The 285506-nt window shown below is 52.6% G+C and overlaps 4 protein-coding genes across 21 annotated transcripts in view; all 4 read right to left on the bottom strand.

Annotated features, from left to right (window-relative positions):
- Positions 1-16855: 16855 nt before the first annotated feature.
- On the bottom strand, positions 16856-48440 carry RBBP6 (RB binding protein 6, ubiquitin ligase). Of its 16 annotated transcripts, none has more exons than XM_054210626.1 (18): positions 47705-48440; positions 40136-40235; positions 38132-38170; positions 37445-37481; positions 32533-32577; positions 30064-30152; positions 29848-29944; positions 29012-29151; positions 27953-28125; positions 27136-27239; positions 26339-26697; positions 25418-25532; positions 25258-25336; positions 25107-25164; positions 23600-23962; positions 23141-23242; positions 19975-21723; positions 16856-18853 (listed from the first exon to the last, which is right to left on the bottom strand). In XM_054210626.1, exons 1-18 carry the CDS (start codon positions 47868-47870, stop codon positions 17284-17286), a joined length of 5385 nt encoding a protein of 1794 aa, XP_054066601.1. In that variant the 5' UTR covers positions 47871-48440; the 3' UTR covers positions 16856-17283. The 16 variants fall into 16 exon arrangements, with proteins under 16 accessions (XP_054066601.1, XP_054066602.1, XP_054066612.1 ...); XM_054210627.1 differs by having other exon boundaries at positions 25418-25514; positions 47705-48439; XM_054210637.1 differs by lacking the exon at positions 23141-23242.
- A 32012-nt stretch (positions 48441-80452) lies between these two features.
- CACNG3 (calcium voltage-gated channel auxiliary subunit gamma 3) lies at positions 80453-112270 on the bottom strand. The gene is made up of 4 exons (XM_054212128.1): positions 112060-112270; positions 84567-84650; positions 82310-82450; positions 80453-80964 (listed from the first exon to the last, which is right to left on the bottom strand). Exons 1-4 carry the CDS (start codon positions 112268-112270, stop codon positions 80453-80455), a joined length of 948 nt encoding a protein of 315 aa, XP_054068103.1.
- A 9784-nt stretch (positions 112271-122054) lies between these two features.
- On the bottom strand, positions 122055-265259 carry PRKCB (protein kinase C beta). 3 transcript variants are annotated; one of them, XR_008468087.1, is made up of 18 exons: positions 264953-265259; positions 264554-264585; positions 211447-211529; positions 195771-195882; positions 194458-194586; positions 179269-179425; positions 178758-178892; positions 170007-170103; positions 163857-164003; positions 156759-156932; positions 152956-153047; positions 151926-151988; positions 149662-149800; positions 145817-145897; positions 145440-145547; positions 138871-139011; positions 126195-128752; positions 124838-125861 (listed from the first exon to the last, which is right to left on the bottom strand). XR_008468087.1 is itself a non-coding variant. In XM_054212127.1 (17 exons), exons 1-17 carry the CDS (start codon positions 265120-265122, stop codon positions 123156-123158), a joined length of 2013 nt encoding a protein of 670 aa, XP_054068102.1. In that variant the 5' UTR covers positions 265123-265259; the 3' UTR covers positions 122055-123155. The 3 variants fall into 3 exon arrangements, 2 of the variants coding, with proteins under 2 accessions (XP_054068102.1, XP_054068101.1); XM_054212127.1 differs by lacking the exons at positions 124838-125861; positions 126195-128752 and adding an exon at positions 122055-123308; XM_054212126.1 differs by lacking the exon at positions 124838-125861 and having other exon boundaries at positions 126191-128752.
- An 18759-nt stretch (positions 265260-284018) lies between these two features.
- The window catches only part of AQP8 (aquaporin 8), a 6049-nt gene continuing 4561 nt past the window's right edge, over positions 284019-285506 (bottom strand). The window contains exons 4-5 of the mRNA XM_054212637.1: positions 284469-284603; positions 284019-284091 (exon numbers count right to left, since the gene is read on the bottom strand). Coding sequence (XP_054068612.1) covers positions 284049-284091; positions 284469-284603 — 178 coding nt within the window. The 3' untranslated portion in view covers positions 284019-284048. The remainder of the gene's footprint in view (positions 284092-284468; positions 284604-285506) is intronic.

The raw sequence follows: 285506 nt of genomic DNA, 5'->3' as shown, positions 1-285506 counted from the left end.
CCGGGGAGTATCGCGCTGCATCCAAGAGCCTCACAGAGCGCCGAGCACGCCGCCGCGATCAACAAATATTAACTGCTTTGTGGCTGGGGCGAAGCGCGGGATCAGGGGGTGCGTGGGAGGACGGCTCAGCAGGGAGCTGGGGAGCTGGCACACTGTTAACCTGGTGCCAGGCAACCCTCTGCCAAGGGCAGCTTCCACACATGGGCCAGGGGGCAGGTCTCGGTGGGGCTGGCAGGACACGGAGCACTGGTGCACCTCAAGGCTATGGGACACGGATGCCCGGAGCGCTCCGTCTCCGCCTCCGTGCCAGCAGTGCTGGTGGTTGCTGTGCCCTGTGGGGTTTTGCAGCTCTCCTGCGAGGCCGCCTGGGCACACAGGGCTGCCTGAGCGTCCCCTCCCCATGGCTGCCCCCCAGGCAGTGGCCACAGGACCACCAGAGAGGGGAAGTCACCTAAGAGATGCATGCACTCATCGTGTTCTCATGGGGGAATCAAATGCCCCGACCTGCCCAGATGAGAGCAGGAGCGAAGGGGCACCCAGAGGGTTTGTCCCTGGCTGCGGGGGTGTCCCCGAGCCTCAGGCAGCAGCTGAAGGGCAGGTACCCATCCCCTGCTCCTCCTCACCTTCGTGTGGCAGATGTCCTGCTGCTGACACAGACCACCACGGCCGCAGGTGACCGGCAGGCACAGCCACAAACAAGCAGCTCCGGTGCACAGGTCCCCACCAGTGCCCCAGACACAGAAAGATTAAAAGAAAAGCAAACAAAGCACCGAACCCAAACGAGAAGCAAAGCCATTCAAGCGCAGAGGGATCACTGATGCTTTTCCCGGGGGAAAGGGCAGTGCCAGCAGCTCTGCCAGTGTCCCCAGTGCTGGCTGTGACCCGCACAGGGCAGGCGGCAGCCGGAGCAGGGAGCTGTGTGCTGCGCAAGGCAGGGCAGGTTTGCAGGGACATCCTGCTCCCATCCTCCCATGAGACATCCAGGTAAGAGCAGTCTTCCCTAATTTAGGGCAGTCTTCCCTAATTTAGGGAGCGCAAACCCCCCCGGGTTCTGGTGCCGGAGCAGCCACCGGTGAGGCGGGCAGCTGCGCAGCCGTGTGTTGGGAACTCTTCCTTACAGAGATCTCTACTTTTTTTTGGTTTGGCACCGAAACTTCAGTAGGAGATTTTTACAGTTGTGGCACCCTCCCCACTCTTCGGGGAGGAAAAGCACCAGAGGAAAGCCCGCTCCCACTGCCCGCAGTGAGGGTGCCGAGCACCAACTGATGAACAGACTCAAATCCCCATCAGCCGGCTGGAGGGTGCGGGGCAAAGCAGAGCGGCCAACGGTGGGAGCCGGGACCAAGACCAGCCATGGGGTCATCCCACGCCTTCTCCTGTGCAATGGGACGAACCACCCCAGATCAGCCGTCTGCTAACGAAGCTTCATGGCAAATCACACTTTCAACCTCTCCTGGGCCAACCCTCGGTCACCGTTTGCATCTACCGGGGAACTGCAGCCCACTAAGTGGGGAGCCCAGAGGAGAAAAGGCCTGACCCGCTCGGCGGCTGATGCAGGTGCTCAGCATCCCCGCGGTGCGAGGGGTGGCCACGGGTGTAGCGGGAACCCAGCAGCACCCGCTCGCTCTGCGGGGCCGCCCAGCACAGCACTGCGAGGGAGACTGGTGCGCCATGAGGCAAATTGCATCCATATTTGAAGAAGGAGAAAATTCAATATTTTGGGGGGCGGGGGGAAAAAGCAATGTAAGATAAGGAATAGTCCTGGCAACCCTACAGCTACTTCAGGCTCCAGAAGAGCCATTATTCAGAGCAGGTTGGTTGAATGTCTGCAGTGCTGAGTTATTGCTGAGACAGACCCAGCTTGTCCTTTTAACATATTCGTTCATTTTTATGGGTTGATTCATATCAGTTTCTCTTTTTGGTTACGAATTTGGGCCCTCCCTGGGAGCAGACGACATCCTCCACACAGAACCTCCCCGGAGCCGCGAGTCCAGCTGCCTTCATCCAGGGACCAAAGCAGCACGGGGGTCCGGCACGGGGGTGCCTGCAGGAGCGATCTCAGCCCCTGCGACACCCGAGCCAACTGCACCCAAACCCGAAATCGTTCTTCTTCACAGCTGACATCTGCCCCAACCGCCTTTGTGCGAGACTGACATCAACTTTAAAACCAGACTTCGAACAAATTGCAACCAAAGAAGCCCTGTGCCGTCCCTCACTGAAGAAGTCCTTTTCTCCCTCAGCATCCCACACACGAGACCTAGAAACTGGTCCAACACCAGGGCGAGCGGGCGGAGGAGCTGTCAGCCGGGAGGATGCTGCCCATTGCCTGGTGCCCCTTGTCCTGGCCCTGCACAAATCTGTGCGACGGGGACCTGGCTCTGTCGGGGGTGTGAGAAATCCCTGCCTGGACAAGCCTTTACGAAAAGGGCCCTCTTGCTTTTTGCAGTGGGAACGAGCTGGAAGGGGAAAACGTCAGATAAAGCCAAAGTTGAACGCGTGAAGGGAACCATGGTCTTTTTTTTCTCTAGTTCCTCCTGCTGCACTCGCCGTGGTCGGCGGGCTCAGCTCTCGGGGAGCTGCTCCCCAGGAGCCCTGCGCTCCCCCGGGACCATTCCTTCCCCCTCGGTTCCAAGGGTTTTGGTGGAGGCAGAGCTGCGGGACGGCACCTCTTACCTGTTCCTTTCCGCTCCTGAGATCCCCGGTTGCATTTTCCTGGGCATGCTTTGACAACTCCTCCGTTCCCTACACCGAAACGCAACACAAGCGCACTCGGCTGGAGCGTGGCGGGTCTCTCCTTGCCCCGGTGGCTCTGCCGCCAGCCGAGCAGCTGGAGGAGCTCGCAGGGGTGCGGAGCTGCCCCCGCCTCGGGCACACAGACCACCCCCTTGCCTCGGGGCGAGGGGGAAAGGCAGCAGCAACACCCCAAAGGCTCATCTCGGTCGCTCATCGGCCAGTAACAGCGCAGCTTTGACCTGGAAAAACATTTTTCTGACCAAAAAGAATTTAGGGGCGCTCTGTGCTGCGGGGAGTCACCTCTGCTCGCAGCAGCTCGGGCTGAGGACAGGCTCAGATCACACCTGGCTGTGGCCGAGCACAGGGCATCCAGCCGAGCCTCTGTATCCCCTGCCTACCCAGGCTCTACAAGACATAGCGATGCTGACAGGAGGGATTTCACCGTATCCCCCTCAATTAGAAGGGTTTAGAAGCCAAACAGTTCCACGGTTACTCTCAGGAATGGCACTTGAGGTGGGAGGTTTCCTCTCCCTTGCTTGGCACCTTAAATCCCGACGTTACGTGATAAGACAGAAGTGAGATGCGAAGAGCACGCTTGAGGGATGGGGACACGCGTCCTGCCTGGACCTGGGAGCTGCCGGGGGACCGGGCAGCACCAGCTCGGGGGTGCCAGGCGCAGGGACCCTCCCCTCCTGCCCCCGCCAGCCTGGCTGCACGCAGACGTCCGGCTGTCCGTCCGGAGAGCCCGCTTTCCCGCTCCACCGCCTTCCCAACGCAGGACCCGCTCCTCCCCGCCCTGCCTGCACCTCGCGCTCCGTTAGTCGCTGCGGCTGCGAATTGGGCACTTGGAGAATTTGCTGAAGCCCAGCAAAGAACCACTGCATGCAATTAAACTGTACATCCAGTTCATTACTGATAATAACGTATTTCCCTCTCCAGTAGAGCTTCTAGCAAAGCTTTTGCTGAGGAAAGCAAAGCAAAATGCTTTGTTTCTGTTAGTTTTCTAAAAATGAAAAAGCCTAATTTGTCTTAACGTGACACCAAAAGCCAGCAAAACGTTCTTCGGCTCCAGCCTGCGCTCACTAACAATATCTGTGCAGTCACATACCAAGGAGATTCAATTATCTGGCAGAACATGTCCCAGAGGCATTTAGATAATTGCAAACATAAGTACAAAATCTGCCACTAATTATTAAAGAAATACCAAATAAGGAGACCAAGTGATAGAGAAGTAGCGTTACTGGGTGCAAAAAAATCATTCACACATGCTGGAAGGGACGGTGTTTTCACCAGGGTGAGTCTCTGCCATGCTGGGAAAGCCTGAACCCTGCGGAGCCGGGGGACAGGCACCGTCGCCCCCGCAGCCCCGAGCCCGGGGGGGCTGCAAGGGGCAGCACTTTTTGCCAGAGAGCACCTCAGGCCACCCCCTTCCTACACAAAACCAGCTGAGCCGAGCAAATCGGGCTCCCCGGCACCAGCACCGCAGCCTGAGATGCATCTTGGGGGGAACACAAGACCCCCCCGCCCCGTCCCCAGGGCAGCCCCGGCTGCAGGGCAGGTCCCGGCGAGGCAGCCCCCAGGCGCTGGGGTCCTCCACGCAGCGAGCATCACGGCGGGGACGCACCTCCTCTTCGACTTAGATTCGCCTCGTGTTTTCTTTAGAGCCACACGCTCTTTAACGTCAAGATTTTGGGAAGCAAGAGTTCCCCGTGGGGAAATTCAGGAGCAGGGAGGCGCTGGCAAAGCGGCTGGAGGCTGCTGCGCCGCTGTCGCCCCCCTCTCCCCTTCCCAATTACCTCTCGCACAACATAATGCGGAGACAAGAACCACATTCCGTGGTACTCGCCCTGACATTTCCGCTGCCTACCCTGCAATAACAGCAATTACGCTGAATATAGGTCACAAATGATTTTTGTTGAATATTCAGCAGCTCAAATCGGAAAACAGTCACATACAAAAGGGCGGTTTTTCCTATCTCCTGTGTGTAATAGCTACAGATCTCCTTCCAATACGCCAGGCAGCGATAGCAGAAGCATACAAGACGCTCATTAGACAACATCAAAACATACATCAGAGCTTCAGCGTATCCCACACTGCAGAGCAATCCCGGCCAGGGAGGAAAGCACGGCTTCGCTGCAAACACACGCTTACACCAGGCTCTACTTTTCTTTATAGCTTTTAAAAGAAAGGCTGTTTCGCCAACCTAATGCAGGGCTGCTGGGCTCAGTCCTCTGAGATTCCCAGTACCTTCCTACCCGCTCCTTCCCTTCAGCCTTCCCGAGCTGCCTGGGACCTCACGGTCCTCGGGGGACAGGAGCTGACGTGCGAAAAGGGCCCCGTTGTCAAAGAAGGATCCCAAATGTAACCCTGGCCCCTCTCTAGTCAACAGGAGTTCGGATGCTGAATTGAGCGGGGGCAGGATTTCATGCTGTCTGTCCGGGACCGTCCTGCTGCCCTGCCCCTGGCACAGCGAGGAATTCCCGAAGCCTGGGAGACTCTGCTCGCCCAGCCCAGCTGGATGCTGGACCTGCATCCCTATGAGCATCACCTGCCGGGCTCTGTCCCGAACCGCGACGTGGCAAAACATTAGTGGTAGGTGGATTGTCGCAGTTGTCAAGGGATGGTATTTCCAGCTCCAAGGACAATTTGGGTGCTGTTTAACTGTGATTTTAAGAAACGAAAAAAAAAAAAAAAAAAAGAGACAAACAGGGGAAAAAAAAGGGAATGAAAACCAACCCCACACTATGATTTGAAATGAGAACATGTCTACTTATAATTCAGCACGAGTGCTGGTTATTGTTGCTTTCTATAATTACGGGCTGCTTTCCATCCCTTGAGGTTCATCTTTCTTCCCACCAGTCCTCTGAGTTCAGCCATTTACCCTTCCCGCGTTTGGAGATGCCCTTTGGATCTGTTCTCCCTTTGCCTCACAAACTCCACATGGCACACCGGGGTCTGACTGGCCGCAGGACCTCCACAGCCGAGACCTTCAGCCCTGCTGGGCTCCAAGAAGAAACACTAGATATCCATCTGGAAGAGTCACAGAGCTCCCAATTGCCCCCGTGGGGCCGGGAGAGCCGTCCCTTAGCACAGAGCCACGCTGCTGGCCGGGGAAGGAGCAGGAGCACAAGCCATGATGATGCTCCACGTGCCGCCGAGCCGAGGGGCTTGGAGAGAAGCCCATGTTTGAGGGCTCCTAAAGGGAAAGCAGCTTCTCCGTGACAGCGTTTTGGCAAAAACAGTGTTATTTAAATACAACAGTTCCTTCACTCAAAGTAAATAATAATTAAGTAAACCCAATTAAAATCAGGAGCGCTCAAAAATATTCTCAGAAGCATCTGAGCGTTTGACTCGGCTCCTGGCAGGAGGAGCACGGGCTCGTTTCGGAGCTGGAGTGCTGGGGATGTGGCCAGCGGCCACCAAACACCAGGGCTGGGCATGGGGTGCAGGAGGGCGAGTGGCCGGAGGGTCTGTCTGCAGATGGGACAGGATGGGATGGGATGGGATGGGATGGGATGGGGGTGCCTCTGCCTTCTCCCCACCACAGGACTGCTGCATCTCAGCCCCTCTCAGCTTCCAAGCACAGTTTGCTCCTGGCCCTCAGGGTGGAGGACACGAGCTCTCACCACCAGCAGCCTGAACATAGCCATCAGAGAAGCAGCTCTGGGGGCACAGCCCACCCCTGGCACCCAGCTTTCAGGCTACCCCACATCCATGGGGCAGAGCAGGAGCTGCCCTGGCCACCCCCTCCCCGGGGCCGGAGGGGTCCCTGGGTTAGAACCAGCTGGGAGAGATTTACATGAATCGGCCAAAACAGGCAGGGAGGAACCCAAAAGCATCTGAAGATGGACCTGTGTGTGTCCACCTCCGCCGGGCCAGGGGCTGCAGGGCAGGGGACGCTGCGAGAGCGTGCGCATCCACGAGGCGCGCACCAGCCAGCAGGATGTGTGTCAAACAGAACGTGATTGTACCGCTGCGGTGACTATTTTTCCACCACGTCCTCATTTCCGTGCTGTCCTTAAAACAACGCGGAGCGTTCTCGTCTGCGACACCGCGCATTTAATTCGCTTAGGTATTCTTTTGTCAAAAAGGCGCTCTCCTTTCGTCGGCATAATAACGGTAATAATAATTTAAAGAACTATACTAAATCAAGCTCTTGTTGAGAATATCCTTAAAAAGCCCGGGCTTTTTGGAGAGACGCCAAGGTGGCTCCCGAGCAGCGCTCGGAGCAGGATCGCGGGCAGAAAGCCTCATTTAGTCTCTGCTTTGGTTCCCAGCTTGCAGAGCATCGCTGAGGGCTGCTGGCGCGGCAGCTACAGACCTCAGCTACGTTTGCAGACACCTTTATTTATTCCCCTGTGAAAACACCGCCGTGTGTCTGTGCTGGTGGCAACGCTGAAAAGAAAAGAAAACAAAAAAAATCCCACCCTCCGGCAGACCCCGACCCGAATTGCTGCGGGGGCGATGCCAGAGCCGGCCACCTCGCGCAGCCGGGGACCACCGAGGGCACGGGCTGAGCCCTGAGTGGCAACCGGGACCCCGGGTGGGCAAACACCGCTGGCAGCCACGGCCATGGCCGGCAGCGCCGCCATACAAAGGCAGGCTATACAGTCCTCTCCTGGCCTCGCCTTTACCAATCAACAGTCAGCCAGCATGACAAATAATTGTTTGCAGCTGTCATTAGCTGAAAACAAGGCGAATCTGCATATGCTTAATCTTAATTAGGCAGACTTGGCAAGGGGCCCTTGCGCGTTGCTACCAAAACAACCGTTTCGCACACAAAAGGGTGACAAAAGCCTGGGCGTCTGCATGCGCGCACACACACACACACACACACACGGAACGTGGATGGAAAAACCTCCAGCAAAAGCCTCCTCCTGCCCCGTCCCGTGGAGGGTGAGAGGGTGGGACGGTGCCCAGCTGGAGCTGCCTCCCGCCGCCAGCCCGGCTGGATGGGACACACGACAGCGGAGCTGATCTAAATTAAAGCCGAGGAATTTCACCACCGAACGCATCGTTGCTAATTATTCAACTCTCGTTTACCTCTTGAAGGAGCGGGTGTTGATGGACCTCGCCGAGGCATTTCCACTGGAGGAGGAGGAGGAGGAGGAGAGGACGCGTGGCCGACCTGCCGGGGCGGGCTCTGCCGGCAGCCTGCCGCTGGATTAGGACTTTGAATTTGTGAGCGAAGCCCTCGCTGCCTGGGGAGGGAAACGGGGTCAGGGGCTCGGCAGCCAGCACATGCACCCCCCCCCCGTGCCGTCACTGCCGAGCCGGGGCAGCACCGATGCCAAGCGTCCCCCGGGGGCCAGCAAACGCAGGCAAAGCCCCGGAGTCCTGCCGGGCACCCAGTCCTCCACACAGCGTCTTCATCGCCATCATCCTCCTCCAAAACCCTCCCGAGATCTCCCCTGCCCAGACGAGCCTGGCACAACCCAACGGGCTGTTACTTTGCTGTTTCACAGACGACGAATAGAGCTGCGATGGGTCTGGGAAGACGCCGTGCCCCACACGCCGCAGAGCTGGGACCATCTTTGAGGGCACCGCGGGTCACCTGGCACCTGCACTGCTGGCACCGCACGTCCCACGGTGACGGCAGTACGGGCCAGGCACTGCCGGCTCACGCGGTGCACGCACCGAGCCCAGGAGGAAGAAAGCTGTGTGAGCCCACCTGCGAAATGCCGAGCCCGAGTCGGTGCCCTGAGCCCACAAGCTCTTACCTGGGAGCTGGTGGGTGGCAGAGTGAGCGGAGGCACTCGCATCCCGCACCCTCGTGACACACCAGGCAGGGAGATGCTCGCCAGCAGGAGCAGGGAGTCGTCGGGGCGGATGGAAGGTGTCGGCACACAGCATCTGGGTAAAAAGACGATGTAACTCAGACCAGGAATGGGAAAACATGTTTCCTGCAAAGAAACACTGCGCTGATGGGATACGAAGATGCTCCGGCACTGCAGGAAAGTCTCCCCGAGATGACCAGGCTGACCCTGGGAGCCGGTGTCGGGCTGGAGGGGACTGGGAGCTGCGGCTGGATGGGAACAACCGACCCACCTGGAGCGGCCAGCAGCCCTGGGGGAGGCTCGGCATCCCCCAGCATCCCAGTGTGCCTCTCCGGCCCCCGCCGCCACTGGGAAGGGGGTGCTGGTGCCCGACGGAGGCAATCGGCTGGGTCGGTGCCGTTGCCTCGTTCCCCGGTTTGTCCGGGTTTGGTTCTGCACTAGGGAAGAGCCAACAGGATTGAACACCGTGAGAAACGCGGTGTAACTTGTGTAATGGTAGATACATGGAGAGCCACCCAACACTTCGCAAAAAAAGCCGAACCAGGTAGACTTTTTGGACAAACCCAAGCCTGTTATTTTATAAACCGTTACATTTATAAACTGCTCCCCCCCCAGGCAAGGCAGTGAGAAGCGCCTGCGCTGGCTTCCCAGTGCCTAATTTTATGCTTTATCAACTTACAGCCGATTCTACGCAGAGGGGAATTAAAATAAGGCTGGGAATCATCAAAACATTTCACTTTTAATTGAAATTGACTCCAAGATTATACATTAGGGAGGCTAAATGAAAGACATTACACCCAAGCAAACTACCCTACCTGCTGTCTTTAAGAAAACAGCCGCGCGTCAGCTCGCCGTGCCGCCCCGATGCGCGCCGGCATCGCGCTCAACAGACGCCAAAACAACGTCACCGACAGCTTTAGCTCAGCAAAAAAAGCACAGAGGTTGGGATGCTTAAAGCAGACAACCTCCCAGTGCTTTAAATAACTGTAATTAATGTATTCAACGCGAGCGGTGTCACAAACTAAGGAGTGACGGATAAGGAGGAGCCCACGGCTTCCCCTCTTTGGCATCCGGAGAGAGAGAGAGAAATCCATCCGCAGACATTTAAAACATGAAATGTGTTTCAGAAGACATGACGACTGCTGTGTTATTTTATTCTGCCCTCACGTGCGATGTATGTTTCAGCTAGAGAGGAACAGAAGAAAATGAGCGCACATTTCAGGTGCAAGAGCCCATTGCAGAGACGGCAGCCCGTCTGCAAGGACCACAGCTGCGGCAGAAAATACACAGAGATGAGGAAGAGGCGTTATCTTCATAAAATATTTCCTATCGGATTAGTTTTACAAATAATTCGAGCACACCGATGGGGGGGTTGTGGGGGGAGGATGGTCTGGACAGTGGAAAGAGATACGGAAAACAGAAAATGAGATGGGAAATTCGTAATGGGAAGTGAAGACCATGTCCTGTCTGAAGTTACAGGCTAACGCGCGTTAGATCCCTGCCCCTCTCAGGGCAGCGTGGGAATGGGAACGGCTGAGCTGCTCCTCCTGGTTTTCATGTGTTTGATTCTCTGACATTATCACCAAAGATTTAATCGACTTTGTTGCTGAAAATTGCATTAAAAAAAAATAAAATTAAAACCTAGCTCAGCAATATTTTGTCCAGGTCGGTAAAAACAATTTAAAGTACTGGCTTAGATTCCAATAGAAACGGAAATTGCAACGAAAATCCTAACTTAATCACTTGCAAAGCAAGACTTACCAAAAAAAAATAAGGCTCTTACACACTCAGTCTAGCAGCAGAAGCATTTCAGGGGCTGACTCTGCCCAGGCAAATTCGGGCAGCCTTCACAGAGCCGCGGAGATTTCTGTTGTTACCTCCACAGAGGAATCCTACAAACCCATGGATCTCTCAGGCAATGCAATTACTCAGCTGAAAATAGGGCTAAGTTTTCCCAGGAATGGAAAAAAAAAAAAAGCCCTAAAATTACCCAAATGCACCCCAGCCTCATCCCCAGAAACAAGCTGGGGCTGGGGGGGGGGTCAGGGCTGCCACATCTGTGTCCAGTTCTGGGCTCCCCGGTTCAAGAAGGACAGGGAACTGCTGGAGGGGGTGCAGCAAAGGACTACGAAGTTGATGAGGGGCCTGGAGCACCTCTCTTAGGAAGAAAGGCTGAGGGATTTGGGTCTTTTTAGTCTGGAAAAAAGACGACTGAGGGGGGATCTCATCAACGCTTACAAATACTTAAAGGGTGGGTGTCGGGAGGATGGGGCCAGGCTCTTTTCAGTGGTGCCCGGGGACAGGACAAGAGGTAACGGGCACAAACTTGACCACAGGAAGTTCCACCTAAACGTGAGGAGGAACTTCTTTACCCTGAGGGTGGCAGAGCCCTGGCACAGGCTGCCCAGAGAGGTGGTGGAGTCTCCGTCTCTGGAGACATTCCAAACCCGCCTGGACGTGTTCCTGTGCCACCTGCTCTGGGTGACCCTGCTCTGGCAGGGGTTGGACTAGATGATCTCCAGAGGTCCCTTCCAACCCCTGCCATGCTGTGATTCTGTGATCCCCACCAGCCCTCCCTACGGGGCTGGGACAAGAGCTGTGTCCCAGAATCCCCCATCTCCATATGCCAGCTCCGTCCCTTGCTGCCAGCCCAGCCGGACCTCCCAGGGGCTGGCACGCTGGCACCCCACAGCCACCCCCCCGCAGCTGGAGCCCAGCTTCCCTGTGCAAGCCCTGGATTAATCATCTTGGAGCTGCAGAGCAGATGAATCTGTCCTCCAACCGGTCATGAGCTTTACCGCATGTTTCTTGAAGGAGTAAATTACTCATCAACCCCGGGCAGGAGCCCGGCTCCGCTCCCCTGCCCCAGCCGTGCCATGGTGGGACCCTGGCTGCCATCAGGCAGCAGAGCGGCTGCGGGAGGGTGACGGTCCCAAAGCCGGCAGAGCCCTAATAGCTTCCACCACCCCCACCGCTGAGCGCGGCTCTCCCTTTTTAATTAGGGAGCCTCCTTCCCCCGAAAGGCACGCTCCCCCACCAGCTCACCCGGCATCCCCCAGCCCAGCGGGACTCCTGAAAGCTCCAGGCCTTGATTAGCTCTTCCTTTTAATTAGTCTCATTCAGAGGTGTTGCCTCCTTCAACCTTGGGCTGCCTTTGCTTTCTCTTCCTGACCCGTTAACCGAACCCGGGGGCAGCAGCTGCCTCCCCCCTGCCACGGGCTGGCGCCCACCAGGAGGTGACCTTCCCTGCCAGGTCCCCTCCTCACCAGCCACCCGGGGTGCAATCGCTGGCCCTCATCACCAGCCGGCTGCGCTGGCCACCCTGCTCACGAGCCGCTGTGCCCCAGAGCTGCCCCACGGCCAGCCCCACGTCCCGCTCCGGATGGCTTTGCGGATAGAAGGGCTTGGTGGCGGCTGCCTTCATGCAGGAGTCATGCCGAGGGGCTGGCTAAGCTCTCAAGATCATTATTTTACATGAAAATTCTTCCTGTGGAAGCCAGTTCCAGGGTAACAATGGGAAAAGCAAATCTCAGTTGATCCCATTTCAATATAAATCCCAGCCTCTAAAAAGCGAGCCCCTCCGCCGGCTCGGCAAGAATACAAGAAACAATTTGGCAACCGTTTCTTTAAAATCTGTGCTTCTGCCTGGCACTTCGGCAGACGGAATTTGAAAAAAAAGTTGAGTAACAAACTTAAAAAGGAACTTAAAGTTCAGTAACAAAACACTACGGTCTCGGAAGCCAGCAGGCTGCATGCAGAAATTAATCTCTAGTTTCCCTCCTTCCACAAACCCCAGTATGATGGTGTAGATGATGAGCGGGGTTAGCCGCATGTCTGACCCCCGCAGGGTGAAGATCATCACGCAGACTGGACAGGTACGCGCTGCTTTTGCTGTTTCATAGAATCATAGGGTTGGAAGGGACCTCTGGAGATCATCTAGTCCAACCCCTGCCAGAGCAGGGTCACCCAGAGCAGGTGGCACAGGAACGCGTCCAGCTGGGTTTGGAATGTCTCCAGAGACGGAGACTCCACCACCTCCCTGGGCAGCCTGTGCCAGGGCTCTGCCACCCTCAGGGTAAAGAAGTTCCTCCTCATGCTTAGGTGGAACTTCCTATGGTCAAGTTTGTGCCTGTTACCCCTTGTCCTGTCCCCGGGCACCACTGAAAAGAGCCTGGCCCCATCCCCCTGACACCCACCCTTTAAGTATTTGTAAGTGTTGATAAGAAAGCCTAGAAGCCTTACCAAAGCCTAGAAGATACTGACGAATACACAACAGCACCTTCAGCTCTGGTGGCCAACCCGCGTAGTGACGTGCTACAGGGGACTGCGAGGTACATCAAACCCCCGGCAGCCAGATGCTGCTCACCCAGAGCAAACATCAAGCTTTTATGGAGTCAGACCCTCTTTGTAACCTACCTCTGTGTCCGGGTTTGCCTCCGCAGCTGACACGGAACCGAGGAGGGACAGCAAAGCGCAGTGTTCTTCTGCGCTGTCACACTGCACCGCGAGGACGGGGGAGCCCCTCCGTTAGACCTCCTTGCTAACCGTGGCGATTTGGGATTTTGCACATTACCATTTCTTTTTCAGTGATGCTACCAGAGACACAAATTACCCGTTTTGTTCTTTGCTCTGAGGCAGATCAGATGCCCAACGCGTTTGTCTCCACCACCTGTAAGGAAGGAACCCTCATGCTTCCTACAGCATCTCCCCTAACCCACTGTTCGGCTATTTCCCATCAGACAATACAACCCACGTGAACAGTGGAAAAACCCACCACCTTCTCCACAATCACCTACAAACTCCATTTTGTATCAGAAAAAGCAGTTGGCAGAAGCTGCCAAGAATTGAGCTCGCACGATGCCCCTCTCCCAGTGCTCCCAGTTGAGCTCCCAGCTCTCCTGGTGGGCGCCTGCCTTCTGCTCGGCGCAGGAGGGTCTGCAACTGCCAGTGGAATCCAGCCCAGCCCTTGGCCATCCCTACCGATGATCAGGAACGATGGCTACCCTCAGCTTCCCTTCCTGCGCCTCAGGCTCAACGCTTCTGTGTCAAAGCCCATGTTCGTCCCTGCCCCACACAGTGTCACGGCCTCTCGGGTGCTCCCACTCCTGCTCTCTGCTCCGGCTTGTTCCTCGAGGCATGGGGAGCCATCCAGGTCTGAAGCTTCAGGCTGAGGGCACAGACTCCAGACCCCCAACAGCCTGGCCAAGCCCAACCATTCCAAGGCACCATCACCACCTTCCCTGGTGTGCTGCACCACGGAGCAGCTTCACCTCCGTTTGGTGAGGAGCCCAGGGAACGTTCACAGAGGGGTCGCCACGCACCTGGCCCATGGCCCCGCAGCCAGATGTTCTCACCTGCAGCCCCGCAGCCAGATGTTCTCACCTGCAGCACAGCTGGCGTCCCGCCCCGCGCTCTCACACCCAGAGTTGGGGGAGACAGGGCTGGGTCCAACTCTTGTTCTTCAAGACATTCTTCACCCTATTACCTCCTGTGTGTTTATACACTACAAAATATTCAGCCAAATTTCGAGTGATATTGCAACAAATACGTAAATACATTCTTTTCTCCTTTGAAGGCAGGTACAAGGTTTGCTCTTCGGTTGTCCGAGATGTAATGTTATCTCTCACTTTAAAAGTGCTTCAGCTAGTAAGTACTCTTACTATTCAAGCAGAAGTCTTCTCTGAACGTTGTCTGATGTACTCCTTTCTTTAGCCCATGATCCTCATATATTAGCGAGGTGAACTGCCCTAAAGCCGGTTACAATCAACCTTTGCTGGTGAAGACTAAGCAAAAGGGTTATTTGCTGTTTCAATCACTATTTCTTCTCTCTCATTAAACAACAGGGAAAAGCTTTTCCTTCCCGGCCTTTACTTTTAAAACGCAAAATGACGATTAGGGATTCTAACTAAAATTCTCGTTGTGTCCTAGGTTCCTGAATTTCCTCTCTACCCATCACCCTGCGCCTCATGCCCTTGCCTTCTTTCCCACACCGCTCCTTTCTGTCAGAGCTGCGGACAATCACCCGCGACTCCGTCGCCCACCTTGGGGTAGTTTCTGTTTCGTCATTTACACTTGGATTTCCCAAGCGCCTTCTTTTCCTGCCTGAGCTTTCCCAGCTGAAGAGCTGCTGCCTCACAGTCTGTCCAGACCGCGCAGCCACAGCTGAAGATGGGAGCTGAGCTACGGTGCTCCGAGGGTTTTCTGAGGACAGACATTGGGATCCGTGAGCATTTCCGTGGAACGGACCACGCTTTTACCTTTAGCAGGTGACCAAGCGGTATCGTCCCAGAAGGAACATACTAAATTTAGTCACTGAGCCAACACCTCTTTCTTACTCGAAGCTTGTTTGGCCCTGCAGGCGAGCCTGCCTTCGCTGTGGGTAAAATGACCTGCACTCCATCTCGCCACCTGAAGCCAAAAGCCTTCCAGGAGCATTGTCCCTCCCCCAGAGCGCCCCGTTGGGATCCGTCCCTTCTCTCTACTGCGCATCAAAACCTCCGAAGTTCAGTCAGACTTCTAAACGTGACCGTAAGTAACAACCACCTACTCAGGCCTGCGCGTAACTGCATTCCAGGTGTCTTCAGCTCAAAACACTTGGCAAAAAGTAATTGTAAGAAACTCCACATTGCAGAGTAAACTAAATTCACAGAAGACTGAAAAATCATCAGTAACGCTGCTATAACGCTCTGAAAACAGGAGAATTTAACTGAGCATTAAGACAGGCACTGGCTGCAGCTTCTTCAGCACAAGGTTATATAAAAATACACAATTTTGCCTGTTTTTATAGAGCTATTCCACACAGAAACTTCCAAAATTTTACTTCTATGCAAGTTTTCTAATTATTCTGAACCTTGATAATAAAGCATGCTTAACACATTCCAGCCCAAGTAAGAATCCCATTCCACCGAGCCCCACGTTTTCTGTGTTTCATTAGGCCAAAGCGTGCTCACGAGAACGGTGCAAGATAAATTCAGTTTTTCCCGGGCCCCATCAGCAGGAGCACAGACTGCGCAAAGGCAGAGCCTGGGGCTGCTTCACGTTCCCGTACGCCTGGCGCTTACATTGGTGACGCGAGTTCCCTGCACCACACGCAGGAAATGCTGGACGCGCACATTTAACAACTACTACAGACAGGCATGTGCTTTTTGATTCTCGGAAGTAAAAGTGTGAGCGGTTTAATTGGAAATCCTCCTTTACCTTGTGCAGAAAACACCTGAAATCCACCAAGAATGCCTTGACATGAAAAGGTACAAACTACTGGCAGGGAAATCCAGTGCTAATTATAATTTGTTCTTGTTTTAACCATCACCAGTACAGGACGCTCCATCTCTAACCCAATATTTAAAATACGATATTCACCCGCACTGAAAAGCAAGAGGAATTATTATTTTACTAGTTCTGTACTGCTAAACTCCCCACTAACAGTACCTATAAACAACGGCACTTTTTGAACAAAATAGTCTCTGCAAGCAGGAAGCCCCAAAATGCCGCTTTAATTTATAGCATGTGCAAACAGAACTCTCCTGGGGCAAAGCCCACGGCCAAACACTGGAGGGCTTTCACTCCTGAGTGCAATTGTTACTGGGATCTTATGCCCTTGATGCACAACAAGAAGCGTTTCTTACCACGCTGCCTTTCGGACAGTTGAGCAACACCCGCCACTGCCACTTTTTCTTCTTTTTTAAATTGTGTCTGTCTTCCAATTATCAAGTTGATTACATTTACATTTTGTAGATTTCCTGGCGTTGCACACAGCAGACGCCTGCCTTTCTAGTGGGCTTTCTTCTTCTGCCAAACTCGCTTGCTGAACCCCACGCTGAACGGCAGGGTGAGTTCTGTATCACGCGACACACCAGCGTACGAAAACACTAATAATAAGGCTTCTATTTAAAAAACACAAACATCTTGGTGATCAGCATCGTTGAGAGAAAATACAGATTACAGGGCATCCTAAAATATGTGTAAATGTTTGCTGGTGAATGACAACAGCTCTCTAAACCAACTGGAACGATGCTGAAATACGACAGCTTCCCATCTAACATTATTTTAAAACAGTCAGTACCAGCTGTTACTAGCTGCTATATTTTCGGGGTCGTATATTACCTTTTACAATATAAAAACAAGTCCACTTGGCACATAATAAAGCGCACCTCTTGGCAGTACCTCCCCACATCGCATCCGTTCAAAAGATTTAAAGTCCTACCAGGCTTTTCAAAATCAAACCCGTTGCTACGTTATTTTTCATCCATTTTAGCTACCAGCAAGCTTTCCCGGGTAGCTTTTTTCTATGACTACTCTTTTCTCTGCTAACGTTCAGCTCTCACTGGAAATCTCACGACATTGGATAGTTTACTGAAAACTTTTTATTGTAATCAAAAAAGTGACATAACAGGGCTGTAATGTATTCTGCAAATCATTCTGCTGATATTTTATAACTGATACCAGCTTCTTCTGCCAGGCAATTAAAAAAAAAAAAATTCAAATGTGAAAATTTTCACAGTACAGTAAACTCCACCCAAACTAATTAACGGTGGTTAAAAATAAGATGCCCCAGCAAAACTTTTCATGTTACATGGTCACAACTCACAATTCTGTACAAAATGTTCACTTTTATAAAGCTCTGATGTAAAAATCAAATAATCAAGCAGCAATATTTTAAGTGCAGCACAGGGTCTTTCATGTCATTATTTACAACGCTTGAATTCGTTTACATTTTAACAAAATTTAATACAGATGACTTAGGAATTAAGTCATTTTTTTATTATCTGTCATTCTATGTAGTGACAGATTTCACTTTTTGGTCATCTTTCTCTTTATCTTTGCTCTTCTTCGATTTTTTCTTCTTGTGTTTGTGTTTTTGGCTCTTTTCCAATTCCGTTTCGTTTCCCACGTGTTTCTTATGCTTCTTGTGTTTCTTATGCTTCTTGTGCTTCTTCTTCTCTTTTTTCTTTTTCTTTTTCTTGCTGTCTTGACTCTCTCCTGAGCTGGCACTGCTGCTGTGGCTTCGAGTCTGACTCTCGGAAGGGCTTTGACTACGGCTGCGGCTCACGCTGGGGCTGCTCTGACTTTGACTTCTGCTGGCTTCAGGCTGCTCAACTGCAGCGGGTGCTGTCGTCTCCTCTTTCACCTTTTCAACAGCTTTTTCTTTCGGTTCTTTCGGATTTTTTCCTGCAGCTTCCTCATCTTTTGCAGATACATTACTCTCACTGTCACTTTCGTTGTAGTCTGGTACAAACGCAGCCTCATCAGTCTCTCGAGTTAGATCAGAAGAGAGCCGTGAGGAGGTGCTTACCTGAGGCTTGGGCTTGACGACGTTTTTATCGTTTTGTCCAGTCACGTTCTCTTTCTCATTTTTTACATCTGGCGATTCTTGTTTCACAGGTGGTTTAGTAACACCTGGCTCTTTCTCTTTATTGCTCTTTACTTCTGCTACATGCTTCTCTTTCTCTTTTCCTACATTTTTATCTGGAGGTTTGTGTTCCTCCAATGTACGCTTGGAATCGTGAGCAGCTTTGTGATCAGTCTGCTTCCGCTCCCGCGGAGGGCTGTAGCTGCTCCTTTTGGCATCTCCAACGGCCTTTTTGGACGGCTCTGCTCGTTCCTCTCTCGGCTTGCTTTTCTGTACAGATGCAGATTCTCTGTTCCGAGAAGGGGAGTCTTTTCTCCTGGCTAATTCACTCTTTTCATCCCTACGCTTGGAACTAGAATGATCTCTGTTGCCATCGTGGTCAGATTTTTTGTCTCGGTTAGGAGTAAAGTCTTTAGCAGTGGACCCACGGCCAGTATCGTGTTTCTCTGAAGATCTGCTGTCTTTGGAAGATTGAGAAATATTTTTTCCATTTCCTTGCTCAGATGCACGTTCCGAGTGGTCTTTTTCTGGCTGAACACTGCTCTTTCTCTTCTCAGAAGTGTCCTTGTCTGACAAAGAATGATCCCGGTCTTTGGTTTTTCCTTTTTCATTCAACATTGAACTTTTTGAACTTTTTGCATCATGCTGGGAGCTTTCATAACTGGCCTCTTTTGTAGTTTTCTGTGTTTTCTCCAAAGGCTCCGTCTCTTTTTCATTGTGTTTTACGGGGTTTGCTGGCTTCGCACTCACATTTTTTATAACACTAGCAGGTTTTCCTATGTTTGTGGGCACCTGGGTAGATTTAATGTCTTCCTCTTCAGATTCAAAGTCATCTTTATCCCACTTTGACTGAGGGACTTGGATCATAATAATGACGTCTTCAGCAGGCGCTGTTATATCATTATTATACTCCTCCATGGTCTTAATGACAGTTCGTTTTGTATCTGGCTTTTCTTCAGTCTTTCTAACGGGGCTTCCGCCAGTAGAACTAGTGCTAAGAGGGAAAAAAATGTACATTAATAAAGGGTGAGATACACGCGCTGCCATCTTTTGCAACATTTTATAAAACAGCTTTGTTTCAATTCTAAACCTTCAGCATTTTTTCAAAAGATGTTCAATTAAGGGAACAGACAAGAGAAAGGATGAGTCCACTAGCTAAGATTATGAGCAATCAATTTAGTAACTTGCTACTATATATTTAATTAACAAAGACACAAGATTATCAGATTGGGGACTGTCTGATCTGGTAATTCCTTCATGTCCTATTTCTATCAATGGCAGATAAATAAGGTACACATTCTTGTTTCAACATGTAAGCAAGCAACTATGGAGAGGTATACACAACCAAAGTTTTATCCTCATGTCCCAGTGTTGTTCTTTAGAAGAATGTACGTTTTAAAAACTTTTTAGAATATCAATACACTATCTTAAGTCTCCAGCAGTGTCTTAAATGTTTTGAGTTTGCTTTGTCCTGCTTCTTTAGGCACTGAAATGTACGTAATAACAGCTCCACGCTAACTAGATAACTTCCCCCCCCCCAATGTCACACAATGGAATATAGAAGAAAGATCTCCGAGCTAAGTGCCAAAAAAGTTGTCACTGAGCTAGAAGCAGTGTAGCTCTGTCAACATGGCACTGTGCTCAAAGCTAGAATCAGTACAATATACTGGCAACCAAATCGCTATTTCTGCAAGGTATAATTTCATGTCATAGTGACAAAAGTAATCATTACAATTTTTAAAATGCAAAATATTGCACAGTATAGACATGTCTGTTATCCTTGTCTTTAGCAATAAGCTGGATTTGAAGGAGGACATAGATGGGACTCCTCAAGGAGTCAGCATGTAATGAACAAGAAGAGGGGAAAAATGTCCCAGAAGTAAGGGTCAAATACGTCACCACTGAATTAACCTTAATAGCTGCCTGTGCAGTAGACTGCTTGTTTTCCTTAATAAAATTTGATTTTGACAGTTTAACGAGAAAGACGACAGATTATTCACTCATTTAGCACACATCTAGCTGTTCCTTTCATTAGTCACCATAAATAATTTTACAGCTGGGGGAGGAGGCAGGGGGAGGAGGAAAGAAAGAATAGGAAAAGAAATGATGAGGTACCTGGTGTAATCTACAAGAGTTGAACTAGATCCATCAGCTGCTGTTACTTTTCTTCTCACTTTTCCCTTTGCTTTTTCTTGTTTAACCTTGCTGCTGCTCGGCTCAGGTTTCTCAACAGGTTCTTTTGCAGGTGGCACATTTTCTCCACTCACAATCTTTTTGCCGGTTTCTCGGTTAAGTTTAATCTTTTTTGCAGGGTTGTTAAGAAAAGCGGATTTATCCTTTTCTGGCGTTCGCTCTCCTTTTTCACCATCCGGCTCAGTCTTCCCCTTCGGCGATGTTTTCGATTCAGCAGGTTCTGCTTTAGAGGCCTTTACAGAAGTGGCTTCATGTTCTTTATCAGCCTTTTCATCTGCTTTTCTTTTTCTTTTTTCAGGTTTTGCATCAGAAGGTTTGCTTTTTTCAGCAGGCTTTTTTGATTTGTCCTCTTTGTTGGAGGGCTTCTCTGACTTGGTTTCTTTCGGATGGTCTTTCTTTGCCTTTTCTTCCTTGGCTGGTCTTGTTTCTGGGTGATCTTTCGTCACTTTTGGGTGAACTTTCCGTGGGGTACCAGCAGTCTTTTCTTCCTTTTGAGAGGAAGATGTTTTAACACTGTCTGTCTTTGGCAACTCCTCCTTCACTTTTTTCACAGGAGGTTCTGTTCGAGGAGATTTTTCACGATCTGTGTCCACCTTCTCTTGGGAAGCTTTAGCTGGTTTTGTTACATTATCTTTCTTAGGAGGAACAGCCACTTCTACTTTCCGCTTTGTCTTGTCCACTTTTGCTTTTGGCTTATCCTTCTCTTTTTTCTCCTTTTCAGACACTGGTTTGAAAGCAATAGAATCTGCTTCCATAGGTTCATCTCTCACAGGGGTGGCATCATCTCTGCTTGGAAGCATGAACAGAGAGTCCGTTTTAACGTCTTCTGTTGTCACTGGCTCTCTTGGTTTTCTTGCACCTTCTAACAACTCGGCATTAGGAAATCCTTCATTCTCATCCCCTTTTCTTCTCTTCCGATGTTTTTTATGTTTATTTCCTTTGCCATCTCCCAGTGGATTTTCCACCTCCTTCTCTTTTGATTTTGTAGGATCTTTAATGCCATGGCTCTCTCTTCCAGAAGGTTTTTCAGGGTAATTTCCTGCTATATTACGATTTCTGTGGCTCTGCCCACCTGGATACTCCTCCCTACGTCCCCGAGCATACGGCGAATTCTCTCGTCTGGTCCCAGGTGGACCAAACCTATCTGGTGAAAAGTTCTCTCTATTTACTGGCGGACGAGGTTGAGCGCCGACAACATAGCCCTTGTAAAACTTTTCATACCATTCTCTATAATTCCTTTCCCATTCTCTGTATCTTTCTTTTTCAAATGGATCTCTAAAGTCAACTGATCTGCCATAGTATGCTTTCACATCATATGGTGGAACTTCTCTGTATCTGTTAAAATACTCCCTTTCTCCTTCCCCTTGAGGTATAGTCCGTTTAGTGGGAGACTGGCCTCTAAATACTGGAGACCTTGACCGTGAGTGGTACCTTCTGTACGGGGGTGACCTTGACCTTGAACGGTGATAACCATGTGACCTTGACCTAGAACGATAATTACGACTCTTCCCTTTGCCTCTTCTTGGATATGGTGGTGATCGTGAGTAGGAACGAGAATGGGAACGGCTAAATGATCGAGAGTAGGAGCGAGAACGGGAAGAACCTGATCTTGACTTCGAGTAGGTATACGAACTTCTAGAGTAAGATGAAGCACTATAGGGGGACTTGGACCTTAAAAAAAACACAACACAAAAAAAATAAATGAAGTTAATTCAAAACAGTCACTCTCCCCGGTTGTTTTTTTTTTCCTCTCCATATGTTTATGTCAAAGCTTCTTTCAGCTGCTGACATAATGCTACTGCAAATTGAAGAACTTGATAACACGTCAAAAGTTTCTGCTCACAAGACAAAACAGCTGCTGCTTTGTTAGTGTAAAAACACACAGGAAGGGCAAGTCTATTTCCACTCACTCCTATCACATGAACTACAATAGCTATTGATTGATTTAGGGTGGTGTATACTGTCCTCTACTGGTATGTGAACATGCACGTTTTTCACTACTTGGCAACTATGTGCAGTGCAAATCATTTTTGTTGCAGTAAGAAGCAGAGAGAGCAAGTCTTAATGGCTACAGTACAGTATCAAACCAAGAAAACACAATTTAGTCTGAAGACAGTAAAGCTCAACTTCAAAATGGCATCTTAGTCTATTTAACTTCACTACTTATTTGGCAATTCGTACAGGATGCAAAATACTTGTATTGCAACCTTACATACAGTAACTATTTAATCAACACTTCTAGCCAGATGCCCCAGCAAAATTCTGCAGAGACCTCTAGCTCTGATCAAGGACAGTGACCGCATTTCAAGAAAAATCTTATCTAAAATCTTCTAAACTCAGCCTCTAGTAATATGACTCAATGCCATTACTCTAGGAAAGATACTAACAGCATTACTAAGAGAGCGCTATTCAGACTCCTGCCAAGTGATTTTTTTGGGATAGAAAACATCAGCTAGCCTGGGTTTTTTTCTTCACAAGTTTTTCTTTTATTATTTTTTAAAGAAGCATTTCACATTGTTCTGCCTATGTTCATTGGCATCACTCTTCCTCTCAAAGTCCTTCCCCAATTTAAGATTTCCTTAAAAACAAGTCTGATCTTTTAACTCCTAAGAAAAATTCAACAATGTCAACAAAATACTAGCAAAAGCCATCAGTTTGCAGTCCAGGTTAAAATCTCTCCGGGCACTCATATGAGATAAACAAAAGAGGAAATGAAGGCAATTTCTCTCACGTATCTCCTCCAAAGTGCTTTGGAGGTAATGGTTCCAATCAGAATAGTGAGATGGCAGAAAATCCAGCAACTACACCTATTCAGTTTCTAGCCTCCTCACAGCTGTCAGGAGGTGAAGGATGTCATTACAGAGAAGCTTTAGTAAGACACACACGTTCCTTAACAACTGCTGCCAAATTATAACTATCAGTCAACTAATCTCCGCCATATTTTAACTAGTAACCTACATATAAAACTCCTATCCCTGCTAATGCCTTGAATCATCCAATCCATCTAACGATAAGAGAGGTGGAGTGGAACTCCTCCTGATTCTTCTAGACAATCTGCTTCTCCATTACGGACATGTAAAGCAGTTACCTGGAAAACGAACGCCTACGCTCCTTTTGAATCTTTTTATATTCCATCAATTCCTTAGCAAAATCATTTGTAAACTCATCAAGTTTGGACTTTTTCTTTTCCCTGTTAAAATAAGTTTGACCTTTATTACAATTATAGTTTGACCTTTATTACAAAAAGACATCAAGAAACAAAACATGGCCAATATGAGAAATGTATACTGCATGCAAATGCAAAAGGTGAACATCCTATTTAAGCAAAAACAGTTTAGAATTCCTAAAAGTTTTAGGGAAAGTTTTAGAATTACATTTGTCTTGTTTTAGTTTTGCATGTTTACCATCTGTAGCGAAAAAGTATATTGGAAAAAACACTATGTCATTTTTGCTTATGCCAGATGCACTTTAGTGTAACTGCAGTCCGATATGCTATCGAAATACAAAAAATGAAAAACAACGCAACTTCATTAAGCCAAATACTTACTCCTCTTTAAGTCTCCGTTGTTCTCTGTAAAACTCCTCCCTAGATAAGGGAGGTGCTTGTGTCGTTGGGATGGCATTTGAATGAGCCGTTGGTACTGCTGTTGGTACCCAAGCTGATGACATATTTGCAGGAGCTGGGGGATATCCTGGAGGGGGGACAGAGTACCCAGCAGATGGAGGCTGACCAGGTGGGAACTGAGGAGGAAACTGTGGTGGCGGTACCCCCGGCGGAAGAGGAAGTGCATGGGGTGGTGGAGGATACAAGGGCGGTGGAGGCACAGGCACAAAGACTGGTGTTGATGCTGGTAGTGATGGGGCCTGAGTCCTTTGGGCACGGTCACCATGAGGGCGTCCTCGATTTGCACTTCAAAAGAAACCCAAAAACACATGTCACTTTGTTACGCTCTGCCCTGATTTTAAAGAAGAAAGTGAACGAAGCTTGAGCATGGTGGCGAGCACTTTTTGTTCTCAACTTAAGCATTTTTCTCCCTGCTTTCTGTTCACATGAGACTACACTCATTTCTTGATTCTCATATTTGCCTTCCACATCCTCACCCGCAGCAGTTCCCTCAGCCTTCTCCCCTTACACTCAGCTTTGCAACTGTGGATGGAGACTGCCCGTGCTTAAAACAGACTCCCGTCTCCCACGTGCCCCCCGCTTCTCTGCCACTCCTTGATACTTGACACTTCTGATCTTCAAAGTACTGCACGGATATTAACTAATCTTCTCCCAAATGTCTTTTAACTTCTCCCCCACACAACTCCTATGTTGTTTAGCCTGTTCAGGTGCCCAAACTGTTATCTTCTTGCTTACTGAATTTAAGATTTTAGATAATCTGTGGGATTGATCCTGGGTTTTGTTTTGATTTATCTGTAAGATTTTATAAACACAATGCACCTTTACAATCTATCTGTTACAAATATATACCAAAATGAGGGCTAATGTGATGCTGCAATAACAGATAAAACAGACTTCTCTCTCTCCAACTGAGAGAAAGCAGCTTGGCTGTTTGAAATGACTACACTGAAGAAATTCAAAATTGTCATAAAATAACAGCCTTGACTTTTCCAGTAATTTATTCAATCAGTATCAACTAAGTTGGTTAAGGAAAGAATGTTGGAGGCTGATTTGTATTGTGAAACCAATTTCTTCAGTTTCTTCAGCCCTATTCTGCCAGTAATCAAAAGGGTGGCTTTCCATCTGATCTTTTCATTATATTTAATTTTTACATGTAATTATGGTTTCCTCATAAAGTGTTCATTTTTCAGAGTCCTCCTTTCAATCATGTACCAGAGTTTTATTTTAAATAATCTTACTGCAAGCACAGATCCCCTTTGTTAAAGCTAATTCAAATTAAGACATTTAAAAATTAATTACCACTTGTATTCTCCAAAACTATCTGTACATACTTACTTCATTATAAATCAGCTGTTGTATAAGTTATGTGTTACGGCCTAATTTAACAGGTTACAAGTAGTAATATATTGAATTTCTGTAGAATACTTACAGCTCCCAGCCTGGTCTGCCACCTGCTGAGCGAATTGTACTGGCTCTCATTGGATGACCTTTTGAAGTGGGGAGAGGAAAAAGAAAAAACACCCATTCAGTTTATCCGAAGATAATTTTTCAAAAGAAATTCTTAAGTTATAGTTACTTACCAGTTGTGGGTATTGATTGTCCTTGGGGGCCCAGAAGACTTGGTAACGCTGGTTGTCTTAGTACAGGAACCTGATAGCCCTTGTGAATAAATGCAAACAGTTAGAAAATAATCTCTACTAAAATACAAGAATCATTGCATTATTCTGAAATGAAACTTACCTTCTCTTCCAACAAACTGCTGATTGACAGAGGGGAAGATTTAGAAAGTTCAGCGGCAGTCACGAGAGCAGCGGGAGGTAAAACAGTATCAGCATCACTATAAAAAAACCCCAAACTTTTATTACTCAAACAACGTTTTGAAGTGTTACTTGAAATATAAAGCCCAAGGTGAGAAAACGTTGACTACTGTAAATGGAAAGAAAAATTGAAAAATAATCTTCACCAAATTTACAAATGTGAAGTTGGCCAATTCCAAATGAAGCACTGACGAGAAGTCTGCTTGGACTAGTGGCATTTAAAGAGAAAGCTCACTGGAAAAATATTTTATTAAGCTAGCTGCACATGAGAGGATTAGAGTATATATAGCCCCCACACTGAATCTCAGTTTTGGAAGACCCAAGAACTGAAATTCTATTAGGAAACGTTTATGTGCTAGTTCAGAGGCTGCCCTAGAGGTTCTTTTGAATTGTGATCCTTTGTATTCAACAGTACATCTAAGCCTGACAGGCTGCTGGACAGAGCGGCTACTCGCATTCAACGCATAAAGCTGAAAGGATATAAGCCCTAAACAATTTTGAAGGTTTGACATAACTAAGTGGTTACTTCAGGAATTACTAGCCACTTAAAATCAAAGGGCTCCTGGGGAAAAAAAAAACCCTTCCTCATTCAGGGTAAACCTGTACTGAATGACTGATAAGGGAACCAAACAAGAAACACTTCTGAGAAAATTCTTGCATGAGGCACACTTGCAACTTATCAAAGAGTCCTCATTCAAAGTAAACACAAAACTCAGGACCTCCACAATTATCTGGAACTGCCACTAACGATATATAAATTGTTAGCTGAGAAGCTTAAGAAGAAGAATCTAACTTAAGCATTTTGGTGTCTTTTATATTCATGTTGATCTACAGATTTACTTACCGAAAAGGTCCATCTGGCTTTTCACCACGGAGGGATAGGGACACTGCTGGAGGAAGATCAGAGACAACAACAGAAGACGGATTTACTGGCAGCCCAGCTGCCACAGATGACTGACCAGGGCCCAACGATGACAAAGCAGAACGAGAAGCCAGAGAAGCTAATGGTATCATTAGTGGATCCTGCTGTCTGGAAATGGGTGGCCGGAGCAGAGGCTGAAGGTTGCGTGTTATTGTTTGTCTCATTAGGGGTGGTGGAGGTGGTGGTGGCGGTGGCGGCTGCTGCTGCTGCTGTTGCTGCTGCTGAATCTGCTTACGGAGCCTTTTTGTGTAGCCAGTTTCATTTTTGAAGTTGTTCACAGCCTAGGTGTTTACAGAAAGGTAATATGAAACTTCAGTCGATATACAAACAAAAGCCTCCACAGAGTAAAATTACTTGTGCATTCTTGTAAATGCTATTAATCCTAAAATAAATCAACATACAAATGTATGAACACATCACATTAAACACTTATATTAATGATTGGTAACTCAAGAGTATCGGTATTTAAAGTACTTCGGTGTTAACACCGAATGCGAATGCGAGCAATCACGTTAAACAGAAGTGTGAACTGAATTTGCCAGATTGTCTCTGAAGAGTTGTAAGCTTCTGTATCTGTAACAATAGATAACGTATTTGAAAAGGAAATTTAGCCTTATTTAATTTAGCCTTGCTTAAGGAGATGTAAATATTTTCTTCCCTTTCCACTTTTTACAAATAGACTTTTCTTAAAACAGTTTACGTAAAAGTAACCAAGTTACCTGGCGTAGGAACTTATTGGCAATTAAAGCATCAGGAGAAACATCTGTTTGATGACATGTTGGGCACGTATGTTCCTCCGATTCCAGTAATGCTGTTCTAATACCTGTGAATAATTAGAATAATCGAAACAGCTTTTAGCCAAACTAAGGAAATTTTGGGGGTTCTAATCAATTATAAAAACATGTATATGATTAATGGGTGAATATGGTCTTGAATTGAGAGCATGAAGCTATAAACGTTCAATAGTGTAAAAAATTTCTAGTATGCAGCAAATAACCACACAGTTTTGATATTTCGCTATTGTAACATTTGAAGATGTGTAGTAGACTGTGTCTTGATATTTCAACTAGTCTTTTTTCCACTATCTAGTGCAGTGAGAAGTCACAGCCTCAAGGTTAATGAATAAAACACATTTCAAAAAAAAAAAAAAAACCATAAGCCAGTTTGAGTTCTGAATGTTTTAACCAACTCTCCTGTGGAGAGAAATGTGGATGAAATGCCTAACTATCCATTTGTCGCAGACCACAGTAGGTCACCACAGCTGGATATGTAATTTTGTATGAGAGAAAGGGCTGTGGACAAACTAAATGCGTTCAAATGTCTAATACTGTAATCACCTGCGCAATTATCATTTTTCTGTTCCTCATCCTTCTGCACGTAAAGAGGATTTAACTCAATTTGCAAGAAGGGAAAAAAGCTTTCTGCTTTTTTTTTCTTTATATAAGAAGAGTCCTTTCCTATTCAAGGTACAGTCAAGTATTAAATAGAACTGCTAATTTGGCGTTTTGAATTAACAAACATGGGACTAACACTTACATTCGTCACAATAACTGTTTCCACAGCAGGGAATAACAACCGCGTCAGTCATTATATCTTTACAAATGAGACATAACAACTCATCTGGAATAGGATCATCTTCTTCTGAGGAGGAGGACGGGTCCTCTGGTAAAAAGGGAGGCTTTTCCTTCTTTCCTATAGCATAAGCTTCCCTGGAGGCCGGGTGGGGAAGAAAAAAGAAAAAAAAGTTAAAGGTGGGCAAAGGAAAACTTCTCCAAGCTTTGGATTTTATCAAAGGAAGATAATAGATGGAATTCTTCTCACTTCACATTAGCCTTCTAAAACATCGGCATTTAAACTACTTTTCTATAGGCACAACAGTAGAAGAGGGAGGGGAGAACAACCTTCCTTCTGCAGAACTCTCACATTCATTGGATCAACTAAGAAATTAGCTCAGACCAGAAAAATATATTTTTGACAACTAGAAACCAGGTGAAATGAACACCATCTCTCCTTTGCCAGAGGGTTAATGTAAATTGCAGGCTCAGGATGAAGCTAGTAACTACATTTTATAAATTAAAGAAGCCTATGTTACAGCTTCTACAAAAGAAGATCCATGACAGAAAACCAGAAGTGCTACGAAGTGCATTTTAAAACAGCCACTGTTCTCAGCACACAGTAGTACTTTCTTAGTCTATTGCAACAGGAAAAATACAGTCTGTTTCGCATGAGATGTGATAAAAAATTTCAGTCCAACAGCTATTTGTTAAATTTTGCAAGAAGCCTTTGAAACATAAAACAGAAGCAAAATGAGCTTTCAAAGATAATGACTCCCACTACAAACACTACTGAAATGTCTTGCAGAAATACAGATTCGTAGCATACCACAAGTTTAACCAATTTTCAGGGGTATGAACAACAGGACCACCCTATTTTAACATCAGAAAGCATCACAGATTTTTAAGGTTGAGATACAATGATGATGCTTCCTCTCTTGTAATTACAGACACTGGTCAACTTTGTCGCATTGCTACTCAGGCATTTACACGTGGTTTCCCTTGTTCACTTTTTGGTCAGTCCAATTAATTCCATACTTACGCATCAATAGTTGGTATGGCATATTTTCCAGTGTTTGTCAGCATAGCACCCTTTGTATTGGGATCTTTCACCTCCATCATGAAACTCCTTGGAATTCCCGTGCTCTTTTTAATTCTGGGAACAGACTCAAAATTTTTGTCCTGTTAAAGAGAAGAAATGCAGACATATCTCATTTTAAAACCCACACTTAAAATGAGATTTCAATGATTATTTTAAGCAGCAAAAGCCTTTAATCCCCTCCTTCTACCTAGTGTAAGGGCTGCTTGGGTTGCTCGACTAAAATACTTATTTCCCCAAATAAATATAGCCAGGATGTTCCAAAGGCTTGAGCAGTGTTTCGAACCCAACAGACATTCTTTACCTTCACTTCAGATTCCCTAAGGGTGAAATATCCCTTAGCTCACCATCCATTCAGAGACAAGACACAAACTCGCTCCTTCTCCAAAGCTCAATTCAGAGCAAGAGCTTAATTCAATGCTCTGAATCACTCACTGGAGAAACTTACATTCACCATCTATATACGAAGGTTGAATTCATACCTCATGCATATACATTCAGTGACTAATGTTAAATAGTAAAAATACTCAACCTTGAGACTTGTGAAATTAAAACATGCAAATATTCAATAGATGGGGCCAACAGAAACATCATCTTTTTATACGAAATGCTAAAAATTGTGAACTGTCATCAAAGAGAGTTAAAAAGAGAAAAATTTCCAATATTGAAATATATCAAAAGATACATGAAAGTTCACAGAGAAAGATCTATAGGTAACTGACAAGGTAAAAAAAAAATATTAAAAACTAAGCAATACCAGAAGGCCCCCGTAATCTTACCCCATTTGTTGGGCAATTCTTTATATAGTGGCCAGGTTTTCCACAACGAAAGCACGTGTATGACGGTGGAGGTGGACCCAAGGGTTTCTTCATGTAACTAGAAGTTTTGGGGGAAAAAAAGAAAAAGGTATGCATGTGTGTCTCTTGTTAAAACAAACATCTCTACAAATTTCTTCATAATCTTCAAAGAACAGATTTAACACTATCAACACTTACTTGATTGGATCATATTCATGGCCAGACTGTGTCATCATAGCTTTTATTTTATCTTCTTCGGAAGCATTGGCTTCAGCCAGATTGGCAGTCTGTTTAACAGGTAATTATTTGACACACACATTAGAAACACATTTAAGCCCACACAGCCAAAGACAACACCACTCATCCAATCCTGTAAAGAGCAGCACAACGCTAGCTGAGGTTGCATGAAAACAGCTGATTATATAAAATATATTTGTCCTGAAGATGTTCTGGGGAGTCCTTACGCCATTACATGATGTTTATGTGCCTGTTAACCTACTTGAAAAGAGCATTCTTGGGCACTCAAAACCTTAGGCTCTGTTTGTACCTTACATAAAGACTTGTGTAACCAATCCAATTTTCTTCAAAGCGGACTGAAGCTACGTGTAGCAAAAAATATACTAGCCGGTATTTTTAAACTGATTTTTAAGCTCCAGACTATTTGAAGGAAAAGATATCCACTGTACAATTAATTGAGAAATATGTACGCAAGTATGGTTATTTACATTTTGCAGCATTAAAAGGACACACAACTTAATAGTTGGGGAAGCTGTTCTTGCTTGCTGAAATTCAGCTTCTGACACGGAAGCATTAAAAGGAATCGAGCTTTTTATAATCCCTCTGCAAGACAAAAGATTCTTTTCACTAAAAATTTTACCATCGTGCTGCAGGCAGTGCAAAGTGCATGCTGCACCCTACTACGTTCTTCATATTACAGTAACCAAAACATGCTTTTTTTTTTTTTTAAAGTTGACTTGTGTCCTTTTAATATACAAATTGTAATATAAACCTTATGCAAACTAGATCTTCAAATTATTAAAGCCAGCTGATTTTTTAAGCAGTATTTGTTAAAATGTTTTAATTACACACTAGTCCAGATACAAGCAGGGTCTAAGGGAGTGACTGTAAATGATCTGGACCTTCAAGCACCTATCATTCAGATCAACCACTCATGTTTTTGTTTTTATATGCATTCATTCACAAAAGCAACCAACTAGTTTCAACATTTTATTAAATGGTTGTTTCATATACACAGTTTTTTCTCAACAGTAACATAATCCAGATCAACAGCTATGAAATCATTTCCATTAACATTTACAGAAAACTTTACAGATACTTGACTAATTTGTTTGAACCCAAACGGTTTACAAAACACATCCAAAACCCACAAAACATTAGTAGGAATAGACCAAAATTCAAATATGGCATTTAATACATAGTAATAATAAACCAGAAAACTGTTAACACATTGCCTCCATGCTAAGCCAGTCTGCACTAAAGAGGTTAGAGAAGTAACAGTTTTGAGCTGCTTTATGTTATGTTCCTGTATTTTTCTGAAATAAATTTTCTTGAAAGCTCAAATGTGCACACCACCTTGGACAGCTTTTCACATTTTAGAGTAAAACTTCACATGAGTTTACAGAACCAAGGACACGTTTAGGGACAGCACTAATGGAGATCAATTTCTTTTGGTGGCTACCTTCCAAACTATTATTTTCCACACCCCCAAAATTAGACAATTTAATTTCGGCAGTGAGAGAGGGAAGAAGTTACCAGTAGGAAGAGATTTCTCTTTCTCGGAAAAGAACTCCAGCCTTTATTTCCAGAAGAAAGAACTAGCTACTCTGCATTAGGCCCTGCCTTCTCTAATCTTTGTAACTTTAAAGACTAGTAATTTAATTGGCTAGCACTACACCTTCTCACAAAGTGCAATCACTAGTGCTTTCCCAGACAAAGTTACACATTGTTGAGCAAAAAAATGCAAGCAGTTCCAGAGCAAAACATGGCATTACAACAGTTCCAGAAGGTCACATCTGCTAGTATGCCACACATACACATTGGTATATTCCTATAAACAATTAGGTACATTTACACAATTTACACAGTCTGCGTTCAAACAAATTAGATCATGTTGTCCACTGTATATATACTACAATTTATGAAGTAGTGCAGCATTCAAAGAATGGATCTGTAACTATAACGACTAGAAATTCAAAAATAGCCATGCAATTGTCCATGTTACAAAAACGCTTCTACTTTGGCTGTTGCAACCCCCCCTGGAATGTCCATAACTTACAGCCAATTAAATTCTTCTGTAAAATTGTGTTAAGTTTCCAACGCAAAATTAACGAAACGTATGAAAAACGGTAAACAGCTTCTGAAGTGCTTCTTCTTTGTGTCTTGAAGATGAGTAATACTGCAACATTATGCTGAGGCTGATAAGGTACTCCCCTTCTATCTTCCCAAACTGGGAACTACTCTTTACAGGATAGTATCAAAATATACACACATTTTAAAGTTAAAATAAATACTTTAAATTATTAAAAGTTATTTTAAGGTTTTGTTCATATTACAACAGTTATCCAGCTATAGATCACAGTATAAATTTAAAAATACGAAGCAAACACTTTTTTTTTTTTTAAGTATTTGACAAGAATATATATATACCTTAGTAAGCTGGGCCAGAGAAATAGATGCAGAAGAGTCATCAATCTGTTCACAAAAAATTAAACACATATTCAAGTTCTACAGTCAAAACATAGCAATAGTTAACCTCTACTCTAGTCTGAAAGTCTACACTACATCCCCTAACCGTCAATGAAAGAGTAATTTGCAACCTAGTGTAATTTTTATTTACCTAAAACAAAGTCCAAATCTACGATAGCTTAAGAGAGTGCCTAGGTGGTTAATGAGAAGAAACTGAAAATAACCAAACCCGCCCGAGATCAACTTATTGCTCCAGAATATCTGAGAGGGGGACTCTTGTCAAATGCTCACAACTGCTTAAAAGTCAAAGGGATATGGAAGCTCTCAAGTTTCAGCTAAAAAGGATTTAAAGAAAAATATATTTATCTGAAAAGGAAGCATCACTACAGGAAACTTATTTTCAGTGTAGTTTGCAAATTAATCAGTTAATGTCTCATCATTTGTAAATGCGCACGGTCACGCTTTTATGAACACAGTAGCTGCACGTCAGAAAAAGGCACAGGCATATCATCCCTGACACATGAACTCTGCCCGCCTTGTCAGTAAGTTTAAAAATGCCAAACACATCATACCCCGCAAAACCCAAATAAAAAAACCAGTCTAAAACATCAGCCATAAAAGTAACTCACTACTTTGCCTAGAAAAAAAACACAACCCTGCTTAAATTACTTAAAGGTGTTTATCATGACAGAATAGCCTATAAAAATTGAGAAAACTGATTTCTTGTTGATTTTCTTCTTAGACCACAGGCCATACTATCCAAATTAGTTTGGGAAGTGTGAGGATTTAATATTTTCCTTGCTATCAGACCAAAAGCAATTTTTAATAGCAACTCCATAGTAAACAAACAAAGGAAGGAAGTGTAAAGCATAGTCTTGATGACGAAAACATGGATTCAGAGCACAAACCTATAATTTTTTTCTCCATTGCAACCACACTCCTCTCTCCCAGCTACCTACTGGACCGGTTTGCAGGAATGAAGTCCCCAGGTCACTCGCTAGTGTCGGACTGCAGTGTTTATTGCAAACTAATACTGAAGTAGTTTTTCCACAAGTAAAAAGGGTAACTCTTATCTTGTTCCTTTTCTAGTATATTGAATTATATTAAGCCACAAGCAACAATTAAGCTTACACTAGTAAAACATTATCAGAAAGACACTTGAATCACGCTTATTATGTCTTAATTTGCTCAAAAATTTACAATAAAATTTCACAATGTAAACTTAACAGCTCTCCTAAAGAGGTCACTGAATTTATCAAAAGAGAGATTAAAATCCTTCCTTGGAAAAAGCTTTTGTCCTTTATTACCTAATGTAGCAGCAGAATTCAAGGGAGTAGTTTTAGCAGACTCTAGGGAAAAAATACCTACATGCAGGAGATGATTCCTCACTCCAGTTAATCATTCCTTCTCTATATGTTCAGGAAGGCACATACAACATTTACTGTATTGCTAACTAAAAAGTTCTTGAAAGTGTGCCTTTGGAGAGGGAACACCCAGATCTGGAAAAAGAGACCTTCTTTCCACTGCAAGTCTTACCAGAAAGATTCAACTTTCCTTCTTTTCAGAACATTTTGTACCTAGTAATGTTAAAACGGAAGTCTGATCAAGTATTTTGAAGTGTCATGCTCCATATGCCACTCTTTTTTACATGTGGAAAAACAGGCCTATGTTCTATCAAGGCAGGCACAACCACTATCGTTTTGTGGTTTTTCAGAAGCAAACACGAAATTAGGAAAGCTCTCTGCCGGAGTCTGCTGTTAAACTGTCTAGTATTGACCAGTAACTGAAACATAACAGTTAATAAACTATTAATTAGCTCTCGTATTTTTTTTAGGAAGCAGTTATTATATGGCCTGCAGGCAACAGTCTGATTTCTTAAATGAGGTGACAGCACTCCTTTCTACTAAACAGTTATCAAAAGCAGCAAATAGATAATTAATGTACTATTTAGTACGCTTGCCCAACGGCCATCTTCCAATGATCCTACATTCTTGTGTCTATTTTTTTTCCCCTTCAAATTTCTACTGAAGTATTTCCTGTCAGTCCCTCAAATCAGTTAAGTAGAAACATCTCCATGAAACTTGTATACAACCCTAAGACAATACCGCAGAAGAATTGGGGGAAGAAAAAATCCAAAACCCAAAAAAACCCCAAACTCCAGAATCGACAGTCAATGTATTAACTCCCATTTCAAACAGAAGACTAAACAGAAATTATCATAAAGGAAGATGACAGAAAACAGGAGGAAAAGGCTAATCTCACTGCTGGAGTGCTATTGAAGTGGTTTCCTAAAACCCAACAGCTTGGCTAAACTAAAAATTCATCCAGGAAGGACCACAGTTGTGCTTGACAGAGCTAAAACAATGGGCACAACACTCTACATTTCTGCAGCCTCTAAGGACAAATACCAACAAGAGATCCTTGCAGTTACTGAAATAGTAATACTAAACCAAAAAGTATCCACTTTCTTGATTTGGCCGTAGTAACAGTAAGACAGTAGCATAAATTTGGAAGTGTAACATAACAGCAAGGCAATGAAGAAATACTCGAAGTATAAGCTTTTGTGCATCATTTTAAAAAAATCTTAACTACTTTTAATTTTGCTGCTTTACTGTTCAACAGTTAATTGGGAAGCTTTCCAGTGATTTACTCCTTCCACACTAAGATACAGGTTCTGCTTTGAAATACATACAGAAATATGTATATGTAAAAAACCAAACCAAAACAAAAATAACAACCACAAACAACCCTCCCACACTTTAGGACAAGATCTGAGTTAGCTTTAAGAATAAAGCTAGTTGCATGTCCAACACTAGAAGTGCCTGAAACTGCAGTGCTTTTACAGTGAGAGATAAGAGAGAGGACTTGTAAAGAGAGACGCAAGGCTTCCACCCTTCCTATGGCTACCCACAACCCAAATCAGGTACAGTCAGAGCAAAAGGGGAATGATTTTGCTTTGCCTTTCAGTTACTTCAATTAGTTCTAACCAACACTAAGTCTCCCCCTCCCACTCCAGGATTTTTCCTTTTTTTCTCCCCCCTCTCTTTTTTGAGATATCTATGTTAGCTTATGGTAAGATGCTACTTAGGAATGTAATACAGACATGCCAGGGAACACACGAGGCTAAAAGAATGTTAACTTTATTTATGAAACATGTGATTTGTGTTTATACACATGCTAGTAAACAAAAAGAAAAATAACTGTTTTCAAGAAATAAAAACCCATCTGAATTAGATCAAGTACTATAAATGTGGTTTACATAAATGCATTACATTAACTACTAGGGTCACTGGGCCAGTTAAACTAACTCAAACTCACAATGGGAGGCATTCATGTTCAAAAAAGGAATTCAAATCAATCAGCAATATAATTATGGATGCAGATTTAGGCTTAGTGTTTTTAGACCTACACACAAAAAGTTTTCAATTTTAAGTTGATTGTGTACCATTCCACAAGAATCAGAGGCTGTATTCTTCACAGAACACAGACCCAGAGTTCATGAATTTCTAAATTAAGTTATCCTAACAGCTTATCAATGATCAGATCCAATGATCCAGGGTTAGTGTAATGCCTCACACCATTCTAGTGAAGAAAAAGCAGTTATACTTAAAATAAAGATGAAAAATAAAAAACACCAAATAGTAATTTTTATACTATAAGGACTACTTCGAAATGCATAGTTACACATATTATTTGACCCAAGCGGCAAATCAAGAGCTAGACTATCACCGGTCAAGAATTTCCTTGTGTTACTTATGTATATTCTAGCGGCAGAAAGACAGTGTTTTCAAACCTGAAGAAAAATGCTGCCCCTTTTCCAAATGTAAATTCAAAGTGGTGGTATACTAAAGAAAGGCTTAACCTTTGGGAAATCAAAGCAGCATCCAACTCTGAAGTCACCCAGATGCAAAAATCTACTGCAGGCAGAAGTTAAGAAAAATGACAGGAATTCTACCCACAAATGCACCAGGCTCTAACCTTGTGCCAAAATTCGTACACTGGGTTTTAGATATTTTCATTTGCAGACAAACTATTAAACTAAACTGCTTCATCAGATAAAGTGGAAGGATCAAATGCAGAACTTTAGAATACCACTTTGTGTAGCAACGATATTTGAATTCATGGCAATCTATTAAAGACATTTATGCACTCAGAGGGGCCCAAACAATATCACTTCAATTATACAGCTTTAGGAACAAATGCCCAAGTATTTAAGGACATGAAAAGGAATCATTTAGCGGCACAGAACTGTCCTCAAAACATATGGGATATGTTGGTTTTGGTAGTTGTTTGAACCCCCAAGTCGAAAGCAAGAAACAGTACCGAGTTTAACAATAATGGTTTCTCAGTGGTTTTTGATAACATTTTCAAAAACCATTAGGCAAAAAAGGTATTTAAAAACAAAAGCTAAGTGATACAATGTGAAAATGGCAAAAAATACACTCCAAACAATTTTTATTGCAAGAAACAAAAAGCACACAACAACCTATACAAACATACATATCACTAGCTATAGACAGACAGATGTAGAACATGGCACCATGTTCAATTGAGAAAACCTTGAACCTACATGATCTGAAAATGATCATACATTATCTGTACAACACAAAGTCATACAGGAAATATTCTAGCATATTCAATATGAAATACAATGCATTACTAGGCACAAATACCAATATTCACATTAGAACTGTGCAAATGATGGCATTACTCAGTTTTTACTATGCTGAATCAAATACATTGTATTTACAACATTTACTATGTTTTACTAGAAAATATATTAAATTAATGTTTGGAAAATTAATAAAAAGCTACATTGTTTAGAATTAAGTGCAGTGTGTAGAAAAAAGTGTGAGATTGTGTTTTTACATACTGCTTTTGATGTTCCACTCACTGGCTCAGTTCGACTTCTAGAAGAAGAAATAAAAGCGATCAGAATTTAAAATAAAGCACTTGTACTCAACATAAAGCAGCAAAAACACGTTATAAAACCTGAACACCAAAGCATTACGTTCTGATAGTCTAGTGAATGGGGAAATTTATTCGTATACATAAACTGTTCTCTCTTGGTATATTCAGTGCAACTAAAAAAAACCCCAAAATCACATTTCTACTTTGTCACAAATTATTTTAAGACTTACAGATATAGAACACAACAGTGCAAGAGGAAGTCCTCAGGTATTTTTTCTCTGCTATGTAAGTATCAAAAACATTAAGTCTGTATTACAGTTCTGTGTTCTTAAATAATCAACCACATAAATATGAAGGCAGCTTTAGCCAATCTGTATACCCCTAGTCTTACAAATAGGTACCAGATACAGTACTTTAATTTCTCAGAAAGAACAGTGATAGTCTAGACACTTCGAAGTGCAGGTTAACTTGAGTGAAAAAAAATCAGTTCTCTGACAAAGGAGTCAGCAGTGTAGTCTTCAGAACAGTGTTTCTTTGTGGAAGCCCAAGCACTGTGTTCAGATATCTACTGTATTTAGCCATGAAAGTGCCAAAATACTAAATGTGTTACATATGCTATATTGACTAAAAATAGTAGTAGAAATGTCACCTGAAAGCAGTTTCTAGGATTTTGTGCGATTTAGGAGTCCTGTGACAAAAAAAAAGGTCTTAATTGCCAGAATTTGATTTAAGATAATCTTGAAAATGCTACAGTATTTTAGGAAATATTTATCACATTTGAAAATTTGTTGAGATTCCACATACTCATTCACCTGTATGTGCATGCTACTCATTGTGAATCAGACATGCAACCATTGATATGCTTAACAAACAATTCATACATCATCCAAAGTGTCCCATGAGCAGAGGCAATTCAAAGGCTGCTGTGGAATTTATGTATAACAAGAAAGGCTCGTGCTTCCTGACACTACTAGAACACAACCAGGCTCGCAATTAACAGCCACGTACCTCCTCAAGATAAGGAAGTACAAGGAAGCACTTTAGACTACCACACAACGGTTTCTTCATACATCTGCCTTGAAGAACATACTACAAGGCCAGTAATGCATTTTTGAAGGCCTCTCCACCGTTACCGCCTACATTCATAATTCCCAAACATTAATCACTCTACCAGTTGTTTCTGCAATGTTTCCAACTGAAGGAACAGAAAACTAATCTGCCTGGTTAATTTTCAACGTCAGAACAGCAGTGCCAATCTTTCCTTATCCCTGCATACAGGTATTTATATCTTTGATGCTAGCAGCATCTACACTCTCTTTTTAGGGCAGCGATACCAGAAGAGGGTGCCATCCAAGCAGAAATAGAGGATGCACTGACAAAACAGCACTAGGCATACATATTGAAATTAACCCCCAAAACAAGGCCATGTTTATAAGCACAACACTGCTGTGTCCAGAATTACTATGGAGTGCCTGAAAACACTGCAACAACTACTGCAGTAATATGCCCAAAGTTTACACACAGAGATACATAAATTCAGGGTTTTTTTGCTTGCAAATGCTTCATGGGTACCAGGATGCTGCTGTACTGTTTGTTCAAGACACACTGTAACTCATCGGTATGCTTTATTTATTGAGAATCAACACAAGAAAGACATGGCAAAACCACATGCTAATAATATCTACTAATTGTGGTGGAGAGGCGTATCTTTAAGAAGGCTGGAAAACATGACCATTCAAACAATGCTACTGTAGCTGGTATAGAACTCGACTGTATGAATACGTAAGTGACAGCAATAATCCTGTAGTCAGGACTACTACATTTGAATATCTGTAATTTTAATCAATACATCCGATTCTCTGTCCTCCATAAATCTTAGGAATACAGAATTAAAACCTGGAGCACAGATACCAGCTTAGGGTAAAAACAGACTTAGAAAGGTAACTAGTAACATTTGGTAATTTGCTAAACTGCTTACTCAGTTTCAAGTTTGGAAAGGATTAACTATTCCTTCATCATACTCGCACAAAAGGCAATACACTTAAGGATATTGTTCTTTTTTTCTTGTCTGAAATGGACATTGTCTTCAGGAAATCGATAGAAATCACTTATGAATGAAAATTCTTGTTTGCATGGTTCACCAGCTGGCAACCCTTGGTTTTTTCTCTACAGCTAGTATGCAAAAACCCCAGCTTTGAGGCTTACGCATACCTGCCATATCCCACCCACTCAAAAATGCAAGAAATAGTCAAGCACTGAGAATCAGACCCTTCTGAGAACAAATTATTAGTTTACACAACAATGCATATCTGTTTCTACTATAAAAGCAAACACATATAATAAGGAATCTCTCCACGTAGAGGAAACTAGATCTACAACGTGGGCCTCAGAAAACTTAACCCCAAGAACAAACACAATAGAATCAACTTAAAAGCTACCACTGTTGGAGTTTGAACCTCATGTCCCAGCAGGCCTAAAAATCTAAGTCTACTTTGGGACAGACACAGTAAAATCTACCCCATTACCACAAAAACTAACAGCAGCTTTAACAAGACAGACAAAACCTGAATGCCTCTGTAAATTAATAAAAATTTAAAAAAAGTTAACACGCTGAAATCCCTCACAAAGAATACAATGCTTTACAGATACTTACATAACATACGTTTTGCTGGTAGCTTTAACTCCTCCAATAGGGATTCTTCTAACAATTACCGATGAGTTCTTCGGAATCAGGGCATTATCATCTGTGTATTCTGAAAACAACACAGATACAGAAAACAACATTAATCAATTTGTAAAAATGTATATTAATATGTAATTACATAGCACTTCAGAGAATCCCTTTACAGATATAAAAGCAATATTTTATATGCAACACAGTGCTTTTATCATCTCAACACACGAACAGTACATTTCAAGAAATCTTCAGGTTTGATAATCAAACACAAGCAGCAAAATCTTTTTCTTTTTTTAAAATACTTTCAATGCCAACAGTAAAACAACCTCAAAGGTCAGTAAAGGAGAGTCTGCTAATACATGAGATTCTTTCCTGATCTATTAAGTTGTTTTTGCTTCTTTAGGCTACAAAACCAATAGACCTTTGGAAAAAAACCAAATCACAGCAAAGTCTCACATTCACAGACCAGATTCTGACTAGCTTGCCCTGCAACAAAACAACTTAGCTAAAGCACGAAAACTCTGAGCCATTGATTTCATAGCTGTTAACTACAACTAAAACCGATTCACCTATACTGCTAGTGCTCAAGACTGACAGAACACAGAAGCGTCTGACACCTCTGTCTATTTCTTGGAGCTTAATCCCTCAACAACCACACTTCTCAGCTGCTCAGTGCTTTACATTTAAATGGAAACGAAACTGGCACTTCTAGAATTTGGATCACAGAAGTTCTGGGGTTTTTTTTGAGCTTGCTTTCACAAGTAATGCAGAATTGGCTCAAACAGTGGTATCTCCCCTCTCAAGCTAATCGTCTAGTTTGAATTAACCAAAGGGACATGAATTCTTTCCAGTCACATTTTGCACAGCAGAGACCCAAACGAAATTACTTATGAAGACAGCCTTTAAAAGCCTTTAGATAACTGTGTGTGACTGAAGCTACCTATGCTTTTTGCCTTGCCTTACATCATGTTAGTCTTTCAAAAAGGAGGAAAGCATTCTGACCTTTTACATAAGGCCCAACAAAAAAAAACCCAGAACAACTACCTGAGATACTTTGACTGAGTAAGCTTAAAATGCAAAGATCTCTCCATGAGAATGGATTTTATATTGTACTTATGCAAGCTGGATATGACTAAATATTTTAAAGCACTATCAGCAGCCATCCCCTGTAATCTGCCTACAGTTTTAAATATTAAAAGCCCTTACCTTTGCAGACCCAATCAGAACAATAGTCTGAAAATCAGAGACGCTGTATATCTAGTCAGGCTCTATCAGGGTGGTTTTGCCCAATGATGACAAACAAAATATGAGTATTTCACAGTTTCTCCATTTTTCCAGGCACCAGAAGGCACCATTTCAACAATGAAATGAAAATTTTACTTCTATTTCCAAATGACAGAATGCTTTTTCAGAAAACTGAGAAATCATTTAACTGAAACTAATTCCTGACCTTCACCCCTATAGAACCAAACTGAAGCTTCCTCTGGACTTCAGCATAGTTTAAAATTGGAAGAGAAGGGACTACTGATAACGAAAACAGAAGCTTTTACAGAAGTCATATCCTGAAACCAACCCCTAGAGCTCTCCTCAAAAGGAAAATCTAACCATTACACGGCCACCTGTCAAGAAAGGCCGGCACTGGGACTTTCAGATGGAGAAGGACCTCAAGCAGTACTGAGACCAAGACAAACAACTGGGAAATCACGCCAGCTGCAGTTCTAGAAGCTCAAACCAGCTGTTTCTACCTGCTTATACAGAATATTCTTTCTGGTCCAGATGACAAATCACTGGATCGAGATTTCAGAGATAGAGGATAAGCATCAATGTCTCCACAAAGCGGCAGGAGTTTGATATGCTTGTGCCAAACTGAGGATTGTGGTAGTTCTGCAGAACATTACAAGGGCAGCACCTCTCCTAGAAAGACTGTATGTATGAGGGCAGCAACAATGCATTTATTCACTAATTACGCAAGCCTGCAAGGTCAATTTGAACATGAACAACAGGTGTATGATGCAAAGTCCCCTTTTAGTATTTTGTGACAATTCACTATTAGAAAAGAAGCACTAACATCTGCCTTCTGAATAGCCTATCCTTGCAGGTACACATATACAGATACATGCTTGTTTTCAGGCCACTTATTAAGTGCACAGTGAAGAGAGCTCCAGACACCTAATAACAGACTGATATAAAAATGAATTCACCTTAAAAGTCAATCAGTACACATTTGAATGGATCAACTGAAGAGCGTCAATAGCTTGGTGAATTCAAGGCTTCATTTGTATAGGACACATCACAGCCATATTTGGATTTGGTACTTAAAGTATTCCACTAGCTTGGTCACCATGTCAAAGAATTTGTGGAAGAGTGTTTACATATAGCATAGTACATTTCTGAGTTAGTTCTGTGAAGGGACTTGATACCAGTTGGCTTTAATACTGTCATTTTCCCCTCACCTTAATTAATTGAATTCATTTTGGTGACAAAGTTTTATTAAAGGTGAAGTCAAACAATGTAGACGAAAAAGTTAACTTTAAAAAAAAAAAAAAGGAAAGGACTAAAGCTGGAGCGCTATTCCTGAAATCCCTGGAAATTTTTGTTTGCTTGATTAGCAGATGCCAGCTTAGTCTAACAGCTCTCAGACTAAACCAACCTCCAAGCTGGAACTGTTCCCCACAGGCAGCAACATTCCCTAGCAGAGACTTGGCAACTACCAGGACTGTAAAGCAGTGTCACTCTGCCTCACCATGTGAGTCAACATCTGCAAAGCGAGCAGTGACACCATGCCCAACAAGGCTACTTTTCACACTTGACCAAGCAGAGTTCCAACAGAAACGTTCAACAAAGCTGGAGGTAACAACATTGTTGATTCCTACTCCATTACAGCACACAACTTGTTTTACTGCCAGCGATGGCCAGTAAGTGTCTAATGGGCTTTTGTCAATCTGACCTGTGATTAAAAATAAGGATTCAATTAACACAAAAAGCTTGCAAAAGCAAACCAAGATTTGGGTGTTGTATTAAATTCAAGAGCAGAAGCGACATAACGGCCTAAAACTTGCTATCTAGTCTACAAGAAAACAGTATGCTGGAAAGACTCAAGGGAAAGAAGTACTTCAAGAAATGAATGGAGACAGACAAATTAAACCATAGCTACTCTGACTGCTGCCTCATAGTGATTTAGAAATCTTAAATCAACAATTGCATTAGTGTCCACAACCTTCTTCATACAAAAAAAGTACAAACAGCTCAGGTTATGCTCTAAAGTTTATACTGCTTTGCATTTAATGCACAATTTAAAACCACCATTTTTAAATTAATGTATAATTCTGAAAATCTCCTAGTTTTAATAATTCGTGTCATATGTATGCTATAAGCTAGTTACTGAAAAAAGTTCCTTCTTTATTTTACAGCCTGCTTTAATCCACCATTTTGAATTTGGCAGCATTGCAAAAGCATCTCTCCGAGTTTTGCGAGAAAAGTATTTTCGCCAAGATAAAGTACAGCAGCTCATCAAAACAAAATTCATCAGAAGGCAAGCCTATATGTGAAATGACAAATAAAGGCCTTTATTAGGCTTAGATGCCTTACAAAACAGCTATTATGCTACCGGGGGAAGGATTTGCAGAGTAAGACGTGAAAACGACTACGAACATGCCAGACTGTCTCTACCAGAAAACAGGCTAACTCGAAGAACACATTTTCTCCCTAGCGCTTAAAAATATGCTTTCTCATTGTGATTTTTTTTTTTTAACTCTGTTCTAATCAACACCACTTGCACACTTTGTGACAAACAAACCATCTATGTAGCCGGTACTGAAAGCACTGCCTCAAAACATCCTGATTAACAGACTGGACTACTAATTCTGGATTTTGAGCTTCCACCAAAACTGGTATCAGTGAGCTCATCTATGACTGGTACATCACAATTTCTTGAATTAGCTAGTTCAGTAGGCCAAATGGTTCATGGAACGTTCATTTGCATTATTACTATACAGTACTGTGCTCCAAAAGAGCACCTATATTGCTTGGAAAGGATGAGTTAATAAAATCTAACATGCTTTCACTCATTAATCTGATTATACAGACTGCCCGATGCCTTAATGTCTTATTGCCACTGCCTGCCATTTCAGCCTGTGACTGGGAAAGCAAAAGCAATGCTGGAGACAACGTGTTAATGAACCAAACGGAGCCTGCCCCAAGCATCTGGCCAAGCGACATTAACTAGCTGACAGCACACCCCTGAGAGGTCCCAAACCTGCTGGCGTGACCCAAAGCAGCTGACGCCCAGAAAGGCGGTGCATGAGCTCCACTATAACGTAACAGTTTTTGAATGCGTACATGGCTTACCCTCAACTCCACCAAGGAACTCCATCTCCTTTCTGAAAGCTCTACAAAATAATGCTGCACAGCAGCCCAAGAGCTAATTGCACTCTGAAGTATAATCACAATAATCCCCCATACTAGCACCACAACACAAAATGGTACTGTGAAGGGCAAGGTTTAAAAGTTGCTTAAATGTCTTATCTAAAACGCTAAGTTTGCAGTGTGGAGGACATTCCAGTAGAGACATGAGCTGTGAGGCCAAATGATTTCATTGAGTTAGCATGAGTTTGTTTTGAAGACGTCACATCGTGGCATTACTAAAACTGTCAGGTGCATGCTGCAACACTGAACTCAAGCAAGTTCCGAGTTCAAGAGACAGCCTTATAAAAGCAACATTCTTCCTTAGAACTATTCAACCAGTTCAGAGTCACATTTTGTATTTTTTTGTCTTTTGCCTGATAAGTAGAATAGCACATTTTCCAAGTGTTTTGAGTCAGAACGTTACAGGGCAGGAAAGAGCACTTAAGAAACCTCAGTTCTGGAGTTTGCAGTTCTTCCACAATATTGTGAGAACATCTGTTACAAAGGACAGGTCAAGAAATTCAGATCAAATTAAAGAAGGCAAGTTTAAATGCATCATTCTCAAGTATAGGCTTTTTGAAGGGAATTCTGCCTTTCTAGAACATGCCTCTATAGTAAGCATAGAAGAGGACATGCCCTTCCCTTTAAAAATAGGTCCCAACCATCCCAGCATCTTAAAAACAGTCCATCATACCATTTTTTTCCCCACTGATATTTAAAATCCTGTTTACTTTTAGCTTATATTAGCACTGCTTCTATTACTAGATTTTCATTATGAAAATTAACAGTTACCGAACAGTAAAAGGTCAGAATACTCTGAAAAATCTGAGCAAGTAGGCCATCTTCACTCAAGTTTCACTTTGTTCTTTCCAAGATCATTTTAACTTTCAGTCAAGACTCCTGCACAAAGTCATAAAAAAACACTACTTTATGTCCACATGTAAGAATTCCAAACATGCCATTTAGGCAGAATATCCTGGTCTACTTTTTTCCTTTATCTTCTGAAGGTGAGTTTAGGCATCTACATCTGATTAATAAAACAAGAAATTCAGATTTATATAAACCGAAAATTTTGCATACATATATATTGCACTGAAATGTATTCTCTAGCTTTGTTCTGAAAACCACTGGGGGACTTTTGTGTTTTCACATGGAAAGCACCCTTATGAAAACTTTCGTAAGCATCCGTGTCACAAATACATAATTTAAAATTTTATACTCATCTTACAAAGGTCAAAATGCAACCCTATCTACCTAGAGGAGGATCCTGTCCCTGTTAAACAAGAGTGATGCTCTTTGAAGAACGAAAGATATTCCTTCTTTAACTTCACCTTTAGGGAACACCACATTTAACGTAACTTAGCAAAGCAAATACCTTTTCTTCACTGGATTCTGATTATGTACGAAAACAAAGCAACACACTTTGTAAAACCTGTATTATGTATGTTAGAGTAACACTTTACGGGGTAATATATTTATGAGCATCATTTTTTTCTTCAAGAAACTTTGCCTTCTGTTCCTCACCTGCTACAATACAATCCACGTTTGTTCTATTTCAAAGCATTTTTTTTTTCCCCTCGTGATAATAAATGGGTTCCATCACAGTTTATTTCAATACAAGATTCTGGTTTTAAGGCTTTGTTTTACACATACCTAACTATTACAGTAGTGACATCAGCCAGTTGGCTATTCAGCCTGCTAGCATTTGTGAAGCTGAAGACAAAAATTCAGAGACCCTGCTGCAGCAAAGCCCTTAAAGCAAATGAAATATTTTTCAAAAGCTTTTGATAATTTTATTCGATACTACTAGAAAAATTCAAGACTTCCCTACCTATATATGTCACGCAGGCCAATGGCATCCCTAGGACACCTACCACTGTACCAATAAGTCTCTTCACAGACATCCTCCTGAAAATAGTTTAAATACCCGTAGATAGTGAGCTTTGGGTCCAACTACTTTAAAGGGTAAGGTTGAAGTTAGCATTACTACTGTGTACGTATTATTCTGTTTAAGTTTTAATACATGAAACAAGAACCACTAATACACATTTTAAAGAAAAGACTGTTGTAAGAGTGTCACAGAACCACAGGAAATAAATAATTAAGGAATGAAAACACTTTACAATTCTTTTTGTTTCTGAAAGTCACATCCAAAGTCTTTAATCACATTCAAACTTAAAGATAGCACATTATCAAACTAAAATATCATACTAATACAAAACTATTATCATCCCTGAGAATCAAGCACCACTTATTAGATTTAAAAGAAATTATGACTTGTTTAAGAACATTTCTTACATATATTCACTACAAATGTTCTGCCATAAAACTGCAGTATTGCCCTGAAATGGTTAGCACATAGTACCAGGAAAAAAAAAAAGAAAGGTTAGAAACGAATGACAAAGTGATGCTCAATAGCATCTGAACGACAATGTGTTTCGGGTAGAAGTTACATTAACAACAAATTCCAAAGTACAATTCCGATACAGAGAAAGCTCACGTGCAAAATGGCTTTAAAGGATCTGCATAAATTACAACTCACAGATACACTCTTGATCCAAAATGTTGCTACTGAGCAATTTCTGCAATGGGCACAAAACCAGTTTTCCAATGAAGCGGGTAAAACAAATCGAAGACAAAATTAAGTCACCAAAACCACCTTCAAATTAGCCACCTGTTCTATCACTTTCAGCTTTCTCCACCACATTTCAAAGAAATCTGGCAAGTTTGTTATTATAAGATATCCTCCCACATTTCCTTAACATTTTACGTAGAAGAATTCCAGGAAACCCAAACTTTGGTAAGCACTGCATGTCGCACATCAACCACGTACTCTTCTACGCCTAGCTCCGCGTCCAAAACACAGATCTGAAGGTAGTTGTCAGAACAGCAACTACAAAAAATCAGCTCTGTGAGGCCCTCAACACAAGTCACAGCTACCGATGGCGGCCGAATCGTATTCTCCCTTCCCACTCGGCGCCGCCTGCCCTCCCGGTTCCCCCGCACGCCGGCGGGACGGGCCCCGGGCTGACTCACGCTACGTGGGGACGAGCCACAAAGAGCAGGCCGCGGCGGGGCGGCCTGTGCGACGCCGCCAGCCGGGCGGTCCCCGAGGCCCCGCGCCCACCGCCCTCCACGCACCTTCTTTGGTCTGGGCGTTGGTGATCTGCAGGTCGCAGTCGGCCGCCTTCAGTTTCTCGCGGCCCATGATCTGGCGCTTGAGGTCGCAGAGGGAGATGTGGAGGCCGTCGAAGGTGACCGTATCATAGTTCAGCTTAGAGGAGAACTTGTAATGGACGCACGACATGGTCGGCGTCAGGCGGTGTCTGCTCCGAAACGGCGGCTACCGCGGCGGACGGCGCCGCGGCCTCCCTGCCGGTTAGGGCCGGCGGCGGCGCGGGGAAGGGCCCAACGAGGGGGCCGGGGCAGGCAGCGCGGGCTGAGCTCGAGCGGACCGGCGGCGCTCAGAGGCCGCGGCGCTCCGCCATGGCCAGGCCCCGCGGCCTGAGGCAGACTCAGCTGGCAGAGGCCTCAGGACTCCATCGCGGCGGCGCTGCGAGGCCCCGGCCCCCGCCCCCGCGACAAGACTCCGGCCCGCGGCCCTCAGCGATCGAACTGGGCCGCGGTGGCGGCGCCCGCCCGGCTCCTCCTCGCAGCCCGGGCGGGCGGACGGGCGGACGGACGGACGACGGGGAGAGGCCCCCTCCCCGCGGCCCCGGCTCGGTCTCCGCTCCCTCTCCCGCAGGCAGCGCTCCGCAGCCCCACCGCTGGCTATGGCGACTCGGGCGCCCCTGCCTCAGCCTGCGCCGAGGGGTTTCCCGGCCGCCAACCGCACGGGCCGCCGCGAGCGCCCCAGTGCGCAGGCGCAACGGCAGACGGCGCGCGCACACCGCGCACCTCACGTGACCCAGAGCAGTACGACAAAAGGCCCGCGTCAGGTGGGCGGGGTGGCCCCGCCTTCTCCGTCCTCGCGGCGGGCGGCCCCTAGGGGTGAGACGTTACCGGGCCGCGTCACCCTGCTGCCACCCCCCCCCAGCCTGTCACCGCACCGTGTCCCTGCTGCCACCCCCCCGCCCTGTCACTGCACCGTGTCCCTGCTGCCACCCCCCCAGCCTGTCACTCCCCGGTTTCCTGCCACCCCTGGGCCTGTGGTGTCCCTCCTGTCACCACGTGGGCCTTCACCACCCAGTGTCGCTTGGTGTTGGCTCCTGGGCCTGTGGTGGCTCTCGCAACAGCCCTGGGCCCATCACCGCCTGATGTCCTGTCACCCCTCTGGCCTGTCACCCCCTGGTATCCCTCCTGTCACCCCCCAGGCTGTCACTGCTTGGTGTCCTGTCACACCCCCAGCTGTGTGGTATCCCTCCTGCCACCCCCCCGGCCTGTCACCACCTGGTGTCCTGCCAGCCCCTAGGCTGTGGTGTCCCTCCTGTCACCCCTGGGGCCTTCACCACCCAGCACCACCTCCTATCAGCCCCTGGGCCTGTGGTGGCCCAACAGCCCTGGGCCCATCACCACCCGGTGTCCTGTCACCCCCCAGGCTGTCACCACCCGGTGTCCCCTCCTGACAGCAGCCAGCCAGGGCAAGACAGCCTGGGGGAGATGCGGTGGGGGGACAGAGAAGGGAGGGGACATCCCTCCTGGCACCACACGAGCTTTGGGGGGCTTTGACCTCCCACCTTGTCAGAGGGGAACAACAATGGCGTTTCCCTTATTTCCTACATTAGTGAACAAATGACCCCACAGGTAGGTTTCTGCTTCTCCTTGGAAGGGGCCACACCAAGGCAGTGGTTGAGTGAGGGCCCCCAGTGCCAGCCAGTTGGTCAGAGGATTGACCCCCACACCATCAACGCCACCGTCCTGCAGGGACAACTGCACCTAAGCGGGGGAGGACCCAGCAGCGCAGGGCGGACCTGGGCACTCAGGCACGGGTGACAAAAATGGCAAAAAAAATAAAAAATGCTACTGTGTCTTCATGTCTGCACCTCAAAACATCCCACGAAAACAAAAATGACTGAATTTACAAAGCAGTTGCGCTACTGACACGCAGCCGAGCATCACCCCAACGTCACAGACAGGTCTGACAGGGTGACTGGTAAAACAATTGAGGACAGATTCCAAAAGGATTAGATATTGTTCTCATTTTCAAAGGGAAGGATGGTTAGTCTGGACTAGAAATGAGAAAGAAATTAATTAGAACAGGGAACAGAACTTGAGGAGCAGGAATAAGGAAATTAAATGCTGTGTGTAAACAGCAGAATAAACCGCATGAGGACAGAAAAATCATTATCGCCTTACAGTTTTCATTATGCAGGCAATGACTGCAACTTAAAATATCTATTAATGTTTCATTATGCAGATTGTTGCTTTTTAGTAAAGGAGCTATTTGTTATTTCCACAAATCTATGGTGCACACTTCACTTTCTTCCCAGGCATCTAAGTCTTTTATGAGATCAAGCAATTTATACCATGTACATTTCTATATGAATCCTCATTTTTCCTTTACAAGTTATTTGCCCACTAATATACTGCAGAAAATTAAATTATACAACTAATATTAGTCACTTTCTCGTAGATTTCATATTTTTATTAGTGTCATGATTAAACCCCCAGCTGTTCAAAGTTATGTACTGGTTGCACGTCCAATCCATTTATTCAAACTTACAAAATACAATCTTTCACTTTAAAAATATTTATTTTCTAATCCTCTGGCCGCAAGTTTTTACGGAGAAAAGCTTCTGAATATCAGCTGGCGCTGCACTACCTCAAGTAAATCAATCCAAAGACAAGTTTGAGCAACCTGGTCTAGCGAGGGGTGTCCCTGCCCATGGCAAAGGGTTGGAACAAGGTCTTTAATGTCCCTTCCAACCTAAACTACTCTATGATTCTATAAGTATATTTTTAAAGTAAAAACAGTGAAGACTAATGGGCTTGGAAAAAAACACATCTAAAACTTTAGGCTAGGAAATGTCTGATATTTGAACCCTTAGGGTCGGCTCACACAACCGAGAGATAATGCGTCCGAGGTGGCCGATGGCTTTACACCTCCCAGCTCTCCACAGCGCGGCCCAGCCCTGCCCTCCCCAAGGTTAATCCCCCTCCAGAGCCCAGCAGAACCTGCTTGGTGGCTCCCTCAAGCATTTCAGCCCAAATGACCTGACTTGGTGATGATCTGCAGCTCGGGCCGTTCAAGCTAACGCTGATCATTTGGAGTCAGGCAGGATAAGGGATGCTCCCATGAGCAGCCGAGCTAGATCTGAGGAGTAACCTGTGGCAGGAGGGTGGCGAGAGCAGTTATAGACGGCAATCTGGGCAATTTGGCAGACATAGTCCTTAGCAATATGGTTTAGTGATGGGTTTTGTCAGTGCTGGGTTGATGGTTGGACTCGGTGATCTGAAAGGTCCCTTCCAACCTAGGCAATTCTATGATTCTATGAATTTGGGCAATCTGGGCATCTGCCAGACAGCTGCACCCAGAGGAGGATGTGTGACCAGATCCTCAGTGCCTGGGAATGCTGCCGGATCTTTACTCAGACAAATTCCTCTTACACAAAAGGTCTGACATGCCAATTAGATGATATTTACCACACTCTACAGAAACGCTCACGTCATAACAATTAGCTTGCTGTTGCAGCATGTAAGAAAGTTACCCACAATTATAACTTTAAAAACAAAATCAGAACCTCCTAGGGAGGCAAGGAAATACCCCGTGGCTTTCAGAGGGAGCTGGGTTATGTTCTGAAAGTCATTCAAAAAGGAGAACAGCATTACGACTTGGTGTTCGCTGCACACCTGTTGGCATCAAGACTATTTTTGTAGCTTTAAGTTACTTCCGTAACTTTTAACTCTTTTGCCTTCAAATGCATTCAGCAGTAAATTGTTGTCTACGTTCTGCAAAACAACCTAAAGTGTAAGTTACCCAAGTTTTGTCACCGTTTTAGGTCATACTCACACATTAGGTAAAAAAGGGCAATAAACTATTTGCTTTAAAATGCAGTTTCAGTGTTTTACTGTTATGGATTGTTAGGAGCTGTGTAGGGATCTTCATCTCATTTACCACTTTATCGATTTAGAAACAGATTATCTATGCAGAGTTGTGCTGCGCTGCGCACCTTTTGCTGAGCGCAGTTACCCGTGCTGCTTGAATTCCCTCATTCTGAGGGCTGCCTGAGACAGAACTGTTCCCGGGCGGCTGCAAAGTACCTGTTGTACAACTGAACGATACAAAAAGAAACAACCCCTCCCCTTAAAAACAGAAAGGACAAAATACTTCTGGTAGCTTCCGAGCTGCAGGAGCCGGTCTGTTGGGAAAGGACATGCAAATAAGCAGGTTGGTATAGTGGGAAAGAATGTATTTGCATTTCCTTCTTCAGCTTGTTTTGTCAGGAGCAAAGACTCTGCTACTACTTTTTTTTTTTTTTTTTTTTTTTTAATATGTGAGTTCTGTGCAAGAGAAAAGGACATTGCTTTGCCACAAGCGCTCGGTGCTGGAGCAATCCAAGAGCCCAAATCGCTGCCTGCAGAGCCGAGTGCCCACGTGGCCAGTTTTGCTGGAATATCCACATTGCTGTGTAAGTCACAGTCCCCACAGTTCGGTGTCATCAGTCCGGCTTCCGAGGCAGCACAGCTGCTGTGAGCAGGCACTGGATAAAGCTTTAATTAAGAATGACAATATCATTCATACACTTTAAAGACCCCAAAACAAAACCTAAAACTCCAATTTTTATCTGCTCCTGCTCTCTCCTATTTAGCTCCTCGCCGCGCTCCGTGTGCACACACCGAACAGTGTCTCCCCACCACGTCACACCAACTTATTACCACTCATAAATTATTACATTTTGACCACAATGATCAAAAGTTGGAGCCTAGAGGGTGGCAAATGAAGGCATCTAATTAGCCAAGAGGAATATCATGCAAATGTCTGCACTTTTGCATTGCCGACTAAAGGAAGAAAGCAGATCTTGGAACCAGCAGGCCAACATCTGGACACAGTCAGTAAGCACGTCAGGGATGGCAACACATCACATTCACCAAATTTCCATCTTAGTCTTTATATTGACAAACTGTTTATGTTTATTGCTGTAAAACAACGTACTCCCCAAGAGTGGCACCCCCCCCACACACACAGTTGCTTGAGCTCTGGCTGTCTTTACTCAAATGCTCACAGACTTTAAGAACAAAAAGCAAATCATCATAATTCAGTGTAATCTTCTGCATACTGCATTAAAACTCAGAGCAGTGGATGAGTCACACATGATCTTGACCAGCTTCCTCCACCTCTAAGTCTGGTCCCTTGGGCATGATGAGGATACTCCAAAGACTCCAAAAGGTTCTGGTTTTAATGCTTTTTGAAACCAAAGCTAGAACTCAGATACGGCATTGTGGTCTTCTGTGAGGAGGTCCTCACTTGAGCCGTTGCCACTCTTTGCTGGTTCTAGTTCCATATTTTAGCTGTGAGATTTTGATTTCTGTTCAATTCTGTTGATAGTCCCTTAAAACGCTGATCATCCTGGATCTGAGCCAGCCTCGTGCAGCCAGGCTCTCCCACACGCAGCGGGAGTCCCCAGCTGTCTGCAGCACACCTTTCCAGCTACAACGCACAAAAGCAGACAGACCAGGATCTTTCAAAAAACGCTTTTTTGAAGGGAGAAAGGGAAGGCGATTTTGTCACATAAAAGACAAAGGACCATTAACATTGGGTCACACTCAGCTGATGGGAACAGGAGAAAGGATAATCTATTTGCAGAGGGAGAAGAGACCCCACTTGCTCTGCGTACTGCAGAGCCCCCATCACCTGCTCACACCCCATTCGGGCGCCTTTCTGGGTTAGGAAGGAGGCTGGGATTCCCAAGGGGCATTTTTAAACCCCTGAGATATTTTCCAGGAGGAGTCGCTGAAGTTTTCTAACTTCTGGCTTCGTGATTCCCAAAGCTTCCCAAGAGAGAAATGCCTTTGCAAGGGCAGAGAGAGAATCCCAAATGCCAGTGCAGCATGCAGGAGGGGAGGAGCATGCCCCAGGCTACCAACCCCTCCAGATTTCTTTGCTAAGACAATAATATCAGCTGAGAAAGAAATCCAGACTCTTCCTCATCTTTGCCACCGTAACTAGAAGAAACTTCTCAGAATCAGACCAAAGCTAATCAAAACGCATCCTCTTGTTTTTAATAAATATCCCATGCCATTGTCCTGATTCAAGACTGAAAAATGGAGTTTGGGGCACTGCCTGGCAAATACGTGTGAAATGTGCTGGCCTGATAGCCCAGCTGGGGAGCTCTGAATCCTCCAGTTATTCTCAGAACAATACAGAATAATTACGGGATGAAGCAGAATTCGCTTATTTTGTGCCCTGCCAACATCCCTAGTTGAATCCTTGGCCCTTCTGCTGGGAGAGGGAAGGAGGAGCTCGGCTACGACATTTACACCCATGCTTGGGAACTGGAGAAAGACTGCAAGCTCCTTTTACCCCAGAGTTACATCCCCCATAGCTGCCCAGTGGCTTGCCCAGCTTGGCCATTATTTAGTTGTCTGAATTCAAACTACTTACCCAGATGTGGAAGTTGGTTTTGATAAAGCTCCTCAGAGCCTTCTCACCCCCCAGTCTCTGCATGCCCTCCCGTAAACTGTCCCAGGTACTTTTTAATGAAAAAATCCATTACAGAACCAGGACAATCCGTTAAAGATTAGGATCCATCTGAGTCGTTTGTAATGGTCAGGGCTGCACCGCCATCTATAACCGGAGCGATAGCCCTGCACGGAGCACCGCATCAGAGTCCTGAGGCTTGGATGATGTATCAGCACCGTACATCATCACACTACCATTGCTCTGCTGATGTATGGCTTCTGGGGTGGCACTGGCCGGGACGAATGGGTCCAGGGGGCCCAAGTAAGGTGTTATTTATTATTTTAAATGCTAATAAATATTACGGATATCCGTGAGGAACTGTTCCGCAGTTTATGAAGTGAAAGGGAGAAGAAATAATTAACGGGCAAAAGAGAAGGACCTCGAGATCCTAAGACATGGAATAGCAGTTTGATTTCACAGGACTGTCTTTGGTCTTTTTGGAAATGCTACACATATTTCCCAAGACGAACGAGGGATTTAACTCTCCCCACAGATTTGGTACTGCTCTCGCAGACCATCAAAAATGCTCAGGTGTTTTGGGACCACTTGTCCCTACAGCTCCTTTGCAGTGCAGCCTGTGAACAAAAGCGCGGTGTCTCTGCTGAAATCTGGCATCCCAGGCAAGAGCAGACACTCGTTTTGGCCCAGCTGTGTTTGCATGGACAGGCCACGTCCCCGCTGCAGGCAGGCAGCCTCTGTCCCTGCTCGACACCCCAGTGCAGCAGAAACCTGGACTTTAACGCATGCCTGTCATCAGAAAACATCTAGCAAAGCATCATTATGGGTCGAGCTTCTTCCTGACTGACTTGTTTTTTGGGATTGTTACATGTTTGTGCTTTTCATCTGTAATTTGCTTCTCAAACGTTAATTAAGCCTTGAAGTGCACTAGAAGACCAGAAAGTCTGTAACTCCAGAGCTGCACGGGTGTAAGATGGCAGTGCCAGACAGCTTCAGAGGGTCCCCGCGCTCTGCATCATGCCTTCCTCAGCACATAAATTGGGGCTGCTGATTCCCTGCCACCCTGCGTGGCACTGGTACCTTATACCTGTGCAAAACAGCCCCTGGATGCCGAGAAAATGACAACTTTCATCCCCCCACTGCTCCAACTTGTCTTCCCCAGGGATCGCCTCTGCAGCCTCTCTCTTCCCAGCCCCTGCTTCTTCCACCCAGGCAGCTGTACCAGCTGAAACGAAACCCATGTTTTTGTCTTGGCTTCTTCAGCTGGAGGATTTGGTGAGCAAGTGCTCCATCTCCATCCCCAGCTGGGCACGAGTTGTCATCTAGGGGCTGGGAAACCTCCGAGCCCTGGGAAGTGGTGGTGTCCCGGCTGGAGGGGCAGCCTGGCCACCCGCTGGGGAGCATCGTGGTGACAGTGTGCCCAGACCGCAGAGTCGATTGCTCACACAACCTTTCCGGGACACCCAACCCCTCCCAGGTGCCCGGCTCAGAAAGCAATACTTTGGATTTTCATAAGATAGTATCTTTTACCATGGTTAGTGTCTGGGCCAAGCCTGCCTGAGCCCACGCCAGCCCTGGGGGGACGATGCCGCTGTGTTCACAGGAATATCAAAGTATAAAAGCCCTAGATGTGAGACACAACAGATAGAAGCAAAACAATTGCTTGCAAGGGCAAGCAATTTTCAATCTGTGCACCCTTTGTCATGAACTTACATGGATGTCTGAATTTATTACCTTTTGTACTAAGTTGAAGAAAATTGACCCTATCAACTAGTCAGAAAGAAGATGAGAGCTGATTCCTCAGCAGGGGTTTGCCAGCATCACAAAATGAATCAGGAGAGGTACAGCAGGACAAACAATTCCTCCCTGCGTGAGCAATATTCTGGGGTAAAAGTAACTTTTTCTGTAATAATCAGAGAAAAAATATCACAAAAGCCATATAAAGAACTTCATCAGTAAGTTTCCCCCTAATGTGCCTCCCCTGGGATCACTGCTGCTCACGCCTGAAAGTATGCAAGACTCGCAGACTCGGCACTGTGCACTCCAGAACGGAGCCTGTCCTGTTGGGATGGCTCTCTCCCTGGGTCGCCATCCCAGGTTAAAGCGAGAGAGGTCTTTCCTTTGATCCCATCCCAAAATGATGCCACAAGATGAGCCCACCTCTGGGTCTGGCATTGCAGAATCAGTGTGAAAACAAGCAGCACTGGCATTTCTTGTGAGGCCGGCAGAGTTCAGCCTTCCTGCCAGCTCGTTGCACCCCGAATCTCAGGCGCAGAGAGGGGTTACACTCCTGGCAGGGATTTCTCCCCTTCCTCTAGGGAATTCTCTGGCCCTGAGAAGATACTGGCTCATTGTACCTCTGAATCTCACCCCCACTGTCAGTGTGGAGAGCACCAGGGGTGACCTTGCTGCTTAATGAATCTCAAGTCACTAATTACCGCACTCGGTGAAAGAAAAGACAAAACTAACTCGCCATTGCCACCTCGTGCAAGACGGAGTCTGACACCTCTCAGCAGCAGCAGCACGAAATGGCTCCGGGGTTTTGCAGATCCGCTGAGCCCGGGGGGACGGTGGCCCACCGCTGGGAGGAGAGGACCTTCACTTTGGGTCTGCCTCCGGGTGGAAGGTGGTGTGCTAATGAAGGTGTCTCCTAGGCATAGAGGAGCCTAAAGGTCCAGAGTACAGGTTCCTGGGCTTTTCCCATAAAGGACCATTACGACATGACATTCAGAAGATGGAGATCACCACCCAGAGTGTCCTCAGCGTGACCTGGCCAGACCTGCCGTGTTTGGCCCCGTAGTGGGCTAAACTCAGCCTCAGAGCTCTCCATTTCAGTCTGAGACTCGAGGCTGCCATGATGCTGGGAAGAGGGAAAGGCAAAGGTGTTGGCATTTCAACAGCAATTGGGAAGTCACGCAAAATAGCTGTTACCCCACAGTTCAGGGTCTGCACTCATGAGCAGGGCTCTTGTGTCCCTCCTACATGGACAGGGTCACTTCTGCATCCAGCTGAGGATGGAGGCAGAGGCACCGAAGGAAGGAGAGGGCAGTGCCCGCCCCCCCCCCCCCCCGCCATGCTGCTGGTCAATACCAGCTCTTGTGGCACTCACACCTGCGCTGGGAACACATGGCTGCTCTTCCCATCACCTCATTTTCTCTGGCATTGCAGCAGTCCTGGGGAAGGACTTTTGCAGCTGACCAAAGCCAACTTTGGGGAGTACCAGGCAGCTACTGGAGGAGATGGTGCTTGTCCACATCTTCCTGCTGCCACCATGCCTGCCAGGGGCCAGGCTGGCAGGAGGGGAGCTGGACAGCCTTACCCAGAACAGGCTGGTGCTACTTGAGCAGATAAATGTACACCAAAATGCTCCTCAGCAAAGCAACCAACAGCCAGCCCCACCAGTGCCAGCGCCGTCAGTAGGCTCCAGAGTCAACGCGACACTGGGGTAAACAAAGAGGAGCCTTGGTTCATGGAGCTGGTCCATGATCTGTAGGGATCCAAGCCTGGGCAGCAGGAGTATATTTCCACAGCAACTGGAAAGCAACGGAGAGGGGGTGGGTTCGCACTTTGCTTGTTTTGTTTGGTTTGGTTTTTTTGAGAAAACGAACGGGACTCCCCCTGGCCCCAGCCTGCCCCACTCCCGGAGCCAGCTCGCCGCGGGCCGGTCCCGGTCCCCACCGGCCACTAGAGGTCATTTTAGCACCGGGATAGGGACCGGCGGCGGCGGGCGGCAGCTCCGGTGCCCCGCGGGGCCGGCCCCCCCCGCAGGGGCTCAGCGGCCAGCGAAGCGCCGTTTCCAGCTGCAGAAGCCCCCGGACTCCGGGGGCGAGTTTGCTCCTGGGTGACCGACAGGGTTTCTGACCCCTGTCCTTCAGCAAACCCCGCTGACCGCCCGAAGCGCGGGGGCCGGGGGGGTCTACAGCCCCCGGCGGTCCCTGCGGGCGGCTGCCGTGGAGACACCTGCTGAGAAAAGTGCTGGTGCCTCCTCTGGGTGGTTGTTTCCCTTAGGGAAGGCGGGAAAGATCACCTTGTGAACGCACAGAGTCACATCTAGTAGCAAAATCAACGAGGGTGTATGCAGAGCGCAGCCCCGCACACAGCTTTTCCCAGGGCCCTTGTTCGAGTGCGCACGGAGAACGTGGGATTCCTGTTGGCACCGGGCAGACGTGGCTTTGCTGCAGCATCAGAGCCCTCTGCGCAGGGAGCAAACGCTGCCGGGCCACAACTGAGCGGGAACTCCTCGGCTTCTGTACTGTTCCCCAGTGCCACCACGCTCCTCCTGGGCTCTCCAGCGGGAGCACCAACATGTCCCCATCAGTGCTGATGACCCCTTCCACTCCCAGGTCCTTGCCTCAAACCTTTCCTGCCCGGGCTAATCTCTGCCCTCTGTGCAGCCTCTTGGCCACATCCACCCACGCACATCAAAGCAACCCCAGCTTTCCTCCTAATTCTCGGCTTCATAATACATTTTAAATCAGAGTTAATTAGAGGGATCAAAGGCCCCTTCTCTATATCCTCTCGGGCCCTCCTTTCCCAGCCCCGGCCAGGCCGGGTTGGCCGTGCGCGGCAGCTATCACAAATACAGCCACCAAGTTTCAGGAGATGGAGAGCCAAAACGGAGCACTTTTCCTCTGCAAACTCCCTGCACGGTTGCACTAATCACTCAGGAGACGGTGCTGAGTTTGTGGAATTGGCTGATGATGAGACCGTGGTGGTTGACTTTATCCCTTGGATGCTGCCTTTCTTTGAGTCATCTTAGTTCTGAGTCACCAGCAGCCGTTAATCCCTTAGCGATAACGGCCTCATCCAGCTCTTTCTACGCAGGTACTTTTGCCTCTGCGCTTACACTTCAAAAAAGGAGAATAAATACTGGGTGAGCTGAGATCCTGGTGGGAGCACTCCAGGACACGCTGCAGGGTTGCTTGTCACACCAGCACTTGTGTCACCTTGTGGAGCCAGCACCACCAGAGCCAGGGCTCTCGGCCACTCCTGCTCAGCGGGCTGGGGGGCTCCTGCCCTCCCCCCCCGGGAAACTGCTGCTTGCGTGGGGCTTGGGATGGGAACAGCCTTGCAGGTAAACCTTGCTTGTCCCTGCTCCCCCCTGAGGCACGGGTCTCCTCTCTCCCCAGCATGGCTCTGCACCACCAGAAGCAGGACCGCACTGCGCAGACCCTTGAGCCTCCCCTGCGATGGCTACACCACCCTCCGTAAGGGCAAGCTGAAATCAAGCATTATTTGTACCATTGTTTTTAAAACCTTCTGTGCATCCTTCAGTAAATTGTTCCCAGACTAATTCCACCCTTTGTTAAAATGAGTGCTTTATTTCCAGCTAAAATCTGTCTCAGTTAAACAACTTGTTATACCATCCATAAGCAAAGACTTCCACACACAAGTACTCGGAGACCACAATCAAGTGATCTTTTAACCCCCTCTTTGACAAGATACATAGGCTCACCTCTTTACTCCCTCTCTGTGGCAGATTTTCAGACCTCGAGCAGCTCTCGCAGCTCCTGCCAGGACTCTGCAGTTTCTTAACACCTTGCTGGGAGCGCGGACGTTACTGGTCACACTGGTGCTGTACAGAGAGAACATCCTCTCTGTGGATGTGTCTTTGATATTTCCCTGTTGGTACCCAGGAGTCCCATTAGCTGCGGCATCACACTGGGATCTCCTGCAGCTGGTACCTGCCCTATGCCCCAGAGCCCTTCACCCAGCCATGCTTTTGCAGGATGCGCTCCAGCCACTCTCTCCCAGACACATGCCCTCACCCCTCCGCCGCACCGACCGCGGGGTGCAGCCGGTGAGGCAGCCCCTGCCTTGCACCCAGCGTGGGTGCAGGGGACACTGACCCCTGGGAAACACTCTTTGGTTTGGTTTTTTTTTTTTACTTTTTGGTACCTGCAGTTATACATGAAGCATCTGCTGTTTCCAGAAGAAGCACCTCTCTTTCCAATCTCACCCGAGACCCAGATGCAGGAGAAAAGGCTGCATCCCCTGTTGTGATAAGGAACATCTGAGGATCGAGCGCTGTCTGATCTCATCCCAACCCATCTGCGCCCCCCATCAGTGGGCTCAGCACCCCGAGGATGCTGCTCTGCCAGTCCCCAGCCTTTCCAATCAGCCTGGAGGTGGGGCTCCCTGGAGCTCAGCTGGGCTGCGTTGGCCTCACCCATTTCTCCGGGATGGCTTTCTCCTGCTGTGTCATTCTCTGTAAGCCAGGGAGTAGAAGCCCCATTTGTATGCGGAGTTTAAGAGCTACTGGGCAATTAAATTGAATTCTAATTATTGTATGTCACATATTAGCAATTTCTACCATGCTAATATTAATTGCTAACAAGACGATAAGACATATCAGGCAGTCATGATGGAGCATGCATTTGCTTGCTTGGGAGCGATGTTTGGAAGCAGAGTGTCTGGAGTGAGATGCAGAAATCGCTGCAGACGTGGATATCCGACAGCTGGGAGCCGTTGCCTGGCCTGGGAGTGCCAGGGTTTGGCTTAAGCCTCAGCCTTTCCAGGGCTGGAGTTCAAAGTGGGCTGAAATTTCCAGTTCTCAGGCCTGAGTTCCTCAAGAAACAGGAACATTTGCAAGGTCACACTGTATGTGGCTGCAGAGCGGTTATATTGAAGATGTGCAGGTGCCCTCCTCCCGGTCTCAGGGTGTTTGAGTGTATCTTGTTGCACTTATGGAAAATTCAGTCAACGAAGCCAATTATCAGTTGGCTCTTGAGATGCAACTCCCTGTCCCCTGTCCAGAGCCGCTCTCCCAAGTTCCCCCAGAGATACTGCTCCAGACAGTGACAGGGAGGCGGCAGGATGGGCATGCGGCAGGAGACCGAGCTCTTTGTCCCAATGCCATCATGCCTGTCACATTGAAAGCAGCCGCTGTAGTGACCTTCACCTCTGCCAGGCTGATACCGCAATTAAAACACCACAGGTGGCTGTGCGGATGGACACAGAATCGCAGAATGGTAGGGGTTGGAAGGGACCTCTGGAGATCATCTAGTCCAGCCCCACTGGCTGGACGCTGGTGGCTGTGGGGATGGACATGGATATTCAGCTCCAGCCAAGCACTGGGGCTGATGTTCTGCTTTAGCAGGACCTGCCCTGAGCTTGCCAGAGATGCTCTGGCAGGCTCCGGGCTGCCGGAAAGTCCTCACCCTGTCACAGCCAACATGTTAAACAACCTTACATCACACAGGGAAAACCAGAGAGATCAAAGCTGAGGCAGCTGGAACAGCCTCTGTGGATAAGCACATCCCTGTGGAGAGTTACTCAAGGACAGAATGAGCCCCAGCAGCTGTGGAATTAACCCAAACAGAAGTCTTGAAAGGGCCTGTGGGAACAGAGAGCTGATGCCTTTGCAAGGAAACCCTTCTCAAGGAGAAGGGCTCAGCTGCTGCTGCTGGTCTCTTGGTACCCCCAGCAGCGGCCGGCCCTGGGGCTGGGCTTGTGGGGGCTTCAGGGAGGAAAGGCGGCCAGCCGGGAACACGGGGATGTCCCCGACGGCCGGAGTGGCAGCTGTGATAAAATCCTCAGCATGTTTCTGTGCCAGGAGGGAGGAGCTGCTCTGGAGGCAGATGGAGAGGGCTGTTGTGCAGGGGCGGCTGCCAGCACACGTGCGGAGCTGAGGCGAAGCTCGGCAGGCAGGAGAAGGGCACGGGCTCCTCCGAGCATCCCCCCCCGGGACTTGCATTTCCACGTCACTCAGCCTGGGGCCCTTTCTGCCTAAAGAAGGCTCACTTCACCTGGAACAATGGTGATTTAATATCAGTTTCTCTTTAACGAGGTAATTTTGTCCCAAGGGTTATTTGTCTATTGAAAAAAAAAAGAAAAAAGCCCTGTGTGAGTCAGACAGTCTGCACTACAAACCCGTGATAAATTACATTTGGACATATGCTAAATGACATTTACCAATAAATTTATGCAGATTTCTCCTGTAATCCTTCTCCTCCATCAAAAGTAGTAATACTTTCTCTAATGCAAATGCACCGCTAGAGCCTCGCCACATCAAACAGGAGCTGTGCTGAATTGTTAAGAATTCTAAATGATAATCTTCATTGTGCTCATGAATAATCATTTCCTATAGATGATTATTTAACAATGCCTTGGAAGAGCCTGACAGCTCTTGCCTGAGCCTCCTTCGAGGTACGGCTGTTCCGGCTGCCCAGGTCCATCAGCTCTGACGAACCTTGCAATCAGATTTCATGCTCATTTCCCTTCTTGCTTCATGCATTACTTGTGTAGCATAAGATTTAATGGGCTCCACTAATGAGCCCGGAGAGGGAGCGGAGCAGCGTGCTCCGCGCTGCTGCAGCAGATGCGCAGTCGCCGTGGGCCCCGGGCCAACGTCTTCGCTCCATCCAACCGTGGCTGCAGCCACGCTACCAAAACCTTCCCACATAAACCTGGTCCAGGTTGCAAGACTCCATGCAGGCTCCATTATGGGATCATATTAATTAAGACTGGGAGGGTCCAACACCTGGCTCAGACCATAACCATGCATGTTTTTGGCCAACGCTTCTGACTTTTTCTGGAGACCCTGCAGAAATGTGGCAGCTGCTGCTTCTTCAGCATCTAATTCAATCGTGTGCCTGTCGGTCAGGTTGCAAGGAAAGGCTCCTGCTCTCCAGCCCCTTCCCAGAGCTGCTTTTCTGGAGAAGGCAGGAGAAAGCAGGTGGAAAGGTCGGGACACTGGACAAGGTCCAGAGGCTCGGTGACACCTCAAGCATCTCAGGCTGGATGGGGCTCTGAGCAACCTGATCTAGTGGGAGGTGTCCCTGCCCATGGCAGGGGGGTTGGAACTAGATGATCTTTAAGGTCCCTTCCAACCCTAACAACTCTATGATTCTATGATCCAGGGCCAAAAACAATTCCCTGTAAAGCTAGAGGCTGTCTGCATGTTGGAGAGACCAGAGATCACAGTGAAAAACACAGAGTGCCGGCAGGTGACACGCTGGAAGTGCAAAGCCCTTTGCCACTTCTTATCAGTGGGGTTTATATTTTTAATCATTTTTAAAGATGATTACATTTTGAGCAGCAACGATCTAAGCCAATGAGCAGCTTGCCACTTTGTGGCTCGGCAGGAAAAGTCGTATTGCTGGAGTTGTGGTTTTCTTCCTTCAATCCAAGACACAGGCTTTATGGAAATAAATGACTTCTTTTCACAGTTGTTTAATATAATTTTCTCAGTGCTGGGTTTTATGAGATGCTGCAGCTCATTAAAATAACGATCAGACCTAGGAATAGGACACAGGCGATGAACAGCAGCTGCAGCAAGTCCTGTGTGTGTCACGTTGATTTTACAGAAAGGCTTTGGCTCTCCAGGTGCTCCATGCTTCTGCCATCAGGGCGCTCCTGCCCCTGAAAAGCGGGACATTGGGGTGGCCACTGAGGTGTCTCTGTGTCTGCAGGGGGTGGCAACACGGGGACATGGGGGAGCAGCCCCCGACCCGGAGTGGGGTTTGTGTGGGACCAGCCACCTCGCAGGCACCGGTGTCCATGGCCGTAACTCCTCTGTCCCACTGCCAGTCCACAGCTCATCCCCCTGCCTTGAGGCCTGATGCCAATTAGCAGATGACTCGCCTCCTGGGGAGCGAAAGTAGAGAATAAGCTGCTGAGCTGTAATTCCGATGGTGGAAGGAACCAGGACTTTCACGTTTCTTTGCTCTCCTCCTTGTCCTGTTTCCCTGGGAAACTGCTCCTTGTGGGAGAGTTCAGGGACCCAGGAGCAGCAACCTGCTGGAATGGGCTGTGCCCATACCCTGGGAAAACATTAACAGAGGAACTATGATAAAACGATGGAAAACGTGCAGGCTGCAGCGCAGCAGTTAGAGGCACCTATCTCAGGCGATAAACATTAATTGCGCGCCATAAAGACGCAGTTCATTCTTATCCACAAAAGTTTGGGAGCCAGCGTCTGCTGCCAGAATGGGTTAAGGAGCGCCTTTGGGTGGGTGCTGCCGGCGGAGGGGCTGGGGGTGCCTTCACCCACAGCCCACGGCTGAGCCGGGCTGGATTCACCCGCTTGGGAAGCTCCTCCTGGTCCTCTCTGTGCAACCCCACCGGGGCTGGGCCGGTTATTTACAGCCTCTTGATCTCTGCCAGTTTTGTCTCAAAGTGTGAAGGCAAATTGGTGTAGTTGCAGAGGTTGTAACCACAATCAATGCAGGCTTCCAGTGCCGTGGCTTTTCAGTGCTTTACACATGAGCGTCTCAGCCAAATCCCCAGTCCCTCTCTGGTGTGTGTCCCGGGAAGATGCTGTCGTGCCCCTTGGGTACCGGCGCTTCTGGATCATGCTGTGACTCCAGCCAGAGGGGACCCGGGGGGCGAGCAGGTGCGGGTCATCGTCCGCAAAACCCAGCTATCGCCCATCAGGGTACCGGGGGAGGCTCATCAGAGCCAGCACAATAGTAAGTCTTCCCAAATTTGCCTTTTTCAGAGAAGAAACAGCCTAAAAACCCCCAATCTGGGAAATCAATGTCGTGCTTGAGGAGTGAGTAAGGTAAGGACATGGCAGGATGTGCAAAAAGCACCCCTCCCGCCGCCATCCCATTGCAGGCAAAGCAAGACTCCAGCCTGCTCTGCATGGCTCCCTGCCTGCTCGCTGCTCCGTCACGCAGCCGGTTCGGTACCCGTCCATCACTGCTGGCACCATCGTGGCATGTCATAACTGTCCTGGCATCCAGGGGGTCTCCGTTTACCCAGGGCGAGGAGCAGCTCCAGCATCTTGGAAGGTCCCCTGCTGCTTGAATCAGCGGTGAGCAACGGGGAGGAAAGCAGCGTTCCCCCCCCAGTATGGCACAGCCGCAGCAGAGGATGCTGGAGGGACTGGCTGGCTCACGGGCAGCAGCGCCCATCGCACTCCAAGGGACCGGCAGAGCGGCCGCAGCCTTGTCGGTGGGCACTCGCTCCCTCTTTCCTTCCTAGGCTAAGAAAAACTGCCCCAAAGGCGTCTTTCCACGTCCAGCAGCACAGACTGCAGATCCAACCTGCTGCTCGAAGTCCGTTCCCATTTGTAGGAGAACTGGGATGTCTGGGACATCTTCCTTGCTGTCTAAAAATATTATGCTTTATAAAAAACATTTTGATCCCTCCTTTTAGGATGTTTAGCCAGCACCAAAGGTGATCCTGTATCCCCAGGCAGCCTGCATTGAGGGTTTGCAGCTTGTTGTTGGGCTGTGAGACACTTAAAAGACCTCACGATAGCAAGCCAAAGAGTTCCTGCAGGGTTTCCATGATCTGAGAGGTTAAAAGGCACTTGAACCCTGAGGTGAAAGCCTCTGGGATGCACTCTGAGAGTGATTTATAGCTTCTCCAGCTGCCCAGAGCCAGCCTGCTTCCCTTCTTCCGCTTCTATTTATTTTTCTTCTTATCACTGTGAAATAAATATGAAGAGCATTTAAAATTCAGACTCTTGCAGCTGACCTCCCTGCTGCAGGGCAAGCCACAAAGCGTGGGCGGGCTTAGGGGCCCGTGGTTTTACAACTTTCCAAATCAGGAGATACGTTCGTATTCCCTGCTCTGCAAGGTGAGTTCCTACCTGCCAGCCACAGCGAGGGGTCTCAGTAAGGCAGATCTCCCCCAAAGCCGAGCTCCTCGGCTGCGGCTGCAGCGTGCTGGGCTCTGCTATCAACTTTGCACGTTTCAGCCTTCTCCTGCTGCTTCTGGGGCAGGGGGTGAGTGGTCAGGGCTGTGCTGGCCAGGGCTACGGTCATCCCTTCGTGCCCTGAGCACCCGCAGGGCATCGGGGAAAGCCAACAGCAAACCCCAACAGCAGCAAAAGCAGAATAATAATAATAATAATAATAATAATAATAAACAAAGAAAAAAATCCCGTGAAAGCAGCAAGACGAATTGCCGGCATGGAGGAGCCGTGCTGCAGTGGATTTGCGGGGGAGCAGAGCTGGTGCAAATCAAAGCAGCGCTGGGAGTTCTCTGAACGGGCCGAGTTCATGTCTCTGGAGTCCAGCCATGCCCTGCTCCCCCGGGAGCTAGGACCAGTGCTCTACCTACCCAGACATCTCCCGCTGCAAATTTACTGCTGCTCATCCAAGAAACCATCCCCAGAGCACCCACGGGAGGATACGCCCCAGCACCAAGTCTGCCACCCAGGGCCAAGCTGCTGGTCACCCTTGCGGGCAGCTCCAGGGACCTCTCACCTCTGGAGGAACGTTTGGAGACATCCTCAGACCCACAGAGGTGGAAAAAAACATCCAAGGGACAACAGGGCCAAGCTGGGGCACATACCAGCATCATGCTGGTGACGGGTTATTTCTTCCTTGTGCAGTGTCCACAGAAGCTCAAGCTGCCTCGGCCAAGAGCCGTGCCGGCCGCCCCAGTGGCGTGACCCTGGGAGGAGCTGCACCGGCTGATCGGCATGGCAGCTGGGCGAGGGCTTTCATGCTACAAAGCTCGTGGGGCTGCTCCAGGTGTGCTGGGACACCGCTCCCCACCGTCCCACCACCATCCTGGGTCCCCAGCACCACCCAGACAGCCACAGCTAGCATCTACCCAGTGACAACTTAACCCGCGCCACTGCTGTTGTCAAAAAGGAAGTTTTTAAAGATGCAGGCTATGAAATCTTGGCCTTTGTATAAACATTTTAATTACAAGTTTCCAGGACTTCTTTCCTAAGATAAACACATTTTAATTGCAAATTGCTTCTGCTGTCTTTACCCATCCCCTAATACTGCGAGCAGCTGTTGTTTTTAATGTTTAATGAAATTGTCTTTGGGATGGGCTGGGATGTGGCAGCAGCCCCGCTTTGCGGCGCAGGGGTGGGCTCCGCCGCATGCAGCGGGGAGCCGGGTGACACCAGCGGGCCCTGAGGTTGCACTGGGTGAACCCCAGTGACAGTCTGGGATGCAGGAGGATGGCAGATCCTTCATCACTCATAGGCGGGGAGTGACCCTGGCGCAAGATGCCTGGCTCTTAGTGCACATGCTGTGACATGTGCCCCTACCAAAAGCGATGGGGTCACCTGCAGCAAGCTGTATCCCACCCAGCGGGCCTTGGGGATGTCCTCTGCTTGCAAAACCCACCGGCAGCATTTCTGCCCCAGCCTTGCTGAGCAGGAGATCATACGCCCTGTGCTCCTCCAGCACTGGGAAGGTCTTTCCAGCCTGCCGTGTGCATGGATATGGGGACAGAGCGCTGCTGGAGACCTGCCCAGCCCATGGCAGAGGGGCTGGCTCCAGGCCTGACACCCAACGGGGTGGTGGGGGGCTCCGGGGTGATGGTTACCCTGCGGCTACAGGCAGCTCATGGGCTCAGCCATGGCCACCCACGGCACAGGGGCTGAGCTCAGCCACCTCCTCAGGCAGTTCCCATCAAGCGGTGTCACGGTGGCGATACAGCAGCCACGAGCAGAGGCACCACATTCCCTGTGCCACTGCTGCCCGTCCCCGGAGCCACCCGGCAACGAGGAAATGCAATTAGCTCTTAACGTGCGGCATTTCATGTGCCACCGCTTGTAGGTCAGGTCTCTGCAGCGCGAGGCTCAGCCTGGCAGATCCGGGCCTTAATCCTCGCGTCTCGCAGCCATCAGATTAGCACAGAAAATTGCTCCAGCAGTGACGAGGGCTGCGCTGGTTCGGGAGGGGAAGACACGAGGGCTGGATGCTGTCAGACGCCGAATTTCCCGTTTAAGCGCTAAACCTCTCAAGGCTGAGCAGCCTGCGCAGGAGAGATGCCCCTGGCAGGGACACAGTGCTCCCCCCCTGACCTGTGCCAGCACCAGTTCCGTGGCTGTCTGTCCCCATCCCTGTCCCCATCCCATCTCGTCCTGTCACTCCTGGCCAAACCTGGCCCTGCCCCACCAGCACCATGGCTGCTTGTCCCCCCACTGAGCTGCTCCAACTGTGTCCCCACTGGTACCATGCGTCCCACCGGTACCCAGCCCCTCTGCCCCCAAACCCCTAGACACCTGAAGGGTGGGGGGATGCAGACGCGTGGGGCAAATGCCATCACCTTGTCCCTGCAGCTTCCTCAGTCTGCACTGGGCAATCTCTCCACTGCCTTCAATGGCCCCTTCACACCAGCCGCAGGCTTTGCACGCACTGGGGTGACACTAAACCTCGCCCCAAATCCCCGGGGCTGCAGGGTGCCGCGACGGGGAACGGGAGCTTTGCGGCTGGAGTGGGACATGCTGGGGCTGTTCCCGTGATGAGGACAGGGGACATCACCCGGGCCAGAGCTATGGATGGCAAAGGACAGGAGGAAGGTGCTGCCTTTGCAGTGCTGCCCAGGCAGTGAGGACTCTGACAGCAATAAAAAGTAATTAGCTGGCTACATATTGCTGACAAGGGGCAGGAAATAGAGGCTAATTAAGACTGGGAAGCAAAAGGAAATCTCCTACCTGCTTTGAGCTCCAGGCTGCACAAGAAAAAAAGCCCCCCATTAAAAAAGAAAGGAAGGCGAAAAAAAAAAATGAGCCTGCAATTTTAAATATTTGCTGTTTACTTGGAGGTTAGAGAACACTCGTTAGCCTTTTCAATTATTTTTTGTCGGTTTGCTGCTAGGTTAACTGGCTTGAAATTCTCTGTGAAGATATATGATGCGTTTAAAGAGTCTGAAAAGCTCGTCTCCGCTCCCCGGGGCGCTGGGGAGAGCGCGCTCCTCATTCATCCCGGCTGGTGATAGCGCTGCTCATTGTGCTCTCCCTGACTGTACAGATTCGAAGAGCAACCCTTTACCTGCTGCCAATTTCTTGCTTTTTTTGCTGCAAGCCTGGGTGAGCTAAACCGGCCCTTTCCGCTCAGCCACGTCCCTGACACCGGCAGCGCTTGTGGAGCTCGCAGTGGGGGCGAGTGGGGTGACCTGGGACTTGCTCCTGGCTCCATGGTGGTACCCAAGGGGCTGGTCCCAGGGGATGCAACAAGCTCGATTCCACCGGAGCCCGCGGGGCAGGAGCTAGTCCCGCAGCCCCAGCTATGTTTGCTTGGTCTGCCCCCCCCACAGCTGCCCCAGCCCTCTGTGCAGCTGCAGCCAATGCTGCCCCAATTATCCCTCCCACCCTGATGCTGCTGAGCTACAGGTCCTTGGGGAGCCCCTTGCGGTGTCAGGGGTGGTGGTGCCAGCCTGGGGGGACACCTGCATGGTGACCTTAGGACAGGCTCCTGCTGTGCTTTGGCAGCTTGGACATGCTGTCCGCGGGCTGTCCCCAGGCTCTGGCAGACAGCCCTGTCCCATGGACCACGGCCGTGCTGGCTGCCTTCAGCGTGGCACGGGGCAAACACAGCCCTGCTCCCCACGCTGCAGGCACGTTCCCACATCCCCATGGCCGCCAAGCGATGGGCCACCCTGCAGCCCCCCAGACCAGCACCCTCCGGCCATCCCAACCCCTTATCCTGGCTGCTGCCTTGACCCGGGAACAGCCTGCGTGGCTGGAAACTGCCCGTCAGCGTGTGTCCGACCAGCTGCTGCTCCCAGGGGACAGCCCACCCAGGAGCCCAGAGCTGCTGGGACAAGCATTTAGTGAGACAGTCATTAACATAACCCCCATCTGACCACCTACTGCCCTTTTTCCCAGCTGGAATCAGGCATTTCCCTCTCACCATCACATCCTGGCGCTGGCTGCCCGTCCCCAGGGCTCTGACGGGCTGCGGGCTCGCTGCTCAATTCCCATTCAGCCGCAGCATTTATATGGGAGCGTCGGGATCTCCTGCCAAGTTTCATTACTACATATGCTCTTTTTTAAGGCTGGCAATAAAACGCAGCGGTCATAGTTTACATCGATATGCAGGGGACATCCCCGCCACACAGAACTGGGCTCCTGGGGAGGCTCTTCTCAGCTGGTTTATCCGTTCCTCCGTGCTGTTAACCAGTAGCTGCAGCTGGAGCCGCTGCCGAGCCGGGGGGATTGCTCCATCCCTGCAGGCTGCCGACGCGTGGAGAGGGACGTGCAGCATTTACACACTCAGCAGCGCAGCACCGGCTCCCCCGGCAGCCACCGAGGCACCGCGATCCCTTAGGGAATGGGCCGTGGATGCTCACCACCCACCCAGGCCTTGGCGAAGAGTAGATGAGGCTTTAAAGTCTCATTGGAGTATTTACTATTGTTTTTAATTGGTGAAAATGGATGAGCCTGAATAGAGAGCTCCGATGGCATTTATTGCAAGCCTGCTAACTATGCAGGGATTGCTAGGAGTCACTGGGACAGAGCCAGTGATTAAAGGATAATAACCGCTTTCACGTTTATAAATTATGCCCTTGATATGGGAGAGGAATATTTTTAGATTGGAAGTTGGTGTTGCAAGCTGTGGTGCGGGAAGGGCTCTGCTCCTCCGAAGGGAGCATCCTGCAGCCGTTACCCTTTGCCATCCCACAGGAGGGGCTTGGAGCAGGGATCCAGCCCCGGCAGATGCTCTGCGAGGTGCTGGTGGCTCCTGAGGTGACAATGGGCACTCGTTGGACACCTGGGAGGCTCCGGAGTCAGGCTCTGGCTGCCTCCGCAGCATCATCCGCAGTACACGAGCGTTCCCCAACAGAGCATGCAGCCCCTCGGCGCAGACCCAGAGGGGTTTCACCCTGCCCGAGCCCCCGGCAGGACACGGGGCACGGCTCTGCCCATCAGCGCGGGGTTCTGCTCCGGCACAGTGTGCTCTGCCCAGGGTGCAAGGCCAGCCCCCCACCTCACTCCGGCTGCACAGACCCTTTACTGGCTTGTTTTCCTTTAAACCCAGCCTGCACAGCCCCGCAGGCGCTGGGATCTCGCGTAGGAAACCAACTGAGCACTCCCAACTGCTCAGCTCAGAAGGCGGTGGCGGCGTGCTGCCTTTTTTTACTTTGCTTCCCCCCCGCCCCTCTTTCTCTCTTCAAATCTTCCTTTGAAACCAAAACTTCCTGTAGTTTGAAATGGACAATCAGGACACTCCGGCAGCTGCAGCCCAAGAGCTTCAGCTCTTGGCAGGAGGATCAGAACTACAAAACTATTTCTTTGAGGCAAATTATGCATTCATCTAGCTCATTTGAAACAAAATATGATTTGCAATTTAACTTTCCATAATGAGCTCCTGCTATTATACCGTTTCCATAATGGCTGGTTTCATTGGAACAGATTGTTGGTGCACATGGTTTACAAAACATTTTCAATGCAAGCCCCGTTTTTTCTTATTTTAAATAGCAACAGCTGCTAAGCATGATAATTATTGTATTTCATCAAAATAAACTTACCAAGTTGCTTCTTAATGCTACTCATTGCAGTTTTCCAAAGGACCTATGGGTTCTTAAAGAAGCTGAAACTTTATAGTTCTGCAAAGAGAGAGTGGCACCGCAGACGTGAACTCGGCGACTGAAGGGCCGGGACGGGCAGGTGCCAAGTCTTCCCCTGGGGATGGCAGGGACTTCACCGCCCCTGTCCCCAGTGTCCTTCCAGCCGTCCCCTGTCCTGCTCTCCCAGGCCAGCAGAGTCTGTCGCTGCAGCATCCCCTGCAGCCTCCATTCACAAGATCTGCTCTCCTTGCCAGGGTTTTGTAGCACCAGTGACATTCCCACGCTGTCCTTGCTCCACCCTCGCCAAGCGCTTGACTTGGCACCGCACCCCAACCCACCGCTGACTCTCATGCTTGATGTATTGCCACTGAGCAGTGGCCACCGCCACCTCTCCTCATAGTGGCCAGCGCAGGCATCTGCCATTGCATGAGATGATACCTTGTCATCTCCCGCTGCGGCTGCAGCCCCGGGCTGCTCATCCCCTCGACTGCAAATTACACAGCTCAGTCCCTGCACACCCGCTGAGGCTGCCCAGGTCCACGTCCATCACTGGGCAGCCACAGCTCAGCCACCCTGAGCTGGTCCTGCCCACACTGTTCCTATCCCACCCGTGTGCCTGTCCCTGTCCCCGGGCAGCCAGGGGCTCCCGCGGCTGCTGTCACTGCTCTGGTGGCAGCAGCTCCCTCGCTGCTGCAGAGCTAAAGCTCCCTTTTCTCCTTCACTTCCAAATGGCTTCTCAGCTCCCAGGAGAACTGCACCCCTCCATCCCCAATTTGCCATCACAGGCCAGAGGTCCAGAAACCCATTAATTAGCTCCCAGTTGCAGGCTGGTTGCTGGAGCCAACAGTGCAGTGTGAGGGTGATGGCGCTGCGAAGCCCCCGGCACCGGAGGGTCCCACGCTCCTGAAGGCAGCACCCAGCCCCATGGGGACCTGCTGTGCACGTAGAGAGCAGCGTCACCTTCTGCTATGCACCAAAACAGCGCCCGGGCAGAAAAGCCAAGCCAGGGCAGAGCCACATGTCCCAGCTGCCACCAAGCACTGCCTGCACCGGGCAGCTCCAGCCCCCGCTGCGCTTGTGGGGTGGAGAAACACGGACCCACACAGCAGAGGGTTTGCAAAGCAGGCGCTGGGGCAGCGCTCCTAAAAAACACAGGCTGGGCAAAAGCCCTCCAGCTCCCCAGGCTTTTTCTAGAGACGTTACAACCCCCAGGGACTTTTGCAACAAGGCGGACGTGGACGCGCATGCTTGCCCCTTGGGGGGTTGGTCGCAAGGCGAGGGGACACGCCAGGCTGGCGGTGGACCCCCCTGCGGGGTCCGGGCTCTCCTGTTCCCGGCTGCTGGCACTGCCCGCGTCTCTGCTGGCGCGGGAGACAGCCCGAGCTGTGACAGCGGTGTGAATGCTAACGAGGCTGGAAGGAAGGAGAGTAACTAAGGAAACCAAAGAGGATGGAAAGAAAGTTGCTTAATAGGAGAGCCAAACCCCACCGCAAATGGGCAAAAAGCGAGCAGAAAGGTGCAGCCCGCTTGGCCTTAGGGAGGAGGTTCACGTGAGCAAGGACACGGAGTCTTCTGCTCGCTTCAGTTACTGGTAAATTCGATCCTCTCTTCATTTAGACACAAACTTTGCAAATCAGTACAAATCTGTACTACATATAATGCAAATTCCTGTCCTTCCTTGCACCTACGGCTCTGTTTGTGGTTGCTTCAGGCTGATGCCCCTGGACGTGACCAAGCCTGGTGGCAGGAGGATGCTGAGCCTGCAGAGACCATCCAAAAATTGTAATGACAAACCCCCAAAAAGACGGAAAGGGAGGACAGTATGTGCAATCCCAGCACCATTTGTTATCAGCCTTGTCCTGCACTGGGCAGGGTGACAGCAAGCCTGGAATACTTCATATCCTCATCAGGCTCCTTCTGACCAGTGACAGAAACCAGCTTATCAAGAAAAAGGGAAGAGACTGCTTGACTTAAAAAAAAAATCTCATCTGGCATCTGTGCAAGGTGGCACCTCAGAGAAGTGGCACACACAAACGCCCCCATAACTCTGCTCCCTCTGATGCTGTCCGGGGGCTTGTCACCAGGGACACCAACGCCAGTGACTCCCGTGCGTTCTCACGGCTTCGCAGCATCGCCTGTGCTGGGTTCCCGGCAGGGTGAGACGGGGTTTGGCAGGTCCCCGCTGGCTAACACCAGCCGACATGTGGCCCACCTGTTTTTCCCCTCTGGGAGCGCACACCCCCGCTCGTGGGACCCCGAGGGAGTTCCTGCAGCAGTGCTGGCACCAGTGGGCTGCCCAGCGGCGTGCAATAGCCGCAGGGGCCAGTGCTTTTATTTCCAGCTGTTTCCTGAAAGATTTGACCTCCTGGAAGCCCCCAAGACCATGAAAAACCTGCACGAGGGATGTAGCATAGTGAGAGCTCCGTCGTGAGCCCTCCGCCCCGTGTTAGGCTTTGCTGTAGCTGAGGACTCGCAGGTCTACAAAAGCCACCAGCAGCCAGCCTACCACCCTGGGGCTGCAGCCACCGCCGGGAGCAAGCAATAAGAACCAGCAATAATTAATTACTAATTGCACTTACCTGCCTCACTGTTCCCCGTGGCGTTCCCAGGGTACCCATCAGGAAGCACCAAGGGGGGTTCCCCTGGCTCTCCGGGGCAGCCCCAGAGATGCAGCCGCAGGACACAGCGCCCGTCCCCCACCCTCCTGAAACACCCCCAGCTCACAGGGACCTTCTCTAACAAACTCAGGTGGGCCAAGGGGGCTTTTCTCCTCTAGTGGCTAGAAGGAGGCCGAGGACAGAGGGACAAGAGTATATCAGCAAAGAGACTTTACTGTGCAAGCAGGTGAAAGTCTCATTTGCTGAAAAATTTCTAGGGAACTTTTAAGAGCTGGGTTTAGTGGCTGTGGTCAGCCCAAGATTTATGGGTGCGCAGGCACTCACGGCGGATGGTAACGATGCCGGAGAAGCTATTCCAGCCCCTGAATGAAAGGCTGCCCTTTAAAGCATCTCAGCATTTGGATTTAGATGACATATAGCAATGGCACCGCAGAAGCCATTACTGTCCATCAAGTAAATAATAAACATGCGATATAAATTTCTTGGACTTACCTAGGCTTTCATGAGCTATTGCAAACAGTAAAAAACCCCCCACAAATCAAAGGAAGAAAGGGCAAAGGACAACGCCGAGAAATGAACAGCCAAAGAGGCGGCTGGCTCTGCAGGAATGCAGACGGAGGGAGCTCCCCTTGCAGCAAACCGTGGGGGAAGGCTGTATGTTTATCACGCCGGAGATTTGGACTTGGGGGAAAAAGGGGTGAGAAGGAAAGCCACCTGCTGCAGACACGACCCAGCTGACATCTCCCCGCCGGGGCTCTTTGTGCGAGCGCAGGCTGACAGCAGGCGGTTCGCCATTGGGTTTCTGTCTGTTACAGCACCAATACGGTAATTAAAAACCTCCCTTGAGAGGTAAACAGGACCGTAAGCCCACGATTACCAGCAAACCAAAGCCCCAGCAATGACTGGAAAGCCATCTCCAGTTCCCCTTGCGATAGCTGGGTCCCTCTGCACCCACGGGGCTGCATCCAGCCCCCAGCCGTGCCTGCGTCCCCCCCGATGCCGGGTCCCGCTTTACCCACCGTCAGCTGCAGGTAACCCATTATTTGACATCGCAACACCAGGCGTTGACCTTGGCGGCCACGTTTGCTGTAGTACCGTAACTGGATAGATGGTCTTTGCTTTGTCCGGCCAGCGGGATCGTTCCAAGGGCAATGACTAAATTACCTGAAGTCTCTTCCTCCAGCCAGACGAGCCTTCAAGCTTCCGCTCATTTTGTGCTTTTTACAGTGATCACACGATGATCTAAAACCGCATCAAGGCACTGTGGGATAAACACAGAGCACTGCAGCACCCTTAAATCAGGCTGCTCAGAAGCAAGCGTAGGGTCGGGTTCCTTTCTGTGACGTGGGACCGCTGGGACTCAGAGAAGGGGGAGCGGGTGCCTCTGGACATGACACCAACCCCTTCATCACCGCCCTGGGCTGCTGTGCCCGTGGTGCAGCTGGCTATGGGCATTGGCACAGGGAGCCGTGCCCCAGCTTGCCCTCACCGGTGGGATGGCACGGCTGGCGTCGGGAACAGTGCTGGGCGAAGTGCCGGGAGCCACACAATGAGGATGGGCTATCATATTGTTTATCAAGGTCGGGCGGAAAGAAAACAAGGTAATGGGGCATTTGCTGATTCAATTCGTTGAATTTGAACAAATCTTTTAAATCTTCCTCCCCGAAGGATTGGAAAGGTCAGGAAATAGGCAGAATGTGCTGTAGCTGAGGACTCGCTCGGGCAGAATGTGCACTTTCAGGTATTGAAATTAAACTTGTTAAGAAATCCATATTGATTTGCACTTCTCTGAAAAATATTGAAGCCTCCAGATTTAGCCTGGGTATTGATTTTCTCTTCCAGGGGAAAGACATCGCACGAAGGAAAGATATTACACGTGGCAGTAAACACCTTCAATCACCAGCCGCCCGCTCTCCCTTCATCACCAAATGGCCCCGCTTCGCCCCGGGGGGCTGCAGACGGGTCCCAGCGCTGCCACGCGAAGGGGCTCGGGCAGTTCTACAGCTGCGGAGCTGCCAGCCCCCATGCGGCAGTGCCCCCGCGCCCTCCCCTCTCCCCAGGCTGGCATTGGACACTTTGCCTGGCTCGGCCGCGTGCCATCGTGGAACAATTTGATGACGAGCGCTATGGTCCTGGCCGCGTATTGCCCAGCCACTCGGTCCCCTCCGTGCGTGGGACCACGGCGCTCTGCAGCTTCCTGAGGCGGGGATGTGGGGAGGGAGGTGCCGGTCTCTTCTCCCTGGTATCCAGGAACAGTGCAAAGCTGCACCAGGGGAAGTTCCAACTGGACATTAGGAAGCATTTCTTTACCCAGAGGGTGGTCAAACACTGGAACAGGCTTCCTAAAGAGGTGGCCAATGCCCCAAGCCTGTCTGCGTTTAAGAGGCATTTGGACAATGTCTTTAATAACATGTTTCAACTTTTGGTCAGCCCTGAAGCAGTCAGGCAGTTGGACTAGACGATTATTGTAGGTCCCTTACAACTGAAATATTTTATTCTATTCTATTCTAATCCATTCCATTCCATTCGTTCTGTTCAGGAGCTCCTCACGCGGATGCTGTACAACACCAAAGGCACCACTGATGCAGCAGCTCTAGGGGTCCCCTCCCCACTCACCTGACTGGCACCGGAGATGCTTTACACCGCCAGCCCTGCAGCGAGCCAGCTGCGGGACCGAGACGAGTCGCGGAGGTGGGAACTAAAGGGCAATGTCACTAGAAGGAGCAGTGGCTGGAGTTAAGCTGCCTCAGAAACAAACAGCTTCAGGTCGTAAATTTAGCCGCAAGTAAGAGAAACCTGTTTGCTGTCTGTCTCTCCAGCACCCGCCTGCCTCGTGGCACCCAGCACGGCGCAGGGGAAGGTGACAGCCAGCACACGTCCTGGGGCACCTCCTGCTTCTTTTCAATTACTTAAGGAATAACTTGGTTAACTTCAGAAAAATCAATCCTCTCTTTGAAACGAAGTAAAATCGTTTCCCAACATATCTCCTGCCTCGCTGGCCCTCAAGAAAAACACCGGCACCACAAATTGCCCTGAATGTGGCTTTAATGACACAGGCACAGTGTCCTGCGTGTACACAGGCCATGGCATGGCAGCATCCTGGTCCCTAATACATGGTTGCTCCGATTTACTGCTGCGATGGCAATAACTATGTAGCGATGGCAGTATGGATAATGATAAAACCACTTCCAGTTGTATTATCCACACTTGCTGTGCTGCAGGAGTTCATTTATCTGCAGCTGGTCAGGCGTCTTCCTGGCAACTACCTCAGGGATGTCAGGAGCCAGCCCTGCCCCAGGGACAGGGACAGCCACCCGTCCTGCCAAGGAGGGCTCAAACGGCACCCGGCTCCGTGCTGCCCCAGGGGCAAAGCCCACCGCCCAGAAAGGGGCCTCCCGCACAGTCAGGGCTTTGCTGCTGCGGGGTTTGGGTTTAATTAAGAAACGTGCTCTGTTCCCGTGCTTTGCTTTGTCTGATGGAGACAAACAGGGTTCCTCACCCGCAGCACTCAGCGAATCAGCCAGAGCCCACCCTCTGGACATTTAATTCTGAAAAAAAAACCCAAACCAAACACTTTTAAGGCACAAAGTGTGCACATGTATAAAATCTAGGGGTTGGTGATGCCTTCGCAGCTGGGCTCTGAAGGGGCTGCTCAGCACGGTGTCGGAGCAGCCGGAGCAAGACCCCTGCCCGCAGCCCCATAACCCCTCCCGGGGTCGGCACCGCTGCGGCTAACACCGCCGGCACGGGGGAACGGTAAATGAAGGTCTCAGTGTGGCTTTCATGATCAGAGTCTCTAATGATCTGCTTAAAAGCTCTGCTCCACACGCATCGATCCCGGCAATCAGCCCATCGGAGTTTCCCCTCCGAGCATCCCTCCTTCCCCGGGCCTGGCTGGGAACCGACGGTCCCAGCGCTCCCCTCCCGGGAAGCGGCAGGGCTGGGGGGCTCCGCCTGAGCGCGCAGACCTCCCTAGCGAGATTGACGGATTAATTATCGGTAGGGATTTAACTTCAGATCTTTGTCAAGGACAGTCAGAGCTCTGGGGTGCCTTAATACGTCAATAAAGCAAAGCCTGCATTTGCTGCGACGCTGTTGTCACAGGGCAGGTCCCGTTGGGAGAGGCTGCGGGAGGCAGCCGGGCAGGAGCCCTGGCCAAACCAGCAATCCCACACCAGGTAAGTTAAAATGCAGCCTATTCCACGTTTTACACAGCCAGTCCTTTCACTACTTTGTTTTTAAGTATTTCCCTAAAACCGGGAGTGCTACGCTTCCTCAACTGTTTTTAATACATGCAATCAGCAACTGTGGCAATTAAGAGGCCTAATTAGCATCTGAATCAGTCTTCTCACACAACCCCCCCTTCGCAATAGGAGCAGTGAGGGAGATGAAGGACCTGCACGCAGTCTGCAGCCCCAGGCAGCCAGGACCTGCCGAGGGTCAGACGGCCCTTGCCGGGGCTGTTTGAGGGGCTCCGGAGGGGATTTCACTCCAGCAGAGCTCCCGCAACGGGCTTCCCGCAGCAACCTGCTATTCCCAGGAAAGATTAGGACATGCCCCACGACCGGCCATGCTCCGGCTGGGAGACCCAGGGCAAGGCTGCTCAAAGGAACGCACATCGGGCACCAGATGTTTCCCTTCTGCAGAGAGCACGAGTAAATGAGAGCTCCGCTGGCCCCGGATTACCTGCTGCTGCCTAATGAGCCCCCCCCAGGGACTCCGTGGGAATCCATCGCTTTTGCTAGAAGGTTAAATAAGATTTCAATTAAGCGACACGTCAAATTGTAAGACCGGCTACTTCAAAACCACTTCCCGTTTAGCCGAGCTCTGCTCCGGCGAGAGAAGGCGGCTCAGCGTTTAAAGCCAAACCTCCGGCTGCACGCATACGCCTTGGCATTTAGAGACTGATCTGCTCCCTGACAGCCCACACCATCCCCTGGTTGTCACCCCGCGCAGGCAGCTGGCACGTCCCTGACAAGCGGCTCGGAGGGGACAGGCACGCGCTGAGACCCCGCAGGCAAACGCCCAGAGGGAGCGCAGCTGGGAGAGGTGGTCCCCAAGGAGGACCTGAAGTTGGCTCCAACTCGGCATTTCCCTGGCAGAGGGGTCTCACCACAACTGCCCCAGGATGCCCGGCTGCCCCCGGGGAGGGGACGTCACCCCACCGCAGCACCTTTTGGGGGAAATGGCTTTCTGAGCCACTCTCCTTGCGGCGCTCACCCTGCCAGTGCTCAGGCTCGGGGGGCTGCACATGGAGCCCCCCACCCCGCAGTGTCCCAGGCACCCCACCAGCCACCCCACTACACGAACCAGGGCAGGAGAACGAGGTGGGGTCCGAGGTGGGGGCTGCTCCCCTAGACCCCCTGCAGCCAGGGAGCCCTGACCCCAGGCACCCCACGCAGCTACAGGAGATGTCGAGGCTGCCGTAAAACACCCGTGGGTCACAGCATGCGGTTTGCCAGCTGCCCGCAGCAAGGTCAGTGCGACCTATTCAGCCAAGTAACTTGCTTGCCAAACTGGACGATTTTATTGTTATTTTTCTCATCAATCTCCCAGCCATTATAGAATCATACACCATCCGCACGCAGCCCGCGGCCGGCAGCCCGGCCACCAACCCAGTTTCTCCTGCAGTACCACCAGGTCAAGCGTTGCCTCCTTCGTTGTGCCCAGACAATAATTTGTGACTGTGTGTGTATTAATTTTAGGGAATTAATTCATTTTCTTGCAACATTAGAGGTTAATTAAACGCTGGCTAATTGCTACCAGTCATTGGAGGAATTCTGCTCCTGAGTCCTTTCATGGCCTGAATGCACCAAAGGAAGAAAAAAGGAAAGAAAGGAAGAAAGAAAGAAGCCCTTTCAAGACCACAGAAAATTGCAAAAGGATGTTTCTTCCAACCCGACATGACAAAATTGAATTCCAAGCTATTTAATGCATGCACGAAACGCCATAGAGAAACCCAGCCCGAGCACTCCATCCACCACGACAGGGAAAGGGGTTTCGCAACACGAGCACTCGCTACGGCACCGACTCAGTGCTTCAAACTCCGGACTTCCAGGCAATTTCGCTTAAATGTAACTACCAGATTAAGGATTCTCACAGACAGGGCTATCGCCAGCATTTCCATGGGACATACAGCTAAGGTAACACTGCGATTATGATCAACATTAACGATGGAGACCTCGGGAAGCCACTGTCCGGGGTGGTGATGGAAGCCCCGCTCAGTCCGCGGGGGCACCACGGCCAGGGTCACAGTGCAGCCCCCGTCCCCTCCCCGCCGGGGAGGCAGGGCCGCGGGGGTCCCGGTCCCACCGTGGGCGCAGTGGCCTGGCCTGGCCAGTGGCATTTTGGGAGTGAAAAACCAGCCCCGCGGGTAGGGGCACGGGAAGCCATCTGGGTTTGTCCTTAAAAACAGGATTTCACAGGTTACACCGTCACGAGGATGATGTCATGCAGCCTGACAAAACGCCCCTGCTCGCCTCAGACCGGCGTGGTTCGTCTGTTGGCCGGGTTGTTGTGCAAAGACTCCTTGAACTCTTTGGGGATGGAGTTATGGACCTGTAAAAAACCGTGGTCCCGCTCTGAGTTGAGCAGCGTCCCCATGGTGACCTTGGAAGGATCCCTGGAGAGGGTGAACATGGAGATGTCGGTGGAGGGGATGGTGCTGAACCCCTTGCTGACGGGTGACATGTCCCGGGACCGGGGCTCGGTGGAGCGGGAGCTGGACCGCCGGCGGAAGCGGTACCTGTAGGGGGGAAGGCGGGTGAAGGCCGACTTCTTCAGCAGCTCCGAGTGGGACTTGGCACGGATCTGGCGGTGCTTCTCGATGTACATGTGCACAGCGATCACCCCCACCATCTCAGCGATGATGAAGGACAGGGCTCCGAAGTAGAAGGACCAGCCGTAGGAGTAGCTCTTCTTGGAGTCGCTCTGCCCTGGGTCCCCCGCGTTGGCCGAGATGTAGACTATTATCCCGATGATGTTGCTGAGACCTTTAGGCGGGGACAAGAGGGAGAGATGCTCGCTTGAGTGGCAGCAGAGAGATGGAGGACAGCAGCACCCCAATCTACTCCTGGGAGCGGAGGGACACTGGCTGGAGGACCCCAGCCCTTCTCCTGCCCACCAGGACCCGCAGGGTGCCCGGCAGGCGGGGACAGTGCCGGAGGCCACGGCCACATCCCCATGGGGAACCAACACACCTCCCAGCACACCGGGGACAAAAACCCCTCACAGACCTCTGCTGCTGTCCCCGGTATACATCCATATATTCACATGAACCCAGTATATGTGTATAGTCACGTACAGTGAAGGAGCAGGAGGAACAACCGCTATTTTGTTTAGAAGGGGGACATTTCAAGACCTGGTCCTGCTTTGCAGAGCTGCTCTCCAAGCAATGGACTGCAGGAGCCCAGCCAGTGCCGGGGCTGTGGCTGGAGCAGAGCCAACCCACGGGGCACGGAGGGGATCCCTCCGGCACAAACCCCGTCTCACCACAGCCCTGGGAACGCAGGGAAGCGGGAATGGCTCCATCTCTTTCCATTTCTGGTGGAGGTTGGAGGCTTTATTTGGGATCCGGGCAGTTTTTGCACCACCAGCAGCACCGTGGGGCTGTGCCGCAGGGCGGGGGAGTGGCTGATGTATTCCTGGATTTACTTAATGAATCGATTATGTTCTTTCTGTTGTTTTCTCATCTGCATCAGCAGCTCCTGCCAGCCGAAAGAGCGAGAGTAATTTGTCTCTTTGTAGGGAGAAGAAAAAACACAAAATAGAGCAGTTCCTTGAGACAAAGACATTGTCATACGATAATCAGTGGAAGTGTTGGGGAACAGTGCACAAAGAAATGAGTAATCCAGAAGGAACAGCCTCTCAAGGGAGAGTGATTTTTCCCTGTAGGACTGTGGCAGCCCCTCTGCCCAGTCCCTGGTGCTGCCAGTCGAGCGCCTGACCTCACCTGGTCCCAAGACCTGCTGCTTGGCAGTGATGGAGGGCAGAGACCCCCAAAACCTGCCCCAGGGCCGGGTGCTCCCCCAGTGGGACAGCTGCGCTCCAGGAGCCCCTCCTGGGCTGCAGCACCTGCATGGTGACTGCTCGAGGCAGAGCAGGGTGGATGCCTAAAGTGCTGGCTAGCATGGTGACCGCTTGCCAGAAACCTCTGCTGGTTTTCCCCTGCGATGAGGATTTTTCCACTGGGACGAGACAGCTCACAAACCCCAGAATCCCTCCATGCCAATGGCCCAGGAGGACCCACAACCCGTCTCCAGCTCCCCCGTGTTCCCCCCCCATCGCTTCCACACCAGGAGAGCCGCCCTGCTCCCAACACCGCTGGGCAGCTCCTACCTGCAGAGACGAAGAAGATGCCGGCGCTGAGGATGACGTTGTGTTTGCTCTTGTAGAACTCACTGGCCGCCACGCAGAGGCCCCCGAAGAACAGCAGACCCACGCTGAGGATGGGGAAGATGCTGGATGCTCTCACCGCACCTGTGGGACAGGGAGCAGGGCAGGGTTGGTCCCCGACATCGCTCCTGCGGCGGGTGCTGCCGGCATCTCCCACACCAATGCCGGCGCCCAGGAAGAACCGTTCCAACGCCACCCTGGGGTGCTGCCGCAAGGGATGGGGGAGACCCGTCACCAGCTCCTCCTGTGCATCCTCTGCCTGTCCCCAGGCTGCTCTGCTCCGAGCTTGCCCTGGAGCACAGCATCAGCCCTGCAAACCCTGTGATTCAGGCCTCCCACCACAAAAAATAGTTTAAACCCTGAATTTCTTCCCCCCCCCCCGGCTATTTCAAGGATTTATTTCTTCTGGTCTTGTCACACAGTCAGCACTAGCTATTTAGCCATTACCAAACACACCATCCACAGGTTTAGGCTATGGACTTGACTCTGGAGCCGAGGGATTGCAGAAACCCCCCAGATCTCAGCAGGCTGGTGAGGAACAGTACTGCCAACCACAAGGGTTGTGTCCCTTGCGTCCCCAAAGTATTGCAGTTGCTTCAAACATCAACAATTTACTAACACACCTAAAGTTCAGCAACAAAGTGTTTTGCTGATACAGGGGAGGAACATCATCAAAATGAACACAAAGCCCAGGGCCCCGAGCCCACCATGTGTGATGCTGTGGCCCTGGCACTGGGCTCTATCCCAAAGGGATTAGCTCCGGCAGAACATGTCTCTGCACGCTCAGGGCCCACTGACCAAGAGCTACACAAAGAAGGGCCTTTTCTGCGTGGCCTATCCGAAGTTCAGCTTCCAAAATGACAGTAAAAGGTAATTAATGCAGCAAATCACTACCTGCTCCACTGAAAATACACTCTGCCTTGGTTTGGGCTCTCATCCCCCTATTAGGGCCTTTATTAAAAGCACAGAAATACAGAGAAGCCCCATTAAAATGCCATTCTGGGGGCTTTAAAATAGACTTTTTGTTTTAAATGTGGGAGGGGGTGGGAGAAGAACTTAAACGCTAATCTACTAAAATGGCAAACCAATTCCATTAATCGCATTCCCCTCTTAGATGGGTGAGCAGAGCTGATGGCTCCCTGCAGAGTTCGAAAATGGGGAGTTCAGAGCAACATCTGGATGAGCAGCAGCTGCATGAGGCAGGGGCCATTGCCCAGCCCGGGGATCGGGGCTGAGCACAGGGCGATGGGCGCCGGGTGTCACTTCATCCCCGGGGATTCCTCCCAGCCCCAGCATCTCAGACAGCACCCAGAGACGCCAATGCCACCAAGGCTGCCACGTGCCTCTGCTGCCTTATGTTCTTATTGTTTGGAAATTCAGGTGTTCAAATGAACCTTTTGGCTGTGCAGGCTTCGCGGTCCATCACACACGTGCACGTTTGTCAACGTGCCAGCGGTGCACGTCCGTGTTGCTTTGCATGTCAGGGTGTGCGTCATTTGTGCCCAGCGTCTGTCACGCTGCGGCTTGGTGCCCCAGCGATCGCTTCTACATGTGTCTGCAAAGCGCGCAGGGGATGGCGCCTCTTCTCTGCAGGATCATCCTCAGCTCCCCCCACATAAAAACCTTGCGGGTCCTGCTCAGAGGTTGTCCTGGCCCCCTTGAGCAGGAGGATCCCGCTTTTCCCCAGGAGAGCCGCCAGCTCTGTTTCTACTCCATCTCCCTGCACTGGGCTGCTGCTGGCAGAGCACACGGCAGCCGCTCATCGTGCTTTCCCAGTGAGTGCCAGCAAATCCAGGCTGGCTGCAGAGACACGGGGACCAGCACGAACGCAGCCCCGCTGTGGCATCACACCAGCGATCCACGGGGTCCTGGTCCCCAGCCATCCTCGCACCCCCACAAGTGCGGGCTGCGCAGCAGCTGCCTGGACAGACCAGCCACGGGGACAGCGAGCGCCAGACAAATGTGCCATCAACACCGCGACTGCGGCGTGACATGGCCACGCTCGGGTAACCCAGAGGGTCACCGCTGCTTTGCGGGAAGCCTGGGGGGGGCTGTGACCCATCGGCCGCCTGCCAGTAAAGGCGGGGGGGAACCGCTGGGTGAAGCTCTGGGTGCTGGGGGACAGGGAGAGGCATGCCAGCACAGTGTGGGGCAAGGGGGTCCCCAGGGAGCTCCGAGGGGCACAGGAAAGCAGACTCACGGAGGAGATACTCAGCCGTGTCTTGCTCGTAATCCGCATCCTCGGGGAAGTGGTCGATTTTCTTGCACACTCCTCGGAAGGTTCCTGGGGAGACACAAGCCAGGAAACCTTAAAATCCCATCCGCCCTGGCAGGAGCTGGATGTGCCGCACGGGGCCAGCACGGCAGCAGCCCCCGGCGGGGGGCTGTCACTCACCCCAAATACTGCCCTGGGCCCCCGGGGTCGGTTCGCTCCCTGCGGAGCGGTGCTCCTGCGCCCTCCGAGCACTGCTGATTCCCTCTACATCTCGAACTAAGCCCTGCCATTAACATCGCTGCTGAGCTGGGAGGAGATGCCCACGCTGCCCTGCTCCCCCCGCAGCCCCACGGTGGCCACGGGCAGAGCCTCTTCGGCTGCGCGGCGCTGCGAGGACGTGTCGGGAGCCCAGCACCGCCTCTGCTGAGCTTTTCCCCCTCCCTGGGTGCACCCATGGACACGGCAAGGCTCGTCTGGCCCCCATTTTCCCCAGTGAAGGGGAGGTGAAGCAGAGCAGGCACTTGCTGGCTCCCAGCACCCACCACCCAGGCAAACCCCTTCATCGGCTTTGACAGAGAATCGATGGAGCTGTAAATAAACCTCCCGGCCTTCGGGGACGGGCAACACCTTATTCAGATAGACTGGGGAAAGGCGCTCCATGGCTGCAGCCCAGGGCTCGCGCTGGGACGTCGGGCTCATCTGCTTTCACATCAAATTCCTGCTGGGGGAGATGGCAGTGGCACCGGGGTCAGAGAGGCTGCACCGCGCAGAGACCAGCCTGGTCCTCCCGGTTTGGCTTCTCTGCCCCGGCCCCTCGGCTGCGTGAAAGCTTTGATTTACTGCCACAAACGCAGGGCACAGGCTGCCGCGCAGACGAGGATCCTCAGCACGTTTACTAAAGTAACATCTGGGCTGCAGCTTAGCTTCCAAAATGCGTTTTGTTTTTTTTTCCTGGAGGCACAGATGTGTTCATTTAAAGGACTACAAAAAGTTTCTAAAGTTCTTACCCTTTCCTGCCACTTTCTCAGCCCTGCTTCAAGGGAGGATAGGCCAGAAGAGGCAGAGTCACCGAGACGACCTGTCTGTACCCCATTCCCAGGCTGCTTCCACGTGTCCCCCACAGCACACACACACCCATGCTCGGCCGTGGACAAGCACCCAGTGCCACAGGTGGGCATCACAGCTGAGCTTGGCATGGATGGGAGCACCACCCACACCACGGCACGGTCCCGCCGGGAGCCCTGCTCCCACCGGGAGCTCAGCACATGTCGCCTTCCCTCTCCTTCTCGTGGGTTCCCACGGCACGACTTGGGAGTGGGGGCGAGAGCATCCCCAGCACAGTGGGCACCGGCAACACCGCCTGGAAGGCCTATGGAAGGAGGCAGATGCTCTGGCATCTGCTGCCCTCCCACTTAGCATTTGGGAAAAAAAAGGCTCTTCTTCTGTGGCTTTTTTTTTTTTTTTGCCTCCTGCCTCTAAAGAAAACAAACGTATTTTGCCTTTAAACGCTTGCCTGTTTGCTTTGGCTTTCTCCTCGCTGTGCTTTCGGGCTCAGCTCTTTCCTGTGCCAAAGCCGTGCAGTTGTGCCATGAGAGGAAAAAGCCAAGGACAAGTCAGGCTCAGGTAGGTGATGTTCTGGGGACTCAGTTACTCTTTGGAGGTGGCACTTTGGAGCAGCCCGCCAGGACATGGAGCACCGCACTCAATATCTGCTGGGGACGGCTCAGAGCTCGGCTCGTGCCCCAGTGCTGGGCAGGAACACGGCTCTTCAGGACCCGGGGTGGCAGCAGACACTTCTGTCTGCAGGATTCGGAGGCATCTTCTCCACAGCAAGCAGCAAGCGCTAATGCAAGAGTCTGCACGATGCTTCCTCTGCAGTGCTGACAAATGCTGTCCTTGATGTTATAAACGGGGAGACTGAGGCACGGAGTGTGACTTCTCCTGGAGTGGCAACGGGCTGGGCGAGGCGGGAGGAATTCCTGCAGCCTCTTCCTACACGACGAGCAGCCGTCTCATGACGCCAGTGCTGGAGGACATGGTCAGGCCAGGCTGGGTCTGCCCCCTCTCCCACGGGACCAGAAAGGACATGCCACCAGGGGACAGGGCTCAAGGCAAGAAAAGCCAACCCGCATGGTGTCCTGCACAGCAGGACGCTGTCAGTCTGCGCTCCGGGCTTGGGGGAGCCGAGCATCGTGACAGGCATCAATTAAAGCCTGGAGATGTAGCTCTGGAGGTGGCAAGCTGTCATCCAAGCGGGAGACACGGCATCTGAGGGGGAACCGCCTGCTCCCGTTGCTTTGGGAACTGCAGGCGAAGGGGAGGCTGAGAACGGGTGCCACGAACGGGGCTGAGGAGGCACTGGGCACGGGGAGGATGGCAGCTGCACAGCACAGCCACCTTCTCCTCCTCCTCCTCTCAGCTTTCCACCCACCTTCTCCAACCTTCTCCCGGTACCTGCCAGCAGGGCTCTGCCCCACGCACCCCAGAGCTGCTGATGGGACACATCTGCCCTCTCCGACATTTAATGGCTGCAAAGCTGCTGTCAGCCAGGGATGCCCAGGCAGCGTACAGGATTTTGCAAGAGCTTCTCCAGAGGCACCAACTCCCGGGCGGTGCAGGAACATCTCCCTCCACAGCAACCTCCTGGGCAGGGGCGCAGAGCCAGTGTTCATCATCTGATTAATGGGAGAAACTTTCCCTTGGTGCCACGTGGGAAAGGAGTTTAGAGTCTGAGACAGCCCATCAGCACAGCGTGCAAACGAGAATACTAATTTGCTTGGGTTTGAGCTCTTTGAAGTTCTCTGAGGCTCCCTGTGCTGCTGAGCCCCCACCAGAACCCAGTGCTGGGCTGGGGGGGGGGGCAGGCAGGCACCCCCTGCCCTGAGCAGCAGCCGAATGAGCCAGGACCCCCGGGGGCATACACCAATGTCCAAGGTAAATCTGTGACCGTGAGGGATGAGGGCGAGCCTTGGAACAGGAGGCACCTGCAGGCGGAGGGGATGCCCTGTTCAGATGCAGGTACCGGGATCTTTAACCTCTCTGCTTCCCTCAGCCCTGCCTGTCCCACCCTAACGCCTCCTTTGCAACAGAGATGGGATGGAAAAAAAAAGTTTTTTAAAAAAAAGAATAAATCAAGTGACTTCGCCGGGGCAAGGGCAGAGCCTTTGGCAGGACCCAACACCAACTCCGTCCTGCTGCGGAGGGAAGCACCGGGCAGCCCCGGCGAGCGGCGGGAGGGAGAAACCACGGCGGCATCTCAGGTTTGCGGCTTGCTCCGGCACCGCGGCTCGCCCTGCACCTGGCAGGGGGTTTAGCAAAATCCGCCCCCCTCCCCAAGGCAAAGGGAGCCCCCAGCCCCCCCACGCCGGGAGGGGGGGGGCAGCCCCGCTGCCTGCCCGGCTCCACCGCATCTATTTCACGCTCTGACATTTATTCTGGCTCCTTTAACTCCCTCTGTTCATTAACCGATGCTGGTCGCCATGGCAACCGCTGAGTCACCTGACACACAACTTCCCACCCTCCAAACAAATACCACAACAAGGCTTAAATCACAAAAAGGCCCCCCCGCTTCCCCCACCCCCACCCCCACCTCCCCGTGACCCCCAAAACGCTCCCTGAGGATGGAGCCCTGCCGCGGGGAGGTGCGGCTGGAAAAGGCTCCGGGGAAGGATGGGGCGGCCGCTCCCGGCCCTGGCTGGAGGCTCATGCCCCCCAAGCAGCCGGGCTGCAAGCACTCACACCCCACACGGCACATCCCGAGCCACCAGGTCCCCGTCCCCCGGTGACGGCAGATGCAACTCTGGGCTTTCCTCTCCTGGCTTTACAGCTAGCCCCTGGTAAAAGCAGCGTTAAAATGTTACAGGCATAAAAGAAGCAGGTTTTGTCCGAGTCCTCAAACTCCAGAGCCTCCTTCCTCTGCCCACGTTTTCTCAGCGAGGAACTCGAGGCAGAGGTGATGCCGAATTGCCTGCTCGCCGCCTGTCTCTGACCCCCCTGCCAGAACGGAGGCCATGGGTGCGAGCTCAGGCACGAGATGCCCCCAGCTCCTGGGGCTCGAGCCTTGCCCGGCACCGGGGCTAGCTGCATGCAGAAATCAGCTGGGAAGGACTGGCCAGCACAGGACTCGGGATGCTGGCCGGGCTCGGGTACGGGCTCAGCTGCTTGCTCGGGGCACCCAAAGCCTCAGCTCCCACTAACGCCTCTCCAGGGCGGCACCATGCCCCTTGACAGCACCCAGCTGTGAGCCCTTGTCCCAAGCGCATAACCCAGCATGACTCGTGCTGTACAGAGAGAATGGCCGGGGGGCTGCTGCCTCCCCCCACAGCCACCGTTCACCAGTGGTCAGGCTCCTCTCCCCTGGAGGAGGAGGACGGGCAGAGCTCCCACCAGCCGGGAGCATGCCGGGCTGCTGGGGGCTGCTGGTTTTGGCACATCCCAACCTGCTTGCGAGTAATTTTCCCCAGGTGATGCCCATGCCCGCAACGCAACTCCGTGCTGCGTGCATGAGTCACACCACCTTGGGTTTAATTCATCTGCTGGCCAGGAGAGCGCCAGCAAAGGCAGCGTGCTGCTGCGGTTATTCATTCCCCGCTCAGCTGTCTCTGTGGTAGATCTGGGTAATTTTCTCTCCCTATTAGTGTGAATCCTGATTAGCCAACTTAGCTTATCACTGCACTTCCCTGCCTGGAGCCCCGACGTGGCAGCAGCCAGCTCTGCTCACGGTGGCTCATGCAGCCCCGCTCCGGAGCCTGGAAGCAGAGCTGTGCCAGCCGGCACTGCCTCCCCTCGCCCACCCCAGCACGGGACAGCTTCTCCCTTCACCTTTTTCTGTTCCGAGGAACCAGACTCCTCCAGCAGGGTCCTGGAAGGGCCCCATCCAGCACACACGGCTGCCCCACACAAGCACACACTCCGGGGTCCCCCAGATGCTCAAACAGGCAGGGGCAGTGCTCGGCCAACAGCGACTGGCAACCATCCATGGAAACAATGGTTTGAAGCACCTGAACAAGTGCCAGCAGCAAAGCCTGCAAGATAACACTCTGTCATGTTACATGTTCCCCCTGTTCCGCATTCTTCCCCTCTTCCCCACAGGAGCATCCGTGGATGCACAACCCGCCGCCGCCTCTGTGCTCTCCCGTGGCCAACGCAGCTGCCAGCCCCAGGGGCAGGGGCTCCAGGGAGGGCTGGCAGCGCGGACCCACCGACAGCGGGAAACACCTCTGCCGTGCCCAGGGAGGGGAGGCGCAGCCCCGGAGTGCCGGTATGTTGAAGTCTGAAAAATCAGCCAACACAGCAGTAACATCACCCCGCGTGAGTGCCTGGGTGAGACCGACTGAGCAGGTGGGGAGCTGGGGCTCAGCCACGTCCTCCCTCCATGGATGAGGCGCCCACGGTGGCACGGGGATGGCCAGGACCAGCGTGTCCTTCAAACGCACAGCTGTGCGGCGCGGCATCGTGCTCCCTGCCCAGGCTGGATTCAAACCTCTGCCACGTAGCTGAGCACCCAGCAGCTCCCGACCCTCCCCGTGGCTGCGGGTGCAGCCCCAGCACCTTCCACACTGATCGGCAAGCAGCTCCCACGCAGAGGAGCGGCTGGAGGAGCCCAGCCAGGAGCTGAGCCACCCCAGCCCCGCAGGAAGCCTCTCCCTGTCCCTCCTGCCTTGGGGGGTGCCGGGGGCACCGTGCCGCAGCAGGGTCAGCGTGAGCAACCCCAGCTCTGCCATCAGTTAGGTGCCACCTCTCTCCTCATCCTCCACAGCTGCCACAAACCCTTGGCCAGCAGCAGAGCAGCATCCAGCCACGCTCTGCACCAGTCTCAGCGAGCTTCAGTTCAAGCTCTCGATTTAGCGGTCCCGCTTTAATGCGGGGGCACCCTGAGCATCCCCAGGCACCGCAGGAAAGCCCTCTCCAGTTGGCGAATCTCCCAGGGCATTTTCCACATGTAAGCACCGTACGCGGCAATGGGACCATCTGCCATGCAGCGCATCCCTGCCCAATGGCTCCAGGCTCACCGCAGCGAGCCCTGCCTTTTAGGTAACATCGGATTTGATTTGGAAGAGATGAACTCATGTAACACATTTCGCTTTCGCCGGTTTTGTAAAGGCATCCCTTCCCTTCCCCTCCCGCGGGGCTGTTTTTCATCCCGTGCTCCGCGTGATTCTTCGATCCCTCTCATCCCCACCAGATCAGAGCATCCCCGCGCTACACGTTAAATAACGTGACTAACGCCTGCCTCCTGCGAGTCACCCCTTCTCCCCCGGACAAGGGCTGCCTTACACGGGGGAATGTTTCATTTCAGCAGGGGTTTGTCGCTGCTGCTTTAGTTCATTCCTATTTCGATGTACGTACTCTCTGCACTGCGCTTATCGGAGAATGCAAAGGCAATTAATTGATTTGATCTCAGGTCTTTTTTCCTCTCAAAGCTCTTTTCCCCAGGGAGAGCTGGGGGGGGGGGGAGGAGAGTTGCGAGGGAAGTACGAGTCTCATGACGGCGGAAATATGGCTAAGAATACCAATCCTAACCCGGAGAGCCAGAAGACTAAAGAGCTCTAGTTATGGTTTTAAAATCTCATTACTTTTCATCCAGTGGAACAGTTTTCCAGGCACTATTCTGGTTGTTACTGCTCAGTGTGCAAACTAAGACCCAGGCTCGGGAAAAGATGAGCTAACGCTGTTCTCATTTAAGAACAACATTCTTCTCTCCCTTCACGTTGGTTGGCTCGGCCAGGAGAAGTCCTGGGGCAAGGTCACATTCCAGCCCTCAGCTCTGCTCCTCCCGATAAATTTGAGTGAGTTATCTCCTAAGTTGTGGTTTACAGTTACGGCCTTCCTAAAGACACCTTGTCACGTCAAACCCGTTTGGAGGAAGTGGTGGGGTCATTATGGTTTAAGTTCTCTGAAAAATCAATATTCGTTGAAGAATGAGAGGTCCAAGCTTAGCTGGCAAGTGCTGGGGTACGAGCCGTGGCACATCCTCAGAGACGCTCAGGCTCTGCACTCCCTTGAGTAACAAGAGCAAGATACCTAAATATCTCCGAGGAATTAAAACTTCAGGGCTCATCTTTTTTTACCTCCCACCCACCTCCCAGATGCTTGGAGAGATGGAAAGAAATTCATCTTTACTCCTTTTCCCTTCCCCAGCTTCATGCTCTGCAAGGGATCCTGAGGCTCTTTGCACAAAGTCCCCGGTGTGAGGTTGCAAAGCTCCAGGGTTTCAGGTCCGTGTTAGACCTGGCCATCACCCAGAGACCCCCGGCCACCACACAGGGCTCAGCTCAGCCGGAACGGGAGCACTGGCACCGAGCGGCAGCTGTGTCCCGTGTCCCTAGGAAAGGCTGCTGGGGTCCCAGCCACCCCCCAGCATCTTGTTCACCTCCCACTCGGCAAAGTCTTTTATATAGCCCAGTTTCAAAGACCACACAAGCACCAGGGAAGGCCGGTGGGATGGCTACAGACACCCCAGACCCATGGCTCAGAGCAAGCCAGCTGGGAAGAGATGCTCAAGCCAGGGACACTGCCCAATGCAGCCGCCTTGGGAAGGGGTCTGCTCTCCTCCCCAAAGCAGGGAAACCTCAGGGAACCACGCGAATGACCGCTCCTTGCCATCAAATTGGTTTTGTGACCCTTCAGCCCACAGGCTGTCACCGCTCTACGCACGCATCTGTTTGCTTAAGCTCCACCAGAGAGCAGCGAAATGACGGCAAAACCTGTGTGTTGGGTTAAACCTCCCCTTGCTCCATGTTACTCTCCATATCCAGCAGCTCTCTCCTTGTTGGGATGGATGCTGGGCTCCCCACTGCCTGCCAGCGGGATGAATCCTCCTCCCCAGGACCGAGTTCTCGCCCCCAGCACATCCACATCGCCCCCAGCAGCCCCACACCAGCTTCCCACCAGGGTACCGGCGTAATCTGGCTCCATCTCTACTTCACACTCTCTCCCCCTCTCTGCGGTGGCGGTTTGTGTCTGAGCAGAGTCACCTACACAGATATGCCTTTTCTGAAGGATTTTTTTTTTTCCTGTTGTAAAAAAAAAAAAAAACCCAGTGGAAAAACCCCAAGTCAAACAGAACGAGCGCAACAGCGAGGAGGTGGCAGAGGTGGGCTCTGCGGTGCCGGCTGGACGTCGAGGCGAGCGCAAGCACACGTCTGAACACACGCACAGCAGCGTGTTCAAGAACTGAGCCCCCCCGCAGTGTCCCCAACAGCTCGGCGGGGTTTGGGGAGCAGCCCCCAGCTCCGCACTGCCCGCGATGGGCATCCCCGCGGGGGACCCGTCGGGGCAGCGGTGGGCACAGCCCGGGCACTCGCACCCACGGGTGGGCTAGGAGCTTCTGCCAGTTTTAGCCTGCAAGGTGCCAGCGATCAGTGTGTGTTACAGAGACTTTACTCCCTCAGCATTGCTAAAAGGAAAAAAAAAAAATAAAAAAAATATATAAAAATCTACATTTTGACAGTGACTCATCATCTCCCATTCTGGAATCTGTGGGGTTGTTGCAACCTACACAAGGCAGTTCAGTAAAGCAAAACAATTCTGAATAATAGAGGAGGAAAGAAAGTTTGAAAATGGTGGGTAATTTCTAGCACGCTGCTTCCAGGGTTTAGCTTTGTTTTTCTCATTATAAAAGTAATCAGGTAATGCACGGGAGCTGCCTTCCAGGGTCTCCCCCTGCGCTCCCCTGCGTTTCCTTCCTCCCTCCATCCCTCCGCATCATTGGAACTCATGGCAGGGAAACGCCGTGCCGCAAACCCGGCCCCCGGGAAGATGCCAGGCTTTCCTGGCCAGGATGGGGTAGGAAGGCGCAGGGGGCTGTGGGGAGCACAGCGGCCCAGGGTGGCCCCTTCCCTGCAGGGGAGCCAACGCGCTGCCATCCCCTGCGTGGGGCACCGGTGGCAATAGGCAGCCGGCCACCAACGCCGGGAGCCCTCGGATCAGGCTGGGGAGGAGAGCGCTCAACAGCACGTCTAAGGAAAGCGTTTCATGTTTTATCTTTAACAGTGAATAAACATTGATTTTTTATTTTAAAAGGTAATTGACATTCCTATGATAGCGAAATGAGCGCTGGAGCAGCCAGAATCGGCCTAAATAAGCCACGTGCTAGAAATTAATGAGCTTTGCTGATTGAGTTTATCCGTTTAAATTAATACAATTCCAGCAGTTAAAGAAAATAATAATCTTTTGTTTGTTTGCCTGCTCGAAGACATCGATGGTAAGAGACGGGGCAGGAGCAGGAGCCCTGGCTGCGCATCCCTGTGCCCGAGGCACCGGGACCTCCCTCTGCGCAGACGCACTCTCAGGGCAGGATCCCGCTCTCCTTCGTTTAATGAAGGTTTTAGATTCACTTGGGTTAACTGATGAGCTTCTGGGAAAGGTTTGCCTTCCAGTCTCCTCTTCGGCTATCAGCAATAGGGCTGGCCAGCTCAGCCCCGGGAGATTCCTGGATGACAAAGCTTTTTTCTAACAGGACACGGGGAGAGGAGCTGTGTTCCCGATTGGGGAAGGTCGGCATGGGTTAATCCCCTTCCCCATCGCCGCTGAGAACTGGCGCACCAGAAAGCTCTCCGCAGGGACCTCACCGTGGTTCCCCGGGTGAGCGTTTTCCTCCCCGCGTGCATCTTTCTGTCCTTGCCCACAGAAAACGCCATCGGCCACTTCACCCTCCAGCCAGGCTGCCGTGCGGTCCCTGCCACGGACCTTGCTCTGCTCCTCCTTGGTGCTTGATAACATTTTGGGCAGAGCACGGGGGGCTCCCCGCTGGCACCGCCTGCCAGAGCTGAGCGGGTACATCCAGCCGCCAGCCTCACCCCCTGCGAAACTCCCCAGTTTCACACATCTGTCTAGAGGCACAGCGTCCTCACCTTGGGGACAGCAGCGTGGACGCACTCCCATCCCGTGACCTTCCCAAACCTCACTTTTCCCTGAGCATCCTGGGAATGTGGAACAGACGCCTGCCACACACCCATCCTACCGCAGCTGGGGACGTGTTGGGGAGTAAAGATTTTATTATTGCTTTTTATGCCTTCAGCAAGTTGTCCTTCATGATTGTTTCTGCCTGCCTTGTAATGGCTCCTCATTTGACTTGTCGAAATTCATGCCCTTTTCCGTTTCTCTTATTTAGACACAACTTCCATGAATCAAATGATGTCTTTTTCTCTCCTTTGCTCTTTCACTATAATGATTTTTTTGGTGTTCGCTGCTGGTGTACCTCTAGCCTGGCTCCACTGTATTTGCAGCCATCATACCCCACCAGCCCACTCTGGTCACCAAATAACCTCATGGACATGGGACCACAGGACTTGTGGTCCCACAGGACCAAGACTTGTGTCCCCCGCCAGACTGCTGATCAGCTCCTCCAAAAAAGAATCATTCACTGTCTACAACTTCCACGTCTGTGTCATATCTCAGGGTGCCCCTTCTGCAGTTTGAGGAATAGCTGAAGTTTCCCATTAAGAGGGTCCATCTTCAGCCTCTGCAGCCCCTCCAGCACCACACTGTGTTTTATGGCAGCAAGCCATCAGCGGGGACTCACACACAGCTGCCAAGAGCAGCAGCTCCTGAATCCACCCCAAGAAGGCTGGAGGAGGAGGCCACCGCTCCCACAGGGACGGCCGCGGTGGCCGGGCAACGCGCGGCCGTTAAACCAGAAGAAAAAGAGGAGGAACCAGAGAACAGTTGTTCAGTCTGGAGCAAAGAAGGCTCCGAGGAGACCTTATAGTGTCCTACCAGTATCTCAAGGGGGCCTACAAGAAAGCTGGTGAGGGACTTTTTAGGACGTCGGGTAATGGTAGGACTAGAGGGAATGGATTAAAACTAGAGATGGGTCAATTCAGACTGGATGTTAGGAAGAAGTTCTTCACCACGAGGGTGGTGAGACACTGGAACAGGTTGCCCAGAGAGGTGGTGGAAGCCCCATCCCTGGAAGTTTTTAAGACCAGGCTGGATGGGGCTCTGAGCGACATGATCTAGGGGGAGGTGTCCCTGCCCATGGCAGGGGGGTTGGAACTAGATGATCTTTAAGGTCCCTTCCAACCCTGACAATTCTATGATTCTAACAATGGAGCCCTTCTCCAGCACAATGTCAAGATGGTGAGAACAAAACTCACCAAGAAAGCAAAAGGCAGCCCTTCAGCTGCCTGCGCATCCCAGCCACGAGCTGGGACAGTTAACAGAAGGATCCAGACTCACGCGTTTGTTGGAGTAAATTTGACCCACGTGCCGTTTCTGAACCCTGCAGATGCGTATATGGCCAGGTCGCTGAAAATCAATGATAAAACCTGCCCAGAAGGGACCGTGTGGGGAAAAATAAGGGTCAAGAGTGTAAAAACCTGGGATCCTCTGGTTAAACAAGTGGACAGTAACTCAGACAAAGATAATCCATAGATACGGGTGTCTGTTTCAAACCCCGAGCTGTGCCGGAGGCCAGATTGTACCAGAGGCTGCTTAAGCACCTATTTATAATAAGTAGGAGAGAAAGCTGCATTATGATGGGAAGCTGGAGGTTTCACTTCGCCAGTATTAAAATGTCCTCTGAATTTCTAAAAACCTATAAATGACAATTTCATAGCTCTGAAGCGTGGCATCTAGCACAGGGGAGTGCTATTTTAGACTCCGTGTTGACAGCTGAAGGGGAATGGATCACAGAATTAAAAACTAGTTGCTGCTCAAGTCCAAGCAATCATGACTTGATTACGCTTCTTATGGGCAAACAGAGGAAGTCCGAGGCACCAGCATGTATTCTTGGTGCTTGAAAGGTCAATTCACAAAGCAGAAAACAATTATAAGCCAAATCAGTTAGGAGAACAGATTTAAACATGAAAGCATGACTTTGAATAGGGAATGATTTAAGAGTGTTTTACCCCAAAACTCATAACCGAGACAGGAGTTTGCATCAGTTTAAAAACCGCCTGGCTAACATGTAAACAGCTATAAAAATAAAAACATGCCCAACAAAAAGGAGAAAGGAGATATTCATAACTCTGAATATAAATCAGCAACTAGAAATTGTAGAGCGCTGATAAAGGACGCAAACAAACAGTAGAAACACCATCAGAACATCTTTCCCCGATGCATTAGGATGAACAGCAACAACAGAAAGGAGCAATGCTATCGCCCGTTACCAAACACAAACGGCAGAAGCGTTAGTCACAGGACCCAGAAATGTTAAATAACTGTTATTACAACTGCGACATTTCATATTCAGCATATTCACATCCCGGATCTTAAAGAGACATGCCGAAGGAGCCGACCGAGCAATTAACGGCGAGGCTTAATGCCTCGCCAGGAAGTTCCCTATAGAAGGCTGAGGATGGCGATGCTCGGCGGCGGGGCAGCAGCGATGCGCCTGCTGTGCTGCTTCCTCTGCTCAGGCCGGGGTCTGATGGCACGAGTGGGGACTCGGAACAAGGGGACAGGCCACGGACGCAGAGCGACGAGGTCACCCAAATTAGCGTCGGTGCAACCAGCAGCAGACCGCTGGAGTGCCGGCGATGGGGACGCCGTGCCAGCGAGCGCAGACCCCGAGCTCGGGCAGCCCCGCGGGTGACGATGAGCGTGATGGCCAGAAGAGCTAACCCGGTGCTCTGATGCGCAGCAGCCTGGAATAACAGCATCAAAGTTTTTATTCCCTATTCCGAGGCGAAGCAACTGGTCAAAATTTGTGACTAATACCGCGGTGCCTTTTCAAGGAGGGCGTTAATAAACCCAGGGCGGGTTCAAGGAGGACATTAATAAACCCAGGGCGGGTTCAAAGGCGGCAGAAGGCTCAGAAGGTGTGCTGCAAGGAGCCCGAGAGGCCAGCGAGCGAATCCCTCCCTGCCCTCCGCACAGCCCGATCTCAGCCCAGCGTCGCAGATGCCGAACTGCACTCAGGGCTGCGAAAATCATTTTCCAAAGCAGCCCCACAGTGCAGAATATAAAGGCTAAAAACATGTAAATCGCCACGGAAAGCGCTGTCAGAGCTTCAGCGAGACTCACAGGTTGCCAAAAGGCAATTTTGAATTTCCAAGCTCGCTGCACGAGGCATTAAAAAGGTCACTATTTCTGAAATAAGGATCTTTACAAATAAACACATTTGCTGAGGACTCGGTGAGTCATGCTGGAGCGGAGCACAGAGCATTTCCAACCTAATGCTTTTGACAGGCCACGAGCAGGGTGATCTTTTCATGTTTACAGTTCATCAATAGTTTTTACAGCTGCAGAGTCAATCTTTAAAGCACATTTAGCCCAGGAGGAGGCTCGGCAGGTTGTTTTCTTTGCAAAAGTGATATTAAATTTATTTTTTTCTTTCCTCTTTTATAGCATTGATTTGAAGGTAAGTATTTGAACTTCAAATACAGGACTGCCACTCAAGCACCTGCCTTTTATATATATATATATACACTTCTGTCACATCTTCCTGACGATATAAATATTTGAAGTTTTCAGCTGATGCACTAAAAGGGACTCGATCCATCAAAGCTCATTTATTTCAGGGAATTCAGTGGGCATTGTGCTGCGTGTTTGCTGGTGCTGGGGGTGGGGGGATGCTGGCAGCCTGCAGATACAGGGTCCCCACTGTCCCTCCCCCGGCCTGCCCCAGGCTCGCTGGGCTCAGCATAACCCAGGGTCAGGGTCCATCCCAGCCCCGCTAGCTATCACAGGTACCGGAGCGCATCCGGCACCGACGGATATAGCTCTCTGCCTGCTGGGAAGCAGAGCTGCCTCCTCACCATCTGCGGGAGGGGAAGAGAGCCCCGGGAAGCCGGTTCCAACGCCCCAGATGGGGAAAGCGATATTCAGGAGTAGCACCATAGTTTCACTCCTGGCTTTTTTGGAGAGAACAAGAAGGGACTATCCTATAGACTGAGCATTAGGAGAAGACTTTGCTGGTGAATGACTGACAACAACCTTTTCTTCCCCCTCCAAGAAATAAAAGATGCCTACCTATGCCCTGGTAAGCTTCCCAGATATTGAGAGCAGTTTCCACGGCACAGCACCCGCTCTGCCCCACTGCCTTCGGGAGGGCTCTGCCGTTGGCAGCTCCCCTGTGCTGCCACCCAGGCAGCGCACTCCCTGCCTGCGGGCAGCGGCGAGGACCGCTACAGGAGGATGGGGCATCCTGTCCATCATCCATCATTTTGGGATTTCACACCACCGAGAGACCCCAACGCGTTGCAGTTTCCCTCGGCCCTTGGAACACTCTCCTGCCCACAGGCAGCGCGTGGGACTCCTCTATTTAAGGCTCTCACTTCCCCTGCCCACGCCACAGCCCCGACACTGCATGCTCTGCGTTCGGATAACCTCAGGGCAGGGAACAGGACCACGCTCCCAGTTACAAACCTGCTCCGCTTTCACACAGGTCAGACCCGGGCAAACTGCCCCGCGGGTCCCCGAGCTGCTCCCAACATTACCTCAGCCATAAACTGGCCTCGCCTTTCCCCAGTTGCCCAAATCTGACTCAAAGCACAAACCACTTTGCTGGAATAAACGCTGGGGCTTTGAAACAATCCCAGCTCCCACGTGGCTCTGCCCTTCCAGGAGGCAGCAGCAGCCGAATAGAGATTTGCAGGGGGAGAGAAGAAAAATGTAAAAGACCCTGAGATGGATGGGCAAGCAGATAGCTTCACAGCTCGTGCCAATGCTTTCCATCTCCTTCCTACTTTGCATTAAATCACACAGAAGAGACACCATCCTGCTGCTGTTGAAGCCTAGCGATGTTTTACCATCAGCTTCAAGGACGGCAGGGCTGTGCCCCACCGCACAGAGAATCCTAGAATGGTTTGGGTTGGAAGGGACCTTAAAGACCATCCGGTCCTACCCCCCTGCCCTGGGCAGGGACACCTCCCACCAGACCAGGCTGCTCCAAGCCCCATCCAGCCTGGCCTTGAACACCTCCAGGGATGGGGCAGCCACAGCTTCTCTGGGCAACCTGTTCCAGTGTCTCACCACCCCCACAGTGAAGAATTTCACCCTAATATCCAATCTAAATCTCCCCTCTTCCAGTTTGAAGCACTTGCCCCTTTACACGCCCTTGTAAAATGTCTCTCTCCAGCGCTGCCCTGGCTCTGCTGCCACCAGCTCCCCCAGCCCTGTCTCCCCACCGATGCTTACCTGGGGCTGCTCCCACGGCTTCATTCCCCCATTTCCAGACCAGGCTCATTCCCAGGGTCCACCGCTTTGCCCTTAACACCGCTTAGCCTGCACCGCACGTCCCTGCAGGGAGAGCAGTGCTCTGTGGCAGCCCTTTTAATGGGTCTGTCCCAGCTGCAGCCCCTCAGCTCCAGCCTGGTTAATGCTCACGGCACACACCTGCCCCACTCCTGATGATACACCCATAGCTTTGGCTACAGGAGGTGACGAAAGCAGCACTTGAAGGCAGGACTGTGGGGATGGGGCAGCCTGTGCAGCCTGGGGCCAGCCCCTGGGTCTGTCAGGTTACCCCACTATTTGCTTCGTTACCGCTTCCCGTCCCTCGCCAGCTCCCACCTCTGCTGGCTCCCTCAGGCTTTCTGCCGGAGCTGTGTTCGTTATCTGCCCTCGGTGCTCAGCGTGCGGCCCCGGCCTCATTCACCTGATGCCAAGAGGGAGCCATTCCCCCTCCACGGGCTCCCCGCTGGGCTCCGACAGCACAGGAGTATCTCGGAGGCTCCTCCAGTGCTGAGCTGGGGCAGGTGATGTTATCCCCAATTTACAGATGGGTAGTGGAGTACTGGAGAGATGCAGCTCGCAAGCGTCTGCTCCTTTTGGGTGCTCAGCTGGAGCTGTGCGGAGCCCGGGATTTCACAGCCCTCGGCACAGCCCTAGAAATAGGCTCTGCGCGGGAGGTGACAGCGCTGCCGCCCAGCCGGCCCAGAGCGCTGCCAGCCCGGCTCATTACCACGGAACACGCACCCCGAGGAACAAAGCTCCCGGATAGCAATTGGAAGTTCTACCTCTCCTACTTTCTGGAAGACTTTTCCTCGTCCTGGGGGAGAGATCTGTCCAAATTGACACTGCAAATAATTTCTAAATGGGTGACTGAACTTGGCATATCCTGAAAAGCCCTTGTTTAAGTCAGGGCTGCTTCTGAGATCCTCTGGCAAGCGGCACAGACACGGTACCTCGTGTATGCGCCGAGCTGCGGCAGTTTGACGTACGCTGAACTGCAGGTGCCAGAGACCAGTCTGCACACACCAAACGCCCGTGACAGACGTGGCCACTGCGTGTTTGAACGGGCAGAGGGGGTTGTTCTGTTGCTGCGGTCCCACACCCCACCATACCGTACTGCACCATATCGCACCGTACCGCACCACACCACACTGTACTGCACCATATTGCACTATACCGCACTGCACCACACCGTACCGCACCGTACCGCACCGCTTGTTCCCCGGTGCCGAGCGCTCGCCGCCTGCAGCGGGGCCGTGCTGCGGGAGCGCGGCTCAGGGGCGGAGGCGCCGACACGTCTGTCTCGCACTTCAGCCGCGAGCGAGCGAGGACAAGCAGGAAAGCCATACGGCACATGTCTACAGGGATGCACAGAAGCTCAGCCAGCAGGGTGTCTCTGCCCCAGGGGACGAGGTGGTGGCCCCTGCCCGGAGCGGGGACATGCCCTTCTGCTGCTGCCGGCTGAGGTGGGGGGGCAGCAGCAGCTCTCCTGCTTCCCACTGCAGCAGCGGGAATCGGGGCAGGTTGGGGCAATACGCAGAGTAGGTATTATTTAAAACTATTATTATTATTTAAAATCACTTAAAACATGGATGCCACCTCCCCCTGGCCTCACTGCCATCCCTGTGCCCTCCCTGGAGGGCACATCGACTGCTTGGTGACGGAAGCAGAAGACCCATTTCCCCCTTTCTCCCCCAGCTGAGAGGTCTCACACCCCGCGCGGCAGCTTTCCTCCTTCCTATGAAAGGCATAATCACTCTTGTCCTTCTTCAGCTGTTCGCGTTGGAGGCAAGGCCAAAGACTAATGTAGAGAAAACACTTTCATCCTTGGCTGAAGCGTGCTGAGGAATGACAAGAGATTCTCCCGGCGTGGAGAGAAGGAGCCTCGGGGCTGCGAGAGGCTTCCAGACCCGCTGCCGGTTTGCCGCTGCGCCGCGGGCTGGCAGGGGGGAGCGGCAGGTCGCCGTCCGGAGGGGAGACCCCGCTCTGCTGCCTCGCGGGGTCCCCGTTCCCCCAGCCCGCGCTGCGGCAGCGTCGGCGGCGAAGCCGCACAGCACAGCTGCTGCGCCGCGATAAGGTTTGCTCAGCCCAGCCAGGCTGGGCAGGCAAATGGAGGATTTGGCAAGGATGCTGCGCAGCCTGGCAGAAATGACTGCCTCGGCTGGCTGGTAAGGCAAAGCCGGAGCTGCTGCAGGCTCAGGGCGGCGGGGAAAGTCCATGTGAGACCGCAGGCTGTCTCGCCAAGTGACAGTGACCTTTCCCGGCCGGGCAAGCAGCCCCCGGGGCTGGGGTCGGGCGGGAGGCAGCCCTGAGGGAAGGCAACCGCTGACTCTTGCAGCTCCTTGCAATTGCTCATGTGATGACGTCGTGTGATGCAATTGATGATGCTGATGCATCAAAACACTCCGACAGCTGCAAAAAAACAATTTTAAGTTGGTCTTTAACATCCAGCCGAGCATCAGGCAGCATGTCCCCAGGGGTTTCCGCTCCCTTGTCAGGAGGGAGCCCAGCCTCTCCAGGGGGGACAGAGGTGCCATCCCTGGGACCAGGGGGCCGGTCTGCAGGACATGAGCGGCTCGATGAAGGTGGCAGAGGCATAAGCCAATATGGATTTTAAGAAGTTAAACTCAGGAATGCTTCAACAGGGTAGCTGCTCGTTGGTAGCCTCTTTGGGGGTTGCTTTCCCCTCCCCTCATGATTCCAGGCACGAACTGAGAGTAAAGGTATAATTAGGGGGCAATTACCAAATCACCGGCGAAATTGGAAATGTGAGCATTCAAGAGGCACAAACATAAATGTCGCCCTCAAATGCCACCTTTTGTCACTACCTTCCACTGCCCGGGTCCCAGGGGGTGCATTGCCAATGCCAAGACCCCCCGCAGGCTCCCAGCGGCCCCCAGAAAGGCTGGAGGGGGGTGACATATCCCCCTCCGCTCCCTGCACCCACCCCGGGGCTCCTGTCCTGGCCCAATTCTCCTCCTTCAACACCAACCGCTCGGCAAAAAGCAAATGCAGAAAGCCCTGGGTGAGGGCGGTGGGACGGCAGCGAGGTGCTGCTCCTGCTCCCATGCCTGTCCTCCGCCTTCCCTTCCTGCCTTATCATTTCTTTACGGCTCTGTTCGTCTCTGGCACGATAAAACAACACAGTTCCTAATAACTGACGTGGGAACGGCTAAGCCGTCCTCTGCAGCCCGACAGCGCCAGGTTTGTCAAGAGATGGTGGTGTCAGGAGATAAGAAACAGGCAATATCTGAGAAAATCATCATGCAATATCACCCGTCCAGCAGCCGCAATCATTTCTCCTGCCTCTCCCCACGATGACTATGAAAAGCTCTGATATTTTCAAGGCTGTCAAATGCAGTCACCCACCCAGCGTGCAAGTGATTTGTGCAAGGGTTAGGGAGACGAGCAAAGCCCAGGGAGCAAAGGGAGCAAAATCCTGTTGTGAGAAGTCCTTTCCACCCCTTCTCCTTTGGCAGGCGAGCTGCAGGGCAGCAGCAGCCCCGGCGCAGGGAGGGCAGCAGCAAGAGCACGGCCAAAGCAACGGGGAAAGGTGGGATGGAGGAACAGACCGTGATGGTTTCAGCATTAACATCCTTGTAAATCCTTGGTACCGAGAAGGCAGTTCCATGATGGCGAATGAGTCCTGCTGCCGAGGCTGCCTGCAGCGGAGCGCGGCAAGGACGGGAAACCCGCCTCTGGGAGCCTGATCACCAGCGACGTGCAAACAAATGCAAAACATCAAGTTGCCATAAAAGCAACTCAATTACAATCTGGCCCTTTTGCCGGCGCTGGCTCACAGGCAGAGCTGCTAAGGGTGGCCGGCCGGGTTTTCTGGTCCCGCCAAAGGCAGCCGGTCTCCTCTGGTTGTGGAGCGTGAGCTAAACCGAATGCAGAAATCCCACTTTGTCCTCGTGTTTCTCTGGAGACCATGGAGCGAGCAGTCTGAGCCGGTGGCTCTGCATCCCTCCCCACCTCGGACAAGCTAGGGACCGGACCAGGCAAGTAGAGCCATCGCTCAACAGCTTTACCTAGGAAAGCCCGTGGGCTGGCAGAGGTGTGCTGCTCGTCACGCAGCGTGCCTCCAGTCCAGAGAGTGACCGCAAAGAGTCAATGCATTTCCATCTCCGATACAATCACTCCAAGGGACATGGGACAGTTTAAAGCACGAAGCATACCCTGGCCTGAACTTTTCATTTTGAAGATGCTGTTAAATACCAGCTGCAAGTAAAAGATAACACAAACGTAAAATAAGAGAATTTCAGAAAGCATCCCCGAGTCCCCAGGGCTGACCTCCCAGCCCATGGCACAAGGGGTGTTTTACGCCAGGGGCTGTGCAACAGATGTGCGGGGCAGTGATGCAGCCCGCTGCTCCTCCTCGGCACGGGCTGCGGAACCTCTCCTCCCCGGAGCCACCACAGAGCTGTCAGCACGCACGAGCCCAGGGAGAAGACACCAGTTGTCACCCGGCACTGTCATTCTTTATCACAGCAGGTGTCTTCTTAACCGAAGACGTATCTCGAGATGCCCGCTGCCGCGGTCCCCCCGAGCGAGCCATGGCTCATTACAACCTGAGCGGTGGGACTGCGCAGAGCGAGCAGCAATGGATGCATTCCCAGGGTGCCTCATCCCAGAGAAAACCCACAGAAAACCCCTGGTGCTGAGCCTGGAGTGTCAGCCACAGCAAAGCCACACGTGAACCCGTAGGAAGGGACGGGAAACCACTTTCTCCACACCAAGCACTAACTCCAAATGCAGTCGAACGCCAGCCTCAAGGAGCCTGCTTCCAAGCGTCATTTAAAAAATTGAAGAGGGTTTTAGGTGTTGCAGCACAGCTGCGGCCCTCACCGATGGGGGAGCAGGGCAGCGGGCAGGGCTCGGTTCCCCTAATGTCGCAGGCACGTGGAGAGAACCCTCGCCGAGCGCGCAGCCCTGCTCGCACCCCGCTGCGCTTCCCCGCTCGCTCCCCGTCTCCCCGCGGGTGCTTCGCAGTGACTCAGTAAACGGGGTGGGCACCTTTCCCCTCGGATGTCTTTGACTAACTCACCCTCAGCACCCATCGGTGCTGATGAGCATTAATGACAGTGGATACGTTGCATCTGCACCCTGACGGGGCACAGCCGTGAGTCAGCCAGAGACTCATCGGCAAGGTGAGCCAGGGATCTAACCTCCCCCACACCAAGCCAGACCCCTCAGGCAGTGGCTGAGCAACCCCCCCTATACATATGGGTTAGCGCATTAATGTAATTTTAAGAGCAATTTTGATTTCCCTGAAAAAGGAGGCTAATGTCTATTTATGAAGCACACATCGTGTTCATTAAAAATCCATGGTGGAATCCATGTGAAAAGTAACCACTGAGAGGCGAGAAGCACTGAGCAAGTTGAATACCACGGCTGTCTCACCTCATCTCATCCCAAATAGCACAGGTAATTGAAGAGCATCACAGGTCTCCACACCTGGACCAACAAGAGGCGGCCCATGGTGCCAAAGAGCACAGCGTGGTCCAGGCAGGCTGTGCCGGTGGCCAGGGAAGGGTCTATACCCTATGGACCAGTGATAACAGTGCTGTGTGCCCTGCCAGGAGCCGTATAAGAGATGAACACTAATGAATCCACCCAACCCCACAGGATAAAAAGCAAAAAACCTTGTGCAGAGAGAAGGGAAGTGATTTACCAAAGGCCACGTAACTCGCGGCGGCGGAGCCAAGCATCTCTCCTCGTTCCCTGGATGCTCTCAGCAAACATCATCCGCTGGCACCTCCCGGCCAGCCCGTGCCAGCACCCCACCTCCTCGGGGACCGGGGAGAGGAGGATCCAGCATCAATCCGTGGGGCATCCTCCCCCAAACCACAGCTACGCGTCCCAGCCACTGGGGCTTGCAGCCTTCATTAGCCATCCCTAATTATTTACAGCCGTAATGGAGATAGTGACCTTGCATGGGAAAAAAACCCACTTGAGCCTCATTCAAATTCAGACTTCCACCTCTATTAAACAGTAACAGCTCTTGAGATGACAGACTCTGCACCACGCCTATGCAGCAATAAAATGCCTGTTTCTGAGCTGTTCACAGCATACATTTTACTCATCACGTGCTGCTCACAGGCAACGTGAGAACCAGCTCTCTACACCACCCCAGAAGACAGGATTTTTTTGTCCAGATAAATGCCGCAGCATCCCAGGAGGGTAAATTCTGCGCCCCCCGTTCGCAGCGACAGTTTCTCAAAGCAGAGCTGGTGGCAGCGAGCTGAAGCACGGCTCCTCTCCAGCCACCTTCTGAACAGCAGCGAGATCCGAAGGCACGCCTGCCTGGAGGCCCCCCTCTGTCCAGAAGGATTTTTATGGCTCCCGTCAGACTAAGGGTCCAGCTAGCCTAATTTTCATCTCTATCAGAGGACAGTAATTAATGCTTATTCAATATATCCTCCATCAAACTAAGGCTCAGGGATTTCCTAAGTCAGAGGTTATGCCTGGGGCATCACACGTGACACCCCGCAGAGCCCCGTGCTCGAGGCATTTATTCAATCCCGTTCTGACCCCAGTGCCGGGAGCGTGGCCTGTCCCTCCTCAGCGCTGTGCCGGTGGAAAGGCTCGCTGGGGGTGGAGGGGAAGGGTTCTTAAACCTGCAGCACGGTAATTACATCAGATAGTCTCAAATGGGTAACTGGTCCCTCTTCACCTTTACCTGTCATTATCATCTTAGACATCTCCATCATCTGCTTTCCAAGACACAAGTTAACTTGATGCCTCCTAGCTCTCATACAATGAAGAGCGAGTAACCCCTCCCCACTCATCGCCCCAAACATTGTTACAGACCTGTCCTGTCTCCCCCCCATCACCTCCAGCCCATGCCGATGGTCCCCCACCCACGTGGCCATCATCCCATGGCTCTCCTTGGTGCCGGAGCCAGCGGGCATCCCCGGGACAGAGACAGTTGCGGTGGTGGCATCGGCATGGGGGACCATGGTGGGGCTCCTGGGTCGGTGGGCTGGAAGCGGCTGCCTGCCAGGGAGGTCAGCGTGGCTGCGTAGGGAGAGTTTGGCAGCCACAGCAGAGACACCATCACCGGCGCTGGCAGCCCCGCGGAGCTGGACCACGAGCACCGTGGAGAAGCGTTCAATTGCAGGACGGGCTGTTGATGAGAATCTATTACAGACACCAACCAGACAGAGGAACAGGATGAGCAGCTCCTTAAATACCTACCTATAATGAGTAGCGAGAAAAAGTGCTCTATCATGGATGATTGCAATCTCAGGGACATTTGCTTGGCGCTTTTAAAAATTAAAGATAATAACTTTCTAACAGAAACAATATTGCTGTCACCTTGGGGAAATTCTCTGCTTGGCCTCACTCAGAAGGACTGAGAGGAGCTGAGAGCAGGGGAAGAGCTGGTGGCTGTCCAGGGGCAGCTGCTTCCAGCCCAATTTAACGCCTTCGGCGCAAACCAGCTCAGCTCAGCTCAGCTCAGCAGAGCCAAAAAGCAAGCGCGGACAAAACCAGTTGGGGGAAAAAATGTAAACGCAGAAGCACGACTGCTGCTCAGGAGCGAGGGCAGAGCGCTCCCCTGCCGCCCCAAGGCCTGCCGAGAGGGGAACGGAAAATTGCACTTAAAACAATTAAAAACCAGGACTTTTGGTATTGCAAACAGCAGTTAGGACACGCAGCTGGCTGATAAGAGAAGCTAATGGGACCAGTTAAAATAAATCTGCAACCGAAAGGCTTAAGCAAAACCAGTAGGAATTCTTTAGTCCCATTAGAAGAAAGGAGCTTTACCGCCGATGTAAATCACTACCAGATCATGACTGTGCAACTGTCAGTCATGAAGCAGAAGTGACACACAATTATTTATTCATCAGATACTTCTGTTCTGTTCTTGGAGACAAATAGGCTCCTGTATTCCGCCAGGAGTTAGGGAGGATGCTAGACAGCGACTATTAAGTGTAAACATGAAATTGGTAGGACCAGAGAACTTTCTCCCAAGAGCCTGCAGAGAGCAGGCTGAGAAGTTTTCTGAAGATCTTAAAATGGATTTTAATAAATCTTGGCATTCTGTTGAATTTCGAGAAGAGAGGAAAAGCTGGTTTAATGTTTAATCAGACCGTGCCACGAGCGACGGAGACGGGCAATGGTAGGAGCTGCATCCCCCAGCATCGCCTGTGGGTTAGCTGAGGGGGGGCAGGGGCAGGGAGGAACCGGGGGATGTGATAAATGTCAAACAGCCGGGCAGAAAATAGATCTGTCAAACTTCATAATTTTTTCTTGATGTGGTTACAAATTTGGTTGATAAAGGAAATCGGTAACATAATACATTTAGAGTTCCACGAGGCATTTGATTCAGCTCTCCTGAATAAGTAGAAGACCGGTATTAAGCAGAATCAACAGCGCAGTATTAAAGGGACTGGGAGGCAGATTGCAGAGATTGTACGTTGTCATCCAATGGGATGTTTCTACACCGGATTGCCTGTTACCACAATAGTGTTGAGCTCTAACAATGTCTTTATCAAGAGCATTAAAGAAAACATGAAATAATTGTGGATTAAAGAGGCAAACAGCAGAGGTTAGGGGTTCATTTCTTTTCCCAGTGTAACAGCTGGCCTTGGGACACAGCAGATTCACCCTCAGCTGCAGCCTCCAGGACTGACCATCTACCTAAACCCCACCGGGAGCCAAGCAGGAGTTGCAGGTCAGGTGTAGAAATGGCTCAGCAGGGTCCTCTGGGCTGCAGGGGTCAGCTGACAATACTCCCAATATTCGCTTTTCATCCGGAGAGGATCCCCTTCCCCCCAACACAAAACCAAAACCCAAGCGGAGCTCACCAGGTTTGGCAGGGAGGAATTACCGGCTTGGTGAAGGCTGTGTTGACGCTGCTGTGGGGGACACCGGAGTGGGGGGACCAGGACAGTTCCGGGCGGGACAGCTCAGATGAGGAACGGCTCTGTGTCCCCACACCCTCACGCAGCCATAGGCAGACTTGTCCTCTGGAAACCGCCCCGTGTCCTCTGGAAATCAACCCGTGTCCTCTGGAAACCGCCCTGTGTCCCCCCGCAGCTAATGACACCCCAGAGGGACGGTAGGACACCGCGCATCCTCCGGGATGGCAGAGCAACACTCGTGGTCCCCCCGAAATGACAGAGCACTTTATTCTGATGAGGGAAATGAAGGAGGAAAGGAAAAGTACCACATCGCCTTAAAACATGGTATTTCAAGCAGCCTTGGCCAAATCCTCCTGCTATTTCTGCCTGTTTCAGCTCCACACGATGCCATGGAGCCGGTCCCAATCTATACCACACAGCAGGGAGGACAAGGAGGCTCCCTGCATTTAACGATGCCAGATTTAATTAAGTTTGATGAAAAACAAAGTTCTTTCTTTTACTTGCCTAAACCCAACACAAGCCTAAGCAGCTATTTCTCAACTTCAGCGCACTCCCTGAAGTTCCATGCGTCTCTCTACCTTTCATGTAAAGAAGGAAGTCACAGTGGAAAACAACTGACAATAAGCAGCCACGGGGGACACACACCGACAAACGCTGGTCACGTTTGAGCGGGAAGCACAAGAAGACACCTACTAAGTATCTGCATGTTGTAAAAGTGCTAATTAGAATTCAAACGCTGCAATTTAAAGCCGAGGCTATCCTGGCATAGCAGCCTGGGAACGCCCGCCTGGGCTCCCGATATTGAGTCAACCACTAATTTGTGTTTTCCAGCGTGGGTGTCTCTACATAGGTCTGCGGTGGCTTCATTCAAGATTTATCCACTCTCGCCTATGGGCTTTTGATGCTCACGTGGTGCCAGCGGCTCCCACGCAGGCACTGCGCGTGTGACTGACACGGATTTAAAGAGCATCTGCGACGGAGCGTGCACCCAGCGCTCACGTCGGTCGTGCTAATAATCTGCCACGCACACGCAGTGAGACAAGCGATCGCAGCTCGCCACTTAATTCCTCCGTCGTTACACACATTAAACCCCCGTTAGCGGCGGAAAGTTCAAGGCCGAGGCGCTCCCCGATGGGCAGAGAGCACTGCTTGGTGCTAAAAGCATCTTCTGCACCGCAGGAGAACCGGCCCTTTCGACTGACCGTGTCCACTCCTAGCACAGGATGATAAAGTGCAACCTATGGCTGCTTTTCAAGCTTGATACGAGTGCACAGAAATTAAAGACACAATAAGGCCCTGCCAGCAGGAATCAGGCAGGACCTGCTGCACGTAAAAGCAGTGGGTGCAGGGGCTCAGCACCCCGTGCTCCCCCGGCGCAGGGCACGCTGGTGGAAGAGCGGCCGAGCAGCTGCAGCAGCGATCCTCTGCTGCGGGGGGACCGCAGCCCCCGCTGCAGCACTGTCCTTCCTCCGGGCGGAACGTGCCTGAGCTCTGCACGGCTCGGCTGGGCGAAATTTTCCTTTCCCAGCATCGCGTCAGTTAGCAGCCTGTGAGAACACCAGTGCGCTTCTCCAGCAAAATTCAGGAGGGCGATGGGCAGCCCCCGCCGTGTCCCCCCAGCACCATCGCAGCCCCGCCTGCTCACCCCAGACACCATCTGTGACCCTCCCCACCCAGCTGCCGATTTGGTGATGCGTGCCCACCCGCAGACCCCATTGCCCACCCGCAGTCAGACACACGCAAGGGATGACGGAGCCTGTGCCCAGCGCGAGGCCTCGACCGTGCCACGAGCATGGCCGAGCATCACCGGCACGGTGCTCCTGCTGCAGGACCACTGGCCTGGGGGGAGAAGGTGCAGTGGGGAGTGATGACCCCATGGCGAGCACGTGCCCCGCTGCTCCCAGCCCCACGCCCGAGCTCCAGGCGATGGACTGTGATTCAGCTCTGGCACGGCACTGTTAAGCCCTTTCCTGAGTGTGCTGTGCCCAGGAGACCAGGGCCTCGCCGGCTCCTTCCAAAGCAGTGATTTATCGCAGTGAGGGAAACATAAAACATTCGCTGAAAAAAAAATACAGCCAGCAAACCCAAGAATTTTGGAAATTACTCATGCCTCCAGCGATCCCATCTTTCACAGCCCTGGCTGCTGCCTCCTCGGCTCCCTCCACCCAAGAGGGGAGACAGATTATCTCAAATTATTTATTATGGAATTAGAGCATGATCCAAACCCTCCCTGAATCAATAAGAAAGCTCCGACTGACTTCACTGGGTTTAGGACCGAGCACCGGGAACAGACACAGTATTTCTGTATCCGTGGCCGTGACTCACCGAGAACTTTCCAACGTGGAGGGAGCAGCTCGGCCACCGCGGCTTGTTTGCCCCCACTGTCAGAGGTGTCGCTGCCAGGCTGGGGGGGAGCCTGATGCCCCCATGGCCCTACAGGACAGTGGGGCAGGTCCCCCTCGAGTACACAGGACACCAACTACTGCCACTAATTTTAAAAGTTATGGCCCAGTGTGACTCCATCAGCCATTTTTTGCTGTGGGTGGCTGCACCTGGCTCCGTTCAAGCTCACGTTTAAGTACAGCCTGTTGTTGCTCATATTAACCTCAACCAGTAGCTTTGGGTCAGAAATTGCCCCCAAAGCATGGCCTGCGCTGCAGGAGGGCAGCAGCTGCCGTGGCCTCTCCGGCCGGGTGCTGCTGCAGGAGTGAAGCAATGGGGCGAAGCGGTGAGGCCGGCCGTGGGGCAGCCGTGGCAGAGCAGCCCAGCCGTGGGGCAGCCCGTGGGGCCCAGACCCCGAGGGACAAGGTGCAACGGGGCATCACCATCAGCACACCTTGCCCCACTCCGCCGTTCAGAGGGGAAGGGCTGTCACCGGTGGCGGGGCTCGGCTGTAAAAATGCCGTGTGCGATGGGTTTCCCCGTGACAGGGACACGGTGCCTGCGGAGCTTCGGAGAGGGGGGGAGGCTGAGGGGCTCCGCTTGCTGAGCGATTCACATTAAAGCAGCCCCTGGGGCCGGGAGAGGGACCTGTGGCCTCTCATCCTGACGCTCTCCCGTCTCCCCGAGAGCAGGGAGGCGCACGGCGCTGCCGGGAGGATGCACAGCGCGGCTGCCCAGGGGCAGCGCCGGTCCCCGGGCACGGGGGGACCCCGGCACCCCGCGGCCGTCCCCGGGGCCCGGCTCCACCCGCACCCCGCGTCCTGCGTGCGGCAGCCACCCGACAAGTTTCACCCTCGCCCGCGGCGGTGCCACAGCAAGCGGCGTCTCCCTGCCCGGGGAAGGGGGCGGCGGGGCCGGGAGGGACGGGCGGCTCCGCTCGCCGGCCGCGGGTGCCTGGGGCTCGCCGGGGATCCGGCTCTGGGGTGGGTGGAGGGTCCCGGGATGCCCCTGCCCTCCCCCGAACTTTTGGGCAGGGCCCCCCGCGGGGCCGGGGTAGGGGGGGGGGGAGGGTGTCGGAGGTGGGGGGTCGGCGGGGCGGTCGGTACCTTCCAGGCAGCACGTCCTCCAGAGCCCCGAGTGGGTCATCACCTCCTCGTTCTTGCGGCTCGTGTCGTTGTCGCTGGTGGACTTAGTCCTGCACACGCCGCGCGAGTAGAGCCAGTAGTCGGTGCCCACGGCGATGGTCATCAGGCTGAAGGCTGCGAAGGCTCCCACCGTGGTGATGAGCATCTGGACGCCTCTGTCACACATCCTCATGCTGCTTCATCCTACGGCGGCGGCTCGCAGGGGAAGGGCCGGCGCCGCCGCCCGCCGCCGCGCTCCGCGCTCGGCGCCTCATGCCCCCGCGGCCCGCGGCGAGCCGGGCCCCCCCGGCGGCGGCAGCGGCAGCGGCGGCGCGGGCGCTGAGCGGGGCCGCCGAGCCCCCGGTGGCCCGGCCGGCATGGCCCGAGCGGCGGCGCGGAGCGGCTCCGCCGTGCGCCCGCGGCGGGAGCGCGGCGCCTCTCCCGGCGCCTCCCCCGCGCCGCCCGGCCAAGGCATCCGCGGGGGGCGGCGGGGGCGGGGGGCAGCGGAGGGCGGGCCGCGGGGGGGGCCGCCCCGCTTGGAAACCGCACCCCCCCCGCCCCCCGCCCGGCCGGCGGCGGGGGCACCGCCCGGGGATGGGGACCGTCCCGGGGTGGGGGGAAAGGGGGAAGCGGGACGGGGAGCACACCCTGGGATGCCGAGACCGGGCGGGGACTGCCCCGGGATGGGGGACCGGGGACCGGGGACCGGGCGGGCACCCCACCCTGGGGTGCTGGCATCGGGACCGTGACCACCCCGGGGGACTGGGACCGGGCGGGGGACCCCACCCCGGAGTGCTGGCATCGGGACCGGGACCGCCCTGAGGGACCGGGACCGGGCGGGGAACCCGACTCGGGGTGCCGGCACCGCCCAGGTGGCGCCGGGCAGACACCCGCCCCCAGCCCCCCGGTACGGGGCAGCTCGGGTCCCCGGTCCCCGCCGGGAGCCCTGGAGCGCGGTCCGCCCCGGCACTGGAGCTGCTGCCCCGGCACTGGGCTCCGGGCACCGGCTGGCTGCGAGGGGCTCAGGGTCACGCTGGTGCAGACCCGGGTGGTGGTGGGGGAACAGCACCAGCGGCACCGGGGGATGCCCCGGCACCGGCCCACGCTGACCCGGACCCCGCGGGTGCTGCCTGCCCCGAGGAGACCCGTTTTTGTCACCTGCCCAAGTGCTGTGACTGACCAAAGGCAGCGCAGGTGCCAGCAGACAGATGCTGTACCTTGTGGTGTTTTCCACGTCAAGCTCCTTAATTGTTTGCCACCAGTTAAACCCCTCACTCTCTCCCTGTGCCTCTCTGCTGTCTCCTCATGTCTCTCAAAAACATTTTTGCAGCCAGTTGGATGAGCTCATGACTCATGCGACCTTTCAAATAAGCCCTATAATATACCCACCTCTTAAATTAATAGCCTTTTAAGGGGTATGGGTGAGATAGGAAATCATATGATTTACCCGATAGTGTGTACTTCCACAGTTCTCATTTGTATGCACTCACATGTAAATACTAGTTATTTACTTCCCAAATGCAAACAGAAAATTATGAAGGGTACCAAAAAATCAGGTACTGAGAAATTAAGAAGCGTGAAAATTAAGTAGCCGCCTGAACCTTAAATCACTTTCTTTGTGCATACTCATTAGGCAGGGCACGCTGATTGCAATGCCGTGCTATTTCTTCCCCTGCGCCCTGCCACACGCAGTGTGCCCGCTGTACCGGCTGCCCAGCTGTGGATCACCCTGATTTATTCCCCTGCTTCGTTACGGGCCCTTTGCTGGGGTTACGGCTTCTGTTCAGAGCTCAAGCTGGAGGCAGAGGCAGGTTTGCCCAGGCCCTCCCGGGCGCACCAGTTCCCGCTTCTCCAGCGTTTCCACCCAGAGAGCTGCAGTGCTGAGTGTGCTGGGGGAAAGACAGCCCTCGCTGATGAGGGTGAGGATGGAGACCCAGGGATTGTGGCCAGAAGCATCCACCCAAGCTGAATCACAGGGCTTTTTTCTGTGCAGTTTTTGAGGAAGGGTTATAGTTGCCTATTTTCTGTGACTGGCATTGACAGTGGCACATGATGGTCACAGGTCACATCTTGGCATCACAGGTTGGACACCAAGGTGAGCCCCACTCACGGGCTGCACCAGGATGCTGTTCCTGAGTGATTCGATGGGTACCAACGCAGTCAACTCGGAGCAAGGTGCAGGGAGGGACCGTGCTTCTCCGGGACAGCTGTCTCAGCCGTGGCATTACGCTCCCTCGTCCTGCCACCCCCACCGCTCCCACTGCCTGTCACCCAGCTCCCGCAGCGCGTGGGGCAGAGCCTGACACCGGCACCCTGCCCGGCCCCCATCCTGCGCAGAGGCAGGCGTCCCGGGGAGGAGGCAGCGAAGATATCTCACACCTACGGCGAAGGGGCTGCAAATTGCATTCTGAGTGGGGGATTTTGCAGTCTTAATTGTGTTATTTTAACATAGCGTGTGTAGGTGTGTGCAGAGTGCACATGTACCGTTTCCTAGGCTTTTAACAAAGCAAGCTCAAACAGAATCAAAGTCCGTGTCGGATCGTGCTGGCCCTTGTACGGGTTGGTGGCGGGGGCACCCCTCCCCAAGGCCTGCACCCCTCTCACTGCTCGTTGCGTGGAGTAGCCATTCCCAGGAGTGAGCCCAGAGCTCTGCCACCCCAGGGGACATGCACTAAGATGAGCAGCCATCAAGAATTTGGGGACTTTGCCACCCTGCTTTGCAGCTCAGACTCCGGAGGGCAGCGTCACAGCCTGGTGCCTTGCCCTGTGCAGCCCTGGCTCCTCCAGCTCCGGGCCCAGTCACCCCTTGCTATTCACTGCCTTATCCATCATCACCTACCTGCTCACCGACCTGGACCCTTCTGAGCTGGGCAAAGTAGAAACAAACAGCAGAAACCAGCTCGTGCTGCAAAGATTGTACAACTCGTGCAAAAAAAAAAAAAAAAAAGCTGTCCTTGCAGGCAAAAATGTCCTAAACTGAGATCTGTTAGGCTTTGTCCTTCCATATCCAGCGATGAAAGCTCTGCTGCATTTAAATTGGCAAAGTGACAGAAAGTAAGTAGTCAGAAATAATCCCTAGCTGGATTAGGTTTTTTTCCTTGAAGGAAGAGAGGCTCTGATACAAGGCGAGTTTAGGTCATTAGCAATGCAGTGAGATGCTGAGCTCCAGCCTCGCCTAGTCTTCACTTCATCTCCCTGCTCCCGGGGGCTGCAAGGGGATAAGGACTCCAGAGCCTCTGGCACATGTGTTCATCCTTCCCCACTCCTACGAGGGGATTATTTATATCTGCACATGCTTTGGAAACGCTGGTTGCAATCTACTGGCTCTAACAGGACTCCAGTGGTGAGGCTGGTGCGTCCTTACGTGATGCGCTACGGAGTTCAGGGAGGTTCTCCTAGATGCGACAAGAGTGAGCAATGCCATAGGTGCCAGCAGCCCAAGTGCGTGTGGCACAAGCTAGCTCTCTGGGTGCGAGCTTGTCTGGTTGCCTACCAGCTCTGCAGCTCCCCGCTGGGCTTCCGACAGTTTAGTAGCAGGGGAGAAAAGCAGAAATCCATCCCTATTAAGCCGCTTCGCTCTGGGAAGACGCGGAGGGAGTGCGGGAGTGGTCATGCATGGGCGAGCAAGCAGCACGCAGGCTCTGGGGAGACCCAGGTGAATACGCTTACAGCCGCCGCATGCGAACGGCCGCTCACTCTGCCCACACCTCTGCGTCCGCACGCACCAGCGGCACACACTGCCCTGCCCCTCCAGTGCCTCCGCTGTTTTTTCCCTCTGTACCGATACCCTGGGTAGACAAACCAAGTCCAGGAGAGGGAAGGGGGTGACATGGGACAGCTAACATCACGCCAGTGCCACAGGGTTCCCCCAGCTGCTCCGTGCTGGCTCCATGGGTATGAGGTGCTGCGTACAGTTCAGCAGCTCCCCAACTCGTGTCTGGAGTGCTGTGTCCAGTTCCGGGCTCCCCGGTTCAAGAAGAACAGTGAACTGCTGGAGGGGGTGCAGCAAAGGGCTACCACGACGATCAGGGGACTGGAACACCTCTCTTAGGAAGAAAGGCTGAGGGATTTGGGTCTTTTTAGTCTGGAAAAAAGACGGCTGAGGGGGGATCTCATCAACGCTTACAAATACTTAAAGGGTGGGTGTCGGGAGGATGGGGCCAGGCTCTTTTCAGTGGTGCCCGGGGACAGGACAAGAGGTAACGGGCACTAACTTGACCACAGGAAGTTCCACCTAAACGTGAGGAGGAACTTCTTTACCCTGAGGGTGGCAGAGCCCTGGCACAGGCTGCCCAGGGAGGTGGTGGAGTCTCCATCTCTGGAGACATTCCAAACCCGCCTGGACGCGTTCCTGTGCCACCTGCTCTGGGTGACCCTGCTCTGGCAGGGGTTGGACTAGATGATCTCCAGAGGTCCCTTCCAACCCCGGCCATTCTGTGATCTCAGCTACCCCACCGGGAACAGCCTGATCCTGGGCCGTGGGAGGGAAGCTGAGGGAATCCCTTCCCCAAGGTCATACAAAGACCATGGAGCATGTCAGCATGGGATGGGTGGGAAAGGAGGAAGACTATCAAAGGGATTCTATGAGGCAGCGGTACCTCAGAAGTAATAAAAGAACAAATAGCAGCAGATTAAAAGATATTTTGTAGTCCAAGTCCAGCCGGACCGTGCTGAGCCACCATAAAAGGTTTGCTGCTGCTCCGACCCACCGCAATTTAATTGATTTGATTTAAATTCTTTGAAGAAGAAGTGGGTAACGAATAATGAGGCAAACAGGATTGTAATGCAAATGAAAGAGATGAAAGATGGCTTCAGGGAGACGGCTCTTGAAGGTCAGAGTCTAACGCAAAGCTGCTTCTGGTCACTCATTCAAACATTAATGAGGCTGTGTTCCTCCTGATGCCTTTGATGGATGGAGGGATGGCTCGGGAGGCAAACGCTGTGCTGATGCCTGGCCTTTATGCTCCTCGCTCCGAGCGCATCATCCCCTCGCAGCGGTGGGGAGGATTTTACCTGACGTGTTGTGGGGACTTGGGTTTTTGCTGCCCGTGTTACACTGCGTAAGCAGACTTCTTAATTGGGTTTTGCCAGATACTCCGATGGAGACTCTAACTTCAGAATTAATTAACTTCACTATCAAAAGCTGAGTCATTTGTCACAATGGTTTTGTCATTAGCACCCATAATTAAGGGAAGTGTCACAAAAGCAAATGTTTCACTTACACAAGCCAGGATAAGTGAGGCAGGGAAGCATTTCCGACATGCTGGGAACGGGCACATCAGCGGAGCTGGGGAGGAGCTCAACCAACCACCTCGAAACCCTGCTCTGGGGCCACAGGACATCTTCCTGGCATAGCCCCACAGAGCACCCCGTCCTGCAGCTGCCCTGCCCCACGGCCGGGGGCTGCAGGGGAGAAGCCATGGGGCCGGCAGCAGCGGCTGCTGCTCAGGGGGCAGGGTGACCGACCAGGACTGTCCAGCCTGGAGGAGAGACGCCGGCAGTACGTGGGCAGTGCTGGGGCCAATCGAGCCCTGTGGTTTTCCCACCCCCACACAAACCTCCAGAGACCACCAGCTACCCCAGGTGGGAGAGGCGAGGAGGACTTCTTGCTGGAGGCTTAGCTGAAGTCCCCAAAGGGAGAAGAAGATGCCATTCCTAACATGCTCACCTGCTTTCACAAGGGCACTTCCTCAAAAAGCGAATTTCCTCAACGGAGAAAAGCAGGCCTGCGCCATGCAGCTCTCCGTGCAAGCGAGCAGAGAGCTGCGTGACGGTGCGCTCGGCCAGGAAACCCTTCGCAGCCCCGTTAGGGGCACGAGCAGACGCTGGGGGATGCTCAGAGCGCCGACCCTCGAAGCCTGCTGCTCCCTGCCCTCGCTGCGGTGGCAGGGTGACACTGTGACACATACCTGCAGAGGGTCTGACCCGGCACCCCACCTCCCCAGCACCAGGGCTCACCCCTGCCACCCCGCCTGACTTATAGGGACTGGGAACCAGCATTCAGAGGGTGGTGGGAAGAGCATCTGTAATTGTGTTAATTAACTCATCTTAATTAGCGATTAACTCATCTCAATTCACAATTAACTGAAGATCCAAACAACCAACATCTTCCCTCCCTCCCTCCCTCCTTGGTCTATATTTTAAGTTCAGCCACAGCTGCAGATCTCCAGTTCGGGACCTGCATTCAGCCAGGCTCCATTTGCTAATATTCCCTCGCTGTACAGATTTGTATTTTTTTACAGAAAAACTGTGATATCTCAGCATTTGCTGCTGTAACAGGGCTCAGTGAGGCCCCTCCAGGTGACCAGGGATCCCACGCCATGCCCAGCTCTCCCCCTGCACGCCATCGGAATCCCGCGGGCAAAGGAAGTCAAGCTCTCAGGGTTTCTTTAAAATTATATATTTTATTTTTTTCATACATGCAGCAAATAGAATAAAGAGTATATGCCCATCTAAAAGGAGGTCTTTATGAGAATCTTTTGACAACACACAGCAGGTAGTCTAGGATGTAGAAAAGTCATCAAATACTTGCAGGTGAAATCAAATTCACAAACACAAACTGTTCAACAATAAACATTTTCTTTTTTTTTTTTTTTCTCTTTTTTTTCCTTGTTTTAATTGCCACTTTGAACGTGATCAGAAATAAAACAGCTTGGGTGACACTTCCATGCATGGAGCAAGATGCTTGTGGCTTCTTTTGCTGCGGCAGGCGCAGTGGCTCACCTGCTTCTGCGACAGCAGAGAAGCTGCAGCACTTGTTGGTATGAGTTCGTTCCACCCCCCAAGACGTAAGCCCTGCCTTTTGAACCGCTAGATCCTCGCGCTCGGCGCTAGAAACCACCCTAGTTCATCACTTGTGCTAGAGCTCCCGGGATTCATTCATAATCATCAGGGCGTATCTACTGCCCAGAGCGCTCGCTCATCTTCCCATCTTCGAGATGACCTGTACGGGTTGGCCACTATGCAAACTTGCATTTATTTATTAAATGGACTGAATGGATCAATAATTCCTTTGGTGACGGCTCTCTTCTCAAGAGAAGGCTGCTCAGATGTCCAGCCAGAGGAGACATGAGCAGGAGCAGCAGCAGGTCCCCCTCGCCATGCGCAAATGGCAGCGCGTTGGGGCAGTCCCCTGGCACCCACGGGCCGAGAGCAGCTACGTTTGGGTCACCGACAGCCCGGGCACGGACAAACCTCGATAGTGTAATGGCTGGGTTGGGACCAGCTGTGTCCCAAAAAGCCATACGCAGCTGCAGGACAGCAGAGTCGGAGCGGATTGGGGTTTCCAATCCCCCCTCGCCTGCCTACAGCCCCCGCAGCCCTCGGCAGCGCCCTGCAGACCACTAGGACCAGGCAACACCTCAGGCTGAGCCCAAGCAGCCAGCCCTGCCTCTGCCCTTCACTTCAGGCAGGTCCTTGCTCAGGGTCTCCTCCATTCCCTTTGCTCCTCCGCTGTCCCCGTGCTCTCCAGCACCGCTCCGTCGCCGCGGGCCCCCGGCAGCCTCCCCACTGCCCAAGCTGGGCAGCGCTTTACACCAGGAATGAAGGTGGCCTGGAGAAACAGCCGCAGTCCTCTCACCTTTTCTTTGGCAAAATGTCCAAGTGAAAGGCTAGGGCATGCCCAGGGAGCACTGGCGTTCGCAGCCCGAACATCCCTACAGACAGGAATGGGAATCTGCTCCTGCGCTACGGCATCCTGGTGTATTTCCTAATGCCGGTGCTGGGAAAGAAATCCTTAGCTAGCGGGTAAATGCAAGCAGTTATTTCTTCACCTCCAGGAGCCTCAAGCCTTCCTGCCCCATGTCTTCTTCACACAGCATGCCATCTCCTTTGCAAAGCCCCCGCTGCTGCTCGGCCCCCCCGGCTGGGTGCAGGAGCCGTGCAGGTTCTGCTGCCCCCAGCAGCCGCCCACCAGCAGACATGGGACAACCACAGCCCCTGGGGGTGGGGAACACGACTGTCTAATCCATCCCGCCCCACCGGGAAACCACCTGAGGAGCCTGAACTCCACTTACCTGCAGCGTTCAGGTGTAATCCAGCCCGGGGGTGGGGGGGAAGAATCAGGCTTTGCCATCGTTTGAAGGCGTCCTGCCTCTCTGGTCCCTCCTCCTGCCTTACCTGGGGAGATGCAAGGCTCCGAGTCCCACCCCACCACCTCCAGACCCCACTGCCCATCGCACCGCAGCCAGGGTGCTCAGCCTGGGACACTGGCCTTGCCGCTAAACCCCCTGCAGCAGGCAGGCGAGTGGTCAGGGTGCATCCCGCAAGCCCCGGGGGATTTTTCTCTCCTCTGCAGCTGCAGGCTGAGATGCATCCTCTGTCCCCTCGCTGAGCACCCTCCTCCTGCCTCACCCGCTGCTCGCCCACGCTGTCCCCTTGTCCCCTGGCCCTGCACTGCTGCACACGGCGGTGGGTGCACTGCGGGCTGGCAGCGCGCTCGTATCGGTTTATTGGGCTTTATCCGTGCATCAGAGCACCCGGGGACTGACTAAGGGGGCTCTCCTGGAGCCTCTCAGCTCTGAGCATCTTCCCGAAGCGCTGCTTTCCCTGCTTTCCCCATCCAATAGTGAAGATTAAATCATCAAATTACAGCAAACGGTGAGTCAACCACTGTCACTCTGCCCTTCCTTGGAAGAGTTCGTACAAATCTCAATGTCTGCGCAGGGCCCGGCATAGCCCATTTTCCATTTCTCCGCAGAAGAAACAGGTCATCTGGAAATGAACCCTGAAATAAGAGTTTTGCAAGTAGCAGAATGGACAACGTCAGAAACGCTCAAGGTACGAGTCCTGCTGAACAGGACCTAGCCTTTGCCAAGCTCTCCCTGGAGCACGGATCTTAACCCTGCAGATCCTGAAGATGCCACCGGAGCTGCCTGGTGGCAGAACTGAGCATGGCCGTGTGCCAGCGCGGCTTCCCGCGGGGCCGCGTCCGAGGCTGCCTGGCTTGCTCGGTGGTCCAGCAACACCTGCTCCATGCAGAAGTGTCACCCCGACACATACGAGTCCCAAACAGAAAAGACGTAATTCCCCACCCCCCCCTCCCACAGCGGCCCCTGCGTGTAACCGCGTCCCCGGGGTGTCCCCTGGCATGGGAGACCTTACAGCAGCATCCTGGCCAGACCCCGGGAGCGGCTTCAGAGCCGAGGATACGGAAATTAAAAACATTCACCACTGAAGTAATACTAATTCTGCAGCAACAGGTTTGAAAGTTACGGTAACGTACATGCTCTGAACATCAGCTGTGGTCTGCAGAGGATGGCGAGACATCTTCTGAAACGTGTGCTGGACTTACGAGAACCCTCATCAGAAACCAGCCCCGCGCTCGAAGGCTTCCCTGGGCTTCGTCTGATGCAGCGTGTCTCATAAACCCTCTCGTCAATCTGGCACAATTTGCAGTTTTTCTGGGGTTTGTTTTGTTTTCCTCCAGCCCAGGTCGGTACCTGAGACGAGGGACTCCCAGCCCACATCCCCCGCACGCACTGCCTGCAATTTAACAACGGGACGAGGACACCCGGCCACCCGCTCCCCGGGCAGGCGGGACATCAGCTTTAGCTGCTAGCAGCCTTTTTTCCTCAATGAATCATTAAAAGAAGAAAAGAATTTCAAAAGGTAGATAAGAGTCTGATGTTTATAAAAGATCTACAAACCACAATTTCCTTTATAGGATTCCTCGTGATTCATAAAATTCCACCCCCATTTTCCCCTATAGGCGTGGAGTAAAGTGTATTTACATTAGAATTGGTCGTGGTTCAGAAAATATACATATCGGGGGGGGGGGATGGGTTGCAAATCAACCAAACTGGTATGTAATAAGAGGGATTACAGCCGGTGACCCAAAGGATGCTCATGCTCGGGGCTCACCCTGCTGCGAACCCAATGGCGAGCGAGAGTCGCCACCCGGATGCTGACGGGCAGCTCCTGCCCGCCCCTGCCCGCCCCTGCCTGCCCCTGCCTGCCCCTGCCGGCACAGCGCGGCTCTGCCTTACAAACAGCCGCTGGAATTGTCTCTTCTGATTCAGAATTTTTGAAATGATGCAGAAGGTCCCGGGTGGCTGAATAAAACCCCCCAGGAATTTTGGCTGGAATCAGGTAAATCAAGACAGCTGTAAAATTCATGGGTGTCGAGCCTTTAAAATAATAGCAGAGGGTGTAAAGTAGAAAAGTTACCTCTATAAATAGCCCTCAGTACAGCCCTTTTGTAGCGGGCGTATTTTCAGTTGGTAAATTGTAAACCGAGACTATAAATGCGTTTTGTTTTGGTAGAATATTAATATCCTTTACAGAGCTGTTAAATTTCGACAGTGTCTTGTGAAAAAAACAGGAGAAAGATTTATGAGAGTGCTGATAGAGTGTATCAAAACTGCAAACTGTTCCAGATGCTAAAAAAAAAATAAAATAAAAAAAAAAAATCCCACCTCTCACTTAGAAAAAGATTTGCTCTGATTTACAAGAACTGGCATGGAATTCGTTTGGAGTCTTAATGCCTGAGTGTAGGAAAAGGCCGTATGGCGAGGCGCGGGCTTGCGGGAGGCGAGGGAGGAAGACGGCTTCGGTGAGCCAGGCTGACGGTATATACAATGCCTTTAAAAATATAGGTCTATAAGCAGACTTTTCCACACTGATCAAATGTATCCATGTCTTGAACAAAAGGCTCCTCTAAGACAAGCTCACAGCCATCGCAAGCTTCAGCACAACGGTTTAAGATATCAACCATGCTTAGCATTCAACAGAAACGGTTTGTGAGTAGCTAGGGTCACTGGAATCTCAGCATCCCATTTCAAAAATTACAAGGACTGCAGCAATTTGGTATATTTCTGTTTAAAAACTCTATTAGTCACCACCAACTATAGTTCCTAGAAGTATTACTGACTGTTAACTCGAACCCCAAACATCTCCAGCTAGGGAAACCAAGCTAGCAAGTGACACAGACATAGGAAGGCCTCCTAAAACAAGCGGTCGGCGTGTTTCGCATGAGGGTATGTATGTCTGCACTGCTAATCCCGGAAGACTAGTGTCGGTATGTACAAGGCGATCTGGAGTTTCGGACTGCGAGGAGAGGGCGGGCGGTGGTGCCGCGACTACACGTTAATGACAAACTCGGGGTTAGTGTAGGAGAATCCAGCAAACTCGTTCTGGTCCAAGTTCATGATGAAGAGTTTGTCCGTGGGCGTGAGCTCCACCGGCTGCCGGGTGAACTCTTTGTCGAAGTTGGAAGTGTCTCGTTTGTCTTTCTGTTAAACGGAAAGCACAGAGTTAAATGCGGTTAAAGGGGGGAGCACGAGCGAGCGAACGGCGGCTGCACCCAAGGGCGCGTGGCCGGGAGAGCTCTGCTGTCCCCAGGGGAGCTCTGCTGTCCCCGGGCTTCGTCCCCGGCACTCCAGATCTCCACACCAGTTTCTAAAGCCACCGCTGCCGAGGAGCACACCCCCAGCCAGGCTGCGGCAGCCCCTGTACAAGAGAAGCAACCCCACACCGTGGGCAAGAAGACAAGAACAGGAGTTTAACGCCTTGAAACACGCAACCGGACAGTAAAGAGACAGGATGAGAGCACGGGGAGGGCTGCGGTGCTCCCGGGCCGAGCATCCCTCCTCTCCTGGCCGCTGCGGGAGAGAGCAACAGAGCAGTATCTCAGCATGCGAAACCATCGCTGCAAGCAGTCACAACGCACGGGAGGAAGGAGCCTGGAGGAAGCAACATGCCTCGAAATGGAAGTAAACATTCAATACAATTTCAAAATTTGCACAAAACAATCAGCTGTAAGAGCTCCTTTTGCTTTAAGCTTGATTACTTTTTTTTTTTTTTTTTAATTATGCTATAATATGGCATTGACCAACACAGTGTTTTATTGATTTGAGGATGTGATTTGCTCCAGGGTTGGGTATAGAAAATATACAGTAGTTACAAACCTCAAAGAATGAAAATTCCACGTATGCAACCCCTTATCATTTTAATTTTATAAGAAGAGCAACTGTGCAGCTACATCCAGCCCAAAAAAAAAGAAAAAAACAAAGTAAGTTATTGTCTCGATTAGCGCTGCTAACCTGCTATTGGCACCGCAGAGCCCACCAGGTGGGAACGCTCGGGCCATTTTTATAAATGTGTGTGTATCAGAGATTGCCCAATTAAGGCATCTTCTGGCTGCGGGAGGTTATGGTGCCTCGGCTGAATGGGAAACCGGAGTACTGAAGACACAATATAAGAACCCAGGATCCTTCATCAGTAAAGAAAGCCGGCGGAGGGATGCCCCGCTGCCCGCCGTGCGGCAGCGGTGTGAGCAGCAGGGCAGCCCGCGGGCCGGGAACCTGTTCTGCTTCATCGCGGTAACAAAGCGAGCAGGGACAAAAGACTTTCCCCATCTCTTCTTCCGTGTCTTTATGTAGGAGCTGGAATGCGAGTAGCTCCCAGCGCTTCCAACCACCAGCACAGGCTGTGCACAGGGCTGGGATGCTGCCGGGGGGCGGCGGGTGGGAGACCCGCAGCATGGCCCCGGGGCCGGACGAGCCTCATCGCAGAGCACTGCGCTTCCCACCGCTTTTCTGGTTTTACTGGCAGCCACCTCCGTGCCCTGACTCTGTGCTGGAGGTGACCTTCCTGAGGGGTAACTGTGGGGGACCCCGCCGTGCTCACGCCTGCCGCTCCATCACTGACACACGCGTGCCACCAGCCGTGGGAGGGACCGCGCGGGACCCATCTGCACCCCCGCCCCGCTCCTCCCTCCCGCCGCGGCCGTCCTCCCCGCTGATCTCTACTGATGGAGCACCTGGCGGGTGATGTGTCGTGTCCTCAATGCAGCACCTCTTGTCTCACCAGCTGCCACCATCCAGGGACACTGGGGCAGAGCCATCAGTACCTTCACACCTCGAGCCAGAACGTGGGCAGAATACGGCCAAGAGGCAGGTCCTCCCTGCTCTCCTCCTGCCAGCCCGGCCAGGCCAGGAGCACCACATCTCAACTGCAGCCGGATCGAGCCTCTGGAGATGAGCCCCGATGCCAGCAGTGGACCAGGACCTCCACAGCCGCTTGGAGACTCCACTTGCTGCAGGAGGCATCCCGTTGGGACAGCTTCAGCCTTGGGGAAGGAAGACCGGAGGGGAAAGGGAGCCAAGGACGGCTGAGAGGAGACGAATAAAAACAGGGCTGGAGCTCAAGGATCACAGAGAGAAAGGCCAGGAGAAGAGCCAGGACGCGGCTGTCCTGTCAAGCGGTGGTGTCACTGATGTCCCAACCTGCTGGTTCCTGCGGGTCCCAGCCTGTCCCCAAGCAGGAGCTGGGTCTCTGTCTTCGCTTTCAGATAGTGACACTTGGGAGGTGGCAGAGTCCCCACAGGGCTCCCCTCCCCAACACAGAGGAGGAAGAAGAGACGAAATGGGGGCACAGAGAAGGAGTGGGGAAGAACAGACCGGCTGAAGGAGCCAACTTCAGGTGCAGAGTTCTGCCAGGCAAAGGGTGAAGCGGTTGAAATGCAAGTGTAAGCCCACCTTGATGGAAGGCAGCATCCCTCCTGGGATGAGAGGGACCGGCGTGGAGCTACAGAAGAGCAGAGGCACGGCCCTTCGCTGACAAGAGGCTGTTCCAAAGTGGTTGTACAGGGGCTCTTCTCTTGCAGTCCCAGCACGTGCAGAAGGAAGGAGCTGACGGTGGCACCAGGCTCCTGCCCCGCTCTCGGAGGGACGCTGAGCCAACCAAATGGTTCCTGAAGGCCGCATCCACCCGAACCAACGTGTGCCAAGACAACACTGCCCTGCTGAGCCAGGAGCTTCTCCCGAGCAGGAATGTGTGGGATGCTGCAAAGAGGAATGAAATGTCCGCATTTGCTGCCGGCGCCAATGGCCATCGCAGTCCCCAGCCCTTTGGAATGGCCTCTGCTGATGGCACCAGAGAGGACAAGCGCTCAGCCTGGGAGCCCTCAGGTGAGCAAAATCTGCTGCTTTTTGGCAGCAGAAAGCTCTGGCCAAGGTGCGATGTGCCCGGGAGGGGGCTCAGGGCAGCCCAGCTCCCCCTGCCCCACGTCCTCCGGCAGCTTCCCCCTCCCACCCCTCCAGGGGCCGGCCAGGAAAGCGCAGCACCAGGAGGGCCTGGCCGCGAGCACAGCAAAGCAAGGTTTGCCAATTCCTTACCTTGAATTTTGTCTGAAATTGGTAGCAATTTGGCCTCTGTCAAAGATGATGAATAGCCTGGGAGCGGGCAGGGAACGGCTACGTGGATCTGGTAAACAGAGAGAGGGGAAGGCAGGGGAAATTCAAGGCTGAAAACACCTCCAGCAAAGGGCTAATTGACTCTGGGAGGTGACAAGGAGCACGGGAGGGACGGCGTGGCAGAGGCACCCTGGGCTACCACTGCCCAGGGCAGTGGCCTGCAGGGCACGTCTGGCCCAGAACAGGATTTGTGCCTGGACCAGAGAGGACAAGGATGGCCATCCTCCCCGGCCACCGCCTCCGAGCCCCTTCTCCGCGGCAGAGGAAGCCGGGGAGCAGCTGCTGCCGTCGGTGCCGCCGTTCGATGCCTTGCAGAAGAATCCTGCAGCGTTCAGAACCGCAGTAATTCGGCAGAAGCAGATTTCCAGAGACAGACGGGAAAGTCTGCGTGCGCTCCGGAGAAGGGAGGTTAACAGGAACCTGTAATCCCTCTTTAGCTGAAACTGCCAATTGCTTTTAACAACTGCTCCTCCGAGAGCGCCCGGGCAGGGCGATGAGTCACCGACACACGGCGCTGCCTCCGACAGCCTCTGCAGTCTCCAGAAATCCGAAGCGCATACCGCAGTCCTCTCTGTTCAAGGCATTTTAAAGAGATCCCCAAGCGGCAGAGCTCTGCTCGCCTCGGCAGCGCCCTGCGGGAGAGCTGTCCCGACACCTCAAACCATCCTTCCTCCAAGGGACACCGGGCAGAAACTCCTTTCCCTGTTGACGTCCGAGCGAGCAGGGTGGCCGGCTGCACAGCACGAACTGGTGCAGGGGACGCGCAGGCGTTTTGCTCTCCGCTTAGAAGATGCTTCCAGTCCGTCGCACCTCGGTTTGGGGACAAACGCTGCAGAGGACGAATGTGCCATGGCTCCGACGGCGGTGCGGGAGGATGAGCTGCAGGACGCTCCCCTCCACGCGGGAGGATGGTGTGGGCTGCTGCCTGCGCTGCTGCCTGCGCTGGTGTCCCGGGCAGCTCTGGGGACCCGCTGTGCCCCCAAGCCGGCATCCCCAAGGAGCCAGGGCAAATTCCAGCCCCGACTCTCAGCGCTCCTGGCACCTCTGAGCCCAGAACCGTAGAAACTCATTATTGGCAAACACATGCAGGTTTCTTTGACATTATTTCTCACTTTTTATTTTATAATCAGCATCGGGGGAAAAAAAAAAAAAAAAAAATTGGCACATTACAACTTAAAGCAGATTGATACAGTGACAGCCCACGAACATCTGCAGAATAGTATAAAAAGAAGCTGCATGATTGTTATTGTTTCAAGAGAAATTCATCCTTCCTGAAACCTTTTCTTTGATGCCAGAAACAAAACTTCGGCTATTTAAATATCTAGCGGCATTTTTTAAAAGTAGGACTAATAGTTGAAACGAGTTTCTTTACAAGCTTCATAACAGAATTCACAATACTGTTCAAAGTTAAATAGCATCCCATTTGTGTTAATACCATTTTTTGGACACATTTAAAGCGCAGGTAACAAACTCAATCGCTTTGGCATTTGAAAAAGAAAAAAAAAAAGAAAAAGTTTTGCTATGAGAACCGATGTTGCGTGGTGTTTACTAGGGTGACCATGGATTTGAAAGCGTCTGCAACAGCTCTTTCAAATTTCCCGTTTACAACTGGATAGGCTTTCTTTTGATTTAAAAAGTGCTCCTTCGAAACCGCGCAATCAGGAGAAATCTTTGCAAACGGCAGACCTGGCTTCCCCAGTAATTTATCATTGCTGCTGAAGACCCAGCGCAGAGAACCACGGCTGCCCCAAGCTGCATGTACGAGCCTACGGCGGCAAAGGGCCCTGCGGTGGGGTTCAACGAACAGCGGGACAGAGCTACAAAAAAAAAAAAGCCAGAATCGGCATTTCAGCTCTCCGGAGCTTGGTTTTGGGAGGAGCTGAGAGGCTCAGCCGGCAGCACCCCCGCTGCGGGGTGCGCGGGGCAAAGGATTCATAATATCACTTGCTTGCCACTAAGGCTAGGAAAGCTAAATATTACATTTTCATGATTATATTAAAAGACTAGGGGAGAGCAGGAATCAAAGCACGTGCTGAAGAGACTTCTCCTAACTGTCACGGCCCTCGCCTCTCCATTTGGCCTCTGTTAGCCAATGAACTTTTCATTTTCTACAAATAAAATGTCATTAAGCACTACAAATGTGCTTTGCACATCACCCAGCCTTCAGGCATGCCCCAAATCATGTGAAGACACTTCTGGCTTTGAAATATGGTCACTCTAGTAGTAGGATACTAAAGAAAAACCATGAATGCAAGTTTTGCAATGGAAAATGTCACCACAACTGGATGATAGGGATGCAGGGATGAGATCTACACAGCTACTTAGCTCTTGGCTTCGGGTTTAAAAAACTCAGAGTTAACAAAGGAAAATCCTTCGAATTCTGACTGGTCAATGTTCCTGATGACTTCCTGGTCAGGAGGTGTTAAGACGGGTGGATGGCGAGTGAAAAACCGGTCGAAGTTTTCAGCATTGCGTCCGCACTATGAGAGGGGAAGAAAAGAACGTATGGTGGGTGGAGAAAGAAGCGCGCCCAGCCTCGCCGCGCGCCGCCGCTTGTCTCGGTGCAGCAATGTCAGAAAAAGAAAAAGGTGCAAAATATGTATGAGCTTTGGTTAGTTGCAAGGCGATGTTACCTCATGGCGCAGCCCAAGAGGCCGGCCAAACCCTCCGGCTGCGCCATGGCAAGTAATTGCAGGAGAGGAATGAGATGGGAGCGCAATTACTTGCTGTCGGTCCCTGCCTACACGCAGCACTGCACCTTCTCTGTGGCTATGCCACGCACACAGTGGCTTCTTCTGGAACATCCCTACGGCTTCACCTGCTCCGTCATCCCTCCTTTCCCGGGGGCGGGCAGTTTTTGTCATGCCCGCACTGCTTGGAGGCTTCTCTCTGCGCCTGCCCAAGGACAGGGCTTCTCGCCTTCCACAGAGCTCTTGTAAACTGCCGCTGGCTGAATGCTTAATGCAGGCACTCGTGCCTGGGAATTTCCAGGGCTGCTCTGTACCTTCCCGACAGGTCAGACCCTGACGGTCCCCCCTGGTGCACGGCCAAGGCAAGCGGGAGCTGGGGCACCGGGATGCTCCTGGCTGCCAGCTTTCTGCTGCGTGGCGGCCGGGCTCTCCGCACGGCATCCCCAGAGCTCGCCACTGCAACCGGACAAGGCTGGCTATCCCTAAAAAAACCTGCTCACAGCGACCTTTTCCTCTCTTGCCCCCAAAGGCAGCTAACGACAACCCTATTTCAGGCAGGGCAGGAGGCCAAGAGCACTGATGAGCTCTCTGCAGCCAGCAAAACCAGACAAGAGAAGAAACCAAAAGCTCTAGAGTCTGGGCAAACACCTCCCTGGCTGGCACGGCACTGCAGGGCAGGCAAACAGGGGGTCTGGAAAGCCCCCGGGAGCACCGGACCCTCACGGAGGGTCAGCATCCCTCGCTGCGGGGCTGCCATGGGGCAGAGGATCCGTCTGGCTGAGCTGCAGTCCCTGCAGCGAGGCGGTGAGGTCGGGAGCAGGGAGACGTGCCAAATGCCTTATTTAATTTTCTTAGCAATCAAAACAAGGGTCCTGTAACTTCCCCTGCTGCAAGCGATGATTTAATATAATAATAATAGCAATAGCTAATAACAGGTGGATACCGGGTCACTGCAGCAGCTACAAATTGTGCTCAATTACCAGCTATCACACGCACGTCACATCCCTGTGAACTGCACGTAGTGACTTTGCTCTAACAGCTGGCGAACTCCCCCTCCTATCGGAGCCGCCACACAGCCGATGCTCTCCCTGCTCCCTTTTCTCCCAAGAGATGCAGAAGCCAGCACCTCTCAGTCCCTCAGTTTTCTCTCCTCCCGTTTCCCCGTGGAGAACATAGGTCTCGAGTGCTGGGACAAGTTTTCCTGGTATTTCACTTTCATTTGCTAAGGAAACAGATTTACATTTTTAATAAACGGCAGACTAAATATAATAAAATATTGAAGACAAATACATGTAAATGTCAACATTTCCCAGTTCCTTCCTCTGCCAGAGAGGAGGTTTCAGGGAAGACAACGTGAACGTCCATCAGCCTCCAACGGCACATTCCTTTGGCAGCTCTTGTACGTTCTTACAGCACCAAGTGAGACACTTCTTATCCCCAAGCCTCTAAAACCAGTTCAATGGGTAACGTTTGAGTTGATTTAACTCTAGCTACAGCCGCACTGACCGCCTGCCCCTCCAGCCTCGCAGCCCATCCTTCCACACCATCGTACCTCTCATATTTTGTAAGGCAACGTCTTAACCTACAGCACATTTCTCATCTGGATTTGCCAAGCTTCTGCTCCCAAACGCGTCTCCCGCCCACCACCATGAGCTCAGCACGGTTTCCAGCTCAGCACCCAAACTTACTCAGAGAGCTCGGAGGCACCTTCCCCCCCCTGCATCTCTTCTGGGCCGCCGTGGTCACACATGTGCCGCGGCATCAGCCCCGGTGAACGCAGCTCCTGCCTCTGGCCCACGGCTGAGCCCAGGCAAGAGCAGACGCCGCTCTCGGTGTGGTAGGTTACAACGCGGTTTGCTCTTTTTCGATTATTTTGATGCAAAAATGAGGTGGTGCCACGCAGGGGAGGAGTGAGGCAAAAAAAAAACAACCAAAGACAAACAAAACCCCTCCAAACCAAACATGCAAACGCAGTGTGAACCAGTTCACCAGAGGGTACTGAAGATGAGGGCTTCCCAAAACGAGCCTGAGAAGCCTTTTCATGCGGCCTATGAAGAGCATTGTGTTGGTGAGGGAGAACCTGCCCCAGTCGCCCTCGGCCGTGGTCCCAGCACGATGCCGTCCCCATCGCGGCCCTCCAGGAACGACTTTTTGGAAATCCCTGGTTTCAAGCACAGAGACCCAAATGGAAAACGACCTCTCCAAAGAAAGGGAAAGGGTCCCTGCACCAGAAAACACAGAGCCCAGGTCAAATTAACAACAGAAACCCAGTAAGGAGCTGGAGAATGAAGACACAAGCGCGGCAAGCAGGCTGGCAGGCACACAGCTTGTTAGCTACTCTCGACAAAAAGCCCGAGTTCCTGTACCTTGCCAATCCCTGACTGCTGTATGGACCCCATCCTGAGGCAATTCTCCACATTTTTTCTTCTCTCCGAGCACCTGATTGCTGGGAGCAGCAGGCGGGTGCGAACTAAGAGGGATGTGCCCATCTCCTGGGCAGGTGGAGGCTCCGCATCACACGAAGAAGGGGCCAAACGGGGACCTTCTGGTTTACCTTCCCCTCTCGGTTACTCCAGCTGTCTCCGCGCTCCCCTCCGCAGCTCTGGCCTGATCCCAGCCCGCTGTCTCTGCCGAGCTGGGGAGCAGCCCCCGGCCGTGCTCGGGGACAGAGGGAGGGCAGACGAGTCCCCAGGTCCCTCCCCTGGGGACGCTCAGACCAGGCACCGTGTGGCCAGAGGGCTCAGAGGCTTCGAGATGCCCCCTCTCCAGAGCAGCAGGGCAGCAGCGAGGTTCACAGATGTCCCCAAACGAAAGGCAAGGTTATCTCCAGACGAGCTGATAATTCCCACCGTGAGGAATCTGACCAAGACCTGGCACAGCTCCAGTTTTTTGGGAGGAGCTGGTCGCTGCTCCAGACCACGTAACCAAGCACAGCTTTAGAGTCTCGCGAAAGTATGTTTTAGATGTTTGACCAGTCAGCGTCAGCCAAATGCCCTCCTGAAAGCCATCATATTAACATCACAATAGAAAATAAATTCCCCAAATTGAAGTTGCCGGTTCCACAAAGCCTGGAAGCTAAAGTCATGAAACAAAGAGACCAGGGGCTTTTCTAGGCCACGTTGTCACTAGTCTCCCCCCTCGGCGCCGAGATAAAACAAACTATGAGCAAGATTACCGGCAAAATCTGCAGTGCTTAAGGTTATCAGTGCAGTAACACATAACCATATCAGGGTTTACCTACTGATCAGCTGCTCACCTGCAGATTCTATCAGCTCCCAATATACAGCGAAAGCCTTACGGCGCTTTGAAAATACAGCTGTCACTGCCTATTAGCTGCATGAGATCTTGGTGGAGACACGCAAGGCAGTTCACGTGAAACGTCTGACAGCACAAGCCTCCTTTTTTGCTACAAAGAAATGTGCTGTCTCTTAAAAAAAAAAATCAAAAAAAAAAATCAAACAAGAGCAACCCCATCAAAGATTTAAAAACTAATCCTTGTGAAATGCTTCCACTTATTGGGACAGAAAATACAAATATATTTTTAATATGTATATTGGCAAGGGATAATTCCCATCATAATGCAATAAGGCAAGAAAACGTGGATGTAAAATTTTAAAAGTTGCATCTATCCATAGCATTTAATGCCCGGCTTTGTGAAGTTTGCAGACTTTCTGTTCAGATGCATAAGAACTTGTCCCGGTCAGCAAACCAATCAGCGTTTCCTCCTCTTTGGGAACTTTCACGTAGATAAAATACATACTTTAAGGCTGGAAATTGTCTTTGGGTTTACAGGAGTCACATCCAAGCCCAAACCCAAGGTCTAAAGGCTGTGACCTGCATCTCTGCTGTCCTGCACCTACAGTCCGAGCTGCCCCCGTGATGCCGCAGGCAGCCACCGGCTCTTGGGAATGCGGCAGGTTTTATTCCAGTGGCCAAGGCCCAACAGTGCTGGAGTTTCAGACACAAGGTCTGGTGCGATCAGAGAGAGCAACAAGGATCCACGCCGCTCTGGATGGCAAACGGTTGCTATCTGCAGGAGCACCATCTTTAAAGCTTCCGAAATTAAGCTCCTCATTAAAGGATGGGAGACACGCCGTATGAATTTTTACATTTATCTACAGCCACGTTGTGAAAAATCTGCCTCATTTTAGGACTATATTAACGTACAGGCATCACTCCATCCTGACTGATGAAAGGGGGAGAGTGGGAATTTATCTTACATAAATCCCCAATGTGTCCTGTCTAATATTTATAGCCAGCACAGAATGACTTTTTTTTTTCTGGCTGCAGAAATAAAACTGTCAGCTTAAAAGATAGCCTTTTTATTTTATCAGTTTCTAGCTTGATTTCAAATAGAGACAAAAGGCATAATAAAATATTTTCCATTGATCCCTGAGACACAATCAAAGATCATAAAAAGCCGAGGATGGCTGTTCTCCTGCTGCGACGGAGCCCTTGCTCCCCGCGCCGAGGAGAAGCGGTGGGCTGAACACGCCCCCCATTTCCCAGTTTTTTGGCCCAAAACAGTGGTACAGCCCCAATCCCGCCAGCATTGCTGGCTTGGGCAAGCCTGACCTTCCCAGTGCTGCTCCAGGTTAAAAACCTGGCTCCTTGCCCAGGGGAGGATGAGGGCTCTGGGACACTTCTGGCAACAGATGCATGGCGTTTGGGGGAATTTGGGTCACAGCGTGAACCTGGGGCCACACCAAGGGCCCCTTTGTGCTGGTCAGGGGCAACGACGGTGCTTTTCATTCATAAGTGTCTGGTTAATGACCCCAAAGCGCAGCTGAGGATGCTCCAGCGCACGCTCATCCTGGCTCCAGGCAAAGGCTGGGAGCGTTCCCTGCGAGGGTTTTCTGATGTCGGACCCTGGCTTTCATCTCTCCCCTGTGAACAAAGCCAAGTTTCTGCCCAATACGCTGAAAATACTGGCTGAATAATCAGAGGGGAATCTCAGAGAAAGGCTTTACAGGACCCTGAGGCTACGGGAGCAAATCTTGTCTCAATTACGAGAGGAGATGTTTAACCTTAATGCATTCGGCCGCCTCCCCACGGCCCGCTCCCACCCACTGTTGGCCCCCTCAGTCCTTAAATCTCATCTAATTAGGAAATTACTTACGCAAACATCTGAACTCACCTTGTAAAGGCTGAAAATAAGGCTACAAAAATGCACATGCAGGGGAACCGGAGTTTTTACAAATCCGGGCCTATAAATGGCATTTCAATATTAATTACTTCGGTGCAGTTAGAGGAAACTTAATTTATGTAATTAAAAATTATTAGATTAAAGGCATTTTTTCTTAAACCCCTGTCCTGTTGCGAGCAATCCTGTGCTCTGCCGTGTGATTTCAATGCTTTCAAAATGAGGAGACTTTTCAAATCACTAGGCTTTTTGTAAAGTAAAGGAGTAATTAGATACCAAAAACAATAATTATCTCAATGAGAGACAGAGAAAGCAGGCAAGTGTAAATACAATTCCCAGGGTAAATGCAGACCCACGAAAGGAATTGTTATGCAGGAGCCAAAGCACGGAGCAGCCAAGCACAGCCCCATGTCAAACCCGCTGAGTTTCTGCGCAGCAAAGACAACCCAGACCCTGATCTGTCTCGTTACCGTCTCCGTGATAAAGGTTAATCAAGCACAAAGCATGTAGCAACACATGAGCTCTTGGGAATTTATTTTCCGCTCCGGGGATGTAACACCCAAGGCAGGCAGAGGGCTGAAGCGTCCGTTTCTCTGCTAGTGTAAAATGCCGCAGGTTTCTGCAAAGTGATGATAAAATCAGGGAATGTGATGTGAAGCCCTTCCCGGCAAGAAGCCGCTGGGAAGGCACGGAGAACCCTCCGTTGTACCCACCCTCACTACCTGCAGAGATGGCAAAACAAATCACAGAAACGTGGCAAAAAAAGCGTGGGTGCTACAGAAGAGATAACTAGCAACCATGCTTCTGCGGAGACTGGGTGCGGATGGGGACTGCTCCAGCGGGGAGAGGTGCGGAGGCAGGATGCGAGCTGCCCACCCGCCTGCTCTGGAATGGGACCCTAATGACACCTTCTGATAAGCAGAATTGGTTACTGTGATGCTAAAGGCAATCTGGGCCGGGCTCTGTTCGCCCCCGACTTGTGCTCGGGGGGCTGAAGCGCTCCAGCACTTACGTGGTGCTGCAGCACGGGAAGGCTGGGGGATGAGAAGCTCAACATGAGCCAGCAATGCACACTTGCAGCCCAGAAAGCCAACCGCATCCTGGGCTGCATCAAAAGAAGCGTGGCCAGCAGGGCGAGGGAGGGGATTCTGCCCCTCTACTCTGCTCTGGTGAGACCCCACCTGGAGTACCGTGTCCAGCTCTGGAGCCCTCAGCACAAGAAGGACATGGACCTGTTGGAATGGGTCCAGCAGAGGGCCACAAAGATGCCCTGAGGGCTGGAGCACCTCTGCTACGAGGACAGGCTGAGAGAGTGGGGGTTGTTCAGCCTGGAGAAGAGAAGGCTCCGCGGAGACCTTAGAGCCCATTCCAGTGTCTGAAGGGGCTACAGGAGAGATGGGGAGGGACTCTTGATCGGGGAGTGTAATGATAGGACATGGGGCAACGGCTTCAAACTGAAAGAAGGTAGATTTAGATTGGATATTAGGAAGAAATTCTTGACTGTGAGGGTGGTGAGGCACTGGAACAGGTTGCCCAGAGAAGCTGTGGCTGCCTCATCCCTGAAGGTGTTCAAGGCCAGGCTGGACGGGGCTTGGAGCAACCTGGTCTGGTGGGAGGTGTCCCTGCCCAGGGCAGGGGGGTTGGAACTAGATGGTCTTTAAGGTCCCTTCCAACCCAAACCTTTCTATGATTTGGGGGCAGATACCGAGCCCACATTTGCGTATTATTCTGTATTTTGAAACTTTGGTTTGCAGAAAATCTCTGTAACCTTATCTTTACAGAAGCTAATTTAGAAAAAAAAAAAAAATTAAAAAAATAGACTTAAGCCAAGGTAAAGAGGCAGGCTAGCGCAAATCCCCTGCTCCAGCAGGCGCTCAAGCCCCGCATGAACGGCTGAAGGTCAGAAGCAGTACGCAGCGTCTTTCCTCGTGACCCACCCAAGCACATTGTGAAGGTGCCCAAACCCGGATTTTCATTTCTGTGCCGCTCTGATCTGCGCTCACAGCTGGCATGAAAGGAGCAGCCTTTTCCAGCACAGACGCGCTGCTGTTGAAATATCAGCTATCAGCAGGCACCTGAGTTGTCTTAATCCTACCTAAATCCGAAATCTACTGCGCCTACCTTTCTATTAATCTTCCTGTCCTATCAAACGGTGAATTTTCCCCAGCGCCAGCCGTTAGGTGAGATGCGACAGACGGCGGCTTACCGTCCCCCTTCCAAAGTCCGGCATCAAAAGGATTTTTAAGGACATAAGACATTTAAAGCAGGGCAAAATTTGCACTTTTTAAAACATAAAACCGGTAAGAAAGCACTTTTGGCAGAATTCAATTGTATTTTTAACTGTAAAACACCAAATAACAAATAATGCTATGTCGCAAGCCATGGCAAAGAGCAGCACTGGGGATCTGCTCAGGAGGAAAGGGCAGACGTAGAGGAGGGACGCGGCAACCACTTCGTTAGCAAACGAACACAGAGGAGTTACGGATTTCAGGAGAAATGGGCCCTTGCAGAATAAGACCCCCGCAGCCCCGGTGCCTGCTCGGCCCTCCTGACGGGCTCCAGGCGTGGAGCAGGGTCTTCCCTGCGGCTGGAGCTCACAGCCCACCCCGTCTCATGTCTAGCTTCCTTTACACAAAGGTTGGATCCCAGCCTAAGCCAGCAAATCATGGTTCGTACAAACAGCCCCAAATACTTTAGCACTATTGTACTTTGATATCAAAGTGAATGCCCTCCTGGTAATGCCCTTCCTCCACGGTCTAATGGCTTGAAGATGCCATTCCTTCCCAGGGAAAGGAGAGCAGGCAGCGATTCAGATCTCTGTGCTAGCATCACCAGCCACCTGGAGCTCCACGTTTCTGAGGCAGGCAAGGAGAATGGGACATTTTTCTCTGTGCTGATGCAGAGGGCAGCCCGAGACCACACGGCACAGAAGCAGCTCTGGGCCGCGCACACGGAAGCGAAAGGCTCTGAGGAGGGTACCCCACAGCTTCCCGCACAGGCATCACTGCGCAGGAGTTACCTTTGTAAAAATATTTGTCTGAAATTAAAATACGCGGTGCCGAGCGCACGTGGGGCTTCGCTGGCCGACCTGGGGCTAGGAGCAGACCTCCTGGCCGGCAGCCATGCTGGATGCCAGGATGGAGATGCGGCTGCAGAGGCTCCCACCAGCCCCAGCTAATGGGCGGTTTATTCATATTGGATCAGTCAAGCAAGGAGCTGTGGAAGGGAAAAGGGTGCTAGAGCAGAGGCATTCAGAGGGAGGAGGGCTAAAGGAGCCAAGCACCCTACGCCACAGGGGCTCCCACTCCACGTTTTCCCTGAAAGCGGAGTTTTTCCAAGCACTGAAAGGATCCCTTAAAGAGAACAGGTTTACTGTCAAGCAGAAGAAAAGCAGATGTGTCCAGGGTTGTTAAGGGGAGCAGGGAAGCAAGGAAGGCTCAGCAAGGCTCAGTTAAACACATGGAGCATCCCTGGACTCTGAGTTGTGATCCAGGATGATGGATTAAGAGAGCGCGCAATGTCCCCACCTTGATCACTGGGCATAAATATCAGTCCATATCAGCCACGTAAACCAGATTTAACTTTGGATTCACAGTTTTCTGCAAAACACCAGCGCTCAACCAGGGCACAGCAGCTAACAGGCATGCAGGAGGTGGGAACATACAAATAAGACCATGTCTTAAGGAACCGGGACCACAGTGGAGAGACTCAGGCATAGCTGTGACCCTGGAGTCCCAACAGTGGCAAAGAGAAATCCAGGGAGAGATGTCCCTGTCCCCGAGCCTACGTGGTCACTGCTGCCTGTGCACCCTCTCTTGGGAAGGGCAGAGAACCCAGAGGCAGCAAACGGAGGTGCCTGGGGCATACGGAGCAGCCCGAGCCCCGCAGCCCACGGGCTCCTGCCCTCGCGCAGCTTCACACAACCCCCGTAGGCAGCAGGCGATGAAACCTGCGCCGTGGCTCCGGCTGCACCCCTGCCCTGGCACCGGCATCGCACGGACAGAAGTCACCGCAAAGATGGCCAGAGCAAGGAGCAGTCAAGTAGCCTCATCTTTTTTGACAAACAGCTTTCGGGTGACTTATGTCCCCACCTCAGTCTCGCTGCTGGCAGCTTATCTCCCCCTACAGCCGTGTGCGCCACGAGCCTCGCGCTCCCAGCACGCGCCAGCAGCGCCCAGCTCAGAGCAAGGCAGAGGCGACAGAGAGCAGCCAGGTTCTCCTCGGGGCAGGGCTCCTCTCCACCCGCCAGCCAGCCTCCAGCCTTCCGCCGCTGCACCTTGGAGAGAAACTGTTGAGTGAAATAACAGCTCCATTGCCCATTCAGGCAGACTAGGGTGCTGAGCTAGATGTTGAAATAAAGTTTAGATTTTTTTTAAAAAAAAAAAAAAAAAAAAAAAAGGAAAGAAAAGAGAGACCTGTTCAGCTTAAGAAGAAAGGAGGGAAAAAAAAACCAACAGAAAGACTGACCCCTGGGATAACAAACAGACAGAACTGCGACACAGTTAAATCCGGGAGCTAAACGCGTCGTGTTTCTACCCCTGCAAGCCAGAGGGAGACAAGGCGTCCAAGAGTTCTCCTGTCACAGCAGTGGTTTGACACGTGCCACCAACTTCTAAGCAGGCAGAGACACGCTGCGGGCAGGAGGAGCAGCACCTGCGTGTACGGCCCTGCGTGTGCCCCCCCCGAGCACGAGAGACTGTGCAGGAGAGAACCGGCGTGGGGGAGCGCGGGAGGGGAGGAACACGCGTCACGCAGCCACACTTACAGCCTTTGGCTTGAAGGGGGGCTGGATCTCCTTGCGCTCCAGCTTATCCCAGTCGATGTAGCGGAAGAACGCGTGCTCCTTGATGTCCCGCTCACCTTCTGGGCCGCATCCCAGTCGCTTGGCAGGGTGCTTGGTCATCAGCTTGGGGAGAGGAAGAGAAGAAACAGTCACGGAGTGGCCAACTGCTTCACAAAACATCCACTTTGAGATGTCCCCAGGGTGCTGCAATGCCCGGCTGGGCAGCCTGCACCACACGGCCAGTGCCCCGGGACACCCTGCGTCAGTGCCCGGACCCCAAGAGGGGCTCCCACCTCCTCTCCCAGCTTTTGGTGCTCAAAAGCGAAAAGAGAGAAAAAAGAGAGAAGCAGGAGCCGCTCTCGGGACAGGGAAGGCTGGCAATGGCTTACAACAGCAGCCTAAGCAGATCACAAGTGCATGGCTACTGGGTGGGATAAGCACGTCCCCTTTTCCTCTGGGAATGAAATTGGTTCACCAAGAAATACCGTCAGGGTGCTGGTAGACCCCGCACCGCTGCAGTCTCAGCAGCTACAACGGGGGCAGCAGGATGCACGAAAAGCTGCTTGGCAGTCCCTTGGCTTGGTAGCAAACTTCTCAGCATCCGCGTAATTAATTTCAAAGGCCACTGCCCATTGAACAATCTGCCCTCAGAAACTTTCATTAGCCCTGGAAGCAGAACCTCCACTTCTCTGGAGTTGCGGCAGCTCAAACAAGAGGCGTATTTCTAATGAAAGAGTCAATTTTGAGAAAACAAGCACAAGCAGTCCATTAACGTTGTTTATCATCTAAACTTCTCCTCTTCACTGGCTCAATAAGAAAAGTGAAATGGGCCACGGGAATTAAGGGAGGCTGTACAAACATTAATATCCTGGGGGCATTGTTTGAGCTGTGTTTGGAGATCAGATGGAGATTCCAGAGATTTGTAAGACGTTGATAAGCACGGAGAATATGAACTGTACACCTGCAACAAAAGGACTACTTTATTAAAAGCCGGGCAGTTAAAACTGACCCGGGAGCTGAGCAGAGGTTGCAGCAAGCCTGACTCTGTCTCCTGGGGCTGTAGGTTTGCAGGAGACCCCCACTGCCCTCCTGGGACCCCCTGGAGGGCACAGAGCAGCTCTGCAGGGAGGTGGTAACGCTCCGACCGGAGAGCTGAGGAACCTCCCCAACCCTTCTGTTGAGACTCTTGACCCCTGAAAGACGAGGTTTTTATACGCAAGCATCTTCTGGCAAAAATAAATACACCAGCCCAAGCCCCCGCCAGGTCCCACGTCCAGGCAGAGCTCCTCTGCCCCAAGGTGTAAGTATTTTGACACAAGCCAGCCCTGCCATTCACGACTGCACAAAACAAACTTGCTCAGGGAAGCTGATCTTTAAAAGGAATGCTACAACGGGGAGCTGAAAGCAAGGAAAAGCCTCCAAAAAAAAAAATCTCAAAATAAAAAAGAAAAACAAACCCACAACCTACAAATGTGAAGCAAGAGCGGAGCTGCTAACCACTCTGCTAGCAAATGGCACTACACCCATGGCCAGCCAGCTGCGAAGGCAACCTGCAGCGGAAGGACTGATGGAGCGAGGCTTCCTCCAACCAGCAGCACCCCCTGGAAAGCCCATCTGCAGACAGCAAAGGCCCACCAGGCTTCCCAAGCTGGACAAGTGATTTTCCAGATGGTGAGACCTGCCTCTCCTCAGGGCAAGGACGTGACCGGCATCACTATCAGCCTTGCAGAGCCCGTCTCCGTGCGAGGAATCCCGCTGGAGCTGCTGCCGGGGGGGGCTGGAGAGGGAGGGCCATGGGGGTGCGAGGTGGCAGCAAAGACAAAAGCAAGATTTTTTTTCTAACTGGTGCTTAACTTTTTGGGGTAAATAATACAGTTTCCTTCAGTATCGCAGCATGCAGCCCTTTATAAAAATAATAAACCCCAGTGTAAGAAGACAAGATGGAAGATGCTACATGTCTCGGTCTCTTGAATGAGCGTGGTGGCCGCCCGGACAAGCAGGAGGGACTGGATCCAGCGCCGTTGTCCCCTGCCAGCAGAGGGGAGCGGTGCCACCAGGCGCTGCGGGCAGGTGGCCCTGGCAGGCAGGAGCCCCACCGCAGGCTCGGGGTCCTCCCGGTGCCGAGGCAGCACAGCGAGGCGGGCGACATGCCATCCCTCAGTGCCACCGGGCAGCTTTCACACCACCCTCGGCACAGGGACAGGGCGAAGCTGTGTCCCCCTGAACCTCACTGATCCTCGGCTTTCACTCCATCCACTTCAAGCTGAGTCGGGTTCAGCTAAATAAGAGGATCTTTGCATCTCCTCGCCAGGCTCCGGACAGCATCCCGGCAATTCAATCAGATCCCACTTAGCTGTGCTAAAGCGGGGGAATAAAAAGCATCCTTGCGACTCAATCAGGTTTTCCTAAGGCAAGTCTCCGACAACAATGTGAGAGCCTGAAATGTGCTAATAAACTGATTTAGTGATTTGGCTGGCGCGTCAAATGGCTTAGTTTGCATCCAGCAGACAGGAAAAGAAATCTGCTCGTGGGTCTCTGCTGTGAAGCGCTGATCCAGAACGCACTGACACACCTCTGGCTCTTACTGCCAGAGGTCATTTTGGGCAAGGAGGGAAAGCAGGCCTGTGCCTGCAGGATCTGTGCCTCCGTGAACACTAAAGCTCATGGATGCCTGTGCATAAAATTCAGCTGGGAAAGCATCCGACAGAGCGAGCTGGAGAGATGTGCGGTCGCCCCTCTGCAAAGGTACGGTGCAGCCCCATGGAGGCTCTGAAGGTCGGTGGTGCTGGCGGGCCAGGCAGCTCGCTGCCCCATTCCCTTGCATCCCGGCCTGCTTCCCAGCTCCATCTGCCTCACGGAGACCCGCAGAGCTGCCGAGGCCGTGCCATGCTGGGGGTCCCCCTGCGTGGACCCTCCGCTGCGGGAGAGACTGATACCCCCCCTGCACCCAGTGAAAACATCTGCGACCCTGCTCGCATCTGCTGAACCTCAGCCACCGCGCTGCCCTGCAGGCACTCCAGACACACACGCCACCAAGAACAGGCTGTGCCCGTCTACTAATTAGCTTTTCCAGCCAGCGCCCAGGTTCTCACCTGCCGCTTTGTGCTGGAAGCTGTTATACACACACCTGCCCCCCAAACCGAAGCGTCGCCGTTAAACCCCCAGCCTCCTCTGCCGAACACAAATGCACATGAAATTCAGCAGCTCAGCCGATTAATGAATCATAAAAGATTTTCTACTTCACGTACCTGCCTGTAAAGCTAAACAGAGCTGTACTACAGTGCAGTTATTCAGTATTTTCACTATATGCATCCAGAAATTAAATTTTCTTGTTTTCCTATTGTGCTTTTACTCATGTGAGCATGAAGGCACCATCTGTTATTGATATATAGGACCCCATAAACATGCAGATTGATTCTCCTGGCTTACATAGGATAATCAGTTAGCTTTGTTTGTATTAAACAGGAACAAGTTGATTTAGTCCCCATACCAACGCAGTGAAACCCCTTCGGGCTTCGGCAAATAAGGAAGGATGCTTTAGACCAAATCACCTGTAACGGTATGTCTGATGTTTGGAGCTCAGATACAGGAAAGTCTGAGTCTGGACTCAACTGCTTTGCTAAAATGCAGCTTTATTTTTTGTCTCTGGAAGGCAAGAGGTCGCTGCGTGTTCGTGGGCTTCATTTAACAGATGATCTTTGTCCTTGTTCGACAAGACCACATGGCTTGCGGACAGTGGCCACCACCAGGACCTTCCCACCAGGGCACCGGCCCCTCCGTCGCACTGGCGCACAGCTGGGCACCTTCTGCGTGGCACAGCACATCCCGGCCCCATCCCAACCGCAGCCCGGCGTTTCAGCCGGAGCCAGAGGCAGCAAATCCCTCGGCACCCAGGAGTGCTCACCATGTGTGGCCCCAAAACGCTCCCACCTTCCAGCCGCCCTTTTCCTACCCGTGGCCACCGAGAGATGGGCACAGAGGTGCCTCCGGGAGGGCTGCAGCGCGGCACTAGGCAGCGATGATGTGCTTTTCCCAGGCAGCACCACCAGTGGAAACACCACGCAAAATACCTGTAAACTTTACTGCGGAAAACATGCCGTTTTATGCCTTTGCTACCAGGCAGGGATTAAAGAGGGAGCTTATACTCGCAGGCAATCCGTTCACCTGGAAAGGGCCGCTTTGCTCAGGCACAGTCAAACCCCTCCATATGGGACGGAAAACGGGTGATGGTTTGTGCCAGTGCCCATGTGCACGCACACACACACACGCCGTTCCACGGCTCTGAAACGGCTCCCGATAACCAAACCAGAGCTGAGGAGAGCACAGCCGAGCTACCTGCGCCACGCACACCGCAGCTCCGACAGCAGCCTTGGGAAGAAGATCCGAGCTGACAGCAGAGGAGGGAAATGCTCCATTTGATCCGCTAATTGATGCTGACTGTCGAGTCAAGGAGCTGTGTTCTGGTTAGCTCTCCATTTTGCTTCCCAGCCAACTATCTCTGATTAACGCTTGTTTCTTGGCTCGGGCCGATACAAGGCTTTCAGGATCAAATGCTTTTCATCTCCGAGCTGTGCAACAGTAAGTGATGACTGGCACCGGCATGCCGGAGTGAAACCGCGTGGGAACAACAAAATTGTTTTGGAGAGCATGGCAGTGAAATACCAAACCCTTCATATTTAAAAGCAGAGGCTTCTCCACCTGTTTGCTCTCTGGACTGATCTAAGGCTGGGTTTGCGCCCTCCTGGAAGACCTACCACGTACCAACACAAACAGCAATGCTCCAATGCCCCTGTGGTTAACTGAGACGGATTTTACTGTATTCCAAGGGAAAATGCAAATACTTTGTTTCCAGCCTACTGACGGTTCATAAATACCGCACATATCTTAAATTAAACTTTCTGGTGTAGCACTTTGGTGGCGGCAAAGGATGTCAGGAGTTTTTGTGCACTTCCCTCAAACAACAGTTGTACAAAGGGAACCACCACTTTGCTGCAAAAAAAAAAAAAAAAAAAAAACCACGACAAGAATTTATAAAGACCCAAGCTCTCCATGCATGGCTAAAGGTCCTCCCGTGCAGCCTCACGTTTCCAAGAGTGAGAAAAGCCATTACAGCTACACCCAGCAGACGTTTCAGTCATGGTTTCTTCTCATCTATTTACAGCATTCCCATTTTGACTGATGCAACAGCAAACAAAGCCGACAGTGAGATCCGTCCCTGCTCCAGCCTCCGCTGCCTCGCAAGCGCCGTTCCCTCGGGCACCGCGGGGATAATGATGTTCAGCATCACAGAGCATCTTCCCTCCCTCCTGCTCAGCCAGGGACACAGTGGACTTTCCCCTTATGTCCCAACCAACAGCAAGAGGAATGAGGGAGGGTGAGAAACTTGGTGGAAATTCTCCCTTTGACCACCAGTGTGGTTTCTGAACTCAGGACTCGATTTTATTACATTCTGCTGAAGGTGTGTGCCAGGTGGCCCGGACGGCATCCCCTCCCTGCGCCCCGTTCCAGGCGGCGAACAACCGCAGCAGCTTTTCCCCATGGGACAAGTGACTTCTCCTCTTTAACACCAGCTCTGAATCCCAGCAACACTGGAAAGGGGCTCTGAAATGCCGCAGTGGGAGCATTAAGCGCAAGACGTGTCATTTGTAGATAGAAACACTATTTTGAGATATAGAACATTCAGATATTTTAAATATTAACTATTAAAAGCAAACATTTTTTGAAGTCCTACACAAACACATATTTACAGCAGTGCTTGACACTGGCTGGCTGAGACGAGGCTCAGTCCCAAGCACTAACCATGCGCACAGCATCTGGACCCAGCCAGCCTTTATTCGTCACTACCCAAATTAATTCAGGCTGCATTTAAGCCTTGCCTAGGCCCAGTCCACAGGGAGCTCAGGGCACCGGGCAATGCAGAGCTCCACCGCAATTTAAGAGATAGGATAATGAAAACACTGCCCTGACCCGCCAGCACGGGACTGCAGGTGCCCCTGAAGGGCGACTCACCAGCGCTAAACGGAAACCGCTGCAGGAGGAAGGCTTTGCGTCTGATCTTAGGAAAACTACTTAGAAAGCACGTTCATTTTCTCTAGGCATCGTTTTGCTTTTCAGGCAAAGATGCATAAAGCTCCCCTGTCGTCACCTAACGGGGAAGACGGGTCGCTGGGCAGATGCCCTCAACTCCCACATCCCATCCAACACTCCCATTTTCTCTTGCCCTTCACCTGAGCAGAGACAGCCCAGCCCACAAGTCCTACCCGCGTAGCGTAACGGCACAGGAAGGATCTGGGTGTTGTTTTAAAATGTTTTTAGTACGTATACGCGAAGTAGTGCAAGTTGTGGTTCTAGGAGCAGAGAGGATGGAGTTTTGCCAGATTCCCCCCACGCTAGGAGGCTGCAGCCCAGAGCAGAGCGAGGAGGGCGAGGGGGATAAGGGGGACAAGGAGGGGTTTGGGTCCCCCGTGGGTGTAGGACTGCTGGAGGTGCACGGACAGCACTGCATCCACCGGCTGCGCTCCTCCCTCCTCCCAGAAACCAAAAACCCTTACCCCTTTGCAGATCGCCACTGCCTCCTTGGACATGGACTTGGGGTAGGCTACGTTGTGCTCCATGATGGACTGGAAGAGCTCGTCTTCATCCTCTCCCTCAAAGGGAGCCTAGAGCAAAGCAAACAGAGCTTCAGCGGCATTTCCTTGATCTTTGAGCCTCTGTTCGCTGATCCTCAGCCATGACGGCAGCCCCGTCTGCGGCGCGCGCTGACTCGTGGCTCAGCATCGCAGTCCCCGGGGCTGCGTCCACGGCTTCATCTCCAGCACCGAGGAGACGGCACCCCGCCGTGTGCCAGCAACAAAACAAATTACACATCGGCATATGTTCGCAATGGAATTTAACACAATCCCATAGGAATCAATTAAAATTCAATTACCTGGCCAGCTAACATTTCATAGAGCAGGACTCCAAATGCCCACCAATCCACGGACTTCCCATAGGGCTGATAAGCAATTATCTGAAAACAACACAAACAGCAGGATTACACTCCCATTTTTAACCTGTTGGCCCAACGCAAACTAATTTCAAGCTGTAGTCGGGGTCAAAAGGACAAAGTTATTTACTGAGACATCAGTCCCTGAATGGTGGGAAATCGCAATTATAAACAGAACACACAATAGGCAAAAGGTTCAGCGACTTTAAAAAATCACCAGCTCTCAAATGTGCACTAAATATTAGGAACAAAACCACAGAATATTCACTGTGATCTGAGAGAGATTCATTCTGATTCAGAGGAAATTTTAGCATATTTGTTGTGCTCTTACAGACTCATCACAGCAAGGCACATGGGAAAAGGAGCAGCAGCCGTTCTTGCTTACCCTGATGCGCTTTGGGATTTATTTTTTTTTTCCCCGCTGACTTCAGTGCAGTTGGTTTGAAATAACAACACACTCCGTGGATGGTACGTGGCCCTTTAAAACAGACTTGCAGCATATGGGTACTCGATACCCTCTGCATTCCAGGCTGCCAGTTTGCTTTCTATTATTTATCGCAGAACATCTCTCACAAAATTACCTAATAACCGATGGCCCTGCCCTTACCTGAGCAACCTGTTAGGATTTAACTTGGAGTTAGGATGTAACTTTGGGGCTTTTTGTTTGTTTGTTTTTAAATTTAACAAAATCAACATTTATTTTGGATAAGGCACCAAGACGTGAATTTTTGCATTTTCCCACGATTTACTCAGCGAAATCGGAAACACCCTGAATTTCATAACTGTACGGCCCTGCGGCAGAGCCAACCTCTGGAGCAGGCGACCTCCGTGGAGGTTGTGGAGCAGGTACTTCTGCCTCCGTGGAGCAGGTGACCTCCCCCCCGAGCCCCGTGCGTGTCGGTGGCTTGGGGCACCTACAGCTGAACCCAGCGAGGGGGTCGGTCCCCGTTAGCAAAACCCTGCTGACAAACAAGTGGTTGGTGGAGAAACGGACCCAGCTCTGGGTCCCATGGCACCTCTGTTGCTCAGCTCTCCATGTCCCTCGGCACAAGCGTGCAGAGAGACGTCACGTCGGCACCTTTGGCCGGGGGCTGCTGCCAGAAGCCAGGCCCCTCCTTCCTTGCCTTCAGTCCCTCCACCCCCCAGCCCACCCAACAGCAGTGACAGGTCCAACCCAGGGGCCACAGAAGGAGCCGGGCTCCCGCAGGCACCTTTCTGCTTTGAAGGGCCTTTCAAGCTCCGGTTGCTGCTGCTGGGCGTCATTTCAGCGTTTGGGGTTTGACAGGCCTTGGGCTTTGCCATCTGTCACTTAACGCAAAACAATTACACGATTTATTCATCCAAATTACAGAATTCTATTCTGCAAAGACTCCTCTACTTGAGTACAAATGCAAATCGGATGCTAATCACAGGAGAATGTCCACAGCAATCCGGCCCCAGAGGCCTGCTCCTGATGTTGCTCCCCCTGCTCCTGCGAAAGGCTCTGGTCTCATGGCTCCATGGAAGAAGTTCTTTACAATGAGGGTGGTGAGACACTGGCCCAGGTTGCCCAGAGAGGTGGTGGAGGCCCCATCCCTGGAGACATTCAAGGCCAGGCTTGATGAGGCTCTGAGCAACCTGATCTAGTTGAAGATGTCCCTGCTGACTGCAGGGGGGTTGGACTAGACGACCTTTAAAGGTCCCTTCCAACCCAACACATTCCATGATTCTATGGCTGTGGGCAATGCCTGCAACCTCCAGAGTCCTCATCTTCAGCCACTTCTATTCTTGCAGAAGACCTCTGCAGCGTCCAACAGGATCTGCCCAGGAGGTACATCAAGATGCAGGCCAAGTGCTACCACCCAACCCAGGAAGAGACGAGTTCCATCCTGCGGAAGTAACAGCACCAAAGCATGACTAGAGAACAAGAAAGACTGACGCCAGTCTTCTCTTCTGTCCTCGTCCTGGTCCAGCCACACATCCAAATGTGGTGACGCAACTCTGAGAGCCTTGACAGTGTCCTGCGGTCAGGCCTGACCCTTCCCACTGAGACCAAACGTCCAGTTTCAGCTCTGAAATTCCTCGACCGAGCGCACTTGAAGTTCCTCCCACTTGTTCTTTAGATGATTTACGAGTGCTCTGGGAAATGTAGGTGTGAACTCTTCACACCATAAAGGCTTTTAAAAGAAAACAGTACTTAGAAGAAATCCTTGCAGAAAAGCAGTCTCTGTAAATTGAAGTCGCCGACTGCACGTTAGGGAAGGTCAAAACCCAACAGCTGAAGAACACGTTTTGTTCAGAGGAAATTCTACATGCGGGGTCCTTTGCGTTCAGTACCTGTCACCTTGGCACGCAGAGCTGTACCTCAGAATAGAAAAAGTCCTGAAAATGGGTCAAGCAAATCGCAGGACATTTTTACCCTGAAGACATGCTGGCTTGAGAACACTGCAGCTTCCTAGCGGGAGGAAGCATGGTCCAGCAGAAGGGCCCTGGAGTGGAGCTACAACCAGGGACCCCCCCATGGGCTTGGCCACCCAGCAGGAGACCACGCCAGGACCACATACCCCCTTTTTCTATTTGCAAAGTAGGGGATGTGAACATTCACTCTTTTGAGACCCCCTGGTAGCTTTAACACCATTCCTGCGTACCGTAGTGATCTGCATCCTAATTTCCCATCTTCTTTCTTTTGGACAGAAAAAAAAAAAATAAAAAAATTAGACCGAGCAGAAGAAAATAAGAGTTTAAGTGATAATGCTCAGGAAAATACCAAGAGAACTGGTCATTTGTCCTGCTTTGAAAGAGTATTAATCACACACAGCAGCTGAGCTACGTACCAACAGGACACCAATATTAATCTTGGCAGGATGAGGATATGTAACACACATTTGAACGCCTAATTAGAAACCTCTCTGGCTGCAGCAAAACACTATGTAGTTTAGCATCTACCTATGTCCTAGCAAAAAGAACCTCTTTCTCTAAAATATTTAACTGAATAAATATTAATCTCATCATTGAAAATTCAGCAGAGTGAGAAGATTTTAGAGGGATATTTTTATGTTAAGGGAACAGGCATTTGGGAATACCTACCTACCTGAATTTCACAAATCTGACATTAAATTGCACCCATATAGCACTTCATGTAAGTGTCACACGCGACTCCATCACATAAGTAATAACCAAATGCAAAATAATTTTGGAGCAATCTAGAGGTGTAGATAGGGAGCTTCAGCTCATCAGGCACACAGCCCTTTGCTGCAAGTAGCAAGATGGAGAGATCTAAAGATTCCACTTCACATGGAAATATTATCCACGAATAATTCATTTTTTTCCCCACCGGTCACGTTGTGCTGGAAGCGGCTGTCACAGGTGGCGAGGGGCAAAGCCGAGCTCCCGAGCTCATCTTTTCCAGAAGCAAGGAAGGGCGTGAGGAGCAGCCCCTGGTGGGTTTGAGCGCGCCAAGGATCAGACAGGCACGAGGACGCCGGTGGCACAGATGTGGGAAAAACACCCAGAGAGGGAAAAAACACAGTGCAGGGAGACGAGCACGGAGGATTTTCTGTACTTTGAGGAAGAAGCAGGGCACACAGCCGTGCAGAGAGGCGGATCCAGCATCACCACTTCCTTAAAGGTAGCTGTAGCTTTCAGGGGGATGGACAGCACTGAGGGGATGAACTTTCCAGGCTGACAGTGGATTCCTTAATGCCCCTGTTTCTCTCAGAAATCTGTCCAAAGCCAAGTCATCCCATGGAAAAGAGCATCAGGCTGCTGAAACACGCACGGAACATCTACCGCCTTTCTCCACCTCCTACCTCAGGTGCAATGTAGTCCGGAGTGCCGCAGAAGGTCTTGGTAGTCACCCCGTCCCAGATGTTCTCCTTGCACATGCCGAAGTCTGCGATCTTTATGTGCCCCTCGCTATCCAGCATCACGTTGTCCAGCTTCAAGTCCCTACAAAGAGAAAGCAAAGCAATGCCACAAATGACCGCACGTGAAGCCACCCCCAGCAAAGACACAAATCTCCCGACTCCAGGAGCTCTCCGGCGAGCGAGCTCTGGCTTCGTCTCACACCCAGACTCTTTGTAGGATAACGTTTGGGGAAAGGAGTACAAATAAGTCAGAGATCTGTCAGGATGAAGTGTTTATTTTACTTTTAACCCACAGGAACACCATGCTGGGGAAACCGCTTTTAAGCGTACAACAGAAAACTCTCTCATCTAGCAGGGAGACGGGTTTAATTGATTATTTTTTTTGCTCCTATGAAAATCGGGTGAAAATCAAAGCTCACCAGAAATGAAGAAGTACCTGCTCAGCAGAAGGCCCTGCATCACCTGTGCTACGCTGCCCCATGAAAAGAGAAATCAACCGTCTTTCCCTCTGATCCACATCCACAGAGTATCTGTTAGTTATATCCAAACCCTGCAGGAATTTTGCTCTTTAGCACAAACTGTGGAGACAGTTTCAGCTGTAGAGCTCCCGGTCTGACTCCCAGCCCTGACCAGTCCCTCCAGAGGTGGGTGCTCCAGCCTGAAGGACAGTTTTGGAGCAAACACTCAGTATTTCGGGTGCAAATTATATATTATCGGCCATGTAATTGCCACACAGTTCTGTGATTCTGGGCCATTCCTGGCTTACGTTCTCTACAGTAACGCATTACTCGGAGGTCTCCATTTCAATATCGGAGCATGCCTGCAAGACTTCCTTTGCCTGAGGGCGACATTAGGTGACAAGGCAGGTGACAGAGTGGCACACGGGTGGCAGGCAGAAGCTGTGCCCAGCTCGCCCATCGGCCGGGTCTCCGCAGCTCTGCCCGGCTGCACGCCGCTGGTCTGCTGGTGAAGAGCAAAGGGGCACGTGGCACGGCTCGGAGCTGGCAGGAAGGGCACACGGTGCCTGTGTCACCCTCTTTTTAGAGACCCCCGGCTGGAACCCCCCGCAGGGAAGAGCCTGCTCAGCAGAGCCGTGGGGCTGCACGGTGCACGAGGCTTAACTCTGTCAAGTAAGAGCCCAGTAAAAGGAACAGCATAATTTACTACAGCTTGCTGGTTTTTAAGACTGTTTTTTCCAATTATTGTGTCAGTGCTTAGAACCCTGACGGGCCAAAGGGAGACGGACACGAGCCTGGATTCAGATTCGGAGGAAGGAAGGAAGAAGGGGCACTGGGGACCGGCAGACCTAGAATCTCTCTGTAGCGGCTGATGGCAAAAAACATCCCTTGTGTCAGGTTTGCTCCACTTCTTTCATCTTTGGAACAGGCTTCAGCTTCTCATAACTTCAGTAGCACAGCTGGCATTTCTTTTTGCAAAGCGGTTAATGGTATCTGACACTCATTAGGATGCTCTGCTCTACCTTGGGCTCTGAGAATACTCCCGAGCGGGGAAGAGCAGTGGTACACAAGTTTCAGCGCTTATCCAGCAGCCTCAGAGTCCGGTCCGGCACTGGCAGTAACCTGGCTAACTCTGGATGCTACAGTTATATTGTGAATGGAAAAGAAGTTATAACGTCTGAACCAGAAGTGACAGACTTGCACTGCAGATCTCAGAATAAGCCATTCATAAGCACTTACTCTAGTGGTAATGGTAAGAAAATAGTGCCCTGCGGCAAAGTACGTGGCTCGGAACTGGTCCGTGCTGCCAGCGAGCATTTGTGTCGTACGGCGAGAAACGCATGAAACAGAGGCAAGAGAGAAACCAAAGCTGCCTTTCTCTAAAATGGGGACAAAGACAAGAACCTCCTCAAAACCCAGTGACACGAGAGAGTTTGTGGAGTCTCCTTCTCCGGAGATATCCAAAGCCCGCCTGGATGCGTTCCTGTCCAACCTGCTCTGGCTGAGCCTGCTTTGTCAGGGGGTTGGGCCAGATGACCTCCGAAGGTCCCTTCCAACCCCTGCCATTCTGTGATTCTGTGACACTACGAGGCCCCCAGCCCCGTTTCGGGTGTGCACACCCGGCAGGCAGCTGCCGGAGCCCACGCGTGGCACTAGCAGGGGGCAGAGCCCTGCCGAGCATCGCGGTCCTTACATTGCTCCGGCTGGAGTTCTCCGGAGAAGAGTGGAAGGAGGAACTTGCTCACCTACCGATAAATGATGCCTTTGCTCTGCAGGAAGAAGAGGCCGATGGCTATTTCTGCTGCGTAGAATCTGAAACGAAAGATTTAAAGCGAAGACTGATAATTAAACGAGATGAATCAAAATGAAAACCTTTCAAATCCAATCGCTCTAAAGGAAACGCGTTGGGCGTACATGACCAAAGGATAACGACAGCCACAACATAAAAATACCAGACAAGTATCACACGAGAATGGCACAACCCGCCCTCTGCTCGTATCGGGCAGGGATGCGATCCGGTTGCTGTGGGCTAGCAGGGGGCTGTCACTTCTTGTTACGCAAATTCTCATTAAGCGGGAGCTGGGATCTACGGCTGTTCGTTACTGTGCGCCGGCAATGCGGCTTGAAAAGTTATCTGTCATCTCGGGGAGGCCAGGGAGATAACATGCACTGCCACCGCTTCCTTTAAAGAATATTCTAGGTCTCCGAGGACTCTGCCAGAGTGCAAAACACCAGTTCAAACCCACCCAGGCTCTGCTCACTCTTTGTGTTTTTTATTTAAGCATATGAAGGCTTTCACAACCACATTCTGCTCTGTCCAGATTAAAGAGCACAGGAGCCAAAAGCCACCCGTTAACGCTCGGGTTGGCAACCCCAGCAGAGGAGCCAAAGACCCAACGTCCCTTTTACACCCTGGGGACGGGCCCGGGGCAGAACGGAGACGCGCTGGCGGCACAGCGGCTGGGAGCTCACCAGCTGCTGCCGGTGTCTCCCAGGAAGCCTCCGAAACTTTCTGCCTGCTGCTTTTATGAAGGTCGATTATTTACCTATCGATCAACATGTGCAGTATCCCAAAGAAGAGCTGGAGGCACCAGCATCCTTGGCACCAGGCAAAGAATCATCCTGCATTTTCCGGTTCCTGCTGGCCTTCCTTTCCCCTCCCTTTCTGCCCAGGACTGGCACCACGAAAGCCTGTGGCTTGGACTATACCTCCAGCTATACCACAAAGGTACATCAAATACCTACCCTGAAGGTGCCATACTAGGGCTACTGAACTTACACAGCATGCGGCTCTTTAAACCTCCCAACCTGCTGGATCTGGTACATTAAGTCCCCACCATTCACGTATTCCATCACAAAATACAAGCGATCCTAAAGAAAAAAAAAAAAGCAAACAATTAGCAGCAGAATTATTAGAGCAGGGAAGCTGCAGGGGTCAGAAATAAGGACCAAGGCAACTGGCAGCTCCAGCCTATATTTTTCATGGCAATACAATTATCATCCCCCAAGGGGTGCAGGTGGAGCTCGTGTTTATATGGAGTCCATAAGACAGATATAGTAATTCCTTTGAAACACTCTGGACTTAAGCTCTGCACCTTTGCAGACAGATCCCAGGGAGAAGGCAAGTGGAGGAATAAAAAGAGGTTTTTCACTTCCCATTAATAAATTTGCTCTCCTTCCTCACTGAGCCCATTTCGCAGGGTGTTTGATCCGACACCTCCTTGATGGTATTTCCCCAGGCACCGCAGGGCTCCAGCGAAGAGACACACGAGGGAGGTGAGCGGTTCCTTTGGGGACCAGCCTCCGTGCGCAGGCAATGACCGGTACGACTTGGCCAAGCACCAGGAGGGACGTGCGACGTTCCCAGCTCACCAGTCTCACCCTCTCCCCGGGAGCAGCCTGCGGCAGTGCCGGGGATACACATGCCCCCAGGGCACCCAGCAGCCCCCTGTCAAGCCGGGGATGCAGGAGGAGGCTGCATCCCTTCTCCTCGCTCCTCCCAGCCCGGTCTGAGGGTGCACTTAATGTTCACACATGGTTAATTAATTAAGAAATTGTTAAGAGTAGAACAAACAGGTCATTCAGTGACTTTGAATCAATTAAAACACTTGCTAGTAGGTGCAATCACAGCCACCTACAAGCACACACTGACTTTGCCTCTAATGTGTAAAACACACTTTGCTTTCATTAATTAAGACTCTCCAGATTAAAGCACCCCAGTATGGCAGCCACATAGGTGTGGACCTAAGAAATTCCCAAGTAAGCTTCTGAAGCGATGTGTTTTTCTCTGGCCCACGCTGTCCCCGGGGACACCACACCAGCGACACCTTTACCCTGGGGAATCCGTGCCCTTGAAACGCCACTTTCCTCTGATGTTGCACAGCGCTTTTTTTAATGGGAAATGGCTGTGAAGAAAATTGTGCAAGACTGCCAAAACCCACCAACCTAGACCGTTTCTCGGGGAGGGAGAGACCACCGGAGCGCACGCAGGAGAGGGACACAGACTGCCATCCGAGTGGGTCCCCCCTGCCAGCAGACATCCGTGCTCCGACCTGTTGGTTATGGATGGGAACAGCAAAGACCCGCATGACACCAGCCCTCAGTCACCCTTCTTATGACCAGCACTTTTCTACAGCCTTCAAAAACCAGTCGTGGGCCCTCGACACGTGGGAGCCCAAAGACACCCCCGGGCTCACCCCAGCCCTCGGCCATGAAAGAAAAGACACAAAGGCTGGAGCTTCGCGAGAGCTTCAGGTGCGCAGTATTGCATAATAACTCATAATATTGCCCATTCTTCATTTCCTCCTTAAATAAATCTTGCCTTGCTTTTAAGATAGTAAGGACCAGGAGGCCAGAAGATATGCAAATGTGAGCATTACCATAATAAGGGCTACGGAGTAATTTCGGTAACCAGCTCCTCCACCCCAGGAGCAGCACAGCGCACCCTGACAGCGGGGCGGCCTCAAAGGTAACTAAATACAGTACTGAAGGGGCAATCAGGCTATGTAAAACATGTGGCACTGGTGGCATAGAAAAGAGATTTCAGCTTATCAGATGACTGGGAATTTCAGAGCACACCCCTCTGTAAACGACTGCCGCTGCCAAGGCGTCAGTCCAGTTCAGCAGTAACGCGCGGGGCAGGCAAAGTCACCTTCAGCAGCCACCGTCACACTACTCATCCCGTGACAGCCACTGGAAAGCAATGCAATATCGTGCTCGTTTGCAGCTGTTTCCTAAATATATCGATCAACTTCAAGAAGGAAGAATATTAAAAAGACGGTCTCTTGAAACAGCCAGCTGAGCTCTAAAAGCAGGATTGGAGCTTTCCTCATTTGGGTGGGGAAGAGAATGCTGGTGCTTCAGAGAAAAAAAATGTCACGAATAAAGCAGCAGATGGCTGGCCAGCCTACAGGCTGGAAGAGAGGGATGGATACGGAAAGCTGTCCTGGTTCCTGTCTATGGTAGAAAGGGACTGGGTCTGTCCAAGTCTGGAGCATCCAAACTCACCGAGCAACAGCAAGTCACAGATCTGGAAATACCCCCTGCAGAGGCTTGCATGGAGCTGGTAAAACACGCACGCCCTTCCTCGGGCAGCCGAGGCCCAGCTCCCAGGGCTCCTTCCAACGCCTGCTGCCTTCTAATTAACCATTCTTTTTGTCCACCTCCTGCCTGAATCCCCACTGTGAACGAGAGTGGAAGCCAGGACGACAGCCGAGTTCCCCATCCACCCATTATTTACCATTTCTCACTGTCACTGTCGCTCCCCCAGAGGGAAGGGAGGTCACGGCTCACCTGGGGACACCTGGGGACACCCAGGGACACCTGGCTCACCCCCCATCCCAGGAGCCCAGGCTCTGACCCAGGCTCTTTTTGAGGCAGAGCACCCCAAGATCCCTCAGCTGCACCAGCACGGGGTTTCTCGTCCTTCAGACCCAGGTAGAAGCGCTCTCATTCCTCATCCTCACTTACTCTTTTAAAATGCAGATTTTGGGCTTTTCTCTCTCCCACCAGGGGCTGAACTAAGAGCCCCGGCTGAGAAGTGTGCTCCGGACTGTGCTTCCAGAAATCAAAGTGCTTTGTGCCAGCCTTTGATAATACACCCTGCTATACATTTTGATTACATTACAAATACGATTACTATTAAGCTACTATAGGTCTGCCAGGAATAATCCCGCGCTGACTCACTTCAGATGCCAGAGAGATGCTGTGTGAAATAGCTTCTCCTGCCACATTTTGATTACTGCGCTGCAAAGCCGGTCTGCCGACTTTAAATACACTGAATGTGTTTGGTAAATGAAATTTCTGGGATAATATTAAAATGTAATCCTCCTGGATAGCATTGTCATCGTTCTAAAGGACTCTGCTGATTCCCTCTCCCTGCTCCCGCTGACACGTACCTGGACATTTTCATTCACAGGTTGCTCGACAGCTGGGCAGAGATTGCTTTAAATGTCCCCTTGTCCCCTTCCCCGCTTCTGATTTCCACAAACTCAATTGCGTGCCCCTTTCAAACTGAATTTCCTGCGGTTTGTATTGGGTTTCACTCTCTTACTCAGGTTTTTGAGAAAAAGCGCAGCACTTCGCGATCGAATCATAACGGACATCACGGGCTTGGTGGGGGGCAGGCACCGGAGGGGCTGGGATATCACGTCTAACGCCATCAGCAGCTCCCTGATGAAAAAAAACCTTGGGGGTGCAGATATTGTACGTCGCCACCTCCGGTTTAACACACACACGTTTTGTTCGTGGAGGCACTTCTGCAAGCAAATTAGACGAGCTGTGACGTTGCCAAGGCAGAAAATACATGGCTGCTTTTGCAAGTGTAAGTGATGTATATCCAGAAAAGAAACGTGAATAAAAGCAAAGGCATGTTTTAGAGAAGCTACAGTACGTGACCAGGGCAGAAGTCCCTACAGCTCTGCCCACACAGCTCCCAGGAGCCCTGCAGCCCCCCAGAAAGGCACAGATAACTGTGACAATGGGTCTCTTGAAGAGGGTTTCTGCCCACAAACTCACCACTGAAACCCAGTGACTGTCCCCTCTGCCCTTTGCCCAGGGACAGGCCGCGGCACCGGCACTTACCATCGTCTGAAAGCAGGAGTGGAGCTGGGTCAGGAACGGAGGCTTCCCGGAGAGAGCCAGGACGCGTTTTTCAACCATCGTGCACTCGACGTCATCGTCCTGGATAACAACGTCCTTCTTCAAGATCTTAACGGCGTAGAGCTCGTCCGTGCCCTTCCTCTCCGCCAGCATCACCTGCACGAGGGAGAGGACACGCGCAGGATGAAGCAAAACGTGGATCTGCAGTGATTCTAGGTTGCCACAGCCAACAGTTAAAAATAATGGCTTGCTTATTGCCCTGCGGCTCCCTTTATAACCCTGAAAAGAGATTTAGGTGCCAAATGATGCAGAAAGCTACCAGTGCTATTTCCAAAAGTATTTAGGAACCCTAAATCTAACAAGTAACGTATCTACTTCCTCGCCACCTAATCACCTCAAGGAACCCAGCCCGAAGGGTTTGCCAATGTCTGAGCCACAGATCACCTTTCACCACCTTTTATTCCCAAGTTTGGCTCCGGTTCGGCACCCTCGGGGTGCAAGCACCATTGGGGGATGGCGTCAAGAGTTCGAACGCGGAGTCCATCAAATTATGAAGTGGTAAAAACTTACAAGTGGAGAAGAGTCAGTATCTAACCAATAATAAGAAAAAACGGCAAGATTTTCTCCGCCTTACACACCCCCCCGCCCCGCAATGTGCACAGTGACCAAAACCCAATTACATGCCGGTCCATCACTCAGCCAAAGCCCCTCTCATCCAGAAGAATCCACCCAACCTCCCATTTTAAACGAGTTTCTCCCATTTGCAAGTTTATTTATTACAAGAAACGGGATGCACTGCTTCTGCTGGTGCAAATTTCCCTCATTAATCCCATCAGCCCCAGTGAGGATCCCCAGGCCGCTCCACCACGCTCCATCAGTGTAAGCCGCTCCTCGGGCTGCCAGCAAAATAAACGGACTCTGAAAGCACACTTTGCTTCCCGTTTTCCCTCCTCGCACTCTCTCATCATGTTAGATTCGAGCGCTCAGTGGAAACGAATAGCTTTCCATTTGAAAGAGTCTGCAGAAATCCTCCAGTCACATCAGGAACAGCAGTTCAGATGTTTTGAAAATAAATTACGAGAAGTCAACATCAATAGGGCGGAACTGCAATGCACTTCGGACTGCAGCAGATTGGCAGAGGGAACGCGAGCGGGTCTCAGATGACTTTTGAGACACTAAGGAGAGCAGGATTAACCCTCCTGTCAGCCCCAGGCAGACGACACAGCGCTGGAGCCCTGCGCTCCCCATCACAGCCTGCCCGGCGCCCTGCAGAGCCCCGAGACTCCCCGGGGCGCCACAGCTGGGGCAGAGCAGCCCTCTCTGGGGTCTGGGGACAGGGCAGCAGCCTGCCAGCCCCGGGGCAGCAAGGCAGGGGACACAGCGCGAGGACTAGGGACAAGGCAGGGGACACAGCGCGAGGACTGGGGACAAGGCAGGGGACACAGCGCGAAGACTGGGGACACGGCAGGGGACACAGCGCGAAGACTGGGGACACGGCAGGGGACACAGCGCGAGGACTGGGGACACGGCAGGGGACACAGCCCGAGGATTGGGAATAAGGCAGGGGACACAGCCCGAGGACTGGGGACATGGCAGGGAACACAGCGCGAGGACTAGGGACAAGGCAGGGGACACAGCGCAAGGACTGGGGACAAGGCAGGGGACACAGCCCGAGGATTAGCGACAAGGCAGGGGACACAGCCCGAGGATTAGCGACAAGGCAGGGGACGCAGCCCAAGGACTAGGGACACGGCAGGGGACGCAGCCCGAGGACTAGGGCACGGCAGGGGACGCAGCCCGAGGACCGAGGTCCTTGTTGCCCACCCACTTGTTCGAGTGAAAACAGCAGTGCAAGAGGAAAAGTGCTTTTGGAAAGCGTGTGGCTCTGGCTCGTTGCGGGCGCTTGGCCGCGGCCCTGGAGAGCCTGGCTGTCCTTGACACGCTGCTCGTCAGGATTAGCTGGGAAAAGCATCGGAGCTCCTCCGTGCCAAGTGCTTTGGAGAAGCCACTGACATTTACATTTTCATCAGCGGGGCCGGGATCGCACTCACCCCTCGGCAGGGCTACAAAGCAGAGCGACAGTGCGCCGGCGACTTCAGTAACTGATTTATTTACTCGCTGATGTTTGAGGAAAGCTCGGCGCGCTGCTGTGACGCAGCCCAGCACGGCACAGCAACTGGGACCCGGTTTGCGCTTCATCCTTTCCAGCTCCCTGGCGTGTCTCGCAAGAGCCCTTCGCACCGAACGGAGGAGCTGGGCTGTCAGGAGCGACACGGGCAGGGACAGCCCGGTGCAGCCGCGGGACGGGGTGGCACCTCTGCCCTCCCTTGCCATTCGGCACAAACTGAACCCTTTCAGTTCCCTGCCTCCATTCGCCTTCACCGTTTTTACAGGGGGTTAAGATTTACGAGTCACTGTGCCCAGGGGCTAAAAAACAGGGCTGGTTTTTAAGTGATAAAAGCAGATGGGCTTCAGCAGTTCAAAACTGGTGGAAAAGCGACCACTCCAAGAACAGAGTTTGTGGGAAGACGAAGCCTGTTACCCGGGAATAAGCGGTTTATATGCAGTATCAATTACATACAGACCTGCCTCGCTATCCATAACCATTGCAGAGAAGAAGGATCTAAACCAGGGAATCTGAGCCCGGCATCTGCTACTGCCCCAAAGGGACCGCGCCAGGGAGGGGGAGGCAGCAGGAGCCCCCTTCGGAGTCAGAGGGATGGCAGTGCCAGGCAGGGCTCGGGAAGCATCCTGGTGCTTCTCCAGACATTTTGCAGGGGAGAGTGGGCTGTTGGTGGAGCGTGTTTGGGGATAAACACCCCGGGAGACTTCCCAGGGGGTAGACGCAGATGGAATGTAAAGGTAAAAACCAGCTGCTGGCAAAGGGGGTTCGGCTGTATTAAACGACACCGCAGGGGAGCCGAACTCCGCCACGGCAACGGGAGCCTGTCCCGCATGGGAGGGAACCCCAGAGAGAGCGCGGTGGGTGCCACCAAGATGTCAGTGGGTGATTCCAACCCGACCAGGGACGCGGCTACCACCACCCCAGCGCGCTGGGTCCCTGCGGCGAGAGGCAGAGCTTGGCCGCTGTACCACATTAAATGCAAAAAACCGCTCTCGAGCATACACGGACTGTAAATGTTTCGTGCAGTAGTGTCCCAGGGACACGGCAATCCCGAACCACGGCTGAGCCAACCAGCCCTGCTTTACTGAAACCTAAGAAGCAAAAGGACTTTGCAGCTGCCTAAAAATCATCTGCGCGACGCCCTCAGCGGAGAGGCCGAGCGGGAGAGCGTGTGGCTGGGGGAGCGCAGAGGGATGCTGCCACGTCACTACATTGCCTTCTCACATCTGGGCTGGCGGAGCGAGCAGCTCCAGAAGTGCACATCCCGACTAATGCCGGGCAGGATGCTTGTAATCACTGCGAATTTGCATATGCGGAAGAGATTGCAGGCTCTGGTCTGCGGCCAATTGAGAAAATACCTTCTGCACCCTGAGTGACAGGCATGAAGCCTGCACAAGCGCTCGCAGACTTGGCCTGTTCCCCAAGCAGGAGACAGGGTCGATCGCATCCTTGAGGGGGGCGTTATGTGACCGTCCTCGACGCCGTCTCCCTCCGACCATGCCCGCGGCAGCTCGGCGGTGCGGTGCCAATGCGACAGCTTGTGGTGCGGGGCCACAGCCCGTCCAGCTGAGCCTGCTCCCAGCTCGCTGCTCTCGGTGTGCCAGGGGCTGGCGGAGGGCTGGCTCCAGCACGCTGGCATGGCAGTTCCTATGGTGACTGCTCCTGAAATCTCAGGAGAAGGACAGCCACCCGATGAGCAGGCTTCAGCAGAGCCTGATAATGATAAAGAAAAAAAATTGGGACCCACTGCATCGTAAACACAAAAGGATTCAAACACACGAACGCACCCGGCGCAGTTTGGAAACACCCTGAACAAGATGCACGTTGGTGAAGGAGGGAGAGGACACCCAAACCTCACCACGCGCCCAGGGGCTACAGCGCAGCTCTGCAAGTCCAAGACACCGAGTCCCTGCCCGAATGCACCAACCGCCAGCCCCTCTGCCACGTTTCATACCAAGAGAGGAGAGGAAAGCATTTTACAGCTTGAAGATTATCATGGGACACGAACGAAAATTGTCTCCCATCACACTCTAATCCAAAACTGCAGAGGCAAAAGAATCAGCCCCACTCAGAAAAACACCATAAAACCCCCAGAAAAGATTGACAGCTTGATAGCATGACAGATTGATTAGCTGCAAAAATATGAGCAAGCCACATAATTTAACTTTCCTCTATTTATATTACAGTGAAGCAAACGCAGGGTGGGCTGTGCCAAGCGCTGCCTTCTTCAGTCAGGAACATCTCCCCTCCCCGTGCCAGCCCAGCGGGGGACTGCCACCAGTTACAGCTCCCGGCAGCTCCTACGGACCCCCCGGCCACGAAGCCCCGAGGCCACCAAGGAGCACGGAGGGTCACCGGGCGCCCTGGGGCTGAACACGCCGAGCCGGGACCACGCACACCCGAGCCCCTGTCTCTGAGCTATTTTCCAAACCAGAGCTATTTTCCATCGCCTAAACCTCGATGCCTGGCTCTGTGGGGACCTCCATCTGCCAGCTCACTCTCTGGAAAGTAAACTGCCTTCTTTTTTTTTTTTAATTTTTTTTTTTTTTGGTGCAGAAAAAGCTGATATTTTACTTGATTTATTCCTGTAATATAGAGTATTTGTTTGGGAATGCTCCAGCATAATAACTGGAGATACTCTGATGCTGGATGTAGAGAAAGCAAGTTTATTAAACTCCATCGAGGCCAACACATAGGTACTCCCGACCCTGGACGGCCGTAGTGGTGGAGAGAGAAAGATACTAAGCCGTAAATCTAAGCTATTGATGCCAAAGGGTTAATGGGCTTATTCCCGAGACAAAGACTCACTAAAACAGTGTGATTATACTCCAAGAGCTCTCACAGCCTGAACGGCAGCAGCAGGGGCTGGGAGGGGGGAGGCTGGCAGCTCACAGCCAAGCACGGGAGCAGGCGGTGCCAGCCCTGGGGAAGGATGTTGGCCACGGAGCACCGGCTGCTGGGCACGCCAAGGGCAGGGAACCTGCTGTGCACCTCTGCCCAGCTCCTGCCTCTCCTTCGGGTCCAGAGGAGGCCACGAAGATGCTCCAAGGGCTGGAGCCGACTGAGAGAGTTGGGGGGGTTCAGCCTGGAGAAGAGAAGGCTCCAGGGAGACCTTAGAGCCCCTTCTATCCCTAAAGGGGCTACAGGAAGGATGGGAAGGGACTCGTTATCAGGAAGTGGAGCCATAGGACAAGGGGTAACAGTTTTAAACTGGAAGAGGGGAGATTTAGATTAGATATTAGGAAGAAATTTACTCTGAGTGGTGAAACGCTGGCCCAGGTTGCCCAGAGAGGTGGGAGATGCCCCATCCCTGGAAACATTCCAGGTCAGGCTGGACGGGGCTCTGAGCAACTTGATCTAGTTGGAGATGTCCCTGCTCATTGCAGGGGGCTGGGACTAGATGGCCTTTAAAGGTCCCTTCCACCCCAACACATTCCATGATTCTACGAAACATCTGTCACCGCCGTGTGCGTGTACAACAAGCAGGTAGCAAAGCCTCCCGTGCAGCAGGGCCCTGCGGCCGGGTACCCTCCACCGTGCCATCTGGGTGTCCCCGTGCCACCCGGGTGTCCCCGCGCCGGTGGGACGGGCAGCGGGACGGCGGGGAGGCAGGAGAGGACCCAGGGGAGCGCTCCCCAGCCAGGCGCAGGCACACGTGAGGGTGAGGCTGCATCCAACCGTAGGAACCAACATGCTGTTTTAATAAGCACTAATTAGCATATTTATAACATTCTGTTCCAGGGAACAGTTTCTGTCACACATTCCCTTATATAAGCCATGATGCCGACTGAAGAGTTTGCTAATGTTTCTCAAATTAAAAGGAGGAAGGGTGGGGGGGTGGGGAACCACAACTACAGTTTCCAGATGCCAGGCATAGACTTTAAAAGGGATTAGGTGTTGGGAGGGAGAGAAAAAGGGGTAAAAACGATGCAGAAACGGGAATATGTATGTGTTACTGAGCGAGAGCAGCACGGGTACAATGCATGGAGCTTTTCTGCTCCCCCGGGGCTGCCAACCTGCAGCAAAGATGCAAAACGCAGAGCAACGGCAGCATCGCCGGCAGGGGAACTGCAGGCTGCTGCTCTGGATGCTGGGGACCATCAGGAACTCCCCGTTCTCCTCCTGTCACAGACGCTTCAGTGGATCTCTAAGCTCTCCACCTCCAGAAAGGGAGCAAACACCCATCTAGAGAGGCTGGGACCTCCCAGAGCTCAAATGCCAGCAGCAAAAGTCTGGAGGAGGGAACGGGTACCAGCTGTGGAAGGCAGGTTCACTCCTTCTGCTCAGCAAGCAATGGGTGAGCATCGCTCCCCTGGTGTTCTCTCCTTGCCTCCGCTGCCCGCCCAAGAGATGTGCCCAAAGGCAGAGCGATATTCCCTGCAATTACGGCAGCTCACTAATCAAGAGCAGCCTCAAGCCACCCGTCATGCCAGCAAACACAGCAACAGCAGCCCACCTTCCTGCCCGCTCCGGGCTGTGAAGCCCCAGCAGCCACCCGAGGACTGGAATTTCTAATGGCAATCATGACAAAGTTGGCAAGACCCCAAGAAAAATGAAGGTTCCAAGTCACATAATTACTAGAAGAATGAAATTCTGTTACCACTTATAACCGGTCTGGAAAGTTAATTAAAATGTTCACATATATTTGTAATTATTGGAGGAAAAAAAAATGGTCAAATAAAGAGGAGCTTTAAAGACACAGTATACACCCTGCTTCCCAAAAAAGAGCATCTGATTTTTGTGATCTGATCAGACCCCTCAGATCTTCATCACTGTGACACAGCAGCCACACCGTCCAGAAGGGAGCTGACAAACTGGGCTCCCATTACCGTGACACCAGTGCTCCCAGTCAGAGCAAGGGCAGATCACACCGGAGTAGCCACAGGGCCGAGGCTCAGAAATACCACAAATGGGTGTTAAATACAGAAAGCGCAAAGGAGTATGTTGTACCACACCTTCCCAAAGCTCCCTTTTCCCAGCACCATCAGGAAATTGAAATCCGAAAGTTTCATCCGATCTCTGCTCCCGTTGTTGTCAAATTTAGAAATGGCATTTGTTGTCTTCTCATCCGCAGCCTTGGACCCTGTTCCAATCTTGGCTCTCTGCAAAGAGATGGGATGGGGAGAAAAGAGAAAGAATTACTGAAAACGGTGTGGAGAAAGGTCGTTACAAAACCAGCCAGTGCTCCTGAAACCCCACGTTAATCAGCTCTTTTCCAGGTCAAACCCTACCCTGAGTTACGGGAACCTTTTCCATAAGGGTGACAAGGATGGCACCAAGAAGGACACTGCAGACGTCAGCAGCCCCAACACATCGTGCTGTGTGGCCGGTTCCCAGTTAATCTCTGCGACAGCAACTGGGAACCGCATCTGCCCATTACCCAGTCACCCCTCTCCCCACAGCCAATGTGCCCAGGGAGCTAACCCAAACGTCCTCTAGGTCATCTGACGTAGAAAACTGAGGGTTAAATAAGCTTTTTCTTCTCAGGGCTGACTTCTGTCTCTCACCTCGCCAGAAAAGGACAGGTGAATATAAACGTATTAAGGTAAAATACAGGATTTTTTATCCCGCTCCACCTCCCTTACTATCCGACATCGAAGAGCGTTGCACTCCCGTGTCAGTTCAGGCTGAATGTAGGAAGCTACAAATCCATTTTGAACAAACCGGAATAGAAAGCGCTCCTCCTGCATCCCCAAGCAATCGCGCAAGCTGCTGCGACCACAATTGCTTATTAAGGAGCCTGACAAAACCCCCACATTTTTAAACACAAAATCTCATCAGCAGCTCGGCACCTCCTCATTGGTCCAGGGGCTATCTAATTTGCCGAACCAGTTTGTAAAAAGCTATCTCACAATGTATTCGGTTTTAATTTTTAGAAATATGCGACAGTGTAAGGCTTGCACTGAGCTCAGTCTAGCATGAAATTCCATTAACCCGATTCCAGCAGTTCAATTTGGCGGCTGCTCACAGCTCCTCCAGATAGGAGCCTCACAAGTAATCTCCCAGCCTTTGCTGCTGCTAATTGGTTCTCGCAAGGTTCTCCGTGCTGGTAAAATCCTCCATTCAAGGTCACCTGCAGCACCTACGAACACCTGAAAAACTCCTGCGCTGAAAACTAAAAGAATGGTCCCCCAGGATTGACAAACATCATCGTTGCTAACGCCGCTCTGCCCCAAGGAGGAGGCTGAAATCATCCAACAACCACCGGGACCTGCTACTGCCGGAGACAGTACGCTACGCTCGCTTTCCCATGGGGAAAAGTGCATACGTTGAGAAGGAAATAAAGTCACCTCTCCCAAAGTATACCGGCTTTTTCCTCATTGTAATCTTCAGGCTTTTGCAACGTCCCCAAGAGAAGGGGATACCCAGCCTTGAGAGCATTGTACTTCCAACCAGCTCAGGGGACAAACAGCAGAGTCCTTGCCGGTTCGATGCTTGCCCCACCGTGCGGTTCAGCGTGGCAATCACCAAAATCTTACCCAATCACCAAAATCTTACTTATCATCATCCCCGGTGACAAGAGTGTGCAGCCTCGGGCACTCAACACTTGACCCTTCGCCATTCATGAAGCCGAAGCCTTTGCCTCTAGCTCTGGCGCCCACGGAAAGCTGCTCGTTGACCTTGGCCCAAGAGGGATCTAAACGCGCGCAACCGAGCAAGAGCAGCCTCTGCGTCTCCGCGAAGCCAGCCCTGTGTTGTGTAACTTTGCCTTCAGCAATCCTCACCCTATTGTATTTCAAAGCTATCGCCGCAAAGAAACGTGTACTTATCAGCAGGCAAAACAGTCATACTCTGTGAAAGCTTCCTAAATACTCTATCGCGGCTGAAAAACAATCTTGTCAGATCAGATTTGACACTAAATTAACCTCTGCGAAAACAAGCTGTAATAAAATTCAAGGGCAATATAATGCTTCCATTAAATGACACCCAAAAAGCACACCTCTGCGTTCCAGCCATTCCAGGCGAGCCCATGTTCCTTCTCCCGCAGGCTGCAGCCCAGCAGCACCGGGGCTGGCCACGGGACTCCCTGAAATGCTGACCAAAGCCAGGGAAGGCTTTCCGTCCTGAGCAGAGCGGAAAAAAGCAACACAAAGAGGGGGAAGGAAGAGGATTTTCATTTGCCTCATCCCAGCATCACCAGCAGCGCCGGCAGACACCCCGGCGAGCAGCCAGCACCCGAGCGTGAGAGAGCCTTCAGGTCCCTACAGCTGCTCCCGAGTCGGTGTTTGAAGAGGGGCTGCTTCAGTCACAGTCGGTCTGGCACTTGACCTGAATCTGCAGCATCAGGGTACGTCCACAGGAGACAGGATGAGGATATAAACACAACGCGACCCCCCTGATAAAACAGGTTCGGCATGTGGCTTGGCCAAGAGGAGGAAAGGTCTTTCCAGAAAAGAGCCCAGAATAAGAGTTGGGGAGACTCAAGGACCGTCACCCCCAAGTGAAGTGTCTTGCTTTTGCTACTGAGTGTCTCTAATGTCTATCTCTGAGTACAGAAGTCCTTTAACCCCTTTTTAATACACTCCTGATGCTCACACAATCTCAAGACCTCTTTAAGTTTTACAACTGACGCGTGCCAAATACTGCTCACAACTTTTTTTTTTTTTTTTTTAAAAAAAGCACTTGACCTTCGTTATCCAACTCCATTTGTCATAGTTAATTTACTACATCTGAATTTATGCAATAGCAGCTGACGTTCGCATCTATCAAGCTGTCCCAGCAAGCGGCTGATAAAGACTGAGCAGAATTGGCAGGCGATGTAGTGCAAGGCTTCACGCCGGGCTTTTGTCTCAGGACACTTTCTTGCCCAGGCCAGGACGTGCCCGCTGCAGACAGGAGGCTGCAGGAAGCGCAGCAGCGGGACCTCGGCCAAGAACGGCACCGCAGGCTGCCAGGAAGGGACATGGCTCCACCCCGAAGCTCCGCGAGCATCCGTACATCTTCTGTGTCATCCAGGCTGACACCTCCGCCCTTTCAGCTGGGCGCTGTGGCAATGCGAAGTCCGCTCGAAATCCAAACCTGTCATACGCCTCTCAACTTTGTCCTGTCGATTGGAGCTGCCCGGGAATAGGCAGGATCAAGCAGCGCTAACCCAGATTGATGCGGAGGATTCTTTTGAGTCCTTACGGTCTGAAATGTCGTGGCAGCACCTCGGCTGCTGCGTCACGACCAGGCTCCGGGGTGCTCCTCGCCCCTCGGGACACCAGCACAAGCCATCGCTCAGCTGGCCAGGGATTTCTTTCCTTGGAACGCTGACTCGCTCACGAAGGAGGATGCAACAGGGGAAGACACCGCAAGGTGAAGGTACAGGCATAGCCTGGCAGAGCGACGTGACACCTTTGGACAATGTATTTCCTGATCTGTAGGCAACTCATCATCCAACTTCCAACATACACACCGTTTTAACACCACTGGAACATCACAAAATGCAACAAAAGCACACCGTTGGTTCTTTACGGAGCTGACAACCGTTGGTTGTACGCCAACTGCTGTATTAGAACTGTCTTATTTTTTTGGATATTCAGGAAAGTTATATATAAATGAGATAAGTGTGAGATTAAAAAAGGAAAGGAGAAAAAGGAACTAACTCTCCAGTCCTGTGCTACGATTATGGAGTTCACACTGACAACCATAAGGGCAACTATTTTATTTTATGTATGGTTCTTTTCATCTAAATCTCCAGATGTGCTACATTCATTCTTAGGGTTCTGGGAGGACTTTAGCTACAGTGAAAAATGGCAAAGACCTAATAATTCAGTACTGTCTGGATCAATCATTCGGCAAGATCTTCCATGGTTTATTGAGTAGTAAATAGACATTTCTTCTCGAAGGTGGACCCAAGCATCACTGAAACCTTCCAGAGACTGGCAGGGTAATCTCACCTCCGTGCAGATCCGTGGTGCCACCAGTGCAAAGCCCTGAAGCTCTCGGATGCCGACAGCAGCTTCCCGGGGCCAGCTCCTCAGGGAAGTGCAGGTGTGATAAGGCTCAGAAAAGCCCATCGCTTTTATGCCCTTGGCTTTTTCACAGGCACCCATCGTGCTTTCCTCGAGGGGACATTCTGCACTTCCACCCACACAGGCCAGTGCTGGCAGCGACACCAAGCCCTCGCACCCCGTTGCTGCCTTTGAGCGCTCCGGCTGCTGCCGCTGGCTTTCCCCACAAAGTTAGGGGCTCCCTTCAGACGCTCATCTGACTTGCTGTCACTTGGCCTTATCAATTAGCCCATCGCTCAGTTAGCATAGACTCCACTCTCGGCTCATCGGATTACCCCGCTATCCGGGCTGAGGGAGCAGTGCTGCGCACCACGGGAAGGGTGGATTACCTACGCTACTGAGAATCAAATCACTGGACTGTACATATTGCCGTAGTGCTCCGGGTTTACGCCTCCGGCAGCCCCAGCAGTGTCAGTAACGCCTCGGTGCCAAGCGCCGTCAGCGATGGCTGATACCCAGCACCATACTCAGCATCACCCTCTTAAAAACCCAGCCCGGTCTCAGGGCAAAAGGCAGGGTACAAAGGCTGCCACGACATTTAACGGCTGAGAAAGGGTTTCTTTCCGAGATTAGCTCCAAAGCCAATTATATTAATATCTTCATTTATCTTAGTTAATTATATTAATTCATAACCAGCAGCATGACGGAAAAAACAGACGAACAAATCCTATTATATGGCACCTCCGAGCGCGGGTAGAACTGCTGTACCAACATGTGCACGTGCCGACAGCGGCAGCACGGTCACGTCAGGTCATCCTGGGACATCCAGGATCTTCATCCCTCTTTAATTGGAATACACCGTTGGAAATATAATAAGTGAAGCATCTCCTCTTCTAGCTATACTATAATCATTTTGGCAAACTCTCTTTTTTGGCAAAATACTCATTTTGAATTACGCAACCCTAACAGAAAGACAGGCGTCACCTGAAACAACGCAAATGAAAGGGGGATGTTTGCTGTGCTGCTTTCTTTGCGGTAAGAAGAAACGACTTCTTCGAAACGATGGGATTTCAGACTCCTTCCTACCCGCAGGTACCAGACACGGAATCAATCCCGCTCTTAGTGGAGCACAAGGCACCAAGCAAACATTACACGTAACTCTGCATTGTGCGATATTCTCTGTTGTATTTTCAACTTAAGTGACAAAGAATCATTTTCATATCTCTCATCTCCTCATCCATCAGAAACAACTGTTCCCTTTCCCAGCTAACCCACTGCTTGCCTCTACCATGAAGTCAGACACACACGTGTGCAGGGAGGTCGCTGTATTTTCAAATTAGAAGAGAGTATTCCAGAAGGGGGAGATGGATGGCTCATTCCGTTTGCTCCAATTAAGAATCATCCTGTCCATCCCATCAGAAAATTGCATGTGAATGAGTCTTACACTTCCAGCTCCTGGTGTATCTGAATCCTTTTGCCTCTTCTGATGTATCTGAATCCTCTTCTGCAAACCTCTACAAAATGACTTTGGTTCATCTGTCCCAGCTCTCCACCATTCCTTGGATGCTGCACGGTTGCTCCAGGAGCGTGTGCTCCTGGCACACGCTGCTCCGTGTGCCCCGTGCCGGAGGAGCCGCGCAGCTGCAGGCACCCAAGGAGCGACCAGATCCCTGCTGGAAGCCCCCACGGTCTCTCCAGTCTCCCCTGCCCTGGAAGCACCAGCCTTGTGTGGTGGCACGACCCAGCGCTGCACCGGTGAGGCAGGAACCGCTTGTGGGCGCATCACAAACTTCCCATTCCCATATGGTCCTTGTTAATTATTTAATGTCGCCAAACCATTGCTGGAAAGCTTCAAATCTTCAGAGTGACTTTTTTTTTTTTGCTGAATGTAACTGAAGAACTTACCTTCTGGAAAGCCTGCTCAAAGCTCATGCCTGGGAGCCAGGCGTGACATGGAGAGCCTTGGGAAGGACTGGCCACGGGCACAGGTCTCCAGGAGTAGGTGGAAAGCGGGGAGAGGGAGGAGTGATGGGCCAGACTCTGCTCTGTGCTTCCCGTGCTGCCAGGGAAAAGCTGGCAGGGAAAGCCGCGCAGGGAAACCCCCTTGCCGAGGGCATGGCAGGCAGGTGGCGAGGAAAACCCCCGAATTCCCAAGAAAAATCAATTCACCTCAAACTTCTGCCGCAGCTCCTCGTTTCCTTCTTCTCCTTCAGGAGGCACCGGGACGTTGAAATACTCCCCCTCCTCCTGGCTCAGCAGCTTAAACCTGGGGGGACACAGCGAGAACGTCGGGTCAGGACAGCAGCAGGACCACGGGCGGGCAGGACCGCACCTCCCGCTCCCAGCACAGCTCTGCCTCTGCTGTACCGGCCTCCAGGTGACCCTTCCCCAAGGTTAGAAGATCCCTCCCGAACTTCACACCCCCAAATCGTCCCACTCAGCAAGCTCCCAGCCATGCACCCCAGTGGAGGTTGTTTCTGGGGTCCCTCGCTGTATTGGGGACCCAGCCACCGCATCCCAGGAAGGACATCCACACCCTGCTGCGGTGGACACCTGTCCTGGTTCCGGTGGGGATAGGGTTAACTTTTCCTGGTATTCCATGCCATGTGAGCCACGCCCACCCTGAGCTGCCGGGGGAGGGGGCAGGAAGTTGCTGCTTAAAAGCGGGCTGGGGCGGCCCGGGTCCGGCCGGCGAGCGGCGAGCGGCGGGGGGGAGCGGCGGTTCCGTAATCGCGTTTGTATATTCCCCTATCCGTGTTGTTGTTGTTGTTGTTGTTTGCCTGTTCCCTTTGCTGTTCTATTAAACTGCCTTTGTCTCAACCCAAGAGTCTTGCCTTTTCTTACGATTCTTCCTGTGTTTGGAAGGCACGAGCGAGCGACACGTGGTTCTTTGTTGCCGTCTGAGGCTAAACCACGACAGTCCTTTTTGGCGCCCAACGTGGGGCTCGAAGGGTTGAGATAACGACAGAATCCAACTAGAACGTGGAAAAAACGGTTTTGGTTTTTTTTTGTATGCATTTATTTTATTAGGTAAGTAGTCACTGGTCATCATGTTGCTTGGTTTGTTCTCATGGCTGTGTTACATAAATTCCTATATGGCTTATGTACTCCCTGCGATGCTGTTTACCATGTCTGGAACAGGGATGAGGATTATCATTCTGCTGTCCTGTGCGATATCTGTTTATGATATGATAACATCACTGTTCAGACGGCTATTTTGGGGTGTTTATGCGGTTTTGCTGTCCTGTCCGTACATTGGACACCGTCTCTCAGAATTTGTTAATAATTTCCCCAGCCCTTTTGCCTCCCTTTTCTCCTTCGGGTCAGGTATGACAGCTTTTGAGAATTTTGAATATCCTTGGGATACTCAAACTAGCGTGTTCGTAGTGCTATGTCTCCTGAATACGTTCCAGGTCTTGTTTAGGGTTAAGCGACTATTTAAGACTACCACCCGGAGATCTGCTCCGAGGCTGGATAGTCAGGGGTGGCATGGCATGTGGGAGAGCATGGGCAGGTACCTAGAGAACTACTCACCTCCAATGGTCTGGGACTTCACCCCTGAACAATTACAGGACCCTGATAAAGTGGTAGAATATTTGAAGGGAAAATGCTGTGGCTATTCTAGAGAGGCACAACTCACCGCGCTGTGCTGGGCCCTGGCCAGTATCTACCAGGCACTGCTCAGAATTATGCAGCACCCTCAAGGGGAAGAGATGGAAACCAGACCTGCGGCGGCCCCTGCGGCTGCTGCAGCCCCTGCTGCAGCCCCTGCGGCGGCCCCTGCGGCTGCGGCGGCCCCTGCGGCTGCTGCAGCCCCTGCTGCAGCCCCTGCGGCGGCCCCTGCGGCTGCTGCAATCCTTGCGACGGACACTGTGGCTACTGCAATCCTTGCGACAGACACTGCGGCTACTGCAACCCCCGTGGTAGCCACTGCCACTGAACCAGGGAACCAACCCATGCCAGTATCAGTTGCCCCCATACAGAAGAAGAAGTACACAAAGAAATCAGTTCGCTTAGTAAGAGATGATGATGAACCAGGGCCATCACGAGAGCAGGAGGAAGAGGCAGAACCAGAGATAATTACTCGATCCCTATCCTTGAGTGAGCTGCGGGATATGCGAAAAGATTTTAGCCGACTTTCAGGCGAGCACATTGTCACCTGGCTGCTCCGGTGCTGGGATAATGGGGCCAGTAGCCTGGAATTAGAGGGTAGGGAGGCCAGGCAGCTGGGATCCCTGTCTAGGGAAGGCGGCATTGACAAGGCGATCGGGAAAAAGACCCAAGCCCTCAGCCTCTGGAAACGACTCCTGTTAGGCGTGAGGGAGAGGTACCCCTTCAGCGAGGATGTTGTATGTCAGCCAAGCAAGTGGACTACCATGGAAAGAGGTATCCAGTACCTGAGAGAATTAGCCGTGCGGGAGATGATTTATTATGACTTGGACAATGCAGACTTACCCACAGACCCTGATGAGGTGCGATGCACAAGGCCCATGTGGCGGAAGTTTGTACGGAGCGCACCATCGTCATATGCCAACTCCCTGGCAGTAATGGAATGGAAAGGTGAAGAGGGACCAACGGTGGATGAGGTAGCTGGCCGGCTCCGGCGATATGAAGAAAGTCTCTCTTCCCCCCTTGTCTCAGCTGTGGAGAAACTGTCGCGGAAGGTCCAGCAACTTGAAGAGAATATGTCCTACTCCCCACCTGCACGGGCCAGCATCTCAGCTATTAGAAGCAGGCATTTCCCCACTCAAGAGAGAGAGTACAGAGGGTACACACCACGAGGCACCCTGTGGTTCTACCTGCGGGACCACGGAGAGGACATGAGGAAGTGGGACGGACAACCTACTTCGATCCTGCGGACACGGGTACAGGAGTTGCAAGGAAGGACAACCACAAAAGGGGATCCCTCCAGGAAAAGTGCCGCCCCAGTTTCCAGTGGGCCGTTCCCCAGACAAAGCAGAAGGCTTGATCTTGCTTCTGATCCTCTTGAAGGAACTTCCAAGTCATTTATGCAAGAAGTGAGTAATGGATACTATGACCAGTATTAGGGGGGCCCTGCCTCCGGCCAGGTGGAGGAAAGGGATAACCGGGTTTATTGGACGGTGTGGATTCGATGGCCTGGCACATCAGACCCACAGGAGTATAAGGCTCTAGTGGACACGGGTGCGCAGTGTACTTTAATACCATCAAGCTATAGAGGGGCAGAACCCATTTGTATTTCTGGGGTGACAGGGGGATCCCAAGAGTTGACTGTACTGGAGGCAGAAGTGAGCCTAACTGGGAATGAGTGGCAAAAGCATCCCATTGTGACTGGCCCAGAGGCTCCATGCATCCTTGGTATAGATTACCTCAGGAGAGGGTATTTTAAGGACCCAAAAGGGTACCGCTGGGCCTTTGGCATAGCTGCTTTGGAGACAGAGGAAGTTAAACAGTTGTCTGCCTTGCCTGGTCTCTCAGAGGATTCTTCTGTTGTGGGGTTGTTGAGGGTCAAAGAACAACAGGTGCCGATTGCTACCACAACGGTGCATCGGCGGCAGTATCGCACTAACCGAGACTCTCTGATTCCCATCCATGAGCTGATTCGTCAACTAGAGGTTCAAGGAGTGATCAGCAAGACTCGCTCACCCTTTAACAGTCCCATATGGCCGGTGCGAAAATCTAATGGAGAGTGGAGGCTAACTGTAGACTATCGTGGTCTGAATGAAGTCACGCCACCGCTGAGTGCTGCTGTGCCGGACATGCTAGAACTCCAGTACGAACTGGAGTCCAAGGCAGCCAAGTGGTATGCCACGATTGATATAGCGAATGCATTCTTCTCAATCCCTTTGGCAGCAGAGTGCAGGCCACAGTTTGCTTTCACTTGGAGAGGCGTCCAATACACCTGGAATCGACTGCCCCAGGGGTGGAAACACAGCCCCACCATTTGCCATGGACTGATCCAGACTGCACTGGAACAGGGTGAAGCTCCAGAACATCTGCAGTACGTTGATGACATCATTATATGGGGAAACACAGCAGAAGAAGTTTTTGAGAAAGGGAGTAAAATAGTCCAAATCCTTCTGAACGCTGGTTTTGCTATAAAGCGAAGTAAGGTCAAGGGACCTGCGCAGGAGATCCAGTTTTTAGGAATAAAATGGCAAGATGGACGCCGTCAGATTCCAATGGATGTGATCAACAAAATAGCAGCTATGTCTCCACCAACTAGTAAAAAGGAAACACAGGCTTTCTTAGGTATTGTGGGTTTTTGGAGAATGCATATCCCAGATTACAGTCAAATTGTAAGCCCTCTGTATCAAGTAACCCGGAAGAAGAATGATTTTAAATGGGGTCCTGAGCAACGACAAGCTTTTGAACAAATCAAACAGGAAATAGTCCATGCAGTGGCCCTGGGGCCAGTCCGGGCAGGACAAGATGTTAAAAATGTGCTCTACACTGCAGCCGGGGAGAACGGCCCTACCTGGAGCCTCTGGCAGAAAGCACCAGGGGAGACTCGAGGTCGACCCCTAGGGTTTTGGAGTCGTGGATACAGAGGATCTGAAGCCCGCTACACTCCAACAGAAAAAGAGATATTGGCAGCATATGAAGGGGTTCGAGCTGCTTCGGAAGTGGTTGGTACAGAAGCACAGCTCCTCTTAGCACCTCGACTGCCGGTGCTGGGTTGGATGTTCAAAGAAAGGGTCCCCACCACACATCATGCAACCGATGCTACATGGAGTAAGTGGATTGCACTGATCACGCAGCGAACTCGAATGGGAAACCCCAGTCGCCCGGGAATTCTGGAAGTGATCATGGACTGGCCAGAAGGCAAGGATTTCGGAATGTCACCAGAGGAGGAGGTGACGCGTGCAGAAGAGGCCCCATCATATAATAAACTGCCAGAAAATGAGAAGAAATATGCCCTGTTCACTGATGGGTCCTGCCGTATTGTGGGAAAGCATCGAAAGTGGAAGGCTGCTGTGTGGAGTCCTACACGACGGGTTGCAGAAGCCAGTGAGGGACAGGGTGAATCGAGCCAGTTTGCAGAGGTGAAGGCTATTCAGCTGGCTTTGGACATTGCTGAGCGAGAAAAATGGCCAGTACTTTATCTCTACACTGACTCATGGATGGTGGCAAATGCTCTGTGGGGGTGGTTACAGCAGTGGAAGCAGGGCAACTGGCAGCGCAGAGGCAAACCCATCTGGGCTGCTGACCTATGGCAAGATATTGCTGCCCGGATAGAGAATCTGGTTGTGAAAGTACGCCATGTAGATGCCCACGTACCAAAGAATCGGGCCACGGAGGAACATCAGAACAACCAGCAGGTGGATCGGGCCGCTAGGATTGAAGTGGCTCAGGTGGATCTGGACTGGCAACATAAGGGTGAACTATTCATAGCTCGGTGGGCCCATGACTCCTCAGGCCATCAAGGGAGAGATGCGACATATAGATGGGCTCGTGACCGAGGGGTGGACTTGACCATGGACACTATTGCACAGGTCATCCATGAATGTGAGACATGCGCTGCGATCAAACAAGCCAAGCGTTTGAAGCCTCTTTGGTATGGAGGGCGATGGCTGAAATACAAATATGGGGAGGCCTGGCAGATTGATTATATCACGCTGCCACAAACCCGTCAAGGCAAGCGCTATGTGCTCACAATGGTGGAAGCAACCACTGGATGGCTGGAAACATACCCTGTGCCCCATGCCACTGCCCGGAACACTATCCTGGGCCTTGAAAAGCAAGTCCTGTGGCGACATGGTACCCCAGAGAGAATTGAGTCGGACAATGGGACTCATTTCCGAAACAGCCTCATAGACACCTGGGCCAAAGAGCATGGTATCGAGTGGGTGTATCACATCCCCTATCACGCCCCAGCCTCTGGGAAGATAGAACGATACAATGGACTGTTAAAAACTACACTGAGAGCAATGGGTGGTGGGACTTTCAAACACTGGGATACGCATTTAGCAAAAGCTACCTGGCTAGTTAACACCAGGGGATCTAACAATCGGGCTGGCCCTGCCCAATCAAAACTTCCACGCACTGTAGAAGGGGATAAAGTCCCCGTAGTGCACATGAAGAATATGCTAGGGAAGACAGTCTGGGTTAGTCCTGCCTCAGGCAAAGGCAAACCCATCCGTGGGATTGCTTTTGCCCAAGGACCTGGGTGCACTTGGTGGGTGATGCAGAAGGATGGGGAAGTCCGATGTGTACCTCATGGAGATCTGATTTTGGGCGAGAATAGCCAATGAATCAGATTGTGTGCTGTTAATTGCTAAGTAACACTGTCACTGTATGTCCTCATTGCTATCAGTTGTACTACAAGTAAGGCACAGGGGTGATGGGATAAGAACTGATCTCAGCAGCCGGCGCCCAGCAGTTTCCTCAAGATCTACATCTTCAGCCTACAGACTGCGTGCATGAGCCACACCAGGTGCACCAGTCACAAGCTCCGAAAAATACAGCATGCAACAGACCAGCACCACCCAGCATCTCACCTGCCCTGAGAGACTGTTCTAACAGATGGAGCCCAAAGCCGTGGATTAAAAGAACTCAACGGACACTTTGGAGGGATGACCCATAAACTAAGGGTATTATATGTGTGTATATATATATATATATAACAGGGGAAAGTGGTGGCAATTCATTGGAACCTGCTGGGCATGGCATAGATGGTATGGAATAAGGGGTGGATAATGTCCTGGTTCCGGTGGGGATAGGGTTAACTTTTCCTGGTATTCCATGCCATGTGAGCCACGCCCACCCTGAGCTGCCGGGGGAGGGGGCAGGAAGTTGCTGCTTAAAAGCGGGCTGGGGCGGCCCGGGTCCGGCCGGCGAGCGGCGAGCGGCGGGGGGGAGCGGCGGTTCCGTAATCGCGTTTGTATATTCCCCTATCCGTGTTGTTGTTGTTGTTGTTGTTTGCCTGTTCCCTTTGCTGTTCTATTAAACTGCCTTTGTCTCAACCCAAGAGTCTTGCCTTTTCTTACGATTCTTCCTGTGTTTGGAAGGCACGAGCGAGCGACACGTGGTTCTTTGTTGCCGTCTGAGGCTAAACCACGACAACACCACAAAGCACTGATGTCTCTTTCAAAACACAAACCTGACCCCAAAACACGTAGAAAAAACATGGCTTTCTCATGATGGCCATGTGTGGGCAAGCTCCTTCCCCACCAGCCGCCCCAGGTGCCAAGGCAGGCCAGGGTCCATGGGGACAGCACACGGAACGTGTCAGTGCCAGGCTGGCATCGACAACCCTGAGCACAAAGCCAAGATGCTCACCAAAAAAAAGGAAAAAAGTTTAAGCAGCAATTATCAGAAATCATGGAAGTGTCATTCAGATCTGAGGTGTTTCACACAGCCACGGGCAAAGCCTCAGCTCCATCGGCGAAGCCTCCCGGCAGCCAGGGGAAGGTTATCAGCTGGATGTTATCTACAGAGGCTGCACCGAACGAACAAAGCGCTATTTGCGTAATATAGGGACAGACTCTTCCTTTGAGCTTGTTTTCTCCGTTAACTGCAGTTGTTTAGATATGAAAAATACATCAGAGCTCCTTCTAGAGTTTATTCTAGCCAAATGCTGTGACAAGGAAAATCACTTAGATCTCCACTTACATGATTTTTAAAAGGCTGGGAAAACGATCAGACTTTGGGCTGCGTCAGAAGCCGGCCGCGCACCAGCCCCAGCCGACACACGCGCATCCTTACAGGTGACTGGAAATTCAGGGGGAGGGGGGGAAGTGACAATTTTCTGCTGTTTTCCAGCAGAGAAGCCGCGTCTCGATCAGGGTCTGGTTCGTGGCAAGCGAGACTCGCCGGCTGAGCCCTGCCACTCGCCATCCGTGCCATAACACGGCCAGACCCTGCCCGCAGCCCCCCGACGGGTGGGTTTTCCTGGGGGCATGGGACACGCTGCAGGACCCATCATCGCCCAGCCCATCCGCTAATTCCTCCTCCTCTCCGTTCTCTGCTTTAAGTGAGACACATACAGCTTCCACTGGGGGAAAAGACAGAGTCCAGGGTGTTGGCTCGACTCACAGAATGCAAATTAATAGCATGCAGGTTTTGGTTTCCAAAAGACATATAATATCTATTTTCAATTATTACACTTTACATGGAAAGGTAACACGGCTCTCAGGCATCAGTGGCTGGCGGGGGAAAAAAAAAAAAAAAAGGGAAATAAGGCGGTGTGTGTCCTGCTGGGGGAGATAAAATGGAAATGAAGAGACCTATTCAGTGCGGGTGTTACAGACCCACTGTGTTCATCTTTCGTATGGTAACGAGCGACAGTAATTATACACTGTGGTAGCATTCCTCCTTTTATTGAGGAGTGCCCCTCAGCACCGTCTCTGCTACTCCTTGTGCTACGAAGCGGCTGCCCCCGCCACTGATCACCATTCCAAGCGTGTCCCCCCAGCCCTGGGCCCGCTCTCAGCCTTGCTCTCCCGCTGGCCTGAGGGAGCCACGTTGCCTCCCCAGTACAGAAACCAAGGAAATCCAACCAGAAAACGCTGGAAAATGCTTGCTCAGCAAATGCTTCCTCCTGAAGCCTACGTAGTGAGAACCCATGGGGAGCACCAGCCCTTCTGGCCACGAACTCCAGGCAGAGCAGCCTCAGGGGAGGGAAAAGCCCCCCGAGCAACCCTGCAAGGGGCTAGAGGACACCGAGGAGGTGACAAAAAGCCAGGCCGTGCAGGGCACCCAGACGCTGTCCTGGCACCTCTGGGTGTCCCCTTGACACCCCACAGCCCACCACAGCACCAGCGATTCTCACCAGTCCGAGAGGTGGAGCAGCACCTCACACAGGAGCCAACGCGCCTGGTGGTCCTCGAACAGAAGGGCACTGGTGAAGTACCAGGGGCTGCCGCGTCCCCCGTAGCGCACAAAAAGATCAGGACTGCTTTTCGCCCGCAGTATTTTCAAAACAATTGCAACTCTTACCATCCATCGACTCCCGACTTCTGCAGCTCGGAAATCCCGAAGGACAAGGAGCCCATGAAATCATTCCTGCTGGTCAGATCCCAGTCCCAAATCTCCACGGACAACCGCCTGTCTTTGTCGGCCTCTTTCAGTTGGCTGGAAGAGAGGAGAGAAAAAGGGACGGTTTTATTCTGGAAGCCATCGCTACACCACTGTGCCCTCCACACTCCTCGGATATAAAATGAAGGGATGGTCTTCAATGACCATTCAGCTCTCGGACATTTAATTTCCCGACTGCATCTGTTTCAAACGCAGAATGCAGAGTTCCTGCCCTGAAACGCTCGGCTCTGATCAGGGGTCAGGGCAGAGGTTTGAGTGCTTCTGAGTCACACTTACAGGGCCGAAAAGAATTACTTCTCAGTTGAATCAGCTTAATGTCTCTGAATAATTAAATCAGAGCAAATACAATCACATTAATTCTTAGGGGTGAGAAAAATCAGTCTACAAGTTTAAACATTTTTCTTGTACTTACAATTTAAATGTCTCGTTCCACTCAGGATTCAGGGAGCACTTGATCGTTTTGGTCTTCTGTTTGCTTTCGTTTTTGGGGTCAGGGATTAGTTTAAGCTTCACGTAGGGATCTGACAAGCCATTAGGATCCATAGGAACTAGGTTTTTAGCATCTCTTACTGGGGAGGAGAAAAAGGATTGAATTCAGTATTGAAATCATAAAAATACTCAACAATAGGCAACTTCCTTGTGTGCCAACGGTCAGTGTGAAAAACGTGATAAAAAACTCAGTATGTGCAGACATGGCCAGTACATGAGCAACGAAATACAGTTACCAACGCAAGGCAAACGCAGCTCTAATGGACGAGGGAGGATGAAGGATCAACTCAAGAGGTTATTTTCACTTTCTAACAGGATGATTCGTTGTTTGCTGTCAGTTTTAAAGAGTTTAAAGCTGCTTGGTTTCCTCTTGCACCTTGGTAGGGAGAATTGCGGTGATCTGCACCTTCTGTTTGGGCGAGGTGGGAGCCCGGGAATGGTGCTTTCCATGGAGAGTGGAAGTAGCAACGGAAGAGCCGCGAACTGGGGAGGGCAGGCACCAGAAAGCACCGGCACAGCGGCTGGATCCAGTGCCAGACTCTCCTTTAGGGTCCCCTCGGGCTCAGCAGCCACGTCCCTGAGGGACCGGGGGGATGCCGGCAGCAGCATCCCGGTGCCAGGAGCCGGAGCGTCTCCTCCAGGGAGCAGGACCAGAACAAGGAGCAGAAGAGGGGAGAGCAAACCTGCCGGCAACCTCGACTGCTTGTAATTGGATTGCAGCTTTGACAAATTAAATACAAGCAGGCTGATCTAAGTCTCTTTCCCTAGATTAAGTCCAAAAGGGTCTGTCTTCTGGGAGAAGGGTCTTATCTTCCCTGCAGCCCGAGCAAAGATATCAGAGATGGAAAGTCTGATGGGACGTGACGGAGCGCAGCCAGAACCGGGGGAAAAGCTGCTTGCAAGAAAATGCAGAGCAAAATTCCCCTCGCCTGCGCTGCGGCCAGCAGACACAGCTCCGCCGGGGGCTTCCGCAGGTTCTCCCACCCAAACCGCCCAGGGCTGCGCAAGCAGCACTGCCCGAGCCGCGGTGGGGGCTTCCCTGCTCCCAACGGATTGCGGTGATGGAGCCACCCGGCTCCTCGGCAGCCGGCACGGTGCCCGCCGGCAGCCCCTTGGCCGTCACCTCCCCAGGTTTGGTGCCCACCTCGGGGATCAGGCATGGAGGGTTGTGCCATGTCGGGAATCGGGAACTCAGCGCTGCCTGAAATCCCACCGGATCACACTAGCAGCTCTGCCACAGGGTTCACCGGGGGCAGAGCATCACCCCATACACCCCCATAATCCCGAGGAGGAGAGGACTCCAGCTGCATGTGCGGTGCTGCAGGACATTAGAAGATGCTTTCGGCACGCCAGCAAGAGTAAAAAAAAATCGCTTGGCTCCCAAATCATTTCTGATGCAAGGCTGGGAGCCAGATAAGTTTTGAAAAGCACGTTAATGACCCCAAATCTGCAACCTACTGCCGTCCTCCTGAAGCATCACCCAATTTCCGGCTCCACGGCATTAAAGCTTGTAGCCAAAATTCGAATCTGTGTTTATAAACTAGCTCATTTATCAAACATGACACCCTTGACAGCAGCTCGCGAGACAGTGAGGGGCAAACCCGCTGGGAATCGCCCGCTGCCCAATTACAGGTGCCCGGGCAGCCCTATCGATTCGGCAGCGCTAGAGATTCTTCAGACTCCTGAGACGAGGCAGCCACGGGAGCCGGAGCCGCCTCCTGCCCCTCTGGCAGAAGGGGAAGGAATGACTTCATTAGAAGAAGTGATATATGGTGACCTTGCCGTGGATGCCGTCATCCACAGGACAGGTCGGATCTCTTTGCGGGGAGGTTGAGACCTGCCAGCGGTCGATGGGGTCAGGGATGCAGCCGCAGCAGCTGCTCAGCATCGGCATTTGCAAACAGCTTTCTGTGCTCCCGCGCAAGAAGCGGCTTTGCTGTCTGGAAGAAGGGGAGGACACGTGGCGAGGCTCCGGTCCCCAGGGCAGTCCCCTCCCGCAGGTTGCGTGGGCACCAGCAGTGTTGTTTTCCCAGAGGGACGAGCGCCAGGACCTGGGGACCCAACGCAGTGCTCCACAATCTGCCATCGTCCCCGGGGAGGGGGCTGAGGACACCGAAGCATCCTAAAAGCACTCGTGAGAAGATGCCCAAGGAGGAGGGATTCACCCTTCCTGTACCAGAGAGGACCAAGGCTCGACATTTCTTTAAGCAGTGAACAGGTATCTCCAGAGGACAGTAAAATACCAGACCTGAGCAGCTTTCAAGCTTCTCGGGTTGTCGGCGATTGGTTACGTACTGCACAGGCTGCTCTCCGAGCTCGGGCCAGCTTTGCAGTGGGCCATCCCTCCACGGGCCTGCTATGGATAGAGATAGCAGCAGTGCCAGGGCTGGCGGAGCGACGGCGTTACCTGCTCCGTAACCACCTCATCCGCATAACGAACCCGCACGGCCCCACGTCTTGGGAGAGCAGCCCGACAGTCGCGCCTCCTTCCGCCTGGAGCTGCCTGCCGTGACATGAGCAGCATGACTGCGTTTCTGTAACGTCCTGACAATTCTCTTCACGTGCCATTTAATAAATGAGTCGCTTTTTTTTTTTTAAAAAAAAAAAAAAAAGGACATAAATACCAGCTCTGCACTTCAGAGGATGCACAGTGGTTATTCTGTGGCTTAATTTGGGCTCTCAGTCAAAATCTTCTGTGGAAAGCTTTGTACCATCCAAGCAGAAAGGCTTGCAATCTGCTCTGTGAAATCTTTTAAGTAATGAGTTTAATTTCCAAGGGCCCCGCCAAGGCTCTGCACTGATACAGCCAGAATGCCTTCCTCTCCCTCACCCCTTATCAGAGGAGAAGAATACATATTTTCTCATCACCATTATAAGCTTTTATCTGTGCCTTTTTGATAGGAAAGAAGGCAATCTTTATAACCACGTTCTTGAATTATAAAACACAGAAGTATACTAGGGAAAAGTCCCGCACTAGGTCCTGCCGAGGCCCTACCTGAGTGGCAATGAGCCCGCAGGGCAAGCGGTCTTCTCAGGGTTTGTGAACAGCAGAAATTGCTTTGGCTGTTTGCAGATGTGGGAAGTGCCTTGTAGTGGGACCCCGGTGCTCCTGTCCCCCAGCCCAGAGCCCCATCAGACATCCCACCGTCCCCTACCCTTTGCTCGGCTCCATCTGTAACTCCTGGCTGGTCCGACCACAGCTCCGACCGCAGCCTTCCCCGCCGCAGGCAAGCGTCCCGCTCTGCCGCAGATTCTTCATACCCTCCCCCTGCAACTCTGCTGAGCTTTTACCGCCTTCCATTACCTTCCTGGCTTTGAAATTATTATGAAAACGTATTTTCCATGACCCTGACCCTTCGCAGCACAGGAAGATGTCAGAGCCTTGGGGGAAGATCTCATCTCCACGTCTAAAGCAGACAGCCCCACTGCCACTCGCTATGGTGCAGGACCACTTAAACCGGGGGTGTCGTGGTACCGGGGTCTGAATGGTGCCTGCCCCAGCCCCCGCTGAGGTCCTGCACCAAGCATCTGGGGCCGGCACGGTCCACGCTGGTGACCATTGCTCTTCATCTGCCCCAAGGGGGTCAGCAGAAATCCCCGGGGACTCCTCACCCCCCCCAAGACAGATGGCAACAGCCGCTGTGGGACCAGCAGAACTAACCCAAGAGCTGGAAGGAGCCGCTGGCTCTCAGGATTCAAACCGGACAATGTCCCCTGAGAGAGAGAGGATGCAAAATTATGTCACACTGCATCAACGCTCTGACTTTGCTTCGTGTTTCACCGTCCGAACGGCCAGAGCAACATCCTCTGGAGACAAATGAATAAGCCTTCGTCATTTATCAGTCCCATTGTTCACTTCTTTAAAAAACAGGAAAAATAATTCCTGACCCTCATAGTCAATCAGTTTATGCCCTGAAGCATGAGATTTGATTACCTCATGTTATTATCTCAGCACGCAGACCTAAAAATTTCATTAATGGGAATAATTTTATCTATTCATTTAAAAAACAAAATACTTCTGCTTGACCTTAAGTAACTCTCCGACTTTTCAAGCAGAAATCAACAATTGAGTGAAAGAAAAATAAAAACTCAAGAAGTGTAGTAGTGATACCTCGTGTCGGGGGAAACGTGCTGCTCTCCAACCGCTTATGGTGTTTCTTTGACAGTCAAATTTGATATAAAACAGTTTTCCATCTGTCATATCCTGACAGTTTTGTGCATCATTAAGAAGTAGTAACATCATTATTAATAGTGATGAGTAAGAATGTTATGATCCCATTTAAAGCAGCCGGTCTTAAATCACTTTGGGTACCAAGCCCAGCTACAGCAGCTGGTGCCTGCTGAGGAGAAGCCACCCTGGTTTCAGGCTGTGGTCAGGAAGGCGATGGGTAAGTCCTGGAATTCCACGGCTCTAGGGGGGGTTTGGGGGCCAGGGCCACCACTCCACTGCCACGGGAACGAGATGTGACCTGCTTGCAGGGCTAAGGCAGGTCGAGCTGGTTGAACGATATTTGCATAATTTATTCTGCAAAATTTGCAGTAGTTTCCAAATAAATTATTCAGACGACATCTTTTAATTACTCAGTCAGCCGTAACTGCAGGAACAGGCTTGGGAAGAGACACTTATTTCAGACACCCACATCTCCAGTGCAAAACATGGGGAGAACTATCACTGTAAGGAATATCCAAAGCAGGAGTGAACAACAGCCTTTTTCAGGCAGCTGGTTTTGGCCATGGAGGTCACAGCCAGAAGCTGCCAGTGGCTGCAAGAGCAGGGCATGGCCCTTCCTCCAGCTCCATTGAGGGCTGTACCCTGGAGGAGTGGGCCAGGAAGGTCCAGAGCCGCCAAATGCTGCAGGATCCAGGAGGGATGCAGTGCTCGGGGTGGATGGCATCCCCTTCCCGACCTGATCCAGCGATGGGATGGACTCAAAAGAATGGCAGGGGTTGGAAGGGACCTTCTGAGGTCATCTAACTCCTGCAGGAGTCATCAGACTCCCGCAGGTCTCCACCAGGAAAGCCTTCCTGGAGACCCGCTTCACCGTCAGTCCCACCATCACATGGCATGGCCCTGCTGAGCTCCGCTGCCAGCCAAAGGGGTGGCAGGCACGAGAGGATGGTTTCTGACTCTCTGCTCCCAGGATGGTGTTTCACCTGGGGTAAAACCAGCCCCACATCAAGCAAAGGGGCTGGTGCCCCAGCGGCTGATGCAGACCACAGCCCAGCTCTGCTCCCCACCTCTGGGGTGGTTCCAAAGGGACCCTGCCCCAAAGGTCCCCACACCTGGGGGCACGGGAGATGCTGCCCAGCCCCAGACGAAAGGGCAGCAGCCGGCCCCATCACCCGCCTGGGGTCGTGTGTCTGCTCACGGCTGGTACCCAGGTTTCCATGGGAAGGCAAGATTAATATGCTGGATAAATAAAGACCAGAAAGTTCTTTGCTAAATATACAGTGCCATATGGGGGTTCACTTTTATGTTTAAAAAAAAAAAAAAAAAAAAAAAAAAAGAAGCCTACAACAAAACCCACTCCTACCCAGCTCTTAAAGACAGCTTACACTGGCTGCCAAATCCTTTACCTTCATCTCTGAGAAAGGAAGGCCGTTACAACGCATAATAATCTCTGCAGATAATTCTGCTTCACATTGCCCAGCGCAGGGGAAAACCCTTCTGAAAGCCCGGCTCATCGCAAGGAGAGGTCAGAGCCGAGCTCAGCCACCTCAACCCAGCCCAAGCACCTCACCGGAGCCCTGGCCAGCAAAACACCGCGCCATGCCAGTGGCACCGCCTGTTCCACACCTCTCGGACAGGATTTTGGAGAAGGGAATGCCCTGACCCACAGGACTCATCTTCCTCCCTCCACCGTCCCAAGCTGGGAGCAGCCGCATTCCAGTGAGCACCCAGCTCTTGGATTAACACCTTCGTGCCTTAAAACATTTAATTAATGCTCTGCAGAAGAATATATTTGCACATACTTATACAATACAAAAGGCACAGGACTCATTATGGCTGCATCTTCCTGGGCCGGTGATTATTAATTAACGCACTTCCAGCTCGTTTATCTAATCACAGCATAATTGGTTTCAGTTTTGGTCAATGTTTTACTTCATCAGCTCAGTAAATAGCAAGGCTCCGGTGCCGGCAGCCCCCGCCAACGCCGCAGGCGCAACAGGGCTATCGGCTGTAACCCTGAGCTGACGCCGCGTCCCCACGGGTCCTAACGGGGGTCTCAGTTTCGCAGGAGCCACCAGGGACATCAGAAGGTTGCAGAGACTCCCAAGAGAGAAGAGGGAGCCCGACATCGTCCCCAGGCTCCAGCAGCCCTTGAGGACAGGGCACACTCCGCTTTCACACGCACACAGGGCAAAGTCACCTAAACACGCTGAATATTCTCCACCTCCCACACATACCCTGGAACTTGCAGCATAACCCTTTCATGTTTTTTCTCCATTTTAGTCCCTGTAGACCACTGCTTCCCTGAGATCAGTGATTAACTGCCTGACCCCCAGCTTGGCGCAGGGAGCTCCCCGCCGGGACGCACCGACACACGGCAGGATGCACCGACACGCGGCGGGGCCACAGCTCCTGCCTGACCAGAGCGGCAGGAGCAGCCAGCTCTCCGCCACCGGCGAGGAGCAATGCAGGAGCAGAGCCCTCCGTGCAACTCGCTGTCTCTCGGAGAAGCAACAGATCGAATGGAGTCCAAGCCCAGCCTTCATATTCTCTCGCTCCTCTGTTTCCCGAACTCAAATATTCATGTCCCTCAATATGACAGGCTCAGAATAATCTGCATTGGGAAGCTTTTCTATTATGGAAGCAAAAACGTGCAACGCCTTGATGACATTTTAATTTGCTACAATTTCCCACTTTATTCAGCAGTCTTTTCCCACTAATAAGATACTTGATCAAAGCCCAGAGCAGAACACTGACTGTGAATATACATTTCCCCTTGTCCAACATCAGCCAGACGATGCCCCGCCACACTCCATCGCGTCTCCCTCCCTCCCGCCGCTGTTCAGAGACCCACATCCCCCGTCGGTCCCACTCCGCAGCATCCTCACACCGCATCCCAGCCAGACCTCGCGTGGGTGTGGGTGTGCCATCCCATGTACTGGGATTGCTGTTACCTTCACAAGTCTCTTTTTTCTTGTTTGCTTCTGAAGAAACCGTGTGTTACTGTCGATTCCAGGGCCAAGGGAGAGCGGTACCATCCTCCCGGCATTGCTGCCCTCGGAGCTGGCAGGATGCAACTTGTGGACACAAACCAACACCTACCGGCTCCAGGGAATCCTCTCTTTATATTTAAGGCAAAGCCAAGTGTTGTAACAACGTCGGAGCAGGGAATAATAGAGACAAGTATCTGCAGACTTGCTGGGTATAAAAGACCAGATTCCCTCAGCGACTGGGATAAAAAGTTCTCAAGTCAATTAAGCATCTTTAAGTAACACCCAAAGGGAATTAACCTGCTTTGGCAACTTCACACATCTCAGAGCACTGCTAGGTACCCAAATTTTGTTTACCAGGCCCAAAAGACGACTTCTCTTTCGCCACGCAGCTCAAGCTAAATAACCCAGCCCACGCTACCGACTGTGTACGACAAAGCTGCGAGCGGGAGTTTGCCGTTTCACCGTTTGGGTGACAGAAGCAGAGATCTCATTTCGCCCTTCGAACTTCCATCCACCCTTCCAAAAGTGAAGGAGACTCCAAATATCGCATTACGAAAATCATGGTATGGATGTAAGGAAGCCAAAGAGCTGGAGAGACTTCTCCCCGAATGGCTTCCCGGGACTTCAGGTCGCTCACTTCCAAGGACACTCATGGGACCTGCTCCCGGCAGTGCCGTGCACAGCACCGATTGCAAGGATGCTTTATTGCGATTTAAAACAACACATTTAGCAAGCAGAGCTGCTAAATTCTGCCATTTCTGGCCCGCTACTTCAGGTTTTCCAGCCTCATGCACTCATCCCCTGGCGTCCCATTTTCAGCTGGGATAGAGTTAATTTTCTTCCTCGCAGCTGCTGCGTTTTGGATTTAGTATGAGAATAATGTTGATAACACGTATTGTTTTAGTTGCTGCTAAGCGATGTCTACGTTAGCCAAGGACTTTTTCAGCTTGCCATGGAAGCTGAGGGGGAGCACAGGCAGGACAAGCTGGGCAAAGGCATGTCCCGTACCACGGGCGTCACGCTCGGTAGAGAAATGGGGGTTGGCCGGGGGAAGCAGGGAAATAACCCCCAAATCTTTAAAGGCCATCTCCGAAACCGCAGAATGGCTGGTATTACATGCAAATAAAACTTGCAGTTTTTAACAGAGGAACTTCCTGCCCTTTTTTTTTTTTTTTTTTAAAATAAAATGCTTCCGGTCCCCGCTGGGACAGGCTGGGCAACCGATGACTGGGTTGTGAAAGCAACTTGTGTTATATCACTTTATTTTGTATATTCTTTTACCACTACTATCATTATTATTTTCCTCTTCCATTAGTGTTCTATTAAACTGTCTTTATCTCAAACCCAGGAGTCTTTTTTTCCCCCTTTCCCCTCCTTTTGTCCCTCTTCTCCCTATCCCACAGGGGGGAGGGAAGGGGGGCAGCGAGCGAGCGGCTGCGTGCTCCCAGTTGCTGACTGGGGTTAAACCACGACACCCTGGTGGGGTCTGTTCAGCGCTGAAGAAAAGCGCTTTGAACTTCAGCCAGCCCAAGCGCCCAGAAATGCCGGACACCCAGCCACACTTCTGCTGCTCAAATCCATCGCGGCTAATTAGGCTCTCAGCCAGAGCCTGCCTCCCACCCCCACGCCGCGCAGGACGGTCTGTGCCGGTGACCAACAGCCAAACCAAGCCCGTAAGAGGAGTGTGCCCGAGCCAGGGATGTCACCTGCAGCTGGTTTTGTCCCTTTGCACGAAGCGAACCCCCCGGTGTCCCAGAGGGGAGGCAGCGAGGGGTCGGGGCTGTCCCAGCATCGCTCACACCCCTGGGCTCTTGGCGATCGCAGCCCCCCATGCAGCTGGCGTGGATGCTTCAGAAGAGATGCGCCTGCCAAGAGCACGTATCTAAGTGCTTTGCTGGATGAGGCGCAGGCTGTTTTGTGCCCTAATTAACAAGGCCCTCTGAAACCTCCTGCGTTTTGGAAACCGCCTTTGGCTGGTGGAGCTGCGAGCCTTGTCCCCAGCGCGGAGCTGGGGGGGACACGCTCCACAGCCTCACCGCGCCGACGGCACAAAGCCACAGGCATTAGGAAGGTGCCATTTATAAAAAGCCAATATATAAAAAGCCAAACCTTTTTAATCCCTGTGAACACCAATAAATCCCGGTGCTTCAGCCACCCCTGAGCAGCGGGAGACGATGGCAATGCAGGGCTCCGACGGCAGCGCACAAAGCTCCACTCACTCGTGCACCCATTATACAATTACATTCAATGTATGGCATGAAAAGGAGCTGTAACAGAGCCTCTCCCCGAACATAATGGAGTCATTAACACCACAGAGCCAAAGCTAATTAGGAGGGGCAGCGCTGCAGGTTCCCGCTGCTGCTCGGGGCACAGCCCTGCAGACCAGCCAAAGCTGCGGCTGTGCTGGACCCCATCGCCTGTCACCCCCAGTCCATCGCTCCACCAGCTGTACTCGACCTCGCAGAGCTGCACCGGGGCTGGTCCCCACCACCCAGCTTCTCCCCGCTGCCCTCCGAGCAGCATCAGCCAGGGACGACGCTGCCGGCTTACTAAATTACACGCAATGGAAGTCAACCTCACTAAGAGACAGACAGGGCTGTCCCAGGAACGTTTTGTGGATTTTGAGTAATCTACTGAATTTCAATCCCCTGACACTCCAGGGGCCACAGCCCAAACCCTCATCGATCCCCCAGGAACTGATACAGATGCTCTCACGAGTCTCCTACCCGACAGCTCTGAGGTTTGCCCTGGTTTTTCAGAACTAAGAACAGGTTAAAACTATTGAAATTTTGATCTTTCTCATGTTACTATTATAATTTTTACAATCTTAATGTCTGGCAGACCGTGCCGTAGGCAGGCCCGCGCTGTGCCAAGCGCTATAAAAAAGCAAAGCGTGAGCACAACCCTGGCTGAAGGACAGCCAGCCTACTGCCAGTCCCGGGACTGCTCCATCCCCGCAAAACACCCGCTCTCTCCCTACACCGAGGTACGGTTTGGGGTCAAACCCACACCTTGTGGCGGTAAGGTTCCCAGTGAGAGGTTGTGTTATGTTTAAACACGCTTCCATCTCTATTGGTTTTCATTTTGTGAGCCGAAGATGGTGAGCATTCACCGCGCTGGTAGCAGCAGCATCTCCTACCTGCTGCCGTCACGCAGAGGAGGTCTCGGATAACAGAGCGTGAGCGGGGAGAAACACTGCTGGGGCAAGTCACGGTCATCTTCAAAAAGGGGAATGCAAATAGACCCAATTTTTCAGGGTCCTAGCTAAGCAAACAAGCCATTCTCGGACAACCACACTTCGTTTAACCAAAAAGCCACGCCTTCCATTGGGAGTAAAAGGTTCCCTTTTCAAAGAAAAAAAAAAAAAAAAAAGTTTAAAAAATATCAGAAAAAGAAAGAGAGAGAAAAGAAAAACACGCTGCCAAAAAGCATATGGCAAATTCTTGTCAAATGTGTCAAGTCGATGAAAAAATAAAAGCATTAAGTCGCTGCTCTGCATTGGCCGTGCCTGTGCCGCCACCTGCAGGCGCTTGTCCCTGCCCAGCCAAGCGCTTCGGGACCCTTCACACCTAACACTACGGCTGTGATGCTCTTTGCCACGGGAAAGCTTACTAAATATCTGGGCGAGGGTCTCCACACCTGGTGGGACAGAGAGAAGATCTTGCCGCAACACCAGAACCCGCATTTTACCATGCAGCTTGGAGCAAAGGTGCCCGGGCACCACGGAAAGCCCCTCGAAAACAGGGGCTTCGTCCCTTGGGCCACGAAACCCCATCCACAAAGCTGGACAAGGTCCGTCTTTAAGTTGGTTTCTTATCTTGCCGCTCAGACCTGATCTCCTTGCTTCGTAGAAACCTCTTCGCCCTCTCTCGCTAGTCTCTGTGCTCATTTGTGCTTCGACAATTAATTGCCAGAGATCGTCTCCATCCTGAACAGCTTCCAGCCCCACAGCACTTGCTGGAAGAGCAAGTGGGCAGGCAAGCAGCTGGGCTTCCAGCTGTGACCCCAAACTCCCCCAAAATGAGCCCCCTGGCAGTGGGGCTCGCCCCCCCAGCCAGCGCTGCCTCCCCACCCCTCCGCCACCCACCCTTCCGTTGCCGCGCTGTCACTCCCACCCTCCACAGAAATCCACCCCCTGCCCGCCCCAAACTGAAATTTCTGCAGAAAACGTGGAAAGGGCATTTTCCACCAGAAATCTGTTCCAGCAGAAGCCTGCCCACCGTCTCAGCCTGCTGCCTCCCCGTGCCGGGACGGGTCCCCTGCGGGAGTCACCCTCTGGCCGTGCCCCCACGGGCCACAGGCCGTAGAACAGAATCCTCCTGGTGGTGGAGGCAGGTCGTAGAATAGAATCCTAGAATGGTTCGGTTGGGAAGGGACCTTAAAGATTATCTTGTTCCACCCCCGGCCCTGGGCAGGGACACCTCCCACCAGACCAGGTGGCTCCAAGCCCCATCCAGCCTGGCCTTGAACCCCTCCAGGGATGGGGCAGCCACAGCTTCTCTGGGCAACCTGGGCCAGGGGCTCACTGCCCTCAGAGTGAAAAATTTCTTCCTGATATCTAATCTAAATCTACCTTCTTCCAATTTGAAGCCGTTATCCTTCGTCTTATCACTAAAACATCCAGCAGGAAGAGACACAGGTGGCAGTCAGTGGCACAGACCCCTCTGAGCCGCTGTCTCCAGGCGCAGCCGCCAGCCACGTCACGGCTCTTCCAGCCCAGCCGGACCCCCCCGTACCACTCTGTACATGAAGCCCCCAGCCGCTCAAACCCAGACCACCCCTCTGCCGTGCCTTCTGCCACCTCTGCAACAAGCCCTGGGCCACAACTCAAGGGCCGATTTTTCAGCATCTGGCCTCTCCCTGACAACACAAACCCAGTCGTTATCTGAGGGCTTTGCCTTTTTGAAGCAAACAGTCGCTGGGGGAATGGAAATCTCTGCTGACCCCCCGGAGAGGAGCCAAACCAAGCAAACTCCAGCGCCCAGCCTGCGGGCTGCACGGCTCCCACATCTCCCGAGGGCTGGGTACCCATGTTTGCTTTGGGTCCCAGCAGACCTTTCCACTTCCCCTCCCAGCTCCGGAGTGAAAATCCCAATCCCCTCACGGCCTGCCTGGAGGGGCAGGAGGGGAGGCAGGGCTCCCCACTTCGGCAGCCAGCGCGCAGGCTCTCCTCTCTCCAAGTGCTCCCACTCCTTCGTCAGCTATGCGGCAGAGCTGGAGAGCACAGTACGTTTCCCTGCCTTTCTGGAAAAGCCAACAGATGACATGTTTTCACCAACACCTCCATAAAGGGCCAGAAATAAAACAGTCTTTCAAACCCCAGCTGAAGAAAAGAAAATCCAGCTGCACAGAAAGGGGCCGGGGGAGTTTCTCCTCTGCCTTCGGAGCTATGGGAACAGGGCTCCGGTGCCAAGGAGCCCTTGGTGTCAGCAGGAGGGCGAGCTCTGCGCCCCCTTGGCCTCTGACGGGAGGCTGGGTACCAGTCCCGCATCATCCCCTGCAGGGAAGGTGCCCGGGAAGCAGGGATGGACTTCTCTGAAAAAAAGTTCTGTGTGGTTTGTTGAAGCTCTCCTTTAAGGACAAATAAAAACCAAAAAACCCCACAACTTTTTTCAGTTTTTCATTAATATTTTCAAACACTTGGTATTTTTCTTGAAAACATTTCTGAGCGCTCTCTAGGCCAGAAAGGACCCTGGCTCTTCTCCACACTCCCAGATCACAGTGTTTCCTTATGTGAGGCTGGGGGTCACTCATGCCACCACCTGCCCCCCCGCATCGGGCACCTTTGCGAGGCGGAGGAGCTGCCGTGCCCATCACAGACCAACGCTCCCCTTGGTCTCCCACCACCCTGGGGGGGACGAGCTCGGGCCACCCCTTGCAGAAGCAGAGAAGGGGCAGGTAGGGCTGGAGCCCCCCACCCCCCGCGCTGGGATCACACGCGTTGTAGGTGGCTCTGTTCGGATGCGCTCTGCCGAGCCTGCCCTCCCAAGCGAGAAGGAGCCAGCCCAGAGGAGCGAGACCTCGACAGCCCCACACTCTCCCCGCGGGATAAAGCACCCCTTAGAGTTGATGAGCACAGCGTGATGCCCCAGAGCTGACCCCATCCCACTGAAGCGAACCCCATGGATGCTGCGGCATCTCCTGCTGCCAGCCCAGCCATGCTGCAGGATGCTGGAAACCAGACTTCTCCAGGAGGAGCCAGCCAAAGCTGGTGGGATGACAGAGAAGGTCCTTGTTATCAGTGTCATCAGCCTGGTACCCCCCGGGGCCCACTCAGAGGGGGTCTGACCTTTGCAGCGTGGGCAGGGACGTGGCATTTTACACCCCACGGTCTCAACTCATCCCGTGAATAACCGTGAACAGCTCAGCAGCCCCCTGCAGAGACCGTCACCGCCCAGAGCCGCCTGGTTACCCAGCGTGGGCAGAAACCTCCTTCCTCGGCTCGGCAGCGGGCTCAGCCTTCCCGAGACAAACCCCGGCTCTTCCGCGAGCTGCCTGCCCTGCCCATGGAAAGCTCTCCCTGCCTCCCACCCCCTGCCGGCACCCGACTGAGAGAGTCACACCTTCAGTCTGGTCGTCTCCACGCAGGGGACAGGAGGCTTTACAAGAATACGGCTTATGTTTCACGAGATGCTTACAGGTCACGGGGGAAGCAATATCTTCTGGGAACTCAAAATCCGAGCGGCAAAAGCCTTTAGAGACGGGATAATCCTGTTTCCTGCCACAATCCGAGAACGGAGGAGTTCCAGGACAGAGGAAACTGGGATGGGGGACAATGGATTTCCTCACAGGTGGCCACGGGGTCCCTGGGACACTCGGGGCAGGGGTCTCTGCTGAGCCCGGCACTTCCCGGCTGCCTGCAGCCTCCTCCGGCCCCGTCTCCCACCGCCTGGTGCATCCCCGGAGGTGGACACTGCGAGATGGCACTGCCACTCTGCGCCTCCCCTGGGGACAGGCTCTCGCGGGATGTCTCCTTCCCTGCCACCCATCGCTGGGGTGGTGGAATCCACGCCAGCCCTGCGGAGATTTACAGCAGCCTGCCGTGTGAGCGCTACGCTGTGCTCCAGCTCTCCATTGGGGCTGGGAAACAGCAAGGAAATGTGAAGAACGATGGTTATCTTCACCACAGCAGTGGGGAGGGGCTGATGTCCCTCTGTGCCCCACAGTGTACGACCACACGGCAGGGACAGCCTGCCCCAGCAGCCTCTGAGAACCACACGGGAAGGCAGCACACCCCTCGGATAGAGGGGGAGGCCGTGGAGTCTCCAAATTGGTGGAATCATAGACTGGTTAAGAGTCGGAAGGGACCTTAAAGACCACCTAGTTCCAACCCCCCTGCCCTGGGCAGGGACACCTCCCACCAGACCAGGTTGCTCCAAGCCCCGTCCAACCTGGCCTTGAACACCTCCAGGGATGGGGCAGCCACAGCTTCTCTGGGCAACCTGGGCCAGTGCCTCACCACCCTCACAGTAAAGAATTTCTTCCTAACATCTAAGCAATATTTACCCTAGAAGGTTGCAAAGCTCTAGTCAGATAAAAGGATCATCCCACTGAGACCTGCACGGACCCAGGCACCATTAACGGCATGGAAAGAGCAGCAGGAAATGGACGTTCACCATCACACAGACAGCACAACACGAACAGACGTTTTCACACGGCATAGCTAAAGGCAGGAACTTTCTGCCTTCCCTCCTCAGGATGCTGAAATTTTACATGATTTAAAAAGCAGTTTGAAAAGTCTGTAACTGGCAAAAGCTCCAGATAGCCCCCGGAACGCCAACCTGTGCTTGCCAGAGGACAGGAGCGTGCCTGGAGAAGGCTCAAAGCCTTGTCCTGCCCTGCCACATGCCTGGTCCTGACCAGACACTGGGCACTGCACCCCCCGGACTCACCAAGGGGCAACCGGGCAACCTCCTGTGTAGGGTTTGTACCTGGGTCGCGCACCTACCTACAACGGTGAGCACATCCTTCTCGATGTCAGCCCTGATGTATATCCGTCCCCGACGCTCGGTGTGGTCTGTCCCGCACAGACTGGGGACGTTCATCACGCAGCGCTTGTGCACGTTCATCATACAGGCTGTGGGGCGGAGAGAAAGAAAGGGGTGTTCGGCGCTTCTGTCACCTCTGCCAAAGCCCACGGGGTGCTCAGAGGGGATGGGGCGGGGGGAAGAAATTATCCTCCTTTTAAATGGGGATGTTTGTGAGGGATTCTGGGATAAACATGCAGCAAATGGACCTTCAAAAGCAGCTGGAGATTCCAGCAAAGCCCTGCCCAGACACAGGGACCCACCAGCACCAGCAGTTCTGGGTCCTGCCTACAGAGATTACAGGGCTTTTAGCCCTTACTCTAATTACTTGGGTTTTGCTGATTTATCCAATTTCTCTTCCGTCACACCAATGGCGCAATCCTGGGTATTCAGCCGGATTCACCAGGAGCCGATAAGGGGCGTTAAAAATTACCTGCGTATGTGTATACATATATACATGCATGAGAATTTATATATATAAAATAAATAAATATAAAAAATTATATTTTAAAGAAATTCATTTCCACTTGGTAACATTTTAAAGGTGATAATGAATACACTGTTCCCACAACAGTCGGCAAGCTTCTATATTTATGAGAAAGCCAGCACATGGTGAGCAGCAGAGTCTGCTGTTCCCTGCAGACGCTGTATATTCACAGTCCTTTTAAATAGGAATGTACAAGATTAACTTGGAAAATAACTGGTATCTCTCCCCATCCTCTCCCTCCTCTTTTATCCCCCTGTTTTCTCCTCTCTGTACTCCTGTGCCCGAGGTCAGGCTTGTGTTCTGGAGAGGCTGTGTCACCGCAGCAGGCACCGCCTCGGCCACAGGGTGTCAGTCGGAGCCGGCGCTACAGAAAACGGAGAACTGGAGATGATGCTGCCGGGGGGATGCGGGTGATGCTGCTGGGGAAGATGCAGGTGATGCTGCCGGGGGGGGTATGCGGGTGACGCTGCCGGAGGGATGCAGGTGACGCTCCTGGGGGTTATCAGGCAGGATCACCCCCCAGGCCAGATGCTTTTCCCTCCCCTCTCACTGCAGGACTCACGGGGGCTCCCCACAAGTGGGCAGAAGGTGCCCAACTTGTGCCCAGCCCCTTAGGTGCCAGCAGTGTGCTTCACAGCGGTGGCAAGAGGGGACGGGCTCTCAGCCAGGCTGGGAATCCCTGCCCAGGACCTCGGGGTGCCAGAGTCCCCCACTGCTGCAACCGCAGCCACCAGTTATGTCACTTACTGTCACATTTCATCCCCTGGTGAATGAGCCCGTACAGCAACGACCCGCAGTGGTCACAGAAGGTGGGGCTGGAGTACGTGTGGATTTTAAATTTGTGTTTGCTCCGGGGATCCTAGGAGGAAAATAAAAGATAAAGATTATAAACTTGCATCAAATATTGGCAAGGCACCACCGCTCTCCGCATTTCACATGCCAGCTGGCTTCGGAGGTGCTGTTAATGGACTTCAGTCAACTGCCACCGACTGATGTGGACCTTTTCCAACAGTCGCCAAGATCCAGTTTTTTTTACTCTTTATACGTGTTGCCATAACAATGAAAAAGCCACGTCTGAGGATTTATTGTTTTCAAATAACTTGATCTTAGCATAGAAAACACCAGGTGAAATTGGTACATAAGAACCCACACAAGGGCTGGACACTACTCAACCTCCGCATCAACCCAGTGGGGGAAAGCAGGAAAAAAAACCCACCCGTGATTGCCATCTACATTAAGACTACCCACTAAACACCTTTGTGCTCTGGCACCAACCCCTCCCCAGCACGCCCCTAGGGAATCAAGCTGCTTAGGGTATACTTTAATATTTCGAGCTTTCTTAAAACCAACGGCAGACTTTTCAGCAGAACGGGCAAAACCAGGAAAGCCCAGTTTATCCCAGACGCTGTTTGCGGTCTTGCACAGGCACCTTGCAAACAGGGCTCCGGGACTCCAACAAAAGTCTAGAGAAGTCAAAGCCAAACAAATTCATATGAGAAACAACTTCTCAATAGGGAGATAGGATCAACCACTGGAACAAATGGCTGAGACAGACCAAGGATTTGGTATTTCTGGCTGTCTTCCACGCAAGATGAGGCAATTCTGAAAGCCCTGATCAAATCTAAGTTTTCCAGCCCAATGCAGAGCAACTTTAAGACAACACAAAGTTACGCGGGGGACAAGACTAAGCAACAGAACGTCTCCCGCTGTCCCCAAAGCGGCACGGGCAGCATTGGTTTAAGTTGCTGTGGCTACCGGAGGAAGCCGGGGCAGCAAACGCAGAGCCCCAGCAGCAGCCTGCTGCTCGCTGCCCTGCCCCGGCAGCTGGAGAAACCCCAGTGGAGGGAGACAGGGATGTCACCACCAGGACCAGGAGGGGACGATGGGCACAGTGGGGCAGAGCCACGGCTGATGCTGGGGTGGGCAGCGCTGTTCCCGCACGGAGAGCCCAGAGCATCACGGCTCTGCAGAGGAGGGTGCCGGGGCTCAGCACCCTCAGTAGCAGCACCCACACAGGCAAGGGGAGAAGACAACGGCAAGTAGCAGCTGGCTTAATTTCATCTCAGGTTAATTGTTTAAGGGTTAGGGATGAGGTATAGCTCCTGGCTCGGTCATTTGAGCTGACTGGCTTTTTAACGGCCTGGAAAGGTGCCCGGGCGTTAGGAAAGACACCTTTTCAGGGCACTGAAGCTAAGTAAATAAATAAAGAGTGGAGTCAGAACTGAGCTATAACATAACTGCCAATACATTACCTTCCCCTGAAATTAATCTTCCTACAGCTATTACATTGAACCTTTCAGTTGCATTAATGGCTAATATTGTGTGTTATTTCACAGCATCGCGGATAACTTCAGCGATACCAGAAAAGTGGACAAGTAATGGAGCTTCATTTAATTCAATCAGTTAAGTGCAAGGGATTAGGTACAGGCTTCAGCAAATGTATTGTACTTGAAACTGAAAACATCTTGCATTTAACCCTCAGCAAACCACTTCTAGACACCGAGCGCAACCTCTGCCTGGTAGCTCACGTGTCAGCTGCGTCGCAGGAAGCCTGGGAGGACGAGGCTTCACGATTAACCCTCGTGAAGATAATTCTGCCACCAAAAAGGCAGTTCATTAAGTGACCGTGTGAAAGCCTTTTGCGTTCCCCAGAGATGTGAGAGCACAGAAAACTTAAACCTGGATTTTAGGCTAGGAGAGGACGTAGGAGGGAACTTTTCCCCCCCTCGGTGAAAGCCTCGGGCAGGCAGCCGGGGCTTGAGCCGATGGCACGCAGGGTGCTGCGGGCAGGGAACACCGGGCACCGCTGCCCGAAGCGCAAGCGGACACCACCATAAACCCATACACCTTCTGAAGAGGCTTACAGGGTTAGGCAGATCCTTCCACTCAACGTGTTGTAAGCCCTTAAAAATTTACCCTGCTTGATTTTATAACCTGGGCTCTGTTTATACAGCAGCTGGGGTCCACCTCCATAAGCAGCTTTGCCTGTACAACACAGAGCTTGTTAATTAGCATGAACCAGCTCGATCCCCCCATCTCCCATCCCTGCATCCCTCAGGGACTGGCCCTGGCACCTGAATGGGGACAGGCACGGGGGCAATGCCCACAAGCCCAGAAGTACGTGGTGCAGGAACGGCTTGGGATGCCTCCCTGGAGACGTGGCACTCGAGAAAATAAAAAGCTTTCTTTTTTCATCATCCCAGGGGAAAGGAGGTCTCTAGCCAGCCAGTCGGCCACTGAACCATGCACCCCGCAGAGCTCCCCCTGGATACCCACACCCCCCAGAGGAGGGCAGCCCCGGGGATGCTCGGGCACTGGTCCAACGCTGCCCACCTTCCGTCGGCCGCGGGACAAGGGCGGTGGGGCACGGGGGCAGCTCTAGCAGAAGCCACGTGCCCGTCAAACCCCAGCGTGTGACACGGGGAGGAATCGCCCCCGAGCGCTCCAGTTTCTGTGTGTTCCCTTCTAGAAACAGATATCCCTGGTTAGGCAAATGAAAGCTTTAGTCATTCATAAAAAAAAAAAACCCCCAAAAAAAAAAACCACACGAAACCCACAAGCTCAATGCAAAATGAGACAATTTCCACTTCACGCGAAGGATTTCAAATTCCCACTGGAACCGAGAGTTAAAAAAGGCAAGAGACAGAAAGCAAAGGATGCACCAAGCAGTGCTGCGGCGGCAGGAGCCAACGGCCGCCGATTTCCACACTGGTCCCTCAGCATCCCAGCCCTGCCAGCAGGGACCTTCCGCACGGGGGGAGCTGGCTCCCTCCCGGGGGCATTTCAGGCTTCACCTTCTGCTCCCACCCCAGAGGGGCTGTTTTGGAGAGACCCGGCACCTAGAGGGGACCAGAGCCCAAAGGGCGTGAGGGTGATGGAGGTAGGTGGGCGTGGGGAGGCAGAGACGCTTCTCCGGCTGCCGGGGCACCTGGTTTCACCTTGACCGGTGCTTTAGAAAGTGCCAGAAACTGGAAATTCTGGATATCGTTTTCGAACAAGGCTGAAGTCGTTTTACAAAGAGAGACTATTTTTGTACCACAGAGACAGGGATGACGAGATCACTGCGTATGCAGATGCTGAGAGACTTAAAACAAGAATGGTTAAAAGTGAAGTTTGCCAAGAAAAGAAAAGGCGCTCCTCCTCCATCCTGCCAGCGCACAGCCGTCCCTGAAGAACAGGGCAGAAAAAGCTTTCTTTGGAGCAGAATTTAAAAATGCCATTAGGAGCGTTTTACCGCACTGAGAAGCTCTGACCTTTCTAATCAGTGCTGCCACAGATCTGTCATCCTCCGAGCGGAGGGACATGCACGTATTCCGAGGATGTGAGCCCAAACGAGGGAGTCGGAACATGAGCCAGGGAAGGAGAGGAGCAGCTGCTGACTTTGACCTGGTACCTACAAGCATGGACCCATCAGAGGTGGCCAGGTTCTGCTCCTCAACTCGGCAGCAGGTTTCTGCTCTGAAACAAGGCACTGCAATATTGCATCCTTGACTTTGTGCGTCCCTGACTTTCTGCATCCCTGACTTGCAGAGCAAACCTCGCAGCCCCCGGCTTCCCCCAGAACCACGCACACCTCAGGTTGCTCCTACCCAAGCTGTCCCCCGCCATCCCACGGCAGGCAGAGGTGGCTGCGTGTGCACCCCGGCTCTCTGTGGGGCCGGGCTGACAGCAGCCCGAGCTCTCCTGCTCGCCCAGGAAGGCAAGACATTTGATTCATAAGTGAGTAATCAACTCGTGGCCTTTGAGGCACGGTAAGCGCAGCCCAGCCAGACCCTTATTCAGGCTCAGCAATCATCTGTGCCTTTCTTCAGTGTCATACCCACCACCGAGCTCCCTGAACGACCGCGTGGATGCCACGGATGCTCTCTCGCTGAACCCTGATGGAGATGCCGGTGCAGGAGCCGCCACTTACCAATTACGTGCCGGCAGGCAGCCGGTGGCATTGATCAGATTGACAATTTATTCACTGCTCACGGTAGTCAGGAGCCCATTTGCTCTTTTGGGGCAGCCTGTCAGGATGGCGCTGGGCAGAGGCTCGTCGGAGAGCAGCGAGCCGAGGCGGGAGAGCGGCAGGGCAGCACAGCACCGCCTGGCATGCAAGGGCATTTTGCTTCAGCTGTTTCTCATGCAAAGTCTGTGTCCTGGCAAGGGCAGCAGCCCTCTGTCCTACCCAAAATTGCAAACACTGCGCTGGATGCCGCCTGAGCTTTTATATACTCGTGCATTAAATTCAGCTTTGCCTGGCTCGGAGGGAGCGCAGGCATCGCCTCTCCCTGGGGCAGAGAGGAGGCGGGAGGCAGAGATCTTTCCTCAGGCCCAGCCACCCGAGCCATAAAACATTTTTTAAAACGTGTCCAGCTCTCTTGGGTTCATCTCTAAAATAAGTCATGCGTGAAGGGCACGTAGGTTTCATCCGCGGGTCCCATCACCCTCTCCCGGCGCACTGCATCGCTTGTCCTTCAGCAGAGCCCGGCCGCCCCGCTCTCCCGGGGAAGCAGGCAGCCCGGACCCACACCGATGGCTGATGCTATTTTAATCCTTTCTACTGTCAGAATTTCCTGGACTCTACAGAACAGCCACAGAGGTCTGATTCAAGATTATGCGCCCCTGCTTTCCCCACCTCACTGCAGAGAAAGCTTTAAATTATCTCTTCCGAAGAAGAACTAACACAGTTCATGTGAAGAGACTATTTTAAAGAGAATTGCGTATCAATTTAAGCAGCGTATAGCAGAGCAAATACAACACAGCGACAGCTTACTGTCTGCACCTAATGAAAACCCGGCAGTGGATGTAAAACCAAAAACCTCACGCTTTGATCCCACGTTTCCCCTGAGGAAAATCCCCACCAGTACACAGGGAACAACTCGCAGCAGAGACAGAAGTGGTCTGACAGCGACTCGAAAGGTGACGCTGGAGAGAAAAGCCTGTCTTTCCTTCCAGGGAAATAAGGGTTTGTACGAGGCTGGGTACGAGGAATGAGACAGCTCTGGGCAGCATCCTCCTATTGCTCAAGCTCTTCTTACTGCAGCCAGGAGGAGGAGGGAGGGGAGATGAAGTGAAGACAACCGTGACCACCAGAGACAGGGACCCCCTGCTGTTGGCGAGGACAGGCTTTTGGCAGCGCTCGCCTGCCCCGTCCTGTTCGAGAGCTGCTGCCCTGGCGACGCGCCTCCTGCATCTTCCTGCCTGCTTGCACGGGGCTGGAAAAACGCCTGTGGTGAGAAACAGCTCCAAGTCCCAGCAAAAACCAAGCAAGGAAGTTAAGGGAGAGGTGAACAAGGGTGAGGGGTCCTTGTTTCAAAGAAAAGAGCAATGATCAACCATCGAGACTGCACTGAAAGAAGGTTAAACGCGAGAGGAAAGCACAGGTCCTGTTGAAGGCAAGGTGGCAAAGGTTTGGAGCTCTATCACGGAACATCTTTTCTATCAATAATGTAACTCCTTGGAAATCTGCTTCAGCATCCCGCAGTTTAAAGACGGTTTGACACTGCTGCGCCAGTAAGCGATACCAAAGCTATTTTTCCAACGTTTACAGTATTACAGCCACAGAAAAACCTCACACAGCGCAGGGGCCCGAGGACATGGCAGCAAGGACGTGGGCATGTCCCCTGCCCCGACGGTGGCAGGGCAGCAGTGCCCCAGCACGGCCAGCCAGGCACCCGCAGGTAACGCGTCCACGGGCAACCAGCGCCGCAGCTTGAGCTGCCTCCACGTCAAACACACGGCCGCAGATAAAACCTGCCCTTGACAGCTTTCCTTGACAGCTACCAGCAAGTTAATACGTTTTTATTGACAAAAGATCTCATCTGCTAGTCAGACAACTGCAGAGGGATACGGATGACAGTTATTCTTCTCTTGCTGCCACCAACACCAAATAAAATACATTCTCTTACAGAGCAGCGAAAAAAAAAAAATAAAGCCAAACTCAGCTTTTTTCCCTGAGCAGCGTTAGCATCTCGACATCATTTAGAAATGTTTTTTATCTTTCACATACCTTGAGAGTTATTTTATTACAGCGTAAGCTCTCTGTGAGAATGGGGCTCCCACAGCACTTTCCATGTACCCTGCAGCCTCCGGGGGGCTGAAACACCCCAGAGACCCTGAAACACCTCCCGCCTGCAGGACAACCGTTCTCTAGACGCCCCCACCGGAGCCACCTGGGTGGGCACAGGCTGCACAAGGCACCCCGTTGCCCTCCCCGTGGCCACGCTCTGCACAAACCCAGCTCAGACCCAGCCACCGGCTCTCGGGAGAGAGACTTTAACCAGTGAGGCTGCAAACCACTTAACTTCATCCGCTTCGTTAACCAGAGAGGCTGCACTCTTAACAGGTGTAACTAGACACACAAACACACACACACACGTGTCGAGAAAATGAGAAGAGCTTTTCAATTAGAGGGCTGAAGACATGTGCAGGCTGGCAGGAGGAAGAGCCGGGCTGCAGCAGAGCCAGGGAAGCACCAGAAGGTGCCGGGAGGGAGCACGGCAGATACATCTTCATCCCACGGGAACTGTCACCGGCTGCCTGCGCTGGCAGGAGCGGCGAGCGTGTGCCCTCGCGCGAGGGGCAGATGGCACACCACGAGAGAGCTGGAGAAGTTAATTAGCAAGACAAAAGAAAGCAGCAAGTTGGAGCAAGGCCGTGAAGATCTGCTTATGCACCGCGCCAGGGGCATCCCAGAAGTACGCGAGATGCGAGGAGAGATTGGGGTCCTGCTCCCTAAGGCAGGACCTGGGCAAGAGGGTGCTTGGTGCCTTCAGGAAGATCCTGGCTCAACGGGCACATCTGGAGGAAGGGAAGGCAGCTGTGCATCCCACCTCCACCCTCCGACAGGCATCTCATGATGCACCCCTCTGCAAAGGGACCACCCAGCAGCCGGTGTCCCTTCCCACCGCAGGAGATCCCAGGAAGAAGAAACTTGAAAGAGCCGCTAATTTCCAGGTAGTACAAGTGGCATCTTCGTTTGTTCTGCTGCCGAAATCTCATTGCTAACTGTTGCCAGCCCAACGTTTGCCCAAACGCTCTAGAGAATAAACCAAACTGGGGGATGTGGGGGAACCCTCTTTGCACCCTGCTACAAGCGTCAGCTCGGGATCTGGTGATGCTCTGCACAAAGGGATAACGACCACGTACCGATGCCACGAAGCCGGCTTCTGACTCTAGTAACACCTGCGTGACCCACACCCTGCGGAGTTTCCCTCTCGTTCTAAAATAGAGCGGCAGCAACACTTACATCAGTACAAACACTCAACTCCGGAGCTTTCTGAGAAAGGGGGAACCCAAGACAAAGATCAAATGATTCTGCCTCCAGCAAACAAAACGTGGAAAGACCAAAGGTGCCCTGGTGATAGCATTACAGAAATCCTCTCCTAAAGCTGCAAAATGGTGGAAAAATTAAATGCAAAATCAAAACCGAAGCTACATTGGCCTGTTACCTTCCTAGAGCAACTCCAATATTTATTAATGCATCCCAGTTCGATGACCTTTAACAGGATAATGCAAAGAAGGTCATTTTAATGATTATTTTGTCTAGCATTTAAATAATTATGCATTCTATTAATAGCTCCAACTATAATTAGGTTTGCCAACTGCATTACATTACGCATGCCCGACTTCAGCTCCTGAAGACCTTGCCGTATTTCAGCAGACTTCAGCTCGAACGGTCAGGCGAGCACTGCCTCCTGCGAACAGGAGAGCGTCGGAGCTTGGAATGAAAAACAGCAGAGTTTAACACCGGGACGGGGTGGGGTTTGGGCTGGCCGTCCTCTCCAGAACACCTCACCAAGTTTGGACTTCAGGGATGGGACCCACAACCTGCCGGCACATTAATGTGGGAGCTCTGGTGAAGCTCAGAGCTTTTGGAGGCTCGCGCGCCCACGCAGCCGTGGGGGCCCAGCCCTCATCGCCGGCGCTTCAGAGCTCAGCACAGAACAAATCTGGACCAAATTACAAGAAGTACATGGTAAAAATGCCATTGCCTTCAGCTAGCCGGTCCTGCGTAACACACACTGTCCTCATCAATGCCCCTGCCCAACACACAGACCCACTATCACACCTTCAGCCATCAAAAAACCAATACAAATCCTGACACGACCTAAGAGCAACGTAGCGCGAACACAGCCCCTGCGACTTCAGCGCCAGCATTTATACCTACAGCTTCATCCTCTGTTGCAAGAAGCAATTAATTGTTTGGGATTTTTTTTTTTTTAACTTAGAGGCCCTATCGTCGCTGTATCATTAGTCCTCCTCTCCGAGATGGAAGATTCATAGTCAGCAGGCTTTGCAAGGTTAAACACACACGCGCGCACGGACGCTCTCTTTCCTGAAGGAGGTTCACGCGGAGGCAGATCAAAGAGAAAAGTGCTCCAAAGCAGGAGTAGTCACCGGGAACAGAGAGAGACTTGGACGCTGCGCCGCTCTCCAGGTACCCGGTTATGCTCCACAAAGTGTAAAATGCCAGCCTGCCCCCAGGGCGATGCGCCCGACACACACACACAAGCCACCACCCCATAAAGCGCTTAAGCACATACTTGACTTGAAAGAGAAGAGTTTTATTTAAGTAACTCGCATTGATTACGCCGGTGCTTAAAGTTAAGCACCCGTATATACCATAAGCACTTTACAGGATGTATATATACACACACACATATATTATATATATTTATATATACATATTTTTATATAAAGTGCTTATATACATATTTTATATATATAACATATATATTTTATATATATTTATGTATATATAAATATACACAATAATATATACATAATATATATATAATATATAAATATACATGAAGTGCTTATATACCATAAGCACTTTACAGGATGTATATATACATATTTTTTTATATATATATAAAATATATATTTTTATACACATATTTTTATATAAAGTGCTTATATACATATTTTATATATATAACATATATATTTTATATATATTTATGTATATATAAATATACACAATAATATATACATAATATATATATAATATATAAATATAAATATATATAATAATATATAAATATACATAAAGTGCTTATATACCATAAGCACTTTACAGGATGTATATATACATATTTATATATGTATAACATATATATATTTATATATATTATATAGTTTTATATGTATTTATATATAATATATATTATATAGTTTTATATATATATATATACATATTTATATATAAAGTGCTTATATACCATAAGCACTTTACAGGATGTATATATACATATTTTTATATAAAATATATTATATATCTCTCTATATAAAATATATATTGTATATATATTATATATAAGCACTTTACAGGATTTATATATACATATTTTTAATATATAATATATCATATATATTTATATATGATATATTATATAATATATACATATTTTAGTATATATTATATATGTATATAGTATATGTATATATTATATGTATATTTATACATACATATTTTTATATAAAGTGCTTATATACCATAAGCACTTTATAGGATGTATACATACATATTTTATATACCTAATATATATACTATATTTTTATATATATTTTATATATATTTTTATATATACTTATTTATATATAAAGTGCTTATATATCATAAGCACTTTACAGGACACAAACCAGAAGTTTTTCTCCTTGATTCTCACATAAAAATGAAGCACTAAAAGATACAGGGATCAAGGAGCAAAGTTAGAAATTTTTTTTCTTTTAATACTTTTTTTTTTTCCACCCCCCTTGGGCTCCACGACTGGCAGCCTAGAAAAGAGCATCTCCGGGGGATGAAAACCAGCAGCCAGCTGGCGTGAAAAGCTCCAGCCCAGGCTGGGATCTGGCTGGAACTGCAGCATCTCTGGTCTGCGGCCTCTTCCAGCCGCCGCTCCGCACTGCCCCTGCGGATGCCGGGGATGCCATCTCACCCGACCAATCTCTTCCCTCTCCGGCTCAGCAAAATCACGTGGCCCGCTGCAACGACGAGCGCACGGCAAGGTTTAAAACAAATGCAATCCATTAAACTCCCTCTTTCTGCCAGATTTTATTGGGTATCAGCATTGGCGAAAGGCAAGGCAGTTACCAGATTGCTGCACCGACTGAAAAAACACATCGCTGTAACCGTCACAACCTAGACGCTGCCAGCGTTTGACATAATTACAGGCGGCTCTGGATTCACGCCGTGGTTATTAGCGACAACCGAGCAGAGGAAAAGTCCAGCTTTGCACCAGTTCAAAATGAAGCCCTGGTCCTCGGCTCATTCCCGGAGCAGACAGGGCATCGAAGGAGCTTTCCGTCTCCTGATCCAAAGCTCGTCAAGGATTTCATTGCTGTAAGAAGCTTGATTTCCAGTGCAGAAGGAACGAAGTTTGCCCTGCGTACACCCCCCAATTACACCCAGCTGGCACTTGGCCAGGGGTGCAAACCAGAGGCTCTCCCCGGGGACTTTGCTAAATAGCAAAAAAAAAAAAAACCAAAACCAAAACAACCCCCAAAACAGCTACAAAAGGTCATTTTTGCTCCCTGCTTTAAGTCCCAAGCACCTGCATGCCTCTCTTCTTTTTCAGAAATAATATATTAAAAATTAATTAGCACCGAACGGGCAGCTTTTACCTGTCTGCTCGATGAGCCACAGGGGCAAACCCCCACCCAGCAACAACCGCAACCAACGGAGAATTCGATCGAAGGCCTTCACACGTGCCCTGGTATCAAGTGGCACCTCTCAAAAATGTGAGAATCTACGTCTAATTTAGACCTTTCCCTTCTCAGGCAGAGGCTGCCCACACTAACCTACGGCTGCAGGGGCAGGAGGAGACACCTGTGGGAGAAACCTGCTGGTCCGGGGACACGGGGCTGCGGTCGGGGAGGGGGACCAGGCTGTCCGAGGGCTCCCCGCTGCTCCTTGCTCACCCCTTGGACAGGGCTGGTGGGGATTAAAAGAAAAGAAGGAACAGGCGAAAACATCTGGCCGGTACCTGCCGCCTTTCCTGCCCGCTGCCAGCTGCCATCCAGATGATGAGCGAGGATGAAGAAAGCGGCGGCCGGGCGGGCAGGCTGCCCAACGCCTCAGCAAAGCTCCGGAGGTGGCACCTGGATCACAGCCGTCCCTGCTCCCCCCGCCGCCAAACCTCATTTTCCTTCAGCAAGGTTAAGCGGTTTCAGCGTTTCCACCTCCCCCTGCCCTGATGGCCTTTCGCCGGCACCTTTCTGCCGGTTTTTGCACCACGCCAGGGAGCGTTTCCAGCTCCACCGCTTACCGAGGTGCCCGCAGCGCCCTGGAGCACCCGCCCAGACGCTCCCACGGCCAAGGGGCCACACGCAGCTGTGGGGCCGGTGGCCCCTGGCCCCCTGCCATCACCTTCCCTAGGTGACCACAGCCACCAGCCCAGCCAGGGGTGGGCGCCTGGGGGCTCCGCTCAGACAGTGGCTCCTTCCCCAGTTACGTTACGCCTAAAACAGCCTTGTAGCTAAGATTTCATCTCTGCGTGCGTACGTACCAAAATACCTATCTAAACATATATATTTTTGGATATATGACATACACCTCACGTAGCTTGGATCCCGTCTGCAGGGTGCTAGGTGCGCAACGGGTCTTGCTGCCATTTTCTTTACGCGTTTTAGGTGACAGAGAAGCGAGGAGAGGAAACGCCTCAGGGCTCAACCCGCACGGCCAGGAGGAAGCTCACAGCATGACACGACTTCCCAGCAAAGGTCCTTGTCAAACCTCCAGCACCGCTGGCTGCACAACGGGGGGAGCCCGGCACAGGGTGGGCAGTGGGGTGGCAGGGGGTCTGCCATGTCACCCCCCCACACACCCTGAGCACTGGCACTGGGCAGAGGGACCCGGACACGCGCGTGCAAGCTTGGCCTCGATGGCCAAACTCAACTCTCAGGGAAGGGCAGGAAGTAGATCGCCTTCTACCATCCTTCCCTCATTTCCCCATGCCTTCTCCAGCTCTCCTCGCCGCGAGGGAGCAGCAGCAGTGAAACTACCCAGAAAAACACAGAGGTATGAAGACGAGCGGTGTGAAGCCATCGCTTCCCCCTCATGCCACTCTACTCCCTTGAGCAACTGGCTCCGGACAACATGCTGGGACACACCAAGTGTCCATGGGTACCCTCACACACAGCCCTTACCACGGCTGCCGTGCACGGACCCCGGCTGCGATCAGAGACGGAGGCAGAGGGATGCTTTGATCCCTGGCAAGGCTGGTCCTGCCACCCCCCCCTCGGTTTGTGGTACCACGTGGAGAAAGGACCACCGGAGCCGCAGCTGCTCCCACGGAGGCTGCGCAGGACGGAGCTGTGAACACCCGGCTGCCATGGTTCAGGCGGGGGGTACACCATCGCCCGGCCTAGGAACAAACCCACCCACTGCTCTGGGCGCCAGCGTGCTCAGACAGGACCCCAGCAGCCTCTCCTGACCCTCAGAACTACCCTTAAGGGCTACAAAGATGATTAGGGGACCAGAGCACCTCTCTTATGAGGAAAGGCTGAGGGATTTGGGTCCTTTTAGTCTGGAAAAAAGACGGCTGAGGGGGGATATCATCAACACTTACAAATACTTAAAGGGTGGGTGTCAGGGGGATGAGGCCAGGCTCTTTTCAGTGGTGCCCAGGGACAGGACAAGGGGTAACAGGCACAAACTTGACCATAGGAAGTTCCACCTAAACATGAGGAGGAACTTCTTTACCCTGAGGGTGGCAGAGCCCTGGCACAGGCTGCCCAGGGAGGTGGTGGAGTCTCCGTCTCTGGAGACATTCCAACCCCGCCTGGACGCGTTCCTGTGCCACCTGCTCTGGGTGACCCTGCTCTGGCAGGGGTTGGACTAGATGATCTCCAGAGGTCCCTTCCAACCCTATGATTCTATGATTCAATGATTCAGGTTCATAAAGACGTGTTACAGGCTAACAGTCTGCAGGACCAGAGTACTTGTGGACCCATTAGTCTCTTTTGGGTTGGCATCTCTACGGCATCTCCTTTTCCCCTCCACTAAGTAATTTTTGAGGTTCAATAGGCATCAATACACAGCGATTAGCAGTAGCCCCTCTGGAGAAGAAAGTCTTCTAGGGAGGAAAAGCAATAGTTAAAGTGCCCAGGGATGGGGGGATCTAAAAATCCATGTAATACCTTGACTAATGGTCTGGTGGGAAGTGGAAATAAAGCTGGGCGTATCAAACTGTGCACAGCCCGAGTCTGAAAGCATTCGTTTTTGGGGGGCTGCTCCTGCAGCACCTCCAGCAGCCACCCTGGCAGCAGACGGGAGCAGGACCCGACCTGGAAGACACCTACCAGGGCAGCTCAGCCCGTGGGAAACAGCCAAAACCTTCATCGTCAGCTCATTAAAGCTACCACCCTGCCAGGCATCCTCTCCGGAGGTGGAGGAGCGCTGCCAAGTGGGCTTCAGCAGGCTGCAGGCACCGCACTGTGCAGCCGGGGCTGGGGGGCTGCAAGCACACGTGCCCCGAGAAATCCAGCATCAGGGGCTCGGGGGCGAAAGGGGCTTTTGCACAGGCAGGTCCCACGATCAGCCACAAGCTGGGCACTGGGGTAACGTCACCGCTTTGCTAGAGCCAGAGCAGTGACCAGGTTCAAGGGTGGCTCTGGGAACGTGGTGGGTGTCAGGTACCATCCCACCCCGTCCCCCCTGCCCGGGGTCCCTGGCAGCTCCGCCACGGAGCCACCCAGCGGTTCTTTGGGACCAAAGCCCAGCTAGATTTGTCAGATCCAGACCAGACATGCTCCAAACCCAGTAGACCCATAGAGGAGGAGAAACCAGACAGAAGGGGAAGCCAGCAAGCCTGCCCGCTGCTGTGGCTGGAAGAGAAAGGCAGTTTTGGCAAAGGATGCCAGAGCATTGTGACACATGCTCAGCCCCTCCACGTCCCCCCACGGCTTCTCCTTGCAGCCCCTGCCCAAGGCTATACCCAAAAGGGGGCTGACCCCCAGCTCTGCCCTCCCCTGCCAGCCTCGCCCCCTCCCCAAAAGCTCCCACGTATCACATTGATGGCACGCAGCCCCGTTTCACGCAGGGCGACCGACAAGGCGTGTTTAGCCTCCACCTTCAGCGGCGTGTTACACCGCCTGCTCCCACCGGTTCTATTTTTAAGGGTGAGAGTCGTGGTGCACTGTCGTTTCCCCAATTCGTTCTCTTTTCTCCTAGCAGTTCCCCAAATTAGCCAGTTTCCACGGTAAAACACAAAAAAACCCTGCCAGACAGACCTGAAAGGCGCTGGCAAAACCGCAGCGAGGAGCCCAAGCCAGCTCCGCTCTCACTCGCCCCCGAAAGCCCAGGGATTCACCGGGAAATTAAACCCGTGTGAAAATAAGGATGGGGACTTAGTCAACAGGCGTTTGCATGGTTTTCTGGTTTTTAAAGACTGGCAATACTGTTTTCCAAAAGTCACGCCTAGACTGGCATTTCCCAGTAATTTTGTTGCCCTTGACGATGCTGCCCGGTCAGTTCCGTGTTTTCCGAGGGAGTCGGAGCAAACGTAGCAATGCTAACCGTGCAAATCACAAGAACGCATGAAATGTGCCTGCGGGTTTGGCTTTGTTTTTTGGTTTTGTTTTGTTTTGTTGTTTTCTTTTCCTTGAGAAAAATCAAACCTATATATTGGTTTAATTAAACCCTGCGAGGTGATATGAAAGAGACTTGAGAACACCGTGCCTGCTATCGAGCCAGCAGCCCCTGGGGCGAGGAGCGGGGATGCTGCAGCCGGGAGCCCCGAGCCCAGGTAACGCCCAGCCACCGACCCCAAAATAACAGCGCGGGGCAGTGATGCCTTCGGAAAAAGCGATGAGCTGAGGAGGAACAAGGTCAGGCACATTCCCTTGGGCTGACTCTTGTCTAGCAACATGGAAGGCAGCTGTTAAATGGCAGCCAATTCCTTCAGGTATTTCACTGGTGACAAAAGGAATTGGTCAAGACCTCGAACCAAACCCTGCCAGAAGAGAGTGCTCAGGGCACACTGGCTGAAGTCTTAAAACAGCTTTTTAGCACTTAGTGCGTCGTGCCTGTTATTTAACCCCAAATCTAAAACCTCGGTTCATGTGGCAGAGCCTGGAAATGTTATTTTACTCCTGGGGAAACTGAGGCTGCGGCTCAAGGGACAAAAGGCAGCCGGGGCAAGGCTGCGGACTCAGCCCCAAACATCTCCGCGTTCCTGTACGTTCTCCCTGCTCGGCTGAGAGCAAGTTATCAGACGATTTGGAAGTGGTTTAAGTGCATCAAAGAAAAAACATATTGAGAGCCCCCACAACTACGGCTAACAATGAATTAGAGCGCCACGTGAAATAGTGGCGCAGAAGTGTCACCAGCCAAGAAAGCTGGAGGAACACCACCTCCGAGTCGCTGTGAAACAGCGTGATCCGCCAAAAAACGGGCTGTGCCTTCGCTCCAGGCATGGCAGCAGGTACTTACATCCGAGGCAGGGCCTTTATCAGCACCGGGGCAGGAGAAGGTAACGAACTCATGGCACCGCTTGTGCACGACGAAGCAGCAAACTGCAAAGAGAAGACAGGGACAGCGTCAGGGGATTGGCACCATGTGAACCCAGGGCTTAGAAAATAAAAAGCTATTACGTCTGGTTTACGAGACGACTTGACTTTTCTTTAACCAAACCCATGGCAGATTTTTAAACCTCGTCAAGTATCGTCAACTGGACCAGGCGTTGCAGGAAAAATGAAGCAGAAGCAAAACGTTGAACGAACGTCAAAGGAGGGCTGGGAGCCCTTATGTTCGCTTTGAGCTCATTGTCACTCGCGGCACACGCTCTGAGGTCACTGCCATGTATAAAAAGAGGGAGAATCTGGCATTCGCGGGTATCTGAGCTGAAAAGTGCATGTGTCCAAAAATGGAAGATTGTACCGATGGGAACAGGTGGGCAATTTTCCTCCCACACTTCTGCTTTTCTTCAGCAACTCCACAGCCTCCATTTGCCAGACCAGAAGACACGTACGTCTTCCTCTCCTCACGCACGCATGTCGATGACAAAGTCCCCCTTCTGGGAACAGGAAAATTAATCCCAACATATCATCACCCAGACTTTCAAGCAAGAGTATCCGGAGCTAAATCCATATCCCTTAAACCACCAAACCCTTCCAGCACATGCTAATCTGAAGCTGACGGCGGTATTTTTGCAGTCTGTGCAGTCAAAGTGCTGTACTTAAAGGCTAATTTTTTCCCTAAATGCCAAATAAGCACCTTACTTTCAGCAACAGAGATTAAAAAGACCACTCAGCACTGTAGATAATTTCAACTGACGGCCCAAGTCCTTCCCTGAAGGTCTCAGCCCACCTCACCCTGCAGCTGGAGGTGGCATTATCGCTCTGGGAAGCTGGGGTGTGCCAGGTTTGAGAACAGAGGCACCACCTCGCACCCCACATCACCTCCTCCTGGGTGCCAGCCCCAGCAGGCCCAACCCTGCCCCATCCCTGCATCCACACCCTGCCCCATCCCTTCATCCGCACCCTTCTGCACCCTGCCCCATCCCTGCATCCGCACCCTTCCGCACCCTGCCCCATCCCTACATCCACACCCTGCCCCATCCCTGCATCCACACCCTTCCGCACACTGCCCCATCCCTGCATCCACACCGTGCCCCATCCCGAGGGATGGGACCTCAGCTCCAAGGCACCACCCCAGCTGAAGGGAGCACCTGCAGGAAGGGAGCAAAGGGAACAAGTGCCGATTCTGTGAGCAAAGCAAAGCTGTGCAAAGGCAGCCTTTGTCTCGGGGAAACCTGGGCACCAAACTCAGCCCTGTCTCAGGGGTCTCCTATCGGCCACATCCCTTTCCCAAGAGCTGCCGTTACACTAAATGAAAGAGCAACTGGAAGATGAGGTGCAGCCTACGGGGGTTCAGAGAAACTGGGCACATAAAACAAACTGAGCAGTGCAAAACACGAAGCAGGTCTCAATCGCATCAATATTGGACTTTTCCAAAGGAACAAGGAAAAGGCAAGTGACATTTGCCATTAAACTCACAATCCCCCCTGATCGTGCCCTGCCACATCCAGCTTTAAACTCCTTTCCCTTTTCACATTTTTAATTATGAAAACAACAAACCCAGAAAGCCTGAGAGGCACAACAGCTGCCAGGAACTCTCTCCTCGTAGGACCTCTCACTTGCTTTTCTGAGTCTAACAAATAAACATTTTCTTCAGAACATTGTTCACCCTTTCTGTCATCTGTATACAGAGACAGAAGCATCTGGGAAGCAGGAAGGAAGAAATTAGAACTCTATTAGCAAAGATTTGTCCTGAAGTGTGTGTATAAACTCAATAAGGTTCCGTGACACGCCGGAGCGCAGGCGCTGTCGGGAGGTTGCACGCTGCCAATATCTAGGTGGTGGTGAGAGGTTCCCAGCGGAGCCAGAATAATTGGAGTTCAACAGAAGAAATAAGATTGTTACCGGGCTGAACTTCCTAATGCCATTCTTCCATGCCATATAAAAGAAAAAAGAAAAAAAAAAAAAAAAAAGCCGTTCAATGCAAACCTGACTGAAGAGTGGGTAAAGAAAGAAAAGCGGGTCCCGTGGTGCTCCCCCAGCTCCTAAGAAGCTTTTGCACTTTGAGGACAGTGATATTTGTCCCTCCTTGGGAAAAATAACCTTCCTGCCTGTGGGGTGACAGAAGTTGGAGAAAGGAAAGAGCAGGAGTTGTCCGTGCGGGGTCCTCCTATCAGTCATCTCCCATGGGTGACACCCGGTAGCAGGGGACTGCCCGGTTCTGCTCCGCGTGGCATCAACCAGGCGCTGGCAGGAGCTGCCCTCGCCCAGCGCTGAGCATCCCGCCAGCTCTGCCCGTGCTGGAGCCTTCCTCCACCTGGATGCGTCCAGGGGGGTGCGCGAGCCAGGCAGGGCTTCAGACAACGAAGCCATCACCAATCTCTCCCAAAAGGCACCACAGCTGACCAACCTGCTTCTTCCACTACCACAACCTGCCTGGCAGTACCACCGATTTCCTTGCCCATACTCCTTCCATCTCCTGACCGCTCCTTCCGTCTCCTAACAGAACCCAGGGAACACGCCGATGCCCATCGCAGTTCCATGGAAAGCCCTGCAGAGCCCTGGGCAGCCCTGCCAGCACCCAGGCGGACGATGCCAGCCCTGCCAGCAGCGCCCATCCGGCTGAGCACACCCCACCAGTCACAGCACTGGGCGCAGAGACAGATTTCCCGGGATTCAGGAGCAGGCAGAGGAAAGCAGCCTCCCCAAGGGCGCTCGAGGTATGATGGGGATTGAATAAGGTTCGTTTCTGTCTCTTGTAACAGAGGCTTCACCACTTTAGCTATTTCCCTCTTACTTTCCGCATGCACCTCCTCTGAACAGGACGAGGGCAGGCTGTCGGTTTGTCTTTGTTTTATGGAAAGTCAGAAATCTGACCTTTCTATTTTTGCTCCAGCAGAGAGACGCAGTGCTTTGCTTTCAGAAGCAACGCTCCCGGATCCCCTCGGCGCCAGGCGGGACCCAGGCCCTGCTCCGCCAGCACACGAAGAGGGATGGCGTCGCTCCCCGCAGTCTGCATTGCACGCCCAGGAGACGCAGCGCATCGGCAGAGCCGTGGGTTTCAAATGCATTCGATTTAAAAATTTAAAAAAAAAAATTTAAAAATCAAAGTCTTAAGTTCTGCTGTGCACGAGAAGAATCTGCGGCGGCTTTCTATACCCTGCTCATTACACACTTAATTTGACAGGCAGAACTTAGGCGATAAGGAGAAACAAAGAGGGGATTTGAAGGAGCACGGGAAAGGAGAACACGGAGCCCTAAGTGATTGATCCTTACAGGTGGGCGAGGGGACGACCGGAGCAAGCGGAGCACGCGTGTGTGTGCGCACACCGACCCTGGGCGAGCTGCCTGCTCCTGCCTCTCCAAAGACCCTATGAAAGCCAAGCGCGCTCATTTTACATTTCCACTTGCAGAAGCAGAAGAGGCGAAATGCCCATTTCTCGTGGCAGGAGAGACGAGAAAGCCCACGTCTGAGAAGCTCAAAACCACCCCGGATTTTTACTGCAGCCTCTCCCCCATATTCTTTTAAGGTTTCACTGAAGAGTTTAATTATTAAAGATGGCATTAAATATACACACACAGGTAACACCTCCTGCCCTTTGAGCAGGAATACACTAGAATACACCAGAAATGCAGTATTTTCTCTTCAAGTGTCAAAATAATTGCTGCGTAATATGAAAAACATTCATATTACAGTTCAATTAAGCAAATGATACCCGAGTCACTGCAAGTCATCTTTGTGGCAACTGAATATTTTGCAAGAATAGCAGGTTCTCAGTGTTAATACAGATTGTAAGGAGAATCCTTTGGAAGATGGTGAAGCGTAACGCTTCCCTGTGCGGCGAAAGGGAACAGGAGGCTCCGCCGATTGCAGCGGTGTGGGCTTCGCATCCAACACCTGGAACGAAGGTGAAAACCTTGGAAGGATGCACTCAAACATTTCAGGAGTGCTTAGGTGAACAGGCAACCTACGCCAAAAAAAAGACGCCCAACAGAATTAATCGGCTACAGGGGCTTACGCCAGTAATCCCGCCTTAACTCCTAAACGTGCATCCTACCCAAGAGATGCTAAAAGATTTGATAGATCTTTCCCCCCCCGGTGCCTAATCCGGTGCGTGACGCCGGGGAGAGGGCGCTCGCTTTCCCAGCAGGAGCCGGGCTCTGGCTCTCCAGGAGGCGGGTGGTACCCGCACAGGCAGCTCCGCGGGTCCTGCTGGGATGAGCCCTGCCATCGCCGCTCCTGGTTTCGTCACACTTCAGCATTTGAAGCCTGTATCTTTGTCAGTTTAGAAACTGCAGCACAAGCAGCAGCTTTCCCAGGTTGCTAATTAGACAGTTAATTTGTAAATCTTATTATATGGATAATAAAGTTATCAAATCCCACTGGTGAGCTGCAAACGTCCCGAGTCATTTATATACAACAAAAATGAAACATTAACCTTTGCTATTTGTTATTGAATAATGCAAGAATGTTTACTGGCCCTAAATTCTCCTTCAGAGCTCTCTCTGTTGCAGGCATCTGGGGAGACGTCTCTGCCTTGGGGGAGCGAAGGATACAAAACCCTACAAGAGACAAGAGCTCAGCGATCTCCACAGGCTTAGGAGACTTGCTGGAATGCACACTTTTAAGAGCAGCCCCAGCCGTTTCTCAGATCTGGGGAGCCTTGTACCAAGACCATGCACCCCCATTCCCTGTGATCCTGATGCAGTTTCGGGAAGAAAGGTCTCCTAGAAGGTTGGTTTTCAGAGCTAAGGAACCACAATAGCAATAGAGCACCAGGGTATTTTCAAACCCGAGGAACTAGCCTTGTTTTGAAGGACGGAAAGAGAGGAAATGCTAATGGTGTTGCCTAAAAAAAAAAAAAATATATATATATATATATATCTACATACACACACACTTAAAGGTTTCTCGGCCTAAACCACTGCTCAAAAATCCTCGAGAAAAACCATAAATCACTTTCCCAAACCGATCACAGAACCTGCCAACCAGAAAACACTCATTAAAATGCATTCCAAGAGCATGAACGTTGCAGTGCACGTGTCTGGCTGCACCTCCAGCCCGGGAAGGGACCTCCTGGGGGAGCGAGGGCCGCCCAGCAGCCGGCAGAGCATCCATCAGCTCCCGACTGCTGACAGGTGGCAAGACCGGGATGCCGAACTCAGGGAGACAGGCCAGCAAATTAAAGCTTTATTCAACAGCATGCGGTCGGGAGCAGCCGTACCTTTGCATATTTTGGAACAACGCTGCAAATTACCGCAACAGACAGAAGCCCCTGCTAAGCCCTCGGCAATGGCAGGAGGGACAAAGCCGTTGACTGCACCGCATGGAAATATTGCTGCAAGAAACTGGGCAGGAGTCCCCTGATTGCTGGGGACTTTTGTCATCCCAGACCCACGGCTGGTGACCAAGACGAGCTGCAAGCTGGACACTGATCTTGGAGAGGATTTATTTCCCCCCTGGCTGCTGCGTGTCCTGCTGTAGGGGCAGGTCTTGCCCCCACATCTGTATCCTAGCAGTTCTGGGAGTTAGTAGGATGAAGCAAGTAACAAAAAACCTCGGTAAAAAATAAAAAATAGGAGAGGACAGACCTTGGCATTAGCCAAAGTGCAATTAGAAAAGAGGAGGTGCTTCCAGCATCATGAAGCAGCCAGGCAGGTTTTAAGGTACATCACCTGGATGTGGGGGAGAGGCGATGGGAAGAGCCAGCTCCCAGCGCTGTGTGCCCGGAGAGCTGCCCAGGGCTCTGGCACATAAAGTTATCAGCCAAGGACTGCTTCACACCCAGGGACAGGTCATGAGCGTCCCAGTTAATACGGCACTGGGCAGAGGAATTTCCTAGCAACCACCAGTTTGTCACTACGGTGCGGCCAGTCCTATGGGAACGGAGAGTCCTCTCATCCCTCTGATGCTCCCAGTAAAAGCAGGGAAAAAGTCTTTGTTGGAGGGAACAGGGAGAGGTGTTGGGGCACGACAGGGATGGCTTTTATGCCACTCAAGGCTTGCCGGGACAGGTTGGGCAGGGGGATGCCATCCATCCACCCCATGCTCTTGGGGGCTGCAGAAGGAGCGTGGTCCCCCCCGTTCTCACCTACCCTGCTCCCGGAGCAGCCCCAGCCCACGATGCTGAAGCCCAACTGTGCGAGGGGCTCTCATGGCTGATAGTCCAGGGGTCTGCTCTGCTCCCACACAGCATTCCGGGGAGGAGCAGGAGCAGCCCTGGCCATGCTGATGTCCCCATCGATGAGCGACACAGGTATCGCTGCCTCTGTCTCACCAGGTTTGCTTATCCCGAAGACAGAGCTTGCTTGCTCTGCATCACCTTCCTTCTCCTTCCGAGTATTTTCTTTTCTTCTGTTTACCAAGCGTAAACAAATGCAAACGAGTTTCCCCACCATATGCACCATAGCTCACCTCACACGCTCCGTCTCCACTCAGATGCTTTCCCAAAAGCAGACAGTTGGGCAGTTTGCCCAAAGACACAACAATGCTGAAAGATCTGCTCTTAGAATAGAAAAATCCTTCCCAGTCCAGTGGCTTCTGCCCAGGAAAAGCCCTTCATCAAAGCTTTAAGCTCCGTATACTGGCATCAGGCTGCCCGGGAAGCCAGCCCAACGTAGGCACAGGTATTCCCAGAAATATGAAAGCCCAGGAAAGTCTAAGGGTTAGCATTTTATTTGCAAACTCCAAGTTTCAGAGACTCCTGAGTCCACCCCGGACAGCAGCACGGAGCAGCAGACCCAAGGGCTGGAGCCGCGTCTCTGCCCGTGCTGTTACTGCCGGGACACGCGTTTGTCCAACGCAGTGGCCAGTCCTGCTCAGAGCAGGTTTTTTGGGGATGCATTTCTCCAGCACGCTTTGACCTTGCTCTGGATCAGATTTTTGGGATGCCAGATGCATGCTCTAGAGGGAAAACTGCCTTGCCCCGTGCCCTGGCCACGCTGCATGGATCCACTCCATGCAAGGAGCTGGATGACTGCGGAGGGTCACAGATGCTGGAGGGCAAGCAGTGGCCTTGTGCCACCTAAAGCACCACATCTCCACACAGCCCAGAACAGCCAGGAGACCCCCCAGAGCTGCTTCCAAGCCACAGCGTCCCCACCACAAGCTCTTGGCCACCCGCACGGGGCCCTGGCACCAGCCCGCAGCTGAGGGCTTAAAAATGCCAGGAGAGCACAAACCTGCGGCGTACCTGGCAAGCAGAGCAAGGCTGGCTCGGGATGATAAATCATTTCCTGACCCCTGCACGCTATCGGCTTGGAGCCTGCCACATGAGATCCGATTAGCCTCATCTCCCACATGAAACGTCGTTAGCTGGCAGGAAGGTATCCAGCCCTCCTCAAAAAAAAAGCCCAGACGCTGTGACAAACGACTTCCTGCAGGAATGAACCCTGCCTAGCAACTCCATGCTGCGCGAAGCAGCGTTGCCTTTTATTCGATCTCCATTTGTTGCTCTAATTTCATTGCGTGAACTCCTTGTCCCCCGTGTTCTGAAGAAAGGGCTAATCAATTTTCCCCCCTCTGAGTCCTTCTTGAAATGAATAATTCGGGGAAGTCACCTCTAAAGCTTCCCCCCCGCCCCGAGTACATCTCTTCCCAGAATACACATTCCCGCTGCAAGGAAGCCCTTTGTCCACCTCCGCTGGGCAAGGGAGAGGTCTGGAGGTACCAAGAACAGCCTCAGATACGGTACGTCAAATAAGGCAGACAGATGGAGAGTTAACAGAGCCAGAAGAAGGATCAAGCAAGATTCATCTAAAAATCAAGCCCAGGGAGGAGTTAAAACCTCCCCGGAGAGCTGACGGAGCCGTGATTTAGCAGATGGTTCTAATACCACGAAGCTCGAAGATTATTTCGAGCCTCTCTCGGCGTGTAGCTGCTCCCTTACAACCTGTGGAAATTCTCATTTGGATAACGTTTCCAACTTCCTAAATAACAAGATAGTCAGGAAACATCCTGGAATTCAGATTATCAAAACGAGAGAAAACAAAATAGCAAAACAAAACAAAAGATAAAAAATAAAAAGATATTTTTAAAGGAGCTTTGTGTTGATCCACCTACGCTGGGCAAACCCGCGGGGTCAGATGCATTAGCCCGGCTTTGCCCCGATGATGTACTGAAATGTGCCACAGCCAGCAGTTGCCCACAATTTTTCCATTCCCACATTAAAAAATAAGACCCGCTACGTCAAACAAAGTCAGCAAAGCATGGTAATCGTAAAATAAGGGGAAAGAAGGTTTCCAGGAGGGGAAGTCCTAAATTTCTGACAGCGCTTTACAGCTTTTAATCACTTAGAGCACATAGAGAGAAGCCGAGCTAAAATTTCTGCTCTTCGGATTTAATCCCCAGCTTTGGTTAAAAGCTTTCTGGAGTTGTTACAACGCAACAAATATCTTCAGCTCCCCATCAGACTTCAGCGGTTTTCCCCCGTTGGCAGCTCCAGAGACACAGTAAAAACAATCTGGGATTTTTGGGCTGCGGTTTTCCTCTACGGAAACTTATTGGGGAACAGCTCCGGGGATCGGGATGACGGGGGGTTATGGATTACGGAGAGTCCAGGCTGCTGCACTGGTTCTGCGTGTGTTAGTTTGCCCATCCGACCCGAGGACGAAGCAAGAGACACAAAAAACCTTACAGAAAAGGAAAGAAGAGCTGTTTTTCTTAACGAAGACGTGGAAAAATTTAAAAAGCGCATGAGACAGCCGGCTTCTCTTCTGCGAGGTCTCACCAGCGTTATTTCTCTGGGAGACAGCGATTGCCTGAACAGCTACAAAGATTTTTCAATTCAAGAAAGAGATTCTTAATCAGCCCAGTTAATTCGACGCTAATGGTACAAAGAAACCTTCATTACAGGTTTGCAGAGGCCCAGCCTTGCAAATTAGTGCTGAGAAAGCTGTCGTTCCGTGCCAGGAAGATAAAGCTGCGTTTCCTGGTATTTCTGAAGTAAAAGCAGCGGTATTTATTTTTTTCCGAAGCTACACAATTTTCCAGCCATTATAAAAACAACGGGCCGCGTCCACTCTGCTCTCCGGCACATCCCGTCAGCAGTTCCCAAAGCAGGGACCACGTTAAGACCCTACACCGCAGGCAGGACTTTCGCCCGTCGTTACTCACCCCAGGCTGGGTTCTGGGCAGGGATGGAGCATGGACACAGACATGTGCAGGACCAGGGCCTGCCACAGCTTCCACGAGCCGTCCCCGGCCAAGCAGCCCCATGGCCGATGGCATTTCCCCCTTTCCCCAGGGAGAGGAGGATGCTCCTGCTCCTCCCGGCCCGCAGGGAAGGGCTGAGGAGCTCAGCGGCGGTGACTGCGTGCCTGAAGGGCAGGGATCCTCTCCGTTGTGCAAATCCCTGTTAGGGAAAGGGCAGACTGAAACATCTGCATTTATTTAGGTTCTTCGTCTGCCTGTACACCCAGTACCAGCTCCGGGGTTTTTGCTCCTGTCTCCCATTTACTGTGGGGGTGGTGAGGCACTGGAACAGGTTGCCCAGAGAAGCTGTGGATGCCCCATCCCTGGAGGTGTCCAAGGCCAGGCTGGATGGGGCTTGGAGCCATCTGGTCCAGTGGGAGGTGTCCCTGCCCAGTGCAGGGGGGTGGGACTGGATGGTCTTTAAGGTCCCTTCCAACCCAAACCATTCTGTGATTCTATGATATACTCCACAGGGAGAGTTCCCAGCTCCCCAAGAACGCAGACCCCTCAACTCTTCTGCTCACTTGGTCTTTGGGAGGGGAAGAGGGACAATGTCAGCTTTTGCCTGAAGAGACCCAGGTTCCTGCAGGATCCCCTCTCTCGGAGCAGTCTCCCAAAGCCTGCGATGCCGACGGGCCGGCAGCTCCCGCCGCTCTGCGTACCCCTGCCCGGACTGAGGGCTATTTCCAGAGACACAAAGACATTAATTTTACATTAGGGAGCCTCGTCCCGGCTCAGAGAAAGAGCGGCTCAGAATTTAAATACTTCATCAGCATTTCTCCCGTACCAAGCTGTAACAGAGATTCACTTGCAGACTGAATAATTTAGCCTCGTGGCCGGCGCGGTGCATGAAGCAGCAGCCGGGGCTCTGCCAGCTGTACCTGCGTCACCGGCAGCAGGTCAGTGAGCCCCCCCAGCCCCCCACCCCGGCTGCACAGCCAGAGCCCGAGGGGGATCAGGGAGGTGTTTCTCAGCGGCAGCATCAGGCAGCGGGACTCGCTGCAACCTCCAGAGCCAGGCAAGGGCCCCGCCTGTGCTTAGCCCAGCTTTACCCCACCCCTGGTTCCTCCATGAATTACAATTTTGAGGACTCACCAGGAACATTCTTGCGCTACCGGTGCCCTGGGATGGGGGGTGTCCTGGTTTGAGCGACATGGGACTAACTTCTCTTCTAATGCTTAGGAAAACTGTACTTTTAGAAGACTCTAGTGCCTGAACTTGTGAAAATATTTGCTTTATAGCCAGCAATGGTATGTGGGTTTCAAGGTCTCAGTATTTTTGAGCCTTGCCAGGTGCAGGGATGAGGAGAAGTGAGACCCAGGCACTTGCCCCAAGCTGCCAAAGGGATTATTTCATACCATGAACGTCACGTTCAACATAAATCAGAAAGTTTGCTGAGGAGTTCTCTCTCTCCCTTCATGGCTGCCATCCTGAGAACTTCTTGCCCCAGTGCCGGACCCCTGAGCCCTTCCCTTCCTCCCGAAGCCGCAGTGTTCATAGTGTCCCACATTTGCCGTCCCTGCTGGGAACGCACAAGCTTCTGCTGGTAGAATGGGCTGAGTATGATTCTTGTATATTTTATATCAGTATTGGGATCAATGTTGGCTCCTTAGTGTTATTAATGTTAATTATCTAGTCTTAGTCGATTAAATCTGTTTATATTTCAACCCTCAGGTTTCCTTGTTTTTTCCTGATTCCCCTTCCCAGATGGGGAGGGATCATCATGTGACAGAATAATCGTCTAAATGACAACAAGTTGTTGTGGGTTCCTCAAAGCATTACAGGAGGAAAATGCACTCAGGTGCCAAGGGGTTTCATGGGCGGGATCAGGGCTGCTCCACACGCTGAGTATTTTGGAAGGCTCCTGCAGACGCCATTGTCTCCTCCTCCCCTCTCTCCTCCTCCATCAGTTCATGGATGACTGAGCCTTCCAGCCCGTGCCGTCTCCACGCTCTCGCGCTCGTCCGCGTTTCGCCCACACCTCCCACCCATGGCTCAGCAAGGCAGCAACTCCCAAGACCAGGCTGGCTCGGATGCAGCCGCTGAGCCCTTCCCCACCTCCGGCAGACACCACTCTCTGCTGCCCATGCCCCTGGCCACACCACCACCCACACGACCACAACGTGGGCAGGATGCCCCAGAGAGCTCTTGACACATCCAGGCAGCAGCACGACTACCCCCAGCCGCGCGGCTATCAGTTATCTGCGCCCTTTCCTTGTGAGTTATGACTTGTTCGCTCTTTTAGCTCCTCCACTTTCTCGTGGTGTTTCTCATGCTCAAGGGCCAGAAGAACTCAGCATGTCCCAACACGAGGGTGGCAGCCACCCTCCCTCCTCGGGAGGGAGAGGATGTGGTGGGTGAAGGTGGAGTTCAAAGCACGCTCAGCTGGCCCTGGTCCCCCCTCCGCACCTCTGACTCCCAGCAAGGTCCCCCGACGGTCACAGCAGCACCCATCGCTCCCCCAGGGAATTGCACATGCGGATTTTCCCGCAGGCTCCAGTTCCACCCCCCTGGAAGGCACTCGTGGTCCAGATCCCCCCCAACAGACACCTGGACAAGCAGAAGCCTGTCGCTTCATTCAGTGCAAGCACTGCTCCTGGGCACTCGTTCCCTGTGTAATTTAGGCACTTCAGAAAATACAAAAGCACACAGAGAGGACAGCCTTGCGGAACTGTAAAAAGAAGCCTTGCCGCTCCCTTTGCAGCTGGAGGGCAGAGAGACCCTATAGGAGATGTACGGTCAAACGCCTCCCTCCCTCCTGGGGCTGCCCAGGGACGGCAGGAGCCCGCGATCCCAGCCCAGCGACGGGCAAACAGCAGCATCCAACACCACACCGCAGGAGCAGCAGCATCCAGGTGCTACGGCTCGGGGGTACCACTGGCATTTGTGGCTTTTTAGGGTAAGACCTCGTCAACAAAAATCAAGTGAATCCAGCGCCTGCAGCGTCCAACGCGCAGAAGCAGCCCGCAGCAGCCACGCTGAAGAGCAGGGGGAGGAAGGCTACTCCGCTGTTCACTTCCAAGAGACATATTTAATATTCCCTTCTTTTTTCTTTTTTTTTTTCTTTTTTAAAGGGGTTAAATATTTTGAGCCCAGCCATGCACTTTTAGAAGGATTTGAGTACATCGGAACAAAACATTCAAAAAAGTCTGCAGCTTTCACATGAAATACCCGTAATGAATTGACAACATCCTCTGCATGACAATGAATGTATTGAAGCCAGGCGGGATGAGGAACATCAATCATCCACGGGAATATAATAGGTGTGGGTGGGGAAGGGGACGATGACAGCATTAGAGCTCGGATTGGGGGGGGGGGGAAGATAAGAAAAAAGAAAATCTTCATTCTCCCACCATATGTGCCAGAGAAACACCTAAAGCCGCGTCCAGGCAGCAAGGGACAGGGGGCTGCCCAGGCAGGGAGGGGTCCGGGAGGCAGCACAGGGAATGCAGCCGACCCGGCTTCCACAGCTCTCACTGGCACAGGGGTGACCGGACATGGCAGAGGGTGGCTTCCTCCAGCCAGGACATGGCCAACATCCAAGCTCCTGCTTCCTTTCCGAATTGCTTGGGCCAAAAAAGCTGCCTGCCTGGGAGCAGAGCCCCCCCCGCAGCCTCGTCCCCCGCATCCAAAGACATCCTCCCCCTGCCCTTTCTCCCCCCGCCACGTGCCTGTCCCCCAGCCGTGCAGGGAGGGATGGTCTCGCAGGTACGGGGCCAAGTCCCACCACAAAACATGCTATTTAGAGACCAAGAAAAGCCCCCGGCAGAACAGCTCCCCCGCGGGAACCTCTACAGAGAGGCCGTTTGCAGCGAGCGGGGCCGCACGCCCCGGCGCTTGAAGAGGGGGGTCCACGTGGCACCGACACCACACTGCACCCACACCACGCCACACCGCTCGCCCGCTCTCCAAACCCAGCCGCCTCCCGGGACCGGCGGAGAAGTTCAAAGCAATGAGAACGGAGCTGTCAATATGTTTCCCCGCACGAATTGCGCAGGAATCAGACACGTTTCTTCTCTGCTCCTTTTTCCCTGTGCCAGGTGCTGCCGCGGAGACCCACGCACGGACCCAGGGGGGGAACCGCACCAGCCATGAAACTGCCCACGCACCGGCCCTGACGGATGCCCTGAATGAACGGGAGGAAAACATGCCGTTCCCTAATCTTTAATTATAACCAGGTGACACGTGGCAGAAACACTAACAGGTAATTTTTTTCAAGTTGGAATTTGTTTCTTTCCTTGTTAACATCCCCTCTAACCTGTTTCTTAAAAGCCCACATTACGAGCCTCGTGATATTGCACACAGAGGTCATCACGGCCTCGGGCAGCAAGGAGGATGGCAATGGGCTCCAGCCCAGGGATGTCCCCAGCTCCCGGACCCCGGAGCCACCCTGTGACACTCGAGGCAAGCGGGGACACTGACGTTTCAGCAGCTCCCCTGGAGATCGCATGTGTCAGAGGAAGAGCACCTAGATGCTGACCAAGAGGTTTCTTGAGATGCAGGATGGACGGACAAACTCAGTTCCTACCTTAGACACAACAGGACAGGCGGCATCAAGGAAACTGCTGGAGTGTCCTCTGAGCCTGGTCCCTTTGCAAGGGGATGGGTCTGGGCACCTGGGGACACCCCGGTGCCTGCAGCCAGCTCCGCTCACGAAAGGGATGGGTCTGGGCACCCGGGGACATCCCCAGGGACACCCTGGTGCCTGCAGCCAGCTCCGCTCACGAAAAGGATGGGTCTGGACACCCGGGGACATCCCCAGGGACACCCCGGTGCCTGCAGCCAGCTCCGCTCACAAACACCCACACAACAGCTTCAGGACCCATGCCAACCCCGCAACGACACCTTCGGCATCTCCACCAGCGAGAGATGAAAAATAAGTACCCTGTGATTAATCAAGGCCCCGAGGGACCAGATTAAACAGTCTTGGCAATTAGTTCTGGATTTCTTAGGAAGGCACTGGAAGACAGTGGAAAGCTGCGGCAGTCCCTGGAGGACGAACGCCGAGTCCTCTTAAAACCCTGCCTCGCCTGCACCAGTTACACAACTCACCGCGCACTCGCTCCTCGGGCTCGCCAATGCGATGTGTTAAATTACAGATGGTCTCAATTAAAAGTGCATAGATGGAAAGGAGGCTTGGGAAGGAAAAGAAAAAAAAGAAAAAAAAAGAAAAAACAACCCCAAACCCGCATATGACAAGAAAGAGAAGATCATTAAAAACTTGGCAGCCTACTTTAACTCTGGTGACCTGGTAATTTAATATTGTAATTGAGACTCCAGGTCAGCCTCTTGAGAGGAGGTAGAAATATGGAAAGGTATCCCTGCAGGATCGGTCCCGCCCAGAGAACAAGTCAAACATCGAGAAGAGGGCAGTCCCAGGTCCAGATAACCCACCATCATCCCAATTATGACGCTTGCATCTCAGAGCCCTAGAAGATGGCTGCTAGCTTGCTTTGAAGACACGTTTCTTTTTGTAACAGCGTATTAATCCTATTTGAGGAAGATAAAAACCCCAGTCCCCAAAGTGCTAATAATATAACTCAGTTAAAGCTGTATTTTGTCACTTATCTCCAAGACAGAGACAGTAACTTCATTCCCATTTTCTTCCTCGCATCCCCCATGCCCCCCCTTAAACTTTAATATTCGGAACATTGTCTTATTTCCAAAACCGGAGACCAAGGCGATTATTAAGTAGCAATGCTCAGATAACACTCCCTTCACCTCCAAATTAGCCAGGAGGCTTCGGATCTTTCAGCACTTAACCAGTTCACGGTGCACCCATCATCACCTGCCCTACCACTGCCGCATGGCCACGTCCCACCACCTCCCCCGGCTTCTTGCGTCTTGTCCCGATTCCGGCTCTCCCGGTGCTGGTGCTGCCCAGCACAGATCCCCCCACCTGCCCACCATAAGCACCATCCCAACCTTTGCAGCACCTAAAAAGCCACTCGGACCCCTGTACCCGCTACCGACTGCCCTCCGTTTCCATCATCGGTCTGCCTGCCCCGGGTCAATCCATTATTTTAGAATCCCTCCATCTGACCATGATGTTGGTTTTTGTCTCTCTGCCCCACCAGTGTTTCGAGACGCTCACCCCAGCAGCAGCTTTGTCAGGCTTGTCTGACATATCCAGGGCAACCTCCAGTGATGCCTTCGCAGATGGGATTTAAAATTAATGACAGTTTCTCAAAAGATGTCTTTTCAAATGCTACAGACCCAGGATTAGCTTGTTGGGAGCACCAGGGCGTCAGACCCTGCGGAAAGGATCGGGAGACTCCCACAGCTGCTGGAGGGAGACTTGGGCTGGTTTCTGTCAGTTCCCCTCACGAACCTCAGCGGGACCTGCAGAGGCAGCTGCTGCTCAAAGTCCCACGAAGGCAACGGGATCTGCAGACACCTGTTTCAGGATCATTATGGTTCCGTCTGCCTAAAAGAGCTGCTGTCACATAAGCCTCGGTGGTGCACCAGAAGCCATGGGCAAGCAACCATACAGGTGGCTCCAGGCTGGGAAGAGGGACACCTCACTAAGGCAAGTAGGAGCCTTTTCTACAAACGGCAAGCATTAAACCAGTTTCCTGTAAAAATCATGGATTTGCACTCATTCAGAGCATCTCAGGGTGATGGGGTGAGGTGTCAGCCCCATGCCTACAATGAAGTTTCAGTAGGTCACCCGTAACCATCCTCTCTCACTGGTGTCCCCACCACACCAACTGCCCCACCACACTGTCTCGGGGGGCAAGTGTACTCCAGAGAGGCTGTTCTCTTCCTCCAGAAGTGGGAGCACACTGAAACCCACAGACGGGAGTCAAAGCAGAGCGAGAATTTCACTGTGCTCGTCAGCCTCTGGCCAAAAGGCTTCATAATTCTGATATCAAAATTAATTCTCCGTGGCAGTGGAGATCCAGAGAGAGACTGAGCTGCTTTTTGTTCCTGAAGACTACAGCAAGAGGAATTTATGCTGAGCACACACAGCAAGATAAAGCACTCGTTTCCTTTAGATAGCCTATTTAGGGTACAGAGCTAAGCCCATACATGGGTGAGAAATTTCTCAAGCACCCTTGGCCAGAAGTGTTATTTCTTCTTTCCCAGTTCCCCTCCAGGAGCACTCGTGAGCTCTTGTGTTACCTCCGGAAACTTGTAACCAGGTGAGTCGAGAGCTGGAGTTCAAAACTGGCCCTACAAACGTGAAGAGTTGAAGGTCTTTGACCAAGACAACATCAAGAGTTGTCCACGAACGCAGAGCTACTGCACAGCAAAGTTTGGGAGGCATTTATATACTGCTAAAAGGACAGCGTGGTCTGTAATCTTGTACCCCTCTGTCCCCGCGTATTTCTGAAAAAACGGGCTTTAAATAAATCAGGCTAATCCAAATTTGGGGAGATTCGTAAAGTGAGTCTATCCAGACCAATAGAAGGGTACAGGTGTTTATTTCTCACCTCATTTGAGGGGATAATTTTCTACGTATCAACTACATACACCACCTAGCACCCAGATTAGACACGCTTTCACGGTTCGCAGCAGGGATCACCTCCTGCCCAGCCATGTACCGGTCACACCACCCGATTTCAGGAGAGGCTTGCCCCGGGTGGGCTCTTTTACATCGGCACAAGGTTTAACGTAATGTGGCCGTAAGGCACGGGTACCGCCGTCCCCACGAGCTCCGGCACTGACCGCCCAACCCTGCAGTTTTGGCAACTGCGGGGTGAGCCCGCGGGTGACCCCTGTGACTCACGCTGAAGCGCCGGAGTTGCTTTTCAGGAAGCGCAGAAAAAATAAAATATATATATATATAAAAAAAACCCATTAATACAACAGCAACACATTTTTATTGGCCGATATGAAGAGTAATGACTTCCCTGCTGCTGCCTCTGGCTTATTTTGAGCACACTGCATCTTGGGAGTTTTTGTTGTCGGCACACAAAGTGATGGTCGAAGGGTTTCTTCAACACCCAGAGACAGTAACAGATCAGTTTAAGTAGAACTGAAAGCAGCAGTTAAGCAGGGTCCTCGTAAGATGAAGCTTTGTACATAGGATTTATTAAATGTTGCAACGGCACCGTGAAATTGTGCCACCACGGTCCCGCTTTCCTACAGCAAAAAGCTGACCGTTTCTCTGCTGCCTCACCGCCAGCAACGCCTTTCCCCAAATAACCGAGGGCTCGCCAATGCCAGCCCATCGCAGGAACCCACGGCACAAATCTGCCCTGACAGCACCATTAAACCAGGCACAAACAGCTCCTGGCGTTAACATACCTCCCATGCCTGCGACCTATCAAAAAGCGAACGGGCACGTTCAAGACGATCTCAAGATACTTTTCAGTTTATCTCTGGCCCTCTTCTGCAGAGTGTCGCTTGCCACGCTCTGCCCCGGCTCTGCCAGCCACCAGCATGCTGCTGGGCACCTGTGCCTCCGCCAGAGGGTCTGACCACACTTCCACTTCTGCCTAACCGACACGCAGGGCTCCCCACCAACCCATCCCGACAGACATCGGCCAGCACGGTTCGGAGCTTGCAAGCCCATGAGACAGCCACAAGGACCTGCCAAGATGGCTGGAGATGAAGCTCCATCCCAGCTCCTGCATGGTGGGAAGCCAGAAACTGCTCCCCCGAGACCAATCTGCTCCCCCAGCGTGACTGGCGGTGGCCAAGCAGGGTCACAGATTCCCCCCCGGGGGGCATGTGGGACCGCAGTGCTCTCCCCCCACCACACACCCCAGCCAGAGGAGAGCAGCCAACTGGACTTTATCTTGTTATTTCAACCACTTCCTCCTGCAACACGCCAACAGAAAGCAGGCTCATCTTCAACAGCTCTGAAGCAGAGTCGGGGTTTCCTTTAGTTTTTGACTCTCCCAAGCTCTCCCATCAGAGGAGCGTGTCCCAAAGCTCTACAGCTGATGGCAAAGCGGGGGTTCAGAGGAGGGACTAGGCCGGGGGGGGGAGCTGAAATCCAACCATACCCCAACCTCGGCGCCGCCGTTATCGAGGTAGCAGCTCCATCTGCACGGGCGGCTGCTGACTCACATTTCCCCCCCAGGCTCCACCTCGTCCCCCCCGCCCCCAACGCTCTGCACCTTCCCACTACGCCACGGAAGCACCAGCACCCGGCCGGGGAGGAGGGTCCAAGGGGCTGAGAGGGGCTTCGCAGCCGGCAGCCGCCCTCCATGAGCAACAGACTCGTCAAGAAGTTGTTCCGCATTCATTAAGTCTATTTTAAAATAGGGGGGGAAAAAAAAAATAATAAGAGAAATTTGGTCCTCACTGTCTCTCTGCTTTAAAAAGATCACTGATACCACGGGCAGGAGCATCAAATGCCCCAGGAAGTTGGGGGCAGGGTATCCTTTGATAGCAGGGATGCTCTCCACCAGCAACTCCCACCGAAGGGCCTCCCCCAGAGGGCCACCAGCAGCTATTCCCCCACCACCACCACCGCAGTGTCTTCAAACGGGCAAATAAACGCCCATGGTCAAGTACAGACAGCTCCAGGAGATGTTTGGTCCCCAGTGAGAGAGCAGCAGCCCAGGGCTTTGCACCACGGGGAGGAACGGGCGGCCCCCGGGGTGCTGGCAGGCAGCTGCCCCTCCCGGGAGGGGGCTCTGCATTGACGCTCACCGCGGGGACACGGTGGGTGTCCCCACCCAGGCGTCTCTCTGCAGATGCACCAGAGCGAAGCGAGGTCGCAGACCGCCAGCCCCCGCTGTAAATCAGTAGCCAGGTTGTGGGCTAGCAAAAGGGAGAGCACCGAGACGCTGTGCAGCAGCTGGCGGCTCCAGTCACTGATCAATTTGCAATCACCTTATTAAGGCTAATGAGCAAGCTAGCCTGTCACTAGCCTTCAGCAGGAGAGTGAAAGCCACCCGATGCACCGAGAGGACACAGCAAGGAAGGAGCAAAACCCGAGCTCTGCAGCCTCATTGCACTTTTGCTTGCCGTCACGCCTCACCCGCTCGCCCCAGCGGACACTGCTAATTTGATGAGCTTGATTCTCTGAGGCCATTCTCCATCCCTCTCTTGTGCTGCAGCGAGGGAGGCAATAGATCAAAGCCAAACCCCCTTGCGATGGGTGCTGGACGAGGTGATGGAGGGGGAGCCCCTGCATGGGTTTGCCCAGGCACAGCCATGTCCTGCAGGTCCACGCAGCATGTGGCTGCCCAGGTGCTCGAGATGGCACCCAGTTTCCACTCCTCTCATGTTCTCCATGGTGGGGGGGCTCAGACCTGCACCCCAGCCCCCCTCCCACCCACCACCAGGGTGGGCTCCCAGCCCCGTACCACAAACCTCACCCCTGAGAGCCGGGAGGGGAGCGCTCGATAAGGACATGGCCACCAGACCACAGGTGGCAGACACAAAGGATTGCTGCTGAACTTCAGGCTCTCATGAAGCACCATCTCTGACTTTACGTAACAGACACACAAATTGGACGTTAACGAGAAAGGACAACCTGGGGTACGAGACATCGCGGATGAGGCTCCCATGAAATTGCTCTGCCCGTGCCAAACCCGGAGCCGCAGCCCGCCATGGGGCAGGACAGCATCCCTGGCCAGACCGTTTGCAGGGGCGATTTGCCGTTTTGGAAACACGTTGCCTGCGGCAGGCACTCGGTTAACCCCATCGCACAGGGCTGACCCTTCAGCTGTCAGGAAAAAGGAGCGAGGGAAGGGACCCTGGCTATTCGCAGCCCCCACCGAGAGCCCTTTCCGGCCACACAGACTTTGAGCCCCAGTTCGTATTTTGAAGTGAGGGGAAAAAAAAAAAAAACAAAAAAAAAAAACCAAAAAAAACCTGCCACGGGGTTTGTCCTGGGACAGCCAATTTCCTCGGAAAGCCTCAGGGCACCACTGACATTAAAGCCTTTCCTCCCACCGGGAGGGCAGAGGAAAGCTGGTGTGGAGGGCAGGCAAAAAGAAAAAAAAACACCCACCAAAAAATGCCTGCTAATTCAGAAAACTTCCAGAAAACTTCTCATCAAGGAAAAAAGCCACTTATCAAACTCAGGCCTTTTCACACGAGAGCAGCCAGTAGTGCCGGGGGTGAAGGGCAGCCTGGGCAGAGCCAAAGTCCAAGAGACAGACGGACGCCCGGGGGGGGCCCTGCCATGGGGAGGCTGAATTCGATGGAGCAGGAGCTCGCAGGGGGACTCACCGGTACCAGGCCGCCTCCCAGACAAGTCTCACCACAAAGAACAAGGTGATTTGCCCAGTTCTGGCATAAATCAGGCACAGACAGAGCTGCAAAACCCCGATTTTGCTCCAGCAGCTCCCTCACCTCCCTGCTGTCAGACCTCTCCAAACGCTCCCCCCGGCCGGGGACCAGCCCCCAGGGCAGCGCAGAGCAGAGACCGAGGGACGCAGCACCCCGGCAGCGACGGCTGGAGCATCCTTAACCCACCCTCCGCCTTATTACAAGTCTGCTCGGTCCCAGACTCCACAGGGGAATTTTGGGAGGTCTCGCAGGCTTCCTGCTCCGTCTGCTGCCGATGGAGACATGCTGATAAGAAATCCAGCCACTTCCTCTGCAGAAAAAACAACTTCAGTGAACAGAGGGCGAGAGCTCAGCAGCTCCAGCAGCACACGGTGGTGGGGGCAGAAAGTCTTTTGCCCCCCGGCGGGATGCTCAGCCCCAACTGCTGCCTTAGCTTGGGTTCTCCTTGGTATCTCTCATGCTCCTCCTGCCAGCGAGGCAGATCCCGGCTGAGCTGGGGTAGCAGGGACCGGCACGGCAGGACAGCGTTAACGCTGATCGCGGGTCCAGCCAGGACACAAGGGTCTGCCCGCACCGAGTCACCCAGCGCTGGACTCCAGCGGGGCTCTGGGACCACCTGGCACGTGGCAGAGCGGGACGCGGGGCACAAAGCTGAGTGTCACCCGTGGGAAGATGCTCGCCCCGGTGCCGAGCGCTCTCCCAGCCTCGCCTCGGCTGCAGCCGGGAGATGGATGTTCACTTCTCCGGAGAGGCTTGCCAGCAGCGCTGCAAACAGCAAAACCCCTCAGTGCTGACCCTCGCAAGACAAGCGCTACCACACTCCAGCCCCCACATGCCACAGCTCCGCTGCTGCAGGGAAGGATGTAGATTACACCGGGGTTTTTTTGTTGTTTTTCTTCCCTTGAAAACAGGCCATTATCTCATGACAGTTTGGAGCACTGTATGTTATTACACAGCAACATTACTGCCTTTAAGACATTCAAAGGGCTGCAGCTGGCAAGATCTCTAGTGTACTTGGCACTCCTTTTGATGCTGTACAGATAAGATATTAAAATAACATTTCCAACATGTAGATTTACTGTGTCTGCTCGCTCCTCTCGCTCCAGCCAAAGCCGTTCGGAGCAGGATTTTTACTGATGCTGCAAAACAGGCGGTGCACGGCGCAGGGCTGGAGGAGTCACCTTGCTAGGGGAGGGAGCAGGGCAGCTGTGTCCCGGCGACCCCTCTGTCCCTTCCCCAGGTTTCCAGAGGGAAGGTCTGGGATTCACCACCGGGTAGGATGTACTCAGAAACTTGTTAGACGCGATGGCTGGGGGGAGCCGACGGCGCAGAGGGGCACCAGCACTCCACCAAGGTCAGCAGAGAAAGCCTGAATCGGACACTACCTTCAGCATCACGTTAAGGGAAGCACCTTAAAACACACTGCTGGGGAGGAAGAAATCAGACCCACTTAGTTGTGTTTTTTTCTTTTTAAAGCAATTACTGTTTTGGTGAATTTTGCTTTAGCTCTAAGTGGTCAGTATATGCTTGCCTTCTGCTTCACTAACAAAACTTCATCAAGCCATGAATTAAATTTACTCTTCTTGGGCAACGGTCCTGCACAATTACATGCCACTGTGCTCAATTAAAGCATTATCTAGGCTGCCAGCTTTTAGAGGAGGAGAAGAGAAAAAGGGAAGAGTCGTTTTATTTACATCGAGCTCTGCAAAGAGCTTTCTTGGCTCACTTTCCACATCCACGTCCCTGCTGGCCAATATGACTTTATTAATGTTTACGATATGGCCTACTTTTTAATGCCACTCTGTCCCAGTGAAAGAATCCATTTGCATTTTTAATGAAATTTGGATAAGCAATTTAGCCTATCCCCCAGCACACTGGCCTCCATAACCCTCGCGCAAAGCCTACGTTACTGCCAGTCCCTCCAAGCAGGCTGCCGTGGCTCAGCTGCTGGAATTCCAGGTGTTTTACGGAGCAACCTCTTCGCTGAAGGTGGTTATTTTATAGAGAGTTTGTGGTGCCGCAGCTGGCACAGCATCCCCACCATCCCCAGCACAATAAATGCGGGCCGTCACCGGCTAGCCCAAAGGCAGCTTTACATTCAGTTTATTTTAATAAAGCAATGAAGCCAAAAAAAGCCATACGTAAGATACTAAATGGAACCATAAAAATCTTTAAGCTCGCCCGAAATTTCTCCCAGCTGTTATGTAGTACTTCATACGAATGAAACAGAGCAAATTTCAGAAACACTGGGCTGAGTTTTGCTTGCCAGCCCCCAGCAAGTCTCTCCAGTTCACACTGGCCTCTTCTCCTGTTTTCCCTTTGCTACGCAGGATAAAAAGAGATAAACGTCTCTGCTGAGCCATAAGAAGTTGTCTGCAGAGCTTGGGGGAGAATGAGCAGAAGCTTCTAGTAACCCGGGTGAGATTTGCCGTTGCAGCTCCCACCGCGGCCCCCAGCCTGCATGCCCGCCTTCGCCAGCCTGACAGACACACACCGGCTCCTCCACCCCGCTCTGCCGGCATCGCCACGGCTGCACGCCGAGATCTCCGGTTTGATTTTTTTGGAATAAACCCCCCCCCCATCTTCAGCAGAAGAAGAGACGCTCACCCTTTCCATGCTTTATAGGGCCAGGCCATCCCACCAGGCAGGAAAATGAGCTGCAGCAGCTGGATCAAAAAAAAACCCCACCCCACCCCCAGGCAATCTTGTCTTGAGTCATCCGAAGTTTCCCATTCTCCTTTCAGGAGAGCACGGCACAGCATCACTGCAGCATCACCCCCACCAAGCCATCGCAGCCACCCTGCGACGCCTCCCAACACCTGCAGAGCCCAGGGAAAGTCACAGAAATGTCCCCAAAACTGCTTTGTACAGCTGCCTCTCGCATACCCTTGCGGGAAGAATAATGTTCCCGTGAGCTTAAAGGCCGTCCAGAATTGTTGGTGCCAAACGAGGAGGCACATACACAAAACCTCGACACCGGTCAGGCTCGGAGCTGGTGGGCAGGGACCGACTTGGGGGTGGTGGAGCGGAGGGAGCTGCTGTACACGGCCCTGCAGCGAGGGATGCTCCCTGCAGCCGAGGGATGCTCACACATCATGCTGCCTTCGAAGCTCCCTGCAAAGCCTCCCAAATGCTATTGGAAACACAAACTTGTGTCTGTTTGAAGAGTTTGGGGTGAGAAAACCCCTAAAAGAGGTGAGAAAACCCCTGGAAGAGGTGCCTTTCCAACCAGTTCTCATTTTAAACCCCCCTTCAAGTCTCCCCCCTCGCACCTGCACCACGCTGGACCATCCCGAGGGTCCTCACCAGCCCATCCGGCTCCCCAGCACCCTGCGGGGCCGCGCTTAGCGCCGGCTGCTCCCGGGACAGCATCGCCCCCGGCCCCCAGCTCCTGGCTCCTGCCCTGCCATGTCAACGGCACGGCAGATCCAGTCTCCATCTGAGATTGGCAGCTGCCTGGGGGCGGCTTTCCACTTCTGAATGCAAGGCACCCGCTCCTCAGCACATGACATAGTAATAAATATTTGTAAAGATTTGTTATTTTTTATATAAACACTAACAACATATTGCAGGGGCTCAGTTAAAGAGCCTCCCCGCGAAGCTCTCCAGGAGCCCACAGCTGCTCCCACCCCACCAGCCCTGGGAGCGACCTGGAGACAGAGCAGCGAGGGATGCCGGGCACCGGACTCACTCATCCCAAGCTACAGAGGCTCCTGGTTCTTTGCTCTGGATCTCCCAGCTGTAAAACAGCCTCTCTGAAGCCCCCCCGAAGTTTTGCCAGGAGAGCACACCTCCCATCACCTCTCCCTGCTCCATCTCCCCAGCCCTCCCTTCGTCACGGGAGCCCGAAACCTCGGGCTCATCTCACCGAGACTGTGAATCTCCTGGCTGTTCCCATCTCCAAACACTGGGCAGCCTGTCAAGTTTGTCAAAGACCCCAGGGACCCCCCCGCACGCAGCTTTTCAAGCTACAGTAAATACGGTCCCTCCATAAAATACCGCGTACCACATAGGCTATTTATTTGGGGATTTACGGAGACTGGAGCGGGAGAAGAGGAAGCGGGTTCAGCCTAGGACAGCAAACTCATTTGCCAGCCGCCCCCAGGGAAGCACTTCTCTGCCCTTCAGACTCCGGGAACACGAAACACACACCCACAAAAAGGTGTTTCCCAAAAAAATTCATCTGTTTGAGACCCTGCCAGGATTCTAATTTGCTGCAAATGTGGTTTTCAAATACAGCATATTTAGATGGTTCAACCTCGCCTTTTTTACTGTGTGTTTTTCTACGTTCCGTCATTGTTCCTCCTTTAGCAGCTCCAGGGTCTTCCTCCCCTCCCATCATCACTGGGGCGCTGCTGCTCGGCCGCAGCCCAACGTGACACTTGCCTGTCTGCATCAGCCCTATTGCGACTTTAGTGCCATTAATAATAATAATTACATTATAATTCTCTTTCATTATAATATTATTTTGGACAGCAAAGGCTGAACCCGGCACATTCCTATCGCTAATGGAATTACCTCTCCTCCTGCAGCCCTGGGAGCTGCCTGCTCCTCTCCTGCACGAGAAGCCCTGGCTGCTTGACCTGCTGCATCCCCACCTTCGACACCGCGGCGACGGGAGACAGCAGGCTCCGGGGTCTTTGTCTTTGCTGAGCAAGCAGCTATTCCCACCCGCATCAGCTCGCTCCGGGCTCCTAACTTCAACCCGCAGACGAACCCTCTCGTGCCACACTCCCCTCCGCACCGTCACAGTCCCCACGGCTGCGGGGCACGCGTGGCCAAGCTCACCCCAAAAAGCGCCTGCAGCTCCCCAGCACTTGTTTAACCAGCCGCTGATCCCCCAGCAGACAGGCAACAGCTTTGGAGAGCCACAGGCTTACACAACCCCCCCAGGTAGTACCCAAAAGTACAAAGGAGGCGACTAAAACACGGCTTCGATGCTGCCCCAGCCTTTTCTCCTCTGAGGTCAGTGTTCACGTGCCCACAGCCCCCGTTCCCCAGCTGCTCCTACTGCCGTCCCAGTTGGCATCCCGGGATGTGCCGCGAGGAAAACGTCAACATGCAGGGACGGGCATTTCCCGAGGGGTTCTTTGCTATAAAGCTGTAACTCTTCTCAGCGGTGCAAGTTCCCAAAGCAGCCGGAGGCAGCGGCTGAGCCCTGCCGAGTGCAGCAGGACCCGGGGGCTGTGGTCCCAACACGCACACACCTGATTTTCATCACCACCGAAACAAGCTGCCACCACTAACGGGGAGAGCGGGGGGGGGGGGGTGTTTAGAAAGCAGGAAAGGGTAAACAAGCTCCCAGGGGCAGCCCAAAACAACTCCTCAGCACCGAAGGTGAAGTCCCCTTACAGTATTATTCTTCTAAAGCTGTACTGCCCAGTCAAATGGGCCAAGTTCAAGCAGCCCCTCAGATTATTTTCAGTTGGGCTCACGTAACCGAGGAACAATTCCTCTGAAGTTGCTTGCTCCATTAAAAGACCAGGGATTTGGCCTACATAAAATCCCATTACTCCTCGAGCAGGCTGGTGAAAGCCCCTCTAGCAAGAAAGGAACATTCTGGACAGTATTTGTTAAACACCCCAAAGGTAAAGGAATAGCTGGAGTTTTGATCGTCGTCTCCATCCTGCAAATTACAGGGCTTGCTAAAGCCCTCCCCTTCCGTACCTGCCACTGGTGCACCTTACAAAGACAGCATTCCCAGCCCTCACATTTTTAAAGAAAAATATCCCAAGTATCAATTGATGCAATATTGGAAGCCAAACTACTCTCTATGGCAACCCGAAAGGTCTTAATTATCCATGCAGGTGGCATAGCGAGCAGCCCCGAGGCACATGGAGCTTGTAAACTTTGCTTTTGATAGTAGGTATTGAGGAAAATAATAAAAAAAAAAAAAAAATCTCATTCAAGGCCTTGAGACTTCAGGCAGCTCTTTCATTAGCAAAAGATATTCTTGAACTCCCCGCACAACCTGAAAAAAAACCCTATTATATTCGCAACTTAAAATCCATCTGAGTGTCTTAACTAGCAGGGAGCGGGGAGGAGAAGAAGGAATTAAATCAGGTTTCCAACCCAAGAACGCCCGTTCCCGTAGCAACGGCGGCGTTTGCGATGGCTCTGGCGGAGCACGGGCGGATGGGTATTGCCGCATGCAGATCGCTGCTAATAACCCAGCACCCAAAGGACCCGAGAAGCATCCCCAAAATATAGCCCCGGCATGGCCGGTGCTGCACCCCAGGGCTGGGGGGAGGCTGGGTGTTAGCAGGAGTCTCTGAGAAAAAGCACAGCCTGATACTGCAGGAATTTCAGTGCACAAATGAGCTGGTTTTATTTAAGAGATGTTCTCTGATGGCTCAGAATAAACAGAGGGGCCGGTGGCATCTGCAAGGAGCCGGTGGCATCTGCAAGGAGGAGAAAGTGTTTAACCACCGCTGAACCGGTAATTCTCTCCAGGGGGAAAAGCATCCAGGTGGGCACACAAGAATCACGAGCTACCAGCGTACGAACATTTCCTTTGGGGGAATTATCAACTCTCCAGTGAATTCCTGACCAGCCGGTAAGACGGTGCTTAAGCATCATTATTTCTACAAAGACCAGAAGAAAAAAAAAAAAAAAAAAAACCACCAAAACGGCAATCTTAATCTTCAGCAGAATCAGCCTGAAGTCAACTTCCAGGTGGAAGACGCTGGGTGACTCTGGAGCAGAAAAAGCTCCTTTTCAATCCAAAAGTAATCAGGAGAATGAAATGCAACTCTTCAGTCCCACCACTCCTCTTAGATTTGGGTGTTCATTTTTCAACCAGCTTAATACAGAGAGTGACCCGACATCATCACGCAGCGACGCTGAGAAAAACAACAAAATATGCCCCCACCACATTCCCTCTTTCAAAGCCTGCCACACAAGCAAGCGATTCTGGCTGATTTCTCTCTCAGTCATATGGAGCAGATCTGGTAAAACCACCAAAAACCTTCTAACAGAGTTAAGAATGAAGAGCTCGGTTGTCCCCATATGACGAGGGCTGGTTGCTCTAAGGGTTTACAGCGGCGTCCATATGGCACCGGGGAGTTCTGCACATCCGAGGACAGGCTGCTGTACGTGCAACGAGGGCAAGCGTTTGCCATAATTTTAGCAAGCGTTTCTCAAAACATGGTCACGGGAGTTTCACCTCTGCACGGCTGCAGAGCAAGAACCGCACCAGCGACACCGGCGCGGTGGTGGCACCAGCACCAAGCTGGTCCCTGGCCACACCAAACCGAGCGACGTGCCAACATCCCGCTGGAGTTGCCCACATGGGAAGCATCAAGTGCCATGGGTGATCTGACGTCTAAGGACTCGGTGGCTTTCCTTCCCGCAGCACCCCTGCTCCTTGCAAAGGCTTTCCACGCAAGCATGGACAAAGCTCCTTGGAAAAGATTCAAAGTTTGTGCCAGAAACACTTGGGTTTGGCATGTCTGATTGCAAAGAAATGGGAGCACAGTCCTGCTGTGCTACCTGCAGCTCTGCAGCGACAAGACACCTCTGGAGCCCAACATCTCACCAGCTACCTGCAGCTGCCAAAGAGGCCACCGGAACCTTCCTTCAAGGACCAGATTTAGGAGATTCGGGGCTCCAGGATCATACAAAAGCAAGCGAGCTCCAATCAGCCCAGCGCACTGGACAGGAAAGATGCAGCAAATTCTAAGAGCTATAGGCAGCTTAGCCGATGCTGATCTGGAAAGGACCGACCCAGCTCCTGCATGCAATGGCATCACGTTAATATTGGCGCAAGTTTCAACTCCATCAACAGAAGCGTTCCTTCTGCCGGAGTGCTTGTGCACGGCGAGAGATGTGCCCATGGAAAGCCCGCCCTCCATCATACCCCTCTCTGGGACGTGACAAGCCTCAGCAGTGGCAGAGCCCACCCGGGCTTGCACGATGCCACGCAGCCCTGAGCCACCGCCCCAGCGAAATCTGGGTTTTCCACCTCAAAGCCCAGCGAGAAGCTTTGCGCAACCCCAGACCACATACGGCCGCCCACGCAGAGCCAGGGAGCTCTTCCTGCGCACCCCCACGCCTTCTACCAGAAAAACCTCCTGCAAATTTTATTAGCAGTTTCTAGTAGCAAGTCTGGAGCAAGGATTTCTTAGAGGAAAAAGAAAAAAAAAAAACAAAACCACACAAAAGAGCAAGCAGTAGTCAAAGCTTCCATCTTCACGGGGGCTGCACAGAAACTTCCCCTCAACGGCAGCATTTTGACCTTCCTTGCCTAAAAAAAGGGCTGAAAACTAGTGCTGCTCAGCTGACATGCAGAAGTTCTAGAAAACAAACTTCTCTCACCAAGAATGGGCAGTTATCTCATCCTCAACACTGGAAACTTCGGCTGCTACATCAGATTTTCGTTTGAAAAGTGCAGCCTCGTGGGAACAAGACAAACACAGCCACTGGTGCCCCCACCCCAGACCCCCGGCTGGAGGGGAGAGGTCAGGGTGGGCAGCCCAGCCTCCCGCAAGGATTGGGGGCAGAGGGATCCGGCCCCCAGGGAGCGCGCATCCCCCTCCTACACCATCCCGCTGCTCATCAGTGCCCTCGGGAACAGTCCCAAGCGCTTCTCGCCCCCGCTCGGGAGGTTTCACTACAGCCCTTGCATCCTCCACCATCTCAACAGGCGGATGGATCGCTCTCACGTCAAAGGAAAGATGGACTGAGTCAAAACAGAGAAGGATGCCTTTTAAATTGACCGACTGCGGGGAGAGTCCCGGTGCAGCTGCCAGGGATGACAGAACCAGGCGGCGTCCCCAGGGACGCAGCTCAAGACAGCTCTTCGCTCGCTCGAGTACAGAAGTGGGAGAGCAATTAGGAGGAACAGCAACGAGCTTCTCCCCCTTCCAGCCTTCCCACTCGCGAACACCTTCCATCATGCTGCAGTGCTGGAGAAGGGCTCCCCGCCGCAGCGGGGCCCCCCCACACCAATGCCAGCTTGGGGGGGGCTGGGGAGGACTTGCTCCTTTGAGCATCGCAAGAAAGATGACAATCAAAGACTTCATGAGGTTGCAGAAGGGCTGGGGACGGAGCTGCTGCCTGGTCTTGTTGGTGGCCAGAGATGGGCCACTGGAAAGCTCTTGCTGCCAACAGCAGAGCAGCACGGTGACTCCGGCAGAGCAGCTCTCCAGCCCTGGCGGCAAGCTGGGGGTCAGCACTGCAGTCAACATCTCGCTTTTAAACTGAGCAAGTGTAGAGCAAAGAGGGAAGGCTGCACAGCAGCGTGATGAGATGGCAGAAGAGCACAGGATGGTGTGGAGCTCCTGCAGGCTGATCCCAGGGTACCAGCCACCACTGGGCTCTTACAAGGACGTACGGTCTTGGCTTACCATTCCTGAACCACTCTCACGGGAAGGTTTATCACAACAGCGTAAGTCTAATTTGGCCCTGATGCCCCAGTTCAGAAAGCAAAGGTGGTGAACCCCATGGTACCAATGGGGAGGGATCCAGGAGAAGAGTGCTCCAGCATGGAAGGAAGAGGAGAGACAACTCAGAGCCAGAAATCGCACATGGCAGCAAGGAGATGCTGAGCACAGCACAGAAGCCCTCTACAAAGGGAAGGACCTGACTGCTTGCCAGGGGAATACCTAGGGGCTTCAAACCTCAGACAGCCACCAAAGAGCGACCGCATGCCAGCCACTTCCCTCTGACTGCAGGATTTCCAGGAGCAAGACCAGAGAGCAGCTGGGCACGGGGTGTCCAGGCTTTGCCGTGCTCACCAACTGCAGACGTTTGAGACCTTGCCTGCAACCGCCAGCATGGCTACTTCTCCCACCCCCAAAACCTCCTCCTTGGAGCAAGGACAAGCAGGACGCGCTGTCACACCACAGCATTAGTGCCAGACACCAAGCAAGACTACAGAGTTGAAGCTGGTTAGTGAGAACCTCCAGGCTTCAGAAATAGCTTTGGGGAAGCGATACTAAAAATGACGCTTCAGGGCACACACGGGGACTTCTCGGGGCGCAGCGCCTGGTGCTGCTCTGCCGTGGTGGCTTCCTGCTCTCCCACGGGCACCGGCAGGACCGTGGCTCCGGGGCCAGCAGTGCATGGTGGGGCTCAATGGGCAACTCGGCTCCCAAAGCCCTCACTGAGCCACAGCGTTGCGTTTCATGGAATCACGGAATTTCAGAGTTGGAAGGGACCTCTAGAGATCATCTAGTCCAACGCCCCTGCTAAAGCAGGATTGCCCAGAGCACATTACTTGGGACTGCATCCAGGCGGGTCTTCAAAGTCTCCAGAGAAGCGACTCCACAACCTCCCTGGGCAGCCTGTTCCCGTGCTCTGGCACCCTCACTGTAACGAAGTTTTTTCTCATATTTGATCGGAACTTCCTATGTTCCAGCTCGCGCCCGTTACCCCTCGTCCTGTTACTGGGAACCACTGGAAAGAGTCTGGCTCCATCCGCCTTAAACCCACCCTTTAGATACTTGTAAAACACTAATATTTGCCCAGGGAAAGCCAAAAGCAAGCCAAACACCACGCTTCTGGGCTGGATGGAGACTGGAGACATTTTCTTTGCTGCTTTGCCAGTCCGGAGAGCAGATGCCTGCTGTCGCTGGATCTCCTTCACCTCCAGCCCCGTCCCGCTTGCCCTCTGCCCCAAGCGCAGCCGGAGCTCGGCTTCCCCAAAACCAAGCCCACAGGAAGAGCCTGCCCCCAGCTTGTGCCCTGCCATCTTCCCTTCTTTTAATTTCTGTCCTTCTGCCTTGATACGAAGTCATGCGTTGAAGTTATCAGAGAGCTGGAAGTGAGTCAGCACAGTAAACCACAGCCTAAGAATGTAACTAATTAAAACTATTCACTCAAGCCAGCATGTTCCAACATACTCAAGACCCTAAACAAAGCCAATTGCATCAGCGGGACGCAGCACACAACCTCTGTACGTCAGCTCCCGTCTTCTGCAGCGGATTGTACCAAGAACGAGTCGTATACCAACGCCAAAGCCAGGGCTTCGCTACCTGGGGACCGCTTTCCTCAACAGAGAGCGGGAGATGAATTTTGAGAGCGTTACTCCAGCCTCGCAGACTGCAGAAGTCATGCTTCGGCTGAGGGAAGACCTGAAGCCATTTCCAACCCACCAAGGGGCAGAGGTCAATGTTTGGACAAGACCAAAGAAGTGGTGACCTGGACCCAGCAGCTCAAACCAGCAACAGAAATGAAGTATAACCCATGCCCAGTCTGTGCAGGATGAGCAAAGGAGGAGTAGGTCAGCCAAATGCCTTGCTACCTTTAATATATTTATCCTCCCACACTCTTTTGTAGAGCTAGGAGTGTGATTTGCTCACCAAGACTAATAGACCCCGAGGTCACACAGGCAGATGACGCCAGAACAGGGATCTGAGCCCACAGTGTTTCCCGGGTCCAGAAGCAACGCCTTAGCCCGGTCTGCTGCAACTGCCAGCGACTGGGGAGGACCTAAATGTTTCACTGCCCCTGAAGGGCACTGCTGGCGTTATGGAAACGCTATGCAAATAAATGCTGGGACGTGCATTTGCAGAGCAATACCCACAGGGACAGGTCTCAAAGGCCAGGAAGAGAAGAGTGCAGTGGTGTAAGCGTTCACGGGCATCCCACCTGCATGGGGCTGCCTCCGTCCTCCCCTCCATGGACACATAAACCAGGGAGACACCCCCCACCACCACCACCATCACAAGATGAACGGAGAAGGCACCTTCTGCACACCCACTGATGTCCACACAGGCTGCCGGGCTGGTCTAGTGGCTCCTTACACACCAAAAGCACCCACTGCGGAGCGCGGGAGGCAAGGCAGAGCGGAAGCATTTCAATCACTAGCTTACATGAATAAAAAGCATTTAGTTAAAGACCTCTCTGCTGCAGGGAACATTTCCTTTATGCAATTGAGATGGAGGACGAGAGCACGAAACCAAATCCAGTACGTGCAACGGAGATGCAGCAGAGCCTCCCAGCAGGCGCCGGCTGCCCCGGGTCCCCAGCGCAGCGATGCCACCTCAACCCAGCGCTGCACACACCAACGCGGGGAGAAACACAGAAGACTGATTGACGAGAACTCCGTATCATTTCTCTGGCATTAAAATACAGAGGTGCTGAGCACTTTGTCCCCCGACTTGTCTCCCTCCCCACCAAGTAAGATCCAAGACCCTATAATGGATCTATTCTTTAATAAATACAAGTATGCATTAAGACCTGGCTTATGCTAACCAACTTTGGCAGAAAATAACTAACCATCCAGCTATGAGCGCTGCGAGAATAACACCAGACAATTAAACGGCACTTCTAAAAATAGACCACCTGACCTGCTACCACTTCTGACTATCAATCCAGCTTTCCCTGCAGAGAAGCTGCTAAAGTTGAGTCAAACCTCAAAACACTGCCTCAAAATAGTTGTTCTCGCATCTGAAATGGTGCTGCGCCTGTAAGCGATCCACCCCTTCCTCAATTTAGATCGCTCAGAAACCTTCACAGAAAGAAAAAAAAAAATCACTACGTGTCAAGGCAGAAGCGGGGAGAGACAGATATTGATTGCAGTAACAACAAAAGCTGTGGGAAAGGTTGCAAAAAAAAAAAAAAAAAAAAAACCCAAAAAACGGGGCTGCAGCCAGCTGGGGCTTCGCAGTGAGATGTACTTGCATCTCGAGTCCATGGGGAAGGAGCAGGCAGCGCCCGGGTATCAACACACGGTCGCTGGGGAGCTCAAGCCGCCCTTCAGGAGGTTTGTTAAGAAACCAAGAGTTTGAAGCCTTTGAAGTTTGTCTGTTGGCGTTTTCCATTACTTTTTGTCAGCCCACCAATGCACGCAAACCCGGCACGGCACAGCCCCAGCCGCGTGGCACGGATTCACTGCCAGTGTGGGCAAGTGGGGCTTTGCCAGCACTTGCCCCACAGCGTCCCCCTCGGCTCTGCCCATTTCCAGCTCATTTACGGGAGCGCTGCGCTCCACGCCGACCGGTCGCATCGCTCTGGCTCCGCAGGCTGCCGAGGAGCGAGCCCAGCTCAGTGCCGCCATGCAACCGGCGCTCCCATCTCCCAAATTTCATCATTCCTGCTCCGCTTTGCTTCAGCCAAAAGACCACACGCATCTACGCATGCCTTCTGTTTTTTATGGAAATGGAGGCGAAGGCTGTGCTGGAGGAAGCCCCTGTGCTCCTGGTTTCGGAAGGACTGACAGCGGCACCGCGTGAAGGCGGGTGCACGGTCGCACTGAGCTGGCACAGCCTGCCACGAACAGCGTTCCCGCGGGAAGGCAGGGCGGCCCGTGGAAGTGAGCTAAAATACCCAGGAAAAGTTTTTTTATACTGGGCATGATGACACCAGAGAGGCTGGATGTCACCTCCCCCAGACAGGCAGATGAGTTACCCCATGCCCCAACTGGCCACCCAGCAGAGGAGGCTCCTGAATCAGTCACGTACATTCAAATAAACTCAAAAAAAAAAAATTTTAAAAAAAAAAATCACTATTTCACACACATTATATACAAAGACCTAAACACGTGGTTTCATTCTTCATCTAATTTTTTAGGTGGGTTTTTTGGGTTTTTTGGTTTTTTGGTTTCTTTTCCAAAAACTTCTCTAAAACCAAAAGGGTGAAGAATTAAAGTGAAACCTCAGGTTCTCGAGCTGACTGGGAGCATACCGCTGCAGGGAGCAGGGGCTTCACGGCCAAGCCTCCAGCCACCACTGCCCAGGGACAAGGCCCAAGAGGTCCCTGGCCGCACGGGGACACGCCATGCGTCACATCCCACCCGGCAGTGCCGGACAGGGACAGGCACCGCAGGGCTCTGCTCAGCCCCCCGCCGCACCGGTACCGCCAGGGCAGGGGGAGCACAGTCCCCGGCCCGCCCAAAAGGAGAGAGTGATGGTGACAAGAGAACATTTTGCTGGTGTGTCCCGTGGTCAAAGCGCTCGTGCTGTCCTCCCACCGGCACCCCAGGAGCCGTCAGCAGGAATGCATCAGCGGCTCCAGGGCCCATCCGAAGCAGATGAACACCATTGAGAAGGGGTGCAGTACGACCCTTTGTCCAGACAAACTAGACCAGCGGCGCCCCGCTCCTGCAGACAGACTTTTAAGCAGCTCCTCCAAGGCTATTCCAGCGCTCCCGAACCCGAAAGCTCTCCCAGGTCCTCCCTTCTTTAACTTTTCTGCTTATAATTTTCGTTCCTCCGCCAGTGAGAGAAAATAATTTACAGAAGTTGCTCTATGGTTTCCGTGTTACTTCAGCGCAGCCCTGCTTACGAAACCTCTGCCTGGGGCAGCGAGCTCTACGATGCGCTCCAGGAAGGGACCAACACCAATCAAACTGTCCTGCCAGGATTTGCCAGCTCCTGTCCCGTTCACCAGTGTCCCCAAGAAGCCCTGTACTGCAACTCCCACTCCCAGCTGTGGCCGTCCAGAGGAGCCCCCGGGCTGGTGCTGTCACCGCCGTCAATGGGCTGCCCTACGGACAGGACCTGCCCGGACCAGAAAAATAAAGAGAAATGGGGGAGAAGGGGGCATTTCCCTTGCAGGACGTCATGTTTCCCCAGCACAGCCCCCCTTGCAAAGCGTTATCACGTTTTGGGGAGAGGGTGCAGGCACCCCACGGCCAGGGATGGCAGTTTCGAAAGGACGGGCAGCATCACAGCAGCGCAGGAACCAGAGGCTTCATAGGAGAAACAAGCAGCATCCTGAGCTGCTCCCCCCACTCTGCCACACGAAACAGGGTAATTATCACGTCCTTTCCTTCCCCCTCCAAGAACAGCTACAAGGCAGCGGTGGGATGTTATTTGACAGCGCAGCTGAGCTCGGCTCCTTGGGAGGGGAGACATCATGGGAACAGCATCACGGTGAGCAGCACCCGGCGGTGGCCGAGGAGCCCCGGTTCTGCCACGCGGAGGCCAGAGGTTCCAGCCAAGCTTCACTATAATTGAATACAAAGCAAACCTGTGGATTTTAGCCGGCTAAGCGGACTCCACCACCGGATCCAACCGCCCTTGCAGAGCGCCAGCCCCACCACAGGCTGCCCCGCTCGCTCCCACCCAGAGCTCATCCCCCTCCAGCATCTGCTTCCCTCCGCAGCTGTGGAAAGGGGGCTGCTAATGTTTGTTTGGGGTGTGCAGTTAACAGCCTCAATAACAATGGAAAAGTCGTGGTTTTTTTCAGGACAAACTGACGCTTTCCCCAGATACTTCCGTAGGGGTTTGTTACAGTCTCGCTGGGCACAAGCATCGCTCCCTGGATCGGCAGCGATGCCGATGCTCCCGGCCAGCTCTGCAAGAGGACATGCACGGCTCCCGCTCCCACCGCCGCCATCAGTGATGCCGAGCCACAAGCCTTCGCAATTAAGCCGCTCGTTTGGGTGTAATGGCTTGGCAGTTGGCATACAGCAGGGCCTGGACAGCAAATAAAACCCGAACAGGACAAGACCTGAATGTGCAATAACCCGATGAAAGCGGAACAGCTGTCCAGACAGGCAGCCACCTCCAGAAGGCCACTGCAGAGCAATTAGGAGTCCAACGGTCTCCGCAGCAGTGGAAAGATGAGATACGCGTTCTTTATTAGACATCCATCGGCCCTCGCTCGTTAGAGGAAAAGCACATCAAAACCAATAGCCAATAAACAGGAATTCAAATGCGAGCAGCAGGGATCCATTTGCAGACACCTCCGTTACTAAAATAACCGGCAATTACACAGCAACTGCCCCAGCGTTTCCGGCACACGCTCCTCGGCGCTTCCACATCTCAGGGTCATGTACCTGCCCCAGAAATTTTAGGAATAAAAGCGTTAAAAGAAACTGTTTGACGTCGGCTCTCCTGAAAGTTCACCTCTGGCCTTGTAACAAACGGACGGGTGATAACAGCTCCTCAAAAATGATGGGATATTCTACCAGGCAGGAGAGATCGTGGTCCAGAGAGCGACCACCTCAAAGCACATACCCTGCGGGGCCAAGGTGCGCACACCTCAGGTCTGGCCGGAGCCCACCAGCATTTTCCTTTGCGAACTGCCATTCCTAAAGCCAAAAGCTTTAGCGCCCCAAAAAAGTCAGCAGTGAGCTGACAGCTATTATTTTAGGAGTCTCCATATGGACCCATCGCAGCATCTTGCAGCTCTAATTTAGGGCACCGACTGACTTGGAGTGGATGGCTGCTTCCATGTTTCCACCCCCCAGGGCTACGGAACGACGGAGCATTTCCCAGCGGCGCGGTGCTGCGAGCGCTCTGGACCCCGCGCACCCCATTTGTTAAATGCAAGGGCCTGCAGAAAGAAAAGATGAAAAGAAAAACGCTGCCGAAGAATGTACGTCCCAAAAACATATTCAAGGAATGAGTTTCTTTAGGGGAGGGGGGGGGGAAATATGCTTTCCCTTTGTGCTGAGGAGACCGTTATGGGGAGCATGCCTTCGGCACCCACACAGGACCACAGCACCCTTTTGGAGGGAGAAGATACTTCTTGCTCCTACATGGAATGAGGTTTGCCGTCACACACATCACCCATGCCAAAGGCAAGAAGAGGAACTGAAAGGGCATGGGCAGCACAAGAGCTCGCCGTACAGCGGGAACGTCCCCCCTCCGCAGCCACACACGCGCCAGGGGAGAAGCGCCACGAGCAGACCGAGAGCTCTGAGCCCATCGTGTCCCCACAGCAGCTTTGCCACCCGCGCAGCGCCGAGGTGCAGCCTGCGGGTACAGCCGCAGTAGCCGAGACCTCGGCTGGAGTCCCCCCGTACTGGCTCACATTGGCCATCCTGCACCGAGTATGCTGGCCAGCAAGGGACAAGCATAACCGGACACTTGATGTTGAGGAAAGGACCCTGCAAGAGAGCAATGGCCACCCAGGCAGCCAAACACCCCTGAGGGAGCCGAGGAGCTCTCGTCGGCAGCACCGTCACAGCCAGGAGACATTTGACAGCACCACCCTGCCCCGCTTCAGCGGCGAGCGATGCAAACTGGTCCCACTGCCCTGCCAGGGCGACGCTCCTGCTGTCACCCACACCAGTCCCTGTGCCCGAAGGCTCCATGGGGGCACCGGCCTCTGTCCCCCTGCCCCAGGCGCTGCTTTCCACACTAACCAGTTGCAGCCAGCACCACCATCCAACTGGGGCCACTGCGTTTTCCCTGAGCAGCCCAGCTCAGGGGCGAGGACGGGAGCACATCCCGACCCCCTGGCAGCCCTTCGCCTCCCCCTTCAGAAGTGACCAGATCGGCCACGTTATTTTGAACCCTCTCTAAACGCTGACATACCACTCCTTACTCACATGATTTTCCTCTCGCTTTTTAAAGAAGTATTCTTGTTTCACTCTGAGATGGTGGAAGAAAAACTACAGCCAAGCAGGCGGCGCTAAGGGAGGAACTTGCAGCCGAGCGGCAGAGTGTGAAGCACCCAGCTGCTGAGGCACCCGATTCAGGAATAAGATAAGCTGCTGCACCCCCACAGCAAGGAAGGGGCCCCCAATGCTGCCAGACAGGTTCTGGGGAAGCACCAGGGCCGGGGGGTGGTTGGGGGGGATGCAGGGCAGCATCAGGAAAGGATGTGCAGCTTTAGAATCCCCACAGCCCAGGAGAAGGTCTAGAAAAGGGCAAGATGAACAAAATTACGAAGTTGCTTCCCCATGGAGAACGATGGAGCGGGCTGCAAACCCACAACCCAGAGGTGGGACAGACGACGGAGGACACCGTAAAGCCTACAGAACCCGAGCTGGCGTTGCAGGGGTGAGGACCGGCTGCTCTGCCCCTTCCAGGGCGACAGCCAGAGGCTGTCAAACGAAGCCAGCAATAGCAAGGGCAAAAGAGGAGAAGAGAGGTGGCAGTTCAGGCTGCGGGAGAGCCGAGAGCCCCTCGCCTGCGCAGGTCACCTCTGCAGCCCTTGAGAGTCAGGGGAGCAGCGGAGCCACGGCACGAGCAGCACCGAGCCACCAGAGCACAAGCTCTACGGCATCGAGTTCATTTTGGCGGCCCTGAAGCGGAGCACCTGAAAGGCGATTCGCAGGTAACCGCTGGATTCGGTATTCCTTTACAAGAATCCCAGCCTTATAATTTCTGAAATTAGAAAGGCAGTTGTTCTACCGTGATCTAAAATAGAAGTTTTTGTCACAAATTACTGGCTTTCACTCCCCTCATACCTGAGCTTAAACTGAAACTTAAATGGAAATTTACAGGAGAATGAGAAAGTGAGTCAGTCTGCCCTTCCCAACAGTCGTTTATTTTCATCCTCTTGGACTCAGTTAATAGTAACACCAGAGAAATTAAGTTTCTTCCAAATCTACAAAACCCAGAACGGGGGAGGCGGTTTTGGAAGGGAACCTCACCGTGCCGCGGGCCACCAGCAGCACTGGGGACTGGCCGCCAGTCGGGGATGCCGTGCCTTGGCGCCTGTCCCCGTTCAGGCAAGTGCCCCCGGGAGGCAGGGACAGCTTCTCGCTCCGTCCCACCTCCCGCGAGACCTGTCCCCCCACCCAACGGCAAGGAGGTACAGGCAACACATTTTGTCACAGCGCTATTATCCCATTTTTCCTGCCCGCACAAGCAAGCTGCTCTCGTACCAGCTTGGGGAAATGGCTAAAACCGATCTAAAAGATAAGACTCTTGCCTAGCGATTCGCTACTTGGGCCAAACCGTAGCCAGGTGAAGGCAGAAGGAGCTTTGTCTTCTGAAGCGTGGCACACTGAGGCCAAAACAGCTGGAGATTTCAGACTTGCATTAGGGAAAGGAACAGCAACCACTTCAGCAAAGCCTTAGGTCAAAGAAAAGAAGGTCCTCTGGTGATGCGGAGCAGAAAGATGCCCACAGAAAGGCTCCCCATCAAGCTGAGGAGGAAAACCAGCCCCAGGTTCTCCATGGCTGAGCAGGGGGTCCCAAGGACAGCCCATGAGCCCCCCTGCCCGCTCCTGCTGCTGTCCCCAGAGCAAACAGCTGGAGAGACGGTCGCCCCTGCCCTGCGTCCAGCCCTGGTGACAGAGCCACTGCCTTCAAACACCCGACCTGTGGAAGTCAGACACTGTCCTCATCTGTTGGGTAACGCCGACGCGGAGAGTCTGGAGCAACAGCCCCAAGGTTACAGAGGTTTGTTCTCTTTTTGGCACCGCAACCCTCAGCGCCGTCTTGTGCAAGCCGACAAACACGGGCAGAAACAAAAGTTTCCAAGAATGTATTTCAAAGCACCTCGTTTTCAATAGCAGCAGAGCCAAGGCTCAGAGAACACGCTGCAAAGCTGCCTACCCCGCTACACGTCTCCTGGGTATTCGGGTCAACAGAGGGACTGCTGCTAGAGAATAAAAAAAAAATAAAAATATCCTTCTAGGTATATAACAAGGGAGAATTTAATTCTCCTCCAAGGTTGAGAGAAGCAAGCCATTTGTCACGCAGTATTTGATGACAGTACTTGTCCACAGCCCAGACAAGCATTCGCTTCCCTTACGGCAGAGCGACAGCAGCAAACAAAGGAATTCAAACTCCCAAACTGCTTGGCACCGAGACAGATATTCATACGGTTTCAGAGATGGAAGAAATTTGAACTACAGTTTGAAGTTATTTTAGAAAAATTCTCTACGCGGGTTTAAGTACTCAACCAAAATGCAAATCACCATCATGGTTTCCTAAGCAAATGAGCTATTGTTACATTTTTTCCAGTCCAGCAGCATCTTGCTCTGAAGATCTAATAGCAGCCCTACTGAGCAGCAGCTAATTAATGCCTTTCCTCCTGCCAAAACCCCAGATTCAAAGTCTCTAAATGACCCAGTAAGTGAGACTTTTTCCACCTCAGAAGCCCTAGGAGACTCTAGATCAGAAGCTCTGCTCTTACCGCCGCCGTGGCCGTACATCTGCCGTGCCCTAGCCACCGATGGGCACAGGTAACACGGACAGATACCTGGCTCCTCTCCCTGCTGCTCCAAGCCATGTGGTGGAAGAGCACGGGTTCAAAGACATCTTTCCAACCGGCATCCCACCCTCTGCAGCTTTTCCTGCAAGGCTCCACAGCTCCCAGCAGCAGCCCCGCTCCCCAGGCTGATGGGCATCCTTCAATCCATCCTAAGCGTGGCGGCACGGAGTGGCTCCAGGCACCTGGAGAGACCTGGAAGCAACCCCAGGAAACTTGATGGTGAAGCAAGAGCTTCGCTGTTTCAGCACAAGTTCTCTTCCAGCAGGCAGCCGCCATGGCGCAGGGCATGGGCTCTCCCCCTCCAACTGGGAGGAGATGGCATCAAGGAGGTGACATGATGGTAGAAGGCTTCTGGGACAGAGATCTGCTGGCCTCCAAAGAGGACGGCTCACAGGATGAGCTGCCAGGCCATGAGCGCGTAGATACGGATGTTCGAGGCAGGGAAAACCCCCAGAAGCAAACTCCAAAATCAGCTTCTTGGCTGCCACGAAGGTCACTTTGCTTTACCCAGGAGAACAGCTCGCCGCTGTTACAGACCTACAAGCCTCATTTCCAGAAGAGCCTGGCCCTGAGGCACCTCGCCATCAAAGACAAATGAGTAAGACAAATTTGGAAGTTAATGGACTGAGCTATTGGAGACGGTCCTTAGATGCATGATCACACAAATGTGAATTAGCTCAGTTTCACAGCCATTCCCGGGGCAGAAAGCAGCAGAATCTCCGGTGGCAGGCTGGGGTGGGGGGCAGGCAGCAAGGTGACCTGCTCAGCCCTTCTCTCCCCTCACGTGCAGAGATGTCCCCTCTCGGCAGCTCTGCCAGCCTCAGAAACCCTCTCCACTGGCAATTACAGCTGTTGCACCAGAGGGCACTTTGCTCTGATCGGTCCCCGCAACGCCCCCCCCAAAAGCGAGTTGTTCCAACAAACCCTTCAGAAACGAAGCAAACGTGGAGAATTCCAGCCTCTCCCTTAAAGGCTGTTTTCCCAAAGCAGCCCGTGAGGCAGCAAAACCCAAAGCCTGTAACAAAGCCAATCCCCATCGTGACGACAAGGCAAAGGTTGCTCCACAGCAAAGACGGTGTCCAGCTCTGGAGAGTCTATAAATAACCCCTTTGGGGGATTATTTTGAGCTGTGCATAAATCTTCCATCACTATAGGAATGGTGACCATGCATAGACTTATCCTGAGTGATAGCGACTCCTGGGGACCGGGGGACTCCGGCACGGGGACCGAGGCTGAAGGCAGCAAGCACCACCAGCTCACCGGCACGACCCAGCTCTACCTTCTGCTGCTGGATGGGGAAGATGCATCTGTGTCAGAGACCAGGGACACGGGTTGCACCCTTTTTATCGCTTAGGCAGTCTTTCTCCCTCTTGGCTACTCTAGGTTCATGGCAAACTATGGAGTATTTCCAAATATTTTTCCTAAGGCAAGCTAAAGTTGAAGTATTTAGTGTAATGAACGCAAAGAAAGAAAAAAAAAAAAAAAAAAAACAAAAAAAACTAAAAACAAATTACTCAGCCTCTTGGGGTAGGCACAATATTAACAATCTTGACAAGCACCATCATTTTGCTTACAAGGCAAGTGTTAACGGTCCCCGCCAAGTAACACACGGAGATGTAATGATCTCTGAATCAGCCTCTCTCCAAACCATCGCACTGATAAAGGCAACAGATCTGGAGACATGGTAAATAATGACTTTGCACTGCGTCAGGAGCTAATCCACTCAGTGATGCAAATTAAATTCGTGGGCCACTTCCCCCTCACTCCAGCTTCTTAGTGATATTATAAAACAATCTTCGTACTGGCTCCTGACTTCATAGCTATGTCACCCAGCAAAGTTGCCTTAAGCCATTCAGGAGAACCAGGGCGACTTTCACTCCTCTTCACAACCTCGCTTTCTCATTCTTCTGCTATAATTGGAAACCATGAAAATGCATTCGTTCATGTGCTGAGAGTGTCAACTATTAAATGTGCTTGCTGTTCAGACCGTCAGAATAAAGGTATTTAGCTGTTCTCTCCAAAGGTGAAGCTATTACTGTTGCATCATTTCACATGGCAACAGAAGACGGGGAGGAATCTACCAGCATGATCAGCTAGAACGCACCAGCGTCACAGCACGAGGAAGAAGAGGAGCGGCTGAAGGCTGAGATTCAGGCATCCGAATCTTTTTTAGCTTCCCCGCTGCTGACTAAATACCAAGTGTAGGAAGACCAGAGCAGAACTGCGGGAGACTGAAGTATTAAAACACGACCCCCAACCGAGAACAGAGGCAGAGCCCCCCGCCAAAGCAGCCAGATGCTGCCATCGCCCTCGAGAGCGGGCGTCCTTGCCCACCTCGCTCTGCTCTCCATGCCCGTCCTCGGCAACGCTGCTGCACCAGCGACTACAGGCCCTGCTCCAGCCCAGCTGCTCCCAAGACCTCCCTGCAGAGCCACTGATTAGCCCCCCCATTTCCCCCAACCACCCCCCCAAAAAGAATTCACCTGTTTTTTCGTTTTGTTTTTTGGGTTTTTTTGGGTGGGTTTTTTTGGGTTTGGTTTTTTTTTTTTTTTTTTTCTTCCCCCTCCTGCTTGGAGCTAGAAGGGTTTTCTTGCTCAGAAGATTGCTCTGGGGAACGAGCGCTTCTACCTGAAGAAAGAAGTTCGCAGTAGACTGACCCTCTGGAGAAACACAGATTTCCCTGGATGCAAAAGAGCCAATTTAAGGGGAGTTGTGCCATAACGAGTCCCAGGTTAGCAAGTCCAGTAACTTGCATGTACTGGAGCCTATTAATATTGGGTGTCTTGGCAGGCATTGCCTGTCCAGCTAGGATTAGCAGCGAGTATATTCTGCTTGTCATATTTAAACAAGATGTATAAATCTGGCACAAAAGCAAGACCTAATATGGAAGCAAATTATTTAAACCGACAAGACGCACCTCAAATGCATGAGATAGTCAGCAATCAACGCACATCAGCTGGGGCAGGAAGACTTGCGCTCCTGCGCTGCAGAAGTTAAACTCTGAAAGCAAGAGGCTGATGAGGTTACAAGGTGGTTACCCCAAACACTTGCCGATTCAAGTACCATACTAGAAAAAGGGTTTGTTGGTTTTTTTTGTTGTTTCTTTGGTTTGTTTGTTGGGTTTGTTTGGGTTTTTTTCACATGATGGGAAGAGCAGGACAGCTATAAACAGCTGAGGAAGTCAGCCCAAATTCCCTCAAAAGCAAACAGCTTGAGCAGAGCCGCAATTATGCCCCAGGTCAACTATGAGCCACAAAGAGTTGGCCAGCCAACGTGCCTGCTTCCCAACCTCGCACGCCATCCCCGTCAGCCCGCGAGCATCCCCCCCTCGGCTGAGACACGCCAGCCCATAGACACTGTGCAGGCAGCTCAGCCGCGCCGGAGAAGCGGCGAGGGAAAAAAGAATCACATCTTCATCTAAACAGCATTTATCAGCACCTAAGAGCAGAGCAACGATTGCCACAGCCCAGGTCTGCCCAGCCTTGGACGGCTTCCAGAGAAGCGCTCGGTAAACAAGAAGAGAAAGTCACCGGCTTCCAGTAACCTCTTCGCAGGAAGATGACGCCGAGCCCTATTCCAGCCTGCGACGAGCCTTAAAGCGCAGATGACAACGGCTGCGGGGGAACCGTCCTGAAGCCGTTTACGTGCTGCAGACCAGCGTGGGGCCAGCAGACGCTGCCCATGGCTGCCAGCAGATGCTGAGCCCAACAGCAGCGGCAGCAGGCAGCTTCGGCTGCGCGGGGATGCTGCGGGAGCAGAGCTGTCATGTTTCATGAAATGCATTTCCTTTCACGGGGAACCAGGATCTGCCGTCGGAAGCCGTGGTGAGGGCTGACTTGCTGCGTAACGTGTGACCCTGCAAGGACTAGTCCCGCTTCCTCCCCTATCCATGAACAGTTAAATAATCCTGAACAGGAGGGGGGAAAAAAAAAAAAAAACCACAACACCACAAAGAACTGCTGCTTGCAAGTTATTGTTTTAGTTATACAGAATTCAGGTGGCCTACTCGTAAGGAGAACATCTTAGTTTATTTTATTTTTCCAATGGAGGCTGGTCCAAGAACAGGACTGATAAATCACTCGCAGCCTATATTAAGGTAATCAGAACAGAGAGCACGGTGGTGCTAACACAAAACAGCCATGGACCATGGAGATGCCCCTCTCCTCGAGGCACAGCCTGCATCATCGGCACACCAGGGCCGTGCACCCACCACAGCACCAGGAATCCCCAATTCCTGCTGCTCCCCGAGGAAGGCAAGGTTTTTGCTCGACCCTCTTCGCCTCGCCAGCTACAAACCCACAGAAGTGCTTCTCAGAGGGCAGCAGGTGGTTTAGGAGGCAATGGCTTCCAGCCATCTCCGTGCACAGCACTGGGGCCGACCAGAACTGAACACAGAAAAGCCAAAGAAGTGACCTCCGAATGGGAGAAAAGCTGCTTGGCCGGAGCCATCCCTTCAGAGAATGGCCGGGGTTGGAAGGGACCTCTGGAGACCATCTAGTCCAACCCCTGCCAGAGCAGGGTCACCCAGAGCAGGTGGCACAGGAACGCGTCCAGGCGGGTTTGGAATGTCTCCAGAGACGGAGACTCCACCACCTCTCTGGGCAGCCTGTGCCAGGGCTCTGCCACCCTCAGGGTAAAGAAGTTCCTCCTCATGTTGAGATGAAATTTCCCGTGTTCCAGTTTGTGCCCACTGCCCCTTGTCCTGTCCCCGGGCACCACCGAAAAGAGCCTGGCCCAATCCTCTTGACACCTGCCCTTTAGATACTGATAAGCATTGATGAGGTCCCCTCTCAGTCTTCTCTTCTCCAGGCTGAACAGGCCCAGGTCCCTCAGCCTCTCCTCATCAGAGAGATGCTCCAGTCCCTCGATTGTAGCCCTCCGCTGGACTCTTTCCAGCGGTTCCTTCTCTTCCCTGAACTGGGGAGCCCAGAAGTGGACACAGCACTCCAGTTGTGGCCTCACCAGGGCAGAGTAGAGGGGGAGGATGACCTCCCTTGACCTGCTGGCCATGCTCTTTTTAGGCTACCGTTGGCCTTCAGCTGTTTCAGTGGAGCCTGGGCCACATGCAGCAGGAGGAGGAGCAGGGCAGCGCGCACCGGGGGTCCTCAGCGCAGGCAGCTCCCCCGGCTCAGCTCGAGGACCACGCAGGGACCAGTGTCAGTGACTCACTGTAGTCAAAGCCCTTTGCTGCCCCGCAGCCCTCAGCTCCTTGGGATGGGACACAGCCATCCCCTGGGAGAGACCCCGCAGGAATCCCTGTCACCCCAGTAAAGCCAGCCAAGCACTCGGTGCTTCTATCCTTGCACAGCATCGGGAGCAACTCTCCCCAGGAGCAGCTTGTGGCTGGGAACGCTGCTTTCCCGGGAAGGGTTACAGCCAGCACAGCTACTTATGGGAATTGCTTCTGCTGCATACGAAGCATTTGGCTGCTACCGAGCGCCACACAACCAGAGCTTTCTTCTCATCTCCCCCACCCCTCCTGTGGCTTTTGTGGAAAAACTGACTTTTCTGTGACGGGTGCTGCAGGCTCGCAGGGCCGGGCCAGCCAGGGTCAAGTCTCTCCTGGTGAGAGCCTCTTCTCTGCTGGGGCAATAGCCCCTGTGCTTGGGAAGGAAGCACCCCCGACACTCGCCCTGACGGGGCTGAAAAGCTTCGGGGAGGTTTTCATCTCCATCCGCTGGGTCACCGCCTGCGGGACTACAGCATTTACTGCATCCATTTTACATCTCTGCTGGCACCATCACCCCTCTGCCTCGAGGGACTCCTGGCCAAGGCACAGCGGTCACAAACACCGACCCAGCCCTGGCTGGCGGGATTGTGGGATGGGGAAGGCAGCCCCGAGCCGACATACCTGCCTCCAGGAGAGACAAACTCTTTTTGTCCTTTCCCCAAGGAACCTGAAACCCAAGGGATAGCCCTCGTTTCTAGACATCCTACCCCCTTCTCTCTGCTTAGGTACAAGAGTCCAGCGCAATCCCTTACCCTGGGGAGTCCTTGCAGGGCTCCGAGTGGCTCTGGCTCCAGCAAGAGTTTCTGCCAAAACTCGAGGTACGGGGCAATGCCAACCCACAGGGCGAACAAATCCTCTGCTGTGCTTTGTCTTCTACACCATCATTTGAAAAGCCTGGAGGGTCTGCAGAACACTTTGCACTCTCTCCTCCCTCCTCCCCTTGCCCAGCTCTCAGGGACACCGCGAGCATCGGTCATCAGCACAGCGAAGGGTATTTGCGCCGGCAACACACAAAGCGACACCAGAACACAGCAATGGAAACCCAAGGCTGCACCCAGGATCACTGCACAAGGACTCCTGCTTTTTTGGTTTTGTTCCTATTGCCTTTTTCAAAGGGCTTGTTCTTATCAACCTGTCTTGGGTTGCAGCCCTTGAAGAACACGCTGCCCAGAAGGCCTACAGCTACCCTTCCCCTACAGGGAGCTCGTTACTCACCTTTTCTAAATGGCTCTAATTTACGGACCTTCGGAATAATGATTCACGAAGCCATGCTAGAGGAATTAATTGCACAGCACTGCAAACGCCCTCCACCGCTGCTCCATGCTGACCTTCATGCTGGAGCCTTACCACAGGCACAAAAAGGTGACCAGCCCACGGCCGGACTCTGGCAGGTCCAGAGCTCCGTTTGTGTTCATGTACAGCACTAATCCCCTGCCCAGCTGGCTTCTGCAGGAAAAAATCCACCCAAACAGTTCTCTTGGGCAAAATCCCATCCCACCCACCATTATAAGCATCCCTTCTCGTTACCCCACACGCGTTTGATTCAGACCAGGGGATGGCACTTCAATACTCCCCTTCCGATCATACGCTTTATAATGACGTCTTCCACGCAGCTCTGCCCTGAACTAAATCATGGGCACAGCTAGAAGTTAATTTCTTAGTCACTGTGCAACTTATTTGCTGATAAACCCGAAGGGGGGACTGGATGGCATTGATGAGTGTCTCAAGCATTTTTAGATTTTTTGCCTTTTCAAATGCAGCCAGAAGAACGAGGGGCCGTGTTTGCTGGCTGGGAGGGCGGCAGCCCACCAGAAGGGCTCGTGCAGCTCCTCTGGCTTGAGTTTCTAGTTCAACCCCACCTCCTGTTCTACACCAGATACCAAGGTCTTGCTGCGTTTCGCAGCCCCAGCATCTCGCCGAGACAGGTGAGCGTCCGCCCACAACTTACTGCTCGCCCGAGGATGCCCTGCACCCCCTTCCAGCAGCCCTGCGCTGTAGGAATTTGTCGGATCACATGCGTGTGAGCGAGCAGACGTACAGAAATGCCTGGACTGTTTGCTGAGAAGTCTCCTTAGAGACAGTTCAGGCATTAAATTCCCCTGGAAGACCGAATAACCAGAGAATAATCACGGCAGAGGCTCGTATACTGGGGTGGTTTAAACTCTTCAGTGGAGTCACAGCTGACAGACACCAGCTAGACGTGACAGGAACCCTCCTGCCACCCCCAAGGCACCCAAACACCCCCCTGGGGCCGGATCCGAGACCCTCTGCCCAGCTTCCTATTGCTGACACCGGTCAGTGACATATACCCCAGGAAGGAAACAGCCCACCCCATTATCAAAGTCTAACATCGTTTTAGGATGATGGCTATCTCGGGAGATAAGAAAGAAAAATCTACCGTGCTCAGTGCAAAGGGGGAGGGAAAAGAGAAACCACTTCCACTGAGAAACTCAAATGAACCGTTCTGCGCTGTAAGGGGACACTAATGGAGCTTAACGTATCAAGTGATCCCTGCTGAACCCAATAGTCACAGCCCCTGCGCTGAAAAGAGCCTTCTGCAGTTCCAGATTTCCTTCCAAAACACATCTCCTTCCCCAGCTGCTCTTCCAAGCTGCAGGAATCTAGTGCGGGAAAGAGCAGGATCCAGGAAACCAGCTCAGGCTACAGCCTTTAAAACTAGCCTTTGGAGGAGACACCATCCTTCGGACCAGAAGGCGAAGGAGCACGTCTTCCCATTTTCCCCCGTCAACTCTGTTTTTATTCGCAGTTCTGCGGAACCACAGACCATCTGGTGTGGGCCGCGAGGGACCAGACCCACTTCTCCTTTCTATTTCCACCTGCTCGGCCAGAGGACCCGGCTCCCACCACCCCAGGATCCACCATGGCGAATTGTATTACCATGGCAAGGCCCACAAGGGGAGGAAAAAAAAAAAAACCTCCAAAATTATGTTTCCAATTTCTGCAGCATTATATAATTAGCATCGTTTGTGCTGCAAAAAGTAATTGCAGTAACATTTTTAATTAGTCTATTTGAACACTAACATTTCTCCAGCGTGCATAATATGTCGACGCGAAATTACTAGGTTTGAGGCAACTCCGAATGATTGGAGTTTTGTTTTGCTTTTGTTTCTCACTTGCTTCGATACAAGTCAACAAGAGCGTGCGCTCAACGCCGGCGTGAAGTTAATGGCGACAACCCAAACCCCACAGCAGCGGCAGCAGCATCACCACGAGCTGCAGCGAAGCCCAGAGCTGTTACGGGTTTCGCTTCCGTCTGGAGGGCGGTGAAGAGGTGGGGGAAGGAAGGGTGGGTTTTGAAGGCAGACAGCAAGAGAGAAACACGGGCTTGCAAGGCAAGGCCCATCCAACATTTTTCCAGCCGCTTCGTTCTGGTATCGAAGGTTGAACCGTGAAAGCACAAAATTAAATGAGAGCATTGGATTTGGAGGACCAGGGGGGAATAAAACCTGGAAGAAGGAATTATATTTGGTATGAAGTTTGGAAAGAGATTAGATCTGAAGAGTATCTTTGCTTACTGAGTCATAACCAGGGGTAAGTAATAAACGTTTTCTCCAGAAAAGTTACTGCATGAGATCTAAGCATCCGTTGCTAAATGATGCTTTTTCCCGCCCCCCCGCCCTTCTCCTCTTAAGGAATCAACGTTCTTCTTTCCAAGATCTTTTCGACTTACTCTGTTCACGTGAAAGCTGTAACAGATGCAGGTTATTTTTTGCTCCGAGGTGAGAATCACGTTACATGGCTCTCGACCTCGACGTGAGCAACCTCTTCCCCCTGCTGCGCCCCAGCCCGGAGCCCTGCCCGGCCGCTGCGCTGGCGACCCCGCGTTAAACAAACCCCGCTCTCGGTGAGGTGCCCCCCTCCCCAAACCTCCAAAACAGCCGGTACCCTGGTCTGCGGAGGGATTGAGCGCCGCTTGGACAGCAGGAGAAAGATACCCCAGGGATGGCAAAGAGGAAACACGAGCAGAAAAGATGAAGAGAAAGCTGCCAGTTCCCAGAAAGCTGCATATTCCGAGAACGAGACCAAGAATTTCACTCTCGACAGCTTTCAAACCAGTTCCCTTTCCTTCACCATCCTCAAAGCACTTCCTAAGTTAGGGGAACCGAGACAGCAAAGCCATCGGCTGTAACTTAGCTACATGTCGTTCCTTCACCAAGAGAGCCTGCAGATAACGAGATGCTGCTCTCTCCCTCCTCATATATTCCCTGGTAATGGTATCGGACAGATGGAAACCCAGGAAGGGGAGAACACGTACACCCCTTTCTCTTTGTTATTTATGAGTTCACATGAGAGCTCGCATACCTTCCAGCTACAACAGATCGTTATAACAGAGTCGGAAAGCCCCCTCTGTACCGCGGGCTGACACCCAGCCAGTGCACGTCCAGCTTCCCCCAGGAAGGGTCCATCTTTCTGGCAGCTCCAGGCACATCCACAGCACTTCAGTCCTCCGACACCCACGATATATCGCTATTTTTTTGTTCACCTGCAAGAAGCAGCCCAGCTCCTCAGGGCCGCCCGCGCACAGCCGGACTCCTGCTGCCCAGCACCGAAGTGCTTCCTGGCTCTGAAGAAAGATATTAGCCCAGGAAGTCTCAAGATGCATACAAAGATAAGAAGGAGATTGTATGCAAGGATAAGAAGCAGATTAGCAAGCAATTAAGCGGCATTTGTGGTATCCATTAGTATTTCAAGCTACAAAGAGTCAGTTTCTGCTAACTTCCTGCCAAAAGTCACAAGTAATGAGCTAATTAACGATCTAATTATTGCAAATGCCCTAGAAAGAAATCAGGGCACAGGTGAAAGCCTACTTAAAGCAAGCCCAGCAGTAGGAAACCACTCAGAAACGAGATGGGCATGTTCCTTAGCTACATTTCCAGTCATCCCACTGAACAACAGGATAAAATAGTCGGGGAAGTTCTTAAAGTTGAATTAAAGCTGCATTCAATCAAGGGAGAGCTAAACACTCCGACCAAAGCTTACTGCAAGCCCTGTAGAGCTGAAGAAAAAGAGCCCCTAAACAAAAGCTAGCCCTGAGGGCTTTTCCTTCCCTGTAAATCAGACTTATTTACCAAGTTCAACATCAGCCACAGCACACCGTGTGGGGCACAAACCCAAAGCCTAGAGCTTCTCGCCAACCAGAGCGGGACCCAGCACTACGATGGTGCAATAGCTCAATAGCTCTGGGAGCAGGAGCATCGCGCGGTGCCAGCCCTGGCACTCCGAGCTCTCCCTCCCGGAGCCGCCCGGGGTAGCCGTGATTTCAAAGCAGATGGCAGGCGGTAGCGACTTCTAGCTCGTGCTCGGCTTTCTGACCTGGAAGCATTCTGCATGGAGACACGGCGTGCCTTCCACTGTAGGGTACCAACCGCACGGTGCTTCACTGTAATGAGGATGACACCCACATCCCACCTCACTAATGGGAGAGCTTTCACCCAGGGACCTCCCGGAAAGGGACGGATGCGAAAATCCACAGAAGGTCATTGATTTTTAGGAAGGTATTTGGGGTAAAGATTGGTCTGTTTTACGTACTGCAGTCTGTAAAATTTCCTGTTGCGATACAGTAATGCGGTTTTCATGACTGTAATACCAGAATAACCGGGAAAGTGGTTTCTTAAGGCAGAAAGGTATGTTATAGAGCAGTCACACACCTTTGGAGACATCACCAAGCACAGCATGCTACTGGCAATCATCCTGGTGTTACTGCAGCCTCGAAAGGGCTCCTGCTCCAAGAACCACAGCACAGGACCACACTGTTTAACTAGTTGGTTAACTAGGGTCTCCCCACCTGGAGGCCAACTGCTGTGCGTTGGCAAGGCTGAGACCACCTTCACGGGTCCCATTTACTGACCTCACACTGAAGAGTGATTTAATACTGGTTAAAAACATTTAAGGATAAAGCGTGAAGCAAGTGCGCAATTACAGGTTTGTACAATAGTTTCTAACGGCTGGAAGAGACTTAAAAAGGCTCAAATTATCTGATACCAAATGCTATAAGTAGAACTCAAAGCACTACACGTGATATAGGAAGAAAGAAAAACCCTGCCATGCCAGCGGATGAGCCCCACTAGCCTTTTCCAACACACTTCAAATTTCAGGGGCATCATGTTTGCACAAATACACCTGGCATGACACTGCCTGCACCGTAAGGAAAGTCAGAGAATTAACGGCTGGGAAAACCTGGGAAGACCCACAGTAAGAGAGAGAAGCTGCGCAGAACTCCCCTGAGTAACATGACCTAACTGCCCATGTATGAAACCTCAGGTACCAGGGGAAGCCGTGACCTTGAGTAACACCACTGGGACATGTGTTGGTCCCCACATCTGTTTTCCGCCGCTTGCCAACACCAGCCCAGGCGTTTAGGTGGGGGGTTGGGAGGCAGCAGGGAAGACGCTTTTGGTATTTTAAGGTTCTACTCCTCAGGCAAGCATTAAGGATGAGCGGCAGCACCGTTTAGACTGGGCTAGACTTAAACCACTTGTACCAGTGTCTGCAGAGATGCTCCTGAGAGCACCCAAGAGAAAACCCTCCCGCCTGCAGCCGCCCCAGCTGGCGGCCACAGCGCAGGCAGAGCTGCCCTCCGGGACTCGGACCCACCGCGGCACCTCCAGTTTTGATTCTGTGCCACACCATAACCCAGCGGGGGCTGTTTTCTCCTTCAGATACAATGAAGGCTGCCAAGACGAGCTGTTCTTCAGATATCAGAGCTACACAGCGGTTTTATTCCTGTGCAAAATACCTCAGCTTGGGATTCAGCCACCAGCCAAAATAAAACTCTGCCAAAATTATTCATAAGAGCAAAATTTCACTGCCAGCAAGTGCAAGCACCAGCCCTGTTTGAATCCCGAGCCCAGACCTTAACCTCACACAGGTGTGACCCACACCATCGCGGCCAGGATTAGCTGGGCTACCTGTGAGCATCTGCAGCCTGCAGTTAGGGCAGCTAAACGAGCACCAAGCAACCAGATAAAGCCCAGTTAATTCATCCTAATTTCCTGAGGGGACATTGTAAATCCCTGAAGAGCCCCTCCAGAATCCCAGCATTACCAGAACAAAGAATTCTGGTTGTAGTAACCCAGAAGCTACTGCAACATATTTTGTTATAAAGCCTCATTTTTCCCCAGCAACACAACTAAGCCATTCAAGTTCCTCCAGACTGCATAGTTACAGCATCGGACTGCCACCGAGCCAGCACGCAGCCTGTTTGCCATTAGAACACATGTTTTCATGTTAAGTACATTAAAAACAATAAACTTCCCTCTGCCTTTTTCGGGGGGATTTATCTGAAGAGTTGGGCGTTTATCTCCGCTACCGAAAACCCAACAGGCTTAAAGCACCGACCAGTTGCTCGGTTGATTAAAAATATGACTAAGCTGCTTCCCCGGCCTGGGCACGGCGGTTCCCGAGGGGATGCTGCCCGCCAGCCCCAGCAGCGATGCTCCACGGGCGGCTCCGCGGTCCCGAGCGTGGGGGACGGTCCCTGTCCCCCCCCCCTCCCCGACCCCTCCATTCCCCGGGCAGCGCGACACTCACCTTGACACTGGAAGCCCTGCTTGCCGAAGCCCCTGCGGGAGAGAGAGGCGGCGTGAGGCACCGGCACCGCAGCGCAACGATCCTGCCCGGTGTCGCCGGCGGGTGCCCGGGAGCAGCGGGCACCGTGAGGGGACAGGGGAGGAGGGGAGCCAGGCCGGGAGGGGGTGCCCAGAGGAAGGCAAAGGGGAGTCCCGCTGGGCTGAGCGCCGCGAGGCCGGGTGAGGATGGGTGTCCCGCCGGGTCGGGGGTCCCGCAGCGGGTGAGTGGGGGTCCCGCCGGGTCGGGTCCCGGGGCAGGTGAGGGTGGTCCCGCCAGGCTGGGGGTCCCGAAGGTGGCGGTGCCGGCTCGGCAGCGGCCCGGGGGAGGGGGGTTGGTGGGGGGGAAGGGGAGGTCGCTCACCAGATGAAGTCGGTGCAGTGGCTGCAGAAGGTGGGCTGCTTGAAGAACCGCGCCGTGAACTTGTGGTTCTTCACCTCGTGGACGTTCTTCTGCCGCAGGGCGCCTTTGCGGGCGAAGCGCACCGGGCCCTCCTCGCCCTCGGGGCCCGGCGCCGCCGGCGGCTCAGCCATGCTCTGCGGGGGCTGCCGGCCGCCGGCTGGGTTCGGCCCGGCCCGGTGTGGCCGCGTTCGGCCCGGCGCGGTCCGTCGGCTGCAGCTGGGGCCGAGGCTCGGCTGCGCGCGGCACCTCTGGCCGCAGCTGGCGGGAGGCACCGACACACACCCGGCGGCGCCCCGCCCCCTCATCTACATATCGCTTCCGCCCCGCCTCCTCATCTGCATAGAAAACCACGCCCTCCGCTCGCGCCCCTCGGCCGTAGCCCCGCCCTTCTGCTTTGCATGCTGATTTGCATAGCGCCCCGCCGTGGGGGCGCGGCGGGCGGGGCCGGGTGAAGCTCCGCCCACGCGCCTCATTTGCATACAGCACCTGCATCCCCGCGCCCGTGCTGCGGCGGGGACCCCGGCCGGGCGGGGGACAGCGGGAGGACACCGGCCTGGGACATCGTCCTCACCCATCGCCACTGCTGCCTGAGCAGGCGGGGTGGGGAGACGAGCAGGAGTCGGGGGGGAGAGGGGCGAATAAGTAATAATAATGATGGCGATAATAAGAGTAAAAAAGGAAAAAACAGGTAAACCCTGTCATCAGGTCAGTCGTGGGGGGCATCTGCGCTGAACGGAAAACGCTCACTGCAGGACCGGCAGCGAGAATGACAGCTTTTCCCAAACTCCCTCAGGACTCTGAGGCCTTCCCAATGTTAAGGCCAGAGTTCTTTTGCTCTACCCTGATTTTCTGCGCAACACAAGTCAGCAGCAGGAGCCGTGAGTTTAGAGGGGATCCAGGCTGGGGCTCCGGCAGGCGCAGAGGAGGGCACGGCCCGGTGCCTGGCCGGGCGCTGGGGGTGACAGTGGCTCTGGGGAGCAGGAATGCAGCAGGGCCACCCTCCCCGAGACAGGACAGCGCTCACACACAGGGACAAGGGATGCAAAGCCGACCAGCGCAGAAATCCTCTCAGAAGGCTTTTTTTGAACTAGGAGTTCAAATAATGACCTTATTTTACCCAACTCACTGAAAATACCTCAGCTGACTAGCACGGAGGAGTTTTCAAACCGCATTTGCCACTCATCTTTCTTGCTACCTGCCGGCATTCACGGACACTGAAAATCAGATCTGTCCCACTGTGACATCCAGGTCTCCCTATGCCAGCCTGATGCTGCATCGTGCCTGGTTTGGGAGCGGAGGCAGTGAAAATTCACATCAAAACGGGAGACCACTTTAATTGAAACATAATAATGAAAACATTTCTGTGAACAACCGGTCTTTCTGAATTCTCATTTGTGGGATTTAATTCTGGCTCTGCAGCCATGTGATCATTTTCCTTCTGTGGACCGAGACTGTCCCTGCTCCGCTGCGATCCAGCCCTCCATCCTACAGGCTCTTTCTCTGAAGAATGCCCCTTGAGCTCTATGGAATTAAACGGCGGGGAGGCTTACCAGAAATAGGCCCAGAGCTGTTATTACGCGGCTGCTTTAACGGGTTCATTACAATAATAAAACGTAACTGACCTGTCCTGCTGATGTCGTCTTTCCATAAACAGACAGGCTTGTTACTAACACCCAGCACCATGTGATTTTAATGCTAAGAAGGAGAAATAAATGGCAGGCATCCCCCCTCGTGCTGCGCTTGTGTCATGAGGAAATGAAGGGGAACCTTCCCGCGGCTTCCTGCGGCGTGCCAGAGAAAGCGGGGGCCGAAGGTGGTGCTTTTTCTCCCCGTCGCCGTGCCAGCCCATGCTGCAGGGTGTCTTCTGCCTTGGGAGCGAGGCCCTATTCACTGCTAGTTTGCACATGGAAATCTTTGCAACAGAAATAACTCCTCCTGCATGCGAAGGAATGAGAGTAATAATGAAAATAATAACGGGTCATTTTGATTCCTTTCCTGTGTACTTTCGCGAAGGCGAGTGCTGTATTACCCTAAGTGCATGCTGCACTTAACGTGTAGCCACGCTAGGCTGAATTCTTCTCATTTTAATTGCAAACTCGGGGCTTTGCCTGTTTCTTCTTTGTTGTTCTTTTACTGTATGTACCCATTTTCCAAACACAGCCCGCAATAGCTGCTGCATATGAAACCCAGCGGCAGCAGAAACCACTGAGAATATGTCTTTAATTTCCCCCTATAAGTATTGATAATCATGTTAGTATTCACGCGCAAGCTTTTTTCACTCTGCTGGGCCAAGAAGTACAAAAGCCAGGTACAGTTCTTGCTCTCAGGAGGTTGTTTTCTTTTTTCCTTATTTTACCACTTCCATTATTTGGCAAGCTCGGAGCCATATCATATTAAAGGCAGGATTTTTCAAGACCACGTTAATTTTCATGGGAGCTGCGTACCCAGATCCCCTCAGCACTTTGAAACGTCAGGCTGAACATCCTAGCAGCTCCTTCCTCTGAGGAAATTGTTATATTTATTAATGCAAGTAAAGTCCCCACAGGTGCGATGAGAGGACTAACACACAAACAACTCTGAACCGGCGCTCTCAGGGGAGCGCAGTGTGTGGAGCAGAGGGGAAATCAGCCCAATTCATTCCCGTTTCCATAAAAGTGCGGGTTCTGTATCACATTTCCCCCTCCATCGGCTCCTGCCATCAGAGCACGGCACCGAAACCCAACCGGTGTTACGGGCAAATGGGGGTCTCCTTTCCCTGCCTGCAGCTGCCCGGTACCTCCACGGAGCTCAGCACTGTGAAACCCAGGCTCGCTTTACCCGTGGGCTCTGTGCCCCCCCTCCGCTGCCGGGGGGTGGGAGAGCAGCCCCGCAGCCGCAGGAGACGCGCAGACAACGGGTGCAGGAGCAGGCTCCCATAGAGACATGATTCACATCCTGAGGAAGGGACCTCATCCTCCCACCAGGCAACCGAGAAGCTGCTTTGTGGAAGGGAAGGCGCCGGAGTGCACGGCAGGGGCTGCCGCTCGCTGTGGGAAATGTGTGAGCGGAGCGCCTGGCGTGAGCCTGCGGGGTTGGGCTCGCAGGAGACAAGTAACACAAGCCCTTTCCACTGAAAACCCCGAACCGCGACTAACAAAGTGCAGGGGTTCAGCTCAGAAACCTGCTGCAATTTCACAGCCCGGTGTGTTGCAGCAAGGCACGCTGCGATGTGCCCGCGTTGCAGCTCCAGCCCCGCAGGGACTCGCTCTGCACCAGAGTGGGGGGAAATCGGCCCCAAAGTCCAGCAGAGAGGCAGCATCCCAAAAGACAAGGTCAATTCTCCTCGTTTCCCAAGCAAGCTCTGCCTCCACACGTGCCGGAGCCCCTCACGCTGCTGGCATGGCCGGGACGTGCGCAGGAGCTGCCGTCCTGGAGCAGCAGCTTGCGTGGGAGCGCAGGGGTGCTCCTGGCAAGCACACTGCAGCCTCCAGCCTTGCATTGATGTGAGGATGCTACTCCCTTGGTGCCCACATTGGCTTTCTCTAAAGAATTCAAAGAAGCTGGAGAACAGATTTTCTCTTTTTTTTTTTTTTTTTTTTTCTTCAGCATTTCTTTCTTAGGGACCTAAATCCGCCACAGGAAACAGGTGGAGGAAGAGTCAAACTCTAATTAAATATAAAGGTGTCTCAGCAGTGCTCAGCAGCCTCCGCCTCCGTTTGCGGATGCCGTCTTGCCTTCCCCCAGCAAGCCAGGAGGGCCAAGGCGGGGACAGGGGCCCTGGAGCAGGGATGGGATACCCTGGAGCAGGGACCTGCTGTGCCCTCCCTACAGCAAGCGCTCTGCGAGCAGCAAGTCTTGGCTCTGGCCTTTACACCGTGCATCTCCCCGTGCCTCCTTGCAGCTCTGCGGTGCTCGTGTGAAGCTTTCTGAGGATGCGCCCGCGCGCGCTTAGAGCTCACAGGAGTGGCAGGTGGGATGCAGGCGGGATGCAGGCGGGATGCATCCTGGGAGGGGTCACCCAGGGCTTGGGGGTGCACACTGAGGCAGCAGCACCGCTCCTTTGGGTCCAGAAGATACAAGTAAAGCTTTACAAACTTTCCCCAAAAATGTTCTTTCCAGGAAAGGGTGGATCCACACACACACACACCCATTTTCTTCTTTCTTTGGAGGAAAGCCCTGGTCCCACCAAAGTCTGGAAAAGCTTCTCATTGCTCACGGGAGTTGATCCTTCAGGCCCCGTGGCAGAGGCTGCCCGGGCAGTACCCGGAGGGCAGTGCAGCCGCACTAACACCGCATCGTGGGGCAGAGCCAAAGCTGGAGCATCCCCAGTCATGCTGCTGCTCGGGGCAGCGCTGGCCCCACCGTCACCTCTTGGGGAGGGGGGTTCTGTCCCGGGCCCTGTGGGGCACTGGGGACGGAGGGGGAGACAAGCAGGCCCCCCCCCCCAGCAGGGCGGCTTCAGCTGCGCTGGTTTTTCCCTTTCTGCTTTCACAGTTTTTGCATGTTTCACGTCCTCCGTGCAGAGAGGACGGAGTGAGGAAGAGAGAAGCTGCGTTCATGTGAGGAGAGACCTAGTTACACACCCACCGGAGGCAAGAGCATCCTTCGCTGCCGGGTCCTGTGTGAAAACAAAGCAGCCCTGAGCGTTTCATAAACCCTCGCGAGTGGCCGGCGATGGGGAGAGCCGCAGCAGCACAGCTGGGCGGCGATGCTCGGCTGGAACAGTCGCTGCTGCAATCTCCGACGCAAAAAGCAATCGTTTTCATTTACCTCCACCCCACTTTTTTAGCAGCCTTGATTTGATCCGGCAGCGCAGATGCCGAATGGCTGCCTGCTCTGGGTCGGTGTGGATGTGCTGGAGGGGAATCAAACGGGGCTGCCGCTGAGGGCACCGGGACCACCGCCTGCAGCAGTGGGGCTGCTGGGCAACACTGCAGGCTCCAGCTGGCCACAGCCCAGTAGAGCCCCTCTGCTTGCCCAGGGCGGGTTTCAAACACAGGGAGTAGAGACACCCGAGTATCCCAGGCAGTGAGGAGGAAACCCTGGGCAAAGAGAGCAAATAAATTTTACCCCTGATGGTTCCCAGAGCGCAGGTTATTGGGCTGGCAGAGAGCTGGCATGTACTGACCCCCTGCACAGCCATCCCGGGGCAGGAGGGCACCGGCAAGTGAAGGGGCTGCGGTAAAAAAATGGTAGTAAAATGGTAATTAAACAGTAGTTAAACAGGGCTCCACCCACCCCAAGTCCCTCTGCCCAGGGCAGAGCAGGCAAGAGAGCATCTCCCCATCACACCACAGAACACAATTTCCCGCAGAAGCAGAGCTCGTGCCCCATTTCCAGGCTCCCGGATGGTCTGTGCTCCTTTATCCGGGAGTCACGGGCATCCAAGAGCAGTTCCCGGCGGGAAGCTGCCAGGCTTTGAGGGGCAGTGGGGCAGAGCCTGAGGAACAAGCCGGTTCCTGGCTCAGCGTGAAGACTTGCAGTGCCTGGTGGCCAGGGCTCGTGTAAATGTATTGCTGTTTTTCAGGCCCACCGTTTCTTCCATCACTCCTCAAGGCAGAGCACGCTGCAGATGAATAGATGAGACGAGCAGCCTGTGTCTTTCATTGCCCTGCGGCGATAAACCCTCCACTCGCTCCGGCAAAGGGCACAGGTACCAAACCTGCCAAAAAGCTGCGGGAACTGAGTGCTCCAGACCTGCGCGCACGGAAAGCGCAGTCGCACGTCAGGTACTCGCGTGGTTCGGCACAACACAAACATGGTTAGGCTATTTAAATATTTCATATTCCTGTCTGCTGGCTTTCAGGGAGAACAAGTTAATTCCGTTTCATGTACCCAGAAATGGCCCACATCAAACCGCCCTCCCGCACAGTTGGTTAAACAAAGTTAGTGGTAAAATCCTTGGGGTTTTGCTGCTTCTTTCCAAAACCATTTGATTGATAAGTGGCTCTCACGTCCTACGACTCTGAGATAGGAAGCGGTCATTGCTTCTTGCTATTGATCCAAACTGGTGGGGATTTCCCGCTGCTTTCCAAGCTGGCTTAGCGCACCGGTGAATTCGGTGTGGCGGGGGGAGCCGGAGCGGCACTGCCACCTCCACTTGTCTCACTGGTGTGCAAAGGGCAGCTCCGGGCCCAGCACAGCCAGGCAGCAGCATTCGGAGTTACGGACTGCCTTACATTTTTCTGCTGGATTATAAAAACGAGACCCAAATTGAACAGCAACGTGACCAAGCTGTAAGTGATGTGCCGGAGCTGATGCACGGCCACCCACTTTCCCATCCAGCTGCATTAATGCAGTCCCTGCACCCACACCTGCCACCCTCCTGGCCAAATACCTGTTCATCCCTCTCCCTTTCCTAGCATCAGTCTTGTCTGGGGATTAAGGCCAGCTCTGGAGGCGGAGCAGAGGGGGAGCAGAAGTGCAGCCCACCCACCAGCTTTGCTCCTGCCACCGGGCCCCTGCAGTCCTCTCCCCTCTCTCCGGACGGGGCCGCAGCACCTGCCTTCTCTGGGATACAAAATAGTTCTGCTTGTGCCATGGCAAACTCCAGCTGCCGTCCCCCATGAACCGGATTTCTCTGCAGCGCTCCTCCTCGTACGGGGTGGCTGGTTTTATGGTTTTATATACTCCTTCATCACATCGCTCAGAAAAATCATCTGATCGTGAAGTTATTCACCCAGCCCTGCAAGGAGCTCCATTTAAATAACAATGAGGCTCAGTTACAGGCGGCAGGGCTGATCCCGGCGCACAATGACTTCTTCATTAAGCTTTGCCTCTGAGGGCTTTCCTCACAGCTGAGCCATTAACCTCTTCCCTTACAGCCACAAAACCCTGGGCCCGCAGAACCAAACGCACCCTGCTGCGGGTCAGGGCTGCACCAGGGGATGCTCCAGAACCTGTTTCTTCCAGAATGCTGTCACCTGGGTGCCTTAAATCCCAGGAGGTGGAAATCCTCAGATAGACGTTCCTACGATGGCATCGGCCTTTGTCCACCCCCAGCTTATCCTGGCATCGCTGCTGGCATGCCCTGAGCGTGTAAATCCCTTCACACAGATGCTTCACAGAAAATCGGGTGGCTTTCCCTGCTCCTTCGCTCCAAGCGAGCACGAGTCTCCTTTGGCTTGTACCGCTGGAGCATCGCACTCGTACTCTGCTCCCTTTCCCCCAGCAGCTCTGCTCCTGGGCCTCCATCTCTCCAGCTTCTCCGGTCATTTCCCAGCAAAAACAAGCCTGGGATAAAGCACAGATCTCCCATTAGTGCAGGGTGGGGTTTGCCTTTTCGCACCACTTTTATCTTGTCTTATTTTCCGCCGGAGATTATTCCAGCTTGAAGGCGAGCACACAGGCAAGAGCTGAGGGCCAGCGTGCTGGGGTCCTGCCTCGCTGTCCCCTGATGTCCCGGTTGCCACACTCTCCGACCCCGCAGCTGGCGGAGGAGAGGTGCAGGGGAGGCTCATGGGGGATTTGCAGCTGGAGATGTGGATTTCCCTCCTCCTTCCCCTTGTCCATGGCACTCTCCTGCCTGGTGTTTCTGCCTTCTCCGTGGGCTCAGCCTCGAAATCCCAGGCGCACACACGCACACCCTCCGCCACGCAGCGCTGCTACCGGCAAAGGCCGTGGATGCCACCGCTCAGATGCCACCAACCCTTTCCCCGGGTGCTGCGTCTCCTAGGGCGGAGGAGCCTGGCTGTGCCCACCCCAGGTGACACGTCCCCCCCACCACTGGTGGCTGCTGAGCTCCATATCCTTACGCGCAGGTTCGTGTTACCAGAGTATCACTGATGAGCTGCGATAGCCACGGCCCGGGTGTCTCACCTTCCTCCCAAGGAGTGATGACCCCGGGAGCCTGTCCACAGCTTTACCACCCACATTGCTGCCATCTTCAGCTGTGGCATCGCACCCCCACAGTTCGGTTACTCCTCTGCAGCCCCATTCCCTCCGGCAGCACCATTGCAGGCGAGCGAGCTCCTGTTTGTGACAGCTTCGGGTCTCCAGCGCCAGAGCTGCAGACAAACTGGTCTGCTCCGCAGGGTGTGGAGCATCGTGGGACCCCACGGTACCACTCAGACCACAAACGTTTGAAGTCAGACAAAGCTGGGGAGGAAAAGCGACGGGAAAAAAAATAAATTTGAAAACAGAGAACAACCTACCTGTTGATGAATTTCCAGAAATATTTGAAAACGTTTCATCAAAAAAAAGAAAAGAAAAAATCCCCCAGAAAGACTCGCTGCTTTACTAATTTAGAAATCAAAAGAATTTTTGAATGGAAAACATTTGCATGAGGTTTTCGCTCCTTTCTGACTAAATGACTCGGTTTGGGGTTTGGACAGCAGCGTCTCACGTGCTATTGGGTTTCGTTTACCCCAAGGGTAGGGGTTGGAGGGATGAGGGTGCTGGGCTGCCCTGGTGCACCCCCTGGGTCCCGGGGTCCTGCCCCAGCCACCCACACCACCAGCCCCAGTGCAAGGAAGGGGAGGGAGCTCAGCACTGGCCGAGTGGGATTTCTCTGCTGTAAATCGCCACAGATTGTTTTACTCCACGAGCTGTGAGGTTTATTTATCCCTCCCTGATGCTTGCTCAACTGTGTTTGTCAGCCAGATCGTACCGGTTGCCATCTGGAGGAAGCTGTAAATTGTTTTCTGTCTTTTCCCTACCAACCACAGCTCCTCTGGCTCCTTCCTTCCCCTCTTGGAGCCGGGAGCTCCACAGCACTCGGGGGTGGTGGACATCAACTCCTCCATGCATGACCCAGCCCCTGCCTGCGGGCAGATGGAAGTGCCACAGAGACCCAGGAGCAACGGGTCCAGGGGGCGCAAAGTACCATGGAAGCTCCTGTCTTCAGGTGGATTTTCACTCATTCCTGTGGGGGGGATGTCAGGCCATGGCCAATCCACTCACTGCCCAGCCATGGCTGCTGAAGTGTGCTCAGGTGAAAATAATCCCCATCACTCGCAGTGGTCACATTTGCAGTGACACAGGAGGAAGGTCTGTGCTCCACCAGCAGTCTCTGAGCCAGCCGTTTTCCCCAGCTGTCCCTCTACATTCCTCTTCCCAACCTCTCCATGAAATCCAGGTGCTTCTGCGCCCCCCCAGGACAGCACTGAGGCCTGAGGACAACCCACGAGATGTCACCTGGGTTTTCCCAGGCGTCCTCCCTGCTTTTGGAATGAGTGGCAGGAGAAATCCTCAGCACTCCCAGCTCAGTCTGGGCCACGTCCACCAGGTCCTGTGCGCTCCTTTATAAATGAACATTTGGCATATCAAGGGCCATCCTGCCATTTCTCCCCGCCCCCCCCCCCCCCCCCCCGATTCATTCGAGGTGGAATCTCCTCCCCTGAAATGACTTGCTGGACTGTCAGCAGGTATCCTGCTGCTAATTAAATCCCGCTGCTTTTTCAAATGACCTTGGAAGCCGCCTGCCTGACCCACTTCTGGTGCATCCCAGCACCGGCAGCGGGGTGTCCCGCCTGCTCTCCGAACCCCGCAGCCTTTGCCGGGGCAGCGGGGGCTGCTCTCGGCTTTAATCACCAAACGGTGGAAGCTGCTGAAATGGGCTGTAATTAGTACGGGAAAGGGGAAGGGAAAGGGGAAGGGGAGCGCTGGGCGGCCGGGGGTCGCCGGTGGGGGTGGAGGGGGGTGGGATACCCGCGGACCCCGGCCCCGCCGCCGCCGAGGGGGAGCCCCCCACCCGTGGAGCCCCAACCCGTGTCCGGGGAGCCCCGGGCAGCCGCGGGTTCTCTCCGCACCGCTCGGCAGCTCCGCCCGACTCGGGAATGTCACCGTTCCCATGGCAACGGGAGCGCTGCAAAAAAAAAAAAAAAAAAATTAAAAAAAAAAGGAAGAAAAGGGGAAAGGAGCTGAGGGGGGAGGGAGGGTACCAGTGGGGGTGGCTTCTGTACAACCCAGATGCCACCCCCGCCCCGCAGGGACAGCCCCCACCGGGCCGGGCCGGGGGGATGCTCGCCCGTGCGCGGACCGCGGCGGGGGGGACCCGGCAGGGACCCGCCACGGCCTCTGCGCCCACCCGCCCCGGGCCAGGCGTGGGGGGGGGGGTCTCTGCAGGGTGGCCTTGCCACGGAGAGGGGCTCCAGGGTGCGGGTCGCACCCAGACCGTCAGCATCACCGCTGCTGGGGCTGGTGATAGCCGCCTCCCCCAGGGCCACCACGGTGTTAGCCATGTCAAACACTCAGAAAACAAAAACGGGGGGGTCAGTCCACTCTGCCCTGTGCTCCGCCATGACTACAGTTTGAGAAATTTTCTCCATGTCTCCATTTTTTTCTTAAATGAGGACTGAGTCCCAAAAGACCACATGACACCAGGACCCGTCGCTTGGGAAATAGCATCCAGGGGTGGGCAGCAAAGTGGGCAGAGCTGGGGGCAGCTCCTGGCTGGTGGTAACAGCGGGCAGGACAGACAGACAGACAGACAGACGCGGCAAGGAGAAACATGTGAAAGGCATTTTGCAGCTCAGCATCCTCTGCCCAACCTTCATGTGTCCTTTTTTTGCAGGGGCTGAACTGGTCCTGCCCCCTCCCACCGCAGGCCTGGGGGGGTTCAGACCCTGGACCCTGGTTCAGAGATCGCTGCCCCACCTCGCCCGGGTGCTGTCGAGGCTGGGGATGCCCCTTGCCATCATTCGACCGTGATTGCAGAGATGAGGAGGAAGCCCCACGAGCACCAAGGTGCCAATTACTCTTTCATTAGCAGCCAATGTATTTCTTTATCAGCCCTGTGCTTCTCTGTACAATGTTGATCATTTTGATGGAGCATTTGTTTTAATTTCCCAAATGAGGAAGCAATCTTGTAAATATTGTGCGGTAATTAAAATGGCTATTTATTGTGCAGCATTCTGGCTGCTGCCAGCACAGAACCTGATTAGCATTCCCCTTCCGACGAGCCTTTGCTCCAGCCTGTCCTGCTGCTCCGGCGGGCTCCTTCGCCCTCACACCTCTCGCTCCGACGTCGGCACGGCCAGGGATACGCAACCAAAGCACCTCCACGCCTGCAAGCCCCGCTGCTCTGATTCCTTGCTGCTAACAAACAAACAGAAGTTTGCTATCCTCCAAAAGCCAAGAAACGCAGCAAAAAGTAATAGAAACTCTTGTTTCTGAAGCAAAACCTGCTCCTTGGGGTTTTGCCAGCGGCATCGGGATCGGCCGCTTGTGGGCGAATCTTGGTTTTGAGGACAATGGAATAACACAGGGTCTGGAGAAAGCGAGGAGTGCTCTGAGGCAGTGATCCCCCTTGCCAGATTTGACCTCAGGTTTGGGAGTTCCTGCCCACTCTCTGCTTGGCCCAGGGGAGAAGGTCCCTGCCCAAAGGTGGTCCTGCAGTGCCCCCTGACCAGCCCCAGCACCACCTGTAAGGCAGAAGGGTGCACATCCAGACAGAAGTCCTGGTAAGGGACCAAAGTATCCCAGGGGAGGGGTGAGAAACCCACTGGGAACTGCCCTTCTGCTTGGGCTCACAGCCCCAGCAGGGGGCCAGGCGGTGGTTTTAGCCCATTTCAAGAGCACAGCATCTCAGCGAGGGGATGCTGTCCCGGGGCCGGCACACGCCAGCGGTGGGCTCAGCGCTGCCCGCTCCCAGCAGAGCCCATGGGTCAGCACCAGCGACCTCCGTCGTGGCTGACCTTGGAGGAGGATGGGGACGGGGACAGGAATGGGGCACGTGGTCCCGTGTGCGGTCGCGCGGTCGCCTCCGCAGGCCCTGCATGGGGCCGGGCAGCATAGAGCTGCAGCCCGGCGAGAGAACAGGCTGTGCACAGCTTGGGGAGGGGGGCGCAAAAATTTCCCCGACATGGTTCAAAATCCTCTTCCCGGGTCTCCATGGTGACCAGAAGCCTGTGCCAGCTCCGGTGCTGGGTGCAGGGGTGGAGGGCAGCGGTGGCCATGCCTCTGGGGAGCAGAGCAGCTTTCCCGTGTTGGGGACGAACCGGGGGGATGGAGAAGTCCCCCATGACCCCGGGGATGGGGACCACAGGCTGCTCACACGCCTCCACTGCCGGTAGTCACAGCGAGCCTGTCAGCGAGGGTCAGGAGTTAACGTGTCTGAACCTGGACTTCCACTCTCGTCACATTTGCATGAGCACAAATTAGTTACCTGAGGCTTTGCCTTGTGTGGTTTCTGTTTATTATTTCCTCTCCACGAACATTCAAAGTGGCAAAAGCTGGGGGAAAAAAAAAAAAAATACTTGGAAATAAACATCTATCCAAATCCATTTTAAAAATCCTTTAAAATGTAAATCCTTCCAGCTCGAGTAATGCCGGGTAAAGAAACACTTTGGTGCCGGGGGAAGCTAGGCTGAATGTCACCATTCAGTAGAGAGGAGGTGCAGCCCCCGCTGCCGTGAGCGGCTCGGCTCCCTCACCAGCTGGGGGGAAGTGGGGCTCAGGGGGTCCCCAGCCCCCCCAATCCCCCGGGCTCCCTCCCAGGAGGCACAATTCTCTGCTGGTTCCTCTCCAGGGATCCTGCGTGGGCTGCCAATGTCGGCAAAAAGAAATGAAAGATCAGTAAAATGAGGAGTAGAAGCAGAAGCAGGGGGTGGGAAGTAGAGGGATAAGCCCCTCTCCCCCCATTTCTCTTCCGCCAGCCTTCCGAGGTCTCTCCTGCTCTGCCATGGGGGTCAGGTCTGGGACTGCTTGGTTAGCCCCCCCAAATCCAAGCTGGGGATGTCCCCACCCGCCCCATATGAAACACCCTCAGCTCTCCGGATGCGGTTGTTCACAGAAGCACCCGGGAGCTTTGTGTGTGATGGTGATGCTCGTTAGTGCTCTTTGCATATATGCTAATCATCAGGGAGACTGCTCTGGCATTTGTGCCTTGTTCTCCGGCTGCAGAGTAAATATAGCAGCGGAGGCTGGCGCAGCGCTCCGGGGCGGCACGGCGGCAAGGGACGTGGCACAGTGATGAGGGATGCTGCTTCCAACCCAGCACCATCCAAGCACAGGAGGGCATGAGCCCGTCCCCGCATCTGCACTGCCTGGACCCTGCTAATGGCACGGCTTTAAAAGCTTCCCCAGAATACATTTAGACTCCCACTCCCTTTACCATCGCCTCGCTCCCCGTCTCCTACATACAGATGCCAGCTCACGCGCGGTACCGGCTCCGCACGTCATCGCCCACCTCCGCTGTCCCCCGTGTCCCCATGCCGATGCCCACACAGCCACTGCCACGCTCACCCCCAGGGAGCCCCGACCCGGCAGCGAGCACCCATGGGAGCTTCCCATGGCACCGGCACCTAGGGTGGCAAGCAGGGCTCGCGCAGAGACCCGGGAGATGAGTGCAGGGTGGGCTGGAAGAGAGGTGCCAGCCAAATTACGAGCTGCCTTGGAAGCCTGATGGGCGCAGCAGCCGCCCTGCCCGCTCCCTGGGGGCTGCCGGTGGTACTAGGGATGCAGGAGCTGCAGCGTGAAGGATGCAGGAGCTGCGATATGAGGGATGCAGGAGCTGCGATATGAGGGATGCAGGAGATGAGATACGAGGGATGCAGGAGCTGCAGTGTGAGGGATGCAGGAGCTGCAGTGTGAGGGATGCAGGAGCTGAGACACGAGGGATGCAAGAGCTGCGGTATGAGGGATGCAGGAGCTGCAGTGTGAGGGATGTAGAAGCTGCGATACAAGGGATGCAGGAGATGCGGTACGAGGGATGCAGGAGCTGCAGTAAGGGGGATGCAGGAGCTGCGGTGTGAGGGATGCAGGAGCTGCGCTGCTCCCCGCTCCCACGCAGCTCCTCGTGCAAGGCCGTTGTCCCCCCTGGGTGCCCCCTCCCCTGCAAGGCTCATATAACAGCCACGAGCACCGGAGGAGGCCGGAGGGGGGGCTGCGCATCCCTTGGCTTTTTCACGAAAGGTCTGCAACCGCCCCCGGCCCTGTGCTGGTGTCGCCGCTGCCCTTCTTGCATCTGGATTTTGGTGCAATTCATGTTTGTTGAAGCTTTGAAGTTTTTTTTGAGATAGGCTGGGGCCAGAATTTCCCAGTTTGCTTCCGCAGGCAGGAGGGAGCCAGGAGGTGCTGGGAGGTGCCGGGAAGCCGGGGAGCAGGTCGGTGCTGTGGGAGCGAGTCCAGCCTCAACCCCTGGGTGCTGGCAAGGGGTAGAGCATCCCGCTGCCTCCAGCCGTCCCCACTCGCTGCTGCCCATGTCCGCCCTGCCACTGCGGTTCCTCCCAATGGACGAAATGAGCTAAAAGAATTAAATCACCTTTTATTTTTAAGGCTGTGATTTTTCCATCTGTAGACTGGCAAATAAAACCTTTACAGCAGAGCAAAGTGAGAATTCCCAGATGCTCTCATGGGGCATGTTCCAAAAAGCATTCATCCATCATACTTCGCCGCAGCCACTCTTGGCATCTTGATGTGCTGCCTCTGCTCGGGGATGCTGCTATTTTAAGAAGCAGCTTTGGGGGAGCACAGACACCCCTAATCCTTCTTCAGAGGAGAATCTGGAAGGCAAAAATCTGGGGGTTCCTCCTTTCCTGGACCGCAGGGTCAGGGGTGGCGGGTGAGTGGGTGGAGGGGAACAGCGAGGCGTTGTTCTACCCACGAATGAAAAGCCTTTTGTGAGCCCGGAGCAGCAATACAGGCAGGGAAACATCGCCCGGTGAGGCTCCACCGCCGAGCAAATAACCACCACGGGGCCAGCACCGCCCGGCGCCTCGCTGAGCTCACGGCCCGGGTGATTTCTTCTTGTTACGAGTGCTGCTGTCTGATTATTGCTAACACGCAGAATTATTGCTGCTTCAGCCCGTTTTTCCTGTCCCTCTCCTGGAATTGAGCTCAGGGGCACTCGAGCATTGTCGCAGCGATGGAGCCAGGTCTCCTGCGATAAGGGATAGGGTCCTGCAGCGTCAGTGTTTGGGATCCCAGATCCCTCCCGGCTGCTTCATCCGTCGTGGGCCTGGGGGGTGCCAGCCCCTCGCCCCCACTCCCGCAGACAGCGGGGATGAGCTGCCGTCCTCAGCGAGGACCAGCCTGCTGAGGCAGGGCTGCAATTACGGCTATAGCCAAGCACAATCATGACCATGGGGTGTTCCCAGGGGATATGGGGCTGCATCCCACCCTGGCTCAGCAGGGGAGCAGGGAACCCCCCCAGACTGGCCACGGCCCCGCATCACTGAGCTCAGGGCTGAGCTGTGCCACCCTGTGCGTGGGCAATGTACTTCCGAGGACCATGCCGGGGCCAGGGACATCCTGTGCTGCACCTCGCTACCACCCCGGGTCCCCATCGCAGCCCGGTGTGCTGCCCGACCGGCTGTGAATTCCCTGCTCCCGGCGGGGGGCTGCAGCGCGGTGGAGCTGGGCAGATCTGAGAGCCGGGGAAGGAGAAAGACTCAGCCGAATTAACCGACTCATTAATTTGCACATTTGCACGCTGCGTATCAGCTATTTCCAGCGTGATGTTGCTGCCAGCGGCTGCGTCCCACGCAGCCACCAGCCAGGGCGGGCAAAGCTACCCTCGCTGGGGACCAGGGGGATGGCCGCGGGTCGGGGCGCAGGGCAAGGCGTGAAACATGGTGAGAGCTCCTGCGTGGCTGGGGGGGGGTTCATGCAGGCTGGGCAGGGACCCAGCTCGAATTGGGGCCACAAGCCGAGGTCGTGGTCATCTGCTGCCAGACACTAGCTGCGGGCGAGCAGCGTGGCTCGGTGGCCATGCCGCGGCCCTCGGGACTTCGTCAGGGGCCTCCCGCTGCGGACAAACACGGGGCTGTTCCCCGCGGGCGGGCTGGCAGCGGGGAGCCTGGCCGCAGGCAGCAGCGCGGCTTCCTTCCCCTGGTCAATGTTTAACCAGGGTATTTATTCGGTGAAAGAGCTGCAGTGTGAGGGCTGGAGGTGCTCAGGCAGACGCAGGGACAGACAAACACCCTTCTGATGCTGTTCCCAGAGCACACCCTGTTTTTTTTCCATGTGTCCCCAAAGCGCTGGCACCAGCCACAGCTGACAGCGCCCGGGCGAGCACGTGCACGACGTCTGCTGAGCCCCGCGTGGCTCTCGTGGACCAGGCGGTGCCCTGGGCTCCCCCAGCTTTTCATCACGCAGGGATCCGAGTGTCCCTGTCCTAGCCAGACCCAAACCACGGCAATTACCACCCCATTAGGTACAGGCACCCACGGCATCGGTGCCCCACGCCTGCCCTGCTCCTGAGCGGCATCTCCATCCCAACAGACGCAAAGAACCTGGAAAACACCAGGCAATGTCCCGGCTCTGCGGCAGATCCATGTGCCGACAAAAACACGGTGCAGACCCATGGCCAGGCCTGATGCAAATTTAATTGAATGGGAATGAGATATATTTTATGTCCTTAAAGCACATTAAGTGCTTGGAAGTTAATTGGTATTTAATTAGCATAAATTAAGCTCTTTAATAATACCCAGGAAAAAAACAACGCAGTGTTACAGATGCTTTATTAAAAGTCACCCTGACAAATTAAAAACGAGCGTGCTGAACGCATCAACAGCGGAACAGGGAAGCACACGCGGCTGTGCATGGGCCACCCCCCCCACACACCCCACTTCCTGCCCCCCTCGCCTGCGCCTGGGGACCTCCAGCAGCGGTCAGCAGCATCGCCTCCCGTGGGACCCTGTCCCCGCACCCGCCGGGAGAAGAGCCCCGAAGCTGGGGTGCAGGAGGGAGCCGGGGTGCAGGAAGGAGCCAGGGTGCAGGAGGGAGCCGGGGTGCTGGAGGGAGGTGGGGTGCAGGAAGGAGCCAGCCCCATGCAGAGGCAGCTGCAGCCATAAGCGTGTTTCCTGCGGCGTCGCGGGGCTGTGCTTCCTCTCGAAAGGGGAAGGTGGGCGCCCATCGTGCCCGAGCGCGGCAGCTGCCTGTAGCCCCGCTCCCGCCGAGGTCTGTGCCCCGAGTGGGGGCCGGGGCAGGTTGTGGCCCCCAGGGTGGCTCCCCACAGCACCCAGCTCCCACCAGCACCTGCTCCCACGCCCCCCCGGGGTCCCTCTAGGAAGGAAGCAGTGACTTTGCTCTGTGTTTGGTTTGGCGTTTTTTTTTTTGGTGGCGTTGCCATGACAACCGTCCTAGTGACTTCTTCATGCTATTTGTCTCCTTCTGTGGGTTGCATCATTTTCCTTCCTGAATGAGCAGCTGCCCTGCACCCCGGCTCACCTGGGGGCTGCGCTGCCCACCCCGGGGTACCCTGTCCCCCTGCCCAGCCCCGGCAGAAGGTTGAAGGCAAACACACACACTTTGGGTCAGGGATGGTTTAATTCTGGCATTTCCTCACTTCAGCGTCTCTACAACCTTGCCCTTTTCTAAAAACAAATACAACTCTGTGCGTGTGCGTGTGTGTGTGTGTGTGTGTGTGTGTGCATGTGGGGGTCACCTCCCGGGCTGGGGAAAGAAAAACAAGCCAGCTGAAAATAGAGAGGTGACATTGTGCAGGGCTCTGCCAGCCCCACAGGGACATCAGAAAAGCGGGAACGTCCTCCCTGCCACAGCAACAGCTTTTCTGCCCCTGGGTGGAGCAGCCCGTGAGGAAGGGTAGGAAGCATCTGCTTTGCCCAGGGTTCTCCTCTGGGCATCTCAGAGCCACACCTGTAGGGGCTGGGAAAGCAACAGGCATTTCCCGAGTTAAAAGTCTGCAAAATTAGGAGTGACTCAACCCAGGTAAGTTGAGGGGTTCCCTGCTGGAGCTGGGAGTACCCGCAATGCCGCTCGTGTGCCAGATTACCACCCATGTGCCAGTTTACCACCCAACAAGCCCTCTGAGCAGTGGGAACGGGGTCCCTATGAATTACCCCACCACCACCACCCCGGGGGAGGCTGGGGAGCCCGCACGATGAGTCAGGGCAGAGCTGCCATAGGGGACGGATACCCGGCTGACGTAAAGCTGCTGCGCTGGCTCCTCTCCCCCTGCCCACACAGCTCCATCACTCTCCTTCTGCCGACTCCGCCTGCTTATGGCAGCAGCTCCCTCCGCCAAGGCAGCCCCCTCCCCGGGGCTGGGCAGCCCCCTCCCCTCGCCCCCTGGCCCCCAGCACTCATCTCTGCCATGGGAGGGACGGACCAACCCCAAGCTCTTGGCAGATGCCCTCCTGCTGCTGAGACGTATCCCAGAAATCAGCCTGCGACCAAAGCTCCCTGCTCTCATCATCCCCTCTACGTGGCAGGCCATAGGCAAGAGCCAATTGGCGTCATCCGGGACCTGCCCAAGGGACAGGAGCCAAGCCACAGCACAAGCTGGAGGAGCACCCTGCCATGCTGGGGCACTGCCTCCCCGCGGGCTGGACGCTGGTGGAGAGAGAGCAGAGATGCTGGGCTGGGAGACAAATGCCGGGAGTGGTGTGGGGCAGGGTACGGAGCCTGGCAGCACCCACTGCCATGTTCGGGGCTGGGAAGCTCCCGCAGGCGTGTGCCAGGGCAGAGGAAGGTGGCTGCGTCGGGCCTTGGAGTTAATATTGTCATGGAGAAGTTAGAAAGTGATAAATGTCAGTGCTGGCGAGCGATGCCGCACGGTCCCCAGGCACGGCTGCTTGACTCAGCTTCTCGCTGCTGTAGCAGGATCACGGCGGGCTCCTCACAGGGCGTTTGGGAACCAGCAGCTCTCACTGCTCGCCCCGGGGAGATGGAGACGCTCCTGGAGAGCGGCCCGGCACCGGGCTGCCAGGCACAGCCACGCACACCGGACCCCCTGTGTGGTGCCCACCCCAGAGGGCACAGGGCTCCCCAGCACCACAGGTGCCCAAGCACAGCCCTGGTGGGATGGACGCCGTGCACGGCCGATGCCGGGGGAGGCTGGGACAGCACGGGTGCTGGTGTGGGTCAGAGGATGCTCCTGGCGAGCCAGTGCCGCAGCCATGGCAGGGGCTGGCAGAGCCCTGGGGACCGGGGTGGGAGCGGTGCCGCCCGGCCCTGCCGCCAGCACAGGGCTGCCCGGTTTGGCTGGGCTGCCCCACATCGTCCCTGCAGCGGCAAGTGAAGCATCTCCCGAGCACGGGCTGCCTGGGAGACGCAGAGAGGAGGTAGGATGGTGAGGAGGAGGAGCAGGGGGCTTCACTCCGCTGTGCTGAGTTGCACCGGCCGCCCGCGGCAGGTCAGCAACAACGGCACGCGTGCATCCCCACGCCCGGCATCACTTCAGGAGCAGGCGGATGGTCCAGTCGCCGAGGAGGAGCCTTTGGGGAGGTGAGAGAGAGAAACTTGAAGTCAACGTTTTTGCCATTGCAAGCATGAAACAGAAACCCAGCAACAGCAAGAGCCCAGAGCCAGCCCAAGCCTGGAATCGCCACACAAGAGCAAACAGATAGAGCAAACATGGATTTGGGACAGGTTGGATCTTTGCTGTCGCCCTTGTCCTCGTGGGAAGGAGAAGGGGAAGGAGTCTCCCACCCTTGGACATCTCTTGGAAAGTGGCTACTTGCAGCCCTGACCCAGGGAGCAGGGAAGCAGCCGGGCAGCTAGCAGGGCAGAGCCCACGGGGGAGGTGGCAGGGTGGGAAGGGGGGGTCAGCCTGTTTGGCTCCGCTCTCCTTCCCGCTCCGGGCATCACGTACCTCACCAGCAAACCGACAAGGAGGGCAGCAACCGTGGGTCCTACCCAGTAAACCCAGTGATAGTCCCAGTAGTTTGCTACCAGAGCTGGCCCGAAGGCTCTGGCAGGATTCATGCAGGCTCCGGACACGCCACCTCTGAAAGAGGAACAAACCAGTTGTGTCAGCCCTGCGGGACACGAGACCGGCACCCGTCCCCCTCGTTCCCTGGACGGGGCAATGCACAGACTGGGAAGGGGCGGCAGCGTACCCCTCCCGGGGCTCCTTGCCAGGGGTTTGGCCCTGCTCTGGGTGGGTGGCAGGCTCGGACCACCCTGGTCCCCATCCAGGCACGGCTGCTTGGTGCCTGGGGACAGTTTGCCCTGGCAGCGAAAGGAAGCCAAGACCTGAGCCCGGCTCTGCTGCAGCACAGGGAACATCCCAGCCATCCCAGTCCACGGCGGCTGCTCACCGGCAGGTACCTGCCTTTGCAAACTATTGGGGAAAACCTGGCACAGGGTGGAAGCATCAGTGCCGAGTCTATTTTGGGGCTCACCGGGAACCAGGCTTTTAAACAGGGAAAGCTCCGCGCCACGCGTAGGTAGCGGAGCGGGGCAGGAGAGACAATAGCGTTTACAGATTAAAGAAAACTGCAACAGATAAATATTTGCACACGAGGTTTGTGCAGTGTTTAAATAAGAGCTCTGAATCCCGCTAGAGGGGGCACTGCCTTAACTAAACAACCTATTAACATTCATAATTGCGTGCGCTCGTTATCTGATCGCAGTGGCACAAGACGCAGGCTGCTCGCCCGAAACGCCCGCCTGCGCCAAGGCTGGGCTTGGCAGCGTTTCCAGCAGGCAGGAGGACGCGCGGCGAGGAACGGCTCCAGATAAACCCTCTCCTGTTTGCTCAGGGCTTCCTACAACAAACACCGCCCGTGCAGCCTCTCGGTTTTATCAGCCCGTGGCAGGCACTGGTGATGGCTGCGAAGGCTTCGCTGCCACGCGCTGGGCTCCAGCCACCGGCCTCTCCTGCACCTGGCCGGGCTGCGCCCAGCAG

The sequence above is a fragment of the Rissa tridactyla genome, chromosome 8, assembly GCF_028500815.1.
Source record: "Rissa tridactyla isolate bRisTri1 chromosome 8, bRisTri1.patW.cur.20221130, whole genome shotgun sequence".
Classification (NCBI taxonomy): Eukaryota; Metazoa; Chordata; class Aves; order Charadriiformes; family Laridae; genus Rissa; species Rissa tridactyla.
The sequence above is the reverse complement of the archived record's forward strand: the minus strand, read 5'-3'. Positions and strand labels throughout refer to the sequence as shown.

What these genes read in the sequence shown, in the direction of transcription:
- RBBP6 (XM_054210626.1), bottom strand. Translation starts at nt 47,870, where the DNA reads ATGTCGTGCGTCCATTACAAGTTCTCCTCTAAGCTGAACTATGATACG. An exon ending in AAACAGTTATTGTGACGAAT is followed by an intron (nt 27,240 to 27,952) that starts GTAAGTGTTAGT and finishes AATTATTCACAG; the next exon opens with GTATTAGAACAGCATTACTG. An exon ending in CAACGGAGACTTAAAGAGGA is followed by an intron (nt 23,243 to 23,599) that starts GTAAGTATTTGG and finishes TTATTTTAACAG; the next exon opens with GGAAAAGAAAAAGTCCAAAC.
- PRKCB (XM_054212126.1), bottom strand. Translation starts at nt 265,122, where the DNA reads ATGGCTGAGCCGCCGGCGGCGCCGGGCCCCGAGGGCGAGGAGGGCCCG. An exon ending in CCAGGGGATGAAATGTGACA is followed by an intron (nt 194,587 to 195,770) that starts GTAAGTGACATA and finishes TCCGCCCCACAG; the next exon opens with CCTGTATGATGAACGTGCAC. An exon ending in ATGAAATGTTAGCTGGCCAG is followed by an intron (nt 145,548 to 145,816) that starts GTAATTGAATTT and finishes GCTTTGCTCTAG; the next exon opens with GCTCCCTTTGAGGGAGAGGA.
- CACNG3 (XM_054212128.1), bottom strand. Translation starts at nt 112,270, where the DNA reads ATGAGGATGTGTGACAGAGGCGTCCAGATGCTCATCACCACGGTGGGA. An exon ending in GAGGACGTGCTGCCTGGAAG is followed by an intron (nt 84,651 to 112,059) that starts GTACCGACCGCC and finishes GTGTCTCCCCAG; the next exon opens with GAACCTTCCGAGGAGTGTGC. An exon ending in CATCTTCTTCGTCTCTGCAG is followed by an intron (nt 80,965 to 82,309) that starts GTAGGAGCTGCC and finishes CCCCGCCTAAAG; the next exon opens with GTCTCAGCAACATCATCGGG.